Raw genomic sequence first — 288,358 nt, 5'->3', positions numbered from 1 at the left:
TTCAGTCTTAAATGCAGGAGTTAGTAAATTCTATCTCATTAGTTAATTCCCATAATCCTAACTTTTAAAACTCTTTCCTGCTTCTAAGCCTGTCATCTGCTAAATTGACTATTGCTTTGTGTCATCTGCACATTTGAGAAATAAGTATGTTCTTTCAATTATGAGGCCAACCCCCAAACCAGTGCTTAGGAGAGGGCTTGGGTGATAGGCCAGTGGAAGCCCCTTCCTCACTGTTCAGTTGACAGAAATCCATCTGAGGGGGCTGTCAGGAGGTCTGCCTCTCCAGCTGCCCCAAAGCAGGAAATGGAAGACTTAATCTAATACCATCTTGCAGAGGCAGAACCTACCTGGCTCATCCTGGACCTTGGTCATAGAGCAAGCAGATGAGTGGGTGCCCAGGCTAGGGTTCAGGTAGTTAGTCTGTGTCAGACTCCATCAGGTTCAAGCTGCCAACTCAGAAGGAAGGTGTTCTTGCTTAAGGCATTTTCTTTTTTCCTTTTCTTTTCTTTCTTTTTTTTTTTTTGATTTTTAGGGCCACACTCGTAGCATATGGAAGTTCCTGGGCTGGGATCCAATTGGAGATACAAATGCCAGCCTACACCACAGCCATAGCAAGTGGGATCCAAGCCACATCTGCGACCTACACCACAGCTCACAGCAACACTGTATCCTTAACCTACCGAGCAAGGCCAGGGATTAAACCCACGTCTTCAAGGATACTAGTCGGGTTCGTTTCCGCTGTACCACAACGGGACTCCCTTAAGGAGTTTTCTAAACCCCTTGCATGTAAGTAAAAAATTTTGAATATTCTTCAAGGATTTTTATTACTTTATTTTTTTATTTTTTTGTCTTTTTGCCAATTCTAGGGCCACTCCTATGGCATATGGAGGTTCCCAGACTAGGGGTCTAATTGGAGCTGTAGCTGCGGGCTATACCAGGGCCACAGCCATGTCTGCAACCTACACTACAGCTCACGGCAATGCCAGATCCTTAACCCACTGAGCAAGGCCAGGGATCAAACCCACAACCTCATGGTTCTTAGTCGGATTCGTTAACCACTGAGCCACGATGGGAACTCCTACTTTACTTTTTTGTATTTAAGTTTTAATTCATCAGGAGTTTATTTTTATATATAGCGTAAGATAAGGATTCATCTTTCTTTTTTTCCCAGGTGATAAGCACTTGTTCTAGTGCCCTCTTTTACCTGTAATTTGGATGATATTTTGAATATTAATTAAAATGTTTCCAAGTATATTCATAAGGGCCATTGATCTAGTCTTTTCTTTTTATCACTGTTATTGTTGTAAAGTTTTGTGTTAAAGTGATGCTAGCTTTGTAAAATAAATTGAGGATATTGCCACATTTCTGTAGTTGGAAATAGATTAAATAACATGAGAATTAACTGAGAACTAGAACTCCATTGTGAAACCATCTGGTCCCAGGTACTCTTTTCATTTTTAATTGCCTTTTCAGGTTCACCGACAGTAACCGTTTTATTCCAGATTTCCACTTCTGGCGTTCCTGTTGTGGCTCAGCGGAAATGAATCTGACTAGTATTCATGAGGATGCAGCTTCTATCCCTGGCCTTGCTCACTGGGGTGAGGATCTGGCATTTCTGTGGCTGTGGTGTAGGCTGGCAGCTACAGCTCTGATTGGATCCCTAGCCTGGGAACCTCCATATACCGCAGGTGGGGCCCTAAAAAACAACAACAACAACAACAAAAATTCCACTCCTTTGTATAATTTTGGTAATTTTTACATTTTGCAAGGAAACCCTCTGTTTCCATGTTTGTGCCTTAGGGTTGTACGTAGCACTCTTTTACAACAATCTTACCTGTCCTGTGATTATCTGATTTCCTCATTCTACTCGTGCATACTTTTGCTATGGTTTTGTGTGTGTGTGTGTGTGTCTTTATCATTCTCACAGATCTTCTATCTTATTGGTCTTTCCAATGAAACGCTCTTGGATTTATATATCCTTTATGCTGTGCTTGGTTTCTATTACATAGATTTTAGCCTTATCTTTTAATAACTTCCTCTTTCAATGCTTTGTGGTTTGATTTTTTGGTTTCGTTGCTGATTTTTTTTTTTTTTTTAATGAGAACGGCTATGGGTGGAATTGTGTCCCCACAAAAGGGTATGTTGAAGTCCTGACCACCTATACTTAGATTGTGACCTCATGTGGAAATAGGGCCATTGTAGATGTCATTAGTTAAGGTGACGCTGGGCCCTAATCCAGTATGACTGGTGTCTTTATACAAAGATGGGCGTGTGAAGGTGCAGAGACAAAGGAAAACACGGTGGAAAATGAAGGCAGAGGCTGGCACACCTATGCTGCCACAGGCACAGAACATCTGCATCTACCAACAGCTGAAAGACAGGTAAAGAACAGTCTTTCTCAAGAGGCTTTGGAGGAAGGATGGCTTGGCTAACACCTTGGTTTTAGATATCTGGCCTTCAGAAATGTGAAATGATAAATTTCTGCTGTTTTAAGCCACACAATTTGTAGTATTTTGGTGTGGTGGTCCGAGGAAACTAATACCATTTCTTATTTATTTATTTATGTATTTTTTAGTTTTTCATCTTCAGTAACGAAATTTTTTTGTTGTTGTTGTTCATTTTTGTTTTCGCTTTTTGTTTTTTTTTTTGTTTTTGTTTTTTTTTTTTTTGCTTTTTTGCTTTTTAGGGCCCCATCTGCAGCATATGGAAGTTCCCAGGCTAGGGGTGGTATCGGAGTTATAGCCACTGGCCTGCACCAGAGCCATAGCAACCCCAGATCCAAGCCATGTCTATGACCTACACCACAGCTCATGGCAATGCTGGATCCCCAACCCACTGAGCGAGTACAGGGATTGAACTGGCATCCTCATGGATACTAGTTGGATTCATTTCCACTGTGCCACAATGGGAACTCCCAGTATTGAACATTTTTCAGACTTGAATTTTTTTTCTGAGTAAGCCTGAGTTTTAATACGAATTGTTGATTTTTTTTCACTTTCCATATGAATTTTTTTTGGTCTTTTTGTCTTTTTAGGGCCACACTTGTGGCATATGGAGGTTCCTAAGCTATGGGTCTAATTGGATCTGAGCTGCGTCTGTGACCTACACCACAGCTCACAGCAAAGCTGGATCCTTAACCCACTGAGTGAGGCCAGGGATTGAACCCGAAACGTCATGGTTCCTAGTCGGATTCATTTCTGCTGCACCATGATGGGAACTCCTGGATCATTTTTATTAATCCAAAGTTTGTTTAGCTCTGGGTTTCATGATTTCTGAGTAAATAATGAAATATGTATGCTTTTATTATTGGTTTCTAATTTTATTAAATTATTATTAGAATCTATGGCCTATCAATTTCCTAATTTTTAAATTTCTTAAAATTTTCTTTTTGTGTGCCTGAGAACTTAATTTTGTCAGTGTTACATGGACAAATGGGAAAAAATTCTCTATTTGAGGTAACATTGCATATGCACCTATTAATTGACTTTCTTGATTATTTTGTTAAATTTCTCTATGTCCTTACGCATGTTAACTTGATTCCATTTTCTAAGCAGTATTTTATAATTTCCCTGTATGATGGTATTTTGATTTATTTAAAATTTTTTAAATTAATATTTTAATTTTAACTTATAGATTCATGTGCAATGGTAAGAAAGAATGCAGAAAGGCATTATCACTGAAAATGATGGTGGAGTAGAGACCTTCAGGGCTCTGACCTTCCATAGACATAATAAGCTAAAAAGTCAAGATTTGCAGTACTCTGGGATCTAGTCAAAACCTTACAACAATCAGGAAGAAGCTCAAGAAAGAAGTTGCTTTATTGTAGTAAGTGAGCACCACTGTTCTTTAAATTTAAATTTCCTGTCTACCTTCCCCCACTATCTGATCAGTGGTGGCCGTGAAATTGGCAGCCTACACTCCTAATGCAGGTTCCTAGTGCCAGAGGGAGCACCCATTCTCAAGATTTGTCATTGTGTGTTTTGACCATTGGTAGTTCCCTGAAGGACTGGTGCCAGGGTTTGTCTTATTTCACCTATCTCTGAATAGTCAGAAGAAAGATTTAGAGGACTTGAATGTTGGGATTATCAAGTCTGAGGAGCTTAAAGATAAAAAATGACTTGTGGAGACCCACCAAGTGTATTAACAAATGTAAAATAGTAGTCTCAGAAGGAGAGGAGAGAGAAAGGGGCAAAAATGATGTTCTAAGAAATAATGGACTATTACTTCCCAAATTTGATAAAAAGACCTGAATCTACACATCTGAGAATCTCAATAAATTCCAAATAGGACGAACTCACAGAGATACATACCCAGTCATATTATAATCAAATCCTCTTAAGATACAAAGAAAGAATTTTGAAAGTAAGAAGACTGAAGCACTTGTCATCTACAAAGCATCTTCAATAAGATTAACAGTAAATTTCTCTTCAGAAACCAGGGAGGCCAGAAGTCAGTAGGGTGACATATTTAAAATGATGATAGAGGAGTTCTTTTCATGGCTCAGTGGTTAACAAACCCGACTAGTATTCATGAGGATGTGGGTTCAATCCCTGGCCTTACTCAGTGGGTTAAGGATCTGGTATTGCCCTGAGCTGTGGTGTAGGTCACAGACATGGTTCGGATCCCAAGTTGCTGTGGCTGTGGTGTCAGCCAGCAGCTGTAGCTCTGATTTGACCCATAACCTGGGAACCTCCATATGTCACAGGTGTGGACCTAAAAAGAGAAAAGACAAAAAAATAAAAAATAAAAATTAAATGATGAAAGAAAAAAACTAAGAAATGTTCTATATATGGCAAAACTACCTTTCAAAAGTGTGGGACAAGTTAAGACCTTGCAAGATAGACAAAAACTGAGATAGCATGTCATTAGTTGATCTGCCCTGAAAGAAATGCTAAAGAGAGTCCTTCAGACTGAAATAAAAGGGCATGAGGCAGTAACTAGAAGCCCTATAAAGAAAAAAGGACAGCAATGGTAGCTACATAGAAAAACCAGTGTTAGTGAATTTTTGGTTTTAACGGCTTTGTTATTTTGTAAAAATGCAAAAAAACCAATAATTAGAAATCCCTATTAATGGGGACATGGTGTATAAAGATGCCATTTGTAAGAATAACAACATAAAGGGGTGGATGGAGATGCATTTTTATATGCTATTGAAACTAAGTTGGGTTAATTCAGATTTGATTGTTTTAAAGGCAAGATGTCAATTGTATTCCCCAGGGTAACTAATAAGAAAAAAAATACACAAAAAAGAACAGAAAAAAAAATTGTACACTAGAAAAAAATTAGTCACAAAAGAAAGCAGTAAGTGGAGAATTGAGGAACAAAATGATATGACATATAGAAAAAATGGCAGAAGTAAATCCTTCCATACCAGTAATTACTTCAAATGTAAGTGGATAGAGGCAGAGATTTGTAGAATGGATGAAGAACCATGATTCAACTATATGGTATCTATAAGAGACTCACTTTATATCTAAAGGCACATATAGGTTGAGAGTGAAAGGATGGAAAAAGATATTCCATGTAAACAGTAACCAAAAGAGAGCTAAGGTGGCTATTACAATACCAGATATAGACGCAAAAATTGTTATGGGACAAGGGAGGCCATTATATATTGATAAAGGAGTCCATCAAAAAATTTAACCATCATAAACATAAATGAAGCTAAAAAGAGAGCCCCAAAATTTGTGAAACAAAAACTGACAGAATTGAAGGGAGAAATACATATTTCTGCAACAGCTGGAGATGTCAAAACTCTGCTTTCAATAATGAATAGAACACCTAGATAGAGGATTAATAAGAAAACATAGGACTTGTACAGTACTACTAACCTAATGAACATATACAGGACACTCCACCCAACAACAACAGAACATACATCCTTCTCAAGGGTATATGGACATTCTCCAGGATAGACCACATGTTAGGCCACAAAATGAATCTCAGTAAATTTATAAATATTGAAATCACACAAAATATCTCTCCCAACAACAATGGAATGAAATTATAAATGAATAAGATAAGTGGAAAATTCACACGTGTTGAAATTAAACCACACATTAAAAAAGTAGGTCAAAGAAATTACAAGGGAAATTAGAAAATAGAGACAAATGAAAAGGAAAAAAAAGACAATATGCCTAAATTTATAGGATGCAGTGAAGGCAGTGCTCAGAGAGAAATTCATAGCTATAAACATGTACATAAAAAAGAAGATCACAAACTTCCTAACTTTATACCTTAAGTAAATAGAAAAAGAAGAGCAAGCTAAACCCAACATTAGCAGAAGGAAGGAAATAAAAAAGATCAGAGTGAAGATGAACAAATAGAGAATAGAAAAACAATAAAGACAATCAATGAAACCAAAAGATGGCTTTTGAAAATATTGATCAAATTTATAATCTTTTAACTGGATAGACCAAGAAAAAAGATTCAAATTACTAAAATCAGAAATGAAAGTAGAGGCGTTAATCTAGACCTTATAAAAGGACTATAAAAGCAATAATATGAGCAACTATAATATGAGCAATTATATTTCAAAAATTAGATGATCTAGACAAAATGAACAAATCCCTAGTGACACACAAACTACCAAAATTGATTCAAGAAAAAAGAGAAAATCTGAACAGACATAAAAAGTAAAGAAATAGAATCAGTAGCCCAAATCTCCCAACAAAGGAAAGCCCAGGACCATAAGTCTTCTTTTGTGAATTCTGTAGATCAGCTAAGAATTAACACCAGCCGTTATCAAATTCCAAAATAGAAGACTAAGGAACACTTCTAAATGCATTCTAGGAGGCCATCCTTACTCTGATACAAAAGCCATATAAATACATCACAAAAAATCTATAGGCATCAATATTCTTTATAAATTAGAGGTAAAAATCCTCAACAAACTGCTAGCAAAATGAATACTCAACATATTAAGAGGATTATAGACCATAACTAAGAGGGATTTATTCCAGGAATGCAAAGGTGATTCAACACATGAAAATTAATCATTTTAATACACCACATTAACAGAAAGAGGGGAGAAAAACCACATGATCATCTCAGTTAGTACAAAGAAAGAATTTGACAAATTTCAATACACTTTCATGATTAATAACACTCAACAAACTAGGAATAAAGGGAAGTTGGTATGATAAAGGACATTTATGAAAAACCACAGCTAACTTCATACTCAATGGTGAAAGATTGAAAGTTTCTCCCCTAAAAAACAGGAACAAGACAAAAATGCCTGCTCATGGCATTTCTATTCAGCATTTCCTGGGAAGTTATAACCAGAGCAGTCCAATAAGAAAAAGAAATTAAGACATCAAAATTACACAGAAAGAAGTAAAATTATCCCTGCTTTTAGATGATGTATAGATAATGTGTAGAAAATCCTAAAGAATCCACAAAAAAATTATTGGAAAAGTAGCAGGATATAAGATTAACAAGCAAAAATCAATCATATTTTTCTATATTAGGAAAAAATGATACAAATAAGACATTAATTTACAATAATATCAAAAAGAACAAAATACTTAGGAATAAATTTACCAAAGGAAGGGTAAGACTTGTACACTGAAAATGACAAGCCATTGCTGAAAGACATTCATGGAGACTTAAATAGAAAATATATTCTGTAGTCATGGCTTGGAAGACTTAATATTGTTAAGATGGCAGTACTACCCAAAGGGACCTAAGAATTCAATGCAGTTCCTTCCAAAATCCTAACAGCCTCTTTTTTCTTCCCCAGACATGGAAAAGCTGACCCTAAAATTCTATGGAAAGCAATAATAGCCAGAACAATATTGAAAAAATGAACAAATTTGGAGGAGTCACACTTCCTGATTTTAAAACTTATTACAAAGCTACACTGATCAAAACAGTAACGGTGGTAATGGCATAAGGATATAGACAAATGGAATAGAGTTGAGAGTCTAGAAATAAACCCACAGATCTATGATCATTTGATGTTTTTGACAAGGATACCAAGGCCATTCAGTGGGGAAAGAAGAATCCCTTCAACAAATGGTCCTGAGACACATGGATTTGCATTTACAAAAGAATGAAATATATACCATGCTATATATAAAATAGTAACTCAAAATGGATCAAAGACTTAAATTTTAAGAGCTAAAACTATAAAATTCTTATAATAAAATATGAAGTTAAATCTTCATGACCTTAGATTTGGCAACAAATTCTGAGATATAACAACAAAAGCACAAGCAACAAAAGAAAAAAAAATAGTTAATTTAGGCTGCATCAAAATGAAAAGCTTTTGTGCATCAAGAATGTGAAAAGATAACCTGCACAAAGGGAGAAAACATTGCAAGCTATATAACTAATAAAGATCTAGGCTAAAGAACTCTTACATTTCAACAACAAAAAGATTAAAAAATTTTTCAAAATGGACATGAATAGACATTTCTCTAAAGAAGATATATCAGTGTTCAAAAAGTACAGAAATAGATGCTAAATGTCATTAGTCATTGGGACATTCCATTAAAACCACAACATTATACTTTCCTTTAGTCATTCTTTGAGAGTAATTCTGCTAGCAATAAATTATCTTACTTTTCTTTAGAGGTTATCTTTATTTCCCCTTCATTCCTGAAGAATAGTTTTGCTAGATACAGGTCTTGGTTGACTTTTCTTTCAGCACTCACTTGCAAAACATGCCCTTTCTTCTCGCCTCCAAGGTTTCCAATCAGAAATCCACAGTCATCAAAACAGTGTGGTACTGGTATCAAAACAGACAGACAGACCAATGGAACAGAATAGAGAATCTGGAAATTAACCCTGACACCTATGGTCAATTAATCTTTGACAAGGGAGGCAAGAACATCAAATGGGAAAAGGAAAGTCTATTCAGCAAGCATTGCTGGGAAACCTGGACAGCTGTATGCAAAGCAATGAAACTAGAACACACCCTCACACCATGCACAAAAATAAACTCCAAATGGCTGAAAGACTTAAATATACGACAGGACACCATCAAACTCCTAGAAGAAAACATAGGCAAAACACTCTCTGACATCAACATCATGAATATTTTCTCAGGTCAGTCTCCCAATGCAATAGAAATTAGAGCAAAAATAAACCCATGGGACCTCATCAAACTGAAAAGCTTTTGCACAGCAAAGGAAACCCAAAAGAAAACAAAAAGACAACTTACAGAATGGGAGAAAATAGTTTCAAATGATGCAACTGACAAGGGCTTAATCTCTAGAATATACAAGCAACTTATACAACTCAACAGCAAAAAAACCAATCAATCAATGGAAAAATGGGCAAAAGACCTGAATAGACATTTCTCCAAGGAAGATATACAGATGGCCAACAAACACATGAAAAAATGCTCAACATCGCTGATTATAAGAGAAATGCAAATCAAAACTACCATGAGATACCACCTCACACCAGTCAGAATGGCCATCATTAATAAATCCACAAATAACAAGTGCTGGAGGGGCTGTGGAGAAAAGGGAACCCTCCTGCACTGTTGGTGGGAATGTAAACTGGTACAGCCACTATGGAGAACAGTTTGGAGATACCTTAGAAATCTATACATAGAACTTCCATATGACCCTGCAATCCCACTCTTGGGCATCTATCCGGACAAAGCTCTACTTAAAAGAGACACATGCACCCGCATGTTCATTGCAGCACTATTCACAATAGCCAGGACATGGAAACAATCCAAATGTCCATCGACAGAGGATTGGATTCGGAAGATGTGGTATATATACACGATGGAATACTACTCAGCCATAAAAAAGGATGACATCATGCCATTTGCAGCAACATGGATGGAACTAGAGAATCTCATACTGAGTGAAATGAGCCAGAAAGACAAAGACAAATACCATATGACATCACTTATAACTGGAATCTAATATCCAGCACAAATGAACATCTCCTCAGAAAAGAAAATCATGGACTTGGAGAAGAGACTTGTGGTTGCCTGATGGGAGGGGGAGGGAGTGGGAGGGATCGGGAGCTTGGGCTTATCAGTCACAACGTAGAATAGATTTACAAGGAGATCCTGCTGAATAGCATTGAGAACTATGTCTAGATACTCATGTTGCAACAGAAGAAATGGTGGGGGAAAAACTGTAATTGTAATGTATACATGTAAGGATAACCTGACCCCCTTGCTGTACAGTGGGAAAATAAAATTAAAAAAAAAAAAAAAAAAAAAAAAAAAAAAAAAAAAAAGAAATCCGCTGTCATTCAAATCATTGCTTCCCTCAGAGTAATGTGCTATATTTCTGTGGTTGCATTAAAACTGCTCTTTGTTTTCACTTTTCAGAAGTGTAATTATAATGTCTTGGCATGGATTTCTCTAGGTTTATCCTACTTTGTATTCCCTCAGTTTCCTAAATCTTTAAGAAATTTGTCTTTCACCAAATCTGGGCCTTTTTTCAGCCATTATTTCTTTGGATTGTTTTTTTTCTTCTTTATTTCCTTTTTCGGCTACCCCATGGCATATGGATCAGATCTGAGCTGCAATTGAAACCTATGCCACAGTTGTGGCAACACCACTGTGCCAGGCTGGGTATTAAACCTGTGTCCCAGTGCTCCAGAGATGCCATCAATCCTATTGTGCCACAGTGGAAACTGCTATTTCTGTTCTTCCTTTTTTTTTTTTTTTTTTTTTTTTTTTTGTCTTTTGTCTTTTTAGGGCTACACCTGCAGCACATGGAGGTTCCCAGGCTAGGGGTCCAATTGGAGCCATAACTGTTGGACTATAACATAGCCACAGCAACTTGGGATCAGAGCTGCATCTGTGAACTACACTGCAGCTCATGGCAACGCTGGATCCTTAACCGACTGAACGAGGCCAGGGATCGAACCTGTGTCCTCATTGATACTAGTCGTGTTCGTTAACCACTGAGCCACCATGGGAACTCTGGAAACTGCTTTTCTTTTCATTCGTTTAAAATTTTTTTTAATTGAAGCATAGTTGATTTATAAAGTTGCCTTAATTTCTGCTGTACAAAGTGATTCATGTATACACATAATACATATATTCATATCCATTCTCATATAGGTTATCTGAACATTGAGTAGATTTCCCATGATGTACAACAGGCCCTCTTTGAATATTTTTTAAACCTTACATTCTTGCTCTTCCCCTTCTGGGATTCGGATCATGCAAATGTTAGGTCTTTTGTTACCATCCCACAGATCCTTGTGGCTTTGTTCATTTTTGTTTTCAGTCTATGTTCTCTCAGTTGTTCAGACTGAATGAATTCTCTTGCTCTGTCCTCAAGTTCACTGATTCTATCTTTCGTCACCCCATTCTACTATTGAGTCAATCCAGAGAGTTTTAAATTTCAGTTTATCCCATTTTTCATGTACGTAATTTCCATCTTATTTTCAGAACTCTTTGCTGAGATTTTATATTTCTTCATTTGTTACTATGAATGTGTAATTACTTATTACCTACTGAAGCAATCTTATGATAGCAGATTTCCATCTTTGTCAGATGGATCCAGCCTCTCATCTATCCCAGCATTGGCTTCAATCCTGATTTTCTTTTTCCCTTCAGGTTATGGCTTACCTGGTTTTTGGTATGATGAGTGATTTTCAGTTAAATCCTGGACATCTGCCTATTATGTTCTCAGAGTCTGGCTTCAACTTAAATTTTTGTTTTAACAGGCAATCACGATGTTTTGGTTTCATGTTTAGGTTCCGGTCCATTTTATAGGCTGTATTTCCCATGATGACCTACTTACTGAGTCTGTAAGTACTTTTCTGGCTTGTTTCATTTTTCTGGCTCTACTGGAACTCCTGATATGTCCCTCTGGTGCTGCCTGAGGGAGTGGGAGGCACTTCCCTGGGCCTCCTGGTGTTGCTAGGTGGGGGAGGGGGATGCTGGACCTGCAAGACAGAGTACAACATGTCCTTGGCCTTTGCTCTGTCCACCTGGTGTTGGTGGGCTTTGCACTCTACCTCTGCCAGTACTGCTGGGGAGGGAAACCTCTCTTGGGCCACCTTCTACCACTGGGTGGAGAACAAGAGCCATGGAGTCTAAGATGCTACCAGCCCCTAGGTGGAAGTTTGGGAAACACTGGGCCTGCTGGTGCCACTAATACAGGTGGAGGGGCCCTCTTCCTGTCACATGTGGAGGGGATGGTCCCCTTCCCTGGACTCCACTGCCACCACACATGGGTGTTCCCACTACACCCCTGCTGGGCTGCCCCTTTCCAGCTTCTTTGGCAGAGAGCACAGGATTTTCTAATTTTAGTTTTCTTTTGTCTAGGCCTTGTCAGATCTGGGTTGTAGGCCTCCATTGCCCGTCAGAAGGTATGTGGAAGATAAAGAAAACTCAGGGACCTCACAATGATGGTGATCCTAAAGTCCCAAGGCCCCTATTCATTCTACCATCTTTCCATGTTGCAGAACCCTTTTAGGATTGTTTGTTGATTTGTCTCCAGAGAATTTAGTTGTGCTGGGGTGGAAAGAGCAGGGAAAAGTGGGTCTGTGCCATCTTGTCCCCAGGATGTAGTATAATAGTATTCTTATTAAGTTCTCCTATATATATTTTTTTCATATATATATGCTATGCTCTGGCATGTGGAAATTCCCAGGCCAGAAATTGAACCTGTGCCACAGCAGTAACCAGAGCCACAGCAGCAGTAATGGTGGATCCTTAACCCACTGAGCCACAAGAGAATTCCTGCTTGTTTATTTTTTAGGCTTACTTCTGTATTTAATCTCACAACTTGTTACACCGTTACCCAACTTTGGATAATCCTAGCATTGATTGTTTGATTTGTTAATTAGAACCTTAGCATTTCAGAGACAATGGGGACCTTAGAGATGGCTAGTTCACAGAACTTTTTTTTTAATTTAATTTTTAAATTATAATTGATTTGCAATGTTCTGTCAATTTCTGCTGTACTTCAAAGTGGCCCAGTCATACACACACACACACAAACACACACACATATATATATATTCTTTTTCTCACATTATCCTCCATCATGTTCCATCACAAGTGACTAGATATAGTTCCCTGTGCTATACAGCAGGATCTCATTGCTTATCCACTCCAAATGCAATAGTTTGCGTTTACTAACCCCAAACTTCTAATCCATCCCACTCCCTCCCCCTCCCCCTTGGTAACCACAAGTCTGTCCTCAAGTCCATGAGTTTGTTTCTTTTCTGTAGATATGTTCATTTGTGCCAAATATTAGATTCTAGATAGGTGATATCATATAGTATTTGTCTTTCTCTTTCTGACTTCACTTAGTATGAGAGTCTCCAGTTCCATCCATACTGCTGAAAATGGCGTTATTTTGTTCTTTTTTAAAGCTGGGTGGTATTCCATTGTGTATAAATACCACATCTTCTTGATACAATCATCTGTTAATGAACATTTAGGTCATTTCCACATCTTGGCTACTGTGACTAGTGCTGCAATGAACATAGGGGTGCATGTATCTTTTTCAATGAAAGTTTTGTCCGGATACATGCCCAGAAGTAGGATAGCTGGGTCATATGGTAGTTCTATATTTAGTTTTCTGAGGTACCTCCATACTGTTTTCCATAGTAGTTGTACCAATTTCCATTTCCACCAATGGTGAAGGGGGGTACCCTTTTCTCCACACCCTCTCCAGCATTTTTTTTAATTACTCAAATGAATTTATCACATCTGTAGTTGTATAATGATCATCACAGACCAATTTCACAGGATTTCTATCCCCAAACCCAAGAACATCTCCCTACCCACCAAACCGTCTCCTCCGGAGACCAAAAGTTTTTCAATGTCTTTGAGTCAGCATCTGTTCTGCAAAGAAGTTAATTGTATCCTTTTTTCAGATTCCACATGTCAGTGAAAGCATTTGAAGTTGGTGTCTCATTGTCTGACTGACTTCACTTAGCATGATGATTTCTAGGTCCATCCATGTTGCTAAAAATGCCGTTATTTCGTTCCTTTTAATGGCTAAGTAATATTCCATTGTGTATATATGTACCACATCTTCTTTAGCCACTCTTATGTCAATGGGCATTTAGGTTGTTTCCATGTCTTGGCTATTGCAAATAGTTCTGCAATGAACATTGGAATACATGTGTCTTTTCAAGTCAAGGTTTTCTCTGGATAGATGCTCAGGAGTGGGATTGCTGGATCAAATGGTAGTTCTATTTTCAGGTTTCTGAGAAATCTCTATACTGTTTTCTGCAGTGGTTGCACCAATTTACTATCCCACCAACAGTGTACTAGGGTTCCTTTTTCTCCACATCCTCTCCAGCATGTACTGTTTGTAGACTTTTTGATGATGGCCATTCTGGTTGGTGTAAGGTGATACCTCATCGTGGTTTTGATTTGAATTTCTCTAATAATGAGTGATGTTGAACATCTTTTCATGTGTTTTTTGGCCGTCTGTATGTCTTCTTTGGAGAACTGTCTGTTTAGATCTTCTGCCCATTTTTTGATGGGGTTGTTTGTTTTTTTTTTTTTGGTATGGAGCTGCAGAAGGTGTTTATAAATTTTGGAGATTAATCCCTTGTCAGTAGATTCATTTGAAAAGGTTTTCTCCCATTCTGTGGGTTGTCTCTTCGATTTGTTTAGAGTTTCTTTGCTGTGCAGAAACTTTTAAGTTTGATTAGGTCCCACTTGATTATTTTTGTTTTTATTGTCAATACTCTAAGGGGTGGATCTGAGAAGATGTTGCTGTCATTTATGTCAGAGAGTGTTTGGCCTATGTTTTCCTCTAAGAGTTTTATCGTGTCTGGTCTTATATCTAGGTCTTTAATCCATTTTGAGTTTCTTTTTGTGTATGGTGTTAGGGAGTGTTCTAATTTCATTCTTTTACATGTGGCTGTCCAGTTTTCTCAGCACTACTTATTGAACAAGCTGCCCTTTCTCCATTGTATATTCTTGCCTTCTTTGTCACAGATTAGTGAAAAAAAGATAGAGGACTCAAATCAATAAAATTAGAAATGAAAAAGAAATGAAAAAGGAGAAGTAACAACAGACATCACAGAAATACAAAGGATCATAAGAGACTACTATATGCAACTATATGCCAATAAAATGGAAAACCTAGAAGAAATGGACAAATTCTTAGAAAAGTACAATCTTCCAAGACAACCAAAATGAAATAGAAAAGACGAATGGACCAATCACAAGAACTGAAATTGAAACTGTGATTAAAAACTTCCAACACACAAAAGTCCAGGACCAGATGGCTTCACAGGCGAATTCTATCAAACATTTAGAGAAGAGCTAACACCTATCCTTCTGAAACTATTTCAAAAAATTGCAGAGGAAGGGATACTCCCAAACTCTTTTTATGAGGCCACCATCACCCTGATACCAAAACCAGACAAAGATTCCACAAAAAAAGAAAACTATAGGCCAATTTCACTGATGAACATTGATGCAAAAATCCTCAACAAAATACTAGCAAACCACATCCAACAATACATCAAAAGAATTGCACATCATGATCAAGTGGGATTTATCCCAGGAATGCAAGGGTTCTTCAATATCCACAAATCCATCAGTGTGATACACCACATTAACCAATGGAAGACTAAAAACCATATGATCCTCTCAATAGATGCATAAAAAGCCTTTGACAAAATCCAACACCCATTTCTGATAAAAGCCCTTCAGAAAGTGGGCATAGCAGGAACCTACCTCAACATCATAAAGACCATATATGACAAACCCACAGCGAACATCATTCTCAGTGGTGAAAAGCTGAAATAATTCCCGCTGAGATCAGGAACAAGATAAGGATGTCCCCTCTCGCTACTACTCTTCAACATAGTTTTGGATGTCCTAGCCACAGCAATCAGAGTAGTAAAAAAAAAAAAGGTATCCAAATCTGAAAGGAAGCAGTAAAACTATCACTATTTGCAGATGACATGATACTATACCTAGAGAATCCTAAAGACTCTACCAAAAAACTGTTAGAGCTCATCCATGAATTTGGTAAAGTCGCAGGATACAAAATTAATACACAGAAATTGACAGCATTTCTGTACACTAACAACGAAAGATCAGAAAGAGAAATTAGGGAAGCAATCCCATTTACCATCGCATCCAAAACAATAAAATACCTAGGAGTAAACCTAAGTAAAGAGACAAAAGACCTGTTCTCTGGAAACTATAAGACACTGATGAAATAAATCAAAGATGACACAAATATATGGAAAGATATACCATGATTGTGGATTGGAAGAGTTAATATTATTAAAATGACTATACTACCTAAGGCAATATATAGATTCAATGCAGTCCCTATCAAATTACCAAGGACATTCTTCACAGAACTTGAACAAAATATTTTAAAGTTTGTTTGGAAGCACAAAAGACCCAGAATAGCCAAAGACATCCTGAAAAAGAAAAATGGAGCTGGAGGAATCAGGCTCCTGGACTTCAGACTATACTACAAAGCAATAATCATCAAAACCATATGGTACTGGCACAAAGACAGAAATATAGATCAGTGGAATAGAATAGAAATCCCAGAATTAAACCCATGCACCTACAACCTCTCCAGCATTTGTTGTTTGTTGACTGGTTAGTGATGGCCATTCTGACCAGGATGAGGTTGTACTTCATTATACTTTGATTTGCAATTCTGTAATAATTAGTGATGTTGAGCATTTTTTCATGTGCCTGTTGGCCATCTGTATATCTTTGGAGAAAAGGCTTTTTAAAATTTTTTTATTGAGATACAGTTGATTTATAATATTATATAAGTTTCAGGTATATGACAGTGATTCACAGTTTTTAAAGGTTACACTACACTTAGAGTTATTAAAAAATATTGAAAAAAAAGGAGTTCCCGTCATGGCTCAGTGGTTAACGAATCTGACTAGGAACCATGGTGTAGGTCACAGATGCAGTTTGGATCCTGCATTGCTGTGGCTGTGGTGTAGGCTGATGGCTACAGCTCCAATTAGTCCCCTAGCTTGGGAACCTCCATATGCCACAGGTTCAGACCTAGAAAAGGAAAAAAAAAAAAAACAAACAAAAACCAAAACCAAAATATGAAAAATGTTGGCTTTATTCCCTGTACTGCATAATAGATCCTTGTGGCTTATTTATTGTATATGTAGTAGTTTGTATCTCTTAATCTCCTACCTGTATTGTGCCCCTCCTCTTTCCCTCTCTCCACTGGTAATCACTAGTGTTTTCCATGTCTTTGTCTGTTTCTTTTTTGTTATATTTACTAGTTTGTTTTTTTAAGATTCCATATGCGAGCATGTCATACAACATTTCTTTCTCTGTCTACCTTACTTCACTTAGCATAATGTCCTCCATGTCCATCCATGTTGCTGCACCTCCTGTGCTTTGATATATATAAATAGAAGTATGTATATATCAGTAGAATACATATATATATAGAGAGAGAAGAGTGCCAAATTTGATGGATATAACTCAGTAAATTTTCCCGAACAGAGCACATCCATGTAACCAGCATTTAGATGAAGAAATCTGAATTGGGAGTTCCCGTCATGGCTCAGTGGTAATGAACCCAACTTGTATCCATGAGGACGTGGATTTGATCCCTGGCCTTGCTCAGTGGGCTAAGGATCCAGCATTGCCATGAATTGTGGTGTAGTTCACAGATGTGTCTCAGATCCCACATTGCTATGGCTGTGGTGCAGGTCGGCAGCTGTAGCTTTGATTTGACTCTTAGCCTGGAAACTTCCATATGCCACAGGTGTGGCCCTGAAAAAAAAAAAGAAATCTGAATTTGCCAGCACCCCGGAAATCTTGTGCCCCTTCCAGTGACTATCCCTGTTCATCACATATAACCAATACCTTCTTCTTAATACCACAGATTAGTTTTGCTTTTTTTTTCAACTTTGTATAAATGGAATCCTAGGATGTATAATAATATTCCTTGCTTTCTTTCACTCAGTCCTGTGCATGTGGTCCCTCACTGTTGTATAGAGTTCTGGTTCATCCTTATTTCTGTATCATATTCCATTGTATGAATAAGACACAATTTGCTTCATTATTTTACTGTAGTGAAACATCTCAGCCATTCCTACATCTTTCTAGCTGACGCCTTCTGCCACCCCAATCCTGACTGTCTTTGGCCTCACTTGTCTTCATGATGCTTGGAGATTCAGGACTTCTGTAAGGAATCACACCCTTGTGTACACCTGTCATGCCCCCGCCCCCCTCCCCCATGTTTAAACTTGCTTTACGAAATCACAACTCCCACTTAACAAGAAACTCTCCTCCCTTGCCCCTTGCAGTGGGCTGGGGGTGCAGAAAAGTGCAAGCCCAAGTTGAATCTGGCACTCTGCATCCTACCCACAGTCCTCCATGGGCCCTTCCTGTGCTGGCCACCCCTGGGGCTGCATCTTCCTTCACTCCTCCTGCCCTCACTGCTCACGTCTGGTATCACTGTCCACAGTAGGGACACTTCCACCGCAGGTGAAGCTGGTGAGTTAGGAACCATGGTTTGTGATAGAGCCCAGTTCTGGAGCCCTTCCAGCAGCTCATATTTGACTTTGCCACCAGATCCTGAAAGGGGCTGAGATTAGCAGAGAGCTTAACTCATCTGGGTGCTTGATTGTTTCATGTGAACAAAGAAAACCTTTTGAAAATTGCTGTGCTGGACAGCATTCCTGAAGGGACCCCATCAGTGGCACTGCTCTGGGTTTCCATGGGCCATAGTGTCACCTCTTGGTCTCACTTTTCAGGGAGAGGTTTCAAGTGCCCTATGTGGGGAGTGAAACTGACAACTAGCGGGGTACCTGGTCCCCCCAGGTAGACACGGGGTTCAGATTAAATGAGCTCCCCCTCTAGTGAGCAGCAGAATGGGTTCTGTGAATCCAGGAAATAGAGTTTAGGGCTGAAATACTTCTGCCACTTTCTCTCCAGGAAGGAAAGTCGATCTTGAAATACCACGTCTTCTCTGAACAATTAGGTCACGGTCATTGACAAATACATTTTTACAATTGATTTTTTTTCTTTGTGTTCTATGCCATTTCCCAGAATTCTCCCACCAGCTGGCTGCTCCCAGTTGGAAGGGGATTCCCTGTGTGTGACCAGCCTTTGGTATCTGGGAAGTGATGCAAGAACGGCTGGACCACCTTGGGTCAAACTCTCAAGGCTTATGAAAAGCAGGTTTCAGGGGCAGTCCCGGGGAACCTGGGCCATACTCAATGGACACAGCGACTTGACCTTTGAGCTGGTTCTGCAGGATGAGCCCTGGAGTGAGCAGAAGCCTCCAGTTTCCCACCAACAGAGTTGCTAGTTGGTGAGCTGAGGCAGGAACTGCCATGGGTAGAACCATCTCCCTTTCTGGCTGTTGCCACTAGTAGGAATAGTTTGCCTGTGTGGTTAAGAAGGCAAAACTGTGTGCGTGTCCATGGGCTGTAGGTGATGGTGGCTTCCTTTCTCTGTGGACCTTCGCCAGGACCTCTCAGCCTGGAACCCAAACTCAGTGACCAGGATGCAGATGTAGAGAGGATCAATACTCTCCCAACAGCACCCAGCAGCCCAGGTGTGGTGTGCCCAGGCCGTACCCATGAGGACTGGCTGCAGGGCATCAGGAGCCAGGTGGGAAGAAATCATATCTTTCTCTGGACTTTCACCAGGAGAGAGCAATGCCTTTCTGGGTGGTCTGAGCACCAGGCCCTCGGGAAGCCATTGGAAGCCAGGCTTTCTCAACCCTTATGTGGCTCATGTGCTTGCCTGAGTGCAATGCAGTTGTTAGATGATTGTGCTGGGCAGTCAGAGGGGAGAACGTCCAGCCCTTCTCTGAGCTTGTGAGGCACGGGGATGGAAAGACTGGAGGGAGGCAGGAGATGGATGTGCTGGGTCCGCTTCCCCTCCGTAGCTCACTTTATCCCCCCAACCCGGTGTGGATGACATGCTTTAAGAACAGTACCACCCGTCCCCCACCCTCATCTCCCTGCTCTAGGAATCAGAGAAGTTATCCTCTGCAGAGTGGACACAGTTACCCAGGGTAACTTCCTGGTACTGAGCCATGGTGAGAAGGGAGAGACACAGGTTTCCAGTGCTCAAGGCCATGAGTCAAATTCTCTCTTCCCAGTGGGGGTTGTGTGCTGGTGGTGCCACCCCTCCTATCACCTCCTCCTCGGTGAAGGTGGGGGTGCTTCCGGAGCAGGAGTCCTCTACCTGGAAACCTGAGGTCAGGGAAAGGAGATGACCATGTTCCCCACCCCAGCATCACAGTTTTACTTTAATGACTGTACAGATACTTATGAGGACTATATTTGGTTCATTCCCAAACTTAACCCATCAACAGACCTTTTCATCAGCTATGACCATTTGCAAGAACTGCTCAGAGGTTTATTGCACACGTGGGAGTGTGCGTGGAGGAGCACACACACACACACACAGCCTCATCTTTTACATGAAGAAGACAGATGCCAAGTCTTAAGGCCTCGCTGGATTTACTCACCCTGTTGTTTGCCAGGCCAGTTGGCCTTTTTAACCAGGAAAGAGCTGAGGAGGTTTGGGAGGGAAGGGGAATTAGGAAGATGATCCCAATGCCTTTCTCACCAACTCCACCAGCCCCTCACTTCCTCTCCTACATGGAGCAACATTGGGGCTGGTACAGGTGGAGGTGCCAAGTGGGCCAGGACTTGGTGCTGTAGGATTTTGCCCTATTGGGTGGGAGAGGTTGGGGGTCTGGAGCCAAGAGCCAGGGGGCAAGGAGTGAAATGCTGGGTCTCCTGGGGTGGTGGAGGGAGAGGCAGTGATGGCTGAATGAGTCTCTGGGGACCACCTGCTGGGCTTCCTGCCCCCGCTGTCCCACCTGGAGCAGACGAGGCATTTGAGAGACCTCTGCCCCTGAGATTTGCAGAACCAGAGGCTTTGCAGCTGAAAAATCCTAGTTCTAAATGTTACTCTAAATGTTACTCTAACTGTGGCCTAGGGACTGTGCTAAGCACATTAGCTCAGTTAGCTGTCATCAAGCCTATGAAGTTGGGTCTATTATGATTCCATTTTGGGTCTATTATGATTCCATTTTAAAAGGAGGGAAGTGAGGGACAGAGAGGGTCAGTGATTTCCCCAAGGCCACACAGCTAGCACGTGGAAGAGTGGGGATCCCAAATCAGGGACTTAGGCTTCTAACCACTATGCCATACTGTCCTTCTGGGTTCATTTGTGATTTACAATTTATTACCACCAGCCATTCATTGACCATTACACCATGTTCAAACAGAAACTCCAGATATATTAAATGCTAAATGTAAAAATAAGTAAATCAAGTTATGAAAAAGAATTTAAGCAACTATGTTTCCCCCTTAGGAAGGGTAGAATTTTTAAGTCAAGACAATGAAGCTAGAAGGTATATTGGAAAAAACAAATGTATTTGACTATGTAAAATTTTTCTAGTGACAAATTATATGTTAATTCAATAGGGTAATGATAAAATTGTGTGTGTGGGTTGAGGGGGGATGTGTGTGGGTACTTTCAATGCACACTGAAAGATAACTAAAGAAAACCTTTTACATATAAGAAAAAAACTGGTAAACAAGTAGAAAGATGGGCAAGTTATATGAATAGGCAATTCATAGGAAAGTGTGTTAAAAGGCTCATAAATATATAGAAAGATGTAGAACTTCATTAGTAATTAGTTAAATGCAAATAATGTGATTATCAAAAATTAATGAGTGACACTCATTATTGATAAGAATTAGGGGAAATATTGGCAGAAAAATGAATCGTGTAGCCTTTTAAGAGTAATCTAGCAATAACTGTGAAAATGAAAAATATGACATACACTTCTTAGTCATCTTACTCTTGGGATTCTTTGTTATAGAAGTAAAGGCACCAACATGTAAGGATTTATGTAAATAAATTGTGCCCGAAACTGGCCAGAATAGCAATGCTCATCAGATGTGAATGCTTGAATAAAAGTTATCCAGATGAAGGAATATTACGTGGCCACTTGAAACATGAGTTAGACTCATACTAGTGACTGGGAAAGTTGTCATGACATATTCTTTTTCCCCTTTTTCTTTGGAAATAATTGCAGACCTTCTGGAAAGTTGCAAAAGTAATACAAGGAATTCCCGTACTCCCCTTCACCCGGATTCTCCAGTTGTTAATTTTTACTTTTTTATTTTTTGCATTTTAGGGCTGCACCTGTGGCATATGGAAGTTCTCAGGCTAGGGGTCGAATTGGAGCTACAGCTGCTGGCTTACAGCCACAGCAGGCCATGGCCACAGCCACAGCAATGCCAGATCTGAGTTGCATCTGCGACCTACACCACAACTCATGGCAAAGCCTGATCCTTAACCCACTGACCAAGGCCAGGGATTGAGCCCATGTCGTCATGAATACTAGTTCAGATTTATTACTGCTGAGCTACAAAAGGAAATTCTTTTTTTTCCTTTTTTACTTTCTCTTTATCTATGAACAGATAGATAATTTTTCATGCGTTTTCTTCTTTTTTGCTGAAATATTTCAGTATGTGTTGCTTAAAAATGAGGACATTGTCATACATAATCACAGTGCAGGTAGCAAAGGCAGGAAGTGAACACTGGTGTAATCCTATTACTTATTCTGCAGCCCCTGTACCACTAATGTCCTTTATCACAGCACCAATAAAAGATTAGGTGTCTAGGATACAATCCAGGATCAAGCCAGTTCAGGATCCGCATTGCATTTGCTTGTCATGTCTCTTTAAACTTCAAACTGGGACACATCCTCAGCCCTTCACTGTTTCTCTTGACCTTGACATTTTTTAAGAGTACAGGCCAGTAGAATGGCTTTTATTCGAGTGGTCTGATGTTTCCTTATGATAGGATGTGAGTCACACATCTTTGGCAGGAATATCATAAATGGAATGTTAACCTGAGTGCCATGATATATTATTTACTTTTATTTATTTATTGCCTTTTTTAGGGCTGCACCCACAGCATATGGAAGTTCCCAGGCTAGGGGTTGAATCGGAGCTGTAGCTGCCAGCCTATGCCACAGCCACAGCCACAGCCATGCAGGATCTGAGCCATGTCTGCGACCTACACCACAGCTCACGGCAACACTGGATCCTTAATCCACTGAGAGAGGCCAGGGATCGAACCTACCTGTCCTCATGGATGCTAATCAGATTTGTTTCCATTGAGCCACAACAGGAAATCCGATATATTAATTCTTTTTTTGTCTTTTTTTTTTTTTTTTGTCTTTTTGCCTTTTCTAAGGCAGCTCCTGTGGCATATGGAGGTTCCCAGGCTAGAGGTCTAATCAGAGCTGTAGCTGCCAACCTGTGCCAGAGCCACAGCAATGTGGGATCCGAGCCACGTCTGCGACCCACACCACAGCTCACGGCAACGCCGGATCCTTAACCCACTGAGCGAGGCCAGGGATTGAACCCGCAATATCGTGGTTCCTAGTCGGATTCGTTAACCACTGAGTCACGATAGGAACTCCATGATATATTAATTTTTTAAAGTACATTCACAAGCTTATACAGCCATTGCCACTATCTAATTTGAAAATATTTTCATCAAATATTTCCTGATAAGAAACCCCTGCCCCCAAATCACCCATGCCTCCTGGGTGGTTGCCTCTGGGCAACCACTCATCTACTTTCTACTGCTATAGATTTGCTTATTCCAGAAATTTCATGTAAACAAAATCATACAACACGTGGTCTTTTGCATGCTTGGCCTCTTTTGCATAGCATAATATTTTTAAGAATCATCCATGTTGTCGCATGTGTCAATACTTTCTTCCTTTTTTTGCTGAATAACATTTCCTTGTATGGCTATGTCACATCTCATTTATCCATTCATCTACTGATGGAAATTTGAGTTATTTCCACTTTTTGGCTAATATCAATAATGCTGCTGTGAGAGTTTCTACAAGTTTCTGGGTAGACATGTGTTTATCCTTCATCTTGGGCATATGCCTTAGTGTGAAATTGCTGGATCATATGGTAATTCTATGTTTAAAATGACAGTGTTAGTCAGGATTCTCTAGAGGAGCAGAACCAAGAGGATGTACATATATATAAAGAGATTCATGCTAAGGAACTGGCTCATGTGATTTTGGAGACTGGCAAATCCAAATCTGTGGACCAGAGAGCTGGAGACCCAGGAGAGCCAGTGAGGCAGATGAAGTCTGAAAGCATCAGCTAGAGAATCCTTGCCTGCTTGGGGAGGCTGCTCTCTTTGTTCTGTGAGTAGGTTTGTTTCTTTTGGTTCCTCTCTTTCATGTTGGGCACTTTCTTGAAATGTCTGGTGAGTCATCATTATCCATTCACGTTTAAGAAGGAGGCATGTGGAGTTCCCGTTGTGGCTCAGCAGTTAACAAACCTGACTAATTTCCATGAGGATGTGGGTTTGAGCCCTGGCCACACTCAGTGGGTTAAGAATCTGGCATTGCCGTGAGCTGTAGTGTAGGTTAAGATGTGGCTTGGATCTGGTGTTGCTGTGGCTGTGGTGTAGGCTGGTAGCTGGAGCTCTAATTCTATCCCTAGCCTGGGAACTTCCATATGCCACAGGTGCAGCTCTAAAGAGGGGGAAAAAAAAAGAAGGAGGCATGAGGGGGCAATGAGAAGCCTCTCGTCCTGTGCAAGCCTCATGGGCTGGTGCTTTGCTGGGTTGACCAGATGGTTGGCTGGACATCCCATAGGAAGATCCTCAAATCTGGAGGTGTTTTCTCTGGGGGTCTGCGATGTGTTGAATTTCTTGCAAACCCTCTGACTTCTGGTGGTAAAGGGAAGGTAGACCTGCTTAAGGAGATAGACCTTTGTCTGGGTCAGGTTAACATTTATTTCTCCTGTCTTTGGCCCTGAATTTGTACTGCTTTTAGTATCCCAGGATCTGGCACCTCCATGGGTCAATCTGCTCCATGAATATACGTCTTTCCATTGTGGGTTGGGTTGGGGGTGGGGAGGGGGATGGAAGTTTGGAGGTAGGGGAGTCACCTTGCTTCTTGGGTCAAGTGCTGGGAGAGACCAAAATCGGGTCAAGTGCTGGGAGAGACCAAAAAGTAAAGACAAAGTCTCTGTTCTCAAGGAGGTTAGCATCTTAAGAGAAGAACAGCATGCAAATAGCTACAATGGCAGGTGTGTGTCCTACCTACTATGAGAGAGAAACCAATATAAGGCAGTCACAGAAGAGAGTGCCTCCAGCTTTCCATTTTAGGTTTCCTGGAGGAAGTAAGATCTGGCTGGGTTTTGAAGGGTGAGTTGGATTTCAGCAGGTGGAGATGAACATGGGACAGGAAGTAAGGAGAGAAGGGAGAAGGAGGCCTGCCAGTCTCTATCCACGTATTTCTCCCCCCGGATCACCAGCTCCTTTCTTTGCTGTCATGGAGTCAGCACAGTCACTGGCACATGCTGGGTGCTTAGGCAGAAGGTCTTGAGCAAGTTAAGGGGATACCTTTAGCTCTGACTCCCAGGTCAGTTATGCAGGACTGACCTGCCTGGGAGCTGCTGCCTCTGCCACAGTCAGGCATGTCAGAAATCAGGAGACCTCTCCTGCAACCCTTGAGTCAATGGTTTGTCACATGGTTTGATCTGGAAATTGGGAAGCTGCCCCTGACTCTACTGCAGCTAGCTCTTGACACCCGCAAAGCTGATGAGTGGCCCCTGGAATGCTTTTCAGAATAATCCAGTGTCTATGGTCATGCTTGCCAGAAGCAATAGTAGAACTACTGGACAAGGCTCTATGTCACTTTTAGGCCTCCAGAAACATGAGAAAATGCATCTAATTGATGGAACCGTTTGCATATTGAACCCTACCAGCAAGGGCTTTTAGATCTGCAGTACAAGAAGGCAGGGGTGGATACCAAATTCCATCCACCTATCTTAAAAGTAATGTGATTGGTTCTGGGCCTCTGAGACTCCATTAACAATGTTTCTTCAGCTTATAGAATATTTATGATGGTAACCTAGAGAGTGATGGTCATTTATCTGGGCTGATCCCTAGGCAGAATGCCAAGGCTCTCCTCTCACTGCTTTGGTACTGCAGTGACTTGAACAATGGATTATTTTGTTGTTTGTAGAGAGTAAAATTCCTATATGAAAGTGTCGCTCAAGGACAGGGAGGTGATGCCTCTGGAATTTGTGCCAACTGTCCTGGGACCAGCTCTAGGGTAGGAGGGTGGCACAGGCTGACATGTACTCGGGGTACCACTTTGGGGGCATCTGTTTAGGACAGTGAACCAGTTACATGTCAGCTTCCTCCAGGAAGCTATTCCTTCTGCCCAGAGCAGCAGCCCCTCCCCTTTGCACCTAACTCCCCTTCTTTAAAACTCAGCTTCCCTGGAAATACCAAGCATCCCATCAGAGAGGCAAACCCAACAGGGGTTGCGGTTTGCCTGATCCAGCGGCCCCTTGCTATTTTCCTCCTCTGCCCACCTTCAACGGTCGGAGATGAGTATTAGCAAGGACAATCGATGGTGGGTTCCCATGGAGGAGGATGTTCTTTCTGAGGTGGTGTCCAGTTGGCTCAGCCATTGGGGAAAGGACAGGGGACGGATTACCAGGGCTGACCCTTCTGCCATCTGTCTCGCCCAGGCCAGAAGTTGCTTGAGGGTTGGCTTCCCTCAGGGAGGCAGGGCAGCACAGTGGCTGGGGCCTCCTGGGACCTTTGAGAAATGGTGAGCCATCTTCAAGGTCATCTCAAGAGTGACTTCTCCCATGCCCCTCACTTGACAGAGGGAGAAACCAAGGTACAGAGAGGCCGTGACTTATGTCCAAACTTGTTTACTGAGTTCTGCAGAGCCAGAGCTAGGATCCAGGAAGATCCAAATCCAAAGACTAAAAGCATCTTGCTTTCAGCTGATGAGATGGTAGGGGAGATGGCTTTTTTTTTTTTAATTTTAATTTAATTTTTTAATTTCCCCAATACAGTATTTTTTTTTTTCTCTCTCTCTATGAGACAGCTTTTTAAAAAAGCCAATGTGGGAGTTTCCGTTGTGGCTCGGCGGTAATAAATCCGACCAGTATCTATGAGGATGCAGGTTCAATCCCTGGCCCCATTCAGTGGGTTAAGGATCTGGCATTGCCATGAACTGCGGTATAGGTTGCAGATGTGGCGCAGATCCCATGTTGCTGTGGCTGTGGTGTAGGCCGGCAGCTATAGCTCTGATTCTACCTCTAGCCTGGGAACTTCCATATGACGTGGGTGTGGCCCTAAAAATAAAATAATAAAAAGCCAGTGGGTACAAACAGATGCTGTGATGTGGGGCTTTCTATGCCTGGAGGTAGAAGAGATACACCCAGACACTCTCGAGGATGCTGGCGCCTTGACCCCTGGGAAGGCAGGAGTTGCTGGCTATGCCTTTTGCAGGTGAGAAGGTGAGTACCCAGGGAGGCTAAGTGATCCTCCCAAGGACAGAAAGTAAAGTAGGACCAGATGGCATACAGCCTCGGAGCGGCCGCCTCCTCTGCCTGGTCACAGTGCCTGCTCACATCCTTGGAACACACAGCTTCCTGAAAGATAGCAGATATTTTCGTTGGAAACCCCCCAGCTGTGGCCCTATTCCTCTGTTCGGGCCCGGGAGCTGACCTCAATGTCTAAGGAATTTAGGGGCCTCTGGGCCAACAGTCATGCAATGGCTTGGCCTAAAGCAACATTTCCCAGGACCCCTCCTGCAGCCTCTTCCCTGGAGCTGGCCACCTGGGCTCGGGCTCTTGCCTATTTCATAATGTGTTTCTGTTTTGCATAGAGTAAACCGCATGCTGTTTCTCAACTGGGCAGAGAAGTTCTGGCTGCACTTCTTTGTAAGTACAATGCTGTTAGGCAACCCTGTGTTGAAACCCAACACAGCTTCTAAAGCAAACCCTGGGGGGGTTTGGCTTTTCTTCCAAAGTCTCAGCATGCAGTCAGCACAGACCATCCTGACCCTGGAGGCCCAGAGGCCTCAAGCACAAAAAACTGCTAGGCCAGGCTGGGACCAGGCACCTCACACCCTCTGAGTCTCAGTCTCCACCTCTGTAAAATGGGCCTCAAAGCACACAACCCAGTGAATGCTAGAAAACAAAATGAATGATGTCTCTGGAGGACCTAACTGCTGGCTCCCTTTCCAACTTCCCCGCCCCAAGCAAGTGAGATCCTAGGTCCCCACCCGGGGACCCCTCGTGGGGTTGAGGACAGTAACTCTTGTTAGCCCAGGTGTCCGATACTGAGAGGGAAGGTGGACAGATTACACGACGCCCAGGAGGAGAAGCCATCACACTGCTGTTTCCCTCCCTGCTGTGAACAATTCTGGAAGGAAGGCGTCCACCTGGTTAGTGGGTTGCCAACAGCTGGTCTGGAGGCAGAGGTAGGGTCATTTTCGTCTGGGAGACCCCATCAGACCCCGAGAATTAGCCCGTGTTCTGGGATGAGCAGATTTGTCCCTTGGTGTTTCTACAGCAGGGCTACTGTGGGCAAGGGCAGGGACCATGAGGCAGTCCCCTCTGACCTTCCCACCTCCTGCCAGGCCTCCTGAGGGCTGCAGAGCAGCCTGCACATGCCTGGTGTGGGCTGAGCCTCCCGGCCAGGACCAGGCAAGCACCTGTGTGCATAGGCACATGCGCCATGAAAACACCTAGTTCATCCCTGAGCCTCACCCATAAGAATGGACAGGCATTCCCTGCCCCGCCTGCCTTGAGGGGTGGCCTCCTCCAATCGGCCTCTGGCTAAGAGGCTCTGTGAGGGGCCGGGTGGGAAGGCGGTGGGCGCGGCAGAGCCCTAAGGATGGAGTGTGGAATGTATCTTTCGCCCAAGTTAGCGTAGAAATCAGTGGGAAGTTTTGAATCCAACTGCATAATATAATTCTCACTTGTTTTCTTTACAGATAATGTTTTATTTTATTTGGCTGTGTCCCTGGCATGTGGAAGTTCATTCCTGGCCAGGGATGAACCTACGCCACAGCGGTGACAATGCGGGATCCTTAACCTGCTGTGCCACCAAGGAACTGCAGATAATATTGTAAATTACCTACCACTTGAGTCCTTTTGAATCTGGGAAAACGAAATAGGTTGAGCTTGCGGCTTCATGCCTCCTCCAGGTCTCTCCCACCTAGGCTGCTCTGGGCATAGCAGCCCCTTCCAGCAGGAGCCACAGTCTGTAAGCTCTGCTGCCTGTTCTTTCTGGGGAAGGGGACTCTGAGCAACCCTGGCCCCCTGCCAGCAGGGCTTCCTTCCTCTCCTCCTTCCTCCCCCTCCTCCTGCCCCTCCCACTCCTCCTCTTCCTCCAAGCTGGTCAAGGTTAGAAGGTGGGCAGCAGCTCTCAGGGCTCCTGTGTAGGTGTTATATGAGGCCAGGAGGGGGCAATGGCTGGACTAATACCTGAGAGTCTAGGGCTTGGGGGGAGATGGAAATGAGTCTAGTTCACTCTACTGGGAAAATCGAATTAAAAACAAAGTTTCCCAGGAGTTCCCATTGTGGTTCAGCAGGTTAAGAACTTGACTAGTATCCATGAGCGTGCAGGTTTGATCCCTGGCCTTGCTCAGTGGGTTAAGGATCTTAGTGTTGCCGTGAGCTGTGGTGTAGGTTGCAGATGTGGCTCAGATCCTGCATTACTGTGGCTGTGGTGTAGGCCGGCTGCTGCAGCTCTGATTTGACCCCTAGCTTGGGAACTGCCATGTGCTGCAGGTGCGGCCCTAAAAAGGAAAAAAAAAAACCAAAAAACAAAGGTTCCCAACCCAGAAAATCTCTCCACAAAGGGAGAAGAGAAAGAAATGGATGTTATTATCAGATAAGCCATAACCAGAATGTGATGGTCGCCGCAGGGCACCTGCTAAGAGATGGCAGAGGCAGGAAGGACTCTCACGGCTCCTTCAGCCAAGCGGACACAGCTCAGCACATCCCTGTTCTCAGGCTGAACCACAGCCAGTCCTCAAGTGAGGACTTGTCAGCACCGCTTACTTGTCCCACATGGCTCATCTTGAATTTCCCTGGTCATTGGAATCACCACCTGGGTTGGTTCATCGATTTTATGCCAAGGAAAAACAAACTTCTGTCTTCTTGCCAGGAAGGAGCTTTGCAGTGAGTGTGGAGGCTGGCACCTGCTGAAGGTGGGCGCCCACCCTTCCACAGAAGCTGGGAGACAGGCCTGTTTTCGCCATGTTTCCATCTCAAAGGCCTGGCTAGTCCTTGGGAAAGACATGCCTGCCTGGGTCATGAAGCTGGTGAGAGGCTTATTTATTATTGATTTATTTAGGGCTGCACCCACAGTATATGGAAGTTCCCAGGCTAGGGGTCACATTGGAGCTGCAGCTGCCAACCTACACCACAGCCACAGCAACGCCAGATCCAAGCCACATCTGCAGCTCATGGCAGCCCTGGATCCTTAACCCACTGAGCGAGGCCAGAGATCGAACCCCCATCCTCGTGGATCCTAGTCAGTTTCGTTACCACTGAGCCATAATGGGAACTCCCAGAGGATTATTTAGATTCTAAAAAGGATTTCCATGCATTTCCAAGAGACAGAAAACTTACACATTTTCTAAAGTAAATGCCCAAGAAAAAGGAGAGAGAAAAGTTTCTTATTTTCAACAAGGCATTCAGCCTCTTGTTTTTACTTTCTAGTGACCCTTAGGCCCCCAAGTAGGAAACAAGGTGAGGGTGACCACTGTCCAGCTGGCTGGGTGTCGCCTCGCAGCCTGAGGAGACTCAGGGTGTGGTTTAGACTAGAGTGAGAGTGGACACAGTGTGAGGCAGGGCTGTGCAGGGGGGGGCACCAGGGTGGATGCAAGTTTTGTGGGGGTCTCTGTGCTATGAAGTGCAGGCTCAGGACATGTGGGACTGAGAAATGCAAAGCCAACTGAGTTCCTGAAAAGTCAGTATTAACATTTGCAGAGTTGGAGAGCTGGCCTTGTGGGGCTCAGAGGACCCTTGGTCTCCAGTGGAAGCCTCTCTGTCAAGGCAGAAACCTCTCAGCAAGAGGGAATTTGGATGAAGCTAGACTAGGTGTTCAGTGGGTAATTTTCTCATGCCCACTCTTTCACTGAAGAACAGACACCAGCAGCCCTGGCCTGGCTCTGCCCCAGCTCAGTAGCCTCGGGCAGGTGCTGAGGGCCTGGCTGGAATCTGGGAGCAGCAGGAAGGTTGTCTGCTTTTATTCTCTAATCCCCTCTTCCCGCTGTTCTCTTCCTCTGCCCTCTGGCAACACCTCTGCTTCCTTCTAGAAAAAGCACACTCATCGGTTGATTTTCCCAGTTCTGGCTCCTTTCACTTGGGTTTCTTTGTTCCTTCTCAGAGATGAGAGAGAGGCGGAGAGGGACATACACACACACACACACACACACACACACACCCCAGACAGTGAAGTGAGACAGACTCATTCAGTGGTTTGCCTGGGAACCCAGGACAGTCTAAGATTTTTTTCTTCCAAAATCTATTTCAGACTCAAGTGGGCAGGTTGAAAGTGCAGATTCTTGGCACTTCCAGCCCTGGACCCTCTGGGGGTGGCCAGGAATCTGCATTTCTAAGCAGCCTCCACTGTGTGCTTCTCACATTGGCAGGAGCTTGCAAAGGGGCTCCTCCAGAGTCAGCCTGCCTGGGGAAGGCTGCTGTTCTCTGAATGTGACCTTGGGCAAACCACTGAACCTGGCTCTGTTAAAGAGAGAAAATCTGCCACAGCAGTGTGGGGAGGGTCGCACGGAGAAAACGGAGAAAATACAACATTCTTAACGCTGCAAATGGCCAAGGACAGAAGTATGGTATTGTTGTTAACTTGGGAATCTTCTGGACCTTTAAACTTCCCAGTGTTTGGAAAATACTGCCTCCCCTAAAGCATATGCTCTGCTGTCCCGCTGGCTGGATCCACTCCTTTTAAAGATGTTCAGAGGAGACTCCAAAGGGAGTTGTAGGACCAGCCTGCTCCTTTTGGGAAAGTGAACAACCGCCGACCCCTAAGTCTGCGCATGCTCACACCAGGCACCTCTGACTTCATCATCAACACCTTGCCCAGGTAGGAGAGAGCCACGTCCGCTTCCTCCACTAGGGGCGCCATTGAGGTCTCTGAGTCCGAGTCCTACCGCAGGACCCCTGTTCCTCCTGGGTCTCATTTCTTGTCCAAATGAGCTCCTCACAGGCTACAAGGAAGTAAAACAAACGATTAGGTACCCATGAGCCTGTCTTCATGGGTGTGCGATCCTCCCAGTGGGATTACAGACTTGTGGAGACCAGTGGACCGGGTGGAATATTCACATTGCTTGGCACGATGCTAAATTGCCACTCAGTTGTGAATTGAGTTTTTAACACGCTGGTTTTCTTAAATCTGGTTCTTTAGGAATCTAATAAGATAAATTTTTAAATAATGATAATAGTAATAATAAAGAACTTACTATAAGTAGTCAGACACCAAAGGTAATGGGTTATCTATGAATTTTTCTCCTTTAACCCTCCCAAAAACCTGTAAGCAGGCACTTTCATCTCTTACCCTACCTATGAGGACAAGGATGCTCATAGCAGCTAAATCAAGGGCCTGAAGTCACACAACCGTCAGTAGCGGGGTTGGAGCCCAGCCCAAGTTAGTTCTTTCCCCATTTCCTTTCCCTTGAATGAAAAAATAGCCCCTTATAAAAAGCAAATACTGTACTAATGTTAGTTCCCCTCCCTCCCAAGCCCTTTCAGAAGAATTATGGAAAGAAGAAAGGTGATATTCATAATAATAGTATCTTCTATGTGTGTATGACTATGGTTGCATTTATTTATTTGTGTGTTTGGGGATTATTATTTTCAAAGAACATTCACAGGAGTTCCCGTCTTGGCTCAGTGGTTAACGAATCCGACTAGGAACCATGAGGTTGCAGGTTCGATCCCTGGCCTTGTTCAGTGGGTTAAGGATCCGGCATTGCCGTGAGCTGTGGTGTAGGTTGCAGACATGGCTTGGATCCCGCATTGCTGTGGCTGTGGTGTAGGCCGGCGGCTACAGCTCCGATTTGATCCCTAGCCTGGGAACCTCCATATGCCACGGGAGCAGCCCTAGAAATGGCAAAAAGACCAAAAAATAAAAAAGTAAAAAAAAAAAAGAACATTCACAAACTCCATGTAAATTTTTTTTTTTTTTTGACCATGCCTCAGCATGCGGAAATTCCCTGGCCAGGGATTGAACCCCTGCTACAGCAGTGACCTGAGCCACAGCAGTGACAATGCCAGATCCTTTAACTGCTAGGCCACCAGGGAACATCCACATACTCCATGTAATTTGATCCCCACATCAGCCTGGAGAGCTAGCTCGTCAGGAAGCTATTGCTGTGTTTTCTTTGTGGAAGGAGCCTCAGAGAGGCTGTGGTTTGCTCAAGGACCATGTGTTGGGGAGTGACAGGGTTGGGACCGAGACAGGAGAGGGATTATTCCTGTCTCAGAAAACGCCAGGGGAGCCAGAGTCCAAGGGACTCCAGGGCTGGGGTCTTCAGATCTTGGGTTGGGGGCTCAGAGGCTTAAGAGATTTAAGTCATGCAAAAAAGCTTCAGTCTCTTACTTGATAAGAGTAACAATGTTTGGCTTATTTGGCAATTGAGAAAATGTACAGATACAACAAGCCACAGTGGATTCATGATGCTGTCAATGTATTTTTATTTTGTGGATCAAAAACTGAATCTCTAAATGGTGCACATGAGAATACAATTAATTGATTCTCCTGATAAGCCCCCTGGGGTGGTGTTGGGAGATTGGGTGGGGTAAGGATTTCAGGACCTCTTGCAATTCCTTTTTTTCTCCATTCTCCATCCTTGCCCACCTCTGCCCCTACCTCCTGCCCCCACCCCAGGCTTGTAAGTAAAGCTCCAGTGGAAGATCCATCTCAGTACCACCTGCCATCAGATGTTGGAAACGAGGGTCTTCTGGCATCTAAGGTGAGAGACTGGACAGCCCTCTGAGCAGAGCCGGATGTCTTACCAAAGGGCAAGGCCAACGATGGGATGGACATCAGACAGCTGTCGCAGGGACCCAGAGCAGAGATGGGGTGGGGCTGATAGGCAGTCCTATGGCTGCGATCGCCAGGAGAAATTGTGCAGATAGGGGAGGTTTGTGTAGGGGGGCAGGTGGGCTCGGGAGGTGCTAAAGGTTTCAGATGCTTTTTATAGGAGTGTTGTTGCAGCTCTACCCTTTGGCAGTCACTTGGGGCTCACCGTGCTGATTACCCAGGCCCCTTAGGGGACAGGGTGATGGGTGAAGTGTAACCAAAACCATGTACAAGCCCTTTTGTCCTCGTGTTTTGGAGTAAAAGGCTTTTCCTTTAGCTTCCCAGGTCTCCCTCTTAGTCTCAAGAAGCTGACTCAAGAGTGAATGATTGGCAAATATTGGTACAGTTAAAAACAAGTTAAAACAGTCTGAGATGTTATGCCCGGCCTTGGCCCTCTCACTTACTCTAACTGGCTTTCGCCAATGATTTCTTCCTTGCTTAAGTGCGTTCTTTTACTAATGATTTCTTTCTAGTTAGAGTTATAGTGGTGCCTAGTGTTCTCCTTGGAAACCCTCCCTCACACCCCTTCCTTTTGTGAGCCATCATCACTGCAGAGAGAAGGTCAAGGTGTGATCACCCCAAAGACCACCAGGAACCATCACTGGAGCATCTGACTCCAGCCTTGATGACTATGAAATGATCTAGGGAGGGACAAGAATGCAGGCCCCCTAATCCTTATCAATAACTCTGTTTTTTTCCAGCTAAACCTATAAGATCCCTTGTCATCCCCTCTCAAGGGAGGACACAGTTTGGAGGGCGTTAGCCTGCTGTGGCCCCCTTTGCCTGGCAAAGCAATAGAAACAGAACAGCAAAAGAGAAAGTAGATTTTTAGAAACTCTGTCTCCAAGACTTAATTGGTGCCGGTGTACAGAGGCCGATTTTGGCTACATAACTATCTTATTCTGGCCTCTGCAGAGGAAGAACAAGGTAAGCGCCCTCTTCTCTCCAGTACAGGTAGGCAGGTGGAGCCTTTGGATTTTGATTTCTGGCTTCTCTTGTTGTAGGGTGTTAAACACTTTACATGCTGTTGTACAGAATATGGCCTTGCGAAAGTGAGTGAAAACGACCCACTTGAGAAAAGCAAAGGCTGTTTATGCAGAGCTGGTGATAACAAGGTCACCATTGCTTCGTTTTGACAGAGAGAAGCAGACAGAAGATGTGGGAAAACTGGATAGTGGAAAATGGGAGGTTTAGGGTGCCCTGGTTGCAGGTGGTTGGGGTGGGGAAGCTGGAGGCAGGTGTCCTATGTGATTGGCTGGGAATGTGTATTTGGCTTTCTCTGGCTGGTCCTAAGTGGGAAGTGCACAGGAGAGGGGGCAAATGTTATGGCAACTGTTGGCTACTAACCAAGTCCTGGCTACTTGGGGCTAATTGGTACATGGATTATTGTTGGGCTTTCTGGGCTGTTCCTGGAGATATGGGGGTGTTTCCTGGGCTGTTCCTGGAGATAATGGGGGTGTTTCCTGGGCTGTTCCTGGAGATAATGGAGGGGGCTTCCTGGGCTTTCCTGGAGATAATGGGGGGGCTTCCTGGGCTGTTCCTGGAGATAATGGGGGTGTTTCCTGGGCTATTCCTGAAGATAATGGGGTGCTTCCTGGGCCAGTTACTGCAGATTGTGGTCAGAATTCTACTTGAGTGTTATGGTGTGGCCGTTGTCTGCATATTCCATCCCTCGGCCCCTTGCCCCTCCCGCGAATCTGAGCCCATGGCAGTAGATTTGCCTGGGTTGACCCAGGTGAGAGAGGGCTGGGAGGGCAAGGGTGGAGCTCAGTGGGGTTTGGTTGGAGAAAAACAAGTGTTTCATCAAACTATGCATCACCCACAATACAGCCTTCAGAGTTGGGTGATCAGAGTCTAACCCTGATCATTGCCTCAGCTATCCTACAAGTCTTTGTTAGTTGTAGGAAACCAATTGGCATGTAAATGGTGTCCCAGAGATTTGACCAGCTTCCCCCTGCCCACTTGGATAAGACCAGTTTTGTCTCCATTGGCAATCCCAACATTGCCTTTTCCACACAAATCTGTGATGTTTTGTCTTTTCCTTTGATCTGGTTATTACATCTGCATGCATCCCTTATCTCTTTTAAATAAAAATGTTTATTGTGTGAGAGTCATGGTTTTACTTTTTCCTCAAAGGTATCTTTTAATGCTGTGTGTGTGTGTGTGTGTGTGTGTGTATGGCTGCAGGTGTCCCTGGACACAAGGTATGAAGTGAAGGATTGACTTTGAGATTGATGAAGGGCTTTGAGGCTGGGCTCATCTATTGAGAGAGGATTTTTCATGTGACTCTCGGGCAGAGTGAAAATAATGACAATGAGGTAGGTCCTTCCTCTGGATTCTTGTTTGACCCTGAGACTGAATTTCTCACCACCTCTGACGAAGGTATGTGTGCCTGTGATTGGGAGGGGGTGGGCTCAGGACTAGCTTTCATTCGGTGTGGAAAAAAAATCAAGAAATGTAAAGTTTCTTGCATCTAAGATTGATGGAGCCAGTGTCCTGGCTGCAGGATCTTGGAGGCTGGTCTGGGCTCTCTGAGAACACTTGGGCAGCTGTGTGTCTGCACCACAGACTCACTACCACTCGGAAGGTTTGGAGACAAGTCAGGGTTTGGGGAAGTGACTTGCAAATGACTGCTGAGAAAGGAAGGGGCGTGGAAGGTGAGTTTAAGAATCATAGTTCAGACTCCGAATGAATGAAACCTCTAGTCATGACCATCACACACACACACTTGCCCAAATAAGAACGGAACTCTGCGTACCTGAAAGCCTTCCTGGAGGAGGAGGGCTGTGCAGGGCTGCACCCGAAATGAGGATTGGTCATGCTTCCTGCCCGAGCCTGGGTCTGACTCCTGAGACCTGGGCTAACATGAAGGGCAGGGAGCAGGCTGGCTGGGCTCCCAGGAAGTCAGAGCTTTTGCGGGGGTGGGGGGAACGTGCTGCCGCTGGGGAGGAAGCCTGGGACCTTGGCGCAAAGGCTCTGTTGAGATGCTGGGGCAATGGCAGCTCTCAGAGGCCAGAAATGATGTTGCTGAGGAAATGCCCTGACCCCCCGGGACTCAGGCTCCAGTGACTTTTGCTGGAGGACTGAGGACATGAAAACACACAAAATCCATCTGTGGTGTCTCCTTAGAAACCTTCCATGTACAGCTGGACTTTTGGGACTTGAGATCCCTGGGGACTGGCAGAGGTCTTTGGTCTTGGAAATGAAAAGAATGAATCCGTGAGTGAACGATGGCCAGAATATATATAAACACAGAACTCTGATCCACAACCTACAGCAGATTAACCAAACAGTAATCCCTATAACAACTGGTCCCAAATGGCCAGGATTTGATTAATAACTGACAACTGCCCAAAATTTTGTCCTTGCTTTCGACTTAGGACCAATCAGAGAAAGTCAAATACACACCCTGCCAAGCATGTAGGATGCGAGCTTCTGGTTAGCCAAGTGTTGGTGGCCGACTCCCTTGTTTTCCTGAGCCCTTGAATACTGAGCCTTGGCTGGTTCTCCTTTGAGTGGTCCTGGTTCATTTCCCCCAAAGTGTGGATCTGCCCCTTGGGGAAACCTTACAACCAAGTGGGCAGCATCATCTCAGAGGGCTCCTGACTCAGACCCCCTCCCAGTTCTTGCAGCTCCTGAGGTTGGAATGAAATTGGGGTGGGGATTGGGGTGACACAAGGCTTGGAGAACAATTGTGGTGGGTCCTTCCTAGACCCCAATGGTGGGGAGACGGGAGGAAGTTTCGCAAGGTGGGGGGTCCTGACCTCTGCTTTAGGCTCCTGGGAATCTTGGAGACCTGTGGACCCCTGAAGGTCAGCTGCTAAGTCAAGGAGTCCCCAGAACCTGGTGAGCAGGCCTTCATGGCAGCCCTCAGTGGAATAGCCCCAGGTATGTGCAGAAGGTCCAGGATTGGAGGAGGAGTGCCAGGTCCACGAGCAGGTGATTAAACCAGCCCAGGATGGGATGGAGTTACAGGTGTTAACTTTTAACTGAAAAAAAAAAAATTGATTTGACCTAATTTTGCACTTAGGAAAATAGTACAAAGAGTAACTTGCAAGAATAGTAAAAATAATTTCCACATCTTTCATCCATTCCCCAAAGGTTAACATTTCATTGTGTTTATTTTGTTCCTATCCACTGACTCTCTGGTGTGTGCATGTATATTATTTTTTCCTGAACCATTGAAGAGTAAGTTGCAGGCACACCTCTTTTTTTTTTTATTTTTGTCTTTTTGTCTTTTGTTGTTGTTGTTGTTGCTATTTCTTGGGCCACTCCCGCGGCATATGGAGGTTCCCAGGCTAGGGATTGAATCGGAGCTGTAGCCACCGGCCTACGCCAGAGCCACAGCAATGCGGGATCCGAGCCGCGTCTGCAATCTACACCACAGCTCACGGCCCACGCCAGAGCCACAGCAACGCGGGATCCGAGCCGCATCTGCAATCTACACCACAGCTCACGGCAACGCCGGATCGTTAACCCACTGAGCAAGGGCAGGGACCGAACCCGCAACCTCATGGTTCCTAGTCGGATTCGTTAACCACTGCGCCACAACGGGAACTCCCAGGCACACCTCTTTATTACTAAATACTTCAGGGTGTATTTCCTAAGGTGAGGAATTCTCTCTTTAAAATGTTATTCTTTTTTTTTTTTTGTTTTTTGGGCCATGCCCATGGCATGGGAAAGTTCCCAGGCCAGATCCTTGATCCACTGAGCCACCAGGGAATTCTGCAAGGAATTCTTTTATAGAACTGCAGCACTATGGTCAGAATCAGGTCCTTTGCGTGATATTGTCATCTAACTACAGACCTTGCACAGATTCCTCCATTTGTCCCAGTGATGCTTGTTGGAACCCAGGGGAATCCAAGGTCGTTCACAGCATTTGGTTGTCCTCTCTCTTCAGCTTCCTTCACAGGGTCCAGGTCACTGCCTTTCTCTTTGTCTTGCAATGTTGACCCTTTCAGAGATGGTAGGGTGCTGTTCCATGCTAGGTCTCTGCTCTCTGGCTGGTACTTGCTTGTGACTGGATTCAGGATTGTATCATCGGTGGGAACCTCCAGTCAGGCTGCCTCAGGTCACTGCCTTTGAAACCACGTGGGCACGTGGGACTCCAAGTGCCATCCTGAGATGAAGCTGTGCCCTGGGACTGCAAACTCTGTGGTTAGGAGAGCCCAGGATGTAGGTCATGGGCTTTCTAGTAAAAAGCCTGGCTGCCCGAGGAAGCTCCCTGTCATCTCTGTTGCAGTTGACAATGAAGAGGAAGTCAGGATGGATTTGGGGGTGAGAACTGTGACCCACTGATGTGTGTGATGCTATCGATTCCTGGGCCCTCGTGACTGAGACGAAAGGCCCCTGTTGCCAAGAATGGTCTCCACTCCTGTGTGAATAGGCTGTCAGTACTCCCTGCTCATCCTGTGTCCAGCCCAGGTCCCAGGTGGCCTCTGGCTGCATGATGCTGGCTTCAGCTTGAATGGATATTTATGCCAGGTGGGGTCCGGAGCACAGGAGAACTTTCCTGAGCCTGCTGAATAGGGTGTGTGAGCATCCTTTGTCTTTGCTAATGTGGGAGTTTAGTTACACAAGCTCTGCTTGTGGATGAGGCAAAAGTTAGTCTTGAAATTGCTTTTCTTGGAAATTGGTGGCCTGTGGAGCTGCCGGATCACTGGTTCTCGCATCTTCCCTGGTTGTTGTCATTTACTGGTTGCAGCCAAGGGAAGTTCCCTCAGTCCCACTGCAGGACTGGTCTGATAAACATCAGTTCTCTGTCCCTGGCTGTGGAAAAGGCGCAGTGGATGGTGAACCAGGGGTCTGTGGGGATGGCCTGCTTCCTCAGGGTCCTGCCCACCCCCCTAGGCCATCCCGGGAGCCAGGATCACTCTGGCAGGTATGCAGAGATACTTGCGGCCGGGCAAAGGGGGCCCATTTCATCAGCTCCAACTCCCCCCATCCCTGGCTCCCACCCACCTTGCCTTCCATGGAGGTCACTGCCTTCCAAGCACTGGGCTCCGCTCGCTTCCTGGCCCCTCTTCCCCCGATGCCTGTGCATAGCAGGAAGCAGCGCCTGCAGGTCCCAGCCTGACTTGGAGAAAGATCCAGGACAGATTCCTGGCACGGCTGACCCAACTCAGAGCCAGGCGCCCAGAGCTCCCTAATTCCTCCCACTGCAGGAGGCTGATCCTGGGGTGCTGCGGGGCACGTGGGCCAGACTGGGAGCCACAGCAGCCAAGGCTGGAAGGTGCAGGCCATCCCTCCACCCCTGGACACACAAAGCGCTGTTTCCAAGGGGTTTCGCCTCCCACCAGCCATTTCTCTGGGTGCCCCAAGCCAGGATGCTTCATGCTGGTTCCTGGTGCCCAGGGTATTCATGAGCTGGGGCGAGTTTGGGTGTAGCTGCTGACACTTACTGGGTGCTTTACTTGTGCACTGTGTTCTTCCAGATGCTGGTTTAATCCTGAAACAACCCTGGATAAATTCCATCATTATTTCAAGGCACAGGAGAGAAAACTGGCCCAGAGAGGTTAGGAGTCGTGCCCAGGGCCACCACGTAGCAGAGAATCATTGTCATGTTTGCCTTTAGCTCCTTGCACTCTGCAGGTGCTTGGAGAAAGGGCGTTAGGGAATTCCCACTGTGGCTCAGCCATAACAAACCTGACTAGGATCCATGAGGACATGGCTTCAGCCTCTGGCCCTGTTCAGTGGGTTAAGGATCTGGCACTGCTGTGAGCTGTGGTGTAGGTTGCAGATGCGGCTCCGATCCTGCGTGGCTGTGGCTGTGGTGTAGGCCAGCAGCTACAGCTCTGATTCAGCCCCTAGCCTGGAAACTTCCATATGCCATGGGTGCGGCCTTAAAAAAAAAAAAAAAAAAAAAAAAAGAAACAATTAAAGAAAAGAAAAAGTGCGTCAGGCTTAGTGAATTAATGACTGAGGCTGCTGGAAGGCCCCCCACCCTTCAGCATCAGCATCTTTATCTCTGGGTGGCTGTTGGGATTCAGTGTGCAGACTTTATTCCTGTCCTTCTGTCTGGCATCCCCTCTTGCTGTGCTGGGCCTGGGACTCGGCACCCACCCTGGGAGGTGACCAGGCTTGGAGAAGGCCTCTCTCCTGTCTACCTCAGAAAGCATCCTGCTTTGGCCTCATTCCACTTGGCAAGAGGGGCAGAGCAATTAGCTTCTTGATGGAATGTGATAAGCTCAACCGTCAGAGTGAAGTATAGGTTAGAAAAAGACATAAACAAACCCATCCCATCCTGCAGGCTATAGGACATTCCAGAGGGAGCGGTTGTGTTGCTACAGGCTGGGGAGTTAGGGGATAGTTTGGTCTTGTTGGAGATATTTCTCATCTTTCTTCATGTTTTTTTATTTTTTTTTGGCCATGCCCGAGGCATGTGGCAGTTCCCAGGTCAGGGATTGAACCCCAGGGCACAGCAGTGACAATGCCAGATACTTAACCTGCTGAGCCACCAGGGAACTCCTTTCTTGGTGTATTTTGATCTTCTGAGGATGTGGATGGCCCACTTATCCACACTGCCTGTCGCCTCTCTGTGGAATTCTCTGCTCCCTCTTCCCTCCCCACCACCAGCCCGTGAGAGCCACGCTGTGTCCTGGCACTGATCTGGCAGTGTCCTCACCACCACACTGTGCTGGGGGGTGAGGAGAGTGGGCTCCAGAACCAGAGGGCCCAGGGTGGAAGCTCAGCTCCCACATGACCCTCTGCTCCTGGGTGGTTTAGAGCATCAGCAGTGAGTTGTCTCAGGATCCTGGAGGCTGGATGTCCCCAGTTAAGATGTCTACAGCCTCAGGGTCACTGGTCACTCCAGGGGAGGGTGCCTCTTTGCCTCTTCTGGCTTTTGGTGTCACCAGCCCTCCTTGGGTACCTTGACTTGCAGGACAAATCATTCCACCCCCACAGGTGTCTCCTCTGTGTGCATCTTCCCTCTTGTGTGACTGTCTCTGGGTCCAGATTTCTCCTGTGTGTAAGGATGCTGATCATATTAGATTAGGTTCCACCCCAACGACCTCGTTTTAACTTGGTTGCCTTGGTAAAGACCCTGATTCCAGCTAAGGTCACATTTGGAGGTACTGGGTTGGGGGTAGTTAGGGCACCAACATGTCTTTTTTTTTTTTTTTTTTTTTCCAAAAAGACAAGTCAACTCATAACCTTTGCTACTCTGGGAAGATACTTGACAGCTGCATCCCTCAGTTTCTCTCTCTATAGAATGGGTGGCTAATACATCATCATACCTACCTCACAGGGCTGTTGGGCTGATTACTAAGTGGATATATAACTAAAGTGCTTGGAACAGAGTCAGGCGATTAGTAAGTGCTGTGGGAGAGGGAATAGCTCCCACCACGACCCCCTACTCAGTGTTGTAGAAATGCAGGTTTAGACAGCTGCCAAGGATGTGATGTTGGAAGAGGAACTGAAATCAGTCTGGACCCAGAGACGGCTCTGGGTGAGGCCACCACCAGCGTTGCCCTGTGCAGCCACCTGCACCCTGAGGGATCAGAGCCTCATCTGGAGAATGATTTTCTCCTTCTGTTTTGCCAAAGAATTGTTGCCAAAGCTGTCAAGGCTCAAATACTCAGAGGGCAGCAGGCGACGACTTCAGCTCTCTGACTTCCATCTGGGTGAAATCCCACCACCTCGACTGCAAAGGGAGAGGGTGCCCTGGGGTGGCCCCAAACCTCTGCCTACTCCCACAGCCTGTGGGTCTGTGGCTCTCCAAGTACAAGGACAAAACCCACTGTGTCCCAACCAAACAAAAACCCAGCTAAGAGTTCGCTGAGTTCCACTGGAATTTGGCCCAAGGTGGCCCGAAATTTGGACAGCTCCTCGCGGCTTGTTAGAGTGGGTCTGGCTGCCTCCTTCTGTCTTTCAGGGTCCGGAGGAGCCAGAGCTTGGGGCTGGGGAGCCCTTGGGGTTCTCATATCCCCAGAGGATTAATGGCTGATTGACTGAATCCTACAGACCCTGGCAGATTCCTCACCCTCCTCAGGGCTATGGTAACATCTGGAGGTGGAATTCCTCAGCATCCCTTCCTGGGCCAACTCCTCTGGGTATGTGCTCAGGAGGGCAGCTCAGGAGGGCACGTCTGCCCATATACAAGACCCTCACATTGGCTTCTAGGTCACTGGGAGAGTGGCCAGGATGACTGTCGGTCATCATCCTCTTTTTTTAAAGGTTTATTGGAGTATCGTTGATTTACAAGGTAGTGATCATTTCTGCTGTACAATGAAGTGATTCAGTTATACATGTGCACTTTCAGATTCTTTTTCCCCATAGATGATCACAGAATATTGGTGGAGTTCTCTGTGCTACACAGCAGGTTACCATTGGCCAATCATTGCATGTACTCAGGTTGCATATGCCAATCCCCAAATCCCAGTCCACCCTCCCCTTCCCCCACACCTGTCCCCTTTGGTAACCATACATTTTTCAAAATCTATGAGTCTGTTTCTGTTCTGCAAGTAAGTTCATTAGTATCCCCCCCCCTTTTTAAGATTCTGCATATAAGCAATAGTCTATGATGTTTGTCTTTCACTGTCAAACTTCACTTAGTATAATAGTTTCTAGGTCCATCCATGTGGCTTCAAATGACATTATTTCATTCTTTTTTTATGGCTGAGTAATATTCCCTTGAATATATGCACCAATCTTCTTTATTCATTCCTCTGCCAATGGACATTTCAGTTGTGTCCATGCCTTGGCTGTTGTAAACAGTGCTGCAATGAACACTGGGGTAGGACATCATCCTCTTGAGCTGTTGTTGGGTGAGGGCTTCTTCCTCGGACCATCAAGGAAGGGGCTCTTGCATCTCCATCCAGATACTGGAAAGAAAGACACGAATCCATGATTCAGGTAAGAGACCACTTAGTGCCCCTTTGATTCTAAGTCATTGTTTTGAGAAGCAGATCAGCCTGCAGTAGTGAGGGATGAATCTCTTTAAAGCCATTGGAAGTCTGTCAAGTATACTCTAAAGATGGATCCAGGCTAACAGAATGTTCTGATTAGAGAACTAATTATGATTTGTTATCAATGCATCATCACCTTATGATATGTGACTACTTTCCCTGAGTCTGTAATGTGTACCTGCCATAATATTGCTTTTCACTTAGCAACCTTGTATGATACAGATGGAATTAGAATAAATTTCATGCTAGTCCTGTTTCAAATGCCAACACTTTTTTTTTCTTTTTAGGGCCACACCTGTGGCATGTGGAAGTTTCCAGGCTAGGGTTCAATTTGGAGCTGCAGTGGAGGCCTACACCATAGCCACGGGAGTGCGGGATCCAAGCTGCATCTGCAACCTATGCTGCAGCTTGTAGCAACACCAGATCCTTACCCACTGAGCGAGGCCAGGGATCGAACGCATATCCTCACAGAGACAACACTGGGTTCTTAGCCTGCTGAGCCACAAGGGGAACCCCACCAAGTGCCAGCACTCTTGATGGCTCTACTTTTACTGGGCTAGTGTAGCTAGATAAGCCTGAGAGATCCCGAGATGAAGCACCACAGAGTCCATGGGTGAGTAGATAAATGCCGATTGCCAGGCCAAGCCCAGGGAAAAATGGCATTTGAGTGACTCTGCTTCGGGGAGAAAATGTCTTGTGCAGAGGACCTTAGCATCAGTTATTGCCTAACTAGCATCTCTCTTGCTAGAAACCGACATCCATTTGTTTACTTCTTTATTATTGTCATTTTCCTCCACTAGGCTTGAGATCTTAGGGCCAAGAGCAATGCTGGGTTGGGGGCAGATGCTCAAAAACACATTGAAGAAGTGACCATGAATGCACAGGATGCTGACCCTGACCTTGGCCTTGTCTGAGCTTGGTTGCTGTGAGCTGGAGTCTGATCCCTCTGGTTGACCTGATGAGAAGTGGGTCATGAGAAGCTCAGCTGTCTCTGAGGCCTTCTCTGATCAAGCCAGGCAACCCTGACATCAACTGTGTCTTCCTTAGGAGCTGTCCTCGGTGAGTCAGCCCTGGAATTTTCTCATCCATTTGTGTTTTCTCCTTGCAGGAGCCAGAGACACTGCTCTAGAGGATGTGAGTGGTCCAAGGCCTCAGGCAGTGGCTCTCAATGCTGGTGGGTGGCACAGAGACCCCAGGGCAACTTGAAAGCATTGCCCAGCCCGGCTCTATGCCTCCTACAGCTCACTGGTGAGAGTGGCCTAGTGTAAGAATTTGTCAGTGCCTCTCATGGGCCATTGGAGGTGAGAACCACTGAAATAGCTCTTTTCAAATCTTGTCCACAACAGCATCTGGAGGGCGTGCCTAACAGCAGTGGTTCAGCCCCTGCTCTTGTTCCAGACTCAGTGCACTGAGGTGGGGGCTCAGAATCTGCTATCCTGACAAGCTCCAGGGCGCACTGCTGTCATCTGGGCCACACACTAAGAACTGCTGCTCAGGGTTCGGCAGCCCCCCCCCCCCCCCCCGCCATCCTGCCTCGCCCAGTGCTCTCCTCCCACTGCCATCTAGGCTGTACTCTGCTGTCCCCTGCCTCCAGCTGTGGCACTTGCTTTGCTGTCCCTACCGGTCTGCTGTGCTCTGGGACAGCCTGACGGGGTATAGAGAAAATTATTTCCATCTACTTTTCTCAACCCAAAGGAGTTCCTGCTGTGGCACAATGGGATTGGTGGTGTCTTGGGAGCACTGGGATGCAGGTTCAATCCCTGTCCCAGCATAGTGGGTTAAGGATCTTGTGTTGCCCTGTGGCTTTGGTAAAGACTGTGGTTCAGATCTTATGCCTGGCCCAGGAACTCCATATGCCTTGGGGTGGCCAAAAATGGAAAAAACACCAAACCCAAAAGAGATAGGAATGCCATCAAAGTGTTTTATCAGAGGAGAAATGGACCTGCCAGTGGACAGATTTGGGGGCAGGTGGGGGTGGGCTCTGGGCTGCTGGTGGTATTGGAGAGTCATGCTTGCAGGGGAGGTTTTGGTATCTAGGAACTGGCTTGCCCTTACAGGGGTCCTCGTTGTCAAAGCTGGAAGACAGACCTGGTTAATACAAGACTCAGTTGAGCCAGGGTTGTTTGCAGTAAAAGGGGGACTTGTTGGCTCTGAGCTGGGCAGCCAGTTTCATTTTCAAGCCTCTTTTCTAAGCGCGCTGTCCTGTCCACAAACTCTGTGCACTGCTGTGTGCCTGGCCCTCGTCCTCCAAGCTCAGCCAATCCCTCTCCTGCCAAGTTGGAGGGGGGGGGTGACCCCTTCCTCGTCCTTTCTGGGGGGGTCCCTGGCTTGCGCTTGGTGGCCTGAGGCTAGCTGCAGTGGCATGTGGTCACCGGTCCCCCTCAGGCCCGGGGTGCAAATGAAATAGCACCGGCAGGGCTGGGTGAGGCGGGCTGGCCAGTCACCACACAGAATGGCACATCCCGTGAAAGCCAGGGAGGCTGGCCCTGGCCAGGATTCTGAGGGACCAGAATCCTCTTGGTGAGTCACTTCACCCAGGGCCCTCGGCCAAAGCCAGCTTGCCCGTGACGGCCTGCCCTGGGGGCCCTTGAGTGTTCGGAAGCTGACAAATCAGTCAGGCTCTGCATGGAGTCTGCATGCCTGTCAGAAGGGCCAGCCAGTGCCCGCACACAGGTGGGGTGTCCGTGTGTCTTATAGAACATGACACATGGATGAGAAGGCCATGGGTGCTTCTGGGCCGGGCAGGGTGATTCACCCACCATCCCTGCTTCCCGGAAGCCTGGCGTTCAGGTGCTTGCTGAGCAAACGTTCTGTGTGTCACCATGAGATTATTAGAAAGCAGAGAACGGTCCCTGGGCTCCATGGAAACTGAGGGTTTACCGATATGGGGGTGGGGAGTGGGGATCAGGCAGGGAGGAGAGGGGAGGGTGGTGAGGGCAGCCAGATCCAGGACTTCGCCTTCCATTCGGACCAGTGATGTCTTCCCGTTGACACTCGATGCATGGATGCTTGGGCTGGTTCTCAGCAGTGGAGGAAGAGGAGGCTGAATAATCATTGCGTTGCTGATTCTTTTATAAGTCAAATCCCTGTGACAGCAAAACTTCTCCTTTCTGGTTCCAAGGGAACAAATGTTTCTCCCCCACCCCCACCAGGTAGAAAGCATGGCTCCATCTGCTGTGAGTGGCCCAGCAGTGCCCTGGGAGGTTGGCTTCTAGGACTCTTCTCCTGGACAGGCCCCTTGTCCCCTGCCCAGAGGGGGAGGGGGAGGCAGAGGGCAGCAGGGACATGGGGGTGGGAATGGGGCTGCAGGGAATGGGTTCCAGATCAGAGCAGGTGGGGCCTGCTGGAGCTTCCTGAGCCCAAGGCAGAGGGAGGGCTTGGCTCATGGGTGGAGGGCTGGGGAGTGGGGAGCTCTTGTTGTTCAGGGTGGGGGCAGGGAGAGGAAGCCTGACTCAGGCCCAGCATCCACCCACCAGGTCCCCGGCCACCCTCCAGGTGCCATGGGCAGGTGGGAGGGAGAGTGGGCAACAGCCCTTAGTGGTCTCATTTCTTCCATGTCTCTCACTGAAACCACGGTGAGAAGGAAGCCAGGGAGGAGCTGCACAGAACAGGCCTTTCCATGGTGAAATTTGTCTGCACTGAATAGCTCCCTCCTACAGCCCTGGAAGGCTCTGTGCATGCTCTCCTTGCCACCCTTAGGTGTGATGGAAACTGCGCTGTTCCAGTCCATACTTATGCAGCCCATTTTCCCATACTCTGCCCACACCCTAAAGCACAGACTCTGAGAACTGGAAGGTGTCTTTGAGCTTGTGGGAAGCTGAGAGATGGTCATCTCAACACACCAGCATCCTAATCCCTGGAACCTCTGATTTCAGTAACTTATACGGCAAGAGGGATTTTGCAGGTGTGATTAAGCTGTGGACTTTCAGGTGGGAAGATTGTTCTAGATTATGCGGGTGGGCCCCAAAGAGAGTCATAAGAGTCCTTATAAGAGGGAGGCAGGAAGGTCAAAGGGGAAAGGCCATGTGCTGATGGAAGCAGGGGGAAAGGGACGATGTATGGGGGGCTTCCGTCACGGGCAGAGGACAACCTGGAGGAGATGGAAAAGGTAAGAAAAGAATTCTCCCCAGGAGACTTCAGAAAGAACTCAGCACTGCCTACCCCCTGAGGACAGCCCCTGAGGTCCAGGTTGGACTTCTGACCTTTAGAACCGTAGGAAAATCCAGTGGCGTTCTTTTTGTTTTGTTCTTTTTTTGTCTTCTAATTTTATTTTATTAAAGTATAGTTGATTTACAGTGCTGCATCAATTTCTGCTGTATAGCATAGTCACCTAATCATACATACATATACATTCTTTTTCACATTATCTTCCATCATGTTCTATTTGAAGAGACTGGACAATTCCCTGTGCTATACAGTAGGACTTCATAGCTAATCTATTCTAAGTGTAATAGTTTGCATCTACTCACCCCAAACTCCCACACTATCTATTCCTCTCCCTTCATTCTTAGCAACCACAAGTCTGTTCTCTATGTCTGTGAGTCTGTTTCTGTGTTGTAGATAGGTTCATATTTTATTTTTTGAAAATTTTTTAATTTTTTCGTCTTTTTGCCTTTTCTAGGGCTGCTCCCGCAGCATGTGGAGGTTCCCAGGCTAGGGGTCTAATCAGAGCTGTAGCCACCAGCCTATGCCAGAGCCACAGCAACTCGGGATCTGAGCCACATCTGCAACTTACACCATAGATCATGGCAACGCCAGGTCCTTAACCCAAACTGAGCAAGGCCAAGGATCGAACCTGCAACCTCATAGTTCCTAGTCGGATTCGTTAACTACTGTGCCATGATGGGAACTCCAATAGGTTCATATTTTAGATTCCATGTATAAATGATATCATATGGTATTGGTCTTTCTCTTTCTGACTTCACTTAGTATGAGAATCTCTAGTTGCATCCATGTTGCTGCAAATGACATTATTTTGCTCTTTTTTATGGCCAAGTAGTATTCCATTACATATATGTACCATATTTTCTTAATCTGTTGATGGACATTGGTGGTGTTTTTTTTTTTTTTGTCTTTTTGCTATTTCTTGGGCCACTCCTGCGGCATATGGAGGTTCCCAGGCTAGGGGTTGAATCGGAGCTGTAGCCACCGGCCTATGCCAGAGCTACAGCAACGTGGGATCCGAGGCGCATCTGCAACCTACACCACAGCTCACGGCAACGCCAGATCATTAACCCACTGAGCAAGGGCAGGGACCGAACCCACAACCTCATGGTTCCTAGTCAGATTCGTTAACCACTGCGCCACGACGGGAACTCCCTGGTGGTGTTTTTTTAAGGCTTTGTTGGTGGTCATTTGTTACAACAGCCAAGGAAGCTCATACAGAACTCACTGACCTAAACCTGCTCTTTTTACAGAGGAGGAGACTGAAGCTCATTTGCAGTAGCTAGTCTCATTTTTACTTAGTTGATTTGTATGTGATTTATGGGAAGGGAAAGACTTTTCTCCTTCTTCTGTAAGATGGAGTTTTTTTCTGCAATTGTCCCGCTGACCAGAGCAGGCCTTAGAATTTTCCATTTTATGGGGTCTGATGGCTAAATTGATCTTATGGGTTCAATGATCATATTTTGTTGAATCAGAATGAAAGAAATCTGATCTGATAAGAACGAGTGGATTTATGGGGATAATGTGATAGAGGCAGTCCCATAAAACCAGGGACAAATCGCCCGCGTTGTAATACAGGGCGTAGTGGCCAACACAGGCCATCCTCGCCCCATGTCTATCACCTGCCATAACCCTGCCTCCCCATCACAAGGGAGGAAAGGGCTGGTAATCTTGCTGCAGGGTTTTCAGGGGATGTTGCTGATTTCTGAACCACAACAGACTTTGAAAAGTCCTTCTGAGTCTAAAAAATGAAGACTCATTGTTTCAACCCTTGCAATAAACATCCTGGGTGGCCTTCACCTCAAACCTCAGAGGATTTCGAGATACCATAGAACATTCTGTGCCTTGTTTATTTCCCATCAGTTGGTGGAGAAATTGAACCCATGCACTGGTGATAGTGGAAACCGGTCAGTGCAGGCCCTGGAGGGGAGAGAAGGATGCAGAAAATGTAGGCTTGGAGCAATTGCAAGGCTATTCCAGACCCATGGCAATAAAACAAATATCACAATAAAAGTGAGTCACATAAATGTTTTGGTTTCCCAGTGTACATAAATGTTATGTTAGCCTATTAAGTGTGCAATAGCGTTATGTCTAAAAAAATGTACCTTCCTTCTTTAAAAAACACTTTATTGCTAAAATATGCTAACCCTCATCCGATCCTCTGGTGTGTTCTAATCTTTTTGCAAGAGTCACATCAAAGAGCACAGGTAACCATCACAAATATAATAATAATGAAAATGTTTGAAAGAGTGTGAGAATTACCAAAACGTGAGACAGATGTGAAGACAGCAAAGGCTGTGAAAAAAATGGCGCCGACAAACTTTCTCGAAGCAAGGTTGCCACTGACCTTCAGTTCGTAAGAAGGTGATAAAGGAAAGTGTGGTAGGTCTGCCCACATGGCTGCAGGCTGGGGACTTATTCCTGGGTGGCTCTTGAGTCTGAGGCCTTAGTTTTTGAAAGGGCTCTTCAAGCAATTCTTGTGGCCTGAGGATCAAGGTTTCCCATAGAAAAAAGTGAGGTTATGTAAATTCCTCTTTAGGGATCACAAGACCAGCAGTTACCCTTCAGCACAGCCAAAGGCACATTGCATGATTTCACTTCCTCTCTGGCTATACAAGTGCGGGCTGCCCTGTGCCACTGCGTGAATCCAGTCTCAACCAGGGCGAGTCAGCTGGACCAATGTGCTTGCTTGATGCAGAGACAGTGTGAAGAGGACTCAGTAAGCTGCCTGCCCTTCATCCTGCGATGATGATGGTATTGGGGGCGATTTACCTGCTGGGGTGAATTCATACCCTTGAATCTTACTTGGCTTGATCCCAAATGTACACTCACTCTTCGATCTCAACCATGTCAAAATTATGGAACAGAAGCAAAGGTTTGTGTCTCAACCTGTTGGGGGCAGCGTGGGGGGGGGGAATCAACATGGATACAATGTAACATTTACCCTTTGCCCAGCACTATTTGGGGGGTATTCCCAGCTTCCATAAGAACACCCCCCATCATAAAGTTATACACACACTAAATCAGTAAAGGGAACTCACTTGTGGGCTTCCTATGTGCCGGGACCGTGATTTGCCCTCCTTTAAACTGGAGGGTGGATTTGACCATCTCTAAGTTTTCCTCTGGCTCCAATATTGTGTTTTTCTCAGATTTTATTTGACCCCCTGAGAGTTAGCTTCCTTGTTAGCCAAAGGATAAAACTAGGGCTGGGGGGCCCTTTGGACTGTGAGCCATTTGGTTTCATTATGAAATTCCCAAGATTTCTCTAAAAGAGATCCTGTATCTGCTTTTTCACCAGTAAGAAGTTCGGTGTCTGAATAAATCAGCCAGGACATGCCATTAAGGTTAGTAATGTGGATTTTTAAGAACATTTGGGAAGGTTTTTTTTTTTTTTTTTTCCATCCAGCAGCAGAGGTCCAGGCTCACCCCCACCCACCCCAGGGCTCTGTTCTCTCTCTAGCTCCATAGGACCCAGCTCCTGGGGGCAGTGACGCTCCATCAGCACCAGCTTTGAGTCTGCTGGGGGAATAGGACACACTGGCTTTGTACAGACAGGACTTAGGACTGAATTTCCATCTCAGGGGTCAAATGATTCAGCTTGCCAAATTGCACAAACTATGATAAACATTTAGAAAATCAATCCCATCCTGTACTAACAGTTACCCTGGGAGTTGGGGAAGGGGGTCCTCCAATTTGAGAAGGGTTCTAGGCGGAGGGGGCGGGGACGACAGCAACTATCTCCCTAGTTAAAAGTCCCAAGGCCTCCTTTTCTTTTTTATGGGGCCGTGGTCACATCACTTGAAAACCACCTCTTAGCTGGAAGTACGTAAGTTTCGAGTCACAAAAAATAGGGAAACTTACACAGAATTTCCTTGGCCACTTCCCCATCCGAGTGATCACGCAGCCAGCACGGCCGCCAGGAGGGCGCTCCCAGTGAGGAGGGAAAAGGTGTGTTCACAGCCACCCAGGCGGAGGAGTGACACAGCCCGATTGGGAAATCCCTGGACACGAGAATATAAATTCCTGCCCAACTGCTGGGCTTCCACGGAGGGCGAAGGGCCTGGCAGCCTTCCCGGGAGAGAAGCCCCAGGTGAAAGATGCAGAGCTGCAGGTAAGAGGTGGGGAGAGAGATCAAAAGTGAGAAAGAGAATCAGCGAGTCAGGCACGCAGAGAGAGGGGGAGAGAGACAGAGAGAACTGGCTGTCAGGACACCTGGCTCCATTGTTTCTGGAGGGAACCTCATGGGGCTTTCCTGATGTCTCTGGACCCCCGGGGGCCTCCTCCAGGTGACTTTCCTCATCTCTGTGATCTTCATCTGTGTGAAGGTGACCTTGACCTTTTGGGGCTTCGGTGTGTCTATCTGTCAAAAAGGGGGCTGGATCAGAGCGCTGCTAAGGACCTTCTAGGATTGGAAGGGACAGGAAGAACCGCAGTCCAACCAGCATGAGAAAGGCAATGCTGAGACAGTCTCCTGCAGCTCAGGAGAGAAGGACACTGGGTGAGCGGCTTTCCTCTTTGGAAGGATCACGGGATGTGCTTTCTTTTCTCATGCACGAGCAACTTTTCTAATGCCTGAGCTCTCAGTGCTGGCTGAGCACCAAGCCCCTCTGCTGTCTTAAGGAGCAGGCAGAGCTTAAGTGTGAGTCCAGACGCTAAAGCGCCCAGCTTCAAGTCTCAGCTCTGAGATGCCCACACACATGTTTGTATGGTGACTGTCTTCTTAAAGTCCTGTGCTGCAGTGAATCAGGAGTACCACGGACTTGAGATCATTCTGCCAGGTGCCAGCAGCTCGCAACAGCCAGGAACTAGAAAGCTTATCTGTAGCTCCTGATTCTTTACTGAGAAGGAATAATAAAACCAGGCAGGATTCTTTGTAAAAAATCATTTTTACCCTCAATTATAATGAAATAAACCACGCAATTTATTGACCCTCCTGCCGCACAACGCCTCAGTCTCCCCTTCCGTAAGCTGTGAACTGGATGGCAAGGGTCACAGGTGGTGGGCCGTGTGAATGAACCACACCAAACTTGAACGCAGTGCAGGCACAAGGAGGGCCCCCCCAAAGGCTCCCTCTCATAGACATCCCCGCTCTCGAATCCTACTCCCCCCACCCCACCCCGAGACCTTTCCTCTTCCTGGCATCCAGCTCTCTGCCCCTCCCCCTCCCAGTCCCTGGCCCCCGCCCTGCCCCTAATCCTGGTCAGGGCCTGTCATCTTTAAATAAGGCAGAGGAGTGGCCTGATCTTCTGCGCCCCTCCCTCAGCTCAGGTTAAGTGGCAGGATACTGGGGCAGCCCTCCGCAGCCCAACTGTACCCCAGCCCCAGCTCCACCTTCCAAGAGGGAGGGGTCCCACTCCATGAGTTCAAGGACCTCTCCTACTTGCACCATAGAAGGGGAGCCACCGTCCTTCAAACCTCATTACAGTCTAGTCCATTTTAATTGCATTTCCTACTTTCTAGCCCTTCTGGATGTCCTAACAGGCAAGAAGGGAGCTTGGGTGGGGGCATGGTGGGGGAGGGCTGTGAGGTTAGTCCCTGACCCATTTGTTCCCAGCTGACCTGGGACCCCTCCTTCCCCCCTGCCAGCATCCTCGACATCTCCACTCTGACCGTGCCCTCAAAGCCCAGCTGGTTGACAACCAAGCCTGAGTGACCAGGACGCTCAGACCCTATCCCTGCCCCCCTCCCCCAGGACAGCCTCTAGTGACAGCACAGTTGAAGTAGGGCAAGCGTGTAGTGCAGATTCGGGTGGTCTTTTTATGTCTGCGTCACCTGCTTTTTATATGGGGGACATTTGATCATGACAGTGCCTCTGACCAGTGGCTTTCAGACCTGATCCTCCTTCAGCATCACCTGAAGGGCTTGTTCAAATGGATTGCTGAAACTGCTGGGAATTTTGGATTCAGTCAGTGGCGCAGGGGAGGAAGGGGGCTGAGGACTTGTGTTTCTAATGAGTTCCAGGTGATGCTGCTGGTCTGGGGACTTTGAGAACCACTTCCTTAGAAGCTAAGAGAAGGTTTCCTATCCAGGGGCAAATCAGCAAAACAAGTGAGCCCTTTTCCGTGAGCCCAACTAGACCTCCGTTTCCTATCAGTTTTGTTCTCAAAGGGCATCACTTGTGAGAAATGCAAAATCGTGGGCCCCAACCCAGATCTAAGGAATCAGAATGAGCTGCATTTTAACCAAACTCCCAGGTGATTTAGAAAGCCTTGATCTTTGAGGCTAACCTCAAATAAAGCATTCAGATACCCATGTAGATTAAAAGCAGAGACAGTATTAAATCCCTGTCCCTGATCACCCCAACCCTCTTGGTGCAGTTTCTGAAATTCTGGGGTCAGAACCTCATAATCTGATGATGAGGAGTGTTGCTTAAAGGTGGGAAGAAGAGGGCAGTGACAAAATGAAAGCGGTGTGGAAGCTTCCGTGATCAGCTGATGGGCCAAATCTAGTGGGGTCCCAAGAAGAATAGTGATGGGGGCATGCTGATCCTCTAACATCTCTGAGTCCCTGTCTCAGCGTGCTTAGCCTGGCTGAGTGTTAAAATCACCCGCAGAGCTTTCAAAACTCTTGGTACCTGGGACCAGTTACATCAGGAACTTTGGGGTTAGGATTCAGACATCAGCAGACTTTTGCTTCCCAGGAAGCTGTGATGTTTAGCCAAGGCTGAGAGCCCCTGCTCCACTCACTCTCTTATGCTCTGCACCATCCCACCTTCATAAACTATGCAGATTCGGGTGTCTCCCTTCAGAGCTGTGTTCCGAACATGGCATTTGTTTGATGGTTCTTATCATCAGATAAATCTGCATTTAATTCACCAGTAGCATGAACAGCAGAGGAATCTGAGAATCTGTATAAAACTCCATTGAAACATTTCCGGGGCATGCTTTTCATTAAGAACCTCTGTTTCATATTGAGCATAAATTATTTCCTAAACAGGAGGTAAATTAGCAGCTCTTGATTGTGGGTCATCAAAAGAGCCCAGTTTATAAATCTGGATATTATTTTGCTGTGTGACTTGGACACATAACTCTATGTTTCTAGATGTGAGTTTCATTGGTCCGATGAAATGGATGGATTGAGAGCAAGGGCTTTGGCTCTTTTAAAGAACTTCTGGGAAGTATTCATTCCATTCAAATTTTTCTTGAAATGTCAAGAGGAAATTTAAGAATACTGGAACTTAATTGGGGATTACTAGCTTGAGTGTGTTCAGAGGCCAGGCAGTAAATCAAATCTGTGAGGTTCCCTCTGGAATGAGTTTGTCCCTGGGAAAAAGACATTCAATGAAAAATAACACCACCACTCTGGCTGAAAAAAGTGCATATGCACATGTTGAACAGGGCTGTGACCCCCAGTTTGTGATTCCCATACTTAGCTTTGTCAACTTGTGACAGTCTGTTTACATCGTCCCAAAGTTAAAGGGATGAGTGCTGAATCCTGACCCCCCGCCACTTCTATTTGTATTTCCTTGGATGAGTTATTTAACTTCTGTAAGTCTCAATGTCTTCATCTCTAAAAGGAAAATAATAGTATCTAAAATCAAAGAAATTGTACATGTCAAGACTTTGCCCAGCACCTGGCATATAGTGGATGTTCAGCAAGTGTTAGCTATCATCTCCATCCTCAGTATCTTCTCCATCCTCCGTACTATCTCCATCGTCAGGACCATCTCCATCCTCAGTATCATCATTATCACTATCCTCAGAGTCACCACCATCCTCAATGTCTTCCTCATCCTCATTGTCATCATCGTCATCAGATTATGAGGTTCTGACCCCAGAATTTCAGAAACCACATCAAGATGATCACCAAGGGTGATCAGGCACAGGAACATAATACTCTCTCTGCTCTTAATCTATGTGGGTATCTGAATGCTTTATTTGAGGGTAAGCCAGTCCTAAAGATCAAGGCTTTCTAAATCACCTGGAAGTTTGGTTAAAATGCAGCTCATTCTGATTCCTTAGGTCTGGGTTGGGGCCGACAATTTTGCATTTCTCACAAGTGATGCGCTTGATGCTTGTCTGTGGGTTTGAGCAGGAAGGCTTTAGAATATTTGGGATGAGGTTTTCTCGGGAGTGAGGAAGAAGTCAATGTATGGCTTTGGATGTGTCCTAAACTTTCTAGAGCTCATATTCATCAGAATGTTTTCTCAACTGTGGTTGGCAGAGTTCTAAGATGCACCCCCACAACCCCCGTCGCCCACTGGTCATGCCTTGTATGACCCCTCCCCTTGCATGAGGGTGGGTTATGTGAACATGATGGGATGGCATCCCCATGACTAAGTTACCTTAGGGAATTTTGCATCTGTATTTTACGTCCCTTAGTCAGCTGACTTGAAGATAATCAAACGGAAGACCATCTTGGGTGGCCAAAACAGCTGGGCTCTTTAAAAAAGGTCTGTGGAGTTCCTGTCGTGGCTCAGCGGTTAGAGAACCCAACTAACATCCATGAGGATGTAGGTTCCATCCCTGACCTTGCTCAGTGGGTTAAGGATCCGGTGTTGCCATGAGCTGTGTTGCAGTTCACAGACATGGCTCGGATCTGGTGTTGCTGTTGCTCTGGTGTAGGCTGGTGGCTATAACTCTGATTCCACCCCTACCCTGGGAACCTCCATATGCCAGAGTGTGGCCCTTAAAAAAAAAAAAAAAAAAAAAAAGGAAAAAAAGGTATAGAGGTCAGAGTCCAGAGGTCAGAGAGATGTGAAGTAGCTGAGGTGTCCCACAGGCCCTGAGGGAACGGAATGTCCTGTTGTGTCCTGGGGCAGGAAAAGATGGTGGCCCCCGAGCTTTAATGTCTGCCTGTGAGACCCTCAGTGGCTTCCATCCAAGCAAGAGACTGAGATCAGACAAGCTGCCTGTGAGCTAAAAATGGGGCCTGGTTTCAAGTCACTGAGTTTGTGGTCCTTTGCTACTTTGCAACGGATACAATGAAAACAAATACCATGTCCCAATTCTTCTCTTTGCTTGCTGTGTCTGCCGTAATACTGCAACATAACTGGAAACAGCTCAGTAGCTTAATCTGATGCCCGCTTGTTTCCTGCGCAGCCCACGTCATTGTCACGGGGCAGCTGTGTCAGACTGTGATGGCCCTTCACAGCCACTTGAGGCTATTTTCAAAAGAGAACTTTTGCAGACAACCTGTCGGCCTCAGATTGTTTTGACACAGATGCAAATCGATGTTTCTCCTGTTGAACCAGAGGAGACACAGAGACAAGGTTCAGAAACAAGAGAGTGGCTGCATGGGTGGAAGGAAACCTCAGCCTCCTATCAGGTGGCCTTACTGTCGCACATGGACATCCTTAAACAAGGGCTCAGGGCCATGGAGGCAGGAGTGTGGAGGCACCAGAAATGAAACACCCGGGGGTGATCTCGTCCTTCCTGCTCGAACCCGTGACATGGCCATGCCTGACTTCACGGGTGCAGAGAATGAAGTCTTTTGTGCCGCCGCCCAGAGCAGCCTCCAGATGGTACCCGCTTGTCTGAATGCAGATGTCCAACTTCAGGTGGCAGTTGTCAAGCCAGAGGTCCAGCTGGCTGCCTGGCAGCCTGCGGGAAGCTGGAGGGGCATGTGGGGAAGGGGAACACTCCCCCAGCCTCAGAGGAGAGCAGAGCATTTCTGGGTGGAACTTTCTGGATCTGTGGAAAACCCAGTCAGTCTGGGGTTTCTTGTGCCCAGGAATTTCCCCACCCCGTGTAGATAAAAATCGCTTGGGTTTCCTATTGTGGTTGGGTTTCTTTCTTTTTTTTTTCTTTCTTTTTTTTTTTTGGCTTGATTGTCATCTGCTCTCATGGCCATGCTGGACCCAGGGCTGGGGGAAACTGTGCCTTCTGTGACCCTTTTAGGACAAGACATTCTAGGTGGGTGTATTTTCCAGAGGGTGAAAAATGATCTTTCAACGTATGAAAAGAAAACCTCATCCGTTTTGACAGTTGTGGAAAGATTTTTTTCTAAAATATAGATGTCGTGGTGAGAATTTGGACTCACTGCCAACCAATGTCACAAAAATGTGCCTTTAATAGCTTCTCTGATAAGACTCTCATGTGGCTCCCAATGCCCCTTTTTATCAGAAAGGGGAGTTTAACTGGTCAGTGCATCTGTCCCCATCCAGGCTGGTCACACTCTGCCTATCTTGGATTTATTCGGTCTCTTTTGGGTAGATACTGGATCTTTTAGAATTTCTGACCTCGCCAACTACTTCTGGCCAGGAAGGAGTCTGAGATCTAGGGAAGCAGTGTCCCCAGGTTGTGATAGGGATGGTGGCTGGTCCACTGGCTGGCCTTGGGGAGTGAGGTGGGTGTCCTCCACTGGCTTCCATGGAGATGTTTCTGGACCTGGCTGGTCACTCAGGGTCCTGTTGAGTCTACTGCTGGGAAACCCGAGTAGGGTCTTTCAGGGGAGTCAGAGCCAATGAAGTGGTTATGGGGTCCCACTGTGCCCCTTGCTGGCTCCATTGTCCCCTGCATCTTGGCCATGGCCTTGTTTCTCCTCTGACTCAGACCGGCCACCTGTGCAGGGGATACTCGGAATATTTACCAACCAGCCGGGCAGGAGCCCTGACCCGTCAGAACAGATGTTGCCCTATGTTGCTGGACCACAAGGATCTCAGGGGAGCACCAGGGGATGCAGGAGATGGAGAGAGCAGGGCTCAAGTAGGGCGTTATTTACCAATTGGTCAGCACATGTTTCCTCACTGTTGACCACACTGCTCCTTATGGACTGAGTGTCCTGCAGTCTCTAGCTCACCTTGTCCTTCATCAGAGCAGCCCCATAGCTGCTCAGATCTCAGTTTACCCCCATTGTCCATGGGAAGCGAGGGGAGACCTGGATCTCATCCCCATCAGCAAAGAAGTGAGGCTAGCCAGGAATGGACCCTAGCATCCCTGTACCAAAACCACCTGGCCATCATCCCCTTCCTTCCCCAGTGTCCCCATCTGTCGGGCTCCTCTTTTTCCCACGGTGGTTGGGATTCCTCTAAGGACCCCATCTGAACGCAGAGCCAAAGCCCCTCAACTCTCAGTTCCCTGCTCTTGTCTGCCCTCTTGGCAGTCAGGTTTCGAACCAGGAAGTGGGGGCAGCAGCCACTTTCCTACTTATCCATCCCCTGTGTCACAGCCTCTTCCTCCCCCCTTTCTGAGGTGGCCTCTGCTCTTCCCCTTTCCGGGGAGGCCGTGGTGGCTGAGGACTCGGAGGTATCTAGAAGGGAAATACATTGGAAGGTAATTAGCTTGTTATCCTCATCAAATGTGTTATGGACTGTTCCGTCCTGGAGAAAGAGGCTCCTGTGAGACAGACTTATGGACATCATTGTGGACATCATGTGTTTTGTGCTATAACATCTGGATACTCTCAGGAGGGCACAGAGAGGTGGAGGGGACTTTTGTGTCTGCTCTTAAAGGCCTCTGACTACTATATGCTCTGGTGCTTACATCTGTCTTAGTAGTTTTTTTTCTCGCTCCTGTTATTGGGAAATTGGCTACCACTTCTTGGGGCGGGGAGCGTGTTCCTCCATCAGCCCCCTCCCTCCTCGCTTTCTGATTTGCTACCTCTACCCTGCTTCTGGCCGAGCATCCTGGTGACCTATTGCTACATAACAAGCTGCCCCAGAACCGAGTTAAGACAAACACTTTATTGTGGCTCCAATGCTCTCTGGGTCATGAATTTGAGAGGAGCTCAAATAGATGGTTCTCCCACTCCACGTGGTTCGATTGTGATTGTCAGTCACTGGTTCTCAGCTGGTGAGTGGACGCATCTGTGGAGCCTAAGAGGCTTTACCTACATGGCTGAGGGCAGTCCTGGGAGGCTGGGCATAGCTGGGATGGTCGACCTGACCCCTGACCTGTGACCTCCCTCCAAGCTGGTTTTAGGGCTGTGGGACAGTTTACGAAGTGGCTGACTTCCCTCAGAGCAGGCGTCCCAAGAAAGCCAGGTAGGAGCTGCAAGGCGCTTCCTTCCTCCCTACCTCCCTTCTTCTCCCTCCCCCCTCCCTCCCTCTTTCCTTTCTTTCTTTCTTTCTTTCTTTCTTTCTTTCTTTCTTTCTTTCTTTCTTTCTTTCTTTCTTTCTTTCTTTCTTTCTTTCTTTCTTTCTTTCCTTCTTTCTTTCTTTCTTTCTCTCTCTCTCTCTCTCTCTCTCTTTCTTTCTTTCTTTCTCTCTATCTTTCTCTCTTTCTCTTTTGCTTTTTGCTTTTTAGGGCCACACCTGCATCATATGGATGTTCCCAGGCTAGGGGTCAAATCAGAGCTGCAGCTGCTGGCCTGTACCACAGCCTCAGCAAATCAGGATCCAAGCCACATCTGTAGCCTACGCCACAGCTCATGGCAATGCCAGATCCTTAACCTACCGAGCGGGGCTGGGGATCAAACCCACATCCTCATGGATCCTAGTCAGATTCATTTCAGCTGAAACACAGCAGGAACCCCCCTGAGTGGCCTTTTCTGACTTCTCACCGTTCACCCAGCACCATTCTGTTAGTTAGATTGAAGTCCCTGGTTGGCCCACATTCAAGGGATCCTGGACAAGCTGGATTCCACCTTTGGATGAGAGGCCAAGTGTTGTGGTCACATCAGAGAAGACCCCTTGGGATGGGATAGTGTTGTGTTTGTCTTTACAATACAACCTGCCACCCTGAGAAACAATAGCCACATGTGTATGAATAAACAAGAAGGTTCTGAAAGAGGGCTTCACATTTCTTCTGCGAGTAAAATGTACATGCTCAGGTACCAGCATCCTATTGGCTATCTTTCAGCTGTTCAGATCGTTTTGGCCTGGTCTTTTAACTGCATTATGTTTCAGATGGGTGGGTTTTCTGGATAACTGATAATTCAGATATCTGCAGTGTTTACTATTGTCAGATGACAAGGGGTAGAAAGCAGCTTTCTGTTTGAAGGGTATGCACCTGGGCATAACCAGCCTCCTGCTGGCACAGGGGTCCGGGGACTGGTTAACATTCTAGTGAACATTCCCTAGTGAGTAGCCCACAGAGCTGACATGCCAGCACCCAGGGAAACTCAGGAGTCTTGAGTCCAGCCCTTGCCATTTGCTGGCTAGGGGACCTTAAATGAGTGAATTGACCCGGTTCAGGGGTTCTCAGATGAAGCCCCTGACTTGGTGCTTAAGAAACTGAATGTGTGCCCAGGACTGAAGCCTCAACTCAAATCAAGACTGACTTTGATTCTAGGGTTTTATTCCTGGGAGAGGCTTGGGGGTTCTTGGCAGCCCAACCCTTTATTTTAGAGGTGAAGAAACCACCACCCAGATTGGGTAAATAGCAGGTTAATAGTTGTGTGATGACAAGAATCCAACTTCCATCTCCTGTTCTGTGTGCTTAAAAACTTCCACTAGGACATCAAATGAAAGCATTAGAATTCCATAATAGGCCTTGAGAGAGAGAGAGAGAGAGAGAGAGAGAGAGAGAGAGAGAGGAAGTTTGTGTGTGTGTGTGTGTGTGTGTGTGTGTATGCATGTTAAACACAATTCTGTACTCTGGCTCTGCACACAGGCTCCATGACTCCTCTAGGTAGAGTGGTGCATTTCTCTAATATAGAACCTGGGGTGAGCTAAGCTACTGATGCTGATACCTGAATGTTCTGGGGCTGTGACAGACCTTTAGCAGGAGTGAGGCACACAGCAGACAGGGCAGCTCTGAATTCCCACTCAGGTCTGCCAGTGTGTGCTCTTGAGCAAATAACTTCCTGAGATTCTGGGTCTACTTCCAGAGATGCTGACCAGAGTCACTGATTATGGAGGGCTTTCTCTGGACTGGCACTGTGCCGATCTCTTTACATACCCTATGCCCTCCTGTGATGCGTGCCAGGCTGTGGCCACTGTGAAGACTAGCAGACTGAGCCTCACCAAGGCACCAAACCATCCCGCTGGCCCTGGAAGAAGGCAGGATTGACACTGGCTCTGCCAGACCCCAAGTCCGTGTGTTCCCCACAGTGCTCTGCTGTGTAGACTCCTGACCCTCAGGACTGGTGGAAGATGCAGAAAGACTTCTGAGCTGCCCCCAGGGTGGACTCTGGCCAATGCATGGAGTTTAGGGGAAGGCACATCTACATTCTGAAATGACAGAAGTTTCTGCTCACGAGGACCTCCCAAGACTGGATGTATCAGTCTTTTGCAGGGCAAGGGTGGCCATCTATGGAGGATGCTGGTTTGGGAAGACTGGTTGGGTGGGCTGCTAAGCACCATGGCTTTTGAAACCCCCTCTCACTCTGGTGGCTGATGCTTCTACAGAGCGGAGAACCAGTCCCAGGACTGAGGATTGTGTAGACACAGATTTACATCCCACTGCATCACTCCATTGGCTCTGTGGCTTTGGGGAACTGAATGTGTCTAAGTCTATCTCCATTGGTTCAGGTTTATAATGGGGATGACCTGCTCGACCTGACTCCCGAGTGTTGCCTTCTAGAGTTGGGCAGAGCAGTGAATCCCTCTTACATAATATCAGGCTGGGAGAGTTTGAAGCTTGTGGATTCGTGCTGTGGGTGCCCAGGGTTTCTCATGGAGAGCTTCTATGCCTGTCATTTTGGAGGAGGATGACAACTGTTCTGAGCTAGAGGAGTAGTCTTCTTGGGGGTCCACTATGGGAGGGGCTGATGCAGGAAGAGGTGAAGGAAATGTCTTTGCTTGATGGTCCAGGCCTTGGGGGGGCTCTGAACGACCAGGGCTTACTGTAGATGCAGCGAGTAAAAGGAGGGTTTGATGGAGTAGGAAGATGGTGGGGGGGGGGTGATTTGCTGTATCTCTTGGCTAATAGTTCCTCTGGCAGAAGCGTGTCAGGTTCAAATGGTTTCACAGGGACTGGGGGTGTTTAGAGAGAAAGATACTTATTGGCAGAAAGTAAAATAGAAGAGCCAGTGTAAGAGCTTGGTGGATCCAGGTCTTAGCCTTACTGGATTCTCCCCCTTGAGATTCAGCCCAACGTGGCCCAATACCTGGTTCTGCCAAAGATGGGTCTTCCTGTGCCATAGGCTCCAGTAAGTGCATCTGCCCCCTGGACCCCACCAGGGTCAAGGACAAGGAGGTGTTGTGATTATGATGCAGCCACACAGAACAGTTCCACCGTGCTGCTCTGAATTCCCTTAATTTTTTTTGCGGGGGGAGGGAAGCACTAGCTTCTCTCTTTTCTATACAACAAAGATAGTTTGTGGATACCTATCAAGGGTTCTGCTTTGAGCCAGGACATTTTTCAACCAAAGCTGCCCCAAACCTGGTCCTGTATTTCCATGCATCTGAAGCTAAGGGATCTTTCCTACCCCTCCAATGCTGAACACGAATGCAAAACACTTTATTTTGCTTCAGCTTTGCACTTTAAGAAAAATTTCCAAGTTTAATTTTTTAAAAATTTAATTTAATTTTTAAAATTATTTACCCCAATACAATTTTTGTTTCTACTGTACAGCATGGTGACCCAGTTACACATACATGTACACATCCTATTTTCTCTCATTATCATGCCCCATCATAAATGACTAGACATAGTTCCCAGTGCTACACAGCAGGATCCAAGCTTAATTTTGATGTAACATTTATTTCCCCATAGGTTGCAGGAGGTTTTATGCCACATGCCTGAAACAATACGTTGAGATTTTTAGGAGTCTGTTTTGCAAACTGGATGTGACTAAGTTAGATGCATAAAGCCAAGAGCTATTTGTCTTCATTCATAGTCAAGATCTGTCACCTTGTTTTTGGGTTTTGGATGACTGTGCCACCTGACTCAGAGATGGACAGTTGCCTAAAACATTCCGGGAATGGGGAGTTCCTGTCGTGTCTCAGCGGTTAGCGAACTCAACTGACATCCATGAGGACAAGGGTTTGATCCCTGGCCTTGTTCAGTGGGTTAGGGATCTGGTGTTGCTGTGAGCTGTGGTGTAGGTCACAGATGTGACTTGGATCCTTTGTTGCTGTGACTGTGGCGTAGGCTGGCAGCTGTAACTCTGATTCGACCCCTAGCCTGGGAACCTCCATATGTCATGAGTGTAGCCCTAAAAAGGCAAAAGACAAAAAAAAAAAAAGATGAAAAACAACAACAACAACAAGAACAACAACAAAACAAACATTCCAGGAATGAGGTGAAGAGAGAAACAAAGAAAAGTTTTATCTTCTGGGTGAATGAAGAGTGATACTCAAATGTACTATAACATAACATTTTTACTCCCTTTCAATGCCTGAAGATTTATCTCTAGAGCTATCATTTACTTTCCTATTTATCCTCAATATGCTAACAAATGCATTCTGAAATACTTACAGGTGAAGTTTGATGATATCTGCAACTTTCTATACATACACACACACACACACAGAATGAGAATAAATAAAATGTTAAAAACTGGTGAATCTAGATGGTATAACACATACTGGTGTTATACTATTCCTGCAACTTTTTAGTCTCTTGGAATTTTCCAAAATTAAAAGAAAAGGTGAAAGAAACATCTACCACCCTTAGGCTCCATGTGCTGCCCTGAGCAGGAGATAGACTGAGGGTCATAGGCTGGTACGGTCACCTGGTCCTTAGAAAGGGCTGCAGGGGGTGGGGGGGGTTGCTGCTCAGCCCTCCCGCACCCCCTGCCCTGGCACCCTTGGCTCCAGCTGGTCCATCAGCAATTTCCACCTTACTGCATTCTTTTTGTTTTCTTTAACTTTTCACACATTTTTGGTCCTTTTCTCGTGCCTGGCCCTGCTTTGCATCCTATTCCTCTGTGTTCTTGGGTGAAACTGGGTTATTGGACAGAAGAAAAAACAAAGCTAGAATTGGAACTCAAATACTTGGAACCAGCTGCCTTTAAAATTTCTTTTTTTCCAGTAAGAAGTTCATCTCAGATTCAAGCAGAAATGTCAAATTGCCTGTAATTTAAAAACACATTTGAAGAAAGTAGGGCAGGAAAATAACGTTTTGCTGCAAACCTCTGCAGAATGAATTCTTTTTCCTCTGGGTCTGCCAAAGACCTACGGTTTCCCACACTAGGGCAACTCCAGTCCTAGCCTTCTTCTGAGGTTTTGATTATTGAAAATGATCACTACTATGCGTTTGTGGTTTAATTGTCTGAAGCCACTTCCTGGAGAGGTCACAGAAAAGCAGTTTTCATGCCAAAGTCCACAGAGAGGAACAGACAACCATCTTGGCTGAGGGTCCAGGCAGGGCTGATGGGTGCAGATTGGGAGTAGGGGGCCCAGATGTGGCTAAGGGTCCAGGTGGGGTGTTAGGGAGCCCAGGCAAAGCTAATGGGCTCAGGTCAGGGTTTAGGGGTTCCAGGTGGGGGTCGGGGTGGACGGGGAGGGGCCAGTCCTGGAGGAGAACTATAGAGTAGGATTTAGTTCCACTGGAATACGGTTCTTGTTGAATCAGCTCTATATCTCATCCTGGGCAGATGTATGATTTTGAGAAGAGGGTTAGTGTCCAGCTCACCTTCATCACCTGAAATGAAAGGGGTGGGACTAGATTTCCCTGAGACCCTCCCAGCTCCATGGCTCTGTGGACGCAGCTTGATGCTTGTTGTCAAAGTGATTTTAAACATTACAAACCTTCACATGATTTGAGGCTGATCCTGACCCTTGGGGGCTGCTTTCATGGGAGGAGAGTGGAGGTGACCTCTTAGCATCAATCAGCACAGTTTATTTGAAAGAGTTGAGTCTCAGAAAGGGGACCGGTTAGAACCCAATGTGCAACACAACCTGGCAGGGCCCCATCCTCTGGGGTCCTGCTCACACACTCTGGAAAGGAAAGGTACTGAGATCAGGGATTTGGGCTGAGGATGGTAGGAAGCCTGAAAGGAGGCAGCTCCACGAAGCCCTCAGGACTCAGGCTCCACTAGCTGCTCCACTGCTTTTATGTGGTCTGCACGTGGTTCAGTCTAGCCACTGTATCTGCCCTGAACCAGAAGCAGGCAGACTTTGAGGTAGAGACATTTATGTTTTTGAGGAGACCTTATTTTATTATAGTTGATTTATAGTGTTGTGCCAATTTCTGCTGTACAGCAGAGTTACCTAGTCATATATGTATATATACATACATACATACATTCCCTTTCTTATACTATCTTCCCATGAGATTGGATAAGTTCCCTCTGTGTACAGCAGGACCTTATTATCTATCCATTCTAAATGTCACAGTTTGCCTCTATAACCCCAAACTCCCCGTCCCACTCCGTCCCCCTCTCCCCTGGCAACCACAGGTCTGTTCTCTATGTCTGTGAGTCTGCTTCTATTTTGTAGATAGGTTCATTTGCGCCACATTTTATTTTATTTATCTTTTTTTTTTTTTATCTTTTTAGGGCCACACCCATGGCATAGGGAAGTTCCCAGGCCAGGGATCGAATTGGAGCTGTAGCTACTGGCTTACACCACAGCCATGGTGATGTGAGATCTGAGCCATGTCTGCAATCTATGCCACTGTTCATGGCAACGCTGGATCCTTAACTCACTGAGCAAGGCCAAGCATCGAACCTGCATCCTCATGGATGCTAGTTGGGTTCCTTAAACACTGAGTCATGATGGGAACTCCCATATGCCACATTTTAGATTCCATATATAAGTGATATCATGTGGTATTTGTCTTTCTCTTTCTGACTTACTTCATTTAGTGTGATAATCTCTAGTTGCATCCATGTTGTTGCTGCGAATGCTTATTTTGTTCTTTTTTATGGCTGAATAATATTCCATTGTATACACATTCCACATCTTCTAGACTGAGGAGACTTTTAAGCTGACTTCCCAGGAGGAGCAAACGTTTCCACTAATATTTCATCAGCCCAAATTTTGTCACATGGCCACAGCTAGTTGAAAGGGAGGCTGGGAAACATAGTCTTTGTGTGGGATAATGACGTGCCGAGTTAAGAAGCAGGGGCTCTGTTATGGGGGCAGCAGGTAACACAGATGTCAAAGGAGGAAATTCTCATCTGTCACAGAAACTATAATTTCGAAGAATAAGGGCTTTGGAATCACTAGTCCTGGGTTTAAACTTCAGCCCCTGTGTAATAGCCAGAAGATACTGGCTAAGCTACTGCACTTCTTAAATCTCCTCTATTGTACTATCTCTCAATTAGCATGAGAGTCACATCATAAGGGTAAGAGATAGAACAGGTGCTCAGTATTTAGCACAGCAGCCGTCACTGTTACACTGCTCCCTGTATCCACATCTTGGAATTCATTTGTTTTATTGGATGTGGGTTCTTGATTGCATGTGGTGTGTTTAACTCCTATTTCTTTCCTCTCTAGAGAACTAGTGAATCTGGCTGTGACCAGTACAGCCAGGGATGTGATAAGCTAATCCCTGTCCAAAAAGACAAAGAAACATGGGCAGTATTGGAGTGAGCTTTACACAAAGCAAGTGGCCCAGTGATCCTTGGGTAGGGTTGGAGGTAAAGTCATGGGAAATGTTTGTATTTCAGAAATACATGAAGGATAGGGCCCCGTGGAAGCAGGAAGAGCTTAGGAGAGACAGCCCCAGGGGCAGACGAATGGGGGTGATTTCTAGAGTGCAAGGGTCACTTCCTCTGTTGGTGCTGCCCTGGCCAGTTAAGAGCCATCTGGGTTTACCAGGAGCCATTTAGGACGGTATCTGTGCCGGGAACTGGGACCAAGTCAAACTTTTTCGAGGAAATGGAGGAGACAGACGTGTGGTAAGGATATTTTTTCTGGATTCACTCATCATTGCAGACTCCCTGGTAGACTTCCAATCATCCATATTCCCTGATCTTTCTGGGCTGGGAAATGTGCAGTCCATGAGGGCTGGGAATAAGACCAGGCCCTTGTCCTTGGGGCCACCCCTACCCGTGGTAGCCAGACGAGTCGCAGGTGTGTCCATGATTGCTCCCACTCGATGCCCCTCCTCCTGGTGTAACTTTGCAGCTCCTCCCACTATAGGTGGGTTATTTCCCCCACCCTTCAGATGGCAGGTTTGGCCATGTGTCTTTCTTTGGCCAACGGAATGTGGGCAGACGAGGGTGAGCTCGTTCTGAGCAAGGCTTCCAGTGCTTGTGCCACCTTGTTTGTGTTTTGCCATCACCTGAGAACATCACCTCCCAGGAAGTCCCTGGTCCCGGGAGCATGGGATACCCATGGAGCTGACTTGGATCCCACCTGAACCTGGAGCCAAGCCTAACCCAGCCTAATCTAGGTCAGCCAACCGCCATGTCACCCATAGACTTGGGAACCAGAACACATGACTATTGCCGCATGGCATTTAGTTGGGGCTGATTTGTTGGCTGTATTGTTGGGGCAGTGGCTAGTGATTCAGTAGGTCACCATGATACAGCACGAGAGGGACCACGGGCAGATGTAGAGGCAACTGGTGCTCCAGCCTTCAGGAGAGTGGTGGGGAGGGATGCTTCATAAACTCTGTAAGTGATTCTCTTTGGGGCCCTTATTTTGCCTTTTCCTCTGAGATGCACCTAGATCAGAGAGTACACAGAACCCCTTGTTTTTCGGGAGGAAATAAATTCAGAGTGAATGTGATGATGGCTGGTTGGAGAGGTCAAAGGAAGAGTTGAGACAGAGAATGCAGTAGCTAATAAATTAAAATCAATAAGAGCTACAAGGTTTCAGTGCCATGACTCGAGTTTATCTGGGCATTCTCAATGTTGTTAAAACTGTAATTTTTACACAGTTACCTTCAAAATTCCTGAAGTCAGGTTCATGCTATTTTGCATTGGAAGCTGTGTCAGAGGAAAGACTATCTTCACACATAGCTGAACATCATATTTTGTTGAAGGAGTTGTGAACTTTGTTCATTGTCATGGACATGGCCTTTGGGGCCCAACATGCCTTTGGGATGAGTATCATATTCTAAGGCAAAAGAGTTGGTTGTCCCAGTTTGGGAGGTAATGTTAGAACTATGTGAAATGAGTGTTTATCCATAAGGACTGTAGGAGAATTTCGCTGACAAGGAAACAAGGAGGAGCTTGTGACTTCTGGGGAGTCATGCATTCATCCCTTCACTCAACATACAGGAGTTCAGGATACAGCTGTGAATAAATTAAAGTAGCCATGGCACATAGGGAGCTTCTGTGCTGGAGGAAAGAGATGTGGTTGATGATGAATGCCCCAGGGAGCAGTGGCACTGGAAAGAAGATATGGAACACTGGGGCCAAAGGGTGGTGTAATTTTATAGGAAGGCCAGGGAAGACCTCCCAAAGACTGATATTGGACCCAAGACCCTGGAAGTGGCTGTAGCCAAGGAAAGAGCATCTCAGGCTGAGGGCAGGGAGTGCCAAACACACTGCAGGAGAGACCATTAGGAAATGGAACTCTTATTCCAAGTGGAAATTGATGTAGAGGAGCAAATCCAAAAGTTTTGGGTGTTCTGGGAGTTCCCATCATGGCTCAGCAGAAACAAATCTGACTAGCATCCCTGAGGACACAGATTCAATCCTTGGCCTTGCCCAGTGCGTTGAGGATCTGGCGTTGCCATGAGCTGTGTTGTAGGTCACAGACACGACTCGGATTTGGCATTGCTATGGCTGTGGTGTAGGCCACTGGTTATAGCTCTGATTGGACCCCTAGCATGGGAACCTTCATATGCTGTGGATGCGGTCCTAAAAAGACAAAAAGACAAAAAAAAGTTTGGGGTGTTCAGACAGAGAAAGACAAATATCATGTGATATTGCTCATATATAAAGGCTTCTAAAAAATTGATACAAATGAACTTATTTACAAAATAAGCTGAAGGCGACCAAAGGGGAAAGATAGAGGAAGGGATAAAATAGGAGTTTGGGATGAATACATACACACTACTATATATAAAGTAGATAACCAGCATGAACCTGCTATATGGCACAGGGAACTATACTCAGTATTTTATAATAACCTATAAGGGAAAAGACTCTGAAAAAGAATATATATATATTTATATATATATAACTGAATCACTTTGCTGTACACCTGAAACTAACACAAATCATAGTAAGTCAACCAAACTTCAATAAAAAATTTATTTTGAGTTTTCTTGTTAAGAAATCTAGGCAAAGAGTTTTCCATCATCAGGTGTAAAGTCCAGAATCTGCTGCTGGGATCATCTTCAAGTAATTCTCTCTTTGGGGTGTTGGTGGCTTCTGGTCATTCTTCTGTCTCCTCCTCTAGGCTACGGGGTCTTGGACCTGAGGTCTCCCCTTCCTGTGTCCTCCTGAAGTTTTGGGGAGCAATGGCCATCTGGTCCATGTTGACAGTGGGTGTTTCTGCCTTCGTCATTCAGCCTGAAGAACACACAGGTAATAGTCACTGCTTCAGCTGGACAGGGCTTGCCTGTAACTTCTCTGGGGAAAGAAGTTGCTTAACAAGAGAGATTCTGCTGTTATCAAAAAGCAAGGTGTGGGGAGGTCCCGTTGTACCTCAGCAGGTTAAGGACCTGACAGTGTCAGTGAGGACATGAGTTCCATCTCAGGCCTCGCTCAGTGGGCTAAGGATCCAACGTTGCTGTAGCTGTGGTGTAGGTTGCAGATGCAGCTTGGATCTGGGGTTGCCATGGCTGTGACATAGGCTGGCAGCGCAGCTCCGATGCTTCCCCTAGTTTAGGAACTTCCATATGCTATGGGTACAGCCGCAGAAAGGAATAAAAAAAGCAAGGTGTGGACATCGGTGCCTCGTAAGAGATGGAGAATTTCTCTTGCCCATGTCCTCTGCTGGTGAGCTTTCCTTGGGCATTGGACATTCCTGCCCAAGGAGCAAACCAAGGAGACCGTGCCTTTGCCCTTCATAAAAGGAACCTTTGGATTTTAACTGTTATGTCCCGTCAGAACTAAGCTCTTTTTTTTTTTTTTTTTCTGACCTCAGTCAAGATTGACTTTGAACGATAAGACATCCACAAGTCAAAACTAGGCCAAACTTTTTGTCACCATGTGAACCTGATCTAACCTTTCCCGCAAAATACAGACTGGAATCCATGGCAGCCCTTAGCTGTTATTCAGGACTTTTGAGATCTTCGTAGAGGAGGGATTCCTGGGGCCCCTAGGTGGCCCCCAGGCCACATTGTTGGGGTCTGTGGCTTCTTCAGATGGACCCAAAGCCTGACTGTGGGTTTTCTGTCCTTCAGTGGCTGCAGGAAACTGCCATTTTCGTGGCAAGCATCCCCAAACCAGGCTCAAGGTAGAAGGGGAGCCTGTGGCCATGAGGTGTCCCCAGGTGCCATACTGGGACTCTGCCAGCGCCGGTGTCAATGTGACATGGCGTAGAAATGATTCCACGACCATCCCAGGGGAAGAAAAGACGCGAGTGTGGGTCCAGGACGGTGCTCTCTGGATTGTGCCAGCCTTGCAGGGGGACTCCGGCACCTACATCTGCACTGTCAGGTCAGCCCCTTGGGGATGAGGGGGGAGGAGGGGCGCCTGCAGAATGGATGCTTGCAGGGTGTTTCCATGACCACCTGGCCTTCACGATCCAGTGCACAGGTGGGAATCCACCTGACGGCTCCTTCACTATTCCTGAAATACCTCCTACCAAGAGTGCCCCCAGATGTCCTCAAGGCTCCTACTGTCCCTTCACTGAGGTCTTTACTCAGGTGTCACCCCCTTGGAAAAGCCATCCCTGGCCGCTTTCCCAGAAATTCACCTGCATTTTCTCTCCTTACTCTTTTGTTATTTTTTTTTTTCACCTGACACACACATACATGAGTTTATATGTTTAAGGTTTGTTTACTTTGTTAGGGCATAAACTCCAGGAGGATGGGGACTTGGTCTGTTTCTTTTTTTCTTTTTTCTTTTTTTTCTTTTTAGGGCCACACTCTTGGCATATGAAAGTTCCAAGGCTAGGGATAGAATTGGAACTGCAGCTGCCTGCCTACACCACAGCCATGGAAACGCCAGAGCCAAGCTGTGTCTGCAACCTACACCACAGCTCACAGGAACACCAGATCCTTAACCCACTGAGCAAGGCCAGGGATTGAACCTTCATCTTCGCTGAGACACAGCAGGAACTCCATGGTCTATTTTGTTCACTGCTGAATCCGCAAGGAACCCATAAATAGGTGCAAGACAGCAGAACTGGAGGCCTGGGGAGATGTTAGGAAGAAGATGATCCACCTGCTTGTTGCATGTGTGGGGGAACCCAGCTCACTAATGAAGGTCCCAGGTGGTGGGTGTGGAGCTGAGGCTGGAACCCACAGTCCTGACATGGGGTCCCCTCCTCTTTGTCCTGCTGCTCTTTTCCCCTTTAGTTGTGGTAATAGCAACATAACATAAAATTTGCCATTTCCATCCTTTTGAAGTGCAGTTCCATAGTGTTATATATATTCACAGTGTTGTGCAACCATCACCCCCATCCAGCACCAGAACTCTTTTCATCTTCCCAAACTGAACCCCTGCCCCCCACTGAACAACAGCTCTTCAATTCCCACCCACCCTTCCAGCTCCTGGCAACCCCTGTTCTGCCTTCTGTCTCTATGAACTTGACTGTTGCAAGTACATCATATGAGTGCAATTCTATATAATGTGTCCTTTTGTGACTGGCTTATTTCACTAGGCATGATATCTTTCAGGTTCATCTATGTTGTAGCAGGTGTCAGCACGTCCTTCCTTTTTAAGGCTGAATAATATTCCATTATATGTACAGTCGACCCTTGAACAACATGGGGACTGGGGCACCAACCCCTAACAGTCAAAAACACACATATAACTTATAGACAGACTTCAGTAGCTATGGTTCCTCAGTATCCACAGTTTAGCATTGGTGGATCCAACTAATGTGGATTGTGTGCCACTGAAATATTTACTATTAGAAAAATTCCTGTATAAGTGGACCCACCAGTTCAAGTGCATGTTGTTGAAAAGTGTCGACCGAATAGACCACATTTATTTACCCATTTATCTCTCAGTGGACACGTTGGCTGCCCCTGCCTTTTGGCTGTTGTGAATAATGCTGCTATGAACGTGAGTGTACAAAAATTTGAGTCCCTGATTTCAATTCTTTTGAGTATCTACCCAGAAATGGAATTGGTGAATCACATGGTAATTCTATATTTAATTTTGGGGAACCATTATATAGTTTTTCATAGTGGTCGCACCATTTTATATTCCCTCTAGCAAGGGTTCAAATTTCTCAACATCCTTACCAACACTTATTATTTTCTGTTTTTTTTGGGGGGTGTGTGTGTGGCTGAGATAATAGCCACCCTAATGGGAGGGAAATAGTACATCACTGTGGTTTTGATTTGCATTTCCCTCATGATTAGTGATGTTGAGCATGTGCTTTGTGGAGCAGTTGTGCATCTTCTTTGAAGAAGTGTCTATTCAAGTCTTTTGACCCATTTTAAAATCAAGTCATTTATTTGCTTTTGAGTTGTAGAAATTTCCTATATATTCTGGATGTTAATCCCTTACCAGATATGTGATTATTTTTTTCCCCACTCCCATGGGTGCCTGTTCACTCTGCTGCTAACAACCTCTGATGGACCAAAGTTTTAACTGTTGATGAGGTTTAACTTATCTATTTTTTTGTTTGGTTGCTTGTGCTTTTCATGTCATTGCCAGGAAATCATATCTTAATGCTAAGACATTTTTCTCCTGGTTTTCTTCTAAGAGCTTTTATGGTTTTGGCCCTTGTGTGTAGGTCCTTGATCCATTTGAGTTAAATTTTATATATGGGTAAGTTAATAGTCTAAGTTCAATCTTTTGCATGTGGCTCTCCACTTTTCCTAAGACCTTTTGTTAAAGAGATTGTCCTTTCCTCCACTGAATGGCCTTGGCATACCGTTTGCTTTTTGAAGGAGAAAGTTGGCTTAGTTCTCCTGGCTTAGTTCTTCAGAAAGGAGGAGGCCAGACTGTTGGCGCAATGGTGGAATAGAGTTCTTAACCTTATCTCTCCAGCTGCGACCTCTATCCTAACCTCAAGGCTATAATCATTCTTTCTACCAGCCAGCCTTAGAGTCTTTCCAGATTTCATCAACTCATTTAAGGAGAAACAGTACCCACAGGTATTTACATTTAGAAAGAGAACCAAAGAAAGTGACATTCTTAATATAAAGAAATGACTGGTCGGGAGTTCCCATTGTGGCTCAGTGGAAATGAATAGACAAGGATCCATGAGGTTGGCGGTTCGATCCCCGGCCTTGCTCAGTGAGTCGGGGATCCTGTGCTGCTGTGAGCTGTGGTGTAGGTTTCAGATCCTGTGTTGCTGGGTGTAGGCTGGCAGCTGTAACTCCGATTCGACCCCTAGCCTGGGAACTCCCATATGCTGTCCACAAAGCCCTAAAAAAAGGCAAAAAAGGAAAAGAAAAAGTAATGAATGGTGAATTGGAGAATTTCAGATGATATCAATCCCAGTCCTAGATGGTGATGATGATGATAATAATGGGTGTGTGTGTGTGTGTGTGTGTGTGTGTGTGTGTGTGTGTTTTCAATCCTGGCAATGGAAGCAGGCTGGCAATCTCAGGTGCCTGTATTGGAAATGTGGATATCTGATTTTACAGTAATGATAAATGCATAGTTTTTTTTTTCCTTTTCAGTGTCAAAAATTTTAACCCCCTCCCCCCAAAGGAACACTGCTAGGAAAACTTAATAGAAAAAGGATGGGATTTGGAGTCAGGGTGATGGGGATGTGGATCTCAGCCCTCATTTTCTATCCGGTAGGACCTCGGTCTTATGAGTTGATATGGGCCTCGGTTCTGCCCTTGGTAGGAGGTCAGTTGGCAGGACTCTGAAATCACAGAGCATCTAGAGTAGGGAGACCCTGGCAGGTAGTCAGTATACACATGGAAATGCCCATTCTCTACCCAAATGCCATACTTGTTTACTGCTGAGGTGCTAATATGCAAAAATCAGGGAGATGTGAGCTGAGTCATGTTTGTCTTAAAAGTCTGCCCTTATACTTGATTAAAACATGTGTACCTAACACCTTGTTTTGTTTTCTATTCTGGTCAAAAGAAAGAGATCTGAGATTGAGGGCCGTGGAAACCCCATGTGGGCTAACCTTTCTTAGCTCGTGGGAGAGTTCCCCTGGCTGCTGTCTAAACCTCCCTTCCAGCCTAGGATTGGGTTCTAATAAGGTCAGAATCACCAGCAGTTGCCAGAATCTCCTTTGGCATTTATGGTCCCAGGGCCTAAAACTGTCCAACTCCTGTGATGTTTATAGTTCTGTAACCTAGAACCCACAGAGCCACTCTGTCCATCAGGGTGGGCAAGCAGAGGCCACTGAACCAAGCAGCCCCCCAAACTCTTTGCTGTGGGGCTGCCACACTACGTGGAGAATATGAATGGTGAACAAATGGCTCCCCACCCCCGGTCCTGTCTTTCTTTGGGTTATTTCCACGGAATGTGTTGCCCAAGGGGAATTACTGGGTCGGTTACATGAACAGCTTTGTAACTCTCCATACATCTACAAAGTTTGGTTTATGGAAATGATGCCCAATTTATGGCTTTTCCCACAGCCCTCCTGGGCTTCCAATGTCCTTCTTAACTCACTGCACCATAGCGGGAACTCCTGCATTTCTTTGTGCATAAAATATTGGTTCATCTTTTTCCTTTATCTAAACTAGATATGACCTATAACATAGATAGTGGCCTCACATATTTGCATTGATTTGTTTTTGCTTTTAGGTAGTAAGCATTTATCACTTATTTCTTTCACATATTATATTTTTCACATTTTGTTCTTTTTTTTTTCTTAATCAATAGACATTTATTTTTCTCATTCTGGAGGCTGGGAAGTCCAAGATCAAGGGGCTGGCACATTTGGTATCTAATGAGGGCTCTCTGCCTGATGTGCAGATTGCTGTGTCGTTCTCTGTTCTTCCTTCTTTGGATTGTATTGTAGATTGTTTTAGGTTTTGCTCTCTGGGTTTCCTGCCCCCTCCCCAACCCCATAATGTACACATTCTCATTGTCTCTTTTGATGTCCCGTGTTTCTTAGGTAGCCAGGAACTTAACTGAGATAATCATATCTTTGTGGTTTTATACCTCAAGAAATAGCTTTTTTTTTGTCTTTTGTCTTTTTAGGGCCACACCCATGGCTAATGGAGGTCCCCAGGCTAGGACTGGAATCAGAGCTGCAGCTGCTAGCCTACAGCACAGCCACAGCAATGCAGAATCTAAGCCGAGTCTTCGACCTACGCCACAGCTCATGGCAACACTGGATCCCTAACCCACTGAACAAGGCCAGGGGTCGAACCCACGTCCTCATGGATATTAGTCGGGTTCATTAACTGCTGAGCCACACAGGAACTCCAAGAAATTGTTTTAATAGCCTCTGTCCTTCCCTCCATTTCCTCTGTGCTTCAATTTCTGTTGACATTTTGCCTCTGCCTTTTCCCTGGTTCCAGGGTCTTGAGAGAATGAAGACATTGAGATTATTGTTAGATCAACCCCCCCCGAAAAAAAGGATCGAACAACAAGTTCATTTCTCCCATGTAGTATTGCAAAAATCTTTTCTAGATCTTATACAAAGTTTGCAGCAGTTTCTGAAATATTACTTCAGTTGGTAAATGATTTCTAGGAGAAATAAAGAAGTTTTCTTTATATGGAAACAGTGTTTTTTAGGACACAATCTCTCCCTCGGGATAAGGTTCCCTGGACTAGGAAGTTGGAGTTTGTTGGGGTTATGCTCAAGGACCTGTGGAATCTGGAGGGGTCTAGGCCCCTTTGAAGAGGGTGTGGGGGTCTCTTAGTGGCCCTTGATGGCTTGTGGAGGGTCCTTTGGGAAACACACCAAATACATCACCGTTTCTATATGACAGTTATGATGTGGTACTTTTTTTTTTTTTGTGCTCCAAAGATTCAAAAGGACCAGGGACAGAAGTATTTCATTCTAATGAGGAAAATGAAGAATGCAGAATATATGAAATTGGGGAAATTATTCTTTGTCCTTTTTTTTTTTTAGGGCCTCACCCATGGCATATGGAGATTCCCAGGTTAGGGGTCCAATTGGAGCTGCAGCTGCCGGCCTACACTACAGCCACAGCAACCCCAGATCCAACCCGCATCTGTGACCTACACCATAGCTCACGACAATCCTGGATCCTTAACCCACTGAGCAAGGCCTGGGATCGAACCTGCATCCTCATGGATACTAGTCAGATTTGTTTCCACTGAGCCACAAGAGGAACTCTGGGGAAATTATTCTTAATCTCATTTAGTTATACTTTCCTTGTGCCTGGCCATTCATTATCTTTTTTCCCCTTTTTAATTCAGAAATGCCTCTTACTGTGATGAAATGTCTGTGGAGCTTGGAGTCTTCGAGAAGACAGAAGCTTCCCTGTCTCTCATGTCATACCCGCAGATTATACCCATGTCAACCTCTGGCTTATTAGTGTGCCCTGATCTGAGTGAATTCATCCATAATAAAACAGATGTGAAGATTCAGTGGTACAAGGTACATTTTTAAAAATTTATGATTTAACAAAAATGGGTTGATTAACCATAAGAAAGGTAGAAAATACCTACTCTGAAGATAACACATTCACTTTTATATTTCTATTTTTTTAAACCAGTGATTTTTAAAAGGGCCATTATTAATATATTCCACTAATTTGGGGTTCCCTTTATGGCTCTGCAGGTTAAGAAATTGACTAGTACCTGTGAGGATGTGGGTTCAATCCCTGGCCTCACTCAGTGGGTTAAAGATCTGGCATTGCTGCAAGCTGCGATGGAGGTCACAGATGCAGCTCGGATCTGGCGTTGCTGTGGTTGTGGTGCAGGCTGACAGCTGCAGCTCTGACTTGACTCTTAGCCTGGGAACTTCCATATGCTGCAGATGCGGCTCTAAAAAGAAAAGAAAAAAAATATACATATTCTATTAGTCTTTATATGGCTTGGGTAAATATCTTCAGAGAGTGATTTGAGAAGACAGAATGTGAAATGAATGCAGAATACATAACAGCTGGAGAAAATAGCTTTTTACTCTGTTGTTTGTCTGTAGAAATTTAGAACAAATTATTTAACAGCTTTGTATACATGTTAATAGAATTTTTTAAAAGCACATGAAAATCAGCCTTTAGGTTAAAGTCAATAGAAATCAATTTCCTCTCTTGTCTGGCTGAATGAATGTTGTCATCAGCTCCTTTGCTTAGACCAGGCATGGGCAAACCACAGCCAGGGCCGAATTGAACTCCCACATGTTTTTGTATGTGTGCCAGCTGAGAATAGCTTTCATTTTTTAAAATAATTGAAATTATTAAAATAAATTAAAATAAATGAAAAGAAGACTAATGTTTTGTCATATGTTAAAAATGATATAAAACTCAAATTCCAGTGGGTATAAACTGGAAAACAGAGAAAGAAATGGGCATGTCCATTTCTTTCTCTGTTTTCCTGTTGCAAAGGCAGAGTTGAGTATTGAACAGAGGCTATGTAGACTGTGGGCCTTAAATATTCACTACCTGGCCCTTTATAGGAGAAGTGTGCCAACCCCTGATACAGACCATAGGCTGATTTTGAAAAGTACCATTATTTGTTTAAACAGTGATAGAAATTAACACTTTAATCAAAAAATAGATTGACCAGTTGACTGGTTTTATAACTACATGTTATCTATAGGATATCAATTTAATATGGGAAACTTTATTTTTCTTTTTAGGCCACACCTGCAGCATATGGAAGTTCTCAGGCCAGGGCTCAAATTGGAACTGGAGCTGTCAGCCTATACCACAGATACAGCAATGCCAGATCCGAGCCACATCCATGACCTATTCCACAGCTTGTGGCAACACCAGATCCTTAGCCCACTGAGCAAGGCCAGGGATCAAGACTGCATCTTCATGGATACTAATCAGGTTCTTAACCCACTGAGCCACAATGGGAACTCCTAATATTGGAAACTTTTAACTGATTTTTAGAGAAAGTAAGTAGCTAGCCCCAGTGAATTAGCCTGCCCAATTATGGGGCTCTTGGTTTAGGAAGAGGACACATGAGAAGTGTTACCTTGGAGGAAAGAGCAGAGGTTCTTGAGGTGGCCAGTCTAGGTCTAAATTTCTATTTCTTCACTGACCTGGTGTACAGCCTTGGTCCGTTATTTTATTTCTTAAAACTGTTCCCTCTGCAAGACGGCAGGGCATCAGTCCACTGCCTAGCATTGTTTTGAGATGAGATGGAGGACAGGTGTGAAGCATCCTCTGCCATGATTGACACATAAATGGTCCCCAGCAAATATGGGTGGATAAGGATATCCTGGTGGCACCTAATAATCTTCGTTCCCACCCTAATACTGCTAATCATTACTGAGCACATACTGTGTACAAGTCTGTACTAAGCTCCCTGACATGAACCTGATGTGGTAGGGACGGCTGACATCTCCAGTTTACAGGTTAGGGGATGGAGACGTGGAAACGTAAGGCATGTGCTTAAGGTCACGCAGCTGGAAGAGGGTGAAGCCAAATCTCTAACCCAGGAGGCCAGACCCAACCCACACAGCCCTGCCCAGTAGGGGAGCCCTGGGGACACGTGGGCTTCTGAAGAATGGTGCTGCTGGGTCCTGTTTGGCTCTCTTCATCTGTGACCACCCATGTTAGGAACAATGAAATCTCTCCTTTTAATTAAATATACTGTACAGTTGGACATCATGAGCCATGTGGTTGACAAACTCTTCTAGTTATGCCTGTGTTCTCACTCTGAAATGACTCAGGGTTATATTTGACTATTGTAATCATCAGGGTTTTGAAAGAAATGTTCCTGAGAACATTTTGTGCTCATTGGAATGTTTTCTCAAATCTCATTCAGATTTTTCTGTTACTGAAGGCCTCCCTCTGGCTGGTTCTGTTCTGTAGACCCCACAATGCCTTTTGTCCATCCAAATGAGGCCTCATCTCTCATATTTAGTTTTGTCGTGCATTTTTTTTTCTCCATCTCTACTGCCTCCTAAAATGGAAATGACTTTTAAAGTGATGAATGCATCATTATCTCTGCTGCATTTTGTTCTCCAAGTCATCGTGACTACATCATAGCACTCCTCCTGGAGTTTCCCAAGTATGTCCCAAAGGACAATATTTGCAAAGTAAATGCCGGGGTATTTCATGGGCTGCAAATTCGATAGTGATTGATTGATAATACTTACATACGCTGTTCATAGCTTTTGAGATGTTAATTAGGATAGAGTGTAACTCTGAAAACCTTTTTCCCATAAGGAGTCTGTCCCTTTGGATCAAGGTGGTGAGAAGTTTCTGAGTGTGAGGGGAACTCGCTTACTCGTAAACAATGTCTCTGTGGAGGATGCGGGCTATTACACCTGTGCCATGACATTTGCCCATGGAGGAAGGTCATACAACATCACTAGGAATATCAAACTCCGTATCAAAAGTAAGTACAAGCCATGGAAGATGCCTTTCTTCACCCTGGTTTAGTGACAAGTGTGCAAGGAAAAAAGTCGGGTTTCACCTAGAATTCCTTGACTATCTTTGTACAAAAGGAAAATAGATATGACATCTAAGTATCAGGCTTCTGAGACGTGTGACACTTGGAAATGTAGGAAGCAGGGTGTTTTCATGAGGAAAAGTGAATCCCCAGGTATTTGACAGGGTTCCCAGTCTGAGGCTAAAACACATACCACTAGAGGGGGCCAAATGCTGGCTCACTTGGAAGGTCCCTTTGCACCTCCAGGTCCAGCCGTCAGAACAGTTGCCATAACTTTAGGTATGATTCTAGGATACTAGGATTGTATTGGATTTTTCAGTTGCAAGGCTATGCACTGGCAGGGCGGGTGAAAATTGCCCTTTTTGGTCTTCCCCGGGCATGTCTAGTTACCTATGAAACCAGGCTTATAGAAAAGGGAGGGCTCTCATTGGTTTAAATGAATTCTACCTAAAAATTACATTGTGGACAATATTGACCAGTATGTCAAATTTGTCCATCATTTCTTCCAAACCTCCTACATGCTGGATGTCAAGGCTAGGGGAAGGGCCACACAAGGTTTGAAGTCCTGGCCCCTGTTCTGGAGAATATGGCACTTTTATACACGGAATGACGACACAACTGATGAGAGCTCTGCATAGTTCCAAATCTCTCTTCCACTATAGTTCCTTCATAGTTCCAACAATTAAGGTCGGAACCTTAATCGTTACAGCGATTAAGGTTACATTGTTGGTCTATGAGGGAAAAAGACCTTTTTTTCTCCCAGAGGGTCCAGAGCTTCAGAGTTACTTTAGGGAAAATCGTGCCTCCTACGAGCGGAAATCTCTATTTTCTTTGATTGTTCTATGAGGATTCGTGCACATTAACACCTTGCTCCCTGACGGGGGAGTGGAAGATGGCAGAATCCCTCCACTCCTGCGATTTTGAAGGGGCCCAGGATTAGCCTATTCGTGTGATACTGCATATGAACACAAGGGTGCGCCAACCCACGCATTATTCTTTCATGATTACGCTGTCTCCATTGTTCCTAAACGGTGGTCCTTTTTCAGACCCAGCGCATCACCTGGGTATCATTAGACATGCAAAATCTCAGGCCCCATCCCAGACCTCCTGAATTAGAAACGATTAGCAATCTGTGTTTAATAAGCCTCCAGGCAATGCTGATGCATAGAGAGTGTGGACCCACTGACGTATCTAGTCCTGGAAGCTTCCTTTCCCCCTCCCTGCTCCCCAGCCTCCCTGCAGCAGCCCTGTGACTGGGGAGGGAAAGGCTCCTGGTCACCGTCACGGTGGAGAAGCCAACTGCTCCCTGGGCTCTCCTGGGATGCTGCCTAATGCTTCCTCCTGTTAGGGTTTCAAATGCTCTTTAAGAGGTGAAGGTGGAGACCCGCAGCCCTTCATCCACCCCAAGCTGTCCTTTTGGCTCCAGTTCTCCGGCCCGGGGTTTCTTCAAGCTGCCAGGAGACCTGACTCTGGGAGAGCTGGGTTCTGATTCCTCCCTGAGGTGCCAGTCTTCTCAGTGAGCAGGACCCTTTCCCCAAGCTGGGTCACTCTGCTTGTCCCTCAGTGTGGAGTGAGCATCTCAGACAGGTGGTTCCTGAGCCCCTGTGCCTTTTTCATATTGAATTTTTTGTAGGTAACGCCAGTGTCCTGCTGCAGGCACTTGGGGAAGTGCTGCTGGAGTGGGGGGATGAACTTTAGGGCCAGAAAACTTTAGGGTAAAACCTTTCTGGTGGACATGGTGAATGTTCCTATTAAGTGTTCCTCCAGGAGGCTGGGGAGGGAAATGGTTAACCACTACCCCATCTGTTGGTGGAATGTGTGTTTAACTGTGGCTTCTTCCAGGAATCTGTCTTCTGGGAAAGGCATTGGCCCAAGAGGCTCTATTTGGTGGAGAACCAGTTTCCTTTCCAAGCCTCACAAATGCTGGCCCTGTTGCAGAGGACAATTCAGTTAATTAGCTAAACAATAGAACTTCACCCTCATTTCAAATGAAGGCTTTCCTCCCTGACTCTCTTCCTTGTGTCTTTCTCAGAAAAAGAAGAGGAGACAATTCCCGTGATTATCTCCCCACGCCAGACCATATCTGCTTCACTGGGTAAGGGCCATGATCCCCACGGGTGCCTGCTGTCCCAAAGTCGGGTCCTGCGACCCCTGTGTCATCGACCACGCCCGCCCTGGGGTGTGTGCAGGTCCTGGGTGGAGACCCTCTGCAGTGGGAGAGGCTGAAATAGCAAAGGCCAGGGAACATTTCCCTTTGTCCAGCACTGTCAGAAATGGCCTTTTGGAAACAGGTATATTTTGCTTTGTGAAAACCCCACCTACAAAAATCTCAAGGCAAACATCAGACCATTCTGGTAGTTATACACAGTGGGAAAAGATTAAGGGTCCGCGCCTGCAGTATATTTAAAATAATTCACTTGGGCGTTCCTGTCGTGGTGCAGTGGAAACAAAATCAACTAGTATCCTGAGGATGACCCCAGGCCCTGCTCAGTGGGTTAAGGATCCAGCATTGTTGTGAACTGTGGTGTAGGTTGTGGACACGGCTCAGATCTGGTGTTGCTGTGGCTGTGGTGTAGGCCAGCAGCTGCAGCACTGATTTGACCCCTAGCCTGGGAACTCCCATATGCTGTGGGTGCGGCCCTTAAAAGCAAAAAAATAAATCACTTTGCCAACACTTGGCTGGTGCTCTGTGTTTCCCTGATTCCATGTTCCTGCTCCCACCCCAATCCCAGACAGTCTCCTGTTGCCACAACAGCTGGTCAGTGGGTCAAGGGAGATAATGAAAATGGTTGAGAGTTTGCCATTTTCCACCATTTTTTCCTGTGTTGGCTGACACACTTTCTTACTGAACATTATTGAATGTTATTATTACTATTGAACACTGCTAAGTCTAATAAGATGCCATTTGATGCCAACATCCAATCTGTGGGAAGATCTTACTTCTCCCAATTTCCAGAAGAAAGGTGCCCTACTGGTCACTGGCTCAGTGTCTGTCAAAAAGCCACAGTTGGGTCAGGCTGGGGTTTAGATTCAGGCCTGTGAATCTGTGAAGCCTGTACCTTTTTTGTGTGTTTGTTTTTGTATAATGGTTTTGTAGGTCTTAAGCTCATTTACTAAATCCTAGCTGCAGAGTCCTGTCTGTCTGTCTATCAATCAATCAATCAATCAATTATCTATCATCTAGCTATTATCTTTTTATCTATCATCTATTATCTATCCATTGATCATCTATTTTCTATTATCTTTCTATCATCTATTAGCTTTCTATGTATCATCTATTATCTATCTATCTATCTATCTATCTGTCTATGTATCTCTCTCTCTCTATCTAATCTATCACCTATCTATCTCTTCTGTTTGGTGTTGGGCTTATATTTTAATTTTGGCCACCTGAGAAGGAGGCCTCTTATGCAGACGCCAGGATTGCCGCCTGACATGTGACTTGCAGCTCCTGATGGCTGCCTTGGCTCTTGGAACCGCCTCCTGAAAGCTTGGGGATGTAGGGACCTGGGTTAGTGCTGACTGGAGCCCTGGCGTCCCAGTTCCTCTGTGTTCTCCAGCCGAATGGAGCTGAGTCTCTTGCTGCACTGCTTTGCATACACTGATGTGTGTGGCAGTCACAGAGCTTCGATGTAATGGGCTGCTTTTGGCCGAGAACTCTTTAAGCTTATCACGGGTGTGAGGCAAGGGAAGAAAGCAGGCATTTGAGCTTGAAATGGGGCAGGTGCATTCAAGAGCACACCACAGGGCAGCACATCAGCCACAAGGGAGAAACAAATGGGAGGGATTTCTTCATTTATTCCCCCTTCTTCCTTCCCTTTGATGACCCCCCCCCCCAAAATGTATATAATGTGTCATGGTTGAGGCAGGGGACCCAAGACCATCATGTTGCACAACTATAGGAGGCACCATTCGTGTCAAATACAGCGGCCTTTGAGAGGGTTAATCCTAAATGAGCATGATCTGGGTTGGAGGGATCCTGGGGGAAACAGGAGGGCTGAGACCAGCAAGGGGCATAGTCAGAATCCACACATTCATCTGGGCTTTTGGAGGCCACAAGTGTGAGCTGTGGATGAAGACAGCCCTGGAGTTCAGATGCTCTGTGTGTGCTGGGTGGCCTTGGGGAAGCCATTGCGTGTGCGTCTCCATCTGCAACGAGGACAAGTGGACAGAGCCTGAGACACCTGGTAAATGGTGACACTCTAGGTGAATAGAATTGCTAGAGGGACCCAATTGTCCTTCTAAGAAAAGAATTACCCTGTGAGGTATCTGAAGAGGTGGGGAAGTGTCCACTGCTCAGACCTGCTCGTGGCTGTGAGGAGCTGGGTTGACCCTGTCCCCCAGCTGCATTCTGACTTTGATGCGCTGTCTTCTGCTGTTGCAGGCTCGAGACTGACGATCCCATGTAAGGTGTTTCTGGGAGCTGGGATCCCCACGACCACTGTGCTATGGTGGATGGCCAACAACACTCACATAGATGATGCCTACCAGGGAGGCCGCGTGACTGAGGGGCAGCGCCAGTAAGTGGGCCAAGATCTTCCCTGACCCCGGGGCAGAGCTGTCCTGGGACTTTTGTAGGCACCACTCTGCCTTTAAGAGACATTGTCCCATCCAGGTGACCCATAAGACACACCCACCACATTCAAAATGATTTTTTTCATTTTAATCTGTTGGAGTTTTAGCATCTTAAACATTGAGTTTGGCTAAGAATTACCAACTGTTCTTAACATTGGCACTTGTAAGTCTCTGAGTTGTAGCCTAGTCCTTGGTATTGGTGTTACTTTTTCTAGCTGTTGAATCCAACATGTCTTTCTTGAGTTTTGCAGTTTTTAAACACCTACTTTGAGTTAAGACATTTCCATTCCTGGAGTTCTCATTATGGCTCAGTAGTAACGAATCTGACTAGTATCCATGAGGATGCAGGTTCAATCCCTGGTCTCACTCAGAGGATTAAGGATCTGGCATTGCCGTGAGCTGTGGTATAGGTTGCAGATGTGGCTCGGATATGGCATTGCTGTGGCTGTGGTGTGGGCCAGCAGCTACAGCTCCGATGCCACCCCTAGCCTGGGAACCTCCATATGCAGCGGGTGCACCCTAAAAAGACAAAAAAAAAAAAAAGACATTTCCATTTCTGACTCTGCAAGCTGAGAGTCAAACATGTTCACAGCCCTTAACAAGAGACTCTGAGACTTAGTGGCGGCATCTGAGAACCTCCTCTGTTTCTCAGGGAGCTGTGGGCTGCCACTGTCTCTAAGGAAGTTTACTACAAAAGAAAGAGAGAATTCTACTCTCATAAGCATTCATCTCTGGAAAATGTTTTCTCACTCTGAAAGTAGACCGGTCAGACCTTATAAATGGGAACCATTTGTGGGTGAGAAAGGCCAGCCATTCAATGTTCCAGGTTAGAAAGGCTTTTTAAAATTATGTTTTCAATACTCTGAATTGGCCTGAACTTTGGCTTGCCAGATTTTTGTCTTTTTGGAAAGACCTCGCAAAAGAGATCTCTCTGGATGCAATTTAGTGGATAGAAATTGTGTGTGGTTAGCCCAATAGCTTGCGAATCCTTGTTGCGAAAAACTTGGGCAGAACTCGCATGCCGCATGGCAGCTTACTCATACTCCCCGTTTACTTAAAGGCACCTATTTATTCCCCATAGATTAAAAAAATAGTGGTGGGTCTACGTCACAGAGATTTTTATTCAATGAACAGAGAGTAGTAAAGCATCTCTGGACTCCTGTTCCATTACAAAAGGTGGTGATGCTGCCTAGATGCTAGATGCTGCTCTTTATGCTGCTAGATGCTAGATGATGCTCTAGATGCTAGATGATGCTTAGATGCTGCTCTAGCCCTTCCCCACAGCCTGTCTGCTGCCCGCAGCTCTGAACCTGAGTTTCCAGGCTGAGAGTTGGCAGTGAATGGAGATAAGATGAGAGCCTGTGGAGGATGGGATTCCTGGAAACTCCCTACCCTCCACATGCAAATCATTTCTTGGTGATACAGTCCCTGTTTCCCAAAACTCGACATTTCTACTCCCACTACTGTTTCTTTGTTCGTTAAGGGACTTAAAAAGTGATCCCCACCTCCCGATTATCCCAACTAAGCCGGCTCTTGCAAGGTCTCCTTGTTATAAGCGTCCTATCACAGGGACCAACTTCTTTAGTGTCACTCTGACCTTCAGGAACAGGCTTAGAAATTCTCCCCAAGAAATAACAAATGCAATAGCAAGTGTCCCCAGCTTGGTGAATCTTGACGTCCGTTGAAGTGCAGTGAAGCCTTGAGAAGGTGCCTGTGTGGAAAAGGCAAAGCTGGCCTTTGACATTTTAAATGTTTTTCTCACTCAGGGAATACTCAGAAAATAATGAGAACTACATTGAAGTGCCACTGATTTTTGAAAGAGTCATAAGAGAGGATTTGCATACGGATTTTAAATGTGTTGTCATTAATACCATGAGTTTCCAGACGCTTCGTACCACAGTCAAAGAAGGTATGGATCTGGGGCATGTTAGAGGGGAAAGCTACATGTTGAATGTTCTGTGGATGCTAAATAAAGCAGCTGGTCCTCCTGATGGTTACTTAGGAGGGCCTGTGAGTTTCCTGTGAATGGAGCACACAAAGCAAAGCTCTCATTTCTTATGACTTTTCTGAGAGAGTGTAGCCTGGCTGGGGGAGATTATACTCAAACGCAAATTTAAAGTGGAAGCTAACTTTTGGGAAAAAAAGATCGCAATGATGCTCTGATTGACTGAAAAAAAACAAAACAAACACAAACAAACCCTAACCAGAACCCCTCCCAACTCCCCATGTCCCTTTGGGGTTCTGCTTGGATCACAGGACCCACTGTGCTTTCATGACCCCTTGAGGAGGCTGGCATGCCTTTATCCTGAGGTTGAAAAACTTCACCCTCCCCAAAGCGGAGGATGGGGAAGGACCTAGGACTCAGGCCACTTTAGGGTTAAAGCCATCAATTTCCAGGAAATAAAGTACAAGAGTGGAGCTAGATCAGCCCAGTGCTCATGGAAGGATGTTTCAAAAAGAGGAAAAGAAAAACCTGATTTATCATTTGGACAAGTGGATTTCTCCTCCCTGTCTGAACACTGAACAGGAAAGGGAGACACAAGGTGATATAGTCTGTTGACAGCCCCCAGGAGAAGGCAAGCCAGTGGGGGCCCACCCTGCCTTCCAGGCAGGCTGCACAACCAATAAAGACACTTGCCCAGCATCCTCCATGTTTGTGGAGGAGGCAGCTGCAGACAGGCTTTGTTTTTTCTGTTTTTTTTCTTTTTTCTTTCTTTTTTTTCTGTTTTGGCTGCTCCATGGCATATGGAGTTCTGGGCCAGGTATCAGATCCCAGCCACAGCTACACTGGAGCTGCAGCAATACTGGATCCTTCAAGCCACCACCCTGGGCCAGGGATCAAACCTGCATCCTGGCGCAGCAGAGATGCTGCCGATCCCGTTGTGCCACAGTGGGAACTCCAGACATACTTTTAATTGGAAAGCTGAGGATTTAAGGAAGCCTCAGGGCAGGAATGATCACACATCTTCTCTCTGACTGGTTGGTGAGCACCAGTGTCCTCCCTTGAGCCAGTGGTTGAAAATGCAGATCCCTGGGCTACACTCCACGTCTACCTGGTCTGATTTGCTGGGATGAGGCCAAAGACTGCAGTTGTTTTTTTGGTTTCTAGTTGTTTTACCTTTTTAAAATTTAATTAATTTTTATTTCATCTTAGAGTTTAGTTGATTTGCAATGTTGTGTTAGTTTCAGGCATACAGTGAAGTGATTCAGTTATATATGTGCAAATACATATATCCATTCTTTTTCAGATTATTCTCCCTTATAGATTCCCTTATAGAATATTGAGTGCTTATTCTCTATTTTACACATAGTATTGCATGTCTGTTAACCCCAGCCTCCTAATTTATTCTCTGCGCCCCCCACCAACTTTGGTCACCATAAGTTTGTTTTCAAAGTCTTGGAGTCTGCTTCTCAAAGACTGCAGTTTAGCAAGCTCCTTTCATGTTCAAGTTGAAGAACCACTGTCCTAGGACACAGGCAAAGGCTGGTGTCCTAGGTTGTTTCCATGGAAATGGAGGATTTCACAGAACGCAGGATCCACTGCTGGGTTTCAGAATAGTGACCCAAAGGAAGCCATGATTTGCCTGGTCCTGATGCTGGAAACCTTCAGGCGTGGCTAGAGCATGAGCCCTATCCCTGTGTGTCCTTTGCTGTGTTGGCCAATGGTGATCAACGGAGGGCCCAGCTGAAGACCTTCACCAGGGCCGAAAGGTGCTTCCATGTAGCTGCTCAGAAAATGAAAGCTTCACTCATTTCTAAGCCTCATGGGATTTTAAGGTCTAAGAATCATTGAGATTGTGTTGATCCCTGAATGCCTGCACAGACTGGGATAAGTCATAGCTTAACAAGGTGGCACCCTGGCCCCATCACCAAGGTGTTTGTTAATTTTTATCCCTAGTTGCTCCCTATAGTTTCATAGCACAGAGATGCCAAGGAGTAGAATATGAAATAGCTGGATCCCAGCAACCATCTTTACACCTAAAGCTCCCTTCTTCAAAGTTGGTTTTCTTTTCCTTTGTTATTTTATTGAATCCTCAAGACACCCACGCTCATTGGAAAAGGGCAAATGGAACCCTGGCCATGTCACAGTTGGCCAGTTGGAGACCTAGACAAATACCGTACTGGATGCTGCCTGATGGGGAAGCAAAGTCAGACCCTCGATCCCAACCTCCCCCACTCCCACCCCTGATACGTCTCTTGGTCAGTTACTTGTTCTACCTCGCTTGTTCCCCTAAAACATCCTTGATCTTGGGGTAAGGGACATACTTTCTGAAAGTCAGGATGCATTTCTTAGAAAAAACAAACCCTGATTGCTTCCTTTTGGGAGAGGGCACAGCATCCTGTGTGGTAGTAGGAGTATGTTCGCCCCTCATGTTTCTGTTCTTCCCGCAGCTGCCTCGTTCTCCTGGGGGATTGCGCTGGCCCCCCTCGCCCTCATCATCCTGGTTTTGGGAGGAATATGGATACACAGACGGTGTAAACGGAGAACTGGAAAAACCTATGGTTTAATAGAGTTAAAGACTGGCCATCAAGATTCCTAGTCCTGTCCCAGTAAAATAAAGGAAGTTAAATAATTCCAATCCAGTGATGTCCTTTCTAATGGAAGCAGCTCTGGCTTGTGAAGGATACTGTTCTTTTCCTCAGTTGTTTAACATAGCTGCTCTGTTTATAGTGGGTTTGTAATAAAAGATTGAAATGTTCGTGTAAAGTTTATTCTGAAACTGAATCACGGGAGCCTAAGTGCACGTGAGTGGGTGTGAGGTGCCCTTTGAATAAGAGCTGAAAACATCTAAATGAGTTTTGAAATTCATTTATTCATTTCGCAAAATATATTAAAAATCTCTTTGGGATATGTGTTATTAGATACATGGAAGGCGTTACAGATAACAAAGAGATTTAAGACAGAGTTTTCCTTTCCGGAAGACGGAATTTCATTTTGAAGCCGAAAAGGATTATTTTGATGTCCTAAAGAGAAAGAATCCATGAGCACTGATATGTGTTTTCCAAAGGGTGATCCAAAAAATAGTCATTCAAAGAGATGGTTGGAAAAATGCATGTTTGAACATATTAGTGAACTGAGAAGTGGATTCAACTTCATAACACAACTTCTGAAAATAAAGAGAAAGGAAGCATATTGAGATAACGGCATACACATTGGGGGGAAAATAATCAGAGCCTCTTTTATATAATATACCAAAAATAAATTCCAGCTGAATTAATGAGTTAGATTTAAAAAATCAAATTGCAGAAGAATTAGCACGACTCACACTTTCACCTATTCAAGTCTTTGTTCAAATATGACCTTCCCAGAGGCCCTAATAAAGCACTTCTTTCATTCCTTTCTGAACCCCAATTCTGCTTTGTGTCATTATAGCTGTTATCACCACCAGACCGTCCATTATATATTTGCTGATTTATTTTCTGTTTTCCTTACCAGAATGGGGGCATCATGAGGGAAGAGATGTTATTTTGGTCACAGCTGTATCCTCAGTACCTTAAATCAAGCCTGCCTCCACTGGGCATTTAATGATTATGTATAGACTAGAACAAAATAGGATGAATTATCTTGTGTTTCCTACCAAGAACCTGGGGATTCTTTATTCCCCAGAGTCAAGATGGACAGGGTTCATTATGTTACAATTTCTGCATAATAAAATAATAGAAGCAAAATATAGATGAAATTCTGTTAAACAAGTTCAAGGCATTAATCACTATAAACACAGAGTTCTTCAAGGTTTTAAGAAAGGCATCAGAACCAAACAGAAGATTGTGAGTAGGGATTTGGTAGAAGAAACACACACAATGGAACCCTGGTTTCGGTAATATTCAGAGATATAAGTACAAGAGCATTGAGTACTAAAGCACTCACATACCCTTTCAAGTTAAAAGGTGATACCAAGGTCATTACAAACCAGTTACCACTGTACCTTGCAAGTCCATGTGTGGGTTGGCACTGGGAGTGATAAGGCAAGTGTGTGGAGCCAATGGGGTGCTGGAGCCAGCTTGCACCTTCTTAAAGAGCCGAGTGTGGCACCTCTTCCAATTCTGTTCAGTGAAATCATGCTGGTAGCTTAAAATTGGCTATTGTGGGAGTATTTACACAACAGAAATTGGCAAATTCCGCAAGTTGGCACTCCCCTTCCCAGCAACCCTCTACGAGGGTCATAGAGATGCCCGGTACTGCTACTCCTTGGAATTGAAGACCTAATTCAATAAGAGATGACAATTAGACCTGAGAAAGTGTTCAGTGAAATATACTATCCTGAAAACAGTAAATTATGTATCAGTTGCAAATGATAATTATCAAGAGTATGAGACCAGAATATTTATAATGTGAAGGAAGAATTGTATAAACAAAACAAAAATTGTTTTATACAATTGCTGGGTTGCACCCTGCAGGCCTACAAGCCCAGTCATTGCTCGGCCTCAAGACCCAAGGAAGAGCCTGGAGACAGCAACAGAGATGTCAATGGCTTATTGGATGGGACATCTTACACAGCAGAGGCAAAAAGTCCTGGAGTGACACCCCACCATGGATGGCGGATATCAGGCAGGACAGAGCAGCAATCTTCACTACTCTGGGGAGAAGGAGGCTACCAGTTACAGGAGAACTGATGTCAGATGGGCTCCTCAGTTACCAGGGAAACCGCATCCCTCACAGCCCCTCAGGGTAAAACTCATCATGAGGGCAGGCATTTCCCTTTAATAAACTAGGAGGTGGAGCTATTCTTAACTAGCTGGGGCAGGGGGCAAGCCTGGTGGTGTGAGTGGGTTGCAGGTGAGGCAGGCACTGGTCCAGCTGGAATGTACAAAGAACAAGAGAACAGCCATCTTGGGTAGCCTGACTACACAGCGGTTTTTACGGTGCAACAACATTAAAATCTGTTTGCATCTACACAACGAGAAAAAAACAAGGACTTAGAAGACAGATTTCTTGGTTTCAAGTCAAGCTATGCCTCCACGATCCTGGGCAAAACCATTCATCTCACGGTAGGTCAGCGTTCTTATCTGAAAAGTGGGGATACTTCCTGGAGTGTTGTTAGCTCTTTAATAACTAAAAACTGTAGGAGGAACAGACAGAAATAAAAGTAGTTGTATTTTTTAGACCAAAGGTTGACAAACTAGTTTTCTGGCCAAATCCAGCCTGGCCTGTGTTTCTCTAAATGCAGTGTTATCAGGACCCACCCATGCCTATCCACCCATGTCTGGGGCTGCTCTTGCTCTTTGCAGGCAGAGCTCAGCAGGGGTGCTCTGGCTGGAATGGTTACCATCTGGCCCTTTACAGAAAAGGTTTGCTGATGGCTGGTTTGGACCAAGGAGATTAAGGGCAGATTTGACCCTTAATTTTACATTCCCTGTTATTATCTTCTTCTCTATCTTTCTTTATCAGTCTTCAAAGCAGATGAGGAGAGAGAAGGAAGAAGGCTTTTTAGCCTCAACCAGAAAATTTATGGGGAAGGCATAGGAAGCAGGGCTGGAGATGGAGGGACAGGCGAGGACCCTGTGAACAGCCGCTACAGGTGCTTCTCCCTTCCTGGGTCTTGGGCTCCACTGCCATGCAGTGCTCATCCCACCTCCTTCTTGGGGCCCCTCCTCCAGAGCTTTTCTGAGCACCTCACCTTCAGACTGGGGCAGCTTCAGCGGTGACCCAGAAAAGCAGCTGTCTGCAGTCACAAGAGCCGCCTTTAGGCTCCACCTGACTGCTGGGTTGGTTATGCATTTCCTCCCCCATGGTTCTGACTGTGGGCCATGGGGTCAGAAAACGAGGGAGACATTTGGGGAATCTGGGGCACTGATTTATGAGAAGAGCAAGTAGAAGCGTGATGCTGGGATGGTTACATACCGAAGGCAGAGTTGTTGTTTTGGTAAGAGACGTGTGGAAATACTTACGGATAGAGCTGAGATTTGCTTCACAATCATCCAGTGCTGGGTGGGGGTGGGGTTGACATAAGATTGGCGGTGTGTTTGATGATTGCTAACCCTGGTCCTGGCCTGGGGTGGGGGTGGGGCGTTTCTTATACCATCCTCTCTATTTTTGAGTATGTTTAAAAATTTCCATCAGACAGAGGAGAAAAAACAGAAACAACCCATATACCCAGTAGATGAGACGATGAGCATGTAAACAGGTGTTGCAACTTGGTGGAATCTTCTACAGCAGTGAAAATGATAACTACAGCCACACGCAATAATATGGATAAAACTTGGAACTATTTTATTGAATAAATAAGTCCCAGAAACATGTATGTATAGCTTGATGTCCTTTTCTATAAAGTGAAAAACAACTAAAGCCAAATTCTCTAAACACACACATGTACATACATTATTAACATATATTTAAGAACGCATATGTGATAAAACTATATTTGAACTATAGGTGGGTGTACGTATCTATATTTGAAGAGTGCATATGTAATTTTAAGGGTTTAAATTGCCTATATTTTAAGAAAGCAGGAGAATGAGAAAGCCAGTTTCAAGATAATGAATATATTAGGTTGAAATAAGCAAGAAAGATGTAAGTTTCCTGATGTTTTAGGTCTCCTGTTGGGTGGTGGCTTCTTATTGTTCTTATCAAGCAGGTTAAGAAACAGGCCGATGAAGAATATATGTGTTGAACCAAGGATTCTGACCTAATTTCATGCTAATTCCATTTCCAGTCCAAATGAAACAACAAAAAAGAACCAATGGGGCTGAGCTCATCCATTTCATGTTGATTCTATTGGTTTAAGTTTCTGCAGGTGACTTTTTACTTTTTTCACCTCCTCCTACAAAACTGGGAGAGCCTGGGCAGTAACTAGCATGTGATAGCCTCACACTTCTGTGCTGCCCAGAGGAAAAACAAGCCCGATGTCATCATGTGCTGCCTCCCCAAGAAATGACTGAGGATGACAGTGGACACCGGTAGCAGGCACCCGCGATAATTCCCACAAACAGAACTAAATTTGGTGTGCTAAGCATTTCATATGCTATGGGAACAGGTCCCTTTCAGAGGGGGTGGGCTTGTTCTAATGAGACCCTCCAGGGCAGGAGCCCCAGCACCTGGCATGTCCTTGCCACCTACAGACACTGAGGAAGTTTCTGCTGAGAGGAGGCAGAAATTGTGTTACCTGGTTTTTTTCTGGGACTTGCCAGCCTCTGTGAACAAACAGGACACCATCAGTGAGACTCTTCAGGTTTCTCTGCTCCTACCCCCCTGCTCCCAAACTCTTGCTGATTGTCTCCACAATTCCTGTCAGCCACTCACTTGGACACATAATGGGCCTCGTGCTTTTGTGGTTGTTTTCCTCTTCTTGTCAACCCCCTTCGCTGGCACCTGCAGCCCGTGCCATCTCATCAGGGCTCCTTGAAATGGTGGCTGTCACCCCACAGAGTGTGCTGGGGTGTCTGGAGGACCCTGGGCTGTGGCCTCTGGTAGCTGCGGTGCCAGGAGCCGTCTTGCGCATTCACAGAAACTCCCCTTCCATGGTTCACATGGCCTGCCAGACATTGTGGTGGTGGTGGTGATGGACCAGCAGCCCCTCTCCCATGGGCCTGGCCATGGAGCTGTCTCTTCCTTCCTGGCCAGCCTGCGAAGCCACTGCCTCATTCCTCTTCAAACAAAGCAAAGCAAGGCAACCCTCCTGCAGAGAAACTCCCAGAGGGGCTTCCTGATGGCTCTTCAGGAATGGCACAGGCTACTGCTACCAGGCCCCGAGGGAGGCCAAGGAGTCAGGCTACCTGGGGTCAGGAGCTGCTCAGCTGGGGTCAGGGCCTGAGGGGTGGGGGGAGCTTTAGCTGTGGCAGTGAGGAAAAAGCAAGAGGGAAGAAGAGGAAAACAACATTTAGGTGTCTACAGTGAGTAAGATTTTCCAGGTCTTACACAATTTAGTCTTCAACCCCCTCCCCCAAACCTACAAGGTGGTGTGGTAAACCCACTTTTGAGGGATGAAAAAACCTAAGGTCACTGAGTTTATATATTACATCATAGTGGAATTCCAACTATGGCTCAGTGGGTTAAGAACCTGACATAGTCTGAGGATGTAGGTTCAATTCCTGGCCTCACTCAGTGAGTTAAGTATCCAGCATTGCTGTGAACTGTGGCATAGGCTATAGACATGGCTCAGATCTGGCATTGCTGTGGCTGTGGTGTAGGCCTGCAGCTGCAGCTCTAAATTGACCCCTAGCCTGGGAAACTCCATATGTGGCAGGTGCAGCCCTAAAAAGAAAAAAAAAATACTTCATAGAAATGCAAGTCAAAACTATAATGAGGTATCACCTCATACCAGTCAGAATGGTCATCATCAAAAAGCCTACAAATAGTAAATGCTGGAGAGGATGTGGAGAAGAGGGACCCTTCTATGCTGCTGGTGGGAATGTAAATCAGTGCAACCACCATGGAGGACAGCATGAAATTTCCTTAAAAAACTAAATATAGAACTACCATACAATCCAGCAATCCCAATCCCGGGCATCTCTCTGAGAGAAAACCATAATTTGAAAAGACATACACACTCCAATATTCATCGCAGCACTATTTACCGTAGCCAAGAGGTGGAAGCAACCAAAATGTTCATTGACAGAGGAATGGATAAAGGGGATGTGGTGCATATATGCAATGGAATATTATTCAGCCATAATAAAGAATAAAATAATGCCATTTGCAGCAACATGGACGGACTTAGAGATGACCATAACGAGTGAAGTAAGTCAAACAAAGACAAATATATATGATACCACTTATATGTGGAATCTAATAAAAGTGATACAAAAGAACTACTTTAAAAAACAGAAATTCATAGATTTCAAAATCAATCTTATGGTCACCACAGGTAACGTTATTGGGGGGAGGGAAGAATTGAGAGAGTGGGAAAAACATATACACACTACTGTATAAAGTAGATGGTTAATGAGAACCTACTGTCTAGTGCAGGAAAATCTACTCAATAGTCTGTAATAACCTACATGGGAAAAAAAGAATTTATGTATTTACATATATGACTGATTCACTTTGCTGTACAACTGACACTAATACACCATTGTAAATCAGCTATACTCCACTAAAATTAAATTAAAAAAATAAATATGACATCACAGAGAGGGTGGCTTAGATGCAGGCATGAATTTTCCTAATATGGAATCCCAGAACTCAGCACAGCTGGACAACAGCTGGCCCCAAGCTGGAGCAAGTCCTTGGCCAGAGCGCAGGAAAGGGGAGCAGAGGGAGTATTTGCTTTCTGGGGGGGCAGCCCAGCTCCCGAGAAGGGCTGAGTTATATTTGTCCAATTCCACTCCAGACTCATCCAAGAAACACGTCACATCTGTGAGGGGACAAAGAGATGTCCACACGGAAGGAAGCACCAGAAAGGGGATGCAAGTGATTGTGTTCGCCTACAGTTGCCCAGGGTTTGTTCTCTTGGACTGTGGGACTCCAGCCAGGGTGCCACTCACCACACAGGAATGGGGGTGAGCAGCCCACCAACACAGTCCCACCCACCCTTCCCCAGGCTGCTTGCTCAGGAAATACAGGTGCGCTTTCTGGATGTTTCTGAGGTGCTGGGAATATGGATTTAGCCTCCAGAGGCTCAGAAGTGGTTAAGAATGGTATGTGAATTCAATGAGCTGCAAAATCATGCTCTCCCCAATGCTTTTTCCAGTCCCAGAGCACCTTTTTTAAAATGTAGGTTTTGTTATCATTCAGGTGTGGTGAGGCCAACAGAGGAGGAGAAGCTGTCATTGGAGAGATGGTTTCTTACAGATCCCGAGAGAAGGGATGTGCCAAGCCGTGGAGGGCCACATGGGGAAGTACCAGCACCAGTCAGGAGGCAGAGGCAATGGGGGGAAAACATGGCTTTTATTGTGGTTTCTGGGAAGGAGTGAGTGAGGAGGGGGTGTGTAGGCTTAGCCTTGGCTGGTTTGAATAATCTCAGTGGGCTCTGGGGCTGTGGGACTCTCCCTGGTTGTTTGACTTCTGGACAGGTGAATAGTGGCCCTGAGTTGATAAAGAAGTTGGTTGGGGTGTGGACCTGAATGGGTTCATTTGCATTTGAAAAGTGTGCTCCAGGAATTGGCTAGCATGGGGAGGGGAAGTCCAGTTAGGGCCAGCAAGGCCTGAATGTCAAAGCATCAGAAACCAGCAGTGACTACACTTATGCCCAGCCTTGACTGACTCCAATCATGCCCAGCTCATCTTCTGCACGGCAATCCCATGGCCAAAAGTCAAGAGCCAACAAAATAAATATCCTCTCAATTTTATTTTTTTGCGAGGAGATGATCAAATATGCTTTTTAAGTCATAATCAAGCCAGTAAAACCATTGCTATAAACTTGGCAAACATCGGAGGGAGAGCTAGTGCTGCAGAGATATAGACCTTTGTATCTGGGGCCTTGGCAGGATCCAAATAGGCTGTAAAATATTCTTCTGTCACCCAGGTTTGATTTTCAACACTTGCCCATTATCAAATTCCTAAGGGGACAAAGTTCAAAGATTAAATTATGTTGCCTTTGTAAATTCAAGTACAAAGAAACCAAACCTCATGGAGTTCCCGTCGTGGTGCAGTGGTTAACGAATCCGACTAGGAACCATGAGGTTGCGGGTTCGGTCCCTGCCCTTGCTCAGTGGGTTAACGATCCGGCGTTGCTGTGAGCTGTGGTGTAGGTCGCAGACGCGGCTCGGATCCCGCGTTGCTGTGGCTCTGGCGTAGGCCGGTGGCTACAGCTCTGATTCGACCCCTAGCCTGGGAACCTCCATATGCCATGGGAGCGGCCCAAGAAATAGCAACAACAACAACAACAAAAGACAAAAAAGACAAAAAAAAAAAAAAGAAACCAAACCTCAAAAATGCTGAGCTTGTTTCCTCCTCCACAATTCCTTCCTGCTCAGCTCAGCAAGGAGGTTGATTTTCCAGGGCTGTAGTCTGGGCTGGCTTTTCTTCTGTAGGGAAGGGGGTGGCCTGGTGGGCCTTGGACTTCCAATTCACCTTTATATGTTATTTTATTTTACTGTCCAGTTTTATTGAGATATAATTGACATATAGCACTGTATACATTTAAGGTATATGGCAATAATGATTTGATTACGCAGTACATGGTAAAATGATCATCACAATAAGTTGAACATACGCATGAACATCCGTCTCCTATAGATACAAAAGTCAAAAAGTAGAATATATATTTTTTCCTTGTGATAAGGATTTTAGGATTTACTCTCAACCATTTTCGTATATAACATAAGGCAGTGTGAATTATGCTTATCATGTACTTATATATTTTATGCCTGGAATTTTATGCATTTTGACTGCCTTCATCCAATTCCTCCTGCACCCCACCGCTCACTCCTGACAACCACAAATCTGATCTCTTTTTTTTTTCTATGTGTGTGTTTGGTTTTTTAAGTATAGTTGACCCATAGCACATTGTTGATTCCTGTTACACAACGTGCTGATTCAGTATTTCTATAATTTCAAAATGATCAGAACAAGTCTAATTATGTTATGCCTGCACACAAAGATAGTACATCGCTATTGACTGTATTCTTCACACTGTTCATGTCATACCCATGACTCATTTATTTTATAAATGGAAGTTTGTACCTTTTAATCCGCCTCACCAGGAGTTCCCGTAATGGCTCAGCAGAAAAGAATCCGACTAGTAACCATGAGGTTGTGGGCTTGATCCCTGGCCTTGATCAGTGGGTTAGGGATCCAGCATTGCCCTGAGCTGTGGTGTAGGTCACAGATGTGGCTTGGATCTGGCATTGCTGTGGCTGTGGTGTAGGCTGGTGGCTACAGCTCTGATTCGATCCCTCGTCTGGGAACTTTCTTCTTTCTTCTTCTCATGTTTATCCTGTTGGGCAACCCCTGTTTGTTCTCTGGATCTGTAACTCAAAAAAGCCCCAGGTGTTAGTACAAGATCATCACAGCCTTGACCCCACTTGGGCTGAATTTTAAAATAAGCTGTTCCCTGGCCTCTGCAGATTTCCCAGGCAAACACTTCTCCCAGAAACAGGTCCTGAGTGTCAGCAGAGCCTCAAGGATGCCTGGGGTGGGGGTTGGGTGGGGGGAAGGGAGGCACAGGCTGCGGGTTCTCAGAGTGCAGACTCCAGACTGGTAGCATCAGTAGGCCTGGAAACTCACTGGAAATGACTGAGCTACTGACGGGGAACAGGTGGGTCCGGGTTCACAATTCCTCCAGGTGGTTCTGAGGCTTGCTCAAGGTTTGAGTCCCCTGTGGTTCATCTGGAATCCATGTCCTGTGCATGTAAATTCTGTTGGGCCAGATACTCTGATAGGTGTGAGTGAGAGCACTCTTCTAACAGTATCTAGGAAACGCTGCCCACCCGTGCATCTTAGCTTAGCATCTGGGTCTTCATGCTTTCCTGAGGGATGCAGGCATCTCTGCAGAGCGCCCAGGCTCCAGGCTGGTTTGGGTGCCTTTCTTCCCCACCCAGTCTGTGTGTCCTCTCCCCTGAGTCGTGTTTCAGGCCCTGTCTCGTGGGTGTCTTGGGTGTGTTATCGGCACAGGCAGTTCTGGGCCAGAATCCCAAAGACCATGACCTCTTGCGTGGAACTTTCTGGGCCTCTGCCCCTTGCCCAAGGGAAGAGCTCTCTTGTGACCCCGCTTCAGAAACCCCCTCAGCAGATCATGGCCTCACCTGTGCCCTGGGACCAGTGAGAATGACCTCCTGACCACGTGCTAGGCGTTTCCTCAGGGTTTGATTGGTCAGGGCCTGGTGCAGCATTTCTCCCACATAACTGTGGTTCTGCTTGGCACGTGTATGTACCAGGCGGGCTCTTGTCTTGGCCACTCACTGGACCATCTGGAGAGATGATTTGTGCCCACTCTCCATCCACACTGCATGGATCCCGCTGCCAGGGGTCTGGTTGATGGGAAACCTTGAAAGCCCTGCAGGTGGATGTAACGAGGGCTTGGCTGGAGCCCTGGTTTAAGCTCTTGGGTTTTCCAGTGCCCTTTTCTAGATGAAGTGCTTTTTATTTTTAGACCAAGCAAACATAATAGAAAACAAAGAAAGCATGCTGAAAGCCTTCCTTCAGTGAATTGTCCTTTGTTTCCAGACCTGGCATTCATTTACGCATTTATTCACTCACTTACTCACTCATCCATCACCCTGACAAACTCCTCTAGATTTTGGTTTCACCTGGGTCTTCCATGGTGAGAGCTGTGCCAGCAGTCAGTTTGGGCTTGCTGGAGCCCCCTGCTCACCTTCTCTTTCTGAGTGGACAACCCCACTGTACACTCTCTGGCCAACACCTATGCAGGCCACACCCAGTACACGGTCCCAAGAGTCCCTTGACTGTGCTGTATCCTTGCAGTACCTTCTTTTATTGCTGTCATGCCTGCCACAGTCTCACTGCCTCCCTAGGCCACAGGTCCAGGCCAGGTTTACATCTTGCTGGTTTGATCCCTGGCCCTTTCTCAGTGCGTTGAAGGTCCAGCATGGCTGCGAGCTGTGGTGTAGGTCACAGACATGGCACAGACCCTTGTTGCTGTGGCTGTGGTATAGGCCGGCAGCTGTAGCTCGAGTTCAACTCCTGGCCTGGGAACTTCCATATGCCATGGGTGTGGCCCTAAAAAGCAAGCAAACAAACAAATAAAAAATCAATTTTATCAGAGAAGTGAGAAGATACAGAGGAAAAGGAAAACAGTCAAGTAAGACAAAATAACAATAATTTGGCCTTTCAACCAAGTCAAGTTATTTAGTTCTTCCTTAAGGACTACAGATAATATTCTGAGCCATGTCCTTGGAGCTGTTTTGAAGGTGCTAAAGCCCCCACAGGGTAGAAGAAGTTGAATCTATGCTGCTCACAGGCATGTAGCCCCCAGACAGGTTGGAACCAGAATATTGATGACACTGACTCCCACTGACCTCACCACCCACCACTCAGGAAAATGTCTGTGAGCTGACCATGCCCTGCTCCTTGACACCATAAGACTCTTCATGACCCACCCAAGGGCACAGTTCTTGAGGCACTAGCCTGCCATGTCCCCTCTGTGCTTGGCAATTAAAGCGACTTTTCTGTTTCCTCCAACTCTGTCTCTGAGTTTCTATTTGGCATCAGGGTACAGAGGCAGCTGGTATTGTGGCCACAATCCCTCACACAAATCCATCCTCATGAACATTACTTGAAAAGCAGAAGTCTGCAGATTTCTCAATGTCAAAGACATCAAATGAGGGAATGAACGGACTCACAGCGCGTTGGTGTTCATGGGAGGTAGTTTGTTCTGGGCACCGATGAAGAGGTTTTTCTTTGGGGTGGAATGAGAAGACTGGAATCCTGTTCCTGCTCTCAGAGGGCTGGGATGCTCTTTCCTGAAGGTTCTCAGCTGCACCTTCAGCCTGAGCTCCTTTGTCTCCTGTGCAAAGAATCCTCAACACCCCCACTCCCCTTTAGTTTGAGATTTAATGTAGCTTCCAACGAAGCAGGGATGCTGGAAGCTCTGTGTGAGCAGGGAGGGTGACTGTGTCTTTGGCACAGTTCTGGGTGTTTTCTGTTCTGTAGACTTAGAGCTTCCTGTTTTAAAGTCTGAGGGACTATCACTGTTGGGCACAGGGTACTTGCTGGACGCTGACTAACAGAAAAGCCTATGATTAAATTATTTTAGACTCTAATAAAAATATTTTTAGAATAAATTTCTTTGAGGGTGATGGCCAGTGCTGAGTACACATTTCTTGGTAAACAGTTGGACCTGCCCTGTCTTCTTGAGTCAGCTTTTACTCAGCAGAGCCCATCCTGAGGAAGTTCAGGATGCTTATCTTGAGTCAAAAGCCCGGGTTGGTTTCAGAAACCTCCTGGAGATAAGGGGTGCTGGTGGGTTATCTCAGGGGCAGTGCTTTTGGTTTGTGTACATCCTTTTTGCTCTCTTTAAATAAAAATTTCCCGTAACACACTGGAAATTATGATCTTTAGGAGGAGAACATTTATCAGGCGGTTCCCCCAGCCTCCCTTTCTTGGCTCCAGCATCACCTGCACACAGAGTGTCTGGGAGCAGAGTGGGGGTGAGTGGGGGAAAATTGGGGGACCATAAGTCTCTTGCCCTCCCATGCTCACTGTCCACAGGGATGCGCATATTTCTTAAATTACAAATTTTCTCCAATAGCCCAAAGCAGATTCTTGATTTCTTCATGCTTAGAAGAAATTATTTATTTATCTTTAATTTTATTTTTAAGTTTAGAGTTAATTTACAAGGTTGGGATAATTCCTTCTGTGCAACAAAGTGACCTGGTCATACGTATACACATATATATTCTCTCTTAGATTCTTTTCCCACATAGATTATCACAGAATCCTGGGTAGTTCTCTGTGCTATACAGCAGGTCCCCATTGGCTGATTTATTTTTTAAAAAATCTATTAAACCCCACTGTGAATGAAGTGCTATGCCAGGTGAGGGTTTGGTGGGGAGACACATTAATGGTGAGACAGCATGTCCTGGTGCTCCAGCAGCTGTGGAGCAAGACTGGGTACGACATTTTCATAGTTTGTACCTGCTCCTCCAGGTTACACCAGCCATGCATGCCATGGGCACCTGGGGCCACATGAATGGCAACCAAAATCTTCTGTGCCTCTAGAACTGTATCAGTTAAGGATGTCTTTGCCTGCAAGTAACAGAAAAACCAACAGCGAGTGATTTAAACAAAAAATTTCCCCCCACATTACTAGAAATAGAGAAGTTTGGCAGCTAGACAATGTCAGAGTCAGTGACTCCTAAATTTTTGACCTTTCCTTTGGTCACAAAATGACTGCTGGAGTGCCAGACATAGTGTCTATATTCAAGGCAGGGAGAAGGAAAGTGAAACCTCAGACCTGTCTTTACCTTTATCTGGAAACACTTTCCAGAGCTCCCTGCAGGCTTCTGCTGTGTCTCATTGATCAAAACGGCCCTATGAGCTTCCCTAACCCAAGGGGAGGCTGGGAACACTGTGCCTGAGCCTTATGCACAGTAGTATAGCCCTGCTACCAGGGTCTCCTTTTTCACCAATTACAGCCTTGTTTCTTAGGAAGCTGGTACAGTGTTTCTGTGGGCTGGTTGGCAGAATGCTGGTGTGGCAAAGCCCAAGAAAGTATAGTGTCCCTCTGCTCTCAGCCCCCACAGGTATCCCCAGACCCAATCTCCCTTCCTTTCTCCTGTGGAGGGGCAGCTCATTGTCCCTAATTTGGTAAGGTGTGGCTCCGGGGTAGATGTTAGCCTCTACGTGCAGTGCAGTGGTCCTGGGAGCTCCTGCAGGCAGTTCCCAGGCTGGACTGATGCAGCCATGCCTGAAGTTTCAGTGAGGGGGAGCACACAGTTTAGGCTTTTATGCTGAGACTCTCATAGAAGGAAGGAAGGAAGGATGGAGGAAAGAAAGAAAGTGAGAAGGTAAGAAAGGAAGACAGGAAGGAAGGAGGAAAGTGATAAAAAGAGAGAGAGGAGGGAGGGAGGAAGGAAGGAAGGGAAAGACTCAAACAAGGAAAACAACCTGTACTGCAGCACAGACTATGGTAAACGCAGGTTGGGACAGAGGCTATGGGACCACAGAGGAAAGAAATGACTTCCAGGGTGGTTGTGTGTGCTGGTTGGTGGGAGGCTGGTAGGATGACAAGGATGGAGCTTGTGTCACAGAAGAAAGAACATTGAGTTCATTTATTCATTCAACAAATATTAATTTTTCCTTTCGTAGCCAGACATGGCCCCTTCCCTGCAGGAGTTTCAGCCTCATGAACAAGACAAAGACCACACAGTGAGTCAGATGAAATATAAAATTGTGGGAAGTGTAAGGAGGGAGGGAGATGAGGGGATATGGTTGGGGGGAGTGTCATCTGCCCAGGGAGGTCAGAGAAGGATGTTTGAGGGTGAGGGTGAGCGAGGTTTCAAGAGGGGGAGGGAGGAGGGAGGGTTCCCATTGGAGGAACAGACTTGGCAGGTTTGGAAAAGACCTGCTGCATGGGGGAAGGCACAGAACGAGCCGGTATACCAGGCTCCTTGCCAGATCACATTCTGAACTTGAGTTTATGTTTAGAACAACCCTGTAAGGTGAGAATTCCTTTAGCTTTGGTTCCCTTGAGAGTAAATTATAAGACAAAGTCTTGGATGCAGGTACTTTATGGGGGAGGGGATTGTGGGACAGGAGTGAGGGAGCCCAGAGAGCGAGACAGGAATTAAGAAGAAACATGTGGAGGGTGGTTTATGGAGGTCACCTGCTGTGAACAATGCGGCTCTTGTCCCCACTGGACAGGGGGACCTCCTGAAAGGTTTATAGAAGGTCTCCCACAATTGCTTTGCTTGAAAGAAGGACACAGGTCAGGAATGAAGGCTCCTGAGCAACTGCTCAGGTGTTAAATGCATTTTAAAGATGAAGATCATGCAATATTAGTATCTGGCCCAAATCTTCACTGTGAGTAGATGACAGAACAGGGGTTTCAGCCAAAGGGGGCTGTGACTCAAAACTCATACCTTTACCACTGTTCTCTTGACTGTGTGTTAAAACATGTAATTATGAATAATGTGATGAATTGCAATGGACGTTAAGGTCGGCATTGGTGTGATCTTTCTCTAACATCATTAGTTTCTCCAGGCCTCACAGTGATTCTGACTCTCCAGTGCTGTTGCAATACCTGGAGAAGAGGTATTACCTCCCTGGTTGGTGGTGTTGGTGATGTCAAGTAATCTGTAGAGAAAACTGGCCTGGGAGGATTTAAACCAAGTGTAAAATAGTGGACGGGGTGTCAATAGAATCTCTGGTAGATTAGATGGTCACAAATACTTTGCTACTTCTCCCATCAAGGGGAGGCATTTAAATTTCCTCTCCTAAGCCTGTTCTTGTCTTAGTGACTGGCCTTCCCAACAGAATGAAGGGGAAGTGTTTCTGGGAGCCCCACAGTTTTCTCAGAGGGATCCCTTGCAGCAGAATTGCTTGAATGGGACATTTGCCCTTAGATCTCTGAGCTAACTATGTAAGCTAACTACTCTGAGCCTGCCATGCCAGAGAGACCCCCAGGTGAGTGGTCCAGGTGAGATGGAGAGCCCCCAGGTGAGCAATCCACGTGAGATTGAGAGGCCCCAGGTGAGCGGTCCAGGTGAAAGTTTCAGCTAAGCCCAGGTGTTCAATGTCTGCCAAGGTTCCAGACATGGTAGAGATCCGCCAGTCCAGACAATCTTCCAGCTGGTACCACCAAGTAAGCTCTGTTGATGTCACATGGAGCAGATGAGTCACCTAGCTGCTTATACTCCTGACCTATAAAACTGTGAGATAAATACATACTTGGTATTTTAAGATTTGTTTCTCAGCAAGAGATAACTGGAGCACAACCTTTATTTTCTATGTCCTGTCTCCTTTATTTTCTATTTCCTGTCTATCTTCTTAGAAGGATATGTACCATCTTTAAATTTAGGCTCAAATGGCAGTTTAAATTCAGCTGTTCGGTCTAAGTTATAATTAATACACATTTCAAAGTCAATAGGGAACTTGGGCTTCTCTTTCTCTCTGTGATCCATGGGTGGAATTTTGTGTAGTTTTAAAAACATTTATTAGAGTATAGTTGACTTATAATGTTGTGTTAATTTCAGGTGTATAGCAAAGTGAATCAATTATTCATATACATATATTCATTCTTTTTTCAGATTCTTTCCCCACATGGTTTATTACAGATTATTGAGTGATTTCCCTGTGTGCATGGAGCATGTGTAGGTCCATGTTACTCATCTATTGTATATATAGTAGTGTATGTATGTTAATAATACCAACCTCCTAATTTATCCCTTTCCCCCATGTTTCCCCTTTGGTACCAAAGGTTTGATCTTGAAATCTTAGAGTTTGTTTCTGTTTCATAAGTAAGTTCTTTTGTATCATTTTATTAGTTTCCACATATAAGCGATATCATGTAATATTTGTCTTGGACTTACTTTACTTAGTATGATAATCTCTAGGTCCATCCTTGTTGCTGCAAATGACATTATCTTGTTCTTTTTTATGGCTGAGTAATATTCCATTGAATATATGTACCACACCTTCTTACTCATTCCTCTGTTGATTGACTTTTTGGTTGTTTCCATGTCTTGGCTGTTGTGAATCGTGCTGCTGTGAGCTTATGAGTACATGAATCTTTTTGAATTATGGTTTTCTCTGGATATATGCCCAGGAATGATATTGCTGGATCCTATGATAGTTTCATATTCAGTTTTCTGAGGAACCTCCATACTGATCTCCATAGTGGTTGCACCAATTTACACTCCCCAATGGGTGGAAATTTGGATCCAGAGTCTGAGGAACTTGCCCCAAGGAGGTGAGAGCAAGGTCTAGTCTCAGTTCTTACCATTGTATGTGGCAAATGGGGGTCTTGAAAGCTGACCTGAAAACACAAGTGTGCAAAGCAATGGAAACTCTACATAGTGTGAGGAGGCTTCCCTGTGTGGTTGGTAAATAAAGCAATGATTATGGATGTGCTTTCAGAGAGAAAGTAAAGCAGAAAGTAGAAAAAACTCGGGGGGACACCCATAGGAGTCAGAAGCCAGGAGTCAGAGGAGACCCATCTGAGAGATGGTTTGCAGGGCTCATGTCACAGCCAGAGGAGGGTGCTATCAGGAAGCACCTGTGTCCCATGCCACAGAGAAGTCCAGGAGACAGGGGTTTAGATCAGGCTGCCAGCCTCATCACCTTCAGAGGCCCTCCTCATAGCTCCTTGTGACCTCAGTCATGTATGGACTGTTGGAAAGAAAAGCATCCTCTCTCACTTATTGTATAACTAATTTAGCAAGGCCTCTCACCTCTTTGGGGGCCAAGGCATGATAGAGTCTTATTTATTTTTTCAGTAACCACAGGGAGCTGTGTCCTGACCATCTCTTTTCCCAATGGATGGGGTTCTCCCTAATGACTCTTCAATCATTTCTGTAACCTTCTAACAGTGTTGGGTTATTAGAAAACAGTGTCTTAGAAATCAGACAGTCTGGTTCCGATTTCTAAGGTCTTGTCTTGTTCATGTAAATGTTTTAATCTCATGATATATTTCTTCCTTTTACCCACTGTTGTGAGTGTGTGTGTGTGTGTGTGCGTGCACGCTTTTGCATACGGCTGAGTCTGTCATCTCATATCCAGTTCATTTCCCCTGAACTCACCTCTCTGGGCTGCTTGGGGCTGGTGACAGTGTAGGAAAAGCCCTCAAGGGCTCTGGGGCTCCGACCAGGCTGCTATCCTTTTTTCTATTGGGGTCACCACTTTCCCATCTTGTCCTGAACTGGTCTGGGGTCCTTTTGGTGCTTTCCACCAAGTGCTGGCTATCTAGGAGAGCGAGGGCTTTCGTTGGTTTATCAAGGGTCCTGGGAGGGTGGTCTCATTCTACACACTCCCCTCGGTTTTTTGGATTGTGTTATTACCCTCAACACTTTGACCTTTTTTGGTTGAAGATACTCAACACCATGGCTACCTTCCCACAGCAAGCCTCCCACTAAAAGGAAATAAGTCCTTTCCTGAGCCCTTAGTAGGCTCCAGACATCTTGAATGTTGGTAGCTTAAAATTATAGCCCTTTGATGAATGTTACCTAATCAAATTCTCTTAACTGTGGAGGGAACAGAGGCTGAGAAGGGGAAAGACTGTCCAGGCCACCCCCAGGTCAGTGTCCTTCACCCAGTGTTTTCACTCCAGTCCTCTGTCTTCTGGTCCATGTGTATTTTCCATCCCACATACACCATCTCCACAATCAATTATTTGTGCTTCTGAGAACTTCCTTGAGTGTCATTCTGTTTTATTTAAAGATGTGGTAACCCAAAGTTCACACAGATTTCCAAATATGGCTAAAACTTGGTATTGTGTAAACACAGGGTGACGGTTCCTTTTGGCCCAGTGGCTTTGTTGTCCTGTGACTCAATGGGACAATGGGTGACTGTCACCAAGACGTGGCCACAGTGAATGGTCACATTTATTCTCATGGCTATAATGGATTGGTTAGGGGGTCTGTTTTATAAAAACAGTACAGGCAACGTTTCCGGACATCATTTGAGGGAAAAGTATAATCGTAAAATACTCCTAGAGAAGTACAGCTATACTTTCCTGCCCACTACTCATTACTTGGGTGGATCTTCTTCAAGTTTATCAGCTTGCCATTTGATTATCTGGAAGTTCAGAGTCATCTGCAAAGTCAGAGATTTCTGTGTGCACTCCCTCATTTCAGGTCACATAGGGGTATTCATTTATCCTGAAAGTTTTGGCTCCTAGGTTTCCTGTCTAGACTTGCTAAATGCTGGCTCTTCTACTGACTGTATTTTGAAATCATCAGGTTAGCTCTGAGGCAGGTCTGAGGTTCTGAGGACCTGAACTCAGAAGAATGATGATTTCAAGACCAAATAGTTTATCAACACCTGGAATTTCCACCCAGACAAGTCAAAAATGGGCTTGATAAACATATACAGTCATGAGGTCATTTAAATCAGATTTACTCAATATGCTAGAGCATACTAGAGGGTGCTTGATAGGGACAAAGATAATGAAATGGATATTTAAATATCATTAAGGATATGTCTGGGAGTCATTCAGGAAGAGGTGGCACCCCACTAAATTACCAAAATTTTAAGTAGGGTCTGAGTTAATCTTTCCACATCAATAAAGACATTATCTATAAGATAGTTTTTAATGGTATGAATGATATTTTTTTGTATCATTATACTAAAAATTATTTAACCAACCTACCATAGGGCATTATGTTGTTTCTAGTTTTTCTTTTTTTAATATTATTTTTGTTTTTTTATTATAGTTTTTAATTGTTATAAAAAATGCCACAGTAAACATTCTTGCCTCTTCTGACACCTAATTCTTTCCTTACGGCAAAGTCTGAGAAATGAAACTTCTGGGTCCAAAGGATGTGCCTTTCAAGGGCTTTAAATAAAATACCCTCAGAAAAGTCCTACGTATTTCCATTTCCACCAGCGGTGATGCAGGTACTCAGTTCTCTGAGTTCTTGATGTTGCGAAGGAGATATTTTTCTCTATGGAAATGCAAGGTCAATGAACCACAAAGCCCAGGAAGTGGAATTCATTTGGTAAGTGATTTTTAGAATGTACATCCTGGGCCAAAAAGTGGATACCATCCTTATTTTTCTTCCCAATTTTTGGTGTTCCCTTTGTCACATCATAGTTGGAATATGTCCATGGTTTGGTACCAGCTATTCAATGACTGTGGCTATGGTGCCATTTGGTGCTGCCAAGCTCCAGGGAACCCTCATTCTCTGGGTTTAGAACTGGGTTCTACTTGACTGAGGGGGCCTTGGAACAGGCTCCAAAGGTAGGCTGCCCTCGGGGTCTGTGAGTTTTTGTGTCCTCTCAGGGTTTGGGAGGGCAGGTCACTTCCAAGTCAACTTTTCAGGTTCTTAGTAACAAAGAGACAGCTAAGCAACACATTGGTACCTGGCCAGGGGCTTTCCTCAAATCCTGGAAATGCCTGACTGCAGATAATTGATTTTAATTAAAATGTTAAGTGAAGATGTCGTCTCAGTAGCAATTTCTATACCAAATGTTTACCAAGAGTGGTTGACCACAGCACCAGTGAGAAGGCGTGCTAGAGACACCAAGGGTGAGATTTTTATTTACCTTCCACAACACCCTTTGTCCTTACTGCTGCCTCAATTCGTTTTATATTAAAAACATCTGGCAACAATCTTAGCCTCAAATTGTCCTTCACCTCCAGCCATCCCACCTCCTTCCTGGACTTCTCCCCAAGCACCAAACCAGAGAGGTGGTGGAGTGATGTGGTGGCTGTTTAAGTACCAAGCTGGCCTGGGTTGAAATCCCAGCTTGACCACTAGCTTTCTGTGTGATAATGTTTCCTTAAAATGCCTGTAAACTAGAGAATAATGCCTATTTCACAGGGTTGCTTTGGGGATTAAATTAAGTGAAGTGATATATGGCCAGTGTCTCCAGAATAATACATCTTAACTTGTAGTTGTTAATAGGTGACATCAGTAATGGTTTCCAACTGTAGGTCTCTATGAGCCGAGGTTGTGGGAAATTTCAGATTACAATGATTTCTCAGTTTGCTGGTTGATTTTCCTACAGAAAAATAACCAGAAAGGGGGGTTATTATTCTTCTTGTCTCCTCCCACATCCTGCCCAGCCTGAAGCCCCCTTTCAGGCCCAATACCCCTCACAGCAGACACCGATGTGTTCTACCTAGACCCAAGCCTTGCTTGCAATAACCTCAGTTACTTATTGCAAACCAGTGATGGATTTCCATGATGAACAGATCAGAGAGGCTGTATGAGGACTGGCTCAGTAATTAGAACTCTACAGCCTGGAGAATACAAATCTGTAAAACTATTTAAAATAATGTGTTTATGGAGTTCCATCTCAGTGCAAACAAATCTGACTAGCATTCATGAAGACACAGGTTTGATCCCTGGCCTTACTCAGTGGGTTAAGGATCCGGCATTGTGGTGTAGGTTGCAGACATGGCTTGGATCTGGCATGTCTGTGGCTGTGACATAGGCCAGCAGCTACAGCTCTGATTCGACCCCTAGCCTGGGAACTTCCATATGCTGCAGGTGTGGCCCTAAAAAGATAAAAAAAAATTAATATGTTTAGAATGCAAATGGACTTTTCCCATCTGTTTCTGGGGCAGAAGAAGCAGGACATACCCTGGGATGCATGAAAGTTTTTTTAAAAAATAAATTTTATTGGAGTATAGTTGACTTAGAAAGTTGTATTAACTTCAGGTGTAAGGCAATGTAAATCAGATATATATATATGTATATATATATATCCATTCTTTTTCATATTCTTTTCCTATATAGGTTATTACAGTATTGAGAAGATTACTCTGTGCTCTATACTAGGTTCTTGTTACCTATTTTATATACAGTAGTGTGCCTGAAAGATTTAAAGGGATGCCTGACCCTGCAGAGCAGGGAGTAAGCTCACAGAACATGTCGTCCCCAGAGGTGGCACAAACTGAAGAGGGGGGATGTGCCAAGGTTCCAAAAGTGGGGAGAGAGCATCACTGCAGTGTGTGCTCAGCCATCACTGGGAACATCCTGAATCTTCGGGTTGCCCTCCAGGAAAACAACCAGCACAGTGTCTCACAGCTATGTCCTGGAGTGACCACAGGTGAGCCTGTTCCTGGCCCCCTCACCTGGCCTTTCAGCATCCCTTCTTCTTGGAGATTTTTGTCCAGCTGGTGAACCCAGTAATTCTTGGTCTTTCCTTCTCTTCTTTCCCATAGTCTGGCTATGGGCAAGAAAACAGTGAGCTCATACTTTTAGATAGTTCATACCAAACTCAATTCATCCTTGCCACAACCTGTGGAAACAGCAGGCAACTCTTACTGTTCCCATTTAATTGAGGTTAAAGACCTCAGGAGACTAAGATGCTCAGTTCTTTCCATTTCTCCTCATTTTACGTAAAGTTCCAGTTGAGGTGTGCTGAGGTCTTACTAGCCAATAAAGCTCATGGATTGCCAATATAGAGCACATTTACCTTTCAACAGGTGTCTTCAAGGATGGCGCTGTTAGAGTTTTAGACAACAGGGCATGGTCATGAGAGAGGGATTTGGGAGGATTTTGCTGGGTCTTCAGACCACAAGGCTGTTTACTCTCCTTTGTAGGTGATGAATTGCAAGGGAAGATCAAGGGATTGTATCACTTCCAGCAGATCTTGTAGGTGCCATGGATCTTCCTGTTTGTGTGGATGGGTGGGACTGTTTAAATCCTTTTAAGTCACGCCAAAAATTGGGATTCAGGCCAACAGGAATCTTGAAGGAAGCCTGTAGCCTCTTTGATCAATCTGCACGAGGTCTTCTGAGATCTCCCATCAAATGACTTTGTTTTGAGAAGCTCTCCTCTTGCTGGCCATTGATACTGACCAGTGCTTTGCAAGCTGCTGTTGAGCCATGGCTGGCTTTTGTTCTTCAAAACACACTTGCAAAATGGAAATATCCATGCTCTACCAAAGCCAAGAAACTTGAAGAAATAGGCGTTTCTTCACTTAGTGGAATTTCACAAAACATTATTGTTAATGTTCATTGGAGGCAAACTGATACAATGGGGTCCATTATGGGAAGGGCTGCAGGTGTGCTTGTTAAGGCAGAGCTTGGCTTTCCCAGTTGGTGTGTACTGGAGGACCCGGCTGGAGGAGGCTCAGGAAGGATTTTGCTTGGAGCTGTTGCCGTGGCGTGGATGAGGCCACCGGCGTCCTCGGGGAAGCTCACCTTTTGAGGGCATCCAGAGAGGTTCAGGCTCCCAGAGGTAGGCTCATTCTAACCAGGTTCAAGAGGCTGATGGATCCCAGATTTGCAATGTGTTCGTTACAGTCGATGTGGCCCCTCTCAGTGACTTAGGGAGGGAACTGGGGGGATGAATTGGGGATCCAAATGCAGCTTGGAGAGGATGAAGCCAGTTCCCATGGGAATGGGAAGCCTAATGGAATGCTGAGGCCATCAAGTACAGCCAAGGAAGAGCATGGCATCTGGCCCCTGCTTGCCCAGGACCAAGTCCCAACCAATGTTCTACTGGTGAAACTGGAGAAGTCTCCTTAGTCTTTCTTTCTCTGTCTCTCTTCCTTATCTATGGAACTGGTATAAGTCCATCAGGTTTGGTGTCAGGGTTAAATGAGAGACTCTATGTTAAGGATGTGGAACCATGCCTGGCGTGCAGAGCTCATGAGGAGCGTCATTCGCCATCATCGTTCTCCAGGGCAGGGGGCGGCAAGCCTTTTCTGTCAAGGATCAGATAGTGAATATCTCAGGCTTTGCTGTAGGAACCATCTGTAGCATGACTACTTGACTGCTGTTATAGCACAAAAGCAGCCACAGCTAATATGCAAACAAGCAGACAGGGTTGTGGTCCAGAAAAAAATTCATTTGTAAAAAACAAATGGTGGACGGGACTCTGTCCTAGGGCTGTGGTTTACCAGCCCTTCATCTGTAGAAGCCCTGTGAGGCTGGAATGCCAGGTGGCATTACTGAATAAGACCGAGGGGCTAAGAAGAGGAAGTTTTCATCTTTTTCCTTCATGTAATAAAGGCCCTACCCTTTGGAAGAAGGTGTGGGCAGACAAGGAGGCTCATTCTCATATTGGGAAGTTGGCAAAATTTGATTCCCTTAGCCCCAAGCCTGGGCAGCTCAGTGTTCACATGGGTGGAAAGAATCTCTGCTCATTGGCAGAGGAGCGAGGGACAGAATTCCCGGCCAAGGACTAGCTGCCGGGGGAGACGTTAAAGGGTCGTGGAGAGTAGACTCTCCATTACAAAGCATCTTAGTGGTTCCCCATCTGATGCTTCTCTGCCCTCAGCTGCATCCTGTCCCAGAAAGGGGATGAATCCATAGCCAGCCTTGACCAAGAGCATTCTCCAGGGATGGCCAGAGTCAGAACTGCCTAGACCAGAGGAATAAGCAAATCCCACCCCAACGCTTCCTTCTAAAGGTATTCTCAGTTACCTAAGAAAGGTTTTTGAATGTTTGGTCAACAATTCAGCAAAAAGGAATTATGGTAGAAAGTGACTTGAACCAAACTGGATCCCTGAGGAGGCTGGGAGGAGAGCATTGAACTTGCATGGGAAGAGAAAAAATCACAGGCCTGCTCTCAGGATCAGAGGGAGTTGCTGCTTTTGTTCTGAGTCAACCACTCCGTATCACCCAAAGTGGGTGTCTAGGTGGGAGCCAGGTTCCCTGGTGAATTAATTATACCTCCTCTTGCCCCTTTGCTAGGAGGCTGTGGTTAGGGAACTGTCTAGAAATCTGAGTCAGAAAAGTGAGGCGTGGGAACTGGTGGGGAATCTTCTTTAGTTTTAGAGTCAGGGAATCCCCTGGTGGCTGGCATAGGCCCCTGACACAATGGGGGGAAGTTAGGACTTAGCATTTCTGGGCATATATTAACTCAGAAATATCTGGACGCATGGTACGTGAATCCTTTGCTCTCCTGTTGGCTGTTGCCCTGTGTGTCAAACACGGCAGGGCTTGGGCTGGGCCTTCAGCTCTTTTTTTTTTTTTTTTTAAATTGAGATATAATTGACATATAACATGGTAAGTTTAAGGTATACAGTGCTTTGGTTTGACAATTTAGAGATTGCAGTATGATTTTCGCAGTAGCATTAGCAAACACCTTTAACATGTCACAGATTTATCATTTCTTTTTTGTGGTAAGCATAATTAAGACCTAGTCTCTTAGCAACTTTGAAATTTACATACAGTATTTTTGACTATAATCACTATGTGGTGCATTGGGTCTCCTATTTATCTATTTGTTGTTAAGTTTGTGCTCTTAAACAGCGTCTCCCTAATTTCCCACACCCAGACCCTGGTGCCTGGCATTTTATTCTGTGTTTCTACCAGTTCAGTTTTTTTTTTTTAAATTCCATATATAAGTGAGATCATACACTTATCTGACTTATCTCACTTAGCATAATGCCTTCAAGATCCATCATGTGGCAAATGCTAGGATTCATTCTTTTTCACAACTGAATAATATTCCATTGTATATATATATATATATATACATACATACATATATGTACAATGTATGTGCATATATTGCATCTTCTTTAGTCATTCATCTGTTGTATGTGCATATATATACATATATATGCATACATATGTATGCATCTTCTTTATCCATTCATCTTTTGATGGCCTCTTAGGTTGTTTCCATATATTGGCTATTGGGAATAATGCTTCAATGAACATGCGTGTCAATTTCCCTTTCAGATTGTGAGTCTGAAGTTCCTTCAGATATATTCCAAGAAGTAGGATTGCTGGATCACGTGGTAGTACGGTTCTAAATTTTCCGAGGAACTGCCATGCTATTTTCCATAATGGCTGAACCCATTTACATTCCCACCAATAGTGCACAAGAGTCTCTTTCCTCCACGTCCTCATGGACACCGGTAACCTCTTGCATTTTGGACAAAAGCCATTCTAATGGGATGAGGTGGTGTCTTATTTAGAGCAGCCTTTTCTAATGGGTCTTGCAGATAATCCTTGCCCACAGTACCAGCAGAAGCCACCTAAAGACAGGGGATGAGATTTAAGAAGGCTCTCTTGTCGTAGGCAGACACAGTGCTTTCTGGGCTGGCCTTACTAAGTGGTCCCTGGAAATGTCTTTCTTAAGTTAGGTGGCCCTGTCCTTTGCTATGTCCTCTGTTCCAATATCCTGTCAGTTATAGATGCTCAGAAGGCTTGTGGTCTCTGTGGGACCTGGCTCCCTGCCTGATGTTCTGGTCTTTTTCCAAAGGAGAGCCTGTTGGTCCCTCAAGGAGCCTATTATCCTCTAGACTTTGTCTGTCTGGCCTCCAATATACAGAGAATTCAAGTCAGCTCTTTTCCAAGGGAGACTGGCCGCTGAAGCAAGAGTGTGATTGTGATGTCCGAGGCTGTTGAAAGAGACTGAGGAAATGGAAGAGCTACACAAGGCAGAAGTAGATATTCGAGAGGGTGTCCCCCTGGGGACATTAAGGCAGGGCCAGCTGCCCCACATGGCTCAGCCAGAAGGAGCAGCAGAGCCTGTGCAACCCCTGGAAGGCCCATCACCCTGCATTGGAGGCCGGACACAGTCTGGTCTACTAAACAGAGGTTGGCACTCGTTAAGCCCTACTTGGCTCTGGGGATGGAGACTGTGCCATTGTCTGAAACAGATGCTCTCTGCTTAGGAGAATGACCTGGATGGTCCTTTAGATGGAAGGCGGAGGCTGCCACAACTCAGGCAGCTTGTTTTTCTGTTGAACTAACTCAGACGGGTGGCATTAGCCTTCCTCTGAGCTACTGGATATGGAGTGTCCAGGTTCATCATTCACCAATGATATCATCTCCTGGATGGTTTATAGGGGCTATTTTTTTTTTTTTTCGGAGAGAAAAGGATTTATTGTAGGGCAGCCAAGCAAGGAGGCAGGAGGCAAGGCTCAGATCTGTCTTCCAATTGGCTTTTTTAAAAAAATTATTTTTTATACAGTTTTTAAAGGTCCCAGTCCATTCACAGTTATTACACAATACTGGCTGTATTCCCCCTGTTGTATAATATGTCCTTGTAGCCTGTCTTACACCCAACAATTTGCCCCTTCCCCACCTTATTTGACCCTCCCCCACCACTGATACCCACTAGTTAATGCATTTTCTTTCTTAAAAACATGTTTACAAATGTCTCATGTTTGGACATCTTCTTTTATTTCTTTCTGCAATCTAATTAGTGTATGTTTTAATAATTTGTTTCCTTTTTTAAAATTAAATTTATTTTTTATTAGGGTATAGTTGCTTTAAAGTGTTGGGTCAGTTTTCGCTGTACAGCATAGTGACATATATCTTCTTCTCATATTAGCTTCCATTATGGTCTTTTTCCTTTTTTAGATTGAAGGATAGTTGATGGACAATGCTGTGTTAATTTCAGGTGTAGAGCACAGTGATCCAGTTACACATACACATATATTCCTTTTCATCTTCCTGTTTCAGGTTATTCTAAGGTACAGACTGTGGTTCCCTGGGCTCTACCATAGGGTCTGCTTGGAGGTGACCATGAAGGGACAGGTCACTTGGGCGGTCTTGTCCCGGGAAGGGATGGTTTGGTGAGCGTGTGTGTGTTGGGGTGTGCTGACCTCAATGCCCAGAATCATTAGCTTTCTCCCCAGTTTGAACCTTATGAGGATGTGAGAACCTCTGAGCCCTCCCTGTCGAGGGAAGGAGACTTTTCTAGGCTTTCCCCACCCAGCACCAGAGGCTACTTTTATATCAAGCTCCAGAACAGTTTTTTAAATGTTCTAATTACCTGAAGAGATCCCTTTTTAAGGGGAAAACAAATGAACTATTAAAATTTTTTTTATTATTGTTGATTTACAATATCGTGTCAATGTCTGCTGTACAGCAAAGCAACCCAGTTATAAACATGACACATTCTTTTTCTCATATTATCTTCTTACCATGTTCTCTCACAAGCGATTGGCTATAGTTCCCTGAGCTGTACAGCAGGACTTCATTGCTTATACACTCTAAATGTAATAGTTGGCATCGACTAACTGGGCATATATCCAGACAAAACTTTCCTTCAAAAAGCTACATGCACCCCTGTGTTCACTGCAGTACTATTCATAAATGAACTATTTATTTATTTATTTAGTTTTATTTTCCCACTCTACAGCAAGGGGATCAAGTTATCCTTACATGTATACATTACATTTACATTTATTTTCCCCACCCTTTGTTCTGTTGCAACATGAGTATATCTAGAGATAGTTCTCAATGCTACTCAACAGGATCTCCTTGTAAATCTATTCTAAATTGTGTCTGATAAGCCCAAGATCCCGATCCCTCCCACTCCCATCAGGCAGCCGCAAGTCTGTTTTCCAAGTCCATGATTTTCTTTCAAATGAACTATTTAACACATTTACTTCCAGTTTGCAACAGGCCTATGGGGCAGGGAAAGTAATCATCAGATGAGTCCTAGCCGCAAGCTTCTGATCAGAGGCCCTGGTGTGAACCCGAGAAGCACTTGGTTTACCAGGCGCTCGTGTGTGGACTGGGTGATGGGTGGAGGAAACCTCGCATTTTCCCCAACCTTCTTTGATCCAGGCGCCCACGCAAACACCTTTCACAGTCCTCTGAGCTCTGAGCTGCTCACACAATCGTGTCAACACCAACACGCCTGTTTTTACAGATAAGCAGGCAGCTTGCCCTAGGGGTTCCACGAGTATTGCCTGTGGGCTAGGAGGGATCCCGGTGCTGGGAATGTACGAATCTCCCACACTCCCCGTCCCACGGCTGGGTCCTCCTCCCCCTTCCTCTTGCTTGACTGCCTCCAAGTGAGTCCCTGGACCCCATAGAAGCTGATGATCCTTGTTCTTTCTCAGCGCTGGACAAGGATAAACCTTTCACAGGGCGCTTTTCCTCTCTTTCTAGGGTGACGAATTCTTCCTGTTTGCCTGTTGGCTCCTTCATTCCTAACTTTTCTAATTTTGCCCCCAAGCCATGGGTGAGCCCTGCTTTCCCCTTTTGCTTGCCCCTTGGTTATTATATGCTTGTAATCGCTTAAAGGAGTTCAGCTAATGGGCAGAAAACCTGAAAGGCAGCTTATCTGCTTGGCTGGCTTGGGTTTACTTGCTGTCTACCCTGCAGGTGCTTTTAGGGTGGCCACCAGAGGCAAAGCGCATCACCCCTTTATTATGAGTCACACAGAGGGATGTGAGCAAAGCTTAAATGGCTGCCAGAGCTGGGGAGGGAAGAGGACCTGGATTTAACTACTGTTTAATGGGATGTGATTGATCGTGGCTTTCACTTTACTTTCTATGTGTATTTATGTGGGAGTTCTCTGGTGGCCCAGCTGGTTAAGGATCCAGTATTGTCACTACTGTGGCTCTCTACTGCCCTGTGCAGTTTCCATTCTTGGCCCCCTGGGGAAGTGACGCATGCTGTGGTCCGGAGGCCTCCTTACCCCCTGACCCTGCAAAAAAAAGACAGGAAAATACACGTATGTATGTTTCCATCCATCTATGTATTAATACGCACATGAATCAAAATCATGTAATTCAGGCCCTGCTTTCAAAGTGATGTTTTTACATTTATCAAAACATTAAAACCAACTTTAAAAATGAAATGAATATGAAAAGAAAATCCTATTTTACAAATGCAAGGAATGACTCCAGAGTTTTGGGGGGTCGGGATCAGGCAAAGCCCCCGCCTGTCTGCTCCCATTGCATCTACTCACCTATTGCCCTGCAGGATTAACTGCAGCTGGTCCTGGCTTCCTTGGGCTCCAGGTGGAAGGCAAGCCTGTGGGTGGAAGGAAATGCTAATGAGGCAAAGTTTCTAAATTTTTTTTGTCTTTAGGGCTGCACCCATGGCATTTGGAAGTTACCAGGCTAGTGCTTGAATGGGAGCTGTACGCCGGCCTACACCACAGTCATGGCAACGCGGGATACGAGCCAAATCTGCAAACTAAGTCACAGCTCCCAGCAATGCTGGATCCTTAACCCACTGGGTGAGGCCAGGGATGGAACCTGCGTCCTCATGGATGCTGGTCAGATTCATTTCTGCTAAGCCACGATGGGAACTCTGAGGCAAAGTTCTCCAACCTGGCAGGCGAGAGAGATCAGCTTCCTGGACACATCATTTCCCTCTGCTGGGCCTGTTTCCCCTTCTATAAAATAAGTGCTTCTGGAGTTCCCGTCGTGGCGCAGTGGTTAACGAATCCCGCTAGGAACCATGAGGTTGCGGGTTCGGTCCCTGCCCTTGCTCAGTGGGTTAACGATCCGGCGTTGCTGTGAGCTGTGGTGTAGGTTGCAGATGCGGCTCGGATCCTGCGTTGCTGTGGCTCTGGCGTAGGCCGGTGGCTACAGCTCTGATTCAACCCCTAGCCTGGGAACCTCCATATGCCGCGGGAGCGGCCCAAGAAATAGCAACAACAACAACAACAAAAGACAAAAGACAAAAAAAAAAAAAAAAAAAGTGCTTCTGAGTGACCCTGAGTTCCTCACAGAGCCAGGATTCCATGACTTAGATCACAGGGCAATAGAATCTGAGAGCTGTGGTCCCAGGCCAAGTGTCATCCTGATGCCCCAAGTCTCACATCACCTTGGGGATGATCACTTCATCCTGACTCTTCTGATGTGCAGAGGTGAGAATGACAATGACTCATCTGCTGTGCAGAGGTGAGAATGACAGTGAATTGGGGCTAATACACTTGCCACGTGGATTTCTTAACATTTCCAGATGAGACCCAGAGTAAACTGGGCTGAGAACTCACCCCTTGGCTCCTAATTCCAGCTCCTTCATTGAACGGCTCTGTGAACTTGGGCACAGAACTGTCACACTTACCCTTCTTGGGGTGTCTCTATTGGAACAGGTGCCTTGCAAGGTCATGGTTAGGACAGTGTCTATGGCAGCCTCTCTCATGCATTGTTCAGTAAGCAGATGCCTGTGATTATGAAAACGTCTAACATGCTCTGTAGTGAATTGGGTGTGTGTGTGTGTGTGTGTATGTGTATGTGTGTGTGTGTGGGCACCTTGAGAATCCTGGCCCACGAGTAACAGCAGACTAGCACACACCGCCATGCTTTCATGACCTCCTTATTAATAACACATCTTGGTGCAAAGCAGCAGTTGGATTTTTCCAGAAAACTGTGACTTCAGTTTCTCGGAAGTGTTTTTATAGCTTCACAGCAATAAACATTTTTCTCTTCTTGAATTAAAGGGCTGAGTGAGTCCACGGAGCATTCTCTACTTTGGGAGTATTTCCTTTGGGTAGCATTCAAAATAGCAAAATCCTATTATACATCCAGATTTGGAAAGCCCCTATTTTGACTACAATTCAACCAAGGACTAACTTCCAGTTTAGATGGAATGAGCAGGCAGTTTCTGTCAGCATATTTATAAAGGTAATATTTCAAGATTTCTAATTTATGTAATTTTCATCTAGGCCACTTTTTTTTTCTGAATCATGATGAAGATATACATATGAATAGGCTTTTTATATGTAATCTTACTTACAACTGAGAAGTTGTATTGGTAAATTTTTTTTTTTTTTTTTTTTTTTTTTTGCTTTTTAGGGCTGCACCTGAGACATATGGAAGTTCCCAGGCTAGGGATCGAATTGGAGCTGCAGCTGCCAGCCTACACCACAGCCATGGCAACGTGGGATCTGAGCCGTATCTGCGAACTACACCACAGCTCATGGCAATGCCAAATCCTTAACCCACTGAGTGAGGACAGGGATCAAATCCAAATCCTCATGGTTACTAGTTGGATTCGTTTCCTCTGAGCCACAATGGGAACTCCAGTAAATTTGTTTTCATTTGCAAGTAACAGCTATTCACAAACTAGCATATGGGGGGGGGGTGAATCTATTGGCTCCTAATTTAGTAAAGAAAAATTCGGAACTATAACAGCTTCAGGCATGGCTAGATCCAGGAGCCAATAATGTGCCTTAATCTTTGTGTCTCTTGAATGGGTTCTCTTCATGTGGTAGGCATATTAGACACTGGTAAGTCAAGGGATATTTTATATTTGTACCACAACCCACATGAGGAAAGATCATCTTCCTGATATTTCTGGCTAAAAGAGCCCAGGAAGAGTCTTGACTTCTCCAGCCCATGTCTTGTGTGTCCTTTTGGACTAGTCACTGTGGCCATGGGGATGGTATAATCTGATTGATCAGGCCTGAGTCGTGCGTCCTTATCCATTCTACAACTCAAATAGTCTGCCCCTGTCTTTGTAACACTGTTTCTTCCTTTCTAAAGACAGAAGAATATTATTCTGGTTTATTTCTTAAGGCTATCAGGCAGGTGAATTGTTTGGTGATGGCTTTCCATGAAAGAAAATTGAAAGTGTTGCCTTTCAGTGAAATATGGGTGCAGGCACCTTCAGTGTTAATGAGATGTTGGCTGGTCAGAGCCTCAGGCAGACTAGTCCACCACAGGATCCCGGGAGGAAGGGAGATCTGGTCTATTTTCTCCTCTTGGGGTTTATGAAGGGATTTTCCCTTTCCTGAGAATTTTAGTTCAGACTCCTGCACCCAGAGCCACAGGAGAAAACTAGGTTGAAATGAAAGGCTTGGGATTTATTTTACAAACATAAGCCTTGGCAGTGTTTCTCTCAAGGGTCAAAATCAAGGGTGGGTACGTTCCAATGGAACGTGGAGATAATTTACACGATTTGACTTGTGACAAAAGGGTTGTCCTGCGCAAGAGCTGTGGTGGTAAGTGCTTCTCTTTCCTTTTCAGGAAAGAGGGGGTGGAATCACCAGGTAGGAAAGCCCCTGAGAACTGGGATGAGTCATAGCTTTCTCAGGGTGACACTGGGAGCTCAGTGATTTGGTGTGAATTGAAATTCCCCTTTTCATGAGATTTTTCTTAAAGACGTGGAAACAAATGATCAGGGGGAAAAATGAATAACCTGATAACCTTTGAAAGGCTTAAAATGATTTCATATGTGTCTTCTCACTTGGAGAGGCAGATGGGCTCTGCTTGGAATGGAGAAGCTGAAGTGTCATTGAGTCACTGGGGCAGGGTCTCACGCTAGCTGGGGCCCACTTGGAACCCTGACTGCTTCTCTGGGGGCTCACAGCCTCAGGTGCATTTGCACATAGCTTCAGGTGTGAACTTGGGTAATTTATTTTCACATCCTCCTTAGGAAACAAGCCTTCCACAATCATCAGAACTTCATACCACACATCCTAAGACTAAAAAACTCAATGTAAACCAAAGATCTTTAGTTTTACTCCCTTGAATAATTTTCATGCTCCCTGGATGAACCTTCTATGTTACACTGTCCTGTGCACTTCTGAACACACAGTCATTCCCCCTGTTATCAAATGTCCTTTGGCCTCTTTTCAAAGTGCAGAATCAGTTTTCCATTGCCAGCAGGACTTTGAAGTTTGTTTAGGTGCAAGTGCATGGCCGTCCCTGCCCTGTGGTCATAGAGGAATTCCAGGAAGGTTGGTGGGAGGCTCCTCTCGGGGCGTCTCTGGGCACACGTGGATGTGTACCTGTGAGCAGGTGGGCTGGCCTGCAGAATGGGACTCCCCAGCTTCTTGCTGGAGGGAACCTCCTCATTTCTGCCCACAGGAGGATCCCCAGGAAACATCCAAAGCCATACTTCAAAATTCCAAGTCTGGGATGTTTTCCCACAGCAAATGGAGCCCTTTATTTCTTGCCCCCGCCCCCAGGGGTTCCCCTCTCCTAAGGTTTGAATGCTGGCTGACTGTCAGCTCTAGAGACCCAGGGAACTTCACTGTCCCACAAGGGCCACCGGGGGTAGTGACCACATGGGCCTCCCTTGCTTCTGGGGTATTCTATCTGTGATTTCAAGATCTAGAGCTTTCCGCGGCTGGGTAAGTTTGCTGGCTCCACATTTAATGGACTTCATTAAACTTGCTGTCTCTCATCTCTAAAATGGGAAGAGTATGTTGTTCTCACCAAAGGGGTGGCTGTGGGGATTGAATGAAAGGAAGCCCATGGAAATGCAGAGGGACCTGGAATTCCTGTCCTGGCACAGAGCAAATGAATCCGACTATGAACCATGAGGTTGTGGGTTCGATCCCTGGCCTTGCTCAGTGGGTTAAGGATCTGGTGTTGCTGTGAGCTATGGTGTAGGTTGCACACACAGCTCAGATCTGGTGTTGCTGTGGCTGTGGTATAGGGTGGCGGCTAGAGCTCTGATTAGACCACTAGCATGGGAACCTCCATATGCTACGGATGCAGCCCTAAAAAGACAAAAAAAAAAAAAAAAAAAAGAAAAGAAATTCAGAAGGACTAATTCCTTGCCTACAACCCCTCCAGGAAGCAAGGCTGGATGGTGCACTGCCTGCAGGCAGAAAACTAACTGGGGGGCTTAAAGATGGGACACATCCCTTCACTGGGTCCTCATGCCGACCCTGTGTGTACTTTGTGGTGGTTATTCATTTTTGTCAAGAAAGAATCAAAGGTAGAAAGGGAAAAAGGGACTTCTTTCCAAACCTGACCTTCACTCACGGTGGTGGAACTACTTATAGATAACCTTATTCCGAAAATGGTCCAGTTCTACAGGAAACTCTTCAAAGTGTAAAGAGTTTCGGAAACTATATGATTTCCCTGAGGGCCTCCTGGTTAATGACTTGGCTCTGGTTTGATCCCTGGTCTGGGAACTTCTGCATGCCGTGGGTATGGCCCCACCCCGTCAAATTTGTGAAACTATAAAGGGATATCTTTATGTTTCAGCTGATTGGGCAAAGAGTCAGGGATGGTGTTTAAGTCCCGACTCCATGGTGTGCTTATAGAGACACCAGACTTGCCAGGACTTGGTACATCTGGGATAAGATGTTGGGAGGCAAACTGGAGATGCTGTAGGTGGTCACTTTCTCGCCAAGACAGTGATGCTGTAGCTGGGATTGAACTTGGCTCTTCTCACGGCACATTCTGCTTGATATGCTGAGGCTGACCACCTTCTTCTCTGGCCTCGCATGCATTCTGGGCATGTTTAGCTTGGCTCTGAGGCATCCTGAGAATGTGGAAAGAGCAAAGACTGGGGAATCGGACAAACCAGCTGGGGGACTAGACCTTTCATGTAAGAGCTGTGTGGCTGGAATCATTTCTCTACCCTCTGAGTCTCATTTTTCTCTTCTTGTGAAATGGGTTTATTAGGAACTCTGTATTGCATGGCTCTTGGGAGGACTGAATGAGATGAAGTGCGTCAGATTCCTTCACAGAAGGCAGTTGACAAAATCTGACATCTCCAAGCCTCAAACCCCAAGCTCCTCCCTCTCTCACCTCCTCCCTCTGTCTTTCCCTCCCCCATCCCAATTCTACCCACTTTGGGCAATTAGGGAACATCTCCAGTTCTCCTCAATCGTACTAGAGAAACAGTAGAGTTGCTGTAAGAGTTGGGGTGGTGGAATCAATGCTCTCGGCCCCAAAGGCAGCATCCCTGTGTTCTCTGCAGGGCTGAGCTGAGTTGGATGCAAGAGGTCTGAGTCACAGTCTCCATCTCCAAGGCTTCCTAGAGAAGCTTTGTCCTGCTGCAGACTGACCGTAGGTGGCAGATGTCACCCCCTCACCCTAGGGTGTATCATAGCCATGGAGTTAATAAGTCCTCCCCTCATCCAAGGCTTCACTTTCTGTGGTTTTAGTTACCCTGGGTCAGCCATGGTCTGACATTAGGAAATGGAAAATTCCAGGAATAAACCATTCATAAGCTTCAAATTTCTCACTGTTCTGAGTAGCGTGATGAAATCTTGTGCAGCCTGGATGCCAATCCTCCCTTTGTCCAGCATGTCCTGTCTGGGGTCACTAAATAGCCACTGGGTTGTTAGATCATTTGTCACAATATCACAATGCTTGTGTTCAGTGATCTTTTTTTTTTTTTTTTTTTTTTTTTTTTTTTGTCTTTTTGCTATTTCTTTGGGCTGCTCCCATGGCATATGGAGGTTCCCAGGCTAGGGGTCGAATCGGAGCTGTAGCCACTGGCCTACGCCAGAGCCACAGCAACGCAGGATCCGAGCCGCATCTGCAACCTACACCACAGCTCACAGCAACGCCGGATCGTTAACCCACTGAGCAAGGGCAGGGACCAAACCCGCAACCTCATGGTTCCTAGTCGGATTCGTTAACCACTTCGCCACGATGGGAACTCCAGTGATCTTTATTTTACTTAATAGTGGCCCCAAAATGCAGAAGAGTGGTGCTGGTGATACGAATATGTCAATATTCTCCCTCTAAGTGAAAATGGGAAAGTTCATGACTTAATAAGGACAGGAGAAAAATGTATATACTGAGGTTGCTAAGATCTGTGGTAAGAATGAATCTTCTATCTTTGAAATTACGAAGAAAAAGGAAATTCATGTTAGTTTTGTTGTCGCGCCTCAAGCTGCAAAAGTTAGAGCCACAGTGTGTGGTAAGTGTTTGGTTAAGAAGGAAAAAGCAGGAGTTCCCATTGTGGCTCAGTGGAATAAGGACCTGATGTTGTCTCTGTGAGCATGTGGGTCTGATCCCTGGCCTTGCTCAGTGGGTTAAGGAGCCAATGTTGCGGTAAGCATAGGTATCATTACCACTCAGATCTGGTGTTCCCGTGGCTGTGGTGTCGGCCTCAGCTGCAGCTCTGATTCAACCTCCTAGCCCAGGAACTTCCATGTGCTGCAGGTGCATAAAAAGAAAAAAAATTAAATCAAAAAGAAGGAAAACACATTGGATACGATATTTTGAGAAAGACTGTATTCACACAACTTTTATCATAAGACATTATTGCAATTGTTCTATTTTACTGTTAGTTATTGTTGTTAATCTCCTGCTGTATTAAACTTGATCATGGGTATGTCTGTGTAGGAAACAGCACGGGGTATGGGACTATCGCTAGTCTGAGGCATCGCTGGGGGTCTTGGAATATTGCCCTTGAAGATGGAGGGGGGACACCCGTAAAGGTCACTTGAGGGATTAGCCTGAGTTTCCCCTTTCTGTCCAGACAGTGAGAGGGGGTTTAAGAACCAAAGTCAGGAGAAGGGAAGCCACTTGTATGAGACCCCAAAGCCAGTATGCTGAACTGGGAGAAATAGTGAGGGACTAACAGTGACATCTCTCAGTGAATTCCTGAAATGATACGTGCTTTCTTGGCTTCCCTTGACTTTTCTTTTTCTTTTCTTTTTTTTTTTTGCCTTTTCTAGGGCTGGTCCTGTGGCATATGGAGGTTTCCAGGCCAGGGGTCTAATCAGAGCTGTAGCTGCTGGCCTACGCCAGAGCCACAGCAACGCGGGATCCGAGCTGCGTCTGCAACCTACACCACAGCTCACGGTAACGCCGGATCCTTAACCCACTGAGCAAGGCCAGGGATCAAGCCTGTAACCTCATGGTTCCTAGTCAGATTTGTTAACCACTGAGCCATGACAGGAACTCCATTTTTTTTTTCCCCTTGGCTTTGAGCTCAGCATTATAGCACCGTCTGATTAGACTGTGACGTGGCTGTTGGGAGTCACTCCTGGAGTACCTGGGTCTCTCCTTGGGCAGCATCTGAAGGGATAGAAGGACCATTGAATGGGGTGGGAGTGGCGATCTGAAGGCTCATGTTCCTTCTATGCTGCTGCCCATTCTGTGGCTACTTCAGGTTTTTGCAGGTGTAACGTGAGTTGGATGAAATAGATGGCTCTCAGGCCTTCTTGTTGTTTTAGAATTGGAGTCCTTCACTCATCTCAAAATACAGACAAGAAAACGCAAAGCTCGAAGTTCCTGTTGTGGCTCAGTGGGTTACAAACCTGACTAGTATCCATGAGGATGTGGGTTTGATCCCTGGCCCTGCTCAGTGGGTTAAGTTTCTGGCGTTGCTGTAAGCTGTGGTGTAGGTCATAGATGCAGCTTGGATTGGATGTTGCTGTGGCTGTGGCATAGGCCAGCAGCTGCAGCTCTGATTCCACCGCTAGCCAGGGAACTTCCCTATGTTGCATGTGTGGCCCTCAAATAGCAAAAAAAAAAAAGAAAGAAAAAAGAAAACAGGATTTCCTGTTGTGGCTTAGCAGGAACGAATGTGACTAGTATCCATGAAGATGTAGGTTTGATCACTGCCCTGACCTTGCTCAGTGGGTTAAGGATCCGGCATTGCTGTGAGCTGCGGCATAGGTTGCAGATGCGGCTGGTATCCCGCATTGCTATGGTTGTGGTGTAGGCCAGTGGCTACAGCTCTGATTCAACCCGTGGCCTGGGAACTTCCATATGCCATGAGTGCAGCCCTAAAAAGATTTTTTTAAAAAAGAAGAAGAATAAAAAAGAAAATGCAAAGCTATTCTGGCTGACCTCAGGGATGGTGGGCAAGAACCTCTCTCACCAGGGTCTACCCAGGCACATCCAGGAACTCTAGGGTTTCTTGGAGCCCAGTATGAGAATCATAGGATTGGAGCCCCTGAAAGATATTCTGGTTGTGTAAGTGTGTGACACATGGGGGTAGGGGGTGTGTTAGCAAAGACCTGCCCAGGAATGTCCACTGGCCATAGGCCAACAGGCTCTCTTCTCCCTCCGCTTCCTAAGATGGTAGGTTTTGGGGTAAACAGAGGGTTATGCCTTGACCCTTTTCCTCAAAGAATTTATCCATAATCCCTCGTGGTGAGTGCTGCATGAGTACTTGATAATTAGATGAGAAAACCTCTTTTGAGGCTTGCAAAAGCCAAAGCGTGTGCCTGGACCCCAGGGCCCAGTGAGAGAGTGTCTGACATGGCATCCAGAGCACAGGTTCGTATACATATGGACACAGCTGCAACCTTGGATTTATTCCATCTCTGTTTTGTTTTTCAAAAATGCTGGCAGCAGCCCACTGAAGCATTTTCATAGCCCCTTGGTAGGTTATACCCAGAAGGCTGAAGAGGGTGCCCACTGGTCACCCCTGCTCTGCCCCTGCTCACCCTGGGGTTAGGATTAGGCTTCTCCTGTGACATGGGGGTCAGCAAACGGCAGTCTGCAGGCCCACTGTGACCTGGGCCCTGTTTCTGCCTGGCTGGGACACTGGGCAAGCACTGAGAGCCCAAGCTGGGCTGTCCTTTCCCCCTGCTCCCCAGTCTGGGACTTGGGGACACGGTAACTTCACTTTTGATCTATTGCCCAAGGGGAGCCAGCTGACCTATCCAGGGTGAGCGGGTATTGGTGTCATTGGCAGAGAGAAACTGACCATGGGCACTGAGTCCCCATCAACTCCCCCACCCCAGTGATCTGGCCCACCAGGCCTCCTCCTCTCTGGCAGGCTCTTCTTCCTGGAGGGTCTTCAGGTGATGCACCTGGGCCCAAAGTGTGCCCACCACCATGGGCAAATATAGATTTGCTTCTTGGCCCACAATGTCTAAGTTATTTACCCTCTGGTATTTTACAGGAAAAGTTGGCCCACCCTGGTGCTATGTGACAATGGACTGTACAATACATAATCCTGTAAAGACTCAGCCACTTTGAATAACAGTAAACAATGGGATTAGCTACTATTTACTGAGGCTCAGAAAGGTTAAGTAGCTTGCTCAAGGTCACATAGCAAGTAAGTGGCAGGGTGGGATTTTGCAGTGACAGTTTGGCAAAGAGAAGACAATGAAAAGCAGACTTGGTTCCCTGCCATGCTGTGGGCCTGTGACCCCCTCACTCCAGCTTCTCTGGGGACCATGCTCAGCCCAGAACTGCTGGCAGCTCTGGGTCCCATCCCTCCTTGTGAGCTGGCTCTGCGGCAGCTGCCAGTGGTTTCTTTTAATTATTATGGTCCTGCATCAGGACACTTGGCCAGAATTTCTACCTTTCCGGCATTTTCTTTCCTGTGTGGCTTCCCTGATTTAGTGGTTCCTTTGCGACTTGGCTAATTCAGCTCCGGAAACTTAGGTTTCCTCTTAAACTTCACCTTGTGGTTCAGGGAGGAGACTGAGATTTTTAAGGCTGCTCAGTTCAGTTTCTTGCGCATCAGAGTTAGCCAGCCCCCTGCCTCTGGTTTGCCCCTGACTCATCCTTCTGGAGTAGATAGATCTGACTTACTGGGCATCACTCAGGAATGTGCTGTTAAGTGCATTTTCCAGGAGTCAGAGCTTACTGCTCTGAATACCGGGCTTTGGAAACTAGTAACTCTTTTGCATGTTAATCTTTATAAGATAAATTACGCCTTGCATCCTGATGCAGATCTCATTGCCCACACTTAACCTGATAATTTAGCAAACCCATTAAAAGCATTCATTACTGTCTGGGCTGTGACAGAAGCATATAGTGCCGGTGAACTACAGTACAGCTCTGCAAAATTTACATAAAATCTTGCTGTTTCCATTTCCTCATCTGTGAAATGGGGATGATGCTATCACTGATGCTGCAGAATCAGGTGAGGAGAAGATGAGGTAGTTCTCTTCAAGGCTTGGACACAGTGATTGATACTCAATATGATCGCTCTAGGTGACTGATATGATTCAAATAGCCTCCAACCCTGAGGGAGCAGTTCTCAATACTGACTATGCCCAAGAGTTCCCTGGAGGAGCTTTCCAAAGACGATGCCTGGGTCCCACCCAAGACCAACTGAATCAAAATCTCCAGGGTGGCTTCTGCTCCAGCACTAATGCTTTCGTTTGGATTTGTTTGAATCTGTCTGCCCCCTCCCACTGGCCTTCGACACCCGTCCGGCTATTTGCTCCAACAAGAAATATCTCCATCCTGAAACTTTTAGGAATTTATATTTTCATTGAGGGTCTTTGTTCCTCTTCCTGTTGCACTTAAAAGCAGCCAGTATTTATTAATGGCTTTACTGGCTCAACAGCTGCCTGGCCCAGCCCTTCCACCTGCACCCATCCTGATGGTGGGGTTGGGATGGGTCACACTTTGAGGAGGCGCTGGTTCTCAGGGTTCTGCAAGGGCCCAAGGTGTGCAGGCTGCCATTGGTTTTGGGCCCTGGGCACCTGTTGGCCTCTCCTGAGTCCTGGCCTCATCTCCCTGACTATCATCCTATTTTTTCCTTCATCCTCCTCTAGGTCTGGAATCTGCATTTGCTTTGTTTGCTGATGTAGGACCATCACCTTGAACTCTGCACACAGTAGGTTCTCACAGATACATGAGCAAATGCCCCCAGAGGAGCCCTGAGGCTCAAGGACCATTGTTATTCACCTGCCTCTTTTACAGATGAGGAAACTGAAGCACAGAAAAAGGCTGAATCATTTGCCCAAGGTTCCCAGGATGCGGCAGCTCCAGCCTGGGTCTGAGATCTGGTCACTTGCAGCTTCCTGAGTTAATCACACCCGCTGCCTGGAAAAGCTCTGACTTCACATGAGCTGTTTGATCTAGGAAACCACTAATCACTTTTTTCCCCTCTTTTTTGGCCACCCTGCAGCAGATGGAGTTCCTGGACCAGGGATCAGATCTTAGCTACAGTTGCAACAATCCTGGATCCTTAACCCACTGTGCTGGGTTGGGGATCAAACCCACGTCCCAGCGCTCCCAAGACACCATTGATCTTGTTGCACCACAGCGGGAACTCCCACTGATCACTTTTTAAAAAGGAATTGTGTGATAAGTACATAAGCCTTGAAGCTCTGAGAAATGTTATTTCCGCTCCTCTTCCTGACAGAGTAAGTCCTGATTATTTTTCAGCAGATAAAACTGCTAGCTCAGAAAGCTGGACGTTTCCTCCTCTTGTCCTCATTTCCAGCCCTGTTCCCAATCCTGCTGCCAGCCTGACCACTGCAGCACAGACGTCTATCCCTGGGGGACAGAGCCCACTCTGGTAACCTCTGGCCATTTCGTATTTGGCCCCGGGGAAAGATGGAAGGAAATAGAAACATTCCAGGGGCAGTGAGGCCTCCGGAGAGGGATGGCTGCCCTCCCAACTGGCTGGAAGCTGGCCAGGCTGGGGCCCCATGAGCTGCATGTGGACAGGCGCGCCGGGAGGGGGGCCTCCCCTTGGCTGGGGAGGAGGGTTTTCAAGGACAAAGGGCCCAGAATACGTGGAGGGGAATGCTGAGTCGCGGTTGCGTGGGGAGCCACTTGTTTCTGAGAAACCTGGGTAAACTCTGAGTCACCACACCCCCGGACCCCGGCTGACACACCCGGCCAGCGCTGGGCTCCAGGCTGCGAGCCGACCTCCCCTCCCTGCAGCTCCTTACTCCGATCCGATCTCATCCCCTGTCCTGGAATCATTCAGCACATGCATGGGCTGCATGTTCTTTCCCCATGTGAAAGCAGTGCACTCATCTCGGAGCTTTATTTTCTATAAATACATCACTGAAGTCACAGGTGATCCACATCCCAGGATTTTTATCAGCATCTAACATCTCTGAGGGGAAGGCTGGCTGGTAGTGATGGAGACACAGCTATATAATGACTGGATTCTGAACTCGATTCCAGGAAACTCTGAGCTGGGAGACTCTGGTTACATAAATCCCCAGCCTGCCGGGTTTTATACACACACACCCGGAAGCCAGTGCCATACCGTTTAGTACCCTACAGAATTGTGTATTTCTGTTAGGACTCTTTGCTTGTCACTGAGGGGGACTTTTAATTGTATTTCTTAAGAGGCATGAAGCCAGATCTATGCATCGAAGTGTGTTAAATGATTTAGGACAAATCAGGCAGTGGGTGATGCTGCTGCAGGTTGGTGGGAGGCTGTCTTGCCCACGGGCACCTCTGCTACCTGGTCTGATGCATCATTTCTGGTCTGGGGTAGGTAATAGGATGCACTTGGAGGAGGTTATCTGTCCAGGAAGCCTGGCACAGTGCAGCTGTGCACTGCAGAGCCCCGAGGAAAGTCTTGTGATTTTGGTAGAGAGCAGAGCAAATCGTGAGCGGGGGTCACTGTTGGTGGTATCACTGGACACAAGAACACTGGCTCCTTGACCGCCCTCCTTCTCCTCTCTTGTGTCCAGAGTGATGGTCTGGCCATTCACTTCCTGGTTTATCCAACTTTCTGGTGCTGTCAATCTTGCAAAGTGCTGGTACATCGGATCCCAAAACATGCATTAAATTTCCATTCTTCCCTCTGTTTTCACTGCCTTACTCTGGATCCCTGTCATGTTTTGGGGGGGCCCATGTCCCTACCTGGTCTCCCTGCTTCTAGTTTTGTTCCACTCCATCTAGTCGATCCCCCCTCCCCTCCCCGTCCCAGTTCTGGTGAACACAGGTCTCTTCCCACCATTACCACCAGCAGTGGTCCCTGCTGCCTGGGGAGGGGGCTGGTCAGCGGAAGAACCCTCCCAAGGGCGTTCCTGGCTCCCAGACCCTCCTCCTCCTGCCCTCCTCCCTTGCGTAAGTAAATACAACAGAGGAACCAAGTCACTGCAGGGTTCACCTTGACAGAGTCCTAATTAGTAATGCATTACCTGCTTCACACCAACCACTTGCTTCTACAATGAATCCAGACATCATGGTGGAGAAACATGAGCCCAGAGTAGAGATTTACATTCTCTGCAGGGAACAAGAGTCCTTTCCCAGACTCAGCAGACGTGTGTGCGCGCGCGCGCGGCTTCTTTCTTCTTCTTTTTAAATTGATGTATAGTTGATTTACAGTGTTGTGTTAATTTCGCGTGTACAGCAAAAGTGATTCGGTTACACACATATATATCTTCTTTTCCATTGTGGTTTATTACAGGGCATCGAATATGGTTCCCCATGCTAGGCAGTGTGACCTTGTTGCTTATCTCTTTTGTATACAGTAATTTTATCTGCTAATCCTAACTCCTAATTTATCCCTCCCCACCCCCTTTCCCCTTTGGTATCAGAAATCTGTTCTTTATGTCTGTGAGTCTGTTTTGTAAATAAGTTCCTGTGTCATACCTATGTTTCAATTCTCCCTTTCCTGCTGTCATAGCAGCCCACCTGCACATTTTTAGGGTTTGTCTCCTCCTTTCCTCTGTCAGATGCACACAGAGCCTTCTGACTTTTCAATCCCAACCCTGTGGTGAGGGCTTCCCTCATCCCCTAGGCCCTTTGTGTGCAAGTTTGTTGCAGTGCTTGTTGCATCATATTATATTTTCTTGTTCTGATTTTTAAAAATCAGCTTCTTTAGGAGTTCCCATGTGGCTCAGCCGGTTAAGTATCTGGCATTGTCATTGCTGTGGCTTGGGTCTCTGCTGTGGCATAGGTTCAATCCCTGGCCAGGGAACTTCCACAGGCTGTGGTCCCCTCTCCCCTCACCAAATCAACGTCTTTAGGTATAACTTACAAATGAGAAAATGTACCCATTTTAAGTGTGCAGTTTGATGAGTTTTGGCAAATACATAAACCTGTGTTAAAACACCCTGGGCAAGATGTAGGGTGTTGGTTACATCTCAAAAATTTCCCTTGTTCCCCTGGCTTGCCAGCCTCCCTCACCCCAGCCGATGAATCCCCTTGTCTGATTTCTATCATAATAGGTCAGCTTCGTTTTTCCTGGAGTTTCATATAAGTGGTGCAGAGTGTGTGTTCTTGGGTCCAGCTTCTCCCACTCAGAATAAGGTTTTGGGGATTCACCTATGCATGTGTGCAAGGTTGTTCCTTATTCCAAGTGCTAGCCCTGGACAATAGACCATGATTTGTTTACCAGCCTTCCTGCATCTGGGCTTTTCCTAGTCTTTGGCTCCTATGACCAAGGCTGCTACAAAGTACAAGTCTTTTGTGGACATGTTTTTATTTCTCTTGAGATCTTTAGAGTTGGAATTGCTAGGCCAAAGCGTAGGTGTGGATTTAATTTTCTAAGAAAGTATTAGCAATTTTCCTCAAAGCGATTTTCCATTCCCACCAGTTGTGTCTGAGAGCTTGGGCTGCTCCAACTGTCCTTACTTTTATTGTCAATCTTTTAGATTTTAGCCATCCTGGTGGGTGAGAAATTTAGGCCCCCCAATGTGCTATCTCATTGCATTAATTTACCTTTCCCCTTATCACAGCATGTTTTCATTTTTCCTTTAAGCGTAATTCTCCCCATCAGATGTCAGTGCAGAGACAGCTGTATTCACCTTTGCTGGTTGAATGAATGCAGACTAAACAGCAACACAGATCCTGCCCTCACTTACTTTATGTCACACTGGGACAACCTGGGGAGACGCTGCAGCAGTACAAGGGCAGGCCACCAACTGGCCCGGTTTGCCCAGGACTGAAGAACTTCATGGGCCAAGGGACTTTCAGAGCTAAACCCAGGACAGTCCTGTGTGAACGGGGATGGTTGGTCACCCAGGGGATATGGGTATCTGACAGAGAGTGGGTGCGACATTTAGTCACAATTACACCAAAATTATAGAATTTCTCTATAACCAATATTCCCCCCCACCCAGTTTTTGTTTTGTTAACCACATTTGCTAAGAACTAGGCTAAAGGATATTATAAATTAGGAATTATTCTTACATTTAGTGGAGAGCTATGCTTGCTATCCAGCTTTTCCCTTTTCCTGTAGCTCTGCTAGGACACTGGAACCCAAGCCAGGAAGAGTTGGCACCTCCTTCTGTCCCCAGTGCCTTTCTTAATTACCAGGCCCCTAGGGTGCTCAGGAAGGAAGAAGAACTTTAGGCCCCTTCAATGTGGTGACTTGTCCTACATCATCTAGCAAATGAATGTCAAAGCCAGGGTCAGAATCAACACTTACTAAGTCAAGACCAGTGCTTTCTTGCTTTTTCCATTTTATCATGCTGCCTTCCTTTAGACCAGGGTTTTTCACTCTGTATAACCATCTTAGTTCAGGAATCCCTACTTCTGCTGATGGTGGAAAACCTCAGTCTTTCCAGTTCAGGGTAACTCAGGTCATTTTGATGCCAGAAAGACCTAACCGGAATCTGGGTTCTTGTTCACAGAGCCAAAGAATGAACTTTGCTACACACAGGCAGCAAGCAAGCAAAGTCTTTACTACAGGAAAGCAAACAGCTCTGAGGACAGACTGGGAGGGAGAAGAAGAGTCCCCCTCTCTATTGTCCTATGGGGGTTTTATTGCTTAAAGATGGGGGGGTGGTGTACCAAGGTGGGGTCCAGAAAGGTGTGGTTTTCTTCCATTGGCCTTGCCCAGTTACCTATATCAGTCCTTGACCAATAGGGGTCTTAGGGGTGGAAATGCCCCCTAGGTCTCATGGTCTCTTTGGCCTTCTCTTCCCATAGACTGAGTCACAGGGGGTTAGGGATTAATGTCCATCTGGGCACAGGTACACTCCCTATAGTAAACAAGGCCAGTGGGGAGGTTACTCCCTGGAGCCCTTAAGGCACAAATGTTAATCAATATCCATATCAAAGAACGCATTGAAGCCCATGCTCCTACACTGACAACCTGAGTTAGTATTCTGCCTCACTTTCAGTCCTACTTTAAGTCCTGAGTCTGTTTACTCAGGATTTAAACTAGTACCAGATTTTCCACCTGCCCCTTCTTTGCAGCCTGCACTGGGAGCTGCCCTGGGCTTCCTGTTGACTGGGTACTGGGCTAATTAGCAAGTGTGCTGCCTTGTTCTGGGTCTCAGGAGGCATGTGCTTGGCAGAGGTAGCCCAGGATGTTTCCAGAACCCTTCTGTAATTCACTGTGGCTACTGGAGTTCTGAGGCTTCCCTCAGGCCATCTTCCCAGGCATCCCTGCCCTTCATCCCAGTTTCCTTGCTATCCACTTACAGGCTCCGTGTTGGAGGTGGGGCTTCCATCTGAGGCCTTGGGTCCCTCTCACCCCACCCTTCACAGCAACCCTCAACCCAGTCTTATTCCTGCCGTACTTCTTGCATTATGTGCTGTTTCATATGGGCTCTTCTCATGAGCAGTTTCTCCCCGGGTTATGGCCATAGTCTATGCCCCAGGCTTCTAAGCTTTTGGCTCTTGGTATCTAAGGATGTGTTTCTTGAGTTCCAGCAAATAAAAGCAAACATTAAACACAAAACCCTCTTCTGGGTTAAGTCATGTCTTTTAAGATAAGCATTTTGAAAATCAACCTGGCGGTTGCATTGGCTTCTTGAGTCAATTCTGTACCTGCCTTCTCTATTAGGGGACACCCAGGGAAGCTCCCTGCTGCCTCAGAGGGAGCATGGTGGGCATGGAGGGGGAAGACAGAGGCAGCTCTGAGGGTGGTTTAAAGGCTTCTTGGAGAGATGAGCCCAGAGATTGGACATTAAGGAAAAGGTAAGGGGGAGAAGGGGCTGGACTCTCATTCTAGAACAGTCTGGCATCAACCAAAACACAAAGCCAGCTGAACCTGGGGTGTGGGAAGGCTGATAAGGCAGCCTGACTTCAGGGGAGGATGTGGGTTCCAGGGGAGATAAACAGGGAGGGCGGTGGTGCAGTTCCTTGCAAAGTGTATCTCAGGTCACCTGCTGGTTTCTAAAAGACCCAGCTGGGTTCCAAGTCTGCCCCCCAAGCCCCAGCCCCATCCTTGGGGTCTGATTGTCACAGCCTGCCTCTTCTGGACAAAGCATCCACCTCCACCTCCACCCCACAGAGGAGGTGTGATTATCCCCATTTGCAAAAGGAAACCCCGCTCAGCGAAGGCAAGTCTCTAAGTCAGGTCCTTCAGCATCCCACAGACAGGTGTTGAGCACTCTGGTGCCTCAGATAGGAGCTCTGCTGAATTCCTCTTTCTTTCCTACTTTATGAAATGTTCAACTAACACAAAAGGACATTGCCTCCTTGTAGTTTTCATTTGCATATGCTGGGATGAACATATACACACTATCATATATAAGATAGATAACCAATAAGGACTGACTGTATAGCATAGGGAACTCTCCTCAATATTTTGTAATAACCCATAATGGGAAAGGAGCAGCAGAAGAATATATTTGTGTGTATACACACACACACACACGCATACGTAAAACTGAATTTCTGTGTTGTACACCTGAAACTAACATGATATTGTAAATCAACTATATGTCAATAAAAAAAGAAAAAAAAAGGCGAAAGATTTATACGATATGAAGAGAAACCAGAGTATTTATTTTATGAAAAGTAAAGCAACTATGTGTATGTAAAAAAAAGAAAGAAAAAAAAAAAAGGAAAAAGACCTTGTCTCCTTCAGTTAAAATCTGCAAGGTATTTGCTTTCTTTCTTAAGTCTCTGTTGCACACATAATACGCCCAGGAAGATTTTGCAAATGGCTTGTGTAGATACAGATACACATGCACCTGGATGGGTAGCTTCAAAGCCCGGCCTTCCTTGTTCAACAACTTATGAAGAAGGATGGCTAGCCTGGTAATTGACAATAATTAACAACCGTTTAAAACCTTATTGGAGGTTCTTAAAAAAACATCAAAATAGTTGTGTGCAGTGTGTGTGTGTGTGTGTGTGTGTGTGTGTGTGTGTGTGTGAAACATCCAGCCCAGCAGAGCCATGGGCTGAGATGGCAGGAGACTCCAAAGCAGGGCTCTGATCCTAAGCAGCGATGGTGAAAGAGACTGCAGTGTCCTGGCAGCTCTTCAGTGGTATTTTTTTCATACTGAAATTGGGAGGTGATGTCTAGTTTAAGGACAATTCCAAGAGATTTGTGTTCACTCATCTGAAAAATGAATAGGGCAGCTAGATGGTTTTTCCAAGCTCTTTATCAGCTGGTTAGGTAGTGAGTCTGAGGTTCCCTGAAAGGCCCTTCTTGGTTTTCCCGAGGCTGTGTCTACTGCTGTCATTTCTAGGGTCAGGAGACTCAGCACAGTCCCTGAGCTGGACCCAGGTGAATGGCTGATACTTCCAGGGCATTTGATGAATGTAAAGTCAGAGGAAGACACACTGATCCCCAAGCGAAAATGAATTTCAGGAAGGGCTCCCTTCATGCTGAGAAAATGGAATAACAATGCAAACTGTCATTGATGAGCCATTGTGCGCCAGGCCCTGTGAGATGGTTTTTATTTTTATTACTTTTAGTGATTAAGACACACATTCTATTTCAGCCAGACAAGAAACTAGAAGAAGTGATTAACGGCAAAATAAGCATCAGTTTATGCACACTGATCTGATGTAAAAAAAATGAGATTTGGAGACCATGCCATTAAAACCTGTTTTTAAAATACCTGTTTAAATTTTAAGATCATAATTTTAACAATGATGTTACTTAGAGCACTTCAGAGTTCCCAAACTGAAATATCTATTTATGCATAGATGTATATATTAAAAGGAACATATATGTATTGCAAAAACCTTAAAAAAATCAGAAGTGTATAAAGATAGAAATAAAAGCTTCTCTTCCCCTATGATTCTCATTTATATCTCTATCTTTAGCTCAGTTTACTTTTTTAACTAAATGGGGTGATAGCATCATTTTCCTGATAAAGGTACCTAATGGAGATTTGTACATTACACGGCCTATGCAGTGATCTATGTGTATATAGTTAATTGAAGTATAGTAAATTTACAATGTTGTGTTAGTTTCAGATGTACATCACAGTGATTCAGTTATATAACTGTATTTATAACTGTTCTCTCCCCTTAGGGGTTATTATAAAATATTGAGTATAGTTCCCTGTGCTCTACAGTAGGTCCCTGTTGGTTATCCATTTTATATATAGTAGTGCGTATCTATTAATCTCAAACTCACAATGTATTCTTCCCCCACTTTTCCTCTTTGATAACCCTAAGTTTGTTTTCTGTGTGTGTGAGTCTCTTTCTGTTTTGTAAAATTAGTTCATTTATATCCCTTAACAAATCCGCATATAAGTGATTCCATATTATATTTGCCTTTCTCTGTCTGACTTACTTCACTTAGTATGAGAATCTCTAGGTCCATCCATGTTGCTGCAAACGGCGTTTTTTTCATTCTCTTTTATGGCTGAGTAATACTCCATCATGTGTGTGTGTGTGTCTGTGTATTATATATAACATCTCTCACATACACACACAACCCCCACATTTTCTTTATCCTTTCATCTGTTGATGGACGTTTAGGGTGCTTCCTTGTCTTGACTATTGTAAATAGTGCTGCTATAAACACCAGTACATATTCTTTTGGGGGACCTACACTTTTTTAATCCCTTGCGCAGTATTTTGTTAAATGGCTGTGTCATAATTTATTTAACCAATTCTCTCCTGATGGCTATATCACGAGGCATTTTGCTGCAAGTTTCAGAAAGTGATTCAGTTTGGCTTCATAAAGAAAACTATTGGCTTATGTAACTGAAGTTCATGGACATGGCAGCTTCAAGTTGGACTTAATCCAGTGTTTCTAGCTCCGCTGGTTGTTACTGTGTTATCTTTGGCATTTGTTTCCCCCTGACCTGCCCTCCTTTGCAAGCTGGTTTTTTTCAGAAGGTTATTTCCCCTGGTGGTGGCAAAATGATTGTTACAGCAGCACCAGGCTTTACATTCTCTCCCCAGTGTTACAGAGGAAGAGAGGGAAAAGCTGCCACTTACAGGGCAAGCCAGAGTTGTGCCATTCATCCTGGTTGGACCCCTTGGCTCAAGTGTCCCCTCCTTGACCAACGGCTGGTCAAGGGTCATATTCCGTGGAAGCATCTGGGCCATACATTCTCCAAATGGGCCCCTAGCCTCAATCCAAATTCTTCAAAATCCCAGATGTTCTTTGAAAACACCAGCCTCGTACTGTATCCATAGAGCTATTTATTTGTGCAGTGACCAGTTTGGGATAAACTCCTAAAAATAAAATTGCTGGGACAAATGGAGCACAAGTTTTAGACTTTCCTGGATGTGGACCCTTTACTCTCCAAAAAAGATTTCAACAGTTTACACTTAAAATAGCTGTGCCTGGCTCCTTGTTATCACCGACTTGGTTATCAGAAATCATTCGGTCTCTGCCAAAACTTGTTGTTTTCCTATTATGCTAAGCTGTATTACTTTGGTTATTAGTAATCTTAAACATCTTTTTCATATTTATTGTCTGTTTTCCTTCTTCTGTGGACTGTTTATTCTTATCCTTTGCCCAGTTTTCTCTTGGATTTGTGGGAATTAGTTTAGTGTGAGCATTAACCCTTTGTTGGTAGCAAATGCTGCAAACACTCGCCCTAAGTTTTCATGTGTTTGTTAAATGTTAGTTTCCCCCCTCATTATATTCTTCATAAAAAGGTTTTTACTTTCAGGTAGCTGAAATTTTAAGTTCTTTTCCTTTACAGCCTCTGAGTTTGGTGTCATGCTGAGAAGTTCTGTGGAAGATTATGAAATTGTCTTTCTATGTTTTCTCTTTTACTTTTTTCATTTCAAGCTCTAATCAATCTAAAATGGGTTTGTGGTAAAGAGTGAGATGGAGTTGGGTTTGAGCCTTGTCCTGTCTAACCCTCCAGCCCTGCCTCCTCAGACACAGAGTGCTCTGTGCTTCTTCCTCTGCAGGCCTTGCCTTCCACAGGAGTAACACCAGAGCCACACACACACACACACACACACACACACACAGAGACCCACAGACACACACACACACACACACTCACATGCACAGAGACACACACAGACGCACACACACACACACACACAGACACACAGACACACAGAGACACAGACACAGACACACACTCACACACAGACACAGACACACATGAAAACACTCACACACAGACACACTCACACACACAGAGACACATACTCACATACACACTCTCACACACAGACACACACACAGAGACACACTCACACACACTGACACACACTAAAACACACAGAGAGACACACATTCACACACACACAATTACACATGGAGACATACAATCTCAACACACAGACACACACACGTACACTCACACACACACACACAGAGACACATGCTCACACGCACAGATGTAAACACTCACACATTCACATAGACATACACTCACACACAGGCATACAGACACACCCACCCACCAGGACTTTTCATGTCAGGAACAGACGAGGGCTTGTCACCCAGCCCCTATGTGTGCAAATGCAATGCCAAAGAGCCACTGGGAGGATGTACTCTCAGCTCGGACATGGGGGAGCTCCTTTCCTGGCCAGTCCTGAGCTTGACTCAATGGCTAATGGTCCGTTTGGAAACAGTTCCTGGGCTAGCAGGTATAAAACTCCCCTTCTCCCTGGGTCTGGAATATCATGATACCTTATCTCTCTCATTGTTTTTTTCTAAATGATCCTGTTTGATCCGGGCAAGGCCGATGGGTCTCAATCTTAAGAGGGAATGAAGATCAACCACTGGGAAAATTTAGCAAGAGGCAGATTCCCGAGGCCCCATTCCGGGGGCACTAGGTCTAAGGTCAAAGTGCAAAGACCCTGCATTTATTCATTGCTGAGGGACCCCCACCCTACCCCCATCAATTCATACGTTGAAATCCCAACTCCCAAAGATGCTGATATGAGTAGATGGGGACTGAGGGAAAGGATTAGGCATGAGGTGCAGCCTGCATGAGCAGAATTAGTGCTCAAGCAGAAGAGGCTCCACTGAGCTCTCTAGCCTCTTCTATAGAACCTTGGGGAAATGGCTTAGGATGCTGAGCACATGAGAACTACCCTGGGGGCCCTTTCTTGGATGTCAGATGGGTAAAATGTTACCTCGGTCTGGGCATTCTCTTGTCACTCCAAGGTAGGATACAACAGTGTTCTCTTTTAAAAAGCCACTGTTCATGATCAACAAATCTCTAAGCTCAAAGAAAAGAAGAGGGGCAGAAAGCAATCGGCCTTACTGGTAAAAAGCATCTTCTCTTAAACGGTTTCGTCTGCCCTTTCTCAGAAGCCCCGGAAAGTGACATCAGTGATGCCCATATTTTACGATAAGAGGATAGAGGAGAAAAAAGGTCAAATGATTTATTTGAGGTTAAAAAGCTCCTAAGTAGCTCAGTCAGTTCTCAACCAGTTGCACCAACTCAAACCCCATGTTCTTTTTACTTCATCAATGTTGACCAGTACTTGGTCTGCAGCTTTGCAATTTAACTTGACATTTAGTTCTTGGTCCTTCTCCAAGAAGTTCACATTTGAAGATTTTTGCTGGCTGTCTCAGTTATCTATTGCTTAGTCATCACGCCCACCCCGTCTCCACCTCCTTGTTTTGAAATCCAGTAAAATAACCATGTTATTGCCTCTCATGATTTTGTGAGTTGGCTGGGATCAGGCAGACAGTTCTCCTGCTCCATGTGATGTCAGCTGGGGCTGCAGTCACATGGGGGCTTCCTTGGGCTGGCAAGACACCGTATGCATCCCTCCCATGGCTGGCATCATGGTGAGAACCGCTAGAAGGCAGGGCTTACATGGCAAACAGTGGTGACAAAGCCTCCTTCTCTTTGCATCATCTCAGAATCTCTCCACATGGTCTCTCCACATGTTATCTCCATCTGGAGGGCTTATGACTTTAAAAAAAATTTTCTTGGGAATTCCCTTCATGGTGCAGTGGAAATGAATCTGACTAGTATCTATGAGGATATAGGTTCTATTCCTGGCTTCACTCAGTTGGTCGGGGATCTGGCTTTATTGTGAGCTGTGGTGTGGGTCGCAGACATGGCTCATCCTTTGTTGCTGTGGCTGTGGTATAGGCCAGCAGCTACAGCTCTGATTCGACCCCTATCCTGGGAACTTCCATATGCAGAGGGTGCGGCCCTAAAAGGAAAAAAAAATATTTTTTTCTTATTAATGTAGAATTGAGGAGTTGCCATTGTGGCTCAGTAGAAACGAACTTGACTAGTATCCATGAGGATGCAGGTTTGATCCCTGGCCTTGCTCAGTGGGTTAATGATCCAGTGTTGCTATGAGCTGTGGTGTATGCTGGCAGTTGTAGCTCTGATTTGACTCCTAGCTCGGAAACTTCTATATGCTACACCTGCAGCCATAATAAGCAAAAAAAAAAAAAAAAAAGAAAAAAAAAAAAGGTATAGTTGATTTACAATGTTGTTAGTTGCAGGTACACTGCAAACTGATTCAGTTACATACACATACATATTTTATATCCTCTTCCATTGTAGATTACTGTAAGATATTGGCTATAGATTCTTGTGCTATACAGTAGGTCCTTGTTGGTTATCTATTTTATAGATAGTAGTGTGTGTATTTTAATCTCAAACTCCTAATTTATCCCTCCCTCCCCTTTGGTAACCATACACTTGTTTTCTGTGTCTGTGACTCTATTCCTGTTTTGTAAATAAGTTCATTTGTATCTTTTTAAAATTTTTTATTATTTATATATTTATTTGTTTATTTTTGTCTTTTTGCCTTTCCTAGGGTCACTCCTGTGGCATATGGAGGTTCCCAGGCTAGGGGTCTAATCGGAGCTGTAGCTGCTGGCCTATACCACAGCCACAGCAACATGGGATCCGAGCCGCATCTGTGACCTACACCACAGCTCACGGCAGTGCCGGATCCTTAACCCACTGAGCGAGGCCAGGGATTGAACCTTCAACCTCATGGTTTCTAGTTGGATTGGTTAACCACTGAGCCATGACAGGAACTCCTGTATCTTTTTTTTTTAGATTCCACATATAAGTGATATGATATTTGTCTTTGGCTTACTTCACTTAGTATGATCATCTCTAGGTCCATCCACGTTGCTACAAATGGCAAGATTTTGTTTTTTTTTTATGGCCGAGTAGTATTCCATTGTATACATGTACCACATCTTCTTTACCCAGTCATCTGTCAGTGGACATTTAAGTTGTTCCATATCTTGGTTATTATAAACTATGAACATAGTAGTGCATGTATCTTTTTGAATTATGTTTTTCTCTGGATATATGCCCATGAGTGGATTGCTGGATCATATGGCAGCTCTATTTTTATTTTTTTAAGGAACCTCCATACCATTCTCCATAGTGACTGCACCAATTTACATTCCCACCATCAGTGTAAGAGGGTAACTTTTTCTCCACACCTTCTCTAGTACTTATTGTTTTAGACTTTTTGATGTTGGGAGCTAGTCTATTTCTTACACAGTAATTCAGAACACTTCAAAGTATAGAAGTGGAAGCTGCTGGATGTTTGTGAGGCCCTGGCCCAGAGTTGGCATAACATTACTCTCTCCACCTCCTGGGAGTAAAGTGCTCATGCCAGATTCAAAGGGAAGGAAAACAGACCACCCCACTTACAGAGGAGAGTGACAAACAATTTGCAGCCTTGTTTAAACCACTGCAATGTCTAACAGGGAGTGGCCATTTTTTCATGGACATTCTTCCAAGTGAAAAGGTGGGAATATTTTTCACAATGGCATTCAAAAAAAAAAAAAGCAATAAAAGAAGAGATTGTCTTGTTATTTAAAACATGGCCTGCTTCTGATGGTGGAATTGTGATGATTTTTATTTTCTTCTTCTCTTAATATTTCTTCATTTCATGAATTTTTTTTCCAATGCATCATTTTTTTATAATGAGAAAATCAATGTCATTTCCAATATATCTCTATATCTATAGATATATCTATAGATATATAGATATAGATATATCCTCATACTTTTCATTTTACTTCTTTTCTGATATGGACCTTGGCAAAGTCCATGGTCAACCTGGATGGCCTTATGCTGCCCTTCCTCGGTCATGTGACCTTGCATAAGCCTGAAACTCCCCAGGACTTGCAGTAAAACATGTTGTTGGTGATGGAAGTTTGATTAGATAAACTCTAATGACCTGGCTGACATAGCTTCAACTTTTTGACCTCATCTAATCCAGACAGAAACTGCTTTGCTAAATCTTTTCTGTTAATCAGTTTGCACAAGAAAATATGTGTTCATTCAACAAAGATGTATGATGAGCATGTCATGACACTGGCTCTGTCCTAGATGTGGTCAGTGCTGAGAGGGTCTTGGTTCAGGGATCCTACTCTTAGGAGCCTGTGAGATGGTAGGAGGGATGCAGTGATGCACAAAATTATAACAAATGATCAAAGGCATACCAATAAAGGGAGATGCAAAAATGCAGAGGGAGCACCATCTCCTTCAGAGGAAAAATAAATTCCACCTCATTCCAAGGGGACTAGGTTTCTTTTTTTAAAAATATATTTTGTTGAAGTATAGTTTATGCACCATGTTACACAGCAAATTGATTCAGTCATTCATATATATTCTTTTCCACTATGGTTTATCACAGGCTATTGAATATAGTTCCCTGTGCTACACAGCAGGACCTTCTTTATCCATTCTAAATATGATAATCTGCATCTGCTAATCCCAAACTCCCAAACCTTTCCTCCCTCACCCCTCCTTCCCCCTTGGCAACCACAAGTCTGTCAAGGAAACTAGATTTCTCCCTGTAGAGAGCTCTTCATCTAATACATATGTGTATAATTTTCAGACTCCTTGATTTCAGGATACCACTAAACACAAACACACACAACTATCACATGCAACTTGATTGCAGACATCAGAGCAGAGTCAGAGCTACTTGCAAAAAGAAGGATTTAATACATACATTAAACAAGGACTACTCCCTGGTAAACAGTTTAACTTGGATTCTTTTCCTTCTTAGCAACATTTTCAAGGAACCCACCGACAGCATATTCCCTGAAAAGATCATTGGGAAGGAAAAGTCAGAGCTTGTTATCATTGTTTTTAAACTCAGTTCTTGCCACCTCTCCCTCTTACCATATGTCATCTGTCTTCCTCTTATCATGAGGTTCTGGTTCTACTTGCCTCTTCAAGGTCAGTTGTGTGAGTTCAAGTACTTGCTGCTCCACTCTGCTCCCAGCCCCCAGCCCAACAAACACTTGGCAGTCAACCAGCGCCTTCCTGGAAGCTGTCCATAGCCAGGGTGGCGGCAGCTCTGGGGGTGCCTTGGGTGGGGTATACCATCACCAGTGTCATATCCTCAGTGTCTTCCTTCCAGGCATTTGGTTCCAGTCTCATCCTTTGCTTCCCTTTTCAGCTGGACTTCTATTCAGGTCATGGGAAGCCTTCGGTCTCTTCTGCTTTGGCTACAGCCTGTGGAAACAACCAGGGAACTGTCATTGAGCTATATTCATGTTTGCAACTTCTTTTCGGTCCAGTGTGCCAAACTGCTTGGAATCAAGGGAATGAGTGCGCATTCTTGAGGGAAGACATTTTTTCCCTGTTACAAATCTTGGTGTTGCTCTGCCAAGGTGGGGCTCAGCTGTCATCCAGACATTTGGGTCTAAGCCCCCCTTTACTTGTAATTTTCCTATGTCTTCCTTAAATGAACTTAACTGAGAGGGTTTGGAACCTTTGATTCAAGCCCTCTTAGGACTCAGTATGTGTGGTTGTCATAACCATAGGAAAGATATCAACAGACTTAGATACTGAAATTTCCTTTTGTTACCGTCCAGGGCTCTTGGACTCTTAATAGAAATTGATAAGAGACCAGGCAAGAAATTCAGTATCTAAAGCTTTATTGGGGCCCCTTTGCAGCAGGGGGGAGCAAAAACGAGCAACAAACTCCATTACTTGCTGTCCGAGGAGAGGTGAGTTGATTCCTTATAAGGACTGAGGGCAGGGGTGGGTCCAGAGGTCCGGCCCGTGGGGGGTAGCTTAGGTGGTCTTCCCACCCCTTTGATGGTGCTGCGTGCAAGTGCAGGCAGAGTACTCTGCTTTTGCTCCTATTTTCACTCTCAGCTCTTCAGAAGGGGCAGCTGGTCTTTTAGATTTTTTTGTCCATAATTTGCAGTGATCGCACATGCACACAGTTTTTTTTTAAGTCTCTTATAGCTTCTTTGCATTTGGTTGCTGGAGGAGACTTTTGTTTCGGTGCAAGCAAGACTGTGGGTCTTGAGCACCTGTGTTCCTGGAACCAATCCCCCACATATACTGAGGGATGACTGTGCTTGTTTAAAAAATAATCACACATAAAAGGACATGATCCGTTCAAACCCATGCTGTGGGAGGGTTGAATGTACTTTCAAGAGATGTTGTACTACTTCCTGTAGAGTATAAGAATCTTTTAACACTTTCTTTTCTCTCTTCCTGACCTCTGTGGGATCAGTGGCACACATTTTTTCCCCTAGGTGTTAGAAGCCTCACAATACATTGTTATTCTTTTGGCTTCAAACAATTTTATTTTATTTTTAAATGATTTTTATATTTTAAAGAGATTTAAATAATAAAAGGTAATCTTACTTTTATGTTCCCACGGAGTTGCCATTTCTACTGCTTTTCATTCCTTTGAGTAGTTTCAGGATTTTACTGAGTATAATTTTCCTTTTGCCTGGAGCTCTTCCTTTAACATTTCATATTCTGTAGGTTGACGGGTGATGAATTCTTTCTGCTTCCATATGTCTAAAACTAACTTCATTTCCCCTTCATTATTGAAAGATATTTTTGCTTTTTGAATAAAGAATTTTAAGGTGACGGTTGTTATTGCTTTTAGTGCTTTAAAGATTTGAATCCAAGATCTTCCACCTTGCATTGTTTCTGATAAGAAATCTGCTGACATCTTTGTCTTTGTTTCTCTGTTTTCTGATAACTTTTAGAATTTTTCTCTTTATCACACATTTGAAACAATTTTATTATGATGTGTCTTGGCACAGTCTTTTTCATGTTTCTTGTGCTAAGGGTTTGTTACAGTTCTTGGATTTGTGGGTTTACAGTTTCCATCATATTTGGGAAATTTTTGAACATCTTCAAATATTTTTTTTTTTCTATCATCCCCCCCACACACTTCTGCCCCCTGCCCTCCCATTTTGGAAACCACAGTTACATGTGTATTTGGATGCTTAAGTGCCGCAATCCATTAATGCTCTGTTTATTTTAATCCATATTGTTCTCCCTGTTTCATTTTGGATAATTTCTTCTATTGCCGTGTCTTGAAGTTTGCTAATCTTTACTTTTGCAATGTCGAATCTGCCATTAATCCCATTCATTAAAAAATAAATCTCAGATATATTGATTTTAATCTCATTAAATGTGATTTTGATCTTAAAAAAATCTTCCATGTTTCTATTCAAGATGTTTGATCTTTAGCATCTTGAACATATGTAATGCTGTCAATTTTGATGTTCTTGTTTATTAATTTTATAATTTGTTATTTCTGGGTCAGTTTTGATTGATTGAGCTTTTTCTTATTATGGGCTATATTCTTCTGCTTCTTTGCACGCTTGGTAATTTTTTTTCCCTTTTTTTGGGTGCCCCACAGCATATGGAGTTCCCAGGCCAGGGATCAGACGTGAGCCGAAGTTGTGACCTAAGCTGCAGCTGTAGCAATGCTGGATCCTGAACCCACTGTGCTAGCTGGGGATTAAACCTGCATCCCAGTACTCCCAAGATGCCACCAATCCTGTTGCACCACATCGGGAACTCTGCATGTTTGGCAGTTTTTGATTGGATGGTAGATGTGAATTTTACATTGGTTGTTAGCCTCAGGTGTACAGCAAAGTGAATCAGTTATATAACTTCATATATCCATTCTTTTTTCCCATAGAGGTTTCAATAAAACTTTCCTAAAAACAATATATAAGAGTACCTCTTTCTAAATGCAGAGGTTTAAAAAGAAATCCTATAGGAATATGCTGAATTAGTCAAAACTGGCTGAAATTGGAAGTATTGGAACCACACCCAGGGGCCTGCCTGGCATGCTCCCAAGAAGAGAAGATAAAATCTTCTAGCCTGCAACACCCCAGAGCACCTATCCATCCGGCTGTACAATGGTTTCAGCCATTTCCCTACAGATGATCGTGTGCTGACAATGGAATGAGAATGAGGATTCAGTTAGACTAATTGTACCCAGAGACAGGAAATAACAGCTCCTTCCCTGTTCTTGGGCACCGGTTTGGGAAGCACCTTAGCTGCCAGTGCGTAACCCAGCTTCCTACCAAGGAAGAAAGCCAGAGACCTCACCTCCCATGATTAGAAGCCCAGGGCTAATTAGACATGGATTGAGACTTGATTGTCATGGGAAAATCACTGTCAGCTCACAGAGTACTGCCACCCCCAGGTTGTAAAGGCCTCGGGTGCTCATGGATTTGGGCTCAATGGCCGTGGTGGCCACTGACTCCTCTCTTAGTTATCTCAGTGGCTGGAACACCATGGTCTGGTCAGCCCTTAATCATTATTAATGGCCCATTTGCCTGTGACACAGGGAGTCTTCAAAACCGGGAAAATGCAGTCCCACTTGAAAAGAAGCTGGTCACAGAATGCACCAGTTCAGTGTTTCTCAAACTGGAACCTGCTTTGGAATCACTAATGGGGACAGACTGCTATGTCCTGCTGCCAGGGTTTCTGAACAGTGGATGAGGGCCAGACACCCCACCCCTTGCCAGCCAATCACATACTTTCTTTTCCGTCTCTTTCTTTTTCTTCTTTAAATTTTCTTCCATTTCTTTTTGGCTTTGTAATAACCTTCATCTCTGTTTCCCATCCTGTACATTGCCTCTATGACATTTTAAATCTCATCCTTTAATTTAAATGTTACTTCTGGAAAATTCCTTTTGATGTGGTCCATTTTGCACATGGGAGAGGAAAATCCTTCCCAAAAAGGATTGTCTTGTTTGTCCTGAAGTCAAAGATATGTGGTGCCTCCTGGAGTGGTTTGAATCAAGGGCATTATTTCGTTTCCAGACATTGTTTATTTACTTGCTGTAAAAACTTTGGAGTCAGAGTAAAAGTAGTTTCTTGGAAACGATGCCTGGTTATTCCACACACTCAGCTAAAGTTAGGTGATAAAAGAGGTGTTGGTTCTCCTGCTTTTTCCTTGTCTAACTGATCTGACAAAAAAGCCGCTGGGGACAGAGTCCTAGCCTTCCTGTGAAGTCATGAAATGATTTTTTCTTTCTCTCTCTCTCCTTAAATGCTTCATTGAGTCAGTGGGCCATCTTCCAGAGAGAGATTTGGTGCTGGAAATGTTGCGTATAGCTGCCTGGTCAATGCAAGTGGGAGCTAATAGTCCAGGCTGTAAGACTGGCTGGGTACTTTGAGCGATTGTTAGAGTTTTTCAGTGTTTTCTAACAATTAACCACGTGAAGAAAGTGGGGCTTTGCATGTGAAGGGTGACTTCCTCCCAGGAACTGTAGTCAAGGTTGGGGTTTGGGCCCTGTGCCAGTTTTGTGAGAGCCCAGGAGTGACGTCAGAGCACCAGGAGGCCTGTGGGGGTGGGGGACCCCCCTGGGACCATGAGCATCCATGGGGCCGGCACATGACAGCACAATGCAGCAAGCACTGACTGGCTTCTGAGGACATCTCGTCCTGCTCTGGGCTCCACGATGTTCTGCTGCTGCCTCAGAAGAGTCAGCTTCATGCGCTGACTCATTTCCACACTTTTGAGAACACTTTCTTTGAGTGGGTGTTTGGAAAGAAGATGCAATTACATCTAAGTTTCCTGCCCGTCAACTGCTGACTTGTCATGGCAGGCCTAGAAGAGAATTTTTTTTTTTTCCTTTTGGGCATCCACCTTCTCAGATGGATGCTTTGTTGCCCACTGTGCTGCGGGTTTACCTGGATGGAGTGATACTGCTGCCTGGTGCGTAAACCTACTAGTTCCTTTTTAAGAAAATAGCTGGAAGGTCTGAGTGGTCCAGAGGAAGCCCTGAGCAAATCTTGACACCAGTAGACTTAGGCTCTTCCATCCCAGGCCCCTCTGGTCCACTGTTTGAAGCAAGCATCAGAAGAGTTCCATAGACCTGAGCCCTGCTGAGCATTTAAGCCTTTTCCTCAAGTATCTAAAACTATAGCCACCAGTTATTTACAAACAATTTCAGTATAGGCTAGTGATTTTATTTATTTATTTTAGGGCTGCACCCTGGGCATATGGAAGTTCCCAGACCAGGGTTTGAATCGGAGCTATAGATGCCTGCCTATATCACAGCCACAGCAATGCTGGATCTGAGCCTCATTCGCGTGACCTGCACCACAACTCATGGCAACTCCGGATCCTTAACCCACTGAGCAAGGCCAGGGATTGAACCTGTGTCCTAACGGATACTAGTCGGGTTCATTCACCACTGAGCTACGATGGGAACTCCTAGGCTAGTGCCTTTACAAGTGGAAATGTGACTATATACTTTAGCCAAATATTAATGTATTAGGTTAATATAATGTTAATAATGTTAGTATATATTATAAATGAATATTTTGTTTTGACTTTGCTACTTAGTTCTGTGGCCTTGGCCAAAGTCTCCTTGAGACACTGAATCTGTTTCCTTGCTGGAAGAACTAAGATTGAGCAGCTGTAACCTGAGGCTCCAATGAAAAAGACCATGTGAAAAGCTGACCTGAGAAGCCCATTTAAATAAAGCTTGATTAATTTAAACACAGCCTATGGTTGTTACCAAAAAGTGAACTTATCACAGACAACTCAATGAGTTTTGGCAAAATCAAGTTTTATGAGTATGTTGTGATTTATTTTTCCAGTATACTGCTGATGGACACAAGGGTAATTTCTAGTTTTGGGGTATTATACACAGAGCTGCTATGAATATCCTGTCTTTTGATGAACATTTCTACACTTTTCCTTTGGTCATAAACCTGGAAGTGAAACTCCTGAGTTGGAGGGTACACAAGCATTCTTGGGTGGAAGATAATTTTGAATACTTGCCAACAGTTTCTCAAAGTGGCTTTACTCATATGTACTCCTGGTAGGGATGCTGACAAGCTCCTTTTGCTCCAGATCTTTATAACATTTAGTATCTTCTCTTTTCCACCATCCTGATAGGTGTGTCCTGGTATTTCATTGTGGCTTTAATTGCCTTTCCCTAATGGTTAATGAAGTTGAATAATTAAAAATTATTAAAATATTTTAATTTGTTTTAAAATATTAAAATATTTTATTATTTATTTTAAAATATTAAATTATTTTAATTATTAAAATAATTTAATATTTTAATAAAATATTTTAATTTATTAAATATAACATTTAAATTTAATAATTTAATTAAAATATTTAATTTAATGTGACCATTAGAATATTATCTTTCAGTTAAGGATTCAACCTTTGGTTCATATTTCTCTCGAGTCTTTTTTTTTTTTTTTTCTTAGTGATGTGGGGAGGAGTTTTTCATATATTCTGAGTAAGAACACTGTCAGATATATTGATGGCAAATACCTTCTACAGCTCTGGGGACTGGCTTTTCACTCTCTTAATGGTGTCTTTGGATGAACAGATCTTGATTTATCAGTACTGTTTATTTGTTGGTTAGAATATTTTCTGTTCTGTTTAGTAATACATATTTGCCTACTCCAAAGTCATGAAGATTTTCTTTGTTTTCCCTAAAGTCTCTCTTGTTTCACCTTTCACCTTTAGATTAATGGTCAGCTGCAGTTGCTTTTTGCACATGTGTTAGGTGGTGGTTCAAGGTCCAATTTTAATTTTTCCATTTGATTGTTGAAATGATTTGTTTATAGTAAAGAACACCCTTTCTCACTTGACTTCAGCGCCAGGTTTGGCATAATTAGCTGACTGTGTGTGGAGTCTCCTCTGGACTCTTCATTCTGTTGCATTGGTCACTTACCTATCCTTGCACTTATACAATACAACCCCAATTATTATAGCATTAAAATCAGGCTTGCTATCTGGTAGGGTAAATCCATCAGAATTTTTCCTCTTTGAGTTCATCAAGACTACTCTTTATATTTTCATATGAATTTTAGAAGCACTTGTCAATTTCTACAAAAGCCCTACAGAGATTTTGATTTGGATTGCATTTGATTTACAAATAAATTTGGGAAGAGCGGATGTATTTACCAGACCGGGGTATCTCATATTATTGTGCTTTGCATTATTATGCTTCACAGATTCTGTGCTTTTGTTTTTGTTTTTGTTTTTTTTTAAACAATTTGGAGGTTTGTGGCATTCCTGCATTGAGCAAGTCCATTGGCACTACTTTTCCAATAGCATTTGCTCACTTTGTGTCTCTGGGTCACATTTTGGTAATTATCACATGATTTCAAAATTTTCCCCTATTGTTATATTTGTTCTGGTGATCTTTGACCAGTGATCTTTGATGTTACTATTGTCATTGTTTGGGGGTGAAAACGTGTTCAGTTAAGATAATGAACTTCATTGATAAATGAGTGTATTCTGACTATTCCACCCACTGGCCATTCTGTTGTCTCTCTCCCTCTACTCAGGCCTCCCTCTTCCCTGAGACACAGCATAGTTATTTTATAGTCCTTATCTGTTAACCATAATTCTTGACCATCTGTGAATTGATTCTATTGTCTGCTCTTTTTTTTTCTTTTGATGATTGGTTATTTTTTCTTGCCTCTTTAGTAAGTTTTTAATTTTGCCAGACAATGTGCATAAGAGGCTCAGATAATGTTATTATTTATCAAGAGTATTCCTTAGTTTCCTGTTAGGCAGATGGCATGCATAAACTTAATCCAGTCAGACTCTCAATTTTAGAGACGCATTGGATTCTGCTTACCCCTGTGTCATGGTTGAGGCTTTTCTGGGCTTTTCGGAGAAGCCTTGAGAACCTCTGCTTTCCTTGTCCTGAAGAACTATGAGATCTGGCTATGTTCCCCAGAGACTCACAGTCCTGGTCTCCAGTGTTCAGTCCCAATGAGATCAAAGATTTGGCAACTGTCTTGAGAGGAAAACAGGTTGCATGCATGAGGCAGGCCCTGTGCTTCTGGGAGGGACTGCCTTATTACTTTAAGCTTCAGGAGATTTCTTTCTATGTTTGAAAGCGTTCAGCCTCCTTCCCCAGCTATGTGCCCTCCCCGGCCTCAGCAAATGTTTTCTTTTGCAGGCTGTCATGTGTTTGAGCTCTCTTAAGTTTCTCATCTGTCAGAGTTATCCCACGCAACCACTAAAATGATCGCTGGTTTCCCTCTTCCCAGAGGTGTCCTCTGTCTCAGTCCAGCTCCATTTTCAACTTGCAGCCAGGATTGTAAATGTCTTTAGAGAAAAAACAAATGAAAACTGTTGGCAATCATAAGTTCACATTCAAATGGTTCTCTCTTCTGTGAAAACATTTTTTTTCTGCTCCTTGTTTTCACAGGTCTCTGGTGATTTTTAAGAATATGGCATCTTAAATTTATACATATTTGTCCAGTGATTATGGCAAATTCTAGTGTATCTTTTATCTAATACACTCTCCCAAGAAGCAGAAGTCCTTGACAGTCTTATCTTGATATCCATCTCCCAATTGGTTATATAAAGCCTTATTTCTCAGGGTTTTTTAAACCAACCTTTTTTGGGGTCTTCCTTATTCATTTCCTCATTAGTGAGATAAATAACATTTTGGCCTATACTAAAAAACACTGAAAGTTCTACTTTGCACCTCACACGCAAACTCAGAGAACAGGGCCCAAGGACACATGTTTGTAGTACTAGTTCCTCTGGAAGTGAAGATGTGGGGTTGATCTGCATATCCAAGTGGATAAGAAGGAAGCAAGAGGAGGCTGAAGTTCAAGTTAAGGCCTGAGAGGATGAGTACAGAGAGTGGGGGTTCAAGGCAAGGTGGTTTTCTACTCCTCAGCTCCAGGACTCTGATTTATTTGTAGCAAAGAGTGGCGTATCTTATCAACTGGCAATTTATTCAGGATCAAATGAAATTTTGCGGAGATGCACTTAGGAAAGGAAGCTGCCCAGAAAGAGACAGAATTCTATATTTAAACCAAAGCCCCAGGTAGATGTTGTCTAGAGTGAGAGCGTTTTGGAATGAGAGCAGTTTTGACATAAAAGGCTGCATATTGGTTGGGTCCTACTTTTTGTTTACTAAGAGATTGATGAGAAAATAATATTTGTTGTGATGGACTTGTTTGCAATTCACACAACTTGATGTAGAATCCTTCTCTGGAATTTAGGGTCCTGTGGTTCAAACTGCCCAGGGGAAGTGGTGGTTAAAAGTGGTGAAGAAGCGGGGAGTGGGGGGAGGGTCAAATGGAAAAAAAAAAAAAAGGAATGGTCATTATTATTTATTTATTTATTTATTATAACTGGTTTACAGTGTTCTGTCAATTTTCTACTGCACAGCATGGTGACCCAGTTGCACATACAAGTATGAGACAGTAAGGAAAATGCCACCAATCTTATTCATCTTTTATGTATGGAAGCTAGCAGAACTCGGTAAAACCCTTGTGCAAAAAAAAAAAAAAAAAAAAGAAAAGAAAAAACTGAACAGAAAAAAACCACACACCTAAACCCTTGTGCAAGATTATATATGCTTTATGGCAGAGCAATTGATCAACTCTAGGTTTGCCAGTCAGTTACTGAGAAAAAGCTATTCACTGATGGCTACCAAATTTTTAGAAAGTTTTATGTTGCTGGATGTTGAACTTAGGAAATGACAATATGCATTAGTACATCAGACATAAAAATGCATGACTTGGCCGCATGAACGCGAGTCACTCTGTCTGTGTTTGAGGAGATGCTGCATTTACACTTAAAATGATAAAGCCGATACACACACAATTAATTTCCAAAGAAACAGCTATTAAAGGCCCAGCAGTGGACATATGTAGAAGCATATTTCCTAGGATATTTTATTTAGCAAATTGAGAGCAGACAGTTCTCTAATGCATACATACTAACACACAAACAGATCTATGGAACAGAATAGAGAATCTAACAATAGAGGTACACATAGCTTGATGACTGATTTCTGACAAAGCTTAGAAAGATGATGGAGACAGGATTTTTCTTCAACAAATGGTACCAGAAAAATTGCACGTTCATATGCAAAATAAAAACACCCCCCAAAAAACCTTTGCTCCATATTTCATAACTGTCCACAAAAATTATCTCAAAATGGATGACAGAACTCAATGTAAGACCTAAAATGATAAAACTGTTAGAAGAAAATGTAAGTGAAAACATTCATGATCTTGGGTTAAGCAAACATACATGTGACTGAGGCATAGTCCATTAAAGAAAAATGGATAAATTTGGCTTCATCAAAATGAAAAATATCCTGCTCTTCTAAAGACACTCAAGAGAATGAAAAAACAAGCCCATCTTACACCTGAGAAAGGCCCAGAATATACAAAGAATTCTCAAGATGTAATAATGAGAAGACAAAGGAAAAGGAATCAACTGTCGATACATACAGTGTAGATGAATCTTGAAACAATCATGCAGAATGAAAAAAAGAGTTAAAAAGAGCATAATACTGTATGAATCTATGCACATTAAATTCTAGAAAGTGCAAACAAGTCAGTCATTACAGAAAGTCAGATTAGCGGTGGTCCAAGGAGAAGCAAGAGGGATGAATTAGGGGTGTGAGGAGTTCCCGTTGTGGCACAGTGGTTAACGAATCCAACTAGGAACCATGAGGTTGCTGGTTCAGTCCCTGCCCTTGCTCAGTGGGTTAATGATCCGGCATTGCTGTGAACTTTGGTGTAGGTCGCAGAAGCGGCTCGGATCCCGAGTTGCTGTGGCTCTGGCGTAGGCCAGTAGCTACAGCTCCGATTCGACCCCTAGCCTGGGAACGTCCATAATGCCACGGGAGCGGCCTAAGAAATAGCAAAAAGACAAAAAAAAAAGGGGGGGGGTGTGTGTGAGGAAATTTCAGGGGTGAAGTATATACTCATTCTCTTGATTGTGGCGATGAGCCCACAGGTTTAAGTACAAGCCAAAACGTAGTGAATTTCCCACTTTACAGCTGTTTCCTAGGAGTTTAACCTCTGAACTTGACCTCTCCCTCTACCGCAGTGTCCTTTCTCATTGCCACCTCATGAACCAGGTATTTCCTCTGAGAGGTGCCTACATACAGCTCTTGCACAGTAAATAGTGATGATGCCGTTTTTAAATAGTGATAATGGGAGAAAAAAATGCTCCACCTGACTTCTGTTATGGTAAAAGGAGCTTGCAGTGATGACGAAGAATGACAGAAAAGAAAGATGCCAACTTCTCCATTAGGGAGAAAAAAAATTCCACTTGTTTATAAATTGTTTATATGATGACATTTCATTACAAAAATGTCATCGTTTAAAAACTAGAAGACAAGAGAGGGGCATTCATTATTTTTGAAATTTTAAATTACAAAATACGTGAAGTTTATAAAAGAATAAATGTAATATATAAAGGTCTTAGGTTAAAAAGCCTGTACCTTTAACAGATCAGCTCTGCTCACAGTTTCTTGTCCAGAACTAGTCAGCCGGCCCCAACTGTATTGTAAGGAAGCTGTGAAATTTGGGGAGCAAGTACATATTTAATGATCATGAATTATCTCTGCCTCATCACCTTAGTGTGGGTCTCTTTCTGGGTCTGTTATTTGTTCCTGGTCTGTTTGCATAACCTCACACTGATACTTTAATTGCTAAAGCTTTATAATAAGTTTTGTTATCTGTTCTATCCAAGTTCCCTGATCTGATTTTCTTTTCTAATAATTTTTTTTGGCCACCCCTGCAGCAAGCAGAAGTTCCCAGACCAGGGATTGAACCCACGCCACAGCAGTGACAATATGAGATCCTTAACCCACTAGGCCACCAGGGAACTCCTCTTTCCAATATTTTTAAAAAGCTAGTTTTGGTCCTATTTCCTCTGTTTATTTAAATCTTTTTTCTTTTTATGCACCCATGGCATACAGAAGTTCCCTGGCTAGGGGTCAAATTGGAGCCCCATCTGCAACCTATGCTGCAGCTCACAGCAATGCCCGATCCTTAAACCACTGAGTGAGGCCAGGGATTGAAACCACATCCTCATGGACACTGTGTCAGGTTCTTAGCCCACTGAGCTGCAATGGGAACTCCTCATTTATTTAAAATCAGTTGATAAGTTTCCATAAAAACTCCTGTAGGATTAAATCATTAACTTTATTAATCAGTTTGGGAAGGATTGGAATCTTTGTGATTCTCTATCAATTTACTTCAGTTTCCTTTAAGGTTTTTTTCATAATTAGTTGTATGATTTTTTTTCAACAAAGGTACTGCTTATATGTTGTCAGATTTATTCCTATGTCTTTAATAATTTTTGTAGCTGGTAAAAATTTTACGTGTGCAAAAATACAACTGTTTTGCAGATAGTAATCTTATATCTAAGAGAGTAGTCTTATCTAATTTACTGCTTGAAAAAATGGCAAAACTCACCCAAAATATCATTTAGGTAAAATATTTTCTTTGTAGGAATGGTTTACTATTGTGGATTAGTATTGTATATAACTATTCAGATTTTTTAATTTTTTTCTAGTCAATTTTGATGATTTTGGTGCTTGATAATTGATGTTTTTCTTGGAGGTTATTCCTTTCATCTAAAATTTCAAAGCTAGTAGATCCCATCGTGGTGCAGCAGAAACGAATCTGACTAGGAACCATGAGGTTGCGGGTTTGATCGCTGACCTTGCTCAGTGGGTTAAAGATCTGGTGTTGCCATGAGCTCTGGTGTAGGTTGCAGATGTGACTTGGATCTGGCGTTCCTGTGGCTGTGGTGTAGGCTGGCAGCTGTAGCTCCAATTAGACCCCCTAGCCTGGGAACCTCCATATGCTGTGGGTGTGGCCCTAAAAAAAAAAAAGACAAAAGACAAAAAAGAAATAAATAAAATAAAATTCAAATCTATTGGTTTGAAGTAGTTCTTGGTATTCTCTTATTTTCACGTTTCTCATGTATGTAGTCTTGTATCTGTGTTCACCCCTTTGTTCCTAATACTTTGGCAAGTTTTTATTCTTTCATCAATATTGCTAGAAGCCTATCAGTTTTATTCATCTTTTTTGTTTTTGCCTGTGTGAGAGAGCATTACTGATCTGCTGTACTTTATTTTGCTTTCCATGTCATTAATTTCTGCTCTCATTATTTTATTATTTGTCTTTTGTTCAATTTTTCTGTGTCCTTTCCCTAATTTCCTGAGCAGGCTGCTAAACATTAATTTTAGCCTCTTTTCCCATTTACACAGTCGAACCTAAAGATAATCCCTCTATATACTGTAAGTTTTGATTTGTGGTTTTTTTTAAAAGTATAATTTATTTTTAAGTATATTCTGATTTCTGTTATTACTGTGAATTAGGTAGAAGTGGATGTTTATATGTCCAAATATATGTGTCTCCGCTATTCTTTTTTATTTTCATTTTTTTAATTTTGTAATATGTATCTATGTATGTATGTATTTTTTGTCTTCTTAGGGCTGCACCTGCAGCATGTGGAGGTTCCCAGGCTGGGGGTTGAATTGGAGCTGTAATTACTGGCCAGAGCTGCAGCTGCCAGCCTATACCACAGCCACAGCAATGTCGGATCCTTAACCCACCGAATGAGGCCAGGGATCGAATCTGCAATCTCATGGATACTAGTCAGTTTCGTTTCCCCTGGGCCATGACGGAAACTCCTATTCTTTCTTTATTTAATTGATGTTTAGTTGCTTTACAATGTTGTGTTAATTTCAGATGTACAATGCAGAGATTCAGTTATATATATATTATATATATACACACCAGCTGTGATTCCTGGGGATTCTTAGCTAGACGTTAGGAGGAGGGTGAGGATTCAGAACACAGAAGTGCTCAGAGAGGTAGGAAGGGGGCAAGGATTCAGAATATAGAAGTGCTCAGAGTTAGGACGAAAACCAGGGTAGAGGGAGATTGTTCATTGAGTCCAAGTTTCCCAAAGGAAAATTTTGTTTTAATTGTTATTTATGTGGCACATTTTTTTAACTGAAAATTTTACATATTTTTAAATTTTATTTTTTTTATTATTTCTCCAATACAGTTTTTTTTTTTACTGTACAGCCTGTTGACCCAGTTACACATATCTGTACACATTCTCTTTTCTCACATTATCATGCTCCATCATAAATGACTAGACATAGTTCCCAGTGCCACACAGCAGGATCTCATTGCTAATCCATTCCGAAGGCAATAGTTTGTATCCATTCACCCCAAGCTCCCAATCCACCCCACTCCCCCCACTCCCCCTTGGCAACCACAAGTCTATTCTCCAAGTCCATGATTTTCTTTTCTGTGGCAAGGTTCATTTGTGCCCTGTATTAGATTCCAGTTTTAAGTGATATCATATGGTATTTGTCTTTCTCTTTCTGACTTACTTCACACAATATGAGAATCTCTAGTTCCATCCATGTTGCTGCAAATGGCATTATTTTGTTCTTTTTTATGGCTGAGTAGTAGACCATCGTGTATATATACCACATCCTCCTAATCTAATCATCTGTCAATGGACATTTGGGTTGTTTCCATGTCTTGGCTATTGTGAATAGAGCTGCAGTGAACATGCGGGTGCATGTGTCTTTTTTAAGGAAAGTTTTGTCCAAATATATGCCCAAGAATGGGATTGCTGGGTCATATGGTAGTTCTATGTATAGTTTTTGAAGTTACTTCCATACTGTTTTCCATAGTGGTTATACCATTTTACATTCCCACCAACAGTGCAGGAGGGTTCCCTTTTCTCCAGACCCCATCCAGCATTTGTTATTTGTGGATTTCTTAATGATGGCCATTCTGACTGGTGTGAGGTGGTATCTCGTGGTAGTTTTGACTTGCATTTCTCTAATAATCAGGGATGTTGAGCATTTTTTCATGTGCTTGTTGGCCATCTGTACATCTTCCTTGGAAAAATGTCTCTTCAGGTCTTTTGTCCATTTTTCCATTGAGTTGTTGGCTTTTTTGCTGTTGAGTTGTATAAGTTGTTTGTATATTCTAGAGATTAAACCCTTGTCGGTTGCATCATTTGAAACTATTTTCTCCAATTCTGTCAGCTGTCTTTTTGTTTTCTTTTTGGTTTCCTTTGCTGGGCAAAAGCTTGTCAGTTTGATTAGGTCCCACTGGTTTATGTTTGCTTTTATTTCTGTTGCTTTGGGAGACTGACCTGAGAAAATATTCATGATGTTGATGTCAGAGAATGTTTCGCCTATGTTCTCTTCCAGGAGTTTGATGGTGTCTTGTCTTATATTTGTCTTTCAGTCATTTCGAGTTTATTTTCATGCATACTGTGAGGGTGTGTTATAGTGGCATTTCTTTGCATGCAGCTGTCCAGGTTTCCCAGCAATACTTGCTGAAAAGACTGTCTTTTTCTCATTTTATGTTCTTGCCTCCTTTGTCAAAGATTAATTGACAATAGGTTATTTATGTGGCACATGGTTTTAATAAAAGAACAAAGAATGGTTATAGATTCCTAAAATAATTATATATGCCAGATACTGTTCTAAGTGCTTTACCTCTATTATTTCACTTAGCAGTCTCCATAAAAAAATGAAGCACGTGTAAATATTGTTGCTACTATAGAGGTGAAAAGCCAAGGCACAGAGAGGTTAAGAAATTTTCTCAGGGCCACACAGTGGGCTAAAGGTAGAGCTGGGATGCTTGACTGAAAAAAGGGCCTCAGAACAGTGAATATACGTGCTGAGCATGGGCCTGAGAAGTAAATGAATCATAATCTCTGAATTTTGTGGAGCTTTATGGGCACTTTCACCCTGTGCTTGTCTTACAGAATGGGGTTAGGGTGGCAGGGGTAGGCAGAGGAGCCATGTGGGCAGCTCCTGACAGCTGGTGTCCAGACTGCAGTTAGGACCTGGTTTCTCATTCCAGGCAAGTGCCTTTCCTTTCTTGGCAATCGAAAGGGGAAGATAGCATGACAACAGCTTGTTAACCACCCCTTTGGAGTTCCTGCTGTGACTCAGTGGGTTAAGAACCTGACTAGTATCATGCAATGGGTTAAGGATCCAGCATTGATACAAGCTGTAGTGTAGGTTGCAGGTGTGGCTTGGATCTGGAGTTGCTGTGGCTGTGTTGTAGGCCAGCAGCTGCAGCTTGGATTCGACCCCTAGCCTGGGAACTTCCATATGCTGCAGGTGCAGCCCTAAACAGTAAAAAAAACAAACAAACCAAAAACCATCCCTTTGAGTACAAGTCCTCAGATTTCTTAGCAAGACAGATTGAAGGGCATGAGAAAGAGGAACATGAAAGGAAGGATTACTTCGATCAGCTCTAGGGAACATGATTAGTGAGGAACCCCCCCACAGTGAGCAGGTTGGAGAGGAATTAAAGAGGATTTTTAAAAATTAAGACTTTATTATATATATTATATATTAAACTATATTCTAATATATACATATAATATACATATATAATATATTATATATATTATATTAAACTATATTTATATGAAACAAACTATATTCTAATATATATATATAGTTTATTTATAGTATTGTGCCAATTTCTGCTATACAGCAAAGTGACCCAGGCGTACATATATATGTTCTATCTCTTGGGATGAAAAATGATGGACAACAGTATGCATTTTTCATACTGTCTTCCATCATTTTCCATCCCAAGAGCCTGGAAATCGTTCCGTGTGCTGTATAGTAGGACAACCACTATAGAAAACGGTATGGCGGTTCGTCAGAAAATGAAACATAGTACTACCATATGATCTAGCAATCCCACTCCTGGGCATCTATCCTGACAAAACTATAATTCAAAAAGATGGCGTTCCCATGGTGGCTCAGCAGTTAGCAAACACGACTAGCATCCAGGAGGACACAGGTTCAATCCCTGGCCTCGCTCAGTGGGTTAAGGATCCTGAGTTGCCATGAACTGTGGTGTAGGTCACAGACGTGGCTTGGATCCCGAGTTGCTGTGTCTGGCGTAGGCCAGTGGCTGCAGCTCCTATTGGACCCCTAGCCCGGGAACCTCCATACGCTTTGAGGGTGGGCCTAAAAAGACCAAAAAAAAAAAAAAAATTAAACAAAAAGATACACGCACCCCTATGTTCATAGCAGCCCTATTCACTATAGCCAAGATGTGGAAACAACCTAAATGTCCATCAACAGATGAATGGATTCAGAAGTAAAAAGGACTGAACTGACTTTTAAGAACTATCTCTTACAAAAGAACAGGGTTTGCCATTGAGTAAAACCTGAGTTCAGTGTCACAAGACTTTTGTTAACCCATCACCATAGTTAGACTTTTTAATTTTTGCAGTAAGCTGGAAAATTACTGTGGTTTTGGCCCATGAAATCTTCATCTAGGAGGACACGGGTCGAATAAACATGGAAAATGACACACACACACCTCCCAACACTTTTAATGATAATGGCTGTTAAAGTTAAGTAAATCAATTGCATTTGTTGATTTCCTTGTACTAGAGGCAGGGGTGTTTGTGGGCCATGGAAGTGTTGTCCATCCAGACTTTTATTTTTAATTAAAAAATGTTTTTCTTTATTTTTTACCTGAAGTATAGTTAATTTACAATGCTGTGCGTGTTTCAGGTGTACAGCAAAGTGATTCAGTTATATATGTATATAAACATATTCTTTTTCAGATTATTTTTCATTGTAGACTTTTTCTTTTGCTTCTTCTTTTTTTTTGTTTCTTTGTTTTTTAGGGGCGCACCTGCAGCATGTGGAAGTTCTCAGGCTGGGGCTGAGTCTGAGGTGTAGCTGCCAGCCTACACCACAGCCACAGCAATGCCAGATTCCAGCTGTGTCTTCGACCTACACTGCAGCTCATGGCAACCTCAGATCCTTAACCCACTGAGTGAGGTCAAGGATCAAACCCATATCCCTATGGATACTAGTCGAATTCATTTTCTGCTGCACCACAATGGGAACTCCCTCCATTACAGACTCTTAAAAGATATTGAGTATAGTTCCCTGTGCTATACTTGCTCAGTGGGTTAAGGATCCGGCGTTGCTGTGAGTTCTGGTGTAGACTGCAGACGCGGCTCGGATCCCAAGTTACTGTGGCTGTGGTGTAGGCTGGCGGCTACAGCTCTGATTAGACTCCCAGCCTGGGAACCTCCATATGCCACAGGTACGGCCCTAGAAAAGATAAAAACACACACACAAATTTTTTTTAAAAATTGAAGCATAATTGATTTATAATGTGTTAGTTTCAGATGTATAGAAAAGTGATTCAGTTATGTATTATATATATATATATATATATATTCTTTTACAGATTCTTTTCCCTTATAGGTTATTAAACAACATTGAGTATAGTTCCCCGTATAGTAGTGTGTATCTGTTAATCCCAATATCCTAATTTATCCCTCCCCCAACTTTTCCCTCATCCAGACCTCTATTTTTTATTTTTTATTTATTTATTTTTTGTCTTTTTAGGGCCTCACCTGTGGCCTATGAAAGTTCCCAGGCTAGGGGTTGAATGGGAGCTGTGGCCGCTGGCCTACGCCACAGCCATAGCAACACCAGATCTGAGCTATGTCTGAAACTTACACCACAGCTCACAGCAATGCCAGATCCTTAACCCACTGAACGGGGTCAAGGATTGAACCTACATCCTCATGGATACTAGTCAGGTTTGTTTCTGCTAAGCCACGATGGGAACTCGATCACCCAGACATTTAAAATGTAGTATGTGAATAAAAACTTTTTTTTAAAATATAAAATGAAAACCATAGAGTCAAGACTGTGAAAAGGGGTAATGTGTCAGAACAGGAGGTGATACATAGCATTACATGGCACTAAAAATGATAGGGATGAAAGCCAAGTAATAGCATAAGAAACCACTTGTGACACAATATTAAATCAAAAGAGATTACAAAGACATAAGCGCATAGGAAAAAAAAAAAAAAAAGAGTAGATGGAACTATCCAAAATGCCAACAGTGATGGGCGTTAGGTGGCAAGATCATGAAGAGTGTTTAAATCTCACTCCCATCTTCTGTATTGTGTTCTATTTTTTTATAACAATATATTAGAAAAATCTATACTGATCAGAATGTTTTGAACCTTCCCTCAAACTTAGTGACACTAACTAGTTAACTTGTCAAACAACAACCAAAGACAGTGTTTTCACCTAAAGTTTAGTGGTACAATAGGTCAGGCATACTTACTGTGCTATGACTCATTTTTAGAATTTGACAGATAATAAACATCACCTGACCTTATTAAAAACAATGACTTCCTCATTCACGGGAACAGCTAAAAGCTACACCTAAAGTTCACAGAAATATACAGCTAGGCACTGTGAGAGAGTAAACCAAGAAAGATGATGAAATCTAGAGATCGCAAATCTAGTTTTGGATTTGCCCCTCCTGGTCCCAGATTCCTATTTCAATATGCAGATAATGAGAAAATGCCCTGCTCAGCACCCTAACTTGCCACGAGGACAAAACACATCAACACAAAACAGCCCACAAGCTGATGAAAAATCAGAGGGCCAGGTAGAGCTGGCAGGAGGGATTCCTGTTAGATGCTTGTGCCCAGCCAGCTGGTCTCTGAATACGTCTGGGATGGGGTTTGGCTTGTTACACTGCTGAGAGCTCTGTTGTTACAAAGATCTTTCTTGAAGGGGCCTCTGGAACTTTCTATTTCCACTGTCCTAGTTCTGTCCTGGGATAGGGTCCGTGGGCTCCTATCATGACCTTATGGCTTCCAGGTGTGCAAATATCAACCCCCTTGGCCTGTGGGCAGGTGGGAGGGCCTGGCTGGTCTTCTCTGGCCATGAGCAGCCCTCCTATCATTTCCTCTGAGTGCCATGGTGGAAGAACATTTGGAAAACATTGTTCTGGAGGATGATCTCAAGAGTGACCACTCTCCCTTGAACTAGAAGTTAACATTCCTACGCTCAGGCTCCAATCACATGTAGGGGCTCACAGAAGATGTCTTAGTCCATCAGATCCCATCACGTGCTTGACTTTGTCCTCCACCAGTGCTTTGGCTTTTTGTGTGTCCTGTCTTGACCCTCCATAATTAGGTGTGGGAAGTAAAACTAGAACTTTAGATTGGTCTCTGTTCAATTTCCTATTGTGAGATTTGGCCCATGTTTCCATCCTAATGGGATCTTTGGGATCCTGATTTGCTCACTCAATGAATCCAAAGTCCCATTTAAGCTCCAGTTCCCCCATCGTGTGGTGAGCTGTGCCCTTATGCTGTAGCTCCTGGTGCCCTTCCCACCTTCTGGTCTGGCTTGGTGGCCCCCTCCTCTTCTGCATTCATGCACCCCAAGAATATTATCAGGATCCGCCACCACAGTCTCTGGTTCTTGTTGCCATTTATCATTTGATAATTTATTTGGTTTCAGATTTCAGTTTTGCTTTCTAATCTTTTTTTTTCTTTCTTTTTTTTTCTTTTTTGGCCTCCTCATGGCATATGGAGTTCCTGGGGCAGGGATCAGATCCAAGTTGCAGTTGTGACCTACCCCACAACTGCAGTGATACCAGATCTTTTAACCCACTGTGCTGGGCCGGGGACTAAACCTACGTCCAGGCACTGAAAAAACACCACCAGTCCTGTTGAGCCACAGTGGGAACTCCTTCCTTTCTAATCTTGAATTTGCTTTTTTTAGGGGTGGAATGTAGTGCTTTCCAACCTCCCCACCTCCTGTCCTTTTGACTTGCCACATCTTGAGGGTGACTATGACCTTGTCCATGCCCAGCCTGGCTGTCATTTTCCTGGAAGGCAACATGCATGGCACCCAAGGTTTTCCACTGTTGATTACCCTTCGTGTTAACCCATTTGTCATGGAGGACGGGTTTTGAGGGACATATCCAATTCTACTAACTATGTTCTTCATCTTGCTCATAAGAAAGAGGTTCGAAATGCTTTCATGAACTCCTGATTCATTAAATTCTCAGTACTCTTCCAGTCTCCCCATCTGTCACCTCATCATACAGAAGAGTCAATGAGCTTCACTCATCTTGGCTCATTCTGAGTCAGTTCATGCTGCTTTCCCTTAGCGAGCAAGGCTTCCTTAAATGTTGAAAACTGTCACTGTAACAATTCATCTTGGATCTTTCGTGCTTGCTAATCTGTGCTTGCACAGCCCCTCAGACACAGTGGGGGATGTGGAAGGTGTCTGGAGGCATGAAGTATTAAGGGATGGGATTCTCCAAAGAGGCTTAGGAGGAAGCTGGAAGACTCAGTGTGACTTAGTGGCCTGGAAGAGTCATGGAGATGGTCCATTTTGTTTACGTGTCATTGCCTGGAATAGGAGTGAAATCAGCCTGCAGAAATCAAGCCAGATTCTCCCAGGGCATAACCGCAAAGGTCATGAGGCAGCCACTGGGCATGGGTTCTTAACTCTCCAGTGGAAAGGGACAAGGGTTAAACTAACAGACGGTGCCCTGGAGGAGAACATGTGGAACAGTGCTCTTCAAACTGTAACATGCACGCAAGTCACGTGGGGCATCTTATTACAATATTGATTCGGATTCAGCTATTTCGGGGTGGGGCCTGAGATCCTGCATTTTTAGCACATTCCCTGAAGATGCCCCTGGCCCCTGGCCACACTTTGTGCAGCAAGGATTTAGATTAGACTGTATTTTTGTTTTTCAGATGTAGAAACTGAGGTTCAGAAAGATGATGTGGTTTCCCCAAAGCCACATCCATGAAGTTAAAGCAGGCTCTTTCACTCTCCTGGGGCCCAGTCTGGGTCTGTTCAATTACAAAATTACTAAGTTGCTGGACCTGGTAAAACGGTTTACCCCCAACCCCTGTTCTTAAGGACCCATAGTATGTGAGGCAAGGTCAGATTCTGGGTACGGATATGCTTGTACCCAGGCACACATACATGCACAAAAGTGCATGTGCCTCTTTGCAATCTTCTTTCTCATCAGCTGAGATGGGTAGAAAATACCTGGACCACACACAGACTAAGGATCACACATGGAAAACATGGGTTACAGCCACATTAAAGGTATTCTTGAATGCAAACCCATTCTGACTGTGAACTTTAATTTTTTTATTTTTCTTTTTTTAAATGATTTTCACTTTTTTCCATTATAGTTGGCTTACAGTGTTCTGTCAATTTTCTACTGTACAGCAAAGTGACCCAGTCGCACATACATATAGACATTCTTTTTCTCACATTATCCTCCTCCATGATCCATCACAAGTGACTAGATGGAGTTCCCAGTGCTAGACAGCAGGATTTCGTTGCTTATCCATTCCAGATGCAATAGTTTGCGTCTATTAACCCCAGATTCCCAGTCCATCCCACTGTATAAACTTTTCCATAAAAATATTTCAGGAAAATATATGAGCTATTTCTGACCTCTTAAGTATAAATACAGATGTTTTGGAGTTCTGCAGAGATCCTGTTGCTGAGAAAGTTGTCATCATGACGTCTTCTGGGAGTTTTAATAGTAAAAGCTCTGGGCTTGGCTCAGTGAATTCTGTACTGCAGCCTCCATAAACGACCCTGGAGTTTGGAGATTTTCCATGAATTTCTGGTATTGAACTTTTGCTGCCAACTATGATTGCTTGTTTTCTTTGAACTCTGTCGGGGGGGGGGGACGACTAAGCAACTGACAAACCCAGGCAGGAGTGTGTGTGTGTGTGTGTGTGTGTGTGTCTTTTTCTCTATCCTTAGAAGCAGAAAGGAGGAAGGGAGATTTGTCTGCAGTGAAAAAGAGGTTCAGAAAAATCCTGGGAATGAAATCTTCCCTCTCTACTAAATGTTCAGTCAAGATAAACTAATTACAGAAAAACTGGGGTCACAAACTCCTATGGGGGAGGGTCAGCTACCTTCATCGGGTTAAACCCTTTTGTGTCTCATCCACAGCCTCCCCGTCTATTAGGTAATAAGCTTCTTAGGGTCCACAGCTGGGTTTTTCTGATCTTTATTCTTCCTCCAAACAACATGGGAGGATCTTGTGTGCAGGGGGTGGCCAGAAGCATCCCTTCAATGAAATGGCATGAATAGTACCCAGCCAGCAGCCTGGAAGGTGCTAGCACGTTTCTAAGGGTAGAGCAGCTCAGACCAGTGGGGCTGCCCCTAGATCTTGGGATGGTTTAGCTGCCAGGTCTGAGCTACTCCACACTGGAGGAAGGATGGAAAGTCCCCCCACCCCTCCACAGCAGGGCATCTCAGCTGTTTCAGTGAGGCTATGTCTTTAGCAGCCCATTGACTTACCAGATGGTCTAGTTCTGAACACTCACAGCATAGGTGGGTTAAAATGTCAACAAAACCTGTATGGAAATATTGCCTTAACCCAAGACCATTCTGCGTACTCAAAGGCTGGAATCCTTGTCCATGGCCCAAGTGGAACATATGGTCTTTCAATTCCGGCTCATTAATCTGCCCTTAATCACCGCCACTTGGTAATTACCAAGCATGGGAAGGCCTCCTGGAACCACTTCTGGGAAGGTACCGAGAAGTGTGAGGAAACCGCACGTTCCCTGAGTACATACTCCCTGTTCCCAAATAAAGAGCGTGGGTGGCTGGAAAGACTCAAAGAGCAAGGCCAGACTGGGCTCCACCTGGGTTTCACCCTGCCTGGCTGAGCACTTACCTTTTCTGCGCCTCAGTCGCCTTACCGGTAAAATGGGCTTTAAGAACTCACACTGCCTAGAAAAAAAGCCTGGCACATAAGAAGTCCCCAGTCTTGCTGTCTCTGTTACTGTTAAGGTGGGAAGAGGAGGGTTCCGAGCAGGGAGCTCCACCCCAGGAGGCAGTAGGGGGCATGCTAGAGTGAAAGGCGGTGAAGGGTGGAAGCATGAGGGGAGGGAAGAGGAGCGGGCGCGTGGTGCCTGTGGCTTCTTCACATTCAAGAGGATAAGAGAGCTGGACAGGTTGGTGGCTACAGAGCAGGTGCAAGGCAAGGTCTTCTGGAGTCAGTAGTGGCCCATCCAGATAGCTGCAGAGGGTCCTTTTAGAGGGCAGAGGGGATGAGGCAGATGTATGGGCAGCCTCGGGGTGGGACTTGTTGCTGGAATAGGAGGTTTGGTCGTTTTGGCCCTTTGCTGCAGGCCTTTGAGAAGAGCTGTGATAAGTGCAACTGCGTTGTATCCAGAGCCTGGATCTGAGTGCAGGGGCAGAGGGGCTGTGCGAAAAATCGAAGAGGGATTCGAGGGCACGTCTCTCATGGATGGATCAGGTGGCCATGCCTGGGGGCCAGAAGCTTTGCCTACCAGCCCACCTCTCCAAATTCGCCCTGCCCTGACGCAGCCTGAATTGAGAGGGGACCAGTGGGTCTCCCTGCTTCTCAGATGCTGAGAAGAGTTCCTTGCAGTGTCCCCCAGGGTGCGTGACCTCAGGAGGAGGCCTTGCAAAGACCTGAATGAAAGGCCCTGTGGCATCGCAGGGGCTCACATCTGTGGGTATGGTTACCACAAAGATTGGGAGGTGGGCAATAGGGCAGGAGGGGAGGACACCCCAAACCTGGCCTTGACTTAGCCAGACTGATGACAGAAACAGTGACAGCCTGGATGTCCATGGGCCAGCCTTGCCCAGGTTGATGGCTCAGTCATTTGAGAGGAGAGACACAGCCTGTGAACCGTTAGGAGTGAATGTTTAGTGGAGAGCATGGTGTTTCGAAAGGGCTTGGCACGTTTTCTGAATGCTTCTGGCTGCTTGCCGGGCTCTGAGCTTCCTGTTCATAGTTCCCCACATGTGTCACTGCTGAGGATTAAAGCTCTTACAGGCGTCACCCGGAGCCCACTTTCTCTTCTCACAGACTCAGCACAGCTGGGACGGCTGACAAGATGTGAGGCATCAGGCTTGTGCTTCACCCTCAAAGCTCTTTGGAAAAAGAAAAGAGCCGTTAGCAGCTCTATCCAGGGCTGTCTTCAAAATGCACTTTTGTTTTTAATAAGCACGGTCAACTCAGCTGGCTTCGCTTGGGGGGAGAAATCCTGCCGGCTTCCCTGTGTTACCACCTCCCGTGGGGCCAGCCAGTCCCAAAGGCTCCAACCATGAGAAAAAGAGACGGTAAGATGATTGCTTTGCACTCTAGTTTTTGTTTTTGTATTTTTCCCTCCTTTTCCCTCTGTTTGCTTATTCCCCAGTGAAGTCTTTAGGAGGGACAAATGGAATCTGAAAATACTGACACTGTTACGCTATTTGTTGAAACAAGATCGGAAGGATTTCTTGGGCTTATGTGGTTTGTAGGCATATTTAACCCCACGATGTGTCTGTGAGCCCTGTTTAAAGATCACCTATGATTACATATGTTTTATTCTGTGGAATATTAACTAGGAAAATCTGTGGCAGATATATTTTATGGCTATGTCCTACCTATAAGTCATCAATAGTTATGTGGCTTTTGGTAAATCATGAGGTTTAAGTGAAGGATATTGTAAATTAAGTCCTTTTAAAGTGCTCTAGTCGAAGCTAGAAGGAAGACTTGTTTTATGATTTTCCTTGATGCTTCTCCTGTTCCAGAGAAGCATCATCTGGCCCCATGTTTGGCTGAAGGCCTTGTATTACTCCAAGCAGACATGATTGGTTGCATTTAAAATGATAACACATTGTCTTTGCAAGCCTTGTACATGCTTCCTGCCATCAGGGCTTACAATGGAATTTTTAAAGCTTGAGCATGTTTTTTTTTCCCCCCAGGGGCTTTTGCTTATGTTACTTACACCTGTGGCCGTAGGCTGTAGGCATTCAATTGGATGATCAGCATCGCCCTGTATTTTTTATCGGACACCCTTGATCCTCATACTTCCTATCAATAGTGTTGTTGTGTGAAAGAACAGGAAAATGGGACAGAATCTGAGCTACTAAAGAAAGGAGAGAAGAAAGCCAAAATGAGAACAAAATGAAGTTTACCATTCAATTCAGTTCAACTTAAACCTCCGTGTTGCTCTTATACCAGATGCGAGTTTGCACTTTGGCTGTGAAGGTGTGAAGAGCTGGGTGGGGGAAGGACGTTTCAAAAGGTGTAGCTAGTGACCAGCTGGTTCGGCGGATCACTGTGTCCACCCAAAGGTGGCTGGAGGCCATGGTGTGTGTGCTGGGGGCCCATGTGCTGCGGGCCAAGGGGAAATCTGTGTCCATGTTAATACGTGGATCCCCTGGAGAAAGGAGACCACACGTTGTCTGGAAGGAGTAGGGACACTTCTCGAGATGAATTTCATCTTCCTACTAGTGGTGATGCATTTTATTTTATTTAAAGCTATATTTATCGGCGTATAGTTGATTTACAGTGTTTCACAAGTGCAGCAAAGTGATTTAGTTATACACACACACACACACATATATCATTTATTTTCAGATTCTTTCCACTGAGTATAGTTTCCAGTGCTATACAGTAGAACCTTATTATTTATCTTATGTAATTTGTGTGTATCTGTTATTCCCAAATTCCTAATTTATCTTCCCCCTTGTCTTTCCTCTATGGTAACCATAAGTTTGTTTTCTATGTCTATGAGTATTTCTCTTTGTAAATAAGTTCACTTGTAACATATTTTATATTCCACATATAAGTGATATCATGTGATATTTGTCTTTGACTTCACTTAGTCTGATAATCTCTAAGTCTATACATGTTGCTGCTACAAATGGCATTAATTGATTCTTTTTTATGGCAGAGTAATATTCCACTGTGTGTGTGCATGTGTGTGTGTGACATCTTCTTTAATCATCTATTGACATGTAGTGATGAATTATAAAAAATGCTTATGACCTGTCTCTACTTAACATTCAGTTTACAGTCTTAACCCACTAATCCTTTGGGGCATTGTTAACTTGCTTAGTAGAGAAACTCCACAGGCAAGGTTAAAGAATGGCTAAGATACCTTTCTTAAGTATTTTGAATGCCTTTAAAAGTGTATACAGATAGCACATACTCACAGTCAAAAATAAAGAAAGAATACATAGAGATGAATGAAGAAGGTGAAACATCAAAACCTAATATTGTGAGATAGATACTGCTAATATTTTGGTGGGTATGGTTTCTCTGAATGCATTTACATCTTGGAAAAAGCATGCTCAGACTGTCCATTCTGTTTTACTATCTGCTTTTCCCTTTCAGCAAAGCATCTTGCCATGCTAATGAATTTCTTCCTCCACAGATGATTTGCTGAATCATGTTGGTAGATATTTGATTTCTGTCTTTTCACTTCTTAACATTACCAAAACAAACATCCTTGGGGGGGAAACCTATGCATCTCTTCCTGATATTTCCTTGGAATAAAATCCCAGAGGTCAAAGGGCGAAAGTATATTTGAAGCTCTTGATTCTGTTACTGAATTCCTCTAGGAAAGTGCATTCGTGTACATACCCTCCAGCACTGTATAGACACCACTTCCCCACACTTTCACCGGCTGGGTTTTATTTACTTATTTTTAAGTGTGCTAATCTGATAACTGGCAAAGAGTATCTTGTCTTCATTTGTGTTCAGGACACTTTTTGGGGGTGAAACCTTCTGGTTTCTTACTCTCTTCCTCTAGGTTCAACTTCTTGTCTTTTTTGGTTACTCATTATCAAACCCGTTCTCGCTCATAGCAACTTTTGTCAACCTAATTTCTGAGGTCTTTGATCTCATTCGATGTCTCTCAGCAGGTCTGCAGAGAGTGTGGGGGAATCAGATGCTTTTGCTCTGATTTTTACCATTTGAACAACCTCGGGCAAACCTCAGTCTTTATGATTGTATCTCCTTTTTAGCTATAAAATTTAGAGATAAGGGCTGACTTTCCCTCTCACCACAGGATTGTACTGGGAACAGAAGAGGGCTAGAAGAAAGTTCTTTAAATAGAAATAAAGTAAAAAATACCGAGTGGTACTATGACTATTATTGTTAATATGCAGTTTATATTTTCACCTTATGGGATATTCAGCTTTTAGAGAGCTGTATGCCAAAGTTTGGATAGTGTTTCCTAATTCTAAACTGGGAAAGGGGTGTGTGACAACATATTGCTTAGTTCTGAGAGTCAGCAGCACCTGGATATACTTTAGATTAAAAATGGGTTTATTGTGTTGCTTATTTATCTCATTTGCATATGGGATAACATGCCATTCTTTTCATATTGCATTGTCACCATTCACTTGCTTTGCTCTGATCCCCAGTGAGAGCTTCTCAAAGACAGGGGCGGGTTTGCTGTGTTCCTTTCTCCAGGGCCTGGTTTGTGGCCTGACACCCTGTGGGGGCTTGAGAAACATTTCTCGAATGAGTCAGTGGAAGGGACCTAGGAATGTTTTTACCCAACTTTGCAGGGAAATGACTATCCCCAAAAGGAATTATAGAGGATTTAAAAATGGAGCTTTTCTGGGGCATGTTAATTATTTTATTCATTTAATTGAGTGTGGGTCGGTTTCTGTTTCTACTCAGTAAAACTTTAAAGCTCTTAATGGCTGTTAAGCAAATGAATACAAACCCAGGGTAGAACCAGGAAAACAGGTGGCAGCTTTTGTGAGTACAAGGCTTATGGACTTGGCATGAGTATGCAAAGCTTTATACTTTCAGGGGTATAGAGTTTCTCCCTGACTGTTAGCTCAGTGGTCAGCTGTTAAAATCAGCACCAAGTGCCCATTGGGCAATGGTTTGGATCTGGTGCTGAATAAGTCATGATGATGGCACATAACTAAGGAAGCACTTCCAATGTGTGAGACCTGGTTCTAAGAGCTCCTATTTGAGGTGGTCTTTATTATTACCTCACTTTGCAGGTTAAGAAACGGAAGCCCAGGGATGTGATTGTGATTTACCTCAAGTCACATCAGTGGTTAGTGTGGGGTTGGGATTCATGAAGCAGTCTCACTCTGGAGTCCACAGGTTGCTGAATTTGAGAGATGATGACTGTGGTTTGGGATGGCTGACGATGTCTGTGCTGTGCCCTTGGGTATGGAGTCCACATTACTGAGTTCCTACTAAGGAACGTGCACTATTCTGGGTTCTTTCCAGCCACTGACTCTAGCCTTTCTCACAACGTTGTAAGACTGGTGCCATTGTTCCAGCTCTAGAATCAGACCAACTGAGACTTTGAGCAGTTCAGTAAGTGACCCAAAGGAACCAGTGAGGGCTAAGACAGCCGTCCATCCACGTCAAGTCCATTTAGCCTCCTAGCCCATGTGCTGTGCTGGTGACAACTGGGTGCTGATCCAGAGATGCTGAAGGTCCAATTCTGTTGCACTGGGAACTGTTGAGGCTTGAACCTCAGCCAAGTAATCCTTTCATTCAGGGGCTCCAGGGGTCTGTCAATCTGTCCCTGACTCTTTGTCGGTCAAGTTGAAATGGTACCTGGAGTTCATTTTCAGGCCGTGTATTCCCTGGCAGGACCATCCAGAAGGCTGGGGTGAAGTCTGGAGAGGCCTAGCTTCATTTTCTCCTGGGAAACTCACCTGTCTTATTTTTGCTAGTTGTTCAGGTTCTAAAATGGGGATAGGAATATAACTTGAAGAATATAAGTTTTTTTTTTTGTTAATTCAACAACATTTATTTAGTATTAATTGTTTGCCAGACCTTATGTAGGTGTGCATTACATTTTTTTTCTTAAAAAATTTTATTTAAGACTATAATTTGAAATAGTACTTTACTTATTTTTCGGTTAGACTTTCCATTAAGGTTTTAGAACTCAGACTTTTTTTTGAACGAAAACACAAAGTTTGTGTGCTTTTGAATAGATAACACAATTTAAAAGGCCTTAAAGAGGCTATTCAGTGAAATCATTCCCTCTTTCTCATACATGGGTGACTCGTCAATAGTTTCTTCACACTGTATCAGTCAGGGTTCTCCCTCTGTAGAGTCAACAGGAAATAGATGTATTGTTTGTATATGTGTCTATCTGTCTGTCTATCTATCTATCTCTTATCTATAAAGAAAGAGTTATTATAAGGTATGGGCTGCCTCAATGCCATTTATGGAGGCTAAAAAGTTCTAGGATCTGCCGTCTACAGGCTATAGACCCAGGAGAGTAGGTAGTGTAGTTAGAAGGCTTGAGATCCAGAGAGCGATGGTGTAGACTCCTGTCCAGTCTGAAGGCCTAAGAACCAGGGTACCAAAGGCAGGAGAAATTGATGTCCTAGCTCAAGAGGGCAGACAGAGTTAATTCAACTTTCCTCTGCCTTTTGCTCTGTGTAGGCCCCCAAGGGATTGGAATGAGGACTGTCCTTGCTGGGGAGGGCTATCAGCTTCGCTCAGTTCACCACTTCAGGTGCTGATTATTTCCAGAAACAGCCTCACAGATACACTCAGAAGCAAGGTTTAACCAGCTCTCTGGGCATCTCCTGGCCCAGTCCAACCAACATGTAAAATTACCCATTACACACACCTCTTCTGTATGTACCCTCTTCCATGTCTGTATCTAACCTGCTGCTTTGTAGCCTTTTGGCAACTTTTCAATTGTTCGCAGTCTTTTGCTGTTACAACCAATGTTGCAATGAATAACAAACAGCTTTGCCTGTGTCATTTTGCAGAAGTGCCCGTAAGCTTAATTGTTAGCTAAATTCCTAGAAGTGGCACTGCTGAGTCAAAGGCTATGTGCATTTGTGATTTGATATAAATTTCAGAACTGCCCACCTACTTCCCACCAGGTTATACCAATGAACACCTCTGCCCGGAATGTTTGAGAGAATGTTTCCCCATGCACCTGTCAACACAGTATACTAGTAAACTGGTTTTTTTTTTTTTTTTAATTTTTTTAAGTTTGGTGATTTTATAGGGGGAAAAGTTTAACTCAGTATGTTTTTGAATTTTTCATATCTCACATCATAACTGCAGTTTTTAGACATGATTTTTTAAAGAGCAATTTTAAGTTCAGAGCAAAATTGAGGGGAAGGTATGGAGAATTCTTACATACCTTCTGCCCCACATGTGTATAACTTCCTCTGTTATATTCCCCTCCCAGAGTGGGATATTTGTTACAACTGATGAGCCAACATTGACACATCCTCCTCCAAAGTCCATAGTTTACCTTAAGGTTCACTCTTGGTGACCATCTGAGTGTTTTGACAAACATACAATGACATTTTTCCACCCTTAGCATGTCATACAGAATATTTTCACTGCCCTACAAGTCCTCAGTCCTCTTCCTATTCTATACCTTCTCCCGCTGTTACTGTGGCAACCCCTGATCTTTTTATTGCTTCCGTGTTTTCATAGAATGTCATGTAATTGGAATTGCACATTATGTAGCTTTTCAGACTGACTCCTTTCACTTAGTAATATGCACTGAAGGTTTCTCCAGGTCTTTTCATGGCTCGATTGCTCATTTCTTTTCAGCGCTGAATAACATCCTGTTGTCTGGATGGACCACAGCTGATTTAACCATTCACCTACTCAATGGCCCCTTGGTTGCTTCCATGTTTTGACAATTGTGAATAAAGCTTCCATAAACATCCCCGTGCAGGTTTTTGTGTGGATGTAATTTTTCAGCATCTTTGGGTAAATATCAAGGTGTGTAATTGCTGGATTGTACAGCAGTGCAGGTTTAGTTTTGGGAGAAACCATCAGACTGTCTTCCAAAGTGGCCACACCTTTTTGCCTTCCCACCAGCTGTGAAGGAGGGGTCCTGTTGCTCCATATCCTTGGCAGCACCTGCTGTCAGTGCTGCGGATTTTGGCCATTCACATAGGTGTATGGTGGCATTGGGATTATTTTGAAGCCAGTCGTGATCATGACAATTATTTTTTGAGGCCTTATGGGTGTCTGTGGGATGCCACAGTAGGGGAAGGCTATCTGGATGCTGCCCTCAAGGGTCATCCACAGCAGCTGGCGGCAGCTTGAGGTGTACTTATAAGGATAAGCACCACGAAAGACACAGACAGCTGCTGGGACAGTGGCTAAGGGCTGGGTCTGTATTGCCTGGTGATGGAGGGTCCTTGAGAGGAAGGGTGAGGTCTGAGGCAGAGGGAACAGAGGCATTTGAGCCCTGCTGAGGGGCTGAAGAAGGTCTGTAGGTAGGGGCTAAGTGAGTGGGAAGGAGCTTGGAAATGGAGACAAGGCCAGATCACAGTGGTGTAGACAGGGGTGGGACTTGGGACCCTTGCTGCAGTGGATGCAATGCTTGTACCTGGACAGACATCTCTTCCAGCAACCCAATACAAAGAAAGTATAAGGGACTAAAAATAACTACGTGCCCTGTGCAGTTGGGGCAAATTATAGGCAGGAGGATTAAAAAAAAAAACTAATACCCCAGCTGCCACTTCTGAAGAACCAAGAGCAAAAGCATGCCCCCTGCAATACCACCAAAGGGGTGGCAGACCATCTAAGCCAACAAGGGAAACTGTTGTTTGTTTTTGTTCCCCCCTCCCCCTGCCCCCTGCAGCTGGGGCCCCAATAAAGCCTTACCTGAGCTTCTTGCCTGGTGTTTTAGCAATTTCTATTCATTAAGGAGGCCAAGAACTCTGGATGGTAATAGGCTCAGCCGTCTTCCAGCTCCTGCTCTCCATGGCTGGGTGCTTTACACATGTTACCAATGCTCCGTACACACGTTTTACCATTTTCCACTTTGCCAGAGGAAGATGGGGCATAGAGCCAGCAGAAATAGGAAGGCACCGTCTCAAGCTGGTGGCAGATGAATAACAGAGTCAGGATTTGAACCTGGGTCCACTGGGCTCCCAAACTTCTTCATGTTTCATTGTGCTGAAATGATAATGATTCTCAAAGAAGGGAAATGCTAGTTGATGGGATAGTTCTTTTAAAGATGCAATTGAACTCATATTTGTTTGAGTGCTGAAGTTTTCAGCGTTTGTTCACAGGAGGAACATGATTAAGCCTCCCCTCTACCATCTCTGCTGGGAATGTATCATCCAAGTTGTCACACGTTATCTGTAAGCTAGGTTTTTTTTTTTTTTAAGGCATTGCATGCAAGGGTTACTTTCTAGCCTCTGAAGTCGTCTATAGATAACATTTAATCTAAAATCAATATGAGTGAAATATATATAATAAAATACCAATTCAAGTATCATAGGGATTTGATAGAAATTTCCCTGCCTGAAGTAGGTGGGAAAATTCTGGTCTCAGAAATCATATCATCTGTCTGGTAAAGAGTAATCTGTGTTTTAAAAAAGATAAGAGATAACTGGTGTTGGCAGGAATGTGGAGAAAAGGGAACCCTGTTATATTGCTGGTGGGAATGTAAATTGGTGCAGCCACTCTGAGACACAGTATGGAGGTTCCTCAAAAAATTAAAAAATAGAACCACATATATGATCCAGCAGTTTTGTTTCTGGGTGTATATCCAAAGGAAGTGAAATCACTATCTCAAAGAGATATCTACACTCCCATGTTCATTGCAGCATTATTCGTAATATATTCATAATGGCCAAGAGATGGAAACAGTCTAAGTATCAACAGATGAATGGATAAAAAAGATGGGGTATGCATTAGACGTACGATAGAATATCATTCAGCCATGAGAACGAAGGAAATCCTGCCTTTTGCAACAACATGGTTGGAACTTGAGGACATTCAGCCAAGTGAGATAAGGTTGACAGAGGAAGATAAATAATGTATGATATCCCTTCTATGAGGAATCCCCAAAATGGAACTTGGAGAAACAGAAAATAGTGTTGCTAGGGGCTAGGAGTGGAGAAGATGGGGAGATGTTGGTCAAAGGGAACAAACTCCTAGTTATAAGAATAGCAGGTTTGGGGGTCTAATGTACAGCATGGTGATTGTAGCTAATGTACTGTGTTATGCACTTGAAAGTTGCTAAGAGAGTAGGTTGTAAATGTTCTCACCACAAAAAAGAAGTTGTAATTCTGTGATGGGGTGGAGGTTTTTAGTTAACAGTATAGTGGTGATATTGGGCAGTATGAAAATGTATCAGATCAATACATTGTATACTTTAAACTTACATAGTATTGTATGTCAATTATATTTCAGTTAAGCTCCAGACAAACAAAAGAATAATCTGTAAAACTATATGCAAAGATTCACAAGATTTCTGTCCTGAAGAGAAAAATATATGATTCTAGTCGGGGGTGATACTGTGACTTGGTTTAAAATAAACCTCATGTGATATTTGCCATGACCAACTCTTTTGAATAAATTTCCCTCCAGATTTAAGCATTTCTCTAGATTAACACAGCGGGTTACTCTGCTGAGTCATAGGGAGAAGGGGAGGTTACATTTTTGCTATTGTAATAATGTGGGAAATTACACCTGACATCACTCAGCACACTTGGATATTTCTCACCACCCTCCAATTCTGAGATTTATTTCACCACAAGATCAGAGTTCTAAATTTTTTTCCTCCCAGTTGAAATGCTGAAGAAATTTAGATAATGTGACATAGTGTATAAAACTAGGTTCATAGGAGCATGAAAAATGCTGGGGCTGGTGGTGGAGGAGTGGTGGTGGCAGAGACAGGCACTTCCTTTAGTCTGGAACTGATGTCTGGATCATAAATTATTGTTCTGGGGAAACTGGCTGTGTGTGAATAAGGCTCTGGACTCTTCCTCTTCCCAGCCCCTGTCAGCTCAGTGTAGAAAAGTGTCACTTAGCTACACACAAATACAACAAACATCTGTTGACTGTGATCACCTTCTATGGTCTAGGTCAGTGTTTGTCAAACTTGATGGCACGTTCGAATCACCCGGGGAGCCTTAAGAACTACAGGTGCCTGGGCTTCTCCCCCAGAGGTTCTGATAGCATTGATCTGGGTTGCAACCTGGGCAGAAGGATTTTTTAAAATACCTCTCCAGGAGCGGCTGGTACAATGGGGGCTGAGAGCCACTGACCCGGGGAAGAAGACAGCCATAATTTGCATAAATCACCCAAGTCAGCAAGAAGCTGGCTAGTGCAGGGCTGTCCTGTGTGATTGCCAAATCATTCTGCTGGGGGAGTTTAGGTCCATTTCCCAGAAATCCTTGCCCCTGGACACGATCAAAGGCTCTCTGTCCTGTCAGTGTGGTATGAATTTTCTAAGGGATGATGGGTGTAAGTGAAGTAAATGTAACCTCTTTCATCTCTGGCAAAGATTTAAATGTCTACTCTGCTCAAGCTATGGTTGGTCAGGGAAAGAGCTTACCTTTCGTCATTTGATGAATATCAGGGAGGGAAGTCATCCTTGCAGACTGAGTGGTGCTGGTGCCGCTGAGGATGGGGAAGTGAAGCTGAGGGCTCAGAGGAGGTGGAGTCCTGTGTTCCCTGGTGGATGGGGTGGGACCCTAGAATGCTCTCTGGCAGAAGTGTGCAGCATTGGGATGGGTCTCGATGGAAGGGGAGGAGGAGGACTTGAGCTGAAGGAGGGAGAAGGATTGACATTCTGGGCAGAAGGAAAGAGGGAGCGATTGGGAAACTGGCAAAGAGGCTGAGCTGTGATTTGACCTCAGCCAAAAAGCATCACGTCAGGGAGGGGCACTAGCTCAGGAAAGTGGAGTTCTGAGCTAGGAAGGGAGGTGAGGAGGGTCTGGAGCTGAGAGCAAAGTGTCTGGGCTTCATCCAGAGCAGTAGGGGGCCCTGCACGGGGGTTCTCCCTGCCAAGGCTGACGTGTAGGACAGGTGGGGGCTTGCCCAGCACCATGTATCCAGCTAATCTGGTTGCTTTAGAAGAACAGTGTGTTCTGGTCTGACCACCTCGTTTGACGAGGGGGGAAAAAAGCATATGCAGGTTATACATGTCAGTTTTGCATCCACAAGGTGGGCATGTTATTGCATGGACACAGTTCAGACTTTTCCTGGTTGCTGCCTTATTCATCTCTCCTTTTCTCTAACTTCTGAGGCTTCCTCCCCCCTAGTCCGTCTTCTGAGGGAGAAATTTAAGAGCTTCCCACACATAGAATTTTGATGTCTCAAATGGTAATAGCGAAACTCTGAATATAAAAAGATTCCGTGGCCATTAAGAGGTTTGATGATTCACACGGTATTTACTTCATTTTTGGCCACCTTGACTCTTAAGTAAATAGGGTAACTGCTCCCCACCTCCTTTCTTTTCAATATACCGTAATAACATCAAAAGGTCAGCCAGGCTTGGGCATGAATGGACAACACACTTCAGCCAGTGATATTTCTGGATGAATTTTATTGCATCTTAAATGTTCTTTAATATATTTGGAGAATTTGAAGAACATGCCACTAGTGATTCATCCTAAAAGGAGACGAGAGAGAGTGATTTCCTTAGAGTTGTTATCACTTTATCTGAGCCTGATTTTAACTTCTCTCACGGATAGAAGAGTTTGGTGGAGTTCCCGTTGTGGCACAGCAGAAACGCATCCAACTAGGGACCATGAGTTTGTGGGTTTGCTCCCTGGCCTCCCTCAGTGGGCTGAGGTTCCGGCATTGCCATGAGCTGTGGTGTAGGTTGCAGACGTGGCTCAGATCTGGTGTTGCTGTGGCTGTGGTATAGGCTAGAAGCTGCAGCTCTGATTCCACCCCTAGCCTGGGAACCTCCATATGCCTCGGGTGCAGCCCTAAAAAGCAAGAAAAAGAAGAAGAGATTGGTGGTTGCCAGAGGTGGAGGGTAGGGAGGGGTAAAATGGTTGAAAGGGTCAGAATGTACCAAATTCCAGTTGTACAAGAAACAAGTCCTGGGGTGCAAGATAGAGCATGATGACGATAGCTAAGGATACTGTATTGTATATTTGAAAGTTGCTAAGAGGTTAGATCTGACAAGTTCTTATCACAGGAAAAGAAATTTATGTGGGTGGAAATGGACATTCACTAGACATTGTGATCATTTTGAAATATGTGTGTAATTTGGTTTTCAATCTGTATGTTGTAAACCTGAAACTAACATAATAGGTTAATCTTATGTCAATGTAAAAAGTATTTATTGAATGCTTTGCATTGTGTAGGACATTATAGGAACACCCCCCTGCCCCCCGCCTGCCAAAGGAAGATGGTTATTGCCCTGAAGACTTTGTGTTCCCTTTTTCTCCCATTGGAAGAAAGTGATGAATTCATGTTAGCAGACTTTCTAAGCTTGGTCCTAGTGTTTTCGATATGACAAAGCTAACTTTTTTCTAGCTAAAATTTGCATATGTATAGTTTCTTAGTTCTGCTTTTTCCTGTTCTCATGTTACTTCATAATCCCATTGCAATATGTATTTGACCTAGTTTGAAAGAATCTAATTATAAAGGGAGAAGGAAAAAAAAATCTCTTATAAAGGTAAGGATTATTTACATGAATTTTAGGTATGTGACAGAGTCCGGAGATAAAATATTGAAGGGTCTTAGTTTTCCACATTGGGTAGTATTACTCCATATTACATCTTTTCTCATTAGACCCCTGGTCCAGTTTTGGATTGGCAGGGCATCTAAGGCATTTAATGCTGCTTGTGGCATTCCCGGCACACATTTGTGGCTCAGTTCCCCGGTTGACCATCATAAAATCAAGTGCTTGCCATATGTGACTGTGTGCTACCTTCACCTTCTCAGGTCTTTAAGCAGCTGCCTGTGCTTCCCTTCAGACCCTTTTCCGCACTACAGAACTGTCTTCCCATCTCCATCCTAACTTTCTTCTGGCATGTTCCCTGCTTGTGTATTTATTTAGATGAAACTCACTTTGTTCCAAAGAGGATGTTGAAGCAGCTTGTTGCTTGTGTAGGTGTTTGTCCAAGATGGTATGGTCCCTTGGGGATGTGTAATTTGGTTTTCTTGGAAATAGCATTTGCGTGGGGGAGCTGCTGCTGGGCAGAAAACATTTACTTTGAGCCCTTGAGTTTTAAGAATTACTCTCATTTATTAAGACCTTGAAAAAGTGCCAGAACTGTTACCTTCTGGGACTTTTCTGTCACAGTCATGGTAAAGAATGTGCTTGGAAAGTATCAAGAAAAGAAATCTATATATCAAATTCGTACGTGAGATTGTCTGTCTGTCTGTCTATCTATCTATCTATGATATATTTTCTTTTAAATTGCTCAAAATAAGTGTACAGCTCAGCCAGGATCAAAGAGAACCTTTACCAGAGGGTAATGGTAAAAGCATTAACTTCGAGTGGACCTTTCTTTCAATAATTCAAACACCTCCAGTTAAAACATAAGCTCCTTACTTCACTTCAAAGATATGCCTTTGACCACAGAGGGTTTTCCTTCTTGAAACAGTTTATGTTGTCTGGTGAAGCTGTTATATTCATTATGGAACAACACCAAATTGCACTTTCTTTGATCTGCTGAAAATTAGAAAATAAATGTCGTGCCATCAGTTGGTTATTGTCGTGCCATTGTATCAGACTAACTGCTGGAATGGAAAATGACACAGTTGCACAATGCGATTGTAACCTTGCCTGAAGTGCCAGGTGTTGAGAGAGACGTAGGTACCCTCTTGGCCTCTTAGGGTCAGAATCTGGAGCGTCTTAAAAGAAATTATGTCACAAGCGCAGACTGCTAGCTCTGGGTTGTGCGGGTTGAGTTTGGTTGTAAACCACTCTCATGGTCAAAAATCCCTCCTCAGAGCCTGTGGAGGTTCCTGCGGGAACTCAGGTGAACAATGGTGTCATCCTGAAGTGGCTCAGTCAGAAGCCCTGCCTCCTGCCTACCCTCCCCCCCAACCTCTTTGTGGTCACTTTTCACTTGCTAATTTGATTCCATCAGCCTGCATCTCTGTCCTGGGGGCTTTAACCTGAAAATATTTTGGCATGGAAATTGGATATGTGTGTCCTGTGAGTCTGTATATTGTGTTAATATGTAGGGTTGTGTTTGCTGCGTGTATATTTTGTGTATATTCTGTGAGTGTGTGACTGTGTGTGTTTTTTGTGTGTGTATATTGTATGTTGTGACTGTTTTGTATGTGTTGTGTGAAGATGTGTTCTTGTGTGTTGTGTGTATATTGATGTTGATCTGAGTGTGTTGTGTGTTGCATATGTATATTATGTATGTGTTTTTTGTTATATATATAATTTTTTTGTGTTGCACTTGTGTGTGTTGTGTAAGTGTGTGGGTGTTGTTTGTGTGGGAATGTCTTATGGATGTATTTTGTGGATATGTATGTGTTTATGTTGTGTGTGTAGTTAGTTGCATGTTCTGTGACTGCTAGTTTGTGTTGTGTGATGGTTTTGTGTGTTGTGTTTGCTGTGTGTGTACATTCTGTGTATGGATTGTGTGTGTTTTGTGAATGTTTTCTGTGTTGAGTGCTTGATGCCTGGCACGCATCTCACTGAGTGTTGGGTGGACATTTGCTAAATGAATGAAAGGATGGATTCCTGTCCCATGAAGCCTGGGTGTAACCACACAGGCTGGGCTGTCAGGTCCTCAAGGGCATGGCTTGTCTTGGCTTCATTTTTCTGTCCTTCCATGTCCTTCAGAGGGAGCAGCTTGGCATAAACAAGGATAGGGTGCAGGTGGGGTGTGTGTTGTGTAACTGGGCATGGTTTTGCTCTCAAGCCTAGACTCCTTGAGGTGGACACTTATTTCCACTTTCTCACATCCTGTGTTAGTCCTTTCTTGATTATGTTCACGTTCTATTGTCTTCCCACAGCCTGCAGAACAAAGCTCCATGGTAGGGATTTTGTCTGACTCGTTCTTGGCTCCATCCCAAGTACCTGGGGCACCGCCTGCTGCGTGGTGTTTGCTCCATAAATATTTATCGAATGACTACTTGGAAGGATCAATGAGTTCCAGCGAGTTTGGTCCAGGTCAAGGTTTTAACCCCGGGCAGACATTACAGTGTCTTGTCACAGTTAATTTTAAATCTCAGCAGCTCTTGGGAAATGGCCCCTGGCTCCCTCTGGCCTCCTCCCTCAGGATGTTCTAGCATCTGCAGGGGTTGGGGAGGGGTTCCAGCCTGGCTGCCCTGGGGAGATGTCTCATCTTGCTGGGTCAGGTGGAAACCCCTGTCTTTGTGGCCTTGTGGCCTTCTGTCCCCTGTATCTGCTGCAGTGTGATAGGTCTTACCAGGTGTAGGGCTTGGAGCCACCAGCTGTGGCCTTGCTTCCCTAGATGTAAGTCCCTAGACTCCAGTCTCCTGGTCTCAGGACCCCTGAGTGGTGTCTTCTCCCACTCTGCTGGTGGCAGCTCCCTGGCTCTGTGATTTTCCTGTACCCAGCCGGAAGTGGGTCTCACTCTGTGCCCACCCTCTCTGAAGGAACTGCCACCTCCCTAACTCTCCCAAGGGGTGGAGGTCACCAGCCCAGTGACTGTAGGTTTCTACCCGCCTCCTTCCCTCCCCAACTCCCTGCCTCCAGACTTGACCTAAGCTCTTCTGTCTCCTTTTTCTCGGCCTGCTGGCCTGCCCTCCTGGGCTGCCTCCCTGTTCTGGTCCAGGACAGCTCACTCTGGTGTGTGGGTCCACTCTTCCTCTCTGACTCTTGAAAAGTAAAGCCCAGTTTTGAGGAGGTCCAAAGAAATCCCTTTTGTTTCTCAACAAAGCCTGGCACATTTCGTACCACACTTGAAAGTGCATCTTGCAATAGAGGATAAGTGTCATAGTTACTCAGTAGCATCTTTTTTCTTTCCTATTGCACATGTTATGATTAATGATTCTTAGTTTAGGCTGTTGCCTGGCCATGGCCTTAAACTTGATTCTGGAGTTCAAAGATGAGTAGTACCTTCTTTATTCTAGCCTCCATCTACCTCTCCCCAAGTTAAGAGATGCCTCTCCTTTGAAGATATGAACTACCAAGCAACTAGAAATAATTAATAAAACAATATACATTGTTTAATACATTCAAGAAATATAATTCCCAGTACATAAGATCACCCTTTTAGTCATAAATGAGACTAGACAACCTTTATTGTAATAGGATGGCTTCCATGCTAGACAATGGAATACAGCTAAAGAAAAAGAATGTGTCCACCTCAAAAGAAGCCAAGGTTGCCATGGAACAAGACACAGGGACTCTTGGACAAATGGAACAGTGCCCGCCCAGGCTGAGAACTGGTCACAGCCCCTGAGAGGTGCTGGTGCAGAGTAAGCATGAAGGCCCCCAAGACCAATGCCATCAAACGCTGGAACCCCCTTCCATCTGATTTCTTGATCACCAAGAACACCGCTGATGCTATCTTGGTTTCCCAGTGTGTCCTTCCTGGGAAAGAAAAACAAGCTGTAAATAATTAAAGCTTGTCACTTTGGAACTTATGGGTTTGATTTTAAGCTAACAAGTCAAAATTCCATTCTGGACTTACGCATCTGTTTTATAAGAACATTATGTGTGCAAAACTCCACAAAGTCTGAATTCCTGGGTCTGTACAGTGAGAACCAGGCCCAAGGACCAAGTGGATCCAGAACTCAGGCCATCTTGCAGGATACCTTGGGGCTCACTAGGCATCCTTTGTAGGAATGGTTTGATTGCCAATGATGTCTTTCTTTGAAAACGTCTGTACTTAAGTCAGGGGTTTCCATGTTAGTTCTCCCTCTGTCTCTGCCTGTCTGCTCACAAACACAGATACGCACACAAAAACAAATGAGTGGACATGAAGTAGAAAAGGAAATCGAAGAAAAAGTTCCCTAAGAAGGGCAAGGGGCACTCAGATATTGGTGACTACAAGCTGTAGGAGCTGGCAATGGTAGGAACCATGGGTTTGTTGAAATAAGTTCTCTTAAGGAAAAATAAGAGAGAGAGAGAGAGAGAGAGAGAGAAGAGAGAGGAATGGTCAGCATTGAAAAGTGCCCCCTGTGTCTCAAGGACAAGGATGCCCCCTGGGAGGTCCCTGGGCAGTGTCTAAAGGAGTCTCTCTCTTTTCTTGTCTCCACTCCCTGCTTTTCTCTTTCTATGAAAACTGGCTTTCTTTGCATCTCTGGTTCATTCAATGGAAAATATAATCACTCTGTAGGTCCCAAATGAATTTCAGAGCAGAACAGCACCTTCTTTGTTCTGACTTGATCCGTGACTCAGAGGATGTGTGTTTCAGGTTAGGTGCAAAATCGTTGGGAGAAGGAAGGTGCATGCTCTAGCTTTGGGTCTAGAGCACACTCCTGACCCAACCAGCATGGCCCAGAGTATCATCCTTAGGCCCACATCTTTAGACTGGAGATGGGGACAGGGATTGGTTTTCTTCCCGGAGGAAATAGGGCTTCACCATTCACTGAGTAGACACCAACCCAAAGACATCATAGAAATGGAGAAAGACTGAATGCAGCCTTGCGTTAAATAGTCAAATCCATTCAATCTCTTTCCTTAAGGTGACTTTGCACTCAAATCCGAGGCATGTTGCTTCAGCGGATTATATAGTATGATGCCATTTGTTCATCAATTAAAAACATTTCAACTGAGATGTTCCAATGCCATGCTATACTTATGACATGTAAAACTGTGTTTATATCTTATTGGGAAAAGCATTCTCAAGCTCACTTTGGGAAGCAATATGAGTTGGATTATTAATTCGTTTAGGTTTTTTGGAGTGAAGTATTCCCAGAATTTTATGCTTAAAAAGTGAATAAAGCAGAGCAGAATTTATGTAACCATTAATGGTAAATGAAAGAGCTAGGGGAATTGTTCTGAATTATAGCAATACTTGACATAGGTACATCAATAAAATAGTTTACAGTTTAAGGCATACTGGTACAATTCCAAGAAAATATAGAAAATGGGTAGTGTCTCATATGGGTCTTTCTTGGTTGATGGAGAGCAAGAAATGAGACTTGGAAAAAGTTGTAGAGGGAGAGGAAGAATAGGAAGAGTAGGAAATGATGGAAAGAGGGAGGCGGAGAGGAAAGGGGATCTACTGGGTGAGGTCATCTAAGTAAAGCCCTGAGATTCAACCCCCACTATCGAGGCAGGGAAAGTTTTGTGGAGGATGGAGAGGAAGATGGCAGAATGGCCACCCACAAAGCTCTGGAGGCTGATGGATGGGAGGACCCCTTGGAAGCTCTTTCTCAACTGCTCCCCAGCTACCTAGAACCTACTAATCATTTAGCAGGTGCTGTCTTCTCTCTGTAGAACAACCTGGTAGGAAAACCACACTGGAGGATCCGCTCTTGCAACTTTCCTCTCATCATCTCTGCATGAAGAATAATTCTTAGCTGGGATGTAGTTTGGTACACTGTTTCATATTCTCCTTGGTTACAGGTCTTGGTGACCTCATTATTATTTCTTGAACCAAGGGCTCCCCAAGAAAGCAAAGGGAAATGTGTCTGACATGTGCTGAGAGCAGTCACAATGGTGGGTTCGGAATCCAGTCACATTTAGCAGCCAGTGTGGCCCTCTGGAGAGTACACTGTGGCCCTCTGGTGAGGGGTGGAAATAAGGGAGCTGTTTAAAAAGGAGAAGCACAAAATGGTAAGAGCATCCAGTCCTAGGGGATCTTATTGCTCAGGAGTGTCAGCCTGTGGGGCGGAGTCAAGCCCTTCTTGTGATCTTGGCTGTAAAATGCCAAAGTCGAGTTCACATAATAAAAATAAGTTCTAAAAAGAATGCTCACATTATCTGTGCCTCGAAAGGAAAGCTGAGTACAGCAGAGAGGATCTCCCGGAGGGCTGTTTATAAAAAGAGACCTCTTTGGTGACTGTTTGGGATGCTACGAGAGTTTGAAATAGTTCTGCTCGAAGATTTATTACTGAATAGAACACAGACCCTGGATGAAGAATGGGAAAAGTCAAAGGTGAGCAAGCAGACAATAAGGATGAGCCAAAGAAAATAGTGTTTATTTCTCCAACTTGTTGCTTTATTCTGAGGAATGAGTTAAGAGGTTTTTAACCATTTTTAAAAGTTGAAGCACAGTCAATTTACAGTGTTGTGTTAATTTCATGTGTACAGCAAAGTGATTCAGTTATATATATACTATATATTTTTTTGAGATTTTTAAGTTTTTAATTAAAATTTTTTCAGATTCTTTAATTTTTAATTTTTCAGAATCTTTTCCATTATTGGTTACTGCAATGTATTGAGTATAGTTCCCTGTGCTACACAGTAGTTCTTTGTTGTTTATCTATCTTATGTATAGTAGTGTGTATATATTAACCCCCAAATCCTAATTTATCCTTTCACCCCTTTCCCCTTTGGTAACCATAAGTTTGTTTCTATGTCTGTGGGTCTATTTCTATTTTGTAAATTAGTTCATTTGAATCATTGTTCTTAGATTCCATATGTAAGTGATATAATATTTGTCTTTCTCTGTCTGACTTCACTTAGTGTGGTCATCTCTGGGTCCATCCATGTTACTGCAGATGACATTGTTTCATTCTTTCTTATGACTGAGTTGTAGCTTTGTTCTGAGGGATGAGTTAAGCGGTTTAGATCAGTGGTTCTTAACTTTAACAGACTCAGTGCTCTTTTTTGAATATGTATTTTATAGCATACCCTTTCCTCTCCTCTAATGGAATTCATTGATAACATCACCTACCCCCAGATTATATTAAATATGTAACTATATTACACTAAGTGTAATGTGAAGGAGAAGTGGAAGATATTCCATATTCAGTTCAGCATGGACAGATATGGGTACTGCTGAGCTGGGAGACAGAAGCAGCCATCAGATGCACAGATGCACACAGATGAGCCTGTAATGTGACAGCTGCAAATGCAGATGGAAGCAGTCTGTGCCTCTTTGGAGATTTAAATATCATGAGGGGCATAGTCTTCAGTCATCTGATTTGTCTTGTGGGGAAAAATTTTTGTTTTTAATTCCAGAGAAAACAAATTTTTATGTGCCCACAATTTTCATGGTATCAGCAGTTCTGGAAAATTCAACATATATATTAAAACTGTACAAAAATACTTTTTGGTTTAACTCACACACTTTGAAAATCTTCGGGTTACCAAAGGGGACAGGTCGCAGGGGGTGGGGGTAGGATGGACTGGGGGTTTGGGACTGGCATATGCACACTGAGGTACAGAGGGATCTGCTGTGTAGCACAGAGAACTCTACCTAATATTCTTTGATCATCTATGTGGGAAAAGAATCTGAAAGAGAATGGATGTGTGGACATGTATAACTGAGTCACTTTGTTGTTGGGCAGAAATTATCACAAATTTGTAAATCCACTATACTTCAATAAAACTTAAAAAAAAAAAAAAAAGCTTTGTGTTTCTGTGAATATCAGAGTTAGGCCCCAGACTCAGATTTTTACCTACATTCAGGTCTGATGGGGTATTTGAAAGTTTGGTAGGGTGGGGGACGATTTGTTGTGTGGTGCCATTCTGGGTGTTGTGGGACTTCTAGAAGCGCCAACTTCTGTTCCCGAAACAAGGCATTCTCCCAAACACAGCAAACCAGAGTCCCTCTACCCATACTAAAACTCCCCTGGGACATGTCCTGCCTCTCTGGAGGGCTTGGAATCTCATAGTCATGGGTTGGAAAGGCCCTTCGTGGTCTTCTCAGCTTGTTGGTTACCACGTGTTGGTGTGAGGAGCAGGTGGTAGCTCTTTAAACTTGCAGAATCCCAAGCACCATCTCCAGAGATCTTCTCAGGAGGCAGGACTCTAGAAGGTCCAGGAGATTCCAGGGCACAGCCAGGTGTGGGGCGCTCGGACCCGGGAATCCCTCTCTGATTCTCCAGGTCCCCTTTCCATATCAGGGGCCAGTGGCTGTCCAGCCTCGGTTTGAAGGAGCCATCTTCAGTAAATAGCATCCACAGTGTCAGTTCTCTTCCCAGCCCACTTGCCAGCCCAGAAGGCAAGCCAGGACTAGGGGCAGCTGGTCTGAGCTCCTCACACACTTCTCTTCTGGGCCTTTGACTGGGGCTACCTTGGAGGTGGCTGGCTGGTGACTCGGACTTCAGCTTTCTCTGCTCTGCTCGTTGCCCCACTTTGTTAAGGGTGAGAAGCACGTTGCTCAGGTCTCCATCCTTTGATGTCCCATGGGCTGAATCAGCTCCCTGCTGATTGTTAGAAGGATCCAGTCCAGGAAACTTGTCCTGAAATTCAAGACCTGCATGTTTGTGGATGGTGCATGGTGAGATGAAACAAAGATGACTGAGGGAACTGAAGATGGCTGGGGTAGGAGTTGGGCAAAGAAGATGAAGTATTAAGTGGAAGGGATGAAAACTACTGAGGGCAAGTACAAGGGAGCTCCATGTTAAATGATTGATTGATACATTCATTAAATAATTTCAAATGCATCTACCACATGCCAGGCTTTCTTCTAGACAATGATAACAGGACAGTGAATAAAATGGGCCCAAATCCTATCCTCATGATACCCACATTCTAGTAGAAATCTGTGGTTGATAAACAAGATCACAAAGGAATATATACAGTAAGTTAGGTGGTGACACATGCTGTGAAGCACCTAGTAGGGACTTCAGTAGGGTGAAACGTGTGTGTGTGACATCTCATGTGCATCTGACATCTCATGGCCTGGGATGTCTGTTGGGCAAGGAGGAGGGGAATTTCTTTAGCAGTGGTGATTGGGGGTTCAGCAGTGTAGGAAGAACGGGAAAGAGATGTTGCAGTTGTTAATACAGGAAATGATTCAAGTTTGGGTAAAACTTTAACAATGAAAAATGAAGAGAAACAGAACCACTTCAGCATGGCAATAATTACATTTCTGAGTTTGCATAAGCGATGTTGAGAAACTTTTGATTGCAAACCAACATTTTGTTTCCTTGAAGCCCTTCGTGGTCTTTGAGTGCTGTTTGGATTTAAGTTCCTGAGAGCTTTTCATGGTATTGATTCTTATCACATGGGGATCAAGTTATTTGTACATTTCACACCTGATTACTTTAGACTGGAGTATTTGTGCAGAAAAACTCTGTATTTTTAAATGTGGTCTTGGCTAGTATTTTTGGAATGAGGAACTTATCAGCTGTGATTAGTATATATACTCTTTTAGCCAGAAATATCGACCCACTCTTTACCGGAAGACTCCCTATTCCCAAATGACATAATGTTAGGAGTTTGTGTCTAATAAAGCTTCAGAAATACTTGCTTGTGTAATATTATTCAGTTAAAATACTCTCAGGTAATTCACTATGTGTAAGTTTCTCAGTAACACTGTAATGTAACGGAGCAGGTGTTTTTATACCCATTCCATAGATTCAAAGAGCTTGAGTGAATTACTTGAGTGAATTATTGTAACTCATGTATGGCAAGTAATGATTATCTCTACTGCTGACTATGTGTGTGTCAGACAGTGTTTAAATGCTTTTTACATAGTAACTTATTCAGTCCTCAAAACAACCCAGTAAAGTGGGGACTGTTAAGAACATTATTTTACCGTCAAGGAAACCGAGTGACAGAGAAGCCATGACTTGCTCAGCCCTCCTCCAGCTTGGATGTACTGGCACTCAGAACCATCACTGTCTATACTCAGAACCACCAGCAGACCTCCCAGCTCCTCTGTATTTTAGGGTGTTTTGTTTTGTTTTTTACTTTACAAGCAACGCCGCCACAGCAAAGTCGTGGAGCAGTGGACAGCCATGTGGCTGAGAAAGTCCATCGTCTTTGGAGAATGAGCTAAGTTCTAGTTTGTTTATGCTACTCACTGGATAATTTTAGGTGAGTTCCTTAAGATTGCTGGAATGTCTGTTTCTGCATATAAAACAAGAGGATGGTGGTATTGCTCATAGCATGGTGAGCATTAAATGGATGTCCTATTAAAGCATCTAACTCATTGTCAGACACATAATAGGTGCATGATACTTGTACAGCTCCTTCCTACATAAATGATCAGTCACTAGGCTTGGGTCAGATGAACAGTTAAGAACATGGTGGTGAAGAAAACTGTAAATGGTACTGGCTATTTTGCATACCCTTTGAGGAACTCAGGGTGGGACCTGTATAACCTAATAGAGCTGTTAAGATGGCAGTGGTGAGCTGAGACGTGGTTCCTACTGGGTGAGGCTTAGAGGGGTTGCTGTTCAGTGAAATTCTGTTTCAAAATCTGGGTAACAGGTGAAGCAGGTGGTGGGGGGTCATGTTCCCTTCTGACCTCTTGATCTGTCCTTGGTCCTTGCTGCTTCGAAGATGTTTCCCTCAACTACATGGCAGTTTCTAGAGCACTGCCAGAGCTTCATGTAGAACAGAAGTTCTCAAGCCTTTGATGTAAGGCTTTTTTACTCTTAAAAATGATTGTGAACTTTAAAGAGATTTGCTTACGTGGGCTAACTATTGATATCAACTGTTTTAGAAATGAAAACAACTTTTAAAATGACGTTTTATTGATCATTTAAAAATAACAGTAACTTCATTACCTGTTAACATAAGTTAATCATTTTATAAAATGATTTGATTTTTTAAAACAAACAGAAACGTTAGAAAAGTGGCATTGTCTTCCACTGTTTACACTGTCTGAAAATCCCCTTAATATTTGACTCAACAGAAGACAGAGGAATTCTCATATCTGTAGTTTCATTCAACCTCTGAGATGTTATACATGATGTAGCCTCTGGAAAAGTCCATAGTACACCTGTGAGAGACTGTGTGGGAAAGGCACAGACCATCTGTGAATTGGTATCCAAGTGGTTTTGACATTGTGGACCCCCTGGAAGGGTCTCAGGGACCCTTGAGAACCACCAATGTCAGATATCTTTTTCTCTTTAACAATCTTTTTTTCAAGTCTTACAATTTCCTCTCAATGTCTCCCATCCGATGCCTGTATTCAAATCGATCCTGATTCCTGATAATTCTTCCTTCAACATTCTTGGGTTTGGCAAACCTGGAGATAGACAATTCCCATCTCTCCTTCCTTTCTTCTTTCCCTCCCTCCTTCTCTCCCTCATTTTCTCTTCCATTCCTGTCTTCTTTCCTGTCCTTCTGTCACAACTGTTCTTTCTTTTCTTTTCCCAATGGTACAACCTGGGTGTTTTTCTCTTCATGATGGTGCCTCACAATGGATCTCTCTGCCTCTCTGACCTGACAATTGCCAGGCTTTCTTTTACTTGACAACACTCAGAGTCTCCTTCCTTCCTCAAAAGTCTTGGTCTTGGCTGGCATTTATTAATTCTGGGGTATGTTTTATAAATATTTCAAAATTATCTCCAACTAAAATTAAGAGAAAAAAATTGAGATGGATAAAAATTTTTAGACATGGTTGCCAACTGTCATATTTATGAACTTCAGAAACTGTGTAGCAGAATTCTGCTGCCAACCCAAGATTGAGTCATAGGGCATCAATTTACTTTCTCACTAGAGATAACAAAAAGTGTGATGTAAAATACATGAAACCAGGATGTTTAAGGTACTGGACATCAGCCAGTGCAGGACAGTGATCCCTGTGGAGCAGGAAACAAATGAGGTGTGTCTTATGACTGCACCTGTCCACTGACTTGAGAGTTTTCAGGCCATGGGAGGGGGGCCGGCCAATTCCCCAGGGAAAGGGGATCCAGACAGAGTTCAGCAAACTTCTTGAATGGGTAAGATAGAGAATAGAGCTGAGAGCCAAGGGAGACCAAGGCAGTACAGTTGACATGAAGGACACAAGAGGAGAGGAAGACACAACAAAAGAGAACTTTAGATCTGCAGAGGGTCTCCTTTAAGAATTCAGCAGAGTACCAATCCACACATATGAAAGAGGAAACTACCTGAGGCCAGAAAAAGCACCCCCTGAAAGGAATAATAAAATAGTATATAAAATAATATTCCCAAGGCTGGGAATAATTTCTATTCCTACAGCCAGGCTGGAAAATCTCATAATTTTCAGACACTTGGACTGTTTAAACAAATACTAGTAGACAAAGTGGCATTGTCTTCCACATATCATCCCAATAGATGCAGAAAAAGCATTTGACAAAATCCAACATCTATTCCTGATAAAAATTCTCAGAAAATTAGGAACCCAAGTACATTTCCTCAAACTGATAAAGGACATCTAAGAAAGATTTACAGTTAACCTCATACTTGATGGTGAAAGACTGAAAGCTTTCCTCTAAGAGCAGGAATAAGGCAAAAATAGCCACTTTCCTCACTCCTGTTCATCATTATAGTAAAAGATCTAGCTGGCGTAAAAAACCAAGAAAAGAGGCATTTAGATTGGAAGAGAAGAAGAGCATCTTTTTTTTTTTTGGTCTTTTTAGGGCCACACCTGCAGCCTATGGATGTTCCCAGGCTAGGGGTTGAATTGGAGCTACAGCTACCGGCCTATACCACAGGTACCCACGTAATATCCGAGCCATGTCTGCGACCTACACCACAGCTCACGGCAACGCTGGATCCTTAACCCACTGAGCAAGGCCAGGGATCGAACCTGCAACCTTATGGTTCCTAGTCAGATTCGTTTCCACTGCACCACGATGGGAACTCCCAACACAGCACTCTTTATTTGCAGATACCATGGTGGTCTCTGTAGAAAATCCTGTGGGATCTGTGAAAAAGCTGCTAGAACTAAATCAGGGAGTTTGGGTGTTACAAGGTCAATGTACAAATATCAGTTGTATTTCTATACACTAGCAATGAACATTCAGGAACTGAAATGTAAAAGCAATACCCTCTATAATAGGTTCAGTAATGAAAACCTTAGGGATAAATTAGACAAAAGACATTACCAGATTAGTGCATGAAGTGGTAGTGATGGGAGCTCTCTTGCCCTGAGCCATGGTGGGCTTGGCACTGGGCTTGTCTGTGGTCTCTGTTCCCTGCCCTCCTTGGTGTACGCTGCTCTCTCTGCAGAGCCTGTTTCAGAGTTTTCCCCAAATTGCTGGCTTTTATAGGGTCTTTTAGGTACCTACTTCACCACTTGTGTACATGAAGCAGAGAAAGCAGAAAAAGCACTTAATCCTTTCGAACCATCACCACTTTAATACTGAGATTCTTTCCTTTTCTGAAGACATATAGGAAGAAAAGTCTTATCCCAGGAAACTTAGGGCTTTCCTCTGCATTCAAAATCGTCTTCACTGGGACCTGCTCCTCCTGCTCTTAGGAAAGCATGGGTTCTGGGTGTGCAACTACTCCTCTTTTCCTCGGGCACCTTCTCTCTGTGACTGTTTCTCTGTGTCATTATTTTCAAGATCAGATTTAGTTGGGAAGTCATCAAGCTACTTGGGAAGCACATGGTTAATCTGTCAGAGCAACAGAGCAAAGTACCATAAGGATTATTTCTTAAAGAATTATAAAAAGGAATGACAAAAATGTAGAGTGTTTTAAGGTTTTATTATTTCATTACTAAGGTCTTATAATTTCATTTTATAATTTCATTACTAGGTTTTATACTTTTATTAGAGTTATAATTTCATTAAAATCTGTTATTTTTCAAAATTGAAAGATAATAAATATTTTGTTGCTGATTTTATGAGCCTGTGTAGGGGCCACAGTGTTGCCTATGCTAGGATTCATTGCAGGATAGTGGGAGTTTGGGGTGATACTTACCATAAAAATTCCTTATACCCTCATCCTTAGCTGGTCCATTGACTTCTTTTGACATCAGGATCTTTTTTTGTCTTGTTTTAGGGCCATACATGCGGCATATGGAGGTTCCCAGGCTAGGGGTCAAATCGGAGCTGCAGCTGCTGACCTACTCCACAGTCACAGCAGTGTGAGATCTGAGTTGCGTCTGTGACCTACACCATAGCTCACGGCAATGCCGGATCCTTAACCCATTGAAGGAGGCCAGGGATCGAACCCGCATCCTCATGGATCCTAGTAGGGTCTGTAACCCCTGAGCCATGACAGGAACTCTAACATAAGGATATTGATATGTTGTATATTAGTGTTTGAGGACAAGATGGAGAGATTCCCCTCCCCCCCCAAATAAATGGGCCTATCCCCAAAGATTTTATATTGATATTTACTAGAAAAATAAACAGCACAGATGTGAAACTGTTATAGACAAAGCATTATGGTGATGAAAGTAAAGTAATATAATACTATACAAACTGAGAACATGAACTATTGAGGGAAGGTGTGAGTAGATATGACTGAGCTGAGCCAAAAAAACAGACCAAATGATGACCTGGATGATTTAAAAGAAAGAGGAAGGTGTTAAGAGGATTCTTGCTCAGGTACAGCTTTAAAATGAGCAGATGCTCCATTCTGGAAGAAAATTAGCTTGCCAGAGGTGGACCCCTATTCCAGAGGCCCTGAATTGTCTAGGCTTTAGAGTAGCAATGTCAGTAGGACATTTGGCTGGGATGGGAGTGTTCTATAGCTGTGGGTTCAGTATGGCAGCCCCTATTGATGAGTGGGTATTTAGCTTCTGAAATATGGCTAGTGCAGCTGGGGAGTGAATTTTTAACTTTATACAATTTTTATTAATTAAAGTAGCTTCATGTTTCTAGAGGTTACCTGTATTGGATAGCATGGATCTAGAGGAACATGAGAGGGACTCTTTGGAGCCATTTCCTGAGAGCCCTGGCACAGGTCACGACTCAGGGGACTTTCTGTGTCTTTGGCCTTAGCCTGGTCTGGTCTGGATCCTGAATCTTTCTGCTATTCTTGGGGGAATTGAGATCATAGGCTTCTATTCCTGTCACCCTCAGGAGGATTCAAGACCCAGTGGCACTGGCCTCCTCTGAGGACAACACCGGCTTTGTTCTAGAACATAAGCTGGGCTATCATCAGGTCTAACCATTCCAGAGTTGGGACAGCTTAGCTCCCAAAATCAAGGCTCTTAATTTAGTGATTTACTAATAAGGATGTAAGAGGCAAGAAGGAATCAGTGGACTATGGCCTCTTCTGCCAACCCTTGGACCCAGCTTTCAACCACCCTCAGAGCAGTGATGGAGAAGGGTAATTACTGTTGGATAGCAGCTCACCAGCTGCTGAGGTGTTGCCAAATTGTTTGTTCTTAGGAAAAACGAGAGGAAGGAATGGGTAAATCTTAAGGTCATATTTGGATTTGGGGGAAATGATTTTAATGATTCAATAGCTATGGTACTCTGGAGTCTGCCCAGATTTTCCTTCTGCTTCTATTGTCAGACGGCATGGTCTGTTCTTACTCTTGCGGATATTTTTGCTGTCAGAGGCTTAGTTCTCATGGGCTGCGCTATTTCTTGGGAAATTATTGAGTAACAACCCTAGAAAATAATCATTCTTCTAATCATTCTTGCAGTGAGCATTTGCTGAAAAGTATGAAGTTATAGCTACTTCTTTTACTCAAAATAGTATTTTGAAAGCTAAATCTACTTGGCCATTTCATAACTCTCATTTTTTCTTTATTTTCTGGTGAGAAAGTCATATCAATAATCTTAAGGAACTCCGTACCTGGGTATTGTTCAGAGGTGATGCCGGGGATAGATGTCATTTTAATTTTGAGTGATCTCACATGCCAGGCTGACTCTATATAGTCAGGACAGGCCATGGAGAATCGTGAGCATTCCTGAGTGTGGTCATTGCTTTGTCTATTATCATGCTAGAATCTAACAACGGTTATTATTATCTCTCATAGTTCTGTGGTTTGATGGGATTCAGCTGGGTAGTTCTCCTTTGGGGCCTCTCCTGTGATAGAAGCTGACTAGAGTTGATTGGCTTAAGATCCAAGATGGCTGGCGCTTCCATGGCTGGGGTAGACGCTGGCGGTCAGCTGGGGCTGTGGACTGGAGTGCATCCATGTTGGCCTCCATGTGGCTTAGGGTTTCTAATAGTGTGGCAGTCTCAGGAGAGTGATACTTCTTGTTAGGCTGCTTTGGGCACCAAGAATTAGTGTACCAAGAAGCCTGGGAAGAAGCGACAAGGTTTTTGATGACCTTGTGTCAAAAGTCCCAGAATGCCAATTCCACCTCATCCTGTTGGTTGGAATTGGTTGAGTAAGTCACTGATTCAAAGGGAGGAAAATCAGACTTTGCCTCTTAATTAGAGGAGGAGTGACAGGTTTTCAGCCATCTTTAATCTACACAATAACCGTATTCAACACAAACTACTTAGGGAAAATAAATTGGCAGTTATGTTCAGAAAGGATCAAAGAGTTGCATGCAATGTGAAAATCCGGATTTTGGAAGGTGCTTGGGGAATAGGGAAAGTGACAAACTGAGGGACGAATTACAGAAACTTGCAGAGAACCAAAGATGGTGGGAATTACAAATAAAGAATATTAGATTTAAAACTGCATTTAATGAGTTCCCTTTGTGGCTCAGAGGAAACAAACCCAATTAGTATCCATGAGGATGAGGGTTCGATCCTGGATCCTCGCTCAGTAGGTTAACAATTCAGCATTGCCATGAGCTGTGGTGTAGGTCACAGATGTGGCTGGGATCCCGCATTGCTGTGGCTGTGGTGTAGGCTGGTAGCTGCAGCTCTGATTCGACCCCTAGCCTGGGAATTTCCATATACCACGGGTGCTGCCCTAAAAAGCAAAACCCAAAACAAAAGAAAAAAAACAACAACTGTGTTTAATGAAAGCAGAACTTTTGTTATGTGTCTAGCATATGACTAAGGTTTCAATCAGCTCTTCTTGGATGATGTAGGAAGGTCGATGACAGCTGCCTTTGGATGGTGATGAATGGTTTGACTATTGGGGCTTTTGTTTTGTGTGTTGAAGCAATCATCAGACCAAAAACAGCTGGTATAAGAGAGGGACCACTAGTCCAGTTCTGTTAAGTGTTACCAGTTCTTGAAAGTTACTAGTCTATTGGCCTCAGGAACTTACTGTGCTCTTTCTGTGTTAATGTGGGAAAAATCAGGTCCAAGAAGCCTCTGTGGTCATTTGCATTCACTGAGCAACATGAAAGCTGAAATTAGAATTAAGAGTTGGCAGGGCTGCCTGCCATGTCTGTCTTTTCTTCTTCCCCTGCAAAGGAGGTTAAGGCATAGTTTATTGTCTGTGGAAGTCTTATGATATTTTATACTTTCTCCCCAGCTCTCATCTCTTAGTGCACACGTGGATGCCTGATGGGTAAAGGTCTTTAAAAAAATCAGAGGAACTTGAGTAGAAGGAGGATAACAGGAGCCCACATAAAACTGCTTAGAGAAAGGGAGAACATTCAGCTGATTAAAACTGAGAAATTGCAGTGATGGGAGGTAGGAAGAGACACAGATCTAAAAAGTGGTTATTTGGAGGTCAGGGGATGGAAAATGTGTGAAAGGAGCCAAAAAAACGAGGCCATAGAAGGAAGTCCATCTAGGACAGCGGTTTTTAAATCTGTCTCAGGGAACGCTCTGGTTCTGTGAACAGTTACTGGCAGTTCCATAAATAAAAAATAAGCGTAGCCAGAATCACAGAGGCCCTGTGTGCAACATGTAATAATTTTTTATTTTTTTTCCACAGCTGAAGGCACCTTAGCTCATGAATCCTCATTTCCATCTGAAGCCAGAAAAAAAAACCTTGCCAAAGCAAAGTTGTTTAGTCTCCCTGGGTAAAAGACTCAGTCTCTTTGTGGGTAGCAGCATGATCTATTTAGAATTTTTCTCTCTCCAAATGGCCTTTCCTTTCTGGGCTGGAGTTCTGCAGAGGTGGTGGAGGTGGATGGCCGTGGATGGTGTGTGGCTTGTCCTGATGTCCAGGGAGGGGTTCTGCCCATAAGTCATCCTTTGGACTTATAGTCCTTGGCTGGGATCATGCTGTTCCCAAATGCAAAGGCTCAGTGCCTCTAAAGTCCCTTTCGTTTGCAGCAGCATGGATGGAACTAGAGACTCTCATACTGAGTGAAGTAAGTCAGAAAGAAAAAGACAAATACCATATGATATCACAAATACCATATGATATCACCATATAATATAGGGCACAAATGAACCTTTCCACAGAAAAGAAAATCATGGACTTGGAGAATAGACTTGTGGCTGCCAAGGGGGAGGGGGAGGGAGTGGGATGGGCTGGGAGTCTGGGGTAAATGCAAAATATTGCTTTTGGAATGGATTAGCAATGAGATCCTGCTGTGTAGCCCTAAGAACTGTGTCTAGTCACTTATGATGGAGCATGATAATGGGAGAGAAAAGAATGTATACAAGTATGTGTAACTGGGTCACCATGCTATACAGTAGAAAAAAATTTGTATTGGGGAAATAAGAATAAAAAAAAAATTAAAGTCCCCTTCAAGCATCTGGGACTCTGAACACTTAGGGGATGCATTGAATTTTGTGAGGCAGCCTGTCCTAAGGCCCAGGCAGTTCTGCTGCCCCTTGGCACCAGAGCTCAGCGTGCTGGAGCTCAGACATTTTGCTATGACATGAGTGATGTCCAGGGCTACACCACTGGGAATCCAGTGGTGCCCCTGTCTTCCAGGGTCCCATCGCCTCCTCTCTCATGAGGAGGCTGGTCTCTCTTGTTTGGTGGATGTGGAGAAGGGCAGGCACTGGGCCACCTCTCAGCGACCTTCCAGGGTCAGTAAACACCAGGCATCTTCCTTCTTTTCCTCTTAGCTACTGGTAAACTCTCTTCCTCTGGGTGGGAAAATAGCACAATAGCTTTCCATTCTTTATAGGACAATATAGCCTTCTTTTTTTGCCTTTTTTTTTTTTTTTTGCTTTTTAGGGCCACTCCTGTTGCATATGGAAGTTCTCAGACTAGGGGTCAAATCAAAGCTATAGCTGCCAGCCTGCACCATAGCCACAGCCACACCAGATCCGAGCTGCGCTTGTGACCTACACCACAGCTCACCACAACCCAGGATCCCTGAGCGAAGCCAGGGATCGAACCCATATCCTCATGGATTCTAGTTGGGTTCATTAACTGACAAGCCACGATGTAATGGCTCTCCCCACATCCTTCTGAACCTGATTTTTTTTTTTTTTTTCATATGGAAGTTCCCAGGCTAGGGATTGAATCCAAGCCATAGGTTCAGCAATGCCAGATCCTTTAACCCACTGCCCTGGGCCAGGGATCAAAACCACACCTCTCATCGACCCTAGCTGTGCAGTCAGATTCTTCACCCACTGCACTACAGCAGGCACTCCCCTGAAATACTATTTCTGCTTAATATTTATTTATATTTATATATATGTTAAGGTAAACTTTACATGGAATAAGATTAAAAAAACTCATGTGTGCATTCACTGGCTTTTGTCAAATTTCTTGGCTTTTTTGACATGCATTTGTGCACTGGTAACAACTCAATTGAAAGAGGGAGTCGTCTGTGACAGTCAGGAACTGGCTTTGCACTATTGGGCTTTGGTATTCTCTCTTTTTTAATTTTGTTCTTCCAATCTAATTTTTTTTATGAATTTATTTTTTTTTCCTCTGTAAAGCATGGGGACCAAGTTACACTTACATGTATACATTTTTTTCCCACCCTTTACTCTGTTGTGATATAAGTATCTAGACATAGTTCTCAATGCTACTCAGCAGGATCTCATTGTAAGTCCATTCCAAGTTGCACCCGATAACCCCAAGCTCCCAATCCCTCCCACTCCCTCCCACTTCCCCCAGGCAGCCACAGGTCTATTACCATATAATATCACTTATAAGTGGAATCTAATGTCCAGCACAAATGAACATTTCCACAGAAAACAAAATCATGGACTTGATGGTTTTTATAATACAAACTCGAGGTGCAAAATCCAGCACTTTGGCTTCAGGAATTCAAGGAAACAAGCGCATAAACGCTTCCTCTTTAAAACTGTCAAGACTAGTGTGAATATTTATCATGGACAATCCTTCAACACTAGTGTGAATGTCTATCAGGCACAATCCTTCAACACGTCGAGGCTCCTAGGCCATGGGCTTCAGATGATCAGGACGTGCTGTACCAGGCAACAGGATGCTATTTCATGTGTGTTATTACATAGTCCTCCAAAGAAGGTCACATGATCTGAGCAGCTTGGCAGGTGGGGGACAGAGAGAGAGAGTGACTGACTGAAAATCCTCAGGGGACATGGCCTTTCTTAAGGAAGGTGGCTTGGGTGGCAGACAGCTGAGTCTTCCAATTAAGAGTTTCAGAGGTGGGAGGTTGGTGAGGGACATGCCCTCCAGGAAGTGTCCCAGGCTCTGGATATTATTTCTGTTTCTCATAAGCCTTTGTCAGCCACACCTGGTATCACTTTCATGAAGCGGTCTCTGAACTGAAGCACAGGCTTTCAGAGCATCTGGGCCATGTTGAGACCAGAGTGGAGAGCGATGGAGGGTGAGTCTCTGATGCAGGCTAGAGCAAGGCAAGTGGAAACATCTGTTACCTTGGAGAGGAAACAGGGAAGAAAAGCCGGGGTAGGTGGTCTGCATGGCTGAGTGAGGCAGGAGGTGAATTCAAGGTCCCAGGAGAACAGTGGTTATAAGTGAGAAGGGCCCCATAACGTGGCGGGGGGCAGGTCTTTCAGGGTCCCAGATGGATCTAGGAGCCCCAGTGTCTAGTGGAACAGTTGGGGTAGGAACAGTGGGGTAGGGGTAGGTAGGAAGCATCAGAATATGAAGAAAAATAAAAAGGAAAGTGTGATTTTAATTTCTACATTACTGTACAAATCAATTTTACTTTCTACTTGTAAACTTCATAAAACATTCATTGAATAAGTGGTAAGACAGTTTCCCAGTTCTGGGCTAGATCTGCAGTGGACCTGTATTAGTTTCATTAACTGTTTCATTACAGACACAGGAGCTTCAGGTGGAGGATAGAGATGAAGGGCATCCCTGTAGGAGCTTGAACACACAGCTCCTACAGGGATGCCCTGTTTGCAGTCCTTGCCGCATGTTGGAATCACCTGGAAGCTTAAAAAATCCTGATGTTTGATCCTCAGCCCCCGACATTCTGATGGACTGATCTGGGCGCCGGCGGTCCAGATCTCCCTGGTGATTCTAATGTGGGGGCCAGGTTTAAAGAATCATCACTACATAGGAATATGCTAAGAGATGGGACACGTAGTAAGTTCTCATAGTACTGTGTCACCGGCCCCAGATTTGAGCCTGTCCTCTGAGAAAGAGGAACCATAGGAGTGCTGGAGCCAGATACAATAAAAAATGAGAAACGGTCATCATGCTAGGTCACAAGGCAGTGTTAGGGCTGAAGAGCTATTGCTCTGGGATCCTTCCTTCCATCTCAGAATTATCTGGGACAGCTGAGACCAGGCTATCTCAATTCTTGAGTTTCTGATGGGGATATCAAGGGATGGGTCAGCCTGCCCAGCCTGGAAGGGATACAGGAAGGGGTGGTGTGTTCTCTTAGGAAGGAAGCAATCATCATTTACCCCCATGTCCTCCTGGGAGGATGGTCCTCCTCCCTGAAGTCCTCAAAACAAGCGAGGGGCCAGGAGTGGCAGGGCAAGAACTGCTTGGAGCCAAGTCAACTGCCATGGGGTCAAAGTGTGACCCTCACGGCATTCCTCTGAGTTAAAAACAAGCTGGTGGGAAAGGGTTTTAAGCTTTAAAACATACACGTCCTGGGCGAGAAGTCTAGTAGCAACACTACCAGCTCTAAGCTGCTTTTCCATCCAGGCGCCTATCCATAACAGCAGCAACAGGTGACGCCAATACCAACCCTGCACCCGGCCCTGGTTTACAGTATCAGTCCTTAAATAACCCTAACCCCTCCAAGAGGTGGATGCCCTCATGATCTCTTTTCGCAGAAGAGGAAATGGAGATACGCAGAAGTTCTCTACTCGTCCAAGTTCACAAGGCTCGGAGGCTGGCCGACAGTCAGGCTCGGGGACAGAAGCGTGAGAGTTGTCTGAGGCTTGGGAACTGAGCGGGTCGGGAGCTACATTCATCGTCGTGCCCAGGCTCCCGCCCCCCCTCCGCCATAGCGGTGGTAGCCGGGTCGCCCCATCACAGTCCAGGGGGCGCGCGGGCCGTGGGGATGACCGGGGTGGGCGGCGCCTGAAGGGGCTGACAGTCCTCCAGCTCTCCGGCGGGGTGGGGTGGGAGCCGTCCCCGCCGTCTCCCCGCCCTTGAGGAGCCGGAGCTGGAGCCCTAGCCGTGCCCGCCCACACTTCCCGGGCGTGAGGGCGGAGCTGGCTGGGAGCTCGCGCCCGGGTCGGGAGAGCGGGGAGGTGATGCCCGCGCGGCTCCCAGGGCGCCCCCCACCGGGCCTCCCCGCACGCCGCCCAGGTAGGAAGACTTTGGGGTGCGGGCCGGGTCTCTGGTGGGGGACCGACTGTGGCTGTGGCACTTTTTCCTGTGGGGCTCTCGGCAAGAGGTCTTTCAGAGTTATCCTTGGTTGTCACTTTGTTGTGTAAGAAGTCGACGGCGGTTAAATCTGTGGGTTTGGGGCGGGGGGTTAATTCTTGGGTGAAGCAGGAGTAAAAGTTGTTCAAATCCATCTTTGGGGAACTTGGCCGTCATCCTGGAGGGTTGTTTCAGGGTGTGTGTGCGCATGTGTGTCTGTAAATTGCTTCCAGGCGTTTTAATCCGACCAAGTTTAACTGGTTTGGGAGTGTCCTTCTTACGGGTTTAGACTCAAAAGGGTTGTCTGCTTGAGAAGATAAAGTATGAATGCCTTAAACACGGTGGGGCAGGGTAACTTGTGGCCTCTCCAGTTGAAGGATGTTGCTGGGTGGTGTAGCTGCAGACACCAAGAAGACACTCATTCACAAGAGGCATGTCTAGCACTTTATAGTTTATAAGACCCTTTACACTTAACTGCGCTTTTATCCTCCCAACAGTCTTGTGAGAGACATACAATTATTGCCCTCCTGTTACAGTGGAGAAAGCAGCTTAGACAGGGCGTCTAACTTGTTGGAGGGCTGGCACCCAGAGAGGTGCCAGAAGAAGCCGGAGACCTTTGCACTCCAAACCCTGTGGCTTCTACTTTATGGCATGATGGTTGCTGGTGGTCCTGCCTACCAGGGCTTTCTCCTCTGTGCTGTGACGGAGGAAGATGTGTGGATTCCTGCCCAGGGGTGGTTGTCTGCAGTGTTTCCTGGAGGCGGGAGATACTCAGATGGGGCACATTACAGTTCCAGTGGTTTTAGCCTAGGAACCAAGGTAAGGGACAAGTCTGGGCCACTGATGCCATGGAGGAAAGGTGAGCAGCCAGCCAGCTACCTCTGGACTGTGATGAGTCCCCCTGGCTGAGTGCCAGGCTCCTGGAAAATCAGTCACAAAATGGGATTCTGTTAGACTGAGGAGAACCAGGTATGATGTTGGGGGAAGAGTGGGTACCCTTTCTGCATGTAATTTGCTGTGCAGCTGTGGGCATCTTTTTCTTTTTAAAATGTTGATATGTCATTTTAAAAAAGTTTTACGGAGTATATAGTTGACTTACAAGGTGGTGATAATTTCTGTTGTACAGCAAAGTGACTCAGTTATGCACAAACACACAGCCATTCTCTTTCAGATTCTTTTCTCGCATAGATTATCAGGGAATAGTGGGTAGAGTTCCCTGTGCTGTATAGCAGTTCCTTGCTGGCCAATCGTTCCATATACTTCAGTGTACATATTATGGGCATCTTTTCCTCTCCCGGCTCCTTTTAGTTTCTTATCTATTTTATATCCTATGTAGTATTTCATTTAATATTATGTATCCGAATCCTGCCTTAAGTTTTGTGCTAGACAAAAGCATGGGGCCTTTGGGATGGGATTTGATGGAGAAGGATGGTGGGGGCCCTGATTTATTGTGTCTTATTGGCTGGAGGCCTTTCTGCTGCATGTGGAGTGTCTCACACACCTGACAGTCCTCCCTGCTGTTCCAGAAAGGATATTTGAGTTGCAGTCTCCTACAACCTTGGCAGAGGCGGGATGAAATCCTCCTTCATTTCTAATTAGGCTCTATGGAGCTCTGGGAGGTACTGTGTGGCTTCCAGGCTTTCTTTATGGCTCTGAATCTTGAGTAATTTCTTCACTGTTGGTGAAACACAATTTGATAATAGATTCACTTATTTACCAGATGTTTACTGAAAGTCTACTGTATGCAGGGTGGTGTTGCAAGTACTGAGGAGAGAGCAGTGAATGGGGTAGATGCAAATCCGTGTTCTCTGCGGGATGTGAGTCCTCTTGGCGAAATCATAAGACATAGGCGGTATCTCTGCATAATGGGGTCCTTGGACATTTGCCCCTTTGGACAGGGTATGGGGATGTTGGCTGCCCACAGGCAGGACACTGCTCAATATACTCTGGCTCCATTTGTCCTTGGACCAGGAAAGACAGAGAAGCTGTGATTGGGATGCATCAGTGGGAAGTGTGTCTACCTGGAAGCAGGTGGTGAGGTTATACTGAGAGCGTTTCACTGATCACAGTGGCAGAGCTGGACAATTGTGGTGACCCTACCTTAGCACGGTGCGTGGGGGTGCAGAGAGGTTATTTATTGTGCTGCACGATGGACTCACTGTCAGCTTGCCACTTTGAAAGACAGAAGTCACACGGGAGCTTGCAGAGGGCCCTGGCACCACAGCGACCTCACACCAAGTGTGGAAGGGGGCTGGGTCCCACACTCCAGGCCACGGGTCACTGGGGCACCTTTGGAGTCAGCGCCGTCTCCTCTTTTCATGCACAAGGCAAGAGTATTGGAGACAGTTTTTTCATTCCTCCCTGTTCTGGAATGGATTTGTCAGACTCTGTAAGTTAAAATTGGGAGGAAAGAAAAACAAGAGTGGAGACAAAGTGGAGTCTAGACATGTATAAAAGGTAAACCTCAGTGAACTGTGTACTTTTAAAAAACCCCTAAAGTATAGTTGATTTACAGTAATTCGGGTATACAGCACAATGATTCAGCTTTATATATATGCACATGTATATATATTTATTCCATTACAGATTATGACAAGATATTGAATGTAGCTTTCTGTGCTGTCCTTGTTGGTTATCTATTTAGTATATAGCAGTGTGGACCTTGTCAGGTTGCCCCAGCGGGGCTGCGAGGGCAGAGGAAAGCATGGTGCTCAGCCCTGCTGACAACTCCGCACTGCCCAGGGCACCGAGAGTGCTGCTGGACCGGGTAGCAGAGAAACCTGGTGAGCATCTTGGGTGTGCCAGCACACCAGTGTTCCCTAGTGCCCCCAGGGTGGTTCAAATGGGTAGCCAAGGATGACAGCAGCAGTACACTTCCCTGCAGGCAGTGGGAGGGAGGACATCTGGCAGGGCACAGCTGCCCGTGTCTTCAAGATGAGAAAAGTAATTGGGAGAAGCAAAGGCACTCCTGCTAGAGAAGTAGGAACTCTCTCCCTGCTTAAGATGTACAAAGAGCAAATTCCAGGCCATCTCCAAATGACCCTTGTTAAAGTACAGTTTGGTAACCACTTTTCAGCAGGACTCAGGGTGCTGTGGTGTGGGAGTGGGTAACATCTGGGCATTCCAGGCTCTGCACAGCTGGCTTCCCAAACCTGAGATCCCTAAATATACAGCCTCTGGCTCCTGACCAAGCATTCAGTTAAGAGTTAGGTGCTGTCACTTTAGACCAGTGCTTCTCACCTCATCGTAACCTAATGCCCTCTTTTAATGCAGATATTTTAAACACCCCTTTTACAATTCCAAAATGATACAGTGAAACTTAACCTGCGACATAATTTCCAAATAATCAATGTAATGGTGTGTGTAAAGAATGAGTAAAGTAACTTGGGTAGAAATGATGTATTTCAGGAGTTCCCACTGTGTTACAGTGGCTTAAGAATCTGACTGCAGCGGCTCAGGTTGCTGAGGAGGTATGGGTTCAAGCCCCAGCTCAGCACAGTAGGTTAAAAGATCCAGAACCGTCATGACTGTGGCTCAGATTCAATCCCTGGCCTGGGAACTTCCATGTGCCATGGTGCAGCCATAAAAAAAAAAAATGATGTATTTCATTTCGTAGATGCCTGGGCAGAGCCATACCAAGACCTGATGAGGTCACCAGTGCTTTATGCAGAGGGGGGTCAAGGGGCAGGTGCTCGTGCAGTATGGAGTAGGTACATCCTGGTAGAGATCCATCACCACTGAGTGAGGACTGAGTCCTCGTCAAGATCTGAATGGTGGTCAAAAGCCAATCCTCCCTTGTTTTCATGGTGATTGCATCCCTGGAAAATTCAGTGCCTATGAAACTGCACCATCAAAATATATCTTATCTAAGTGGAGGATAGAGTGGGTGCTAGACTCCCAAAGTGATAAATGATGCTCCCAATGGCATGAATGTCTGCAGGAGCCTGGAAGTCAACCAGGACTAGGGGCAGGTGTTCACTAGGTTGGGCTGTTCCCAATGTGTGACATGCACGGTCTCCTCCACTAAAGGCGCCGCCACTATGTGACTATCCAAAGTGTCCCCTTCCCCACAATTTCCAAAATGCTTCCTCATGGTAAATGCTAGCCCCACTAAGAAACACAGCTTTCCCTGCTTCACTTGTAGTCAATGGTAAAAGCACCTTTGCAGGTACGTGCCCCAAATAACAGGGCACTAATGGCAGTAGTTGGGAGCTGGCTCTCGGGGTGCACACATGTTAACTGTCAGAGGGTCACAGAGGAGGTGATAGAAATCACAACAGCAGGGGCCAGGTGCAGCAGGGGTGACTGCTCAGAGGCACGTGGAAACTTTAGCAGGGGTGGAAATTGTCTTTATTCCTGTGGGGATTTTCCCGGTGAATAAGGTTGTTACAGTTTATGAAACTGTGCACATAAGACTTGTTGTGTGTTTCACCGTATGCATGTTTTACTTCAATTGAAAAAACCCACCGGAGTGAAAACACCAGAAGATTCTTGTAAAGATTGTCTGATCCTCTGACACTCCCCTGTAAACCCTGCTGTAAAAAGCAGGACCATTGTCATCTGACTAGAAGGCAGTAGTCTCTCTCTTTTTGCAGGTCCTGTGTGGCTGGACTCAGGATCAGAGTCTTTGGCAGGTGTCTGGGTTGGGGCTGTGCTGGATGAATGGGATGCTGGAAGGAGCAAGGCAGCATGCTTAGGGCACCAGGAGTGGAGACCAGAGCCTCCCATCTCTGGGTCTGGTTTCTCTTGTCCAGGATGAAGTGGAGCCCTTGTCTAGTGGTCAAGCCTGATTTTGTCTGTAGTCCTCATCTAACAGCAGGCACCTCCCTCTGTGCCACATTTTCCCCTTTGCCCTTAGAACCTACATGACACCACCAATCTGGTGGTTTTGTGCCTTGTAAGAGCTGAATAACTTAGATGTCCTGGCAACACAGGAAACCTCTGTGGCTATTTTTACTTCATGTCCTTATACCCTGATGATTAAAAAAACCTTTCCTTACCCTGTTTGTTTGGGTAAGTAAATCAGATAGCTCTGTGAGCTAGGCTTTTGGATCTCTCCACCTATAGGAAGTTGGCCAGCATTTCAGGGTTTCTGGGATTTGCTAGAAGGATGAGTGTTCCTGTTGCCTCTGTGGCGGGGGTGGTTTTGTTTGCTCAGAATTACGTAAAGCTTTTTTCTCTGGGGCTCGTTGGTGGTTGTCACGCCGACCGCATAGCCTGGGTCTAGGGCGCCTGTGTGTTCATCTCTGCAGAACAGGAACAGTCATGTTGCATTGGGGGCCACTGTGGTGACTCCCAGGCAGTCATGGCCATGTTCTCTTCCCCTTGTTGCATATGGAGCTATCCTGGGGCCCCCTCTGTCTTTAGGGTTGGGCTGCTCTGTGTATCTGGCCTCATGGCTGTGAGTCTGTGGGGCCTCCATGCTTCCATGTGACTGAATCGAGATGACTGCTGTATTCACATGGGACAGTGCCTCTCAGAGTTTGCCTCTAAAAGGCTGCTCCAAAGTGAAGAGTAGAAGTTCCCGTTGTGGCGCAGTGAAAATGAATCCAACTAGGAATCATGAGGTTGTGGGTTCAATTCCCTGGCCTTGCTCAGTGGGTCAGGGATCCGATGTTGCTGTGAGCTGTGGTGTAGGTCACAGACGTGGCTCGGATTTGGTATTGCTGTGGCTGTGGTGTAGGCTAGCAGCAACAGCTCCGATTAGACCCCTCACCTGAGAACCTTCATATGCCGCAGGTGTGGCTCTAAAAAGACAAAAGACAAATAAAATAAAATAAATAAATAAAATGAAGAGTAAAATCTCAATTCAGCACTCCGAGATAGCACCTCAAGGGACCCTTCTTTGCCTCATGTTTTATCTCTTGGAGACTTGACTTTTTTAAGAAAAATTTATAATGATTTTTATTTTTTCCATTATAGCTGGTTTACAGTCTTCTGTCAATCTTCTACTGTATAGCAAGGTGACCCATTTACACATACATGTATACATTCTTTTTTCTCACATTATCATGCTCAATCAGAAGTGACTAGATATAGTTCCAAGTACTATACAGCAGGATCCCATTGCTTATCCATTCCAAAAGGCAGTAATTTGCATCTATTAATCCCAGACTCCCAGTCCATCCTACTCCCTCCCCCTCCCCCTTGGCAACCACAAGTCTGTTCTCCAAGTCCATGAGTTTCTTTTCTGAGGAAAGGTTCAATTATGCCCTATATTAGATTCTAGATATGTGATACCATATGGTATTTGTCTTTCTCTTTCCAACTTCATTTAGTATGAGAGTCTCTAGTTCCATCCACATTGCTGCAAATGGCATTATTTCATTCTTTTTTATGGCTGAGTGGTTATCCATTGTGTATATATATCACATCTTCTTAACCCATTCATGTGTCGATATGCATTTAGGTTGTGTCCATGTCTTGGCTGTTGTGAATAGTGCTGCAATGAACATGCAGGTGCATGTGTCTTTTTCAAGGAAAGTTTTGTCCAAATATATGCCCAAGAGTGGGATTAGTGGGTCATATGGTAGTTCTATGCATAGTTTTTGAAGTTACTTCCATACTGTTTTCCATAGTGGTTATACCATTTTACATTCCCACCAACAGTGCAGGAGGGTTCCCTTTTCTCCAGACCCCATCCAGCATTTGTTATTTGTGGACTTCTTAATGATGGCTATTCTGACTGGTGTGAGGTGGTATCTTGTGGTAGTTTTGATTTGCATTTCTCTAATAATCAGGGATGTTGAGCATTTTTTCATGTGCTTGTTGGCCATCTGTACATCTTCCGTGGAAAATGTCTCTTCAGGCCTTTTGTCCTTTTTTCCATTGAGTTGTTGGCTTTTTTGCTGTTGAGTTGTATAAGTTGTTTGTATATTTTAGCGATTAAACCCTTGTCAGTTGCATCATTTGAAACTATTTTCTCTTGGAGACTTTTCTTTCCTCTTCATGATATATCCCTGTCGCCTCTAATACAAAAATCATAACTCCTCCCCCGTCCCCCCAAAAGTCTTCAGGGGAAATCACTACCCTGGAAAGATAGACTCTGAGTTTCCTGGCTGTCTGCAGCTTCTCTGTGAGGATGTGTGGATCTAGTTTAAGAAACAAGGACTCGGAGTTTCCTGATGCTACAGCGGGTTAAGGATCTGGCATTGTCACTGCAGTGGCTTAGGTTGCTGCTGTGGTGTGGGTTTGATCCCTGGCCCAGGAATTTTCACAGGCCGTGCCATGGGTGCAGCCAAAAAAACAAAACAAAAAATAGAAACAGGGACTTGTGTAAATAGAGAATTCTGAGATCTTTCCCACCATCATGTGTCTTTATAAGGAAGTTCCTTTTTGCTTCGTCTTTGAAGCTGGCATTTAGGGTCTTCATATTGACGGTGGAATAGCTGGTTGAATATTTGTAACAGGTGAAGATCATAATGACGAGCTTCATTTTAATACTGTAACCCTTTCCTCGTGCCTTTGCCCTCATTTTCTGTAGAACATATGGGTTGTGGCATCTCATGAGCTGAAGAACCTGCTTTGTGGTCCCTGCTTTTTCCAGGAACTCATCCACTGTCATGTCTTAGTTACAGGAGAATTAGTTGGAGCCTCATTCTCTGAATATTTCTCCCTTGTGTCTGATAGACTTGCAGGCCCTGTGGACTGAGGATTGGGATGAGAAGTTGTGTTACATGATGCCATCTGTGTCTTTGTGAGGCACTCAGTGAGGGGAGTGAGTTTGGGTGAGGTGGAAATGTGGAAAGTACTGTTAGGATTTCCTTCTGCATTCAAGCAGTGGGGGCTGTGCTCCTTCAGGCCCCTGGAAGAGAGAGGGGCCCTTGAATGCCGTCATCTTCCTCCCTTTGGGTTTCTGCAGAAACTTCCTTTAGAACCAGGCAAGAGCGGTCCCGCTCAGGCCCTGTGCTTTGGAGGGTTCTGCCCTGCTTCTCAGCCAGTCCCAGGCTCCTCTGAGAGCCATCAGATGGTCCAGGGACCCGGGAGCCCTGGAATTCCTGCCCAAATAGCCTGGACTGAGATTCTGGGGCCTCTTTCCTGGGTTGTCCACTGTGGACTCCACTGCCCAGGTGCCTCCCTGGTCTGCAGTGTGGCCAGCGCCATATTGGGATGTCTGTTCTCTACTTGCTCAGGGCCCCCACACTATGGCATGGAGCTGGAGGCAGGCAGGGAGGGGAGCCAGGCTTGGAGCTTACTCCAGATGCAAACTGCATGAGCCCCACTGGGCACTGCGCCCAGTGGACCCCAGATGGGACTGTGCAGCCTGGACACTGCCCGCCTAGTGCCAGCCATGTGCCTCTGCTGCCACTATCCCCAGAACTGGACCCACGCAGCACGGGCATCTTCATGGGTCCAGGGTGTCTGCTGTGGGCCACCTCCATCCTGTGCCTGGCCACTGACCTGGCACAATGAGGGGGAATTCCTCAGAAATGAGAAGGAAATTCCTCAAGGTTATAGGAAATTCCTCAAGAATAAGAGGCCCTTCATAGATGCTTTGTAGCTGCAAAGTAGGAACAAATGCCCTCCTCCCCCGCCCTGGGGGCCTGGGCCTTGAGGAAACCCCATGTGTTCTTGTGACAGCCCCTCTCTTCCCCATTTGTCTCTTTTCCTGCATCTGCACTGGCTGTGGAATTTCTTGCAGTGGCAGGAAAGTGCTGTGGGTGAAATCAGTCCTCTGGGAAGTAGGGCTTTGATAGGGGCCAATCCATTCATTGTAAATTCTTATATTGTAATTCTGTTCTTGTTGTTTAGCTCATGTTGCAATATCTCATTCTGGATCTAGTAGGAAACTGCTCTGACTCAAATTTGCATTTTCGCTTTATCTTTCATAAGCCAGTAGCTCCGTGTGTACATTCCATGCACCAAGTAGTCATATTGTGATGGACTGCTTTCCCGATGTTATCACCAAAAAGCAATGGCCCCTGTGTTTGGGGAGCTCCCAGCAGCTCACTTTTTCAGTGAGCGTCATAGAAGCCGTGTACCCTGTTTGCACACCATTGTGCACAGCCAGCTGGTGGAAGCGGGTGACAAGCCTAGACCTCTAGTTGCCCCAGGCCCCCCATGACTGTCCTGGGTCAGGCCTCAGAACCTCAGTGCACTGCTAAGCCTCTGCACGTCTGCTGGAAGTTGCTATGGAGAGGGTGGTAGCAAGTCTGGGAAATTCCTTACATAATGTAGGCATCACTGCACCGAGGTGGGAAGGGGGCCAGTGTGTCCCTGCTTGTTAATTTATTGGGGAGGTAATTGTCTTATTTTATGTGGAAAATTTATCTGAAAAATAACACTGTGGAATAAATCAGTGACTTTTTGTTGTTGATATTTTCCAAAAGGGTATTTTGAGTTTTACTACAAACCAGTTTCAGAACTTATCATGGGCATTCCTGTTGTGGCTCAGTGGGTTAAGAACCTGACTAGTATCCATTGATGTAGATTTGATCCCTGGCCCCACTCAGTGGGTTAAGGATCCAGCATTACCGTGAGCTGCAGCATAGTTGGCAGATACATCTGGGATCTGGCATGGCTGCGGCATAGGCCAGTGGCTGCAGTTCCGATTCAACCCCTAGCCTCGGAACCTCCATATGCCACAGGCATGGCTGTAAAAATTAAAAAAAAAAAAAAAAAAGAAAACAACAACAAAACTCACCATGGACTTTCCTGAGTTGCCTCTGGATAAGGGGGCGATGTTTACCCAGTATTCCTTCTGGCATTAAAGTGCTTTCCCTCAGGGCCACCTGACCCTCCAGGTGTGAGTGCCTTGTCCCATGCTTTAAGTAGCAGTCCACCTTCTCCAGTCTGAGTCTCAACTGTCTCCAGCCTCCAGTGATGGCTACCCTGAATGTCTGCTCTCTGACTCACACATGATACCCACATCCTTCCCTCCTTGGTTCTAAGTGAGTTTTGGTCTCTTTTTGATCCAGTGCAAAGATGGTGGGTGGGTGGATTCCCTCCCTCTCTTCTTCCTTCCCCTCCTGCAGTGTTTTTAGCCCTTAGCAGGTGCAGGATGAACAGAAATATGGGAGGCAGTGGGTCTGCTCTGTGCCTTTCTCCCATGACCAGGAAGGGAAGGCCAGGGACCTGGGAGTCACCCAGGGTGGCTACAGCCCTGTGTGCCAGCACAGACATCTGAGGCACCTAGTGCACAGCGCCTGGGAGAGCCTGTGTGCCTTGGCATTCTTGGCTGTGGAAGGGGAGGTGGATGTGCAGGGGTCCCTGGCAGAGGCTTTCGATCAGAATCCACTCAGAGCTGGTCTGAAGTCACAGGAGCAGCCAGCTGACTAGGAAGGACTGAATTCTGTGACAGTCCTGGGAAGCAGTGTAGAGGTGCCGCAGAGGCAAGAGGGCGCAGGGCTTACAGGTGGGCGAGGAGAGGGAACAGCCAGGGAGGTGACAGAGAAAGGGGTGGGTCCTCATCCCAGGAATCAAGAAGGAGGGGCGGTTTGTCGGCCACGTGCTGCAGAGCCATCCAAGGATGGGGTCTGGGGGAAGGTCCAGTGCTCTGAAAGGTCCAGTGCTTGGGTGTGGTGGTGGGCAATGCATTTCACAGGAGCCCAGAGAGTAGGCAGCAGAGAGCAGGCCCTTCAGCAGGGGATGTGAAATTTCTTTTGAAAAGTTTCTGGTGCAAAGAGGAAGAGGGAAAGTGAAGTGGTTAAGGGGACGTGGGTGATTGATGTCTTTTCAGGTTGCCTGGATTTTCCAAATATATCTGTGCCATGTGCCTGCCCCCTCCATTTAATTTCTCCTCAATACTGTCTGCTGCGGGATTCCCATCAGTTGCAAACACTCTGGATGTCAGGAGGGCCTTGAGTTGGGCCTGGGGATGGGAACATCTGGGAGACTTGTCTTTGATCTCCTCTCCTGTTAGGATTCACACGGATGAGCTCTGACGTCTGGATGCGATGCCCTGTACTTGCTCATAAGGACAAAGTGCATGACAAGAGTGGCACTTAGTCTACACAGAAGGTTTGGCATTTAATTAGGCAGTTTTATCCATTGGGCATCAAGAGACCTTATGCTGAGGCCTTACAGAGCTTCTCAGAGGCTTAAGGAAATGATTCAGACCTGGAAAAAAAATATTAGACTCCAAAATACTAAAAGTAAACTGCAATGTCAGGGAATGAATGGTGAAATGTCTACTGGATGGAATGGCAGGGCGATCCCAGATCAGCTTTTTGGAAGTTTATCTCAAATTACGTAATTTGGAATGCAGATGTTTTAATATGCTTGGTATAAAGGAGAATGAGGATTCAGAGAGGGTGTCTGTTCTCTTAAAGAATTTTTTTTTATTAAAGTTTACTTGATTTACAGTGTTGTGCCAATTTCTGCTGTACAGCAAAGTGACCCAGTCATACAGATATATATATTCCCTTTCTCACATTATATCCCATCAGTGGTTCATCCCAAGAGACTGATATAGCTGCCTGTGTTGTACAGTAGGATCTCATTGCCTACTCATTCTAAATGTAATAGTTTGCAGCTACTAACCCCAAACTCACAGTCCATCCCATTCCCTCCCTCTGTCCCCTTGGCAACCACAAGTCTGTTCTCCATGTCTGAGTCTGTTTCTGTTCTGTAGACAGGTTCATCTGTGCCATATTTTAGATTCCACATATAAGTGACGGCATATGGTGTTTGTATTTGTCTTACTCTTTCTGACTGACTTCACTTAGTATGAGAATCTCTAGCTGCATCTATGTTGCATTATGTCCTCCATTTTTTTTTTTTTTTTTTTTTTTGCTTTTTTAGGGCTGCACCTGAGGCATATGGAAGTTCCCAGGCTAGGGGTCAAATCAGAGCTACAGCTGCTGGCCTACGCCACAGCCACAGCCACAGCAATGCGGAATCCAAGCCGCATCTGCAACCTATACCACAGCTCCTGGCAATGCCATATCCTTAACCCACTGAGTGAGGGACCCGGGATCGAACACAGATCCTCATGGATCCTAGTCAGATTCTTTGACTGCTAAGCCATGAAGGGAACTCTTATTTCCTTCTTTTTTATGGCTAAGTGGTATTCCAAGGGTGTCTGTTCTTAAACAGGGCCTGGACATTTTCTTCCTGGCATCTGGTGCATTTCTCTGAACATTAGTCTCGAGGTGTGTTAAGAGGTGGGCTCTCCGAGGGGGTTGGACTCATTCCTATGTGCAGCAAATTACCAAGTGTGTGCATTTAATTCAAACCTACCAGGGGTTGTCAACCTCTGTTTTCTTCACCCCAGACTGATTTTTCTGAAACTGTTTTCTCAAAGGGCTGTGGAACACATGCTCTTTCAACAAGTGACTCATCTTTGTAAACTTGTTTGTTTTTCTGGAGGCCTTGAGATCTGTGCAGTGGTGGGTGACTTAACCCTCTTCATTCAAACTCACGCTGGTCTGTGCACTTCCTTCCCCAGGTGGATGCATTCCTTCAAGATGGTGACACCCTCCTGAGAAGCAGGGCCACTTCCTGCAGGAAGGGACCTCTGCAGTGACTGGGCTGTTTCACCCCAGGGGCCTGCCGGCCTTTTCCTCATCAACAGCTGAAGTCCTTCAACCTGTTTCAGGTAGTTATGGACCATCTCCCGTTTGCATATAGAATATTCTATTTCTGGGAGTACATTTTTCCTTGGAACAGCTCCATGGTTTTATCTGATTCCTGAAGCGGGGGTCTGTGGCCCCATTGAGAGTCGCCTTTAGCCAGAGCTGTGACTATGTTTTGATGACTTCCCACAGCTGTGACCGTATATATGACAGTGGTTCCCAAAGCAGGTCTGAGTGTCTCAATTCCAGATCATCCCAGGTCCCTTCTCCATTTCACTAAATTTTTTTAGTCAATTTTTTTTTTTTATTAAAGTGTGGTGGATTTACAATGTTGTGCTAATTTCCGCTGTACAGCAAATTGACCCAGTCAAACCTGTCTATCCATTCCCTTTTTTATACTATCTTCCATCATGGTGTGTCCCCATTTCACTTAATTTTCACCTTGCTCTCAAATTCTCGATTTCTGTTCCCTAGTCCCAGGAGACTCAGGACAGTGGTACAGAGAGTGACACTTCCTGGGCCGTGTGGGTGCTGGCACCTGCCCTCCTCACCTGCCCTGGCCCTTGCTGGTCCCACATGAGTGCATCGGGGTGGCAGGTCCCAGACCCACTCAGTCACTCCTTCCTTCCTCACTTGTCTCTGAGCGGGTCTTAGATGTGCCCCCTTCTGTCTCTCTGTCTGGCCGTCTCACACGCACACCGCCACTCATCTGGGCAGCCCCTCCCTGGTGGCCTTTTCTCCTCACCTCCCCCCATCTTCCATTTTTATTAACATGGATGCCACAATTTCCATCAAAAATGAAAATCTGATCATACAACACCCTGTGGCTTAAAATCTTGACATGACTGTTTTGTCTTCTACAAATTGCAGTCCCAGCTCCTCAGCCATGCCCTTTGCGTCCTTGGCATTTTCCGTTTCTCCAGCTTTGCCTCTTGCCACCTCGCTTTTGATTTATGCTCCAGAATGTGATGGGTTTCCCCCATGCTCTCTGCACCATGAGGCTCTGGTATCACCTGGTCCATATTAGGCTCCTCTTCCCTCATTCCCAGGACACCTCTCTCCCCATGGACAGTCTGGCATCATGGTGTGACTCTATGGCCACTCTCCCTGCTGGCTGGTGAGCTCTATGAGCCAAGTCCTGGGTCATTATTGCTAGTTTTTCCCCCAGGACCAAGTGTACATGTAGTAGACATTTAGTGTACAGTTTCTGATTCCTCAGGGAACAGAAATATTAGCAAAACTTACATCTGTCATCAGAGTGTGCGGTGATTGATAACAGCTAAGATAGGACTGTGACCATTTGGCAGACAGTGTTCTTAGCCCTTCATATATGACAACTCTTTTAATCCTCATAACAGGCTTCAAGAACAAATACCATTATCATCATCCCCATTTTGTTGAAAGGGGGAACTGGGACACAGAGGCTGAGTTTTTATCTGATGTGCCATTGATGGGTCTGTGGGATGTAGCTTGTGATCATATGTGGCTGATACCTAAATTGTGACCATCTTAAAGAGTAGATTCTCCTTTTATATTTTACTTATTTTTTTGTTTTTTTTATTTCACTAATTAAAAATTTTTTTGAACTTATTTTTGTCCCTGGCACTAGCACTCTGCCTGGCATACAGTAAAACACAAATGATGTTGAGGGGTTTCCTGATTTTCCCACCTTTCAAGGGCTGGCAGGGTGAGGGCTAGTCAAGTTAGGCTTTACCCTTGGAATTTCTGTGTTTAGGGTATAAGGGTGCTTTTGTTAATTTTTGTTGGGAACCTGTTTAATTTGGTCTTGGGTGGTCCTGCTTCCTCTTCACTGTTCTCACTCCCTAGGGCATGTGACCCTTAACCCCTATCCTATGGCCTGGCGCTGATCCCTTTGCCCTGGGGTCCTGGGGGCTGATAAGGATTCAGAGAGTTCCCTGCTGAGGGCAAGGAGCCTCTGCCACCCTCCCTGCTTCTTTTCAGAGCAGTTCCAGGCAAAGTAACACCCAGACCTCTGGTGCTGGGCTTCCATGTTTTATAGGCTGTTAGCTAGGAAGGGGTCTGAGGTCATCCAGTGCATTGCCACCTGGACAGATGTGGAAACTGAGGCCCAGGAGGAGCTATGTCCATGATCACACGGGCCTTAGATGTGCAGTTATTGAATGTGGTTTACCCACCATTGATTGTGAATTATATCTTGAGACACTGTATGAACTCAGCCTGGTACCTTCCTGTCTTCTTCCCTGCCTACTCACACAACAAGCCAGAGCCTGCAGCTCATTGAACTAACAACTGGCAGAGGTCAGTCGATTTCGTAGCATCTTTATTTCATTTTTAATAAACTAATATGAGTAATGGCAGTGGTAATTGGGAAATGTTTTAACCCTTTGTTTTCTTCCTTCTATCATAGAGATTTAAAACACACATCTTTGGGTTTACAGAAAGAGGAAATAAGCCAGATTGCAGGACTTCAAAGCCTTCTATCTTATCTCATAGTCTGAATGGAGTTTAAAGGCAAATATGATAATAATACTCTTAATGTAGACTAATTTGGGGGAAAGCTAATTTACGCGAGAAAAATGACAGGATCTTTAAGGAATGTGGTCTTACCGCTCTGAAGTAGGGTGTGAGGCTTGAATCCATCCGGGGTAGCGATCCTTGTCCTTAGGCTGGGGGTAAATTGAGGAGACTAGAATGGGGGTGTCATGAATGCTTTGAATGTCTTTTTTTCCTTGCATTTGCAGGCACCCTTCAGAGATATTGCGAGTTTGGTTCCAGACCACCGTGGTCAAGCTTGTATTGCAAGAAAGTGAGTTACACGAAGTTTAATTTCCCAGGGCATATAAAAGTTAGATTTACATTATACTTTAGTCTATTAAATGAGCAGTAGCATTATGTCTACACAAGCAATGTACATGCCTTAACTAAAAAATGCTTTATTGCTAAAAAGTGCTGACCGTCCTCTGAGCCTTCAGCGAGTCATAACCATTTTACTGGTAGAGGATCCTGCTTCAGTGTTGACAGCTACTGACTGAGCAGGGCGGTGGTTGCTAAAGGTTAGGGTGGCTGTGGCAATTTCTTAAGACAACAATGAAGTTTGCCCCTTCGATGGACTCTTCCTTCTATGTGGACACTGAGAGGCCATTGTAATATTATTAATTTCATCACTGGTGTGTCTCAGGGAAGAGGGAGACCCCAGGAGAGAACTGGGGGGATGGCCAGTTGGTGGGGCAGTCAGAACACACACATGTATTCATTCACTTTGCTGTCTTATATGGACATGGTTTGTGGCACTCCAGAAACAGTTACAATAGTAACATCAAAGGTCACTGAGCACAGATGAATATAACAAATACAATAGTGAAAAAGTTTGAAATATTGTGAGAATACCAAAATGTGACATAGACATTGGAAAGGAGCAAATGCTATTTGAAAAGTGGTGCCAATAGACTTGCTCCATGCAGGGTTGCCACAAACCTTCAATTTGTAACAACAGCAACATGGTATCTATGAAGTACTATAAAGCACAGCACAATAAAGTGAGGTCTGCTTGTGTTTAAAAAGCACATTGTAACATTTTTTATACCTTTTTATACCACTTCTTAGTTTCCAGCTAGTATTAAAATGATTGCATGTCATTAGAGTCTGAATGTGATGTCTTAGTTAAAATGTTTTGTGCTTGCAATTACCTTATAACTGTAGATAAGAATATAGGCAAAGTTCAACTTCTGTAAAACAACTAAAAGGGCAGATTTTTTTTTTTTCAAAACATGAAATGATGTGGCCTGTTCTGAACATCGTGGACATTGTCCCCAAGGTCAGGGGTAGCTATTTATTCATTTTTTTTTTTCACTTACTCTGTGAGCACTTACCAGGGGCTTCTGAGTCGCCAGGGCACTGCTGGATGTCGTGGGTGCAGTGATAGGCAAGTCATGGTTCCTGAACTGCGAGGCTTCCTGTCCTGGGATAACTGCAGCCCTGTGCTATGCATTAACACAGGTTGCTGTGGGGGCACAGGGGAGGAAAGCCTAGCCAGGCAAGGATTCTGGGGGCTCCCTGGGGCTGGTGGGAGGAGGATGACCTTGGCTGAGACCTGATGGACCGGGAGGTACCTTGACCACCAGGTAATGGGCAGGGGAAACAGCAAAGGCAAGGTTTCTGGGGTGGAGAAGAGGGCAAGTTGCGGGCTGATGCCCACAGACTGGGCTGAGGGAGAGGGAGGCAGAGGATTGAGTCTGGAGGGAGAGGTCAGAGGCTCAGCACAGAGGACCTATATGCTTTTGCTGAGGGGTGTGGACTGTTTGGAGTACACAGGGAGCCAGTGAAGGTGTTTGTGAATCCATACAGGATCTCTGGAGTGGATAGAAGCAGTAGGTCCGTAGGCAGAGAGACCAGTAAGGAAGCAGTTGGCGTAATTAATCCAGGCAGGAGCTGGTGATTGCTGAACTAAAGAGGCAGCCATCATGAGTGTGAGTTAACTGGACAGGTTTGATGCTATCAGGGGATGGATTGGTTAGGGCTGGTGAAGACAGCTCTGGAGATGGCCAGAGATCAGGACACTAAGCCCAGGTCTCTTGTTGGGTGGGTAGGTATGTGCTGTGCCAGCCACTGGGGTGGGGAGCAGGTTGGTGGGGAGAATGAGTTTGGTTTGAGGCTTATAGAGTGTGAAGAAGTCAGGTGCCTTTGGATAGACTTGTGCCAAAGCTCACTGGAAGAATGAGATTGGAATTCACGGCACGTAATTGTAAGATCCCATTCAGGAGCAGCAGATGGAACATTCAGAAAGGACAAGGGGCCATACCGAACATTAACTTCATTTGAGCTTGAGCAGTTGAGAGAGGGAGGTAAAATGGAGTAGTTTTTTTTTTTTTTCTTTTTTTTTCAATTTCAGTGGATATTATTTTAGGGACTTTATGGATAAGGCCAGGGCATGTTTTCCTTCCAGCATTGCTAAGTGCCTAATCTGATTACACCCTCCGCCTTGTATGTTACGAAATTAAAACCATAGGCTACCAGGAACTCATTTTCATACATTGCCCTACAGCTGATGGATGCCTGTTGTAGCTGATGCTACGTTGATGTGGCCTCTAAACTATTCTGAGGGGCTGTAGAAGTTTTGTTTTTGCTTCTTTTTCTTTGTGATAAGATTCATACATCCTTGTTGTAGCAATTTTAGCTAGAAAAACCGCAAAGAAGGGGAAAACCAACCAACCATAAGAACCGATCCAATTTTAACTTACTGTTATTTCTTTTAATCTTTTTGGTGCATGTCTGTACAGTTCTCCTGTTTTGTACCAATGGTTTAGTGTCTTACCTCACACAGTGATGGTGTGACCTTTAGCAGGATCTGGGAATATGGGGAGACTTTGCAGGTGGTCTCAACAATGGGTGGGGAACAAAGCCATGTAAGTAGAGGCCAGATGTTTTAGGGTCTAGTAAGTAGTCTGCTTTGCGTGTAGCGTAGATTAGATTTGGAGGGAAGTTTAGATGGAAATGAATATTGGAAAGATGATGGAAATTTTGTTAATCTTAAGTTGGGTGAGTTTGTATCCAATTCTATCAAAAATCTCTATCTTCCTCTTCCCCACTTCCATTCAGAAAGTACATCATATGAATGATGTAGGGAGCCTAGTTAGTGTGACTTGGGGGTGTCGGTGGGGCCAGGTGGGGAATCAGTGTGCATAGTTTTATATATTTGGGGCTGGGGATAGTGACATTTAAAATTTTTTTCTTCATTCCTCTGTTTCTCCAGGAGAATATGAAAGTATTACTCAGGCTTGCCTGTTTCATAGTTGTACTGATGTCTTCTCTGGAGGCTGGTAAGTTAAGGATTTCCTTGTGTTTTTGTCTGTGAGAAAAATCTGTTATTTAACATACAGGAATACTTTCCCTAACAGAGTCCTTCTTCTTACCTGTGTCTGTGGGCTCCTGGGAATAGAGCCTTCTGGTCACAGAACTGCAATGCTGCACAGTCTTTCCCATCTTTGCTTCTTATTCTCTCACTTACGCATTGGGAAACTGAGGCCCAGTGAAGTTAAGAACCTAAGGTCATGCAGCTCGTTTCAGAGTAAGAGCCTCAATCCAAATCTCCAATATCTAGTCCGGGCCTCTTGCCACTTTGTAGCTGATGGAAGAGTACAATACGGGAAATCCTGGCATTGCCTCGGAGGAAGTGATAAATGCAGTCTTTATGAACCCACAGCTAAAAGCCATCAAGAAATCAAGGGACTGTTCCTTGTTTTCTCTATCCATTTTCTCTCTTCCTCTCTCTTGCTGAAGATGCCTTTGCACCCCTATTTTGTGACAGACACTAGCTTCTGGGGATGCAGTGATGAATAATCCAGACAGAAATATGTGCCTGCATGGGTTTACCTTCTAGTAGGGGAGAGAGGCAGTATACTGGAAAGTAAACATATGTTATGTCTCCCGGTGATAGGTAAACGTAGATTATATCATATGGTGATAAGTATAGAAAGAAAAAAAAAAAACAGGAAAGGAAGGTTAAAGTTTTGGGATTGAGGTAAATAGAAGGTTAAATTTTTTGATAAGTATGGCCATAAAAGGCCTCACAAAGTTGACTTTTGGGTTGAATCTGGGGAAGAGGGGAGCTATACAGATTATAAGGTTGGGGGTGAGGAAATATTCTAGGCAGCATGTACCAAGGCCCTGAGGCCACAAGTACTGGCACGTTCCAGGAATGGAAATCTGGTGCAGTTGGAGCAGACTGAAAGGTGAGGGACATGAAAAGGGATGAGGTCACTGGGGTAATGGGGGATGGTGATGAGTTGATCGTGTAGAGTCCTGTTGACCTTGCTAAAGATCTTGCCTTGTACTCTGAGTGAAATGGGAAGACTGCCTGGGTTCCCTCCTTAAAACCATAGAGGTGATCTAACATACATTTACAGGCTCATTTTAGTTCTTAAACTGTGAACAGATCATAGGGAGGCAAAGGCAGAAACAGAGAGGCCAGATAGGTGGCCATTGGAACCATCCAGGCAAGCATTGATAGTAGCTTATTCAAGGGTGATAAGAAGTGAGTGGTGAAAATGTGCATATATTCTGAGGACAGCCAACAGGATTTTCTGATAGATTGGATGTGGGTGTGAGAGAAAGAGGAGAATCAAGGATGATAAAAGGTAAAGGCCCGAGTAAGATGGAGTTGCCATTGATAGGGTGGGGGAAGGTTAAATGTTCAGACTGGACATGTTGCATTTAGCTGTCCATTAGATGTAAAAATAGCAGTGTTGACTAAGCCATCTGGAGCCTGGGGGTTAGAGGTGACAAATTGGAGACTTTAGCAAGCAGCTGGTCTAGAGACTAAGATCGGGCCATCTGGGAGTGGGCGTGGTTAGAAGAGAACAGAACTTCAAGGACTGAACCCTGTAGGCCTCCTAGGATTGGTGGTCAGGCTCCCAATCCCCTGAGAACTAGTGAAAGACTGGCCTAAAATATAGGAGGAAAGCTAGACAAGTGGCCAGAAAGCCAATTGAAGAAAGTATTTCAAGGATAAGAAGGACACCTGTCTGATGCAGATATGTTAAGTGAGGTGATGGTCTGAGTGTTATTTATTGGGTTTTACAATATGAAAGTCATAGGTGACCTTGATCAAAACAATTTTGGTGGAGTGGTGGGGGGCCAAACCCCAGATAAAGAGAAGAGTATATTTAGCTGAGACCTTAAAATTTACTCTTTGATCACTGTGACTGTTGTTACTGCCACTGCTAGGAGCTGAATACTTAGGAGTCCTCACTTAGTGCAGGTATCATGCTGAGTGCCTAGCTACTTTTATTTCAATTCTGTTTTAAAAAAGCCTGATAGAGGGCTCTAGGAGATATAAAATAAACCACCTATGTATAGTGTATTCAATTTGATGTGTTGACATACATACCCACCCCTGAAACCATCATCATAATTGAGATAATATTGAATATAAATCAGTTTGGACATAACTGGATAACTCAATAATATTACATCTGCTGATAAGAATATATGTCTTCATTTTTGGATCTCAAAATTTATTTAATTTTTTATAATTTAATAATTTTCATTAGATCAATGGTATGATGCATATGCATCTTATTTTTTTATTCCTTTAATTATATTCATAGTTGTACAACCATCATCACAACCTAATTTTAGAACATTCCTATCCCAAACCCCAGTCTGTCCCTCCCCCTGCAACCTGTCTCCTGTGGTAAGCATAAGTTTTTCAAAGTCTGTGAGTTTGCTTCTGTTCTACATGTATCATTGTATCCTTCTTTTAGATTCCACATGTAAGTGATAGCATATGACCTTTGTGTCTCACTGTCTAACTTCACTTAGCCTGTTAATTTCTAGTTCCATCCATGTTGCTGCAAATGCCATTCTTCTTTTTTTATGGCCGAGTAATATTCCATTGTGTATATGCACCACATCTTATTTATCCACTCCTCTGTCGACGGACACTTAGGTTGCTTCCATGTCTTGGGTATTGTATATAGTGCTGCAGTGAACATTGGGGTACACGTATCTTTTCAGGTCATGGTCTTCTCCAAGTAGATGCCCAGGAAAGGAGTGGGATTGCTAGATGAAGTGGTAATTCTATTCTGAGGAATCTCCATACTGTTTTCCACAGTGATTGTGCCAATTTACATTCCTACCAGCAGCATAGGAGTGTTCCCTTTTCTCCACACTCTCTCCAGCATTTATTGGTTGTAGACTTTTTGATGATGGCCATTCTGGCTGGTGTAAGATGGTACCTCATAGTAGTTTTGATTTGCATTTTTCTAATAATTAGTGATGTTGAACATCTTTTCTTCTGTTTTTTGGCTATCTGAATGTCTTCTTTGTAGATTTATCTATTTAGATCTTTTACCCATTTTTTATGGGGTTGTTTTTTAGATATTGAGCTGTAGAAGGTCTTTATATAGTTTGGAGATTAATCCCTTGTTAGTCACTTCACTTGCAACTATTTTCTCCCATTCTGTCTGTGCGTTATCTTTTCATTTTGTTTAGGGTTTTTTTTTTTTTTTTTTTTTTTTTTTTTTTTTTTTTTTTTTTAAAGGGCTGTACCCATGGCATATGGAGGTTCCCAGGCTAGGGGTCCAATCAAAGCTGTAGCCACTGGCCAATGCCACAGCCACAGCAATGCCATATCTGAGCCACATCTGAGACCTACACCACAGCAACACCGGATCCTTAACCCACTGAATGAGGCCAGGGATTGAACCAATAACCTCATGGTTACTAGTCAGATTCATTTCGGCTGCACCACAATGGGAACTCCTCTTTAGGGTTTCCTTTGCTGTGCAAAAACTTTTAAGTTTAACTAGGTCCCATTTGTTTATTTTTTATTTATTGTCATTACTCTAGGAGGTGGATCTGAGAAGATAGTGCTGCAGTTTATGTCAGAGAGTATTTGGCCTATGTTTTCCTCTAAGAGTTTTATAGTATCCAGTCTTATATTTAGGTATTTAATCCATTTTGAGTTTATTTTTATATATGGTGTTAGAGACTGTTCTAATTTCATTCTTCTGTAGCTGTCCAGTTTTCCCAGCACCACTTATTGAAAGGACTGTCTCTTCTCCATTGTATTTTTGTGCCTCCATTCTCATAGATTAATTGAGTGTGGTTGTATGGGTTTAATTCTGGGCTTTCTATCCTGTTCCACTGATCTGTATTTGTTTTTGTGCCAGCACCATACTGTTTTTCATGACTGTAGCTTTGTGGTATGGTCTGAAGTCAGGGAGCCTGATTCCTCCAGCTCCATTTTTCTTTCTCAAGATTACTGTGGCTATTCTGGGTCTTTTGTGCTTCCGAACAAACTTTAAAATATTTTGTTCTAGTTTTGTGAAAATTCCATTGACAATTTGATAGTGATTGCACTGAATCTTTAGATTGCCTTGGGTAGTATAGTCATTTTGACAACATTGATTCTTCCAATCCAAGAGCCAAGAGCATGGTATATCTTTCCATCTGTTTGTGACACTTCTGAATTCTTTCATCAGCATCAGTTTTCATAGTATAGGTCTTTTGTCTCTTTAGGTAGGTTTATTCCTAGGTATTTTATTCTTTTAGATGCAATGGTAAATGGGATTGTTTCCTTGAATTCCCTTTCTGATCTTTCATTGTTAGTATATCAAAATGCAGTTGAATTCTGTGTATTAATTTTATATTTTGCAACTTTACCAAATTCATTGATGAGCTCCAACAGTTTTCTGGTAGTGTCTTTAGGATTTTCTAGGTATAGTTGAATGTCATCTACAAACAGTGGTAGTTTTACTTCTTCCTTTCCAATTTGGATTCCTTTTATTTCCTTTTCTTCTCTGGTGGCTAGAACTTCCAAAACCATGTTGAATAGTAGTGGTGAGACTGGACATCCTTGTCTTGTTTCTGATCTTAGCTAGAATTCTTTCAGCACTGTGGAGGATGCTGTTAGCTGTAGGTTTGGCATATATGACCTTTATTATGTTGAGATAGTCTCCCTCTAGCCCCACTTTTTTTTAAAAATCAGAAATAGGCATTGGATTTTGTCAAAAGCTTTTTCTGCATCTATGGAGAGGATCATATGGTTTTTATTCTTCAGTTTGTTAATGTGGTGTATCACACTGATTGATTTACATATATTGAAAAATCATTGTATCCCTAGGATAAATCCCATTTTTGATCATGGTGTACAATCCTTTTAACGTATTGTTGGATGCGGTTTGCTAGTATTTTGCTGAGGATGTTTTGCATTGATGTTCATCAATGATATTGGCCTGTAATTTTCTTTTTTTGTGGTATTTTTGGTTTTGGTATCAGGATGATGGTGGCCTCATAGAATGAGCTTGGGGGTGTTTCCTCCTCTGCAATTTTTTTTTGAAATAGTTTCAGAAGGATAGGTGTTAACTCTTCTCTAAATGTTTGATAGAATTCACCTGTGAAGCCATCTGGTCTTGGACTTTTGTTTGTTGGAAGTTTTTTAATCACAGTTTTCAGTTTTAATACTTGTGATTAGTCCATTCATCTTTTCTAATTCATCTTGGTTTAGTCTTGGAAGATTGTGCTTTACTAAGAATTTGCCCGTTTCTTCTAGGTTGTCATTTTTATTGGCATATAGTTGCTTATAGTAGTCTCTTATGATCCTTTACATTTCTGTGATGTCCATTGTAACTTCTTTTTCATTTCTAATTTTATTGATTTGAGTCCTCTCTCTTTTTTTCCTTAATGAGTCTGGCTAAGGGTTTATCAATTTTGCTGATCTATTCAAAGAACTATCTTTTAGTTTCATTTATCTTTTCTATGGTTTTCTTCATTTCTATTTCATTGATTTCTGCTCTGGTCTTTATGATTTCTTTCCTTCTGCTGATGTTGGTTTTTGTCTGTTTGAAGTGGGGCTCAGAACTCTCTCTCTTGTGGATGAGCCTCTATTGTATAGTTTTGTGTTTTTATTTTATTTTATTTTTTGATTATTTACCCAATAAACTTTTTTTTCCTACTGTACAGCATGGTGACCCAGTTACACATACATGTACACATTGTATTTTATCTCATTATCATGCTCCATCATAAGTGATTAGACATATTTCCAAGTGCTACACAGCAGGATCTCATTGCTAATCCACTCCAAAGGCAATAGTTTGCATCCATTAACCCCAAGCTCCCAATCTACCCCACTACCTCCCCCTCCCCCTCGGCAACCACAAGTCTATTCTCCATGTCCCTGATTTCCTTTTCTGTGGAAAGGTTCGTTTGTGCCCTATATTAGATTCCAGTTTTAAGTGATATCATATGGTATTTGTCTTTCTCTTTCTGACTTACCTCACTCAAGATGACAATCTCTAGTTCCATCCATGTTGCTGCAAATGGCATTATTTTGTTCTTTTTTATGGCTGAGTAGTATTCCATTGTGTATATATACCACATCTTCCTAATCCAGTCATCTGTCAGTGGACATTTGGGTTGTTTCCATGTCTTGGCTATTGGGAATAGTGCTGCAGTGAACATCTCGGTGCATGTGTCTTTTTCAAAGATTTTTCTAGATATATGTCTAAGAGTGGGATTAGTGGGTCATATGGTAGTTCTATGTATAGATTTCTAAGGTACCTCCATGGTCTTCTCCATAGTGGCTGTACCAGCTTACATGCCCACCAACAGTGCAGGAGGGTTCCCTTTTCTCCAGACTCCATCTAGCATTTGTTATTTGTGGACTTATTAATGATGGCCATTCTGACTGGTGTGAGGTGGTATCTTGTGGTAGTTTTGATTTGCATTTCTCTAACAATCAGGGATGTTGAGCATTTTTTCATGTGCTTGTTGGCCATCTATACATCTTCCTTGGAAAAATGTCTCTTCAGGTCTTTCCTATTTTTCCATTGGGTTGTTGGCTTTTTTTTTTTTTTTTTTTTTTTGCTGTTGAATTGTATAAGTTGCTTGCATATTCTAGAGATTAAGCCCTTGTCTGTCACATCATTTGAAACTATTTTCTCCCACTCTGTAAGCTTTTTGTTTTCTTTTTGGTTTCCTTTGATGTGCAAAAGCTTGTCAGTTCAATTAGGTCCCATTGATTTATGTTTGCTTTTATTTCTGTTGCTTTGGGAGACTGACTTGAGAAAATATTCATAAGGTTGATATCAGAGAATGTTTTGCCTATGTTTTCTCGTCCAGGAGTTTGATGGTGTCTTGTCTTATATTTCAGTATTTAAGCCATTTTGAGTTTATTTTCATGCATGCTGTGAGGGTGTGTTCCAGTTTCACTGATTTACATGCAGCTGTCCGGTTTTCCTAGCAGCACTTGCTGAAAAGACTGTCTTTTCTGCATTTTATATTCTTGCCTCCTTTGGCAAAGATTAATTTCCTGTAGGTGTCTGGGTTTATTTCTGGGTTCTGTGTTCTGTTCCATTGGTCTGTATGCTTGTTTTGGCACCAGGACCACACTGTCATGATTATTGTGGCTTTGTAATATTGCCTGACGTCTGAGAGAATCATGCCTCCTGCTTGGCTTTTGTTCCTCAGGATTGCTTTGGCAATTCTGGGTCTTTTGTGGTTCCATATAAATTTTTGGATTGTTTGTTCTAGTTCTGTGAAAAATGTCCTGGGTAATTTGATAGGGATTGCATTGAATCTGTAGGTTGCTTTGGGTAGTATGGCCGTTCTTACAATATTAATTTTTTCAACCCAGGAGCATGGAATATCTTTCCATTTCTTTGCATCCTCTTTAATTTCCTTGATTAGTGTTTTATAGTTCTCAGCATAAAAGTTTTTCACCACCTTGGTCAGCTTTATTACCAGGTATTTAATTTTTTGAGGTACAATTTTAAAAGGTATTATATTTTTGTATTCCTTTTTAATGTTTTGTTGTTTGTATACAGAAATGCGACTGATTTTTGAATGTTAATCTTGTATCTTGCTACTTTGCTGAATTCGTTGATCAGTTTGAGTAGTTTTTGGGTTGAGTCCTTAGGGTTTTCTCTATATAGTATCATGACATCTGCATACAGTGACAATTTTCTCTCTCCTCTCCAGATTTGGATACCCTTTATTTATTTTGTTTGTCTGATTGCTGTGGCTAGGACTTCCAATACTATGTTGAATAACAGTGGTGAGAGTAGGCATCCTTGTCTTGTTCCAGATTTCAGTGGGAAGGCTTTCACCTTTTCTCCATTGAGTATTATATTTGCTGTGGGTTAGTCATAAATGGCTTTTATTATGTCAAGATATGTTCCTTCTAGACCCACTTTGGTGAGAGTTTTTATCATGAATGGATGTTGCACTTTGTTAAATCTTTTTCTATATCTATTGAGATGATCGTGGTTTTTGACTTTTCTTTTGTTAATGTGGTGTATGACATTGATTGATTTGCATATGTTGAACCATCCTTGTGAACCTGGGATGAATCCCACTTGTATTATCTTTTTTATATGTTGTTGGATTTGGTTGGCTAAAATTTTGTTGAGAACTTTTGAGTCTATATTCATCAAAGATATTGGCCTATAGTTTTCTTTTTTGGTAGTATCTTTTCCTGATTTTGGTATTAGGGTGATGGTTGCTTCATTGAATATCTTTGGGAGTGTGCCTTCTTCAACATTTTGGAGAAGTTTAGGGAGGATAGGTACATGTTAATCTTTGTATGTTTGGTGTAATTTGCCTGTGAAGTTATCTGTTCCTGGACTTTTGTTTGTAGGGAGTGTGTTTACTTCATACTCAATTTCATTTCTAGTGATTGGTCTGTTCAGTTGATCTGTTTCTTCTTGATTCAGTTTTGCCAGGCTGTAAGTCTTCTAGAAAGTTGTCCATTTCTTCTAGATTGTCACATTTGTTGGCATATAACTGTTCATAGTATTCTCTTATGGATTTTTGTATTTCTGCAGTTGTGATTTCTCCTTTTCATTTCTTGTTTTGTTTATTTGGGTTTTTTTTCCTATCCTCTTGGTGAGTCTGGCCAGAGTTTTGTCAATTTTGTTTACCTTTTCAAAGAAACAGCTCTTGGTTTTATTGATTTTTTAAAATTGTTTTTGGAATTCTATTTTATTGATTACCACTCTGATTTTTATGCTTCCTTTCCTTCTGCTGACTTGAGGTTTTGTTTTTTTCTTCTTTTTCTAATTAATTAAGTTGCCAATTTGAGATTTTTCTTGTTTTTGAGGAAGGCCTGTATTGCTGTGAATTTCCCTCTTAGTACTGCTTTTGCAGCATCCCATAGATTTGGAATGGTTGTGTCTTCATTATCCTTTGTTTCAAGGTATTTTTAAATTTCCTTCTTGATTTCCTCATTGACCCATTGTTTTTTTTTTTTTTTTTTAGTAGCATGTTGTTTAGTCTTCATGTAGTTGGTTTTTTTTCTCATTTTTTTTTCCTGTGGTTGATTTCTAGTTCATGCCATTGTTGTCAGAGAAGATGCCTGAAATAATTTCTATACTCTTAAATTTGTTGAGGTTAGCTTTATGCCCCTGTATGTGATCAATCCTTGAGAATGTTCCATGTGCACTTGAGAAGAAGATATATTCTGATTTTTTTGGATGTAGTGTCCTAAAAATGTTAAGTCTAATTTTTCTATTGTGTCTTTTAGGATCTCTGTTGCCTTATTGATTTTATTTCTAGAGGATCTGTCCATTGATGTGAGTGGGGTGTTAAAGTTTCCTACTATGACTGTATTCCCATCGATTTCTCCTTTTATGTCTGTTAGCATTTGTTGTATGTATCTAGGTGCTCCTATATGAGGGGCATATATATTGATGATTGTAATAGACTTTTCTTGAATGGATCCTTTTACCATTAAATAGTGTCCTTCTTTGTCTTTCTTTATGGCCTTTGCTTTAAAGACTATTTTTTTCTGATATGAGTATTGCATCCCTCGCTTTCCTGTTTTGTCCATTAACATGAAATATCTTTTCCCATCCCCTCACTTTCAATCTATATGTGTTCTTTGCCCTAAGTTGAGTCTCTTGTAGACAGCAGATTGTAGGTTTTTGCCTTTTTATACAATCTTCCACTCTGTGTCTTTTGACTGGAACATTCAGTCCATTGACATTTAAAGTAATTATTGATAAATGTGTATTTATTGCCACTTTAAAGCTTGTTTTTCAGTTGATTCTGTATTTTTCCTTTGTTCCTTTCTTTTTTGGGGGATGCTTTCCACTTATTTTATGCTCATGTTCTTTTCTTTTTAGTTTTCATGAATGTACTGTTTGGTTTTGATTTGTGGTTGCTCTGTTTTTTAAGTATGTTAACCTCTTCCTATATCTGCTTGCTTTAGTCTGATAGTCATATAGGCTCAAACATGTTATTAAAAATAGTCTATATTTTCTTTCCTTCCCCACATTCTGTGATTTTGAAGTCTTTTCTAACATCTTCATGTTTGTCCTTTTTCTGTTCCTTGTGTTTATTGTCACTTTTACAGTAGTATTTTTTTTTTTTTCCTTTTAGTTCTGTATGCTGGCTTATTTAAGCGATTGCTTTCCAATTGTGATTTCTTCCATCTCCTTTCTTCTTCTTTTTTTCTTATTTAGAGAAACTCTTTCAGTATTTATTTTAGAATGGGTTTAGTATTGCTGTACTCTTTTAGCTTTTGTTTTTTGGAGAAATTATTTCTCCTTCTATTTTAATTTTTTTTTGTCTTTTTGCCATTTCTTGGGCCACTCCCGCAGCATATGGAGTTTCCCAGGCTAGGGGTCTAAATGGAGCTGTAGCCACCGGCCTACGCCAGAGCCACAGCAACATGGGATCTGAGCTGCATCTGCAACCTATACCACAGCTCACAGCAACGCCAGATCCTTAGCCCACTGAGCAAGGCCAGGGACCGAACCTGCAACCTCATGGTTCCTAGTCGGATTTGTTAACCACTGCACCATGACGGGAACTCCATCTCCTTCTATTTTAAATGATACTCTTGTTGGGTAGAGTATTCTAGGCTGCAAATTTTTTTCCTTTTAGAACTTTGAATATATCTTGCCACTCTCTTCTGACCTGAAGTGATTCTGTAGAGAAATCAGCTGCTCACCTTTTTGGGGGTTCCCTTATAATTAACAGTTTTTCTCTTGTTGCCTTTAGAATCCTCTCTTTATCTTTTGCCATTTTTATTATAATATGTCTTGTTGTGGGCCTATTTGGATTCAACTTGTTTGGGACCCTCTGTGCTTCCTGCATCTTGATATCTATTTCCTTTAGGTTTGGAAAGTTTTCAGACATAATTTATTCAAATATATTTTCCATCCCCTTTTTCTTCTCCTTCTGGAATTCCTGTTGTGTATAGATTGGCCCGCTCTATATTATCCCATAGATCTCTCATATTGCTTTTGTGTTTTTTCATTTTGTCTTCTGTCTGCTTTCCTGATTGGATGATTTCCATTATTCTATCTTCGAAGTCACTTACTCATTCTTCTGCATTATTCATTCTGCTCTTTAGTGACTTTAACTCTGAGTTTCTGCAAATGAATTTTCTAATTTTTCTATGTTCCTCCTTATATTGTCTAGTTTCTTTCTAAAGGAATCTGCATTACCTCCTTCCAGGTTCCCTCTGCCATTGTGTTTCACTCCCCAGCCCATAGCTTGCTGTTCTCCAGACTGCAGCACACTGTTCCTTAGCCCCTCAGGCTGTCTCCACACAGCCAACCCTAGTCCCCTCCCAGAACTGACCTGTGGAGTCTGACTCTCAGTGCCCAGCCCCTGCCCAAGCGTCTCAGGCTGTGGTGTTTGGGGAAGTGGTGCAGATGGTCTGTGTGTCTCTCATTCTACTTTGCCTCCTCAGTTTAGCTGCTGCACTTTTCTCAACAACTTTCAGGTCCCTCCATCTCAGCTTATCTCCCCAAGGGTTAGGTGGCTTCCCAGGGTGTGGGTTCCTTTTCTCTTTCACAGCTCCTTCTCAGGAATGCTAGTCCCGTCTTGGTTCCTTTTCTCTTTCTTTTATTTTTCTTTTGTTTTACCCAGTTATGTTGAGAGTTTCTTGCCCTTTTTGGAGGTTTTTTTCTGCCAGTGTTCAGTAGATGTTCTGTGCATATTGTTTTACATGTAGATATGTGTTGGGTTTTTTTTGATATTTATGGGAGAAGGCGAGTGCAGCATCTTACTCCTCTGTATCTTGATCCTTCTCTGCTACTTTCTTCCACAAGGTTGTTACTTAGAAATAGTTTATTCCTTCAGGTCTTTTAAGCTTTGTTAATAAAGCTATAACAGAGTTTATTCTAGGCCTGTTTTGCTCCATCTACTGAATCAAAACCCTTCTGGGTTCTCTACCCCATATCCCTTTGTTAATGAGGTTGTCCATTCTCACTGTTGAGAGCAGCAAATATTCCCAGCATGTGTGTGTGTGTTCCAGGTATTATTCACTCTAATCCTCTTGCAATTATCCCTCTGGCCTTGAGTAGTTTTCTTACATGCTTGTACTAACTCATACTCAGCTGAAACTCGAGACTCTCTGTAGATCTCCAAAGCTTTCTTATTCATTATGTAGCTACAGTCTCCCTAGTACTCTGTCCTGCAGTCTCTTGGTTTACATGGACTCCTGGTTCCATCTCGTCAACTCAAGAGAAAACACTGGGTTTTGCATATGTTTACTCCCTGAATCATCAGGCCTAGAATCTCTATCCAGACAGTAATTTGGGAAAACCATAGCGCTCCCTTCTTTATTCCCCATCTTTCTGTCCTTTGCTCCTTTATGTGGAACAAAGGACAGAAAATAATGTCTTGAACATTCTTTCTTCATATACTCTATCCATTTTTGTGTTGTTCAGGTGGGAGGTTAAATTCTGGTTTTTCTATCTTTTTACTGAAGCAAACATCTCTCCTGCTACCATATCCCCAGTTTTTAGCTGAATAAAGAGGGGATTTGGCTGGTTAAATGACTTGCTTCAGACACACAGGTAGTAAGTGACACCCTGGATTTGAATAAATATTTCAGACTTCCAAGCTAATTCTCTCAAACATAAGGCTGTTAATACTCTCATGTATAACACAAATTGATATATTTATTAATAATCAATATGTTTAGATATTCCACTGAGAAACAGTCAGAAATTTCTTATAGAAATGATTTTCCTTTTCTTCCTTTTAAAGATAAATGTGAGGAGCGTGAAGATGAAATAATTTTAGTTTCTACTGCACATGAAATTGATGTTCGTTCATGTCCTATTATCACAAGTGAAAATAAAGGCCCTATAATTTGGTATACAAATGATGGTGAGACACCTATATCTATGAAAAGAGACTCCAGGATTCATCAGCATAAAGATAAACTTTGGTTTGTTCCTGCTAAGGTAGAGGATTCAGGAGATTACTATTGTGCAGTGAGGTAAGAAATGAATTCATATGTTACAAATATGCATTGTATGTACCTGCAATAGTTAAGGACAGACAAATATTTCAATGAATTTGTTTTTATTTATTTTAGAAATTCAACTTACTGCCTCAAAATTAAATTAGCTGCAAAGTTTATAGAGCATGAGCCTAACTTGTGTTACAACGCACAAGCTGTATTTACACAGAGACTACCGGTTGCAGGAGATGGACAACTTGTATGTCCTTATTTGGAGTTTTTAGAAGATGAAAACAATGAATTACCCAAAATACAGTGGTATAAGGTAATTTTATATTATAAATGGCATTTTACTTCTTCAACAAATAAAATAGTTTTCTAGAATAGACAATCACTTGATTCTGCAAAGTACTTTTTCATTTGGTATATTTGTTTTTGAGTGGTAGAACTCAATAGGACATTTAAAAAAAGTTTTAAGATTGTTATATATTTAATTTGCAGCTTAACAAAATATTTTTTTGTTTCATTTACTAAAATACAGTTGAGCAAAGTGTAGTAGGCATAAAAGATGTTTAAAGGAACTATAAATTTAGAGATTTTAAGATATAACTACTACAAAGTATATTACAAAGTGTATTTTGTGTTTTATTATGAATATTAAGTGGTCCTGAGGTAACTTAGTGGTTTCTGTAACTTCCTGAAAAGGGCTTGGACAGCACTCCATGGAACACATCATGTTTTGGTATCTTTACCTGGTTTGTTGAAGCTTACATGGGGAATCATCTTGTAGATGTTTAAAACATAAAATGATGTCAGTGAATAATGGAAGTATGGCATTACTAAGAAGTGATAGTGTTCTCTCCTCAAATGCGTTTTTCTTGCAAAACAAGTTTGCTTTCCCTTTTCTTGAAAGTGCAAGGCCCATAGGCATAAAAACTTGATATCCTGGGAATATAATTTTGACTTTGTAAAAAAAACAATATTAAAAATCATATGCAAGGAACCTTTTGATTAATACATGTGTGCATGTATATGAATATAAATAATTGACTTGTGATACTTCCTTCCTCTCCCTCGATCTAGGATTGCAAACCTCTCCTTCTTGACAATGTAAACTTCACTGGAATAACAAATACACTCATCATAGCAAATGTGACCACCGCACACAATGGGCACTATACCTGCCGTGCATCCTATACACACTTGGGAGAGGAGTATCCTGTCTCCCGGGTGATAAAACTGATTACTATAGGTGAGTTGTAGCTCCAATCCTAGCAATTTAAATCTGGGAAAGTCCAGAGACAACTGTAATATTGCCTTTATTGTCCATGGAGGGACTAAATCCAAGAGAAGTTTGATGACTTTCCAGAGGTCCCATGGCTTTAGTTTTTGTTGTGACATGCTATGTATGTGTTTCCCATTCCTGTTTATTCCAGTGCTGACTAAACAGAGATGATGATCAATGTTTTAAAACTGAACTAGGAGGCTTGTTCTTTGCAGCATGGCTAGAGATGGTTCCCCAGAGAGCTCTTGGACTCCTTGGGCTGGTATAGGAAAAGGACAGTTCTGAGACCTCTTACTTGGGGAGTCTGAGTGTCTATCACTCATTGGCATGATGGATGTATGCTAATGGACTTTGGAGTAAGTTACACTCTTATTAGCTCTGTTAGCTTAGTCATTTAACTCTCTAAGACTGATTCTTTCTCTGTAAGATTATACAACCTTCCAAGGTTGTTGGGAAGTTAAAAATCAGGTGTACTCAACTTGTAATGTGCTTGGTGCCAAGCAGATGAGAAATAAATAGATGTGTGATGATGAGGCTTGTTTATTTTCCTGAGGCTTCTATTAACCACGTTCTATATTAAAAACTATCTTACAACAAAATAGAGGAAAATCCACCCCAAATTACCCAAGGACAGGCAGAATGCTCAATCTTTCTGTAAATACCAGGGTTTTTATAAACTTGCAGTAACCTAAGAATAGAATTGCTCTAACCAGGACTTCAAAAGTTAAAGGTGTCTTTCTTAGTAGTTATTCTGGGAGAAAAAGCATAAATTGGGAAATCCCAGGTAAACCCAGATTAAGACCACTTTGCAGATTGCTTTGTTTTCTCTATTCTACAATGATTTATTTTTTCAAAGGTTAATTTTATTAAATTAATTCCTTAGCTATGTCCTACAAGCATCAGTGACTCATAATTTTCAACAGTTCTTGTATCACACCATCTTGAGTTCTTAGAAGCCTCTTTCTGGTCATTATGTAACTCTGATTTGTTTCTCATGGGATCCTGTAACCATACCAGTAGATAGAATTTTAGGGAAAATGGGGTGCACTATAGGATTTAAAAAACAGGTCAAATAGGTTTTAAAGAATCTCTGCCATCTTTTCTGGTCCCTTATGTAGAAATAATATACTTAATCAGGGGGTGAGGTTGTATTTTGTTTTCTTATAGAGGTGGATTCAAAAATATTTATTGGGCAGACTGGCTGAATGAATATAAGAACAAGACTCATATATGTGCTGTTTACAAGAGACCCACTTCACACGTAAGGACACATACAAACTAAAAATGAAGAGATGGCAGAAGATCTTACATGCAAGTGGAAATTAAAAGGAAAGCTGGAGTAGCAATACTTACATCAGAAAAAAAAAAGGCTTTACAGATGCTCACAAGAGACAAAGAAAGATACTACATAATGATCAGAGGATTAATCCAGGAAGAAAGATATAACAGTTGTAAATGTATATGCACTCAACAGAAGAGTACCACAATATGTAAGGTAACTGCTAACAGCCATAAAAAGGAAAAATTAGCAGTAATACAATAATAGTGGGGGACTTTAACACAACCCCACTTACATCAACCCCACTGTCCTATCTGGACAGATCATCCAGATAGGAAATCAACAAGGAAAATCAGGCCTTAAATGATCAGTTGGACTTGATTGATATTTATAGAACATTCCATCCAAAAGCAGCAGAATATATGTTCTTCTCAAGTGCACATGGAATAGTCTCCAGGATAGATCATATCTTGGGCCTAGATCAAGCCTTGCTAAGTTTAAAAAAGTTGAAGTTATTTTAAGCATTTGCTCTGACCACAATGCCATGACACTAGAAATAAACTAAAAGAAAAAAAAACAGCAAAAAACCACAAACTCCTGGAAGCTAAACAATATGCTACTAAATAGCTAATGGATCACTGAAGAAATTAAAGTGGAAATCAAAAGAGATTTAGACAATTTTTTTGTTACTTATAGACAAATGACAGTGAAGATATGGCAATCCAAAACCCATGGGACACAGAAAAAACAGTTCTGAGAGGGGATACAATCCTGTCTCAGGAGACAGAAAAAATCTCAAACAAGCTAATCTCACACCTAAAGCAACTAGAGAATGAAGAAGACTAGAGAAGGAAAGACACAAAAAGCCCAAAGTTAGTAGAAGAAAAGAAGTCATAAAGATCAGAACAGAAAGAAATAGAGACAAAGAAAACAATAGAGAAGATCAACAAAACCAAAAGTTGGTTCTTTGAAAAGAAACAAAAATTGAAAACCTTTAGCCAGACTCATCAGGAAAAAAAGGGTTCAAATTAATAAAATTAGAAATGAAAAATAAGTTACAGCTTACACCACAGAAATACAAAGGATAATAAGAGACTACTATAAACAACTATATACCAATAACATGGACAACCTACAAGAAATGGACAGATTCTTACAAAGGTACAACCTTGCAAGACTAAACTAGGAAGAAATAGAAAAAAAAAAGTAGACCAATCACAAGCAATGAAATTGTTATTTAAAAACTTCCAAAAATGAAAGTCCAGGACCAGATGGCTTCACAGGTGAATTCTATCAAACATTAGAGAAGAGTTAACAATTATTTTGCTGAAACTCTTCCAAAAAATTATAGAAGAAAGAACACTTTAAAGCTCATTCTATGAGGCCACCTTTACCCTGATACCTAAACCAAAGATACCACAAAAAAAATTACAGGCCAATATCACTGATGAACATAGATGCAAAAATCCTCAACAAAATATTAGCAAACCAAGTCCAAATATATATTAAAAAGATCATACACTATGATCAACTGGGGTTTATCCCAGGGATGCAAGGATTCTTCATTATCTGCAAATCAATCAATGTGATATACACCACATTAACAAGGTGAAGAATAAATGATCTCAGTAGATGCAGAAAAAGCTTTTGACAAAATTCAACACCCACTGTTTTTTTTTTTTTTTCTGAAAAAACTCTCCAGAAAGTGGGGCTAGAGGGAAACTACCTCAACATAATAAAGACAATATGTGACGAACCCACAGCTAATGTCATTCTCAATGGCAGAAAACTGATCAGGAAGAAGATAAGGATGTTCACTTTCACCACTCTTATTCAACATAGTTTTGGAAGTCTTAGACATGGAAATCAGAAAAGAAAAAGAAATAAAAGGAATCCAAATTGGAAAAGAAGTAAAACTATCACTGTTTGCAGATGTATCTAGAAAATCATAAAGACACTACTAGAAAATTGTTAGAGCTCATCAATGAATTTGGTAAAATTGCAAGATACAAAATTAATAAACAGAAATTGATTGCATTTCAATATACTAACAATGAAAGATCAGAAAGAGAAATTAGTGAAGCAATTCTATTTTCTATTGCATTGAAAAGAATACCTAGGAATAAACCTACCTAAAGTGACAAAAGACCTGTGCTCTGAAAAATATAAGACACTGATGAAAGAAATCAAACAGATGGAAAGATATACCACACTCTTGGATAGGAAGAATCAATATTGTCAAAATGGCTATACTACCCAAGGCAATCTACAGGTTCAATGCAGTCCCTATCAAGTTACCAATGACATTTGCCACAGAAATACAATAAAATATTTTAAAATTTGTATGGAAATACAAAAAACCACCAATAGCCAAAGCAATACTGAAAAAGAGAAACAGAACTAGAGGAATCAGGCTTCCTGACTTCATACTAGACTACAAAGCTACAGTTAAAAACTGTATTGTACTTGTACTGAAACAGAAGTACAGATCAGTGGAACAGGATGAAAAGTCCAGAAATAAACTGAAGCATCTATGATCAATTAAACTATCACAAAGGAGGCAAAAACATACAGTGGAGGAAAGACAGTCTCTTCACTAAGTGGTGCTGGGACAACTGGACAGCTGCATGTAAAAGAACAAAATTAGAGCCTTTTCTAACATGATACACAAAAGTACATTTGAAATGGATTAAAGACCTAAATATAAGGCCAGATAATATAAAACTTCTAGAGGAAAACATAGGCAGAACACTTTCTGACATAAATTGCTTGATTCAATAATAATTATTGAATAATTATTATCAATAGGAGAATGATAATTAAAATGAGAATAAACCAGGCATAATTAAATGTAAATGTTTTTACACAGCAAAGAAAACCATAAGTAAGATGAAACAACAACCCACAGAGTGGGAGAAAATCTTTGCAAACAAAGGGATGGACAAGGGATTAGTCTCCAAAATATATAAACATCTCATGGAGCTTTATATCACAGCCATAAAAGTATAAAATAATGACATTTACAGCAACATGGATGGACCTACAGATTATCATACTAACTGAAGTCAGGAAAAGACATATCATATATCATCTATGTGGAATCTAATAAAAATGATACAAAAGAAGTTATTTAAAGAATAGAAACAAACTTACAGATTTCAAAACAAATCTTATGGTTACCGTAGGTGAAACCATTGGGGAGGAAAGAATTGGGAGGGTGGGAATAACACATGCACACTACTGTATAAAATAAAGTGATTAACAAGAACTATTGTGTAGCACAGGAAAATCTACTTAATAGTTTGTAATAACCTATATGGAAAAAAAGAATGGATATATTTATATGTATGACTAACTCAATTTGCTGTACACCTGAAAGTAATACAACATTATAAATAAGCTATACTCCAATAAAATAAAATTTAAAAAATTATTGGGCATCTACTATGTTCCAGACACTGTTCTAGGCATACATTAGGGAACAAAAGTGACAATATCCTTCTCTTATGGAGTTTTTTTTGTGTGTGTGTGACTGTAGTGGAATCATGGGTATTCAAGTTCGTAGTTTCTCAGTCTCAGCCCCTGATCAACCCAGGAAGCCCATCGTCTTATAAATAAAAGATTAATTTTGTTGGAAAAAATTTTTAATGCTCATTTGAATAAATTATGCCAAAATGTTTGGCATTCTTCAATAACTATGTGGCTTTCACTCTTCAGTCAGTCATTGTGAAAAATACTGATTATAAGCAGGTTTAGCACTAGATGGCTTCTGGTTAACAGTGCTTCATCCGGGGAAGTACTTTTCCATGACAATTCATTTTTCCTGATTTGCATGAAGAGAGGCACTTGTCTATAGACCCAAGGCCCAGTGATGTGTGTGGGGTTTTTAGCAGCACCAAACTCTGATTTCAGAAGGCCTCGGGGTTTATGATTTTGCTGTGGCCTCCTACCTTTACCTCTTGCCTTCTATCAGCTGCCTTGTATGATTTGGTTACTGAAGGGACTATCAGGCAGATGCTCTGTGGTATATTTGGTGTATTTTGCCAATTATTGTCATCTCTTGAGATTCTGATCTATAAGAGAATGAGAAGCCCTGTGGATGCTTTTCTTTCAGTGAAACACAGGATCACGACACCTGAAATTGTCAGTCCAGCCAATGAGACGATGGAAGTGATCTTGGGTAAGTGGGCTCCATCTAGGATATGCTGAAATCAGAATTTAGAACTCGAAAATTAAGATAAACTATACCTTTACTGCACATAGACTAAGCTGTTTACTGGATATACTTAAAATTAGAGGGAAAGTGACAAAGATTATGTATTAAACATTTCTTTAGATTTCTTGCCTGTCAGTCATCTAGCTATGTATGATTGGCCTATGCTTACCTTCCTATGGATGCATTACTCATAAAAACACCAGCCAAAGACCAAGTTCAGTAGGCCTAAGAATAAGAAATGTAACTTATTTGACATAGGATGGATTTCTTATAACCAGAGTTCAGCTTTTAGGTAGAAGAGTAAGACTATAGGCCAAAAAGATAGTCTTTCTAGAAAACTATTTTTCCAAGTTAGTGAAAAGCTTTACTTCAAGAATAAAGACAGTGCTATGCAGTATAATAGCCACTAGACATATGTGGCTTTATACATGTAAATTTAGTTTAATTAAAAATTAATCCCTTAGGCATGGGCTGAATAGCCACATGGGATTCGTGACTATATCAGCACAGCTATAAAACATTTTTGTCATTGCTCGAAGTTCTGTTGGAAACCCATTGGTCCCAACATAAAAACAGATTTTTGTAGCAAAATGTCAAATATCAAGTTGGCATATAGCAGTTTCTTCTGTAATAGTAGCTGCATGAAGAGAATGAACAAATTGTGCACAGATTAGAAGGTACAATTTGTTTTTATTTTTATTTTTTATTTATTTATTTTTTGCTTTTTAGGGCTGCACCTGTGGCATATGGAGGTTCCCAGGCTAGGGGTCAAATCCGAGCTATAGCTGCTGGCCTGTACTACAGCCACAGCAACATGGGATCTGAGCTGCATCTGCAACCTAAAACCATGTAGCTCATGACAAAGCCAGATCCTTAACCCACTGAGTGAGGCCAGGGATTGAACCTGCAACCTCATGATTTCTAGTCCAATTCATTTCTGCTGTACCACGACGGGAACTCCTAGAAGGTACAATTTGTGACCTTTGAATTTTGTACTTGGCCAAGCTGTTATGCATGGTGGAAGGTCATATAAAGACATTCTTAGATACAAAGATGTGAAAACTTTAAATACAGGCCAGTAGAATCCAGAGCAGTGTTTTCAACCTTTTTTATTTTCCATCATTATTGAGCACTCCCCTGTAGAGACTAACAAGGCATCCTTGCTCCCCCCGTCTTTTTTTCTTTCTCAGACATTTAATACCAAGATACATCATGTATCTGTTGATACAGTATGGCCCTTTGGAGGGCTGCAAACCATTGCCATAGAGAAACCAAGAAACATTTTGCCCTGTTGAGAAGGCATGCTCTAGGAAAGTATACTTAAGAGCTCTAGAGCCTAAATTTGATCTCCAAAATATAAGAGTAACTTTATATTAGGAAATGATTATTTTAATATACCACATTGATTAGAGACCTGATCAGTCTGTCATCTGATTATCCTGAAAAGTATCTATCAGGTATTTGATAAGATTTCATATTAATTACCAATAAAATGAAAAATAGGAATTGAGGAATATTTCCTTTATGTAATAACACCAACTCAAACCAGTTGTCACCATTTTTAATGGTGAAATACTGCATGTCTAGATGTTAGGTTTTTTTTTTTTTTCCTTTTTAGCTGTACCCTTGGCATATGGAAATTGCTGGGGTCAAATCTGAGCTGCAGGCTGATTCCACAGACACAGCAATGCTAGATTCAAGCCCCTTCTGTGAACTATGCAGCAGCTTGTGGCAATGCTAGATCCTTAACCCAGTGAGGAGGTGAGGGATGGAACCCGCATCCTTGTGGAGACTATGTTGGCTTCCTAACCCATTGAGCCACAACAGGAACTCTGATGTAGTCCAGAACAAGACAAAGAAGCTCACATAACCAGCTTACTCAGTATGTTCCAGAAGTGCCCACTAATGCAAAGATTAAAAAAAAACCAAGGTATGCTGATGATAGCGGAGAAAAGAACTTTCTCATTTTCAGATCATATGATTATGTACCTACAAATCTCAGAATTACTGGGGGGAAATGAGAATTAATGTTCTACTAATTGGCCAGATATAATTAATATTCTGAAATATCAGACTTGTTAGAAATAATCTTAAAATCTTTAAAAAAATATATGGAATTATAAGGCAGAGGAAAACAACCAAACAGTAGCCCACACTCTGATATAAAAATCTCAACAAAATTGAGACATTTAAAGCATACATTTTTAAGTTGGCAGGATTTTGTCTCCAAAAGGGAAATATTGGGAGTGAAAAAACTCTAAATCAACAGATCTCTTGTTTATTGTGGTATTAGAAATTCCTAGGGAGGCAGGAAATAACAATAAAAATGTCTAAAAAAAGCTGGAAGGGGAGAAAATAATAAAAACAGTCTTGAGAAACACCACTTTAAGGAAAACTCTAATAGAGATATTTTTTTCTTTATGAAAAACTGGAAATTTTAAAGACATTGACTTTCAACATGAAGTTTTAGATTTAGTGGAATTCCAATAAAAATATGAATGGACTTAAAAATTGGCAAATGATCCTAAAATTCACCTGTAAAAATAAAATGATGAGATTATTAAGATAATATAGTGAAGAAAAACACTAAATGACATGACTGTATACCCTTAATTGCCTGGTAATTAAGAGTGTGGTACTCCTGACATCAGTGGGAACGTTCAGATCAACTGAGAAAGTCCCAAATGATAAACTATTTTATGATGAAAGCAGCATTACAAATTAGTGAGGGAGAGATTTATAATTCAGTAAGTGGTTCTGGAATAATTAACTATTTGGATAAAAACATTAAAGTTCCCTTTCTTACCATACTCAGTTATATTCTAGACAGATTGAACAACTAAAACAATCAAAATAATGTATGCATGAAATATACATGGAATATTTTCCTGATTTCATCTTAGAGATTTTAGGAAAAAAATAGTGAAAACCACTAAGATGAAACAGTTACAAATTTGGCCAAATATGGTGAAATACAAAATAAAAATATTTACACTAAAGAAGTTCCATAAACCAAAACAAAATGGAAACAACAAAGTCTGAAAAGCATTTGGAATAGTTTTCATGTATGATAAAGAGTTAAAATATCCTTGATGAATAAAGAGCTTCCATACCTCTGTAAGGTTACTATGAGAATTCAATTAAGTGATAGACATGACGCACAACAAACAGTTCTTAAAAGAAAGGCAAATGAATACTGAGCTTATGAAAAACATGTTAATTCACCATGAACTGAAGAAGTGCAGGTGAAAACTTAAATGAAATTTGTTCTCTTCTTTCAGTTGGCAATGACCAACCAAAACCATTTGGTGTCTTGTGTTTTTGGAGCTAAGTCTCTAGCATACACTGCTGGAGAGAATGTAGAGTATCTTGCTTGGGAGAGGAGGGTGTTGGCTTTTAAAATATGGATCTCTTTTAACTCAATTCTGCCAGATTTTTATTCAGAGTAATACTTCAGGATATGTACAATGTTGATAAACAGGAATGTTCATTGGAATATTAATCATAATAATAAAAAATTAGAAACAAATTATGTTTAGCAATGGGAAAGGCGTTATCAGAGTAGGTATTACGGGATACTAAAGGAGCCTTGAAACAGCCTATTTTGGAAGGCTAATCTTGTGAACTGAAATTCTCTATGTGTAATAGTTGCAAATAGTAGATGGTAACACCTCATTTAAAAAATTGCCTATGTGAACATAGAAGGTAAGGAATGAGATATATGAAATTACTAAAAGTTATTATCTCTTGCTGGTGAATATAAGGGAAATTTTTCTTTTTCTTTGTGCTTTCCTAGGATTAAAATTTTTTATTCAACAGTCATTAATCTAGATAGATCATATAAAGTTCATTAACGTTATGATTAAAAATACATTGCTGGAGTTCCCGTTGTGGTGCAGTGGTTAACGAATCCGACTAGGAACCATGAGGTTGCAGGTTCGATCCCTGCCCTTGCTCAGTGGGTTAACAATCCAGCGTTGCCATGAGCTGTGGTGTGGGTCGCAGACACGGCTCGGATCCCGCGTTGCTGTGGCTCTGGCATAGGCCAGCAGCTACAGCTCTGATTAGACCCCTAGCCTGGGAGCCTCCATATGCTGTGGGAGCGGCCCAAGAAATGGAAAAAAGACAAAAAAAAAAAAAAAAAACCCCAAAAAACATTGCTTTGCAGGATCTCAGCTCCAATTGATCTGCAATGTGACTGGCCGGGTGAGTGACTTTGTCTACTGGAAGTGGAATGGATCAATAGTTGATGAAAAAGACCCAGTGCTGAAGGAAGATTTCACACAGTAAGTATGCTAAAAGCCAGTCATGAGATAGACATTTTGATATTAAATTCCATGTGATACTTTATATAACCATTATGGTTTAATCTGATAGCAAGGGTTAGTGGTCATTGATTGCCTCTGCTGCCCATACTGAGTTTTTGCTAAGCTAAGCAGGATTCATAAGATCTTATACATTTCAGGTAAAGATGCTATCATTGTGGTGTAAATTCCAGACCTCTTAGAAAGCTTTCTGCTAGATTCAGTTAAAAATATTGCAGAATCCTAGTGAATCAGTTGTCCTGAATTACACTTAATATCATTCAGTTTTTAAAGTACTTTAGCAAAAACTCATTAAATGTGGCTAAGAATCAGGCACTCCCTTGCTCAAGTCTTATGGCTCCCTGTTACTTCTCTAGGGATAAACTGACTCCTTAGTATCACCTGCAAACCCTTTGTCATCTGTCCCAATCTACTCTTGCTTTCTATATTTGTGCCCCAATGGAAACCAGAATCCCTCTGCCCTCATTTTCCTTCTTGGAAGCTGGTAATTTTAATTTCTTTTTTTTCTGATACTGAGTCTTTTACTGACAGTCGTCTTAGGACTATAAAATACCAGATCAGTGTTGCTAGCAGGTTGATTGTTATACCTGTGCTTAGGGCTGGTGATTACTTCAGCTGCAATTTATGCAATAAAGAGATAAATCATGTATACACATATCTTATCTGTAATAGATGCAATTTAAACAATTTCATTTACTCTCTTTTGAACAGACTGGAGAATCCTTTAAACAAAAGAAGGAGTACAGTCCTCGCAACACTTAATATTTCAGTAGTCGAAAGTAAATTTTTTCTACATCCATTCATCTGTTTAGCCAAGAATACGTATGGAACGAGGACAGCATATATCCAATTAATACATCCAGGTAAATAACACAACTATTTATTTGAAATGCAGTTTTGTTTTATTGTGATAAGATTCCATGACCTTGAGGTTTACAATGATATTTCCTCTGCTCAGAGCACTCTTAGATTCCTCTTAACCAACTTAACGTCCATTCTTTTTTCACTTTTTAGTTGAGCTATTCTTTTAGGAAGTTTTCCTGTCCTACTGCCTATTCTTAACCCAGCTCTCTGCCCAGATGGGCCTTGCTACATACTTCTGTAGTACCCAATGTCCTCATTATAGTTCTGTCATACTTAGTTTTCTTTACCTGAGTGTAATTTCTTTGATGATGCAGACAGTTTAGTAATCATTCTATTTCCAGAGCTAGCAGCAACTTAAGTCTGGTCATCCTGTGTTTCTAATGAATATTTTTATGTAAGTGACTATTTGATGGATGCACCGGGGAAGCTTAAATATCCTCCTTCCAGAGAGGGTGTCTGAAGTTATTAGTTTTCATGAATTGTATAATCAAACACAATATTGTACATATTTGTGCTTCAGCTCAGTGATCCATCCTTATTTATTGTGCTCTTGCTTCTTTCTTTTTTCTCATCCATTTGATTTTATTACTCAAATGAATTTATCACATCTGTAGTTGTCTAATGATCATAACAATCTGATTTCACAGGATTTCCATCCCACAGCTCAAGCACATCCCCCCACCCCCCAAAGTGTCTCCTCCAGAGACCATAAATTTGTCAATGTCTGTGAGTCAGTATCTGTTCTGCAAAGAAGTTCAGTCTGTCCTTTTTTCAGATTCCACATGTCAGTGAAAGCATTTGATGTTTGTGACTCATTGTATGGCTGACTTCACTTTGCATGATAATTTCTAGGTCCATCCATGTTGCTAAAAATGCCGGTATTTAAAAAATGGCTGAGTAATATTCCATTGTGTATATGTACCACATCTTCTTGATCCACTGCTCTGTTGATGGACATATAGGTTGTTTTCATGTTTTGGCTATTGTAAATAGTGCTGCAATGAACATCGGAGTACATGTTTCTTTGTGAGTCAAGGTTTTCAGTCAATGCCCAGGAGTGGGATTGCTGGATCAAGTGGTAGTTCTATGTTTAGTTTTCTGAGGAATCTCCATACTGTTTTCCACAGTGGTTGCCCCCATTTACAATCCCACCAACAGTGACTAGGATTCCTTTTTCTCCACACCCTCTCCAGCACCTATTGTTTGTAGACTTTTTGCTGATGGCCATTCTGGCTGGTGCAAGGTGGTATGTCATCGTGGTTTTGGCTTGCATTTCTCTAATAATGAGTGATGTTGAACATTTTTTCATGGTTTTTTTTTTTTGGCCATTAATGTGTCTTCTTTGGAGAATTGTCTGTTTAGAACTTCTGCCCATTTTTTGATGGGGTTGTTCGTTTTTTTGGTATGGAGCTGTAGGAGGTGTTTATAAATTTTGGAGATTAATCCCTTGTCAGTTGATTCACTTGCAAAGATTTTCTCCCATTCTGTGGGTTGTCTTTTTGTTTTGTTTAGGGTTTCCTTTGCTGTGCAAAAACTTTGAGGTTTGATTAGGTCCCATTTGTTTATTTTTGTTTTTATTGTCAATACTCTAAGGGGTGGATCTGAGAAGATGTTGCTGTTGTTTATGTCAGAGAGTGTTTGGCCTATGTTTTCCTCTAAGAGCTTTATAGTATCTGGTCTTATATCTAGGTCTTTGATCCATTTTGAGTTTGTTTTTGTGTATGATGTTAGGAAAGAAAAATGGAGCTGGAGGAATCAGGTTCCTGGACTTCAGACTATACTACGAAGCAACAATCATCAAAACTGTATGCTACTGGCACAAAGACAGAAATATAGATCAGTGGAACAGGATAGAAAGCCCAGAATTAACCCCACGCACCTACAGCCAACTAATCTATGACAAAGGAGGCAAGGATATACAATGGATAAAGGACAGCTTGTTTAATAAGTGGTGCTGGGAAAACTGGACAGCCACATGGAAAAGAATGAAATTAGAACACTCCCTAACATCTTTTTTCTTTCTGGTGTAATTCTCATTTCAGTTACTGTAGTATTCAACTCTGGTTGTTCTTATTTCCTAATTCTTTGCTAAAAACTTACTGAATCTTCTCACACTGTGCACATATTCTTTTCCCGAGTTCTCAGATTATCTTTATGATCATCACTCTGAACTCTTTCTTGGGTAGAGTGCCTATTTCCACTTCCCTTAGTTATGCTTCTGGGGTTTTATCTTTTTCCTTTGTCTGGAACATATTCTTTTGCCATTTATTTTTATTTAAATTTCTATTTGTGTATTTAAGTATGTAGCAGGTTAGTTAAATTTCTTGGCCTTGGATAAGTGGCCCTCTGTAGGGGATGTCCTATGTGCCCCAGCAGCACACTCCCCTCTAGTCACCCAAGGGTCCAGTTGGTCCCAGGGTAGGTTCTGACCTTTGTTTGTAGACTCAGTTCCACAGACTTTGGGATCACAGATTTCTTGCTTCTGATGTCTTTCACCTGGTGGGTGAGGCTGGCCTAGAAGCTTGGATAGTCTTCCTGATAGGAGGGGCTGGTGCCTGCCTGGTGCTGGCTGGAGCTGAGTCTTGGACCTCTGGTTAACAGTGCCATGTCCAGAGGCATGTCTAGAGGTGGCTGTGATCTCAGTAAGTCTTTAGGAAGCCTGTCTGTTGATAGGTGGGGCTGTGTTCCTGCCCTCTGGGCTGCTTAGACTGAGATGTCTTAGCACTGGCGCCTACAGGTTGTTGCGTGAGGCCAGGTCTTGGTGCTAATGACTCAAGCAAGATATCTGCTTCCATCCAGAATTCACTTAAGTGAAAATTCTGTTATGTCTGCCACCAGCTTTTATGACCCCAGAGAGAGCCAAAACTTGTCCCTAGGAGACTAGCAGGTAGGTCTGGCCCAGGTTCCTATGAAGTTACTGCTTTTGTCCTGAGTTCTGGTGCATGTCAGATACTGTATGCACTCTCCAAGAACTGAGACTGTTTCTTCCAGTCCTGTGGAGCTCTTGCAATCAAGCCTTGGAGGCTTTCAAAGCCTAATGCTCTGGGGGGTCTCAATGTCAGAGCCCTAGGCTGAGGAGCATGATGTGGGGCTCAGAGCTCTCATTCCTGGGGGAAAACTTCTGTGATATTCTCTAGTTAGTGGTTGCCAATCTGGTTGCTATGGGACTTGATTATATCATGAGTGCACCCCTCTTATTCTCTTATTGTTTCTTCTTTATAGCTTTGGATATAGAGTATTTTTTTATAGGTTCTAATATTTTCTATTGATGGTTGTATAGCAGTTAGTTGTGGTTTTGGTGTGCTCTTGAGAGGAGATGAGCTCAGGGGCCTTTTACTCCACCATTATCTTATGTCCCTTAAGCCTTTTAAGAATAAGTGATTCCTCATGGCCTATTGGATATTTTACGCCTTTGGCAGATGATTTAAATGGTTATTCTGCTTCCCCTTCCTCTTAATTTCATTGATGTTCTTTAAAATTCCATTCTTTCCTTCCTGTCCTTTCTGTTACTTCATTGGTTCCTCAATTTTTTTCTTTTACTGCCTCCTTCACATTTCATATCACTAAAATAATTTTTCCTCAAAATTTTGCCATTAATGTTTTTTTATTTGCTTTGTTAATAGTTCTTAAAATGGGCTGAGACTACTTATTTTGAAGTATGGGTTTCGCTTTTGAAAGTTTTAAAAGTTTAGACTCATTGACCTATCATGGAGCTCCAGAATTAGATTAGGAAGACAGAGTGGTGGAAATCGTTGCTGTTGAACAGAATTAGGGAAAAAATATGAAAAGAAACAAAAACAGTTTGTGAGACCTCTGGGAGAATGTCAAATGTAGCAACATTTGCATTCTAGGGGTCCCAGAAGGAGAAGAGAGAGAAAGGCACTAAAAAAATATTTGAAGAGATAATAGCTGAAAACTTTCCTAACATAGGAAAGGAAATAGTCACTCAAGCTGAGGAAGGTCAGAGTCCCAAACAGGAATAACACAGGGAGGAACTTGCTGAGACACATAGTAATCAAACTGACAAAAAAATCAAAAACAAAGAGAAAATATTTTTTTCCTTTTGGATACCCTGTGGCATATGGAGTTCCTGGGTCAAGGATTCAATTCAAGCCACAGTTGTGATTGATACCACAGGTGGCAACACCAGATACTTTAACCCACTGTGCTGGGCCAAGGATCAAACCTGTGTCCTGGCACTGCAGATGCTGCTGATTCTGTTGCACCACAGTGGGAACTCCAAGACAAAGAGAAAATATTAAAAGCAACAAATACCATACAAGGGACTCTGCATAAGACAATCAGCTGATTTTTTTAGCAAAGAGTCTTCATGCCAGAAGAGAATAAGCACAATATATTAAAGGTGATGAAAGGGAAAAAAAACAACAAGAATACCCAGAAAGGTTCTCACTCAAATTGGACAGAGAAAGCAAAAACTTTACAGACAAGCAAAAGCTAAAATAATTCTACACCACTAAACCACTACTATGACAAATGCTAAAGGAACTTCTCTAAGCAGAAAAAAATAGGTCATAAGTAGAAACAAGAAAATTATGAAATGGGAAGGCTCACTGGTAAAGCAAACATACTGTAAAGGTAGGAAATGATCCACACACAAATAAGATATCAAAACTAGTAATCATGAGGGAGGAGACTATAAATTAAAATGCATTTGAAATTAAGATATCAGAGGAACAAGACAAGGATGTCTCCTCTCGCCACTACTATTCAACATAGTGTTGGAAGTCCTAGCCACAGCAACCAGAGAAGAAAAAGAAATAAAAGGAATCCAAATTGGAAAGGAAGAAGTAAAACTATAACTATTTGCAGATCACATGATACTATATACCTACAGAATCCTAAAGACTCTACCAGAAAACTGTTAGAGCTCATCAATGAATTTGGCAAAGTTGCAAGATACAAAATCAATACACAGAAATTGACTGTATTTCTATATACTAACAATGAAAGATCAGAAAGAGAAATTAGGTAAGCAATCCCGTTTACCATCACATCCAAAAGAATAAAATACCTAGCAGTATATCTACCTAAAGAGACAAAAACCTGTACTCTGAAAACCATAAGACACTGATGAAAGAAATCAAAGATGACACAAATAGATGGAAAGACATACCATGCTTGTGGATTAGAAGAGTTAATATTATCAAAATGACTATACTACCCAAGGCAATCTACAGATTCAATGCAACCCCTATCAAAGTACCAAGGACATTTTTCACAGAACTTGAACAAAGTATTTTAAAGTTTGTTTGGAAGCACAAAATACTCAGAATAGCCAAAGACATCTTGAAAAAGAAAAATGGAGCTGGAAGAATCAGGCTCCTGGACTTCAGACTATACCAGTCATCAAAACTGTATGGTCCTGGCACAAAGAAATATAGATCAGTGGAATAGGATAGAAAACCCAGAATTAACCCCATGCACCTACAGTCAACTAATCTATGACAAAGGAGGCAAAAATATACAATGGAGAAAAGCCAGCCTGTTCAATAAGTGGTACTTGGAAAACTGGATGGCCACATGTAAAAGAATAAAATTAGAACACTCGCTAACATCATACACAAAAACAAACTCAAAATGGATCAAAGACCTAGATATAAGACCAGATACTATAAAGCTCTTAGAGGAAAACATAGGCCAAACACTCTCTGACATAAACAACAGCAACATCTTCTCAGATCCACCCCTTAGAGTATTGACAATAAAAACAAAAATAAACAAATGGGACCTAATCAAACCTCAAAGTTTTTGCACAGCAAAGGAAACCCTAAACAAAACAAAAAGACAACCCACAGAATGGGAGAAAATCTTTGCAAGTGAATCAACTGACAAGGGATTAATCTCCAAAATTTATAAACACCTCCTACAGCTCCATACCAAAAAAACGAACAACCCCATCAAAAAATGGGCAGAAGTTCTAAACAGACAATTCTCCAAAGAAGACACATTAATGGCCAAAAAAAAAAAACCATGAAAAAATGTTCAACATCACTCATTATTAGAGAAATGCAAGCCAAAACCACGATGACATACTACCTTATACCAGGCAGAATGTCCGTCATCAAAAAGTCTACAAACAATAGGTGCTGGAGAGGGTGTGGAGAAAAAGGAACCCTATTACACTTTTGGTGGGATTGTAAATTGGTGTAACCACTGTGGAAAACAGTATGGAGATTCCTCAGAAAACTAAACATAGAACTACCACTTGATCCAGCAATCCCACTCCTGGGGCATCTATCCAGAGAAAACCTTGACTCACAAAGACACATATATTCTGATGTTCACTGCAGCACTATTTGCAATAGCCAAGACATGGAACAACCTAAATGTCTATTGACATAAGAGTGGCTAAAGAAGATGTGGTACATATAACATAATGGAATATTACTTAGCCATTAAATGGAACGAAATACTGGCATTTTTAGCAACATGGAAGGACCTAGAAATTATCATGCTAAGTGAAGTCAGTCAGACAATGAGACACCAACATCAAATGCTTTCACTGATATGTGGAATCTGAAAAAAGGACAGACTGAACTTCTTTGCAGAACAGATACTGACTCACAGACTTTGAAAAACTTATGGTTTCCAAAGGAGACAGGTTGGGTGGTGGGGATACACTGGGGGTTTGGGATGGAAATGCTGTGATGATCATTGTACAACTTTAAATGCAATAAAGTCATTGAGTAATAAAAAAGATAGTAACTTCAAACAAGCATATATATATGTATGCATATATGCTTATATGTGCATATATGCTTATATGTGCATATATATACACACACACACACATATACATATATATATATATACAGAGAGAGAGAGCTATAGCAAAACATCATGGTAAGTACCAAAAAAATCTCACGAAAAAAAAGAAAAAATAATCCAAACACAAATCACAAGATAACATACAGGAAAGGAAGAAAAATATTTACAAAACAAATCCAATTCAATTAACAAAATGGCATAAGAACATGCATATCAATAATTACCTTAAATGTAAAAGTATTAAATGCTCCAACCAAAAGATATAAACTGGCTCTATGGATACAAAAACAAGACTCTTTATATATGATGTATACAAGACACCCACTTCAGATCTAGAGACCCATACAGACCAAAAATGAAGGAATGGAGAAAGGTATTTCATGCAAATGGGAATCAAAGCAAAGCTGGAGCAGCAATACTGATATCATACAAAATAGACTTTAAAATGAAGACTGTTACAAGATACAAAGCAGGACACTACATAATGATCAGAGGATCAATCCAAGAAGACAACCTAACAGTTGTAAATATATGCACCCAGTTTAGGAGCACCTCAATATATAAGGCAAATGTTAACATACATAAAAGGAGAAATTGCTAGTAACACAGTTAATAGTGGACTTTAATACCACACTTGCATCAATGGACAGATCATCCAAAGTGAAAATCAATAAGGAAACATGGGCCTTAAATGACACATTAGACCAGATGGACTTCATTATATCTATAGAGCACTCCCTCCAAAGCAGCAGATTATACATTCACGTGGAATTTCCTGCAGAAAAGATCACATGCTGTGCCACAAAGGAAGCCTCAGTAAATTAAGAAAATTGTGATCACATCAAGCATCTTTTATGACTATCATGCTATGTGATTAGAGACCAACTACAAGAAAAACATTGCAGAAAACACAAAACACAATATATTACTGAAAAACCAAAGGATCTCTGAAGAAATTTAGAGGAAAGAAAAAAAGAGACAACTGACAACAGAAACACAATGACCCAAAATCTATGGGATGCAGCAAAAGCAGTTTTAAGAGGGAAGTTGATAGACATATAAGCTAACCTTGGGAAACAAAGAAAATCTCCAATAAGCAACCTCATCTTACACCTAAAGGAAGTAGAGAAAGAAGAATAAAAGCCAAAATTAGTAGAAGGAAAGAAATCATAAATATCAGAGAATAAATGAAATAGAGACTAAAACAGAAAAGTTTAATGAAAATAAAAAGTAGTCATTTGAAAATATCAACAAAATTCATAAACCTTTAGCCAGACTCAAGAAAAAAAGGGGGAAGGCCCAAATCTGTGAAGTTAGAAATGAAAAAAGAGAAGTTACTGCTGATACCACAGAAATACAAAGGACCAGAGAGACTAGTACAAGAAACTGTATGCCAATAAAAGGACAAACTGGAAGAAATTAAAAATTCTTAGAAAGGTACAATTTCCCAAGAATGAACCAGGAAGAAATAGAACATATAAACAGAACTAATATAAGCACTGAAATTGAGTCTACAGTTAAAAAACTTCCAACAAACAGAAGTCCACAAACCAGGTAGCTTAACAGGCAAATTCTACCAAATATTTACAGAAAAGTTATCATCTATCCTTCTGAAGCTTTTCCAAAAAAGTGCAGAGGCAATAATACTTCTAAGCTCATTTTATGAGGTCACCATCACTCTGATATCAAAACCATACAAAGATACCACAAAAAAAAAAAAGAAAATTTCAGGCTAGTATCACTGATGAACACAAGTGCAAAAATCCTCAACAAAATACTAGCAAATCAAAGCAAACAAGAAATTAAAAGGATCGTACTCCATAATCAAGGGAGATTTATCCCTGGGATGCAAGGACTTTTCAATATTGTTAAACTAATCGTGTGATATAACATATTAGCAAATTTAAAAATAAAAACCATATAATTATCTCATTGGGTGCAGAAAAAAGCTTTTGATAAAGTTCAACATCCACTTATGGTTAAAAAAAAAAAACTCTAGAAAGTGGCATAGAGGACACATGCCTCAACATTATAAAGGCTGTGTATGACAAACTCACGGCTAACATCATAGTCAATGGTGAAAATCTAAAAGCATTTTTTCTAAGATCAGGAACAAGACAAGGATGTCCATATTGCCACTTTTATTTAACATATTTTTGGAAGTCCTAGCCATAGCAGAGAAGAAAAGAAATAAAATGAATCCAAATTGGAAAAGAAGTAGTAAAATTCTCACTCTTTGCATATGATAATATACATAGAAAATTTGAAAGATGTGACCAGAAAACTAATAGAGCTCATCAGTGAAACCAGTGAAGTTGCTGTATACAAAATTAATACACAGAAATCCGTTGCTTTTCTATACACTAACAATGAAAGATCAGAAAGAGAAATTAAAGACACAATCTAATTTACCATCACATTAAAAAGAACAAAATACCTAGGAATAAACCTACTGCAGGAGGAAAAAGACCTTTACTTCAAAAACTGTAAGATGCTGATGAAATAAATTTTTTTTGGCTTTTTTTTTTTCTTTTAAGGGCTGCATCTTTAGCATATGGAAGTTCCCAGGCTAGGGGTCGAATTGAAGCTACAGCTGCCGGCTTACACCACAGCCCCAGCAATGCTGCATCCAAGCTGCACCTGTGACCTTCACCACAGTTCATGGCAATGCTGGATCCTTAACCCACTGGTGGAGGCCAGGGATTGAACCCGCATCCTCATGGATGCTAGTCGGGTTTCTTAACTGCTGAGCCGCAGTGGTAACTCCCTGATGAAAGAATTAGAAGATGACTCAAATGGATAGAAAGATATACTGTGATCTTGGATAAGAAGATTGTTTAAATGACTATACTACTCCAAGCATTCTACAGATTCAATGCAATCCCTATCAAATTACCAACGGCATTTTTCACAGAACTAGAACAAAAAATTTTTAACTTTGTATGGAAACACAGGTGACCCTGAATAACCAAAACAATCCTGGGAAAGAAAAATGGAAATGGAGGCGGCTCTCTGACTCAGGGTATGCTACAAAGCTACAGTCATCAGAAATGTGTGGCTGGTACAAAAACTGAAATATAGGTCAATGGAGAGGACAGAAAGCCCAGAAATATACTCATGCATCTATGTTCGATTAGTATATGACAGTGGAAGCAAGGATATACAGTAGATAAAAGACAATCTCATCAATAGTGTTGTTGAGAAAACTATACAGTCACATGTACAGTGAAATTAGAACATTCCTTGACACCACATGACAGTGAACTCAAAATGGATTAAAGCTCTAAATGTAAGACCAGATACTAAAAAACGCTTAGAGGCAGAATTTTTTTTATTTGATCTGTCCGATAGAGTAATGGAAATAAACAAATGGTACCTAATTAAACTTAAAATCTTTTGCACTGCAAAGGAAACCATTAACAAAACAAAAAAAACAACCTGGAGGATGGGAGAAAATATTTGTAAATGATGCAGCCAGAAAAGGATTAATCTCCAAAATACACAAACAGGTCATACAACTCAATAACAAAAACCCATCAACCCTGTCAAAAAATGAACAGAAGACCTAAAGAGACATTTCTTCAAAGAAGATATGCAAACAGGCAACAGGCATGTGAAAAAATGTTCAGTATCACTAACTGTTAGAGAAGTGTAAATCAAAACTACAATGAGGTATCACATCACACTTGTCAGAATGACCATCATCAAAAAGTCAACTAAGAATATGTATTGGGAAGAGCATGGAGAAACTTTCTCCATTGTTGTAAAGGAACCCTTCTACATTGTTGGTCAAAATGTAAATTGGTGCAGCCACTCTGGAAAACAGTATGGAGGTTCCTTAAAAAACTAAAAGTTACAACATGAACCTGCCATCTGGTTCCTGGGCATATATCTAGGAAAAATCTATAATTTGAAAACATATACACACCCCAGTATATTCATATCAGCACTGTTCATAATAGCCAAGACAGGAAAGCAACCTAAATGCCCACTGACAGATGAGTAGATAAGATATGGATGGTGTGTGTGTAATTATTATGCTACTTTTCCATAAAAAAGAATGCCATCTGCAACAACATGGATGGGCTTAAAGATTACCATACTAAGTGAAGTAAGCCAAAGACAGATGTCTTATATCTTTTATATGTTGAATCTAAAAATAACAAATGAACTTATTTACCTAACCTATATAGACCCACAGACATAGAAACAAAGCTTATAGTTACCAAAGGGAAAATACCTGGGGATTTGGGATTAACATATATACACTACTATATATAAAAATAGATAAGCAAAAAAGACCTATTATATGGCATAGGAAACTATATTTTCTAATAACCTAGAAGGGGAAAGAATCTGAAAATAGTATACACACACACATGCTGTACACCTGAAACTAACAACATTGTGGTCAACTACACTTCAATAAAAAAAATTAAAAAAAGGAAGTATTTGTAAAATAGTTTAAGACAATTTGTAGTTAAATTATAACAGGGTATTTATGAATAGTACATGGAAGAAAATCTAAAAGAATATATGAAAAAGTATTAGAATTAATAAATGAATTTATTAGCAAGATCATGAGTGTATGTGTGTGTATATAGTGTTTCAGTATGTCTATAAATACCAACAACAAAGAAATAGAAGCTTAAAAATATCTTTTACAGTAGTATCAAACATTATCAAATACTTAGGCATTGTTCAAAAATCTGTGATACAAACTAAAAATACGTTATTGAGATAAATTAGAGAAGACCTGATAGGTAAAGGGATATACAGTATTCATTCAAAGACTCACTGTTATAAAGATGTTAGTTTCCCCCAAATTATAGATTCAAAAAATTCCAATCAAAATCCCAGCTGTATTTGTGCAGGTGTGGATATATGTTTGTGTCCATGTGTTGCCAAGGGCATGTCTATTCTAAACGTCATATGGAAATATAAAGAGCCAAGAGTTGTCCAGGTGGTCTTGAATAAAAACATATCTGGAAGATTTACACCACAGCTATCATGATCGTGTACAAAGCTACAGTAAAAAAGACTGTAAATGTGAACTTAAAATGGGCCGATTGGATATTAGTCTGGAATATGGTATAGATCTTGATTTCTACTTCATACCCAGGACAGCTGCATTTAGAGCAATGAAGTAATAGATCTTTTAGATTCTCTTTCCTGGATAGTTCTTGGCATTTATTTATTTTTTTTTATAGATATGCAAAAATCAATTTGATTTCTTTTTTTTTTTTGGCCCCTGACATTTAGAAGGCTCCTTCTCATTTCTTCTTCCTCCATCATCCTCCCCTTTACCTCTCCACCTGACTCCTCTGCAGTCATTGGTTGCATAACTAGCATGTGAAGCCAGGAGAACATGGAAACGTGAAACATCCTGTCTTGCATCCCTAAACTCTCCCTTCCTTTCCCCCAGTCTTCAGCTTTCTCCACCTGACTCTTCTACTTCTGCAGAACTTTTGTAGACATTTGAGTGACTTTGACTTTACTCAGCTTACTATGGAATGTGCTATCACATGGCCTTTGGTGTTTTTCTATGTTATTATATACTACTTAGGTGGAAATTTAATACTAGGCACCTTAGTTTTTTTTTGCAGTATCTGCTCTCAGTGGCTTTTGTACTTTAATAGCCATTAATAAGAGATCATGAATGGATTAATACTGTTTGGGATTGGGATTACAGGCCAATCCCCATCCCATATATGGTTTCCTTGAAATGATAACATTTAATTGTCTATGCTCTAATTTTAAATTCTTTGAGCTCTAATATTTTTTTCTCCTGTTTTTTTGCTATAGTCCCTGATTTCCACAAGCCCATGATTGGTATACTTGTCATGGTAACACTGCTAATTACATGCTCTGTTTTCATCTATAAAGTCTTCAAGATTGACATTGTGCTCTTGTACAGAGAGACCTGCTATGATTTTCTCCCGAAAAAAGGTACAATTTTCTGTTCTATGCAATATTTTCCTGTTGGAGAGAGGATAGTTAAGAGATGTAAAGGATGCTAAGGGGATTTTACTTAAATTTCAAAATGAAATGTGATTTATACAAAATAATTACATACGATTATAGTGTTAAATAGACTGAGCAGTATTATCTTCTAAGTTATTGCATTGGTATTCATAACAGTGTAACACACAAGCTTTTAGAGCTTCTGCTCATAGATCCAGTTATTGAGAAGCCATGGCTGAGAACCTGCTCTGTGCTGAGTAGGACAAGAGATCACTCATGTCTGCCTTCAAATGAAAGAACTGATTCAGTTTTCATGCATCGGGGAAGTACCCTCTCTTTTGTTTAAACCTTGCATTAAATAATACTACATTAATATATAAAAGGAAGAATGGAAAGAATTCAGGGATGAGACAGTTGGGTAAGATAAGAATAGGAAGATAAAGGGAGTTTTATACTGAGGGGTAGTGAATCTTTGCATACGAGGGGGCCATCAAATAATATAAGAACAACTTTGTATAAAACACAATAAATAGAAACTTGTCAGAGATGAACACTTTAAAAAGGCATTATACTTTTGGTGTTGTTGCTTCATACCATTGTACAAACATTAATAATTATGAAATGCATGTTTGCCCTATTGACTTTACTAAATCTCATTTTTTCTTTTGGTTCTAAATATATTTTTCTTTTAGCTTCAGATGGAAAGACATATGATGCATACATACTATGTCCAAAGACCCCTGGTGACGGGTCCACCTCTAACTCAGATATTTTTGTGTTTAAAGTCTTGCCTGAGGTCTTGGAAAAACAGTGTGGATATAAGCTGTTTATCTGTGGCAGGGACGACTACGTTGGGGAAAGTATGTATGCAGTGGGAAAAAGTAAAAGTCTTCTTAAACTAATTACTCAAATTGAGTTTCCTTTTTCTGGAAGGCTGTGGCATGTGTTTATATACTTGACAAATTTAAGAACCTCTTCAATGATGTATGATGATAGTTTTCATATTTATTAATTGCAGAGTGTTGACTTTTCTTATATTCTACTGGGATAACCATTAACTGTTTTACTTTGTTTTGGAAAACTGAATAGTTAGATTCAGTAGTTGCTTTACATAAAATAGTGATAATAGATCCAGAGGTTTAACAGGGAAGTTTATAAATTTCTACTTCAAGTTTCTGACTCCCACATGAAACCTTTACCTATTGTGGGTCAGTTCTTGAGCTATTCTATAAAATGAGAACCTCCTTCAATCTCAAGTAAGAAAAGAGCATTAGGAGACATAGGGGATGGGGTGAAAAGAACCTTGAGGGGATTTGGCTCTGTAGGAAATGATTATACAGTGAAAGTTTACTTACTATGCTGTGCTTTGTGTTTTTCAGGCATTGCTGAGGTTACTAATGAAAACATAAAGAAAAGCAGAAGACTGATTGTGATTTTGGTCCGAGAAACATCAGAATTCAGGTGGCTGGGGAATTCATCTCAAGAGCAGATAGCTATGTACAATGCTCTCATTCAGGAAGGAATTAAAGTTGTCCTGCTGGAGCTGGAGAAAATCCAAGACTATGAGAAAATGCCAGAATCCATAAAATTCATCAAGCAGAAACAGGGGGTCATACGCTGGTCAGGGGACATGACAGAGGGGGCACAGTCTGTGAACACGAGGTTCTGGAAGAAGCTCAGGTACCACATGCCAGCCCAACGACAGCCACCTTCATCCCAGCACCAGCTGCTGACCCCAGCCACTCAGCCGGACTTTATGGAGAAACAGCCAAGGGAGGTCCATGTGCCTCTCTGATAGTAGGGAAGCTTGGCCAAGAGTTCCTTGGTGACTCCTGTCTTTGGGCATTGTGGGCTGAACCAAATGTCGCTGACTTGTAAAGTCATACCACATACCTGGAGAGTCCTTATCCTTAAGGTCATCTGGAATCGGACATATTAATGGAACAGGATGTGGTGACAATAGCAGGCCAGGGCAATTCAGGGCAGAAAGCCTAGGAAGTGCATTAAAAAGGCAAAAAATGCCCTGTCTGAATGTTTGAACTACTGGGAAAAGGAACTGGGGCAGAAAACAAGAGGAATGAACATGCAGAAAATATTCACCACCTATAGACAGCTTTAGGAAGTCACCCTGGGAAGTCACACCTGAGGGCAGGGCTGTGACCCAGTCTGGGGATGGGCAGGGTCACTGGCCTTAAAGTGGCTTTGCTGGGCATTGCTTCAGGCAGAGTGAGACTAATACTGCCTGGAGGAAAGTAGAAGCATTCTTGGAGAATTTTCCATTTGCCTTGTGTTTTCCATACCCCTCAACAATGGGCAGTCATGTTCCAAAAATGGGATTTCATTTCACAGACCGTTAAAACTGTCATTTTCATGAACAAAGGGGTTCTCTAGGATGCTAAAGTTTGGAAGTAACTGTAGCTTTCTGCAGGAAAGAGTGAATTTCGAGAGCAAGAGTAGCAGAGAATTTGATGTACTCTTAATGCTTTCCCCTGGAAGAACCATTTGGTTCCACCTTATTCTTCAGCATTTTACTTGACTCGTCAGTTCTCTGGAAGGACAACTTCTAAGTCACCTCCTCTTTATACCATCACACATATGGTCCACAGATTGACCATCCCTCCTATGACGCTGCTCTGATTGCATCCTGCTTTTTCTAGAACACCTCCACAAGTTTCTCCGGCTCAGGAGCTAAAGCCCATGCTCCACCACCTTTTCCCATGTTCTCCCACTAGCATTTCACCACCGCCTCACACCCCCAATCCACCCATGCAGTTGGCCTCTCTCAGTTCTGCCATGTGAATCCCGAAGTTGTGTACCTCACACCTTCCCCCCAGAGCCCTTTCATATCTGCTGCTTCTTCCTGCCTCCTTTGACCAGAAATCCTCCTCTCATTTTCTCCACCTGACCAAAATTTTACCCCAGCTCACCTTCCCTGAGAAACTGCCCTGAGGCACCTGTTCTTCTCAGTCTGATAGTACTTACTCTTGGCTGTCACTTTATGAGAAGTTTGTTCTGTCTCCAGTTAGGAGACCTGCTCTCTGCAGGAGAGGCATGGGGGTGTCTCTTTGTTGGAGGTGCCTTCAGAAGTAATTTGCACATGTAACACATTTTATTGTTTAAAAATGTCCATGGATTATCTTAAATTTTTCAAAACCTTTTGTAAGCTCTTCCTTTCAGATCTTCCCCATGAATTACATTTTTACTGCATTATCTGATGGTAATTTTTTGGGGTCTAAGTGTTTAGGAAAAGTTTATGAATACAATGAAGTGTTTCACTTTGAGTTGTTAAAACTGGCTTATTGGAGTTTTTTCCTCCTTCTGCCTCTGTTTTGTTTTATGAAAGAAAGGGTATTGAGCCATTTTTTTCAATGACATTTTTGATAAATTATATTTGTACTGGTTAATGATGAAGGGTTTTTTAAAAACTTGTTTGTATAATTCTGCAGCAGAATATTTTTGTATCGTAAAGACACCAGATTCATGTACAGCACGTATCATTGATCAAGGGACTGTACTTATTTTCCAATAAAACTGTCAAAACCTGGTATTGACTCTTCTCCTTCAGATCTGTTTCTTTGCTGGCCCTCTTCTGATTTTATCTGCACAATCTCAGGTGGGATAGAAGGTGAGGACACCTGCCTGGGGAGATCAGAGGCCATTAACCAACCAATGAGGTTTTGCACCCCCTTTGTAGTCTCAGCTGAACTCCATCTGTTTGCTTACTTCTTAAATGGATTGAAATGTAACTCTTATTAACATTTACCAATCCCCAAACGGATAAGGGAAATATCTATATAGAGTTTTACATTTTACAAAAGGTTTTATTTCTCTTCTCCTTTGACCCAAGTGGCTGGGCTCACAAAACAGACAGGTTTTTTGTCCAAATGCAAACTCTAATGCTCACAGACTCTAAGGATCACGGTGCCCTTTAGACTGCATCAGTGCCTCTTCTCACCTCATAGCCATTCTAAGACGCAGGTGTCTCTGTCAGTATCTGTAGAGGAGGGGAGGGAGCTCATTGCCTTCAAGTCTACAAGGCCAAGCATATGGCAGGTGCTCAGAATGGTAGCTTTTTCTCTAGCAATTCTATAAATAAACTTGGTTTACTCACATCATATTGGAATCTGAAAATAGAATGGATAGAGAAGCATGAAAGTGGCGATTGACACCAAAGGAGGGAGCAAAGCAGTGCAAAAATAAGGCCACAGTATAGAACAGGCAGGTGAGCTGGTGATGTGTGGAGATCAGGATCCCTGGTGCCCCCTCAGCCCAGGTGTTTCCCAGTCGCTGAGGGCTATACTGCCAACCCTAAACTTTAAAGGATGTTTAGTGGTCCAAAGAAAGAAAGAGAATTTGTTAAATGGATTCATAAGAGATTTTTCATTTTAAATGAAAAATTTTAAATGAAAGAATCTAAGTGGTCCTACGGTGGCTCAGTGGTTAAGGAACCTGACTAGCATCCATGAGGATGAGGGTTTGACCCCTGGCCTTGCTCAGTGGGTCAAGGATCTGGCATTGCCATAAGCTGTGGTGTGGTCACAGATGCATCAGATTCTGCATTGCTGTGGCTGTGGTGTAGGCTGGTGGCTGCAGCTCTGATTGGACCCCAGCCTGGGAACATCCATGTGCCACGAGTGCAGCCCTAAAAAGACCAAAAAAAAAAAAAAAAAAAAGCAAGAATCTAGGAAAATTGAGGAGTCAGCTATCCAGAAAACTTGCCTAGACAGAATATCTCTCAGTGGAATAATTCAGATAGATTTCACCATATTTTGGTTATTTTACCAGTTAATCTATTTTTAGTAAGTAGAAAAAAATCAGTGCTAAGAGCCATTAAGCCTTTTGTCATGAGAATTTTTATTCTTCTCTTTCATGATAAATTTTCTTCAGAGTATCTTTTATTCTTTTTCCTTTTTGTCTCTGGAATTATTTCTCAATTGGGGTGCCGTCTGGTGGAAAAAGACGTCAGTATAAGTTTCTGCTTATGCTGAGGTCTTTTTGAAACTAGTACTCAGCACTTGGTCATTTTGACCCTCCATTTTCTTATCTGTTAAGAAAAAAAGACTTCCCATATCTCAAGGTTTTAATGTGTGGAAATGCTACCGAGTCCAACCTCTTACTGCTTACTGCTTCACAGACCAATAAACTGAGAGACAAGGTGTTGGGGCAAGGCACAGTGAAATCCAGGAAATCCAGCAGACTGAGAAGATGGTGGACTTGTGTCCCAAAGAACTATCTTGCCTGAGTTAGAATTCAGGCTTCTTTTATACTAAAAGGGGAAGGTAAAGTTGAGCATTTCCTGGTTCCAGCCAGCCTCTGAAGGAGGGGATGTGTTAATTTCTTCCTTTGCTGTCTTTCACAAGTGGACCTGGTCAGGGTATTTCCTGTGAGCTAAACAATGGTATTTTAGCTTAACATGCATTACCTGGGAGGCAGGGTTCCCAGAGATGGGCCATCCTGTATAATTTAAGCTTATAGGCAATGTCCCTTTAGTGATTAACTTGTAATAGAATACAAAGTATCTTGCCTATTGCAACTCCCCACTGTCAATGTCCACTCCACAATCTTTTGAGGAAAGGGATGAAGACCACTCTGACTACTTCCTACTGAACAAGAGTGATGAATATTCCTTAGAATCTTTAGTCAGTAGTAAAATTCTCTGTTTTTAATCTACAACTATTTGAACCTGATGAAATCACTTAGCACTTTGTCTAATTTGTAACTGAACTTTGAGTTTTGGTTCCAGTTCCTGATACGTATACTCAATTTCTGTGCTATTTATTTGGACACAATTAAACAAATAGGTTGACACTTCTCCAACTATAATGAAACTACCTTCTACTTCAGTTGGATAGGAAGACCAGTGGGAGGCAAACTTATGAGCAGAGATTGGTATAGTGCCCAAAGTTTTAACATTATTGGCAACTGCTAGGTCTTTTAAGATTCTTTCCTCTGGTCAGACACCTGGAATGGCCAACCATATGATATTTCAGAGGAGCTTAATTTAAGCCTGCTTCTGGGGGCTACTGATCAATAGTAGGGTAATTGGCAAGGCCTTATCTCAAGTTAAATTAGTATTCATTTTCTCAATTTTTTCCTGTTGGTTGCAGTGGCTTAAACTGAAGGTTTTCAATGTATTCACCAGTCACTTACTATTAAATTTAAATGGAATAGACTTGTGGCTCCCAGGGGGAAAGGGGGGGAGTGGAAGGGATCGGGAGCTTGGGGTTATTGGATGCAAACTATTGCTCTTGGAATGGATTTACAATGAGATCCTGCTGTGTAGCATTGAGAACTATGTCTAGATACTTACATCGCAACACAACAATGGGAGGAAAAATATGTATACATGTATGTGTAGCTTGGTCCCCATGCTGTATAGTGGAAAAAAATTAAATGGACAGTTGAGAGTTTTGAGACCATTCTTCCACCACAGATAAAGACTGGGGTGGCAAGGAACATTTGGGACAAGATGGCAGTGTAGAAGGAACTTGAAGTCACTTCCTCCTTCAAGAACACCAGATTCACAAAAAAATGCTGAACAAACATTAGTAAAAAAGACTGGAAACTACCAAAAAAATTTCTACATTCAAAGACATAAAGAAGAAACCACAGCAAGATGGTAGGAAGGGTGGACTTACAACATAATCAAACCCTTACTACATGGGAAGGTGACTCACAAACTGCAGAATAACTGTAACACACAAGTTCTCCCACAGGAGTAATTCTGAGCTCAACATTAGGTTCCCCAGTCTAGGGGTCTGGCATTGAGAGGGGGAGCCCCCAGATCAATTGGCTTTGAAGGCCATTGGGGCTTGATTGCAGGAGCTCCACATGACAGAGGGAAACATACCACACTCATGGAGGATGCACACAGTCTTTGTGTGCACTTGTATGTATGGACTTATGTGCACCAGGACATAGGGAAAAGCAGTGACTTCATAAAACTGGGGCCAAGCCAATGTGCTGAACTTGGAGGTTGGCTGTCGCTCACTCTGAGGAAAGGTCACTTGCGGCAAAGGTATTGAGCCGTGTTCATAAATATGAGTTCTGCTAGATGCTGACACTTTGGCACCAAGACCTGTCCCCAACCAACAGCCTGTAGACTCCAGTGCTGGGTATCTCAGGCCATAAAACCAACAGGGTAGGCACACAGCCCACCCATCTATAGATAGCCTGCCCAAAGACTTTCTGAGCCTATAGCTACCTCAAGACAGGCCTCTTGACATACAACTTCTCACCAGAGGGCCAAGACCAAACTCCACTAACCACAGGCAGGCACTGGCCCCTCCCACCAGGAGTCCTACACAAGCTTTTAGACCAGCCTCACCCACCAGAGTGGGTGAAGAAACACTATATTGAAGAAACCTACAATTCCACAACCATGTGGAGCTGAATCCCCAAGCTCAGGTCAGCAACTATCCTCAGACCAGCTGGTGTCTTGAATTTGGGTGATGAGAGGAGAGTGTACTGCTGGGACACATAAGACATCCCCTAGAGAGGGCCACTTCTCAAGGCTGAGAAACAACTTTCCACGTACATAACAATACAAAGAGAAATTTAGAAAAAATGAGGTTGCAAAGGAATATGTTCAAGATGAGAAAGAAAATAAAATTCCTACAGAACAACTAAGTAAAGTGGAGATACCTGTGTTCAGAACAATGATCATAAAGATGATTACAGAGCTTGGGATAAGAATGGATGGACAGAGAAAGAAGCTATAAGAAATTTTTAACAAAGAGTTAGAAGATATGAAGAACATCCAGACAGAGTTGAAGAATATGATAAATGAAATGAGGAGTATATTTGAAGGAGTCAATAGCACAGTAAATGAGGCAGAAAAATGAATAAGTGAGCTGTAAGACAGAATGGGAGAAATCGCTGCCATGGAACAGAATAAAGAAAAAAAGAATGAAAAGAAATGAGAACACTGAGACATTATCAAATGCATAAACATTTGCATTATAGGGGTCCCAGAAGGGGAGGAGAGAGATATAAAGGCTCTGAGAAAATATCTGAAAAGACAATAGCTGAAAATTCCATAATGTGAGAAAGGAGATAGTCATCCAAGTCCAGAAATATACAGAATCCCATACAGGATTAACCCCAGGAGGAACAAGTCAAGACATATAGAAACTGATCTGACAAAAATTAAAAACAAAGAGAAAATATTAAAAACAAGGGATATTTTTGTTTTTATTGTTATCATTCTAGGAGGTGACTCAAAGAAGATATTGCTGCAATTTGTGTCAAAGAGCATTCTTATGTTTTCCTCTAGTGTTTTTATAGTATCTGGCATTACATTTAGGTATTTAATCCATTTTGAGTGTATTTTTGTGTATGCTGTTAGAGAGTGTGCTAGTTTTATTCTTTTGCATGTAATTATCCAGTTTTTTCCAGCACCACTTGTTGAAGAGACTGTCTTTTCTACATCATATGTTCTTGCCTCCTTTGTTGTATATTAGTTGACCATAGGTGCATGGCTTTCTGTCCTGTCCCACTGACCTACAGTTCTGTTTTTGTGTAAGTACCATGCTGTTTTCATGATTGTAGCTTTGTAGCATAGTATGAAGTCAGGAATCCTGCTTCCTCCAGTTCCATTTTTCTTTTTCAATATTGCTTTGGCTACTTGGTTTCTTTTGTGTGTTTCCACACAGATTTTAAAATATTTTGTTCTAGTTCTATGAATAATGTCATTGGTATTTTGATAGGGATTACACTGAATTTGTAGATTGCCTTGGGTAGTATAGTCATTTCCACAATATTGATTCTTCTACTCCAAGAGCATGGTAATTCCATCTGTTTATGTCATCTTTCATTCCTTTCACCAGCATCTTATAGCTTTTAGAGCAGAGGTCTTTTGTCCCTTTAGGTAGGTTTATTTCTAGGAATTTTATTCTTTTTGATGCCATCATAAATGGGATGGTTTCACCAATTTTTCTTTCTGATCATTCATTGTTAGTATATAGAAATGCAGCCGATTTGTGTGTTTTAAATTTGTATCCTGCAACTTTACAAAATTCGTTGATGAGATCCAAACAGTTTTCTGGTAGTATCTTAGGATTTTCTAAGTATAGCATCATGTCATCTACAAATGGTGATAGTTTTACTTCTTTTACAATTTAGTTTTATTTCTTTTTCTTCTCTGATTTCCATGGCTAGGACTTTAAAAACTACATTGAATAATGGCTCAAAGTGCACATCCTTGTCTTGTTCCTGATCTTAGAGGAAATTCTTTCAGTTTTTCACCACTGAGAATGATGTTAGGGAGTTCCCATTGTGATACAATAGAAATGAATCTGACAGTATCCATGAGGATTGGGATTTGATCCCTGGCTTTACTCAGTGGGTTGGTGATCTGGTGTTGCTGTAAGCTGTGGTGTAGGTCACAGATGAGCCTCTGATTCCATGTTAATATGGCATAAGCCAGAAGCTTAAGCTCTGATTCAACCCCTAACCTGGGAACTTCCTTATGCCATGGGTGTGGCACTAAAAAGAAAAAAAAAAAAAAATTTGGATTTGTCACATATGGCCTTTATTTTGTTGAGGTAGTTTCCCTTCTAGGCCCACTTTCTGGAGAGTTTTAATAATAAATGTGTGTTAAATTTTGTCAAAAGCTTTCCTGCTCTATAGAGATGATAGTGTGGTTTTTATTCTTCAGTTTGTTGACGTGGTGTATCATATTGATTGATTTGTGGATACTGAAGAATCCTTGAATCTCTAGGATAAATCCCATTTAATCATATACCATGATCAATACATAGTTGGATTTGGTCTGCTAATTATTTTGTTGAGGATTTATTTCATCTATGTACATGAGTGATATTGGCCTGTAATTTTCTTTTTTGTGTGGTATCTTTGCCTGGTTTTGGCACCAGGGTGATGGGGGGCTCATAGAATTATCTTGGGAGTGTTCCTTCCTCTTCAATGTTTTGGAAGAGTTTCAGCAAAATAGGTAGTAACTCTTCTCTGAATGTTTGAGAGAATTCAGCTGTGAGGCCATCAGATACAGGACTTTATTTTTTTTGGAAGATTTAAAATCACAGTTTCTATTTCAGTACTCATGATTGGCCTATTCATATTTTCTACTTATTCATGGTTCAGTCTTAGAAGGTTATACGATAAAAACAACAATAAACCAATGGGATCTAATTAAACTCAAAAGCTTTTGCACACCAAGGGAAACCGTAAAAAAAAGGCAATGCACAGAGTGGGAGAAAATCTTTGAAAATGATGCAACTGACAATGGCTTATTCTCCAACATATGCAAACAACTGGTATAACTCAACAAAAAACAACCAAAAAGTAAACAATCCAATCAAAAAATGGGCGGAAGATTTAAACAAATATTTCTCCAAAGAAGACATACAGTAGGCATATGAAAAGATGCTGAACATCACTAATTATTAGAGAAATGCAGATCAAAACCACAATGAGGTAGCAACTCACATGGGTCAGAATGGCCATCATTAATAAATCTACAAATAGCATATGATGGAGAAATTGTAGAAAAAAGTGCACCTACACTGTTGGTATGACTACTATGGAAAACAATATGGTGACTCCTCAGAAAATTAAATATAGAACTACCATATGATCCAGATATTCCACTACTGGGCATATATCCAGAGAAAACTTTCATTCAAAAATACAGGTACCCATACATTCACAGCAGCACTATTCACAATAGCCAGGATATAGAAACAACCTAAATGTCCACTGACAGATGAATGGATTAAGAAGATGTGGTATATATACAAAATGGAATACTACTTAGCCATAAAAAAGAACAAAATAATGCCATTTGCAGCAACATGGATGGAACTAGAGACTCTCATGCTAAGTGAAGTAATTTGGAAAGACAAAGACAAAAACCATATAGCATCACTTATATATGGAATCTAATGTATGGCACAAATGAACTTTTCCACAGAAAAGAAACTCATGGACTTGGAGAACAGACTTGTGGTTGCCAAGGTGGAGGGTGAGGGAGCAGGATGGACTGGGGATATGGGGTTAATAGATGCAAACTATTGACTTTGTAATGGATAAGCAATAAGATCCTGCTATATAGCACTGGGAACTATATCAAATCAGGTATGATGCAGCATGATGGAGAATCATGTGAGAAAAATACTGTATACATATATATATATATTTGACTGGGTCACTTTGCTGTACAGTAGATAATTGACAGAACACTGTAAACCAACTATAATGGCAAAAATAAAAATCATTAAAAAAGATGTAGTACATATATGCAATGGAATACTACTCTGCCAGAAAAAGGGAATGATGCCATTTGTAGCAATATGGATGCATTTAGAGATTCTCATAATAAGTAAAGTAAGTCAGAAAGAGAAAGACAAACAACATGTGATACAACTTATATGTGAAATCTAAAATATGGCTCGGAGTTCCCACCGTGGCTCAGTGGTTAATGAATCCAACTAGGAACCATGAGGTTGCGAGTTTGATCCCTGGCCTTGCTCAGTGGGTTAAGGATCCGGCATTGCCCTCAGCTGTGGGGTAGATCGCAGATGCAGCTTGGATCCCGAGTTGCTGCGGCTCTGGTGTAGGCCAGTGGCTATAGCTCCAATTTGACCCCTAGCCTGGGAACCTCCATATGCTGCAGGAGTGGCCCAAGAAATGGCAACAAATAAATAAATAAATAAATACATAAATAAAATAAAATAAAATATGGCTCAAAGGAACCTATCAGCAAAACAGAAACAGACTCACAGACATAGAGAACAGAATTGTGGATTCCGAGGGAGAGTGGGGAAGGAGTGAGATTAAGTGTGAGTTTAGGGTAGGCAGATGAGAACTATACAATTAGATTAGATAAGCAATGAGATTCTACCGTATATCACAGGGAATTATATCCAATCTCTTGGGACAGAACAAGATGGAAGATAATTTTGAGAAACCGAATGAATATATGAATGAATGCTTGGGTCACTTTTCTCTACAGCAGAAATTGGCACAACATTATAAATCAACTACACTTCAATAAAAATATTATGCCATTAAATTTATTAGCACATAAAAATTCATAGATAGAAATCAATTTGATTTCTATAGTCTAACAATGAAAGATCAGAAAGACAAATTAAGGAAACCATCCCATTTACCATTGCACATCAAAAACAAAATGCCTAGGAGTAAACCTACCAAAATAAACAGAAGACCTGTACTCTGTCAACTATAAGATACTAATGAAATGGAATCAAAGATGACACAAATGGAAAGATATACCATGTTCTTGGAAGACTCAACATTGTCAAAATGACTATACTACCTAAAATGTTTTTAAATTTGTATGGAAACACAAAAGACCCCACACAGCCTAAGCAATTCTGAGAAAGAAAAATGGAGCTGGAGTACTCAGGCTCCTTGACTTTAGATAATACTACAAAGCTACAGTCATCAAAGCAGTATGGTACTGGCAAAAAAACAGAAACATAGATCAATGGAACAGGATAGAAATCTCCCAAATAAACCCATGTGCCCATGGCCAATTAATCTATGACAAAGGAGGCAACAACATACAGTGGAAGAAAGATAGTCTCTTCCATAAATGATGCTGGGAAAACTGGACAGCTACATGCAAAATAATGAATTTGGAACCTTCTACAATACTATACACAAAAATAAACTCATAATGGATTGAAAATCTAAAGAAGACTGAATACTATAAAACTCTTAGAGGAAAATGTAGGCAGAACACTCTCTGATGTAAACCATAGGAATATCTTCTCAGATACACCTCTAGAGTAATGACAATAAAAAAGAAAAATAAAAAAATTGGACCTAATTACAAAAAAAGAGTAAAAACAACAAAGGAAAAGCAAAAAGTAACCTACAGGTGAATCTCCACAAGGTCATCAGCTGATTTTTTTTTTAGCAGAAATCTGCGTGCCAGAAGGGAGTGGCACAATGTACTTAAAAGTGATGAATGGGTAAAACCTACAATCAAAAATACTCTATCTGAAGCCTTTCCTCCAAATTTTATGGAGAAAGCAAAGGTTTGCAGATAAGCAAAAGCTAAAGGAATTCTGCAGTGCCAAGCCACATTTATAACAAAAATTTAAGGAAATTCCTAATCAAAAAGTATAGGCCGCAAGTAGAAAAAAGAAAATTGTGACATGTGAAGTCTTTCTGGTAAAGCAAAGATACAGTAAGTATAGGAAATGGTTCATATACAAATAGGATATCGAAAGCAGTAATTATGAGAGAAGTAGAAATTCGATATTTAAAATACACTTGAAATTAAAAGATCAGCAACTTAAAACAATCATATATATTGTTTGCTATATTGAAACCTCATGCTAACTGTAAAACAGAAATCTATAGTAGCTATACATACAAAAAAGAAAAAGGAATCCAAACAACACCAAATACAGTCATCAAATCACAAGAGAACAAATGACAAAAAGTCCTTCAAAAACAAATCCAAAACAATTAAGAAAATGGTAGTAAGAATACACATATCAATAATTATCTTAAATATAAACAAATTAAATGCTCCATTTAAAAAAAAGACTGGCTGATTAAAAAAATGACCTCTACATATATACTGTCTACAAGAGACTGACTTCAGATCTAGAGAAACACATAAACTGTTAAGTGCAGGGATGGAAAAAATTATTCCACACAAATGGAAATTTTTTTAAAAAGGCTGATTTAGCTTCACTTATATCATCAACTTTATTATTATTATTATTGTTATTATTTTGCTTTTTAGGTCTGCATCTGTGGCATATGGAAGTTCCCAGGCTAGGGGTTGACTCAGAGCTACAGCTGCCAGCCTACACCACAGCCAGAGCAACACAGGATCTGAACTTTGTCTGTGATCTACACCATAACTCACAGAAATGCCCAATCCTTAACACACTAAGCAAGGCCAGAGATTGAACCTGAAGCCTCATGGATACTAGTTGGGATCATTACCATCGAGCCACAATGAGAACTTATATATCATCAATTTTAAAATAAAGACTGTTACAAGAGTCAAAGAAGGACACTACATAATGATCAAGGGATCAATTCAAGAAGATATAACAATTAAAATTTATATGCACCCAATATAGAAGCATCTAAATATATAAGGCCAATCTTAACAGATATAAAGGATACAATGACAATAGCGTAAAAACAGTAGGGGACTTTAACACCCCATATCAATGGACAGATTATCCAGAGTGAAAATCAATAAAGAAACACTGGCCTTAAATGAGACATTAGACCAGACGAAGTTATATTTATAAAGCATTCCATATGAAAGCAACACGATACACATTCTTTTCAAATGCATATGGAACATTCTCCAGGATAGATCACACACTACATCACAAAGAAATTCCCAGTCAATTTCAGAAAACTGAAATCACATCACCCATCTTTTCTGACCATGATGCTATTAAATTAGAAAAAAAACCCCACAAAAACATAAACAAGTGGAGGATCAACAACATAATAAACAACCAATGGATCACTGAAGGAATCAGAGAAAATTAAAAATACCTAGAGACAAATGAAAATGAAAACATGACAATCCAAAACCTATGCAACACAGCAAAAGCATTTCTATGAGGGAAGTTATAGCAACACAAGCTTATTTTAGGAGGCAAAGAAAATCTCCAATAAACAACCTAACCTTATACCCAAAGCAACTAGATAAAGGAGAACAAACAAAATACAAAATAAGTAGAATAAAGAAATTATAAAGTTCAGAGCAGAAATCAATGAAATAGAGACTAAGAAAATAGAAAAGTTCAATGAAACTAAAAGGTAGTTCTTTGAAAAGATAAAATTGATAAAACTCTAGCCAGACTCAGATAAAAAGGAGAGGATCCAGATAAATGAAATCACAAATTTAAAAGTGTAAGTTACAACTGACATCACAGAAAAACAGAGGACCATAAGAGACTAGTACAAGAAACTCTATGCCAGTAAAACAGACAATCTAGAAGAAATGGACACGATCTCTCAAGACTGAACCAAGAAGAAATAAAAAGCCTGAACAAACCCATTACCAGTACTGAAATTAAATCTGAGATTTAAAAACTTCCACAAACAGAAGTCCAGGACCAGATGGCTTCACAGGCAAATTCTACCAAATATTTAGAGAAAAGTTAACATTTATCCTTCTGAAACTATTCCAAGAAATTGTAGAGAAAGAAACATTCCTAAACTAACTCTATAAGTCCAAAATTACCCTGATATAAAACCAGACAAAGATATCATAAAAAAGAAAATTACAGTCCAGTATCACTGGTAACATACATGCAACTATATTTAAGAAAATTCTAGCAAACCAAATCCTATAGTACACTAAAAGAATCATACACAATGATAAAGTGTGATTTATCCCCAGGATGCAAAATTTTTCAATATTTGCAAACCAGTCAGCATGGTACATCACATTAACAAATTGAATAATTAAAATCATATTATCATACCAATGGATGCAGAAAAAGCTTTTGATAAAATTCAACACCCATTTACAATACAAACTCTCCAGAAAGAGGGCATAAAGGGAATCTACCTCAACATAATAAAGGCCATATATGACAAACCCACAGCTAACATTATACTCAACAGGGAAAAGGTGAAAACATTTCCTCTAAGATTATGATCAAGACAAGGATGCCCACCCTCATCACTTTTATTCAACATAGTTTTGAAAGTTCTTGATACAGTAATAAAAAAAAAAGAAATGAAAGGAATCCAAAGTGGAAAAGAAAGAAAACTGTCACTGCTTGCAGATGACAAAATACTATGCATAGAAAATCCTAAAGACACTACCAGAAAACTACTAGAGCTCATTGGTGAATTTTATATCACTGCAGGATAAAATTTTAACACAAAGAAATTGGTTGCATTTCTGACAATTATAGGTTGGAAAGAGAAATTAAGAAAACCATCTCATTTATCATAACATCAAAAAGAATAAAATACTTAGGAAGAAGCCTATCTAAAGGGAACAAAAAGCTTATAATCTGAAAAGTCAAAGGGGCTAATTAAAAAAATCAAAGATGACACAAACAGATGGAAAGATATACTGTGTTTTTGGATTCAAAAAAATCAATATTTTATAAATGACAATACAACCCAAGGCACTCTATATATTCCATGCAACCCCTAACAGATTACCAATGGAATTTTTTCACAGAACTAGAACAAAAATTAAAAAAAAATATGTATGGAAACATAAAAGACCAAATAACCAAAGCAATCTGGACAAATAAAAACAGAGCTGGAAGAACCTCTTTCCTTGACTCAGACTACTACGAAGCTACAATAATCCAAAGAGTAAGGTACTGGCACAAAAGAGGCATATAGGTTAGTGGAACAGGATAGAAAGCCTGCAAATTAGCTCACACATCTGTGGTCAATTAATCCCCAAAATCTAAGAACATACAACAGACAAATCATGGTCTCTTCAGGAAGTGGTGCTGGGAAAACTGGACAGCTATATGCAAAAGGATGAAATAAAGACATTCTCTAACACCACGCACAAAAATAATCTCAAAATGGACTAAAGACCTAATGTGAGACTGAATACTATAAAATTCCTAGAGGACAGCAAAGGCAGAACACACTTTGACCTGAATCGCTACAATATCCTCTTGGATTAATCTTCTAGAATAATGTAAATAAAAATACGTAAATGGGACCTAATTAAATTTTTTAAAAAAGTTTTTGTATAGCAAAGTAAATCATAAAGTAATAAGGCAACTTATCAAATGGGAGAAAAATTTCCAAATATGTGATCAACAAGGATTACTCTCCAAAATATACAAACAGTTTATACAGCTCTATATAAAAAACCCAACAACCAAACAAAAAATGGGCCAAATATCCAAATAGACATTTGTCCAAAGAAGACATGCAGATGGCTGGCAGGCACATAAAAAAATGCCCAACATCACTAATTATTAGAGCAATGTAAATCAAAACTACAATGAGTTATCACCTCATACCTGTCAGAAAGGCCGTTATCAAAAAGTTTACATATATCAAATTCTGGAGAGGTTGTAGAGAAAAAGAATCCTCCTACACTGTTAATAGGAATATGAAATGGTATAGCCACTATGGAGAACAGTATGGAGGTACCTTAAAAAACGAAAAAATAATGTTACCATATGATACTGCAGTGTGACTCCTGGACATATTTGGAGAGAAACATAATTGAAAACGATACATACACCTCAAAATTCATTGCAACACTATTCACAATAGTCAAGACATGGAAGCAACCTAAATGTCCATTGACAGATAAATGGATAAAGAAGATGTGGTTCATAGTTCTATAAAAGATCAATGATTATAATAGTATCAATATGGGAAGAAGCAACGAGAAGGAATTATTTTTCTTTGTCCATAACAGAGTAGTAAGACAGAAGGTCCAGAGATTTTTGGCTACTGTTAAGAAGGTCAAGTCTATCAATAACAGCACATCGAGTGGCCTACTAACAAAACCCTTGCCTGGCATAGCAATGAACTATCATAGCACCATGGGATGAGATGTTCATAAAATGCCTGCCAAATTATTGGTGAATTTATGATCATGAGGGAGCCCTACCAACTAAAAATTGGCACTTGCCATTAGCCTCTACAAGGATTAAGACATAAGCCACTGCAGTCACAAACTTTCAACATACCCTGAAAGGAGTTATGCATTGAGATCAGGAATGAAAAACTCAGTGCTCTGAGAAAAAACTGGCAGAACAGGCTTTTATATAGTTAAGCCTTTTTAAAAGAAGATTTTATGTATCTAAATTCTAGCATCTCCTCATATTTAAAAAAGCTAAAATCCCTAATGATGACATTTTCTTTGACCATTAAGAGACAAATACATTTGAAAGCCAAAATGGTGTAACTGAGATTCAGACATTCAAGGTAAAACTGAGTGGTCCTTGTTGATGTGATTTCAGACTTGCTCCTGTACTGCCAAGAACTTTACTCTCCTGAGCTGTGTCAGATTCAGACATCATGAGATATTCTCAAAGCAGTGTCTTCTGGTGAAACTGAGCTATGGTTTCCTCTGTCAAATTTATAATTAACATCTCTACCCAAAATGCTACTCCTTTTCATGTTCTGTACCTGTTTCTCCTCATGATTGAAGAGTATCTAAGAAAAGGAGAGATTGGAACCAATCAGAATCCTGTGCTTCCCCAACCCTCTGCAAGGGCAAAGGCCCCTCCATGTCTCCTGACTCTTGTTGATAGAAAAGTTGAAATCTCCCAGGCTTCCCTGAGTCACAGAAAAGTGGGTACAAGCAGCTAATGATTAGGACATCAGAGTCACAGATTGTTTCTGCTACATATTCCTAAGTTGTTTTACAGATACTATAATTGTCACCATAAGGAACCATTAACCCCATGATGATTAGACTTCATCCATGATATAATCTGCTTCATTTCGAACAGTATTGAGTCTATGGCTAGCACAATTCCAAGAATCAGCCTTAAGAAAATTATATTAACACTATTGCTCATAATAATCTATATCTTTGTGGACATCAAAATAATTGCATTTTGTTCCACCTGTATGTGTAAATGAGCAAATACAATTGTCAAGAAATAGATGATACAGTGTCTACATCTTCTACTCTAAGAGTATGGCACACCATGTCAGCATAAAGATGTTACAGAAGACCAACCTTCACCAGTAATCCCACAGAAATGGAATGATGTTCTGACAAGTAGGGATCTGTATGCAGATGTGGCAGTGACGTGTTTTCTGCAGGAGGCACTCTTTTGTCTTGTCACTAACCTTGAGCCAAGAACCCTGATGCTCAATTCATCTCTAGTCCTCATATACTTTTAAGATCTTTTGACCACAGCATGCCTTGCCTAATCTGTTGGTTCTTTCCCATAGATAAAAGTGGAAGTACATGGTGCACAGGGTCGCAAGGAAACCCTGCCTAAACCCCCTTGTGGGGATCCAGCAGATACTCATGCCACACACTGTTACAATAAAGTATCAGCTTTTTCACACTCACGGGTATATGAATGTAATCAAATCCTTAATCAAAATGTGCTTTAGAGGACATTTCTTTAGGTATATTTTAAATATTCTCCATTTTCAAAGACAGTAGTTCAAGACAAACAAAACACAAATAGCATATATGAGTGCTAGCATCCAAAGAAGCAAATGAGAGGCTCCAATCAGGATGGTGGAATAGAAGGACGTGGAGCAAGTATATAAAAATACATCTACATGTGGAACAATTCTCTCAGAATGCCTACTGAATTCTGGTGGAAGATCTCAGACACCCACAAGTGCATATAAAATCTCCTTGTAATCAGGTAGGGCAAAAGAAAAAAGAAGGAAGCAGGATAGGACCTCAGGCCTGTGAAAGAGGAAATGTTCCTATCACCTGAAGAGCCCAATCACTGGCAGGGAGATCAGCCAGAATAGAAAGGGAACTTCAGAGGCAGATGAACAGTGTGGCAAGGCAAGCAGCAAATCTGTAGTATGCAGAACAGAGAGAGACTATCTACAGAGGATTTTTGCTACCTCACTGCCATGCCCAGTCCAGGACACATACCTGCTGGTATGTGAGGGGACTGGGTGCTGGAACTCAGGCTTCAGAGGACAGACTTGGGGAGTGGACTAGGGTTGGCTTCACAGAGACAGACTGAAGGGGCTGGAGTGTGGTACAGGCTATGACTGAGGGTGTACCCCCAAAGAAGCCCAAGCCCACCATAGAAGCAAAGTACCATTGTTAAAGGGCAAAAAGTGCAGATGACATGATACTATACATAGAAAACCCTAAGTACTCAACCCAAAAACTGCTTGAACTGATTAATAAATTCAGCAAAGTAGCAGGATATAAGATTAACATTCAGAAGTCAGTTGCATTTCTGTATACCAGCAATGAAATTTTAGAAAAGGAATACAAAAATACGATACCTTTTAAAATTGCACCTCACAAAATCAAATACCTCGGAATAAACCTGACCAAAGAGGTAAAGGACCTATATGCCGAGAACTATAAAACTTTAATCAAAGAAATCAAAGAAGATGTAAAGAAATGGAAAGATATTCCATGTTCCTGGATTGGAAAAATCAATATTGTGAAAATGGCCATACTACCCAAAGCAATCTACAGATTCAATGCAATCCCTATCAAATTACCCATGACATTGTTCACAGAACTAGAACAAACAATTCAAACATTTATATGGAACAACAAAAGACCCAGAATCGCCAAAGCAATCCTGAGAAACAAAAACCAAGCAGGAGGCATAACTCTCCCAGACTTCAAGAAATACTACAAAGCCACAGTCATCAACACAGTGTGGTACTGGTATCAAAACAGACAGACAGACAAATGGAACAGAAGAGAGAACCTGGAATTAAACCCTGACACCTATGGTCAATTAATCTTTGACAAGGGAGGCAAGAACATCAAATGGGAAAAAGAAAGTCTATTCAGCAAGCATTGCTGGGAAACCTGGACAGCAACATGCAAAGCAATGAAACTAGAACACATCCTCACACCAGGCACAAAAATAAACTCCAAATGGCTGAAAGACTTAAACATACGACAGGACACCATCAAACTCCTAGAAGAAAACATAGGCAAAACCCTCTCTGACATCAACATCATGAATATTTTCTCAGGTCAGTCTCCCAAAGCAATAGAAATTAGAGCAAAAATAAACCCATGGGACCTCATCAAACTGAAAAGCTTTTGCATAACAAAGGAAACCCAAAAGGAAAACAAAAAGACAACTTACAGAATGGGAGAAAATAGTTTCAAATGATGCAACTGACAAGGGCTTAATCTCTAGAATATATAAGCAACTTATACAATTCAACAGCAAAAAAGCCAATCAACCAATGGAAAAATGGGCAAAAGACCTGAATAGACATTTCTCCAAAGAAGATGTACAGATGGCCAGCAAACACATGAAAAAATGCTCAACATCGTTGATTATAAGAGAAATGCAAATCAAAACTACCATGAGATACCACCACCTCACACCAGTCAGAATGGCCATCATCAATAAATCCACAAATAACAAGTGCTGGAGGGGCTGTGGAGAAAAGGGAACCCTCCTGCACTGTTGGTGGGAATGTCAACTGGTACAGCCACTATGGAGAACAGTTTGGAGATACCTTAGAAATCTATACATAGAACTTCCATATGACCCCACAATCCCACTCTTGGGCATCTATCCGGACAAAACTCTACTTAAAAGAGACACATGCACCTGAATGTTCACTGCAGCACTATTCACAATAGCCAGGACATGGAAACAACCCAAATGTCCATCGACAGATGATTGGATTCGGAAGATGTGGTATATATACGCAATGGAATTCTACTCAGCCATAAAAAGAATGACATAATGCCATTTGCAGCAACATGGATGGAACTAGAGAATCTCATACTGAGTGAAATGAGCCAGAAAGACAAAGACAAATACCATATGATATCACTTATAACTGGAATCTAATATCCAGCACAAATGAACATCTCCTCAGAAAAGATAATCATGGACTTGGAGAAAAGACTTGTGGCTGCCTGATGGAAGAGGGAGGGAGTGGGAGGGATCGGGAGCTTGGGCTTATCAGACACAACTTAGAATAGATTTACAAGGAGATCCTGCTGAATAGCATTGAGAACTTTGTCTAGATACTCATGTTGCAACAGAACAAAGGGTGGGGAAAAATGTAATTGTAATGTATACATGTAAGGATAACTTGATCCCCTTGCTGTACAGTGGGAAAAAAAGGGAGGGGCACAAAAGGGTGGGTGGGGCTCAACATGGACGCCTCACTCTTGGCATGTTCATAGACAGCTTGTACTACCTTTGAGGTTCCACTTCTAATGGAAGAGTGGAGGGAGGGGCGGGGACCACCAGAGCAAACTCTTTCTCAATGCCACCTCCACTGGGAGGAGCTCTGGGAGCATGAAAATACTGGGGGTTACTGATATATGGATGAAGAACTAAAATTAGAGCTGAGCCCCAGGGAAAGCAGGGATGGAAAGCTGAACCCTTGCTCCACAGCTGTGTAAAATGTGGATTTATGCCACTACCACCAGATTTATAAACTCAGTGCCTGTGGAAAATCTGAATGGACAATGGGTGCTTCCATAGTTGGATGAGTCCAGCCTTAGTAGCTGTGGGCTTTGTGGGCACATGCATATGTGGCGGTAGGGCCAGGGTCTGGGCTGCTTCTATAGCTCTCACGGTGTGTTCAAGTAGGCAACTACTGCAGTCCTGGTACCTGACATCCATGGATTGTGCCTATGGACCTGCACTGGTGGCTTTGTAAATGCACTTCCTGAGGAACACCAGGGCCAGCTGTCTGTGTTCCCAACAAAGAAGGCATGCCCAAATGCAGTGCTAAAAACTGTGCTTTGTGAGCCCACAAAGCAAATGACAGGTGATACCACAGAGCTCATTTTCTGGTGAACAGCTCATGAGTAGGAATATTCAGTGGTTCCATGCACAGTAGAATGCTCCAATACTGCTTACCTCACACTGAAGCTTAAAAATGAATCTGGGGGCTTCTACTTCAACAACTTGGGAGCAGACCCTTCTCTGACAGTGCTGTGACAACTACAGAATTAAGAGGAGGCCCCATTCAACATCCAGTGTAAGCACAGAGCATCCACACCACCTATCAAGGGGATGATGGCTAGCACATACTGAGGAAATATGCAGCAGGAATCCATATTACAAACAACCCTTGCAACAAAATATTGAAGGCACATAGGATACACAGGGATGCTCCCATATAAAAACAGCCTGCCAAGACCACAGTATATAATGGTTTCTCCTAAACTCATATAGTAGGAGAAATATAAGTAAAATATATAGATGAACCAATCCCAATTAAAAGATCAAGAGAATTTCTCTGAAAGAGCAAACAATGACACATACCTCTTATGTCTAATACATACTAAGTTCAAAAAGGAGATAATAAAAATTCTAAAGGAATTAAGAGGAGCTATTGATAGAAATGCAGATTACTGTAAAAGGAAATAGAAATTATAAAGAGGAATGAAGAAAACATAAAAATCTCATTGACAAGACAGAAGGCAAGATAAAGGCAAAAAAATAGCAGACTGAATAATGCAGAAGACTAAGTCATCAAAAAGATATAATAATGGAAATCGCCCAATAAGAACAGCAGACAGAAAGCCAAATGTCTAAGGCAGCAAGAGAAAAACAAGGGAAACCTCATAAGTCCATCAGTATATTTCTCTACAGAAATGTTGCAGGCCACAAGGGAGTGGCAAGACATATTCAAAGTCCTGAAAAGGAAAAACATGCAGCCTAGGATACTGTACCAGCAAGACTATCATTTTATTTTATTTTATTTTTTGTCTTTTTACCATTTCTTGGGCCACTTCCGTGGCATATGGAGGTTCCCAGGCTAGGGATCTAATCGGAGCTGTAGCTGCCAGCCTATGCCAGAGCCACAGCAATGCGGGATCTGAGCTGCGTCTGCAACCTACACGACAGCTCAGGGCAACGCCAGGTCCTTAACCCACTGCAAGGCCAGGGATCAAACCTGCAACCTCATGGTTCTTAGTCGGATTTGTTAACCACTGCGCCATGACGGGAACTCCAAGAGCTTCATTTTTAAAAGAAGGAGAGAGAGAAACCACTTTTCGTACAAGCAAAAACTTAAAGAATATTTTAGTTTTAGGCAATGCTAAACATAGTCTAAAAGAAATATGGTAAGATCGTCTCTACATAGAAAAGTAGCAAGTACCTATAGGAAAGAACAAAGCACAATCAGAAAATAAATCACTTAAATAAGCCAGTATACAGATTAAAAAGTCTGTCAAAGTAATGATAAACACAATGAAGAGGAAAATGTAAAAGAGGACATCAAAATAATAAACCGTGTGGGAGGAGAGTAAGAAAATGTAGAATTTTTTTCTTTAAATGTGTTGAGCCTATGTGAGTACCACCCTAAAAATAGATTCTGGGAGGGGTTAACATTATTGAAAAATAGAGTAACTACAAATCAAAAACAAATAGATTCATGCAAACCAAAACCAATCCAAACCAAACCATAATACAGAAGAATATCATCAAACCACAAAAGGCAAAACAAAAAGAAAGGAATAAAGAAGAAATACAAAATCAATAGGAAACAGGATTAAATTGGCAATAAATATATGTTTATTAATAATTACCTTAAATATCAATGGATTAAATGTTTCAAACAGAAGACATTGAATGGACATTGAAAAGAGAGGACCCAAACAAATAAAAGAAGAAATGAAAGTGGATAATTCACAACTGTAATCACAGAAATACAAATAACCATAAGAAAATAATATAAACAATTACATGACAACGTATTAGACAGCCTAGAAGAAATGAACAAGTTTCTAGAAACATATACCCCACCAAAACTGAATAAAGATAAAGATAATTTGAATAGGCTGATCACTAGAAGTAAAATAGAACCAGTGCCCAAGCACAAGATGGAGTCATTTGGGAATTTCACCCAACCAAGAACTTGTACTGATCCTTCTCAAATTTCTCCAAAAGAATGAAGAGGAGGGAATACTCCCGAAGACATGCTATGAAGCTACCATCACCTGGATATCAAAACCAGACAAAGAAAGTATCAAAATAGAAAATTACAAACATACAGACCAATGGAACAAAATAGAGAACCCAGAAATTAACCCAGACACCTATGGTCAATTAATCTTCAAGAAAGGAGGCAAGAATATAAAATGGGAAAAAGTATTTTCAGCAAGTGGTGCTAGGAAAACTGGACAGCTGCATGTAAATCAATGAAACTAGAACATACCCTCACACAATGCACAAAAATAAACTTAAAATGGCTTAAAGACTTAAACTTAAGACAAGACACCATAAAACTCCTAAAAGAGAACATAGGCAAAACATCTTCTGATGTCAATCATACAAATATTTTCTTAGGTCAGTCTCTCAAGGCAACAGAAATAAAAACAAAAATAAACCAATGGGACTTAATTAAACTTACAAGATTTTGTACAGCAAAAGATACCATAAAAAACCAAAAAGACAACCTATGGAATGGGAGAAAAGAGTTTTAAACAATGCAACTGCCAAGGGCTTAATCTCTAAAACATACCAACAACTTTAAAAAATTATCAGCAAACCCCTCCCCCAAACCAAAAAACAACCCAATTGAAAAATGGGCAAAATTGGCATTTCTCCAAAGAAGACATATAGATGTCCATCAGGCACTTGAAAAAAATGCTCAAGATCACTAATTATTAGAGAAATGCAAATCAAAACTACAATGAGGTACCACCTCACACTGCTCAGAATGGCCATCATTAACAAGTCAACAAATAAATGCTGGAGAGGGTGTGGAGAAAGGGTACCCTCCTTCACTGTTGGTGAGAATGTAAATTGGTACAACCACTATGGAAAACAATATGGAGGTTCCTCAGAAAACTAAATTTAGAACTACCATATGATCCAGAAATCTCACTACAGGGTATATATCTGGACGGATATTTCCTTGAAAAAGATACATGCACTTGTATGTTCATTGCAGCACTATTCACCATAGCTAAGACATGGAAACAACCTAATGTCCACTGACATATGAATGGATTAATAAGAGGTATACACAATGGAATACTACTTAGCCATAAAAAAGAACAAAATAATGCCTTTTGCAGCAACATGGATGGAACTAAAGAATCTCATACTAAGTATGGTACTGGCACAGAAACAAACATATCGATAAATGGAACAGAATATAGAGCCCCCAAATAAACCCACAAACCATCAGTCAAGTAATCTTCAACAAAGGAGATAAGACTATATAATGGGGAAAAGACTGTCTCTTCAGCAAGGGTGCTGGGAAAGTTGGACAGCTGCATGTAAATCAATGAAGATATAACACACACACACACTCACAACACATGCAAAAATAAAGTCAAAATTGCTTAAAGGCTAAATAGAAGACATGAAACCATAAAACTCTTAGAAAAGAACACAGGCAAAACATTCTCAATCCATTCATCTGTCAATGGACATTTGGATTTTTTCCATGTCTTAGCTATGGTGAATAGTGTTGCAATTAACATACGGGTGAATGTATCTTTTTGAATGAAAGTTTTGTCCAGATATATGCCTAGGATATGAGATTGCTGGGTCATATGGTAGTTCCAAGGGTAGTTCTAAATTTAGTTTTCTGAGGAACCTCCATATTGTTTTCCATAGTGGTTGTACCAATTTACATTCTCACCAACAGTGAAGGAGGGTACCCTTTCTCCACACCCTCTCCAGCATTTATTTGTTGACTTGTTAATGATGGCCATTCTGAGCAGTGTGAGGTGGTACCTCATTGTAGTTTTGATTTGCATTTCTCTAATAATTAGTGATCTTGAGCATTTTTTTCAAGTGCCTGATGGACATCTATATGTCTTTGAAAAAAATGTCTGTTAGGTCTTCTGTCGTTTTTGAATTGAGTTGTGTTTTTTTTTGTTGTGCGAGTTGTTTGTATATTTTGATGACACCCTTGTCGGTTGCACTGTTTGCAAAGATTTCTTCCCATTATGCGGCTTTTTTTTTTTCATTTTTAAAAATGGTTTCCTTTGCTGTCCAAAAGCTTTTGAGTTTAGTTAGGTCCCTTTGGTTTATTTTTGCCTTTACTGTTTTTATTCTATGAGGTGGATCACATAAGATGTTGCTGTGATTTATGTCAAAGAGCATTCTGCCTATGTTTTACTTTAGGAGTTTTATAGTATATGGCCAAACTTTGGTTTCATTTATCTTCTCTATTTTTTTCTTTGTCTCTATGTCGTTAATTTCTGTTATAATTTTTATGATTTCCTTCCTTCTACTAATTTTGGGCTTTGTCTGTTCTTCCTTTTCTAGTTGCTTTAGAGGTGAGTTTAGCTCATTTATTTGAGAGTTTTCTTCTTTCCTGAGATAAGATTGTGTTGCTATTAACTTCCCTCTCAGGACTGCTTTTGCTGTGTCCCATAGATTTTGCATTATTGTATCTTCATTGACATTTGTCTCAAGTATCTTTTGATTTCCTTTTTTTCAATGATCCATTAGTTGTTTAGTAGCATAATGTTTAGCTTCTAGGAGTTTATGTTTTTTTGCTGTTTTCTTTTTTTTTTCTTTTTAGGGCTGCACCTGTGGCATATGGAAGTTTCCAGGCTAGGGGTCAAATTTGAGCTCCAGCTGCCAACCTATGGCACAGCCACAGCCACACCAGATCTGCCAGATCCTTAACCTACGGAGTGAGGCCAGGGATAGAACTGGCATCCTCATGGATACTAGTCAGGTTCATTACCACTGGGCCACCATGGGAACTCCTTTTTTTCTGCTTGTAGTTGATTTCTAGTCTCATAGTATTGTGGTCAGAGAAAACGCTTGAAATAATTTCAATTTTAAAATATTTACCTGTGCCTTTCCCAGATAGGCTGTTTGCACATTGCCACAGGGAATGTGTGCCAGCAGGCCTCTTGCAGCTGTCTTGGCACAAAATAAATCACAATTGATATGGCAGAAATTTTTTAAAAAGCTAATAGAACACAATAAATAATTACTTGCCAATAGGTTAAACCACTGGGGGAAAATGGGCCAGTTTCTAGAAAAATACTACCCATAAAAACTGAACCAAGGTGATATAACTAATTTGAACAGACTGATCAGGAGAAGTAAAATACAATTTGTAATAATAATAATAATTAAAAAAACTTCCTGCAAATCAAACTCCAGGACCTGATGGCTTCATGGGCATATTCAAACTAGGACATAGAGAACTTAAAGTATACTTTTCAAATACTTCAATATATTGAAAAGAGAATGATCCCAAAGATCCTATGAAGCCACCATCACTTTGATAACCCAAACTGGAAAAGCACTACCAAAAAACAACTTAAAG

At 42.9% G+C, this 288,358-nt stretch overlaps 2 protein-coding genes and 1 long non-coding RNA gene across 10 annotated transcripts; 2 read left to right on the top strand and 1 right to left on the bottom strand.

Moving 5' to 3' along the window:
* On the top strand, positions 50,526-89,485 carry IL1R2 (interleukin 1 receptor type 2). 3 transcript variants are annotated; one of them, XM_021085770.1, is made up of 10 exons: positions 50,526-50,818; positions 51,242-51,287; positions 70,016-70,143; positions 70,965-71,220; positions 77,050-77,230; positions 79,977-80,148; positions 82,235-82,297; positions 84,587-84,722; positions 86,544-86,686; positions 89,170-89,485. In XM_021085770.1, the coding sequence occupies exons 2-10, from the start codon at positions 51,277-51,279 to the stop codon at positions 89,316-89,318; spliced, it is 1,239 nt and encodes a 412-aa protein (XP_020941429.1). In that variant the 5' UTR covers positions 50,526-50,818; positions 51,242-51,276; the 3' UTR covers positions 89,319-89,485.
* On the top strand, positions 122,185-264,007 carry IL1R1 (interleukin 1 receptor type 1). Of its 6 annotated transcripts, none has more exons than XM_021087128.1 (13): positions 122,185-122,526; positions 216,925-217,074; positions 219,775-219,839; positions 222,783-222,849; positions 235,541-235,775; positions 235,875-236,064; positions 236,823-236,991; positions 242,418-242,483; positions 246,688-246,805; positions 247,556-247,707; positions 260,303-260,446; positions 261,154-261,321; positions 261,841-264,007. In XM_021087128.1, the coding sequence occupies exons 4-13, from the start codon at positions 222,789-222,791 to the stop codon at positions 262,254-262,256; spliced, it is 1,719 nt and encodes a 572-aa protein (XP_020942787.1). In that variant the 5' UTR covers positions 122,185-122,526; positions 216,925-217,074; positions 219,775-219,839; positions 222,783-222,788; the 3' UTR covers positions 262,257-264,007. The 6 variants fall into 6 exon arrangements, with proteins under 6 accessions (XP_020942787.1, XP_020942788.1, XP_013851373.2 ...); XM_021087129.1 differs by lacking the exon at positions 122,185-122,526 and adding an exon at positions 168,389-169,880 and having other exon boundaries at positions 261,247-261,321; XM_013995919.2 differs by lacking the exon at positions 122,185-122,526 and adding an exon at positions 168,389-169,880.
* LOC110259975 lies at positions 144,645-154,173 on the bottom strand. Its single transcript, XR_002342520.1, has 3 exons — positions 152,745-154,173; positions 145,024-145,359; positions 144,645-144,942 (listed from the first exon to the last, which is right to left on the bottom strand). It is a non-coding gene; the product is annotated as an uncharacterized LOC110259975 (long non-coding RNA).

The sequence above is a fragment of the Sus scrofa genome, chromosome 3, assembly GCF_000003025.6.
Source record: "Sus scrofa isolate TJ Tabasco breed Duroc chromosome 3, Sscrofa11.1, whole genome shotgun sequence".
Classification (NCBI taxonomy): Eukaryota; Metazoa; Chordata; class Mammalia; order Artiodactyla; family Suidae; genus Sus; species Sus scrofa.
The sequence above is the reverse complement of the archived record's forward strand: the minus strand, read 5'-3'. Positions and strand labels throughout refer to the sequence as shown.

Excerpts from the sequence above, each read along its gene's own strand:
- IL1R2 (XM_021085769.1), top strand. Across the intron at positions 82,298-84,586 it reads GACCATATCTGCTTCACTGG|GCTCGAGACTGACGATCCCA; the intron begins GTAAGGGCCATG and ends CTGCTGTTGCAG. Across the intron at positions 84,723-86,543 it reads GTGACTGAGGGGCAGCGCCA|GGAATACTCAGAAAATAATG; the intron begins GTAAGTGGGCCA and ends TTTCTCACTCAG.
- IL1R1 (XM_021087128.1), top strand. The coding sequence starts at position 222,789 with ATGAAAGTATTACTCAGGCTTGCCTGTTTCATAGTTGTACTGATGTCT. Across the intron at positions 247,708-260,302 it reads TATCCAATTAATACATCCAG|TCCCTGATTTCCACAAGCCC; the intron begins GTAAATAACACA and ends TTTTTGCTATAG. Across the intron at positions 261,322-261,840 it reads GGACGACTACGTTGGGGAAA|GCATTGCTGAGGTTACTAAT; the intron begins GTATGTATGCAG and ends TGTGTTTTTCAG.